General features: G+C 43.6%; 3 protein-coding genes, 1 non-coding gene and 1 pseudogene across 7 annotated transcripts; 4 read left to right on the top strand and 1 right to left on the bottom strand.

The window, feature by feature from the left end:
- The first annotated feature begins 3,761 nt into the window (after nucleotides 1-3,761).
- On the top strand, nucleotides 3,762-30,516 carry TMEM170A (transmembrane protein 170A). Of its 4 annotated transcripts, none has more exons than XM_003939903.3 (3): nucleotides 3,762-4,006; nucleotides 17,107-17,208; nucleotides 26,066-30,516. In XM_003939903.3, exons 1-3 carry the CDS (start codon nucleotides 3,883-3,885, stop codon nucleotides 26,194-26,196), a joined length of 357 nt encoding a protein of 118 aa, XP_003939952.1. In that variant the 5' UTR covers nucleotides 3,762-3,882; the 3' UTR covers nucleotides 26,197-30,516. The 4 variants fall into 4 exon arrangements, with proteins under 4 accessions (XP_003939952.1, XP_003939953.1, XP_074262552.1 ...); XM_003939904.3 differs by having other exon boundaries at nucleotides 17,107-17,277; XM_074406451.1 differs by lacking the exon at nucleotides 26,066-30,516 and adding an exon at nucleotides 20,671-21,489.
- Nucleotides 30,517-37,749: 7,233 nt separating this feature from the next.
- On the top strand, nucleotides 37,750-176,207 carry CFDP1 (craniofacial development protein 1). The gene is made up of 7 exons (XM_003939902.3): nucleotides 37,750-37,965; nucleotides 53,262-53,379; nucleotides 54,999-55,215; nucleotides 55,795-55,922; nucleotides 71,809-71,928; nucleotides 161,932-162,090; nucleotides 175,874-176,207. The coding sequence occupies exons 1-7, from the start codon at nucleotides 37,767-37,769 to the stop codon at nucleotides 175,962-175,964; spliced, it is 1,032 nt and encodes a 343-aa protein (XP_003939951.2). The 5' UTR covers nucleotides 37,750-37,766; the 3' UTR covers nucleotides 175,965-176,207.
- Nucleotides 39,574-40,354, bottom strand: LOC141581762 (small ribosomal subunit protein uS5 pseudogene; annotated as a pseudogene).
- Nucleotides 109,499-109,627, top strand: LOC120362244 (small nucleolar RNA SNORA40). Its single transcript, XR_005578204.2, has one exon. It is a non-coding gene; the product is annotated as a small nucleolar RNA SNORA40 (small nucleolar RNA).
- Nucleotides 167,717-175,867, top strand: LOC101032200 (BLOC-1-related complex subunit 6). Its single transcript, XM_074406444.1, has one exon. The coding sequence runs from the start codon at nucleotides 168,709-168,711 to the stop codon at nucleotides 169,741-169,743; it is 1,035 nt and encodes a 344-aa protein (XP_074262545.1). The 5' UTR covers nucleotides 167,717-168,708; the 3' UTR covers nucleotides 169,744-175,867.
- Nucleotides 176,208-208,707: the final 32,500 nt, after the last annotated feature.

The following is a 208,707-nucleotide window of genomic DNA, read 5'->3' as shown; positions in this document are numbered from 1 at the left end:
CCCAGATACTTGGGAGGCTGAGGCAGAGAACTGCTTGAACCCAGGTGGCAGAGGCTGCAGTGAGTTGAGATTGCACCATTGCACTCCAGCCTGGGCGAAAGAGGAAGACTCTGACTCAAAAACAAAAAAAACCTGTCAATTCATAATTGGACTGAAGATAGAATTATAAATTCAAAATAATGTTTCCTAATGTAATACATAATTGATTATGTAACCCTACAATAATTGGTTTCTTCCACTTCTAATAGACACTGCTACTCTGGGAAATGTACCAAAAAGACAGCATGGTTAAAGGTCAGTATTTCATGACCCTTTTTATACTTTCTATTTTTATTTTAGATAGGTTTCTTGGTTGATGCAAAAAGTGAATTGCGGTGGTGGGGAACTGGCATGGGGAAGCTTCCAAAACAGAGGCTTCAGGAGAGAATTCTACTTTTTCTTTTTTTTTTTTTCTTTTTTTTTTTTTCAGATAGAATCTGACTCTGTCACTGAGGCTGGAGTGCCATGGTGCGATCTTGGCTCACCGCAACTTCTGCCTCCTGGGTTCAAGCGATTCTCCTGCCTCAGCCTCTTGAGTAGCCGGGATTACAGACACCTGCCACCACACCTGGCTAATTTTTGTATTTTTAGTAGAGATGGGGTTTCACCATGTTGGCCAGGTTGGTCTCGAACTCTTGACCTGGTGATCTGCCAACCTTGGCCTCCTAAAGTGCTGGGATTACAGATGTGAGCCACCATGCTCAGTGAGATTTCTTCTAACTTTTTCTTCTTATTCTATTTATTTCTTCTTGTTCTATTTATTTCACTTTTTCTTTCATTCTTTGTTATGATTAATTTGGTAGAGCAACACCATTTATTTCCAGGGCCAACCTTGGATGTAGTATAATTATGGAAAAAGGCTGTCAGCACTAATCACCGTCACGTACCAAAAAAAAATCCTACAGAATCTGAAATGCCAACAAGAAGTCTAGATCCACTGGGAAATATCTGTAAATTACAGATCTTTCCATTTCTACTGGCATGACAAAAACTTTCAGCTTCAATGATTTACTCAATTCCTGAGCCATCTTTAAAGTCTTGTGCATTTATTGTTTGTTTTTTGAAACAGGGCCTTGTTCTGTTGCCCAGGCTGGAGTACAGTGGAGCAATGATAGCTCACTGCAGCCTTGACCTGCCAGGCTCAGGAGATCCTCCTACCTCAGCCTCTGAAATTAGCTGGGACTACAGGTGTACCCCACTACACCTGACTAATTTTTAAATTTTTAGTAGAGAGAAGGTCCTGTGTTGCCCAGGCTGGTCTCAAACTCCTGGGTTCAAGCAGTCCTCCAGCCTTGGCCTCCCACAGTGTTGGCGTTACAGGCATGAGCCACTTCGCTTGGTGGACTGGTCAATTTGTCACTTTTTAAAAAGGTTTTAAAAGTTATGATTTATGTAGCATCAAATTCATTTATTTTAGCTCTACAATTCAATGATTTTTAAAGAAGCTTTCAGGCTGGGTGCAATGGCTCTCACCTGTAATCCCAGTGCTTTGGGAGGCCAAGGCAGGTGGATCACCTGAGATAAGGAGTTTGAGACCAACCTGACCAACGTGGTGAAACCCCATCTCTACTAAAAATACAAAAATTAGCTGGGCGTGGCACTGTGCACCTGTAATCCCAGCTATTTGGGAGGCTGGGGGAGGAGAATCACTTGAACCCAGGAGCGGAGGTTGTGGTGAGCCGAGAGCGCACCATTGCACTCCAGCCTGGGTGACAGAGCAAGTCTCCCTCTCAAAACAAACAAACAAACAAAACTATTCATCAGCCCGGTGTGGTGGCTCACGCCTGTAATCCTCACACTTTGGGAAGCCAAGGTGAGGGATCACTTGAGGTCAGGAGCTCGAGATCAACCTGGATAGCACAGCAAAACCCTGTCTCTACTAAAAATACAAAAATTAGAGCCAGGCACGGTGGCTCAAGCCTGTAATCCCAGCACTTTGGGAGGCCGAGGCGGGTGGATCACGAGGTCGAAAGATAGAGACCATCCTGGTCAACATGGTGAAACCCCGTCTCTACTAAAAATACAAAAAATTAGCTGGGCATGGTGGTGCGTGCCTGTAATCCCAGCTACTCAGGAGGCTGAGGCAGGAGAATTGCCTGAACCCAGGAGGCGGAGGTTGCGGTGAGCCGAGATCGCGCCATTGCACTCCAGCCTGGGTAACAAGAGCGAAACTCCGTCTCAAAAAAAAAAAAATACAAAAATACAAAAATTAGCCTGACCTGGTGGCAAGCCCCTGTAATCCCAACTACTCGGGAGGCTGAAGCAGGAGAATCACTTGAACCTGGGAGGCGGAGGTTGCAGTGAGCCAAGATCCCACCACTGCACTCCAGCCTGGGCGACAGAGTGAGACTCCACCTCAAAACAAAACAACCAAAAGACAAAAATATATTATTATTTGTCAAAAGCCTCTTCATCACCTGGAACCTTGTGGACACCACTTATCCTTGGTACTTTCCCTTCCAGAACACTATTGCTATTGGCTGCTACGGTCTGAATGTGTTCTGCCAAATTCATGTGCTGAAACTTCATGGGAATGTGATAGCACTGAGAGGACAGGCCTTTAGGAGATGATTACGTCAGAAGAGTGGAGCCCCCACTGTGGGATTAGGCCCCTTATAAAAGGGCTTCAGAGAGTGGGTTCACTTTGTTACCATGTGAGGACCACCTGGGCGGTGCTGTCTGACAGGAACACGCCCTCCTCAGACACGGAATCTGCTGCGACCTTGATCTTGGACCTCCCAGCTTCCAGCACCGTGAGAAAATAAATTTCTGTTCTTAATAAATTGCCCAGTCTCAGGTACTTCGTTACAGCAGTGCAAACACACTGAACATTAGCTTATCCCTTTTGACGATTTCTCTGCCTTCATTGTAACAGGATCTCTGAGGGGAGGTGAGACAAAAATGTATGATCCAGTTTTGTTGCACTGAACTGAAGCTCTTTGAATTTTATTTAAAATTAAGTCCAGCTGTATAGAGGCTATGTGGCCTCCCTCCCATCCTGGTCCTACACCAGCCTTTCTTCGCATGAGCTCTTTATACTATCAGCATTTTTTTTTTTTTTTTTTTTTTTTAGACTGAGTTTCCTCCTGTTGCCCAGGCCGGAGTGCAATGGCCCAATCTCAGCTCACCGCAACCTCCATTTCCTAGGTTCAGGTGATTCTCCTGCCTCAGCCTCCTGAGTAGCTGGGATTACAGGCATGCACCACCACGATTCGCTAATTTTGTACTTTTATTAGAGACAGGGTTTCTCCATTTGGTTAGACTGGTCTCAAACTCCTGACCTCAGGTGATCTGTCCGCCTCGGCCTCCCAAAATGCTGGGATTACCGGCATGAGCCACCTTGCCCGGTCTATACTATCAGCTTTAAATAGAGAATTTTCTTGTTCTGTTCATGAAGGTTTTATAAATGCTGGAGTCCAGTCATAAGTAGAAATTTACATATGCGTTCCATCACTGTACTTTGGAATTCCAGATACCCGGTAAATCCACAGCTCAGGTCTTGTGCGGCGCAAGCAATTCCCGACTTTCTCACAGGGGGGCGCCGCAGAGAAGGGCAGAGCAGAGCGCGCGGTCCCAGAGCGTGCCTTCCAGGAGGGGGCACGTCCATAGGGCTGGGTCGAGGCGAGCCGTGCGCAACGTCGGGGGCGGGAACAACCCTGGCCCTCCCCCGCGCGCTGCGGCGCCTTGTGATTGGAGGAGACAACGGTCACTGGGCAGCGCCGTTGGGATTAAGGGAAGAGGGCCGGGCTGGAGGTGACGCTGAGGCGGCCAGGGTGCGGAGGACTGGCCGCTGCTGGAGTTTGGTTGTTCGTCCCTCGTCCCTGTGTGGTGAATGGCGACGAGATGGAGCGCGAGGGGAGCGGCGGGTCTGCCGGGCTCCTGCAGCAGATCCTGAGCCTAAAGCTTGTGCCGCGTGTGGGCAACGGGACCCTGTGCCCCAACTCTACTTCTCTCTGCTCCTTCCCAGGTACGGCCCGCCCCGCGCCTGCGCACTGCGCGCCCCGCCGCCGCTTCGGCGGGGCTGTGGGCGTCCAGTCTGGGCGGGGTCCCCTGTGAGCCGCCGACCGGCGGGGTGGGCGCCGTGCTCCTGGAAAGGGGGTGTCCCGCTGCTCGCCCGGAGCCCCGTTTCCCTGTCGCTTCCTCCCTGGCCCCCGAGCCCCGCTGGCCGTGAGGTTCGGGGAGCGGCCGCAGGTGGGCCCGGGGCTGGAGGTCGCTCGGCCGCCACCCAGCGGGTCTTGGCCTTTGGAGCTTCGGAGCACCCCGGGTTCAGACCTGCACCCCACGAGCCCGGGAGGCGGTGGTCCCCGCCCCGTCTGGGTTGCCCCACGGCACCCGCCTCCTTCGAGGGGCCTCGGAGCGGCCCGGCAGACTGAGGGGTCAGAGCTCGCGTTTTCCTTGCCCGAGGTCTGCAGCCTGGCCTCTCCGCAATCGCGGGCGCCTCGGGCTAAATCCATCCTCTCCGAGACCCGCTCGGCTTTCCAGGAATCTCCTTCCGAGACCTGGTGCCACCTGTTGCCGCGTTCCCACTAAGCCTTCCAGATCTTTGGCACAGCTTCCTTTGAACTCTTCCTGCCCCCTGCAGCATGAGCTGGGCCTGCTAGGAGGGTTGCTCAGAGTTCCGGTGCCAGGAAGAACTGCCCGTGCTCGGAAAGCTGGAGGAAGGAGCGAGGACTCCACCTGGGAAGGCGGAGAAAGGCTTTGAGGGGAGGCACAGTTATTTGTGTGGACCTTGAAAGGCAAGAAGACTGGGGCCTGTGTTTCTGAAAGGGGAGGTGGGGCTTCCAGCAGAGGGGACTGAGATCTTCATAAACAACGGGGGCGCAGAGCCGAGGGAAGGGGGACGGGATTCCAGACTCTAGTCGCAAACAAGGCACCTGTGATTTCTCCTCCCCTGGGCAGCGACTGGCAGGCGCCGTTCAGCGGACACCTGGGACTTGCAGTGTGATTATGTGCCCAGGGTTTTTCCTGGTGGGGACTGTGAAGTAGCTGGTAAGGTAATGAGGCAGACTGGTGTCAGATGCAGATGTTAGCTTGTGGTCATGCCTGAAAAGAGAATCTGGGAGCTCACTTTATTTCAGAACGTGCTAGGATCGCTTTTGACAGTGCTATCAAAAAATCGATGGTATTCTGGGGACCCTATGTGAAAAATGAAATGTTCGTTCGATCTGGAGGCACTGCTGGGACCAGATTAATCTGTTTTTGTTTCCTTAATTTTTCCCCTTTCCTGGAAAATTGTAAGCCTGCGGAAAAATTGAGCGAACAGGACAAGTAGCCATGTGCTTTTCACTTAGATTTGGTTATATTTTGATTCTTTGGTGCGCGCGCGGGTGCGCTCTCTCTCTCTCTCTTTATATATATATATATATATATATATACATATATATATATATAATCACATGTATCATATATACATATGTCACTTACATATGTGTCATATATCCCTTTTTACCTCTGGAGTCATTCAGTACAAAGTTGCAGAGATCATGTAATACATCTTAGCATGTATCGTCTAGAAAACATTTTCTGTAATAACCACAAAACCATATAATATCCAAGAAATTTAACATGATAGAATATCGTTATCTAATGTATGGGCCTTGTTTAAATTTCCTCAATTGTCCACATATGTTATGTGGATATTTTTATGTGGAATATAGTTTATGTGGATTTTTTTTTTTTAATTCCATGATATAAGGTTCACACATTGCATTAAGTTGTCCAGTCTCTTTAGTTTCATTTAACTAGAACAGTTCCTTCCTTGTTTGAATTTCTTTCTTTTTTTTTTTTTTTTTGAGACGGAGTTTCGCTCTTGTTACTCAGGCTGGAGTGCAATGGCGCGATCTCGGCTCACCGCAACCTCCGCCTCCTGGGCTCAGGCAATTCTCCTCCCTCAGCCTCCTGAGTAGCTGGGATTACAGGCACGTGCCACCATGCCCAGCTAATTTTTTTTGTATTTTTAGTAGAGACGGGGTTTCACCATGTTGACCAGGATGGTCTCAATCTCTTGACCTCGTGATCCACCCGCCTCGGCCTCCCAAAGTGCTGGGATTACAGGCTTGAGCCACCGTGCCCAGCTTGAATTTCTTAAGATGGACTTTTTAGAAGAGTTCATGTGAATTGTTTTATAGACTGTTTTACAATCTAGGTTCATTAGATTTTCTTCATGATTAGATTTGGATTAAACATTTTTGGTCAGAATGCTATCTACCTAGGTGATGTGCACTTACCAGTACATCACATTAAGAGACATTGAATGTCAGCCCAGCAAGGTGACTCACACCTGTAATCCCAGCACTTTGGGAGACTGAGGCAGGCGGATCACCTGAGGTAAGGAGTTCAAGACCAGCCTGGCCAACATAGCGAAACCTTGTCTCTACTAAAAATACAAAAATTAGGTGTAGTGGTGTGTGCCCTGTAATCCCAGCTACACGGGATGCTGAGACACGAGAATCTCTTGAACTCAGGAGTCAGAGGTTGCAGTGAGCCAAGATTGTGCCACCGTCCAGCCTGGGTGACAGAGTGAGACTCCATCTAAAAAAAAAACAAAAAGAATCATTGAATGTCAGTTTGTATCTTCGTTGATACTACTAAGTTTTCTCATTTGGTGAAGATGGTGTCTATCAGAACTCTGTACTATAAAGGTACCTGCATCCTCTCTTAATTAAACGTCATAGTTAGGGTCATAAGTAGAAACTGAATAGTCTGTTGAGTCTTTCTGGCTTTTACTTCCCTTTCATTAAGAAAAGATGAGAGCCGGGCGCGGTGGCTCACGCCTGTAATCCCAGCACTTTGGGAGGCCGAGGCAGGTGGATCACGAGGTCAAGAGATTGAGACCATCCTGGTCAACATGGTGAAACCCCGTCTCTACTAAAAATACAAAAAATTAGCTGGGCATGGTGGCACGTGCCTGTAATCCCAGCTACTCAGGAGGCTGAGGCAGGAGAATTGCCTGAACCCAGGAGGTGGAGGTTGCGGTGAGTCGAGATCCCGCCATTGCACTCCAGCCTGGGTAAGGAGAGCGAAACTCCGTCTCAAAAAAAAAAAAAAAGAAAAGAAAAAAGAAAAAAAGAAAAGATTGAGATAAGTGGATTTGGGATGGGTTTAATACATCACAGTAGATAATTTGCAGCCATGCGAATTGTTTTACCTTCAGAGTTTTTTTTCTGAAAATCTTAAACTTCAATATAGTACTTGAGTTTATGATTATTGTTATGGTTATGTAACTTGGAGTACTGATTACCAGAGATCGTTTATTCAGTAAGCATACATTTGGCCAAGTGTAGGCTCTGGTCTGCGGGTATGAGCAGGTGTGAGGCCTAGCCCTTTACCCCAACTAGGTCAGAATTTGTCAGTAAACATATAACCTCCCTGCTGTGTCTCATCTTTAGCAGGAATGATGGGCATAATAAATGTATGAAGTTATATCCTATTTGAGACAGCAAAGTCTGTTGAACAGAAATTGCATTCATTGTCCTGAATCTGGTGTATTTGTATTTTGGCCCCATAGAAAAGGTTACTTGCAGTTTATGCCAACTCATTATGGCAGAATCATTGTTGTGAAGTATTCTGACATATTTATGTGTACCAGGAAGCACTGAATTGATTTTTTTCTCTTTTGTTTTTTTCTTTTTCTGAGACAGAGTCTCGCTCCTGTTTCCCAGGCTGGAGTGCAATGGCATGATCTCCGCTCAGTGCAACCTTCACCTTCTGGGTTCAAGCGATTCTCCTGCCTCAGACTTCCAAGTAGCTGGGGTTACAGGCATGCACAACCATGCCTGGCTAATTCTGTGTTTTTAGTAGAGATGAGGTTTCTCCATGTTGGTCAGGCTGGTCTTGAACTGCTGACCTCAGGTGATCCGCCTGCCTCAGCCTCGCAAAGTGCTGGGATTACAGGCGTGAGCCACCACACCCAGCCAATTTTTTTCTTTTTTACCTGTGTTTGGAGTTCAGCCATTTACCTAAGGAGGGTTAGGTAAACATCTAAACGACGTTTGCAGTGGCTCGCACCTATAATCCCACCACTTGGGGTGGCCGAAATGGGTGGATCACCTGAAGTCAGGAGTTCGAGACCAGCCTGGCTACCGTGGTGAAACCCCATCTCTACTAAAAATACAAAAAATTGCCAGGCATGGTGGTACATGCCTATAATTCCAGGTACTAGGGAGGCTGAGGCAGGAGAATCGCTTGAACCCAGGAGTGGGAGGTTGCAGTGAGCCGGCATTGTGCCACTGCACTCCCACCAGGGCCACAGAGTGAGACTCTTTCTCAAAATAAATACATATAAATAAATGACTAAACTGCAAATGCAGGTTAACAAAATTTCCTTTATTGTCATTTTTAACAAATCTCAAAACGAAGAAACTGACATCTTTGTCTTGTATCAGGAATGACATTGATCTTCTGAAGATACAGATTTCATTTCACTAAATCAGTATCAAATTAGATCTTGTGATAATTAGAAACCCAGTAATATCTTTGTGTTGTCCTTGTTGAAATCAAGACTGGTCGTACTTGGACCATCATTTATTCATTCACTCAAAAAATATTTGCTCTGTGTTGATTGTGTACCTGTTGTTTTCTAGGAACCAAGTCAAAATTTTGTTAGTAACAAAACAAAGCCCCTTCCCACATGGAACTTTCATTCCAATGGGGAGAGAGAGATAACAAACAAAACAGCTGGTGGTGAGGGGCCTGGGAATTGGCAGGGCCTGTGTGGTGCAGGAGTAGGATGCTGTTTGCTGTAAGGTGATGGGGAGGCCCTGGATGGTGATGACATTGGAGTCAAAATCTGAAGGAAGTGAGGAATGAACCAACAGTTATTATGGGAAGAGCAGGTGTTCTAGGCCAGGGAGCAGCAGATTCAGAGGGCCTGGAGCAAGAGCCTGCAGAGGAAACACTGAGGAAGTCAGGGTACCTGGAGGGACTACGTGGGCAAAGCAGAAAGGAGGAGAGGAGGGTGGATCCTGGAGGGCTCTTCTGGGGGGTTTTGAGCAGAGATGGGATGATTCTGACTTTTTAAGTGTACAATCCAGTGGTTTTTAGTATATTTACAGAGTAATACAACCATTACCACAATTAATTTGAGAATATTTGCATCATCCTGAGAATAAACCTTCTTTGTACAAAGAAGAAACTTTGAAGAAACCTACTGGCTTTGCCTGGAGAATAAATGAAAGACCCCATCAGATCAGAGAAGGTCTGGTCAGGCTAGGACCCAAAGACCACTGGGGTGAGGTGGGCCAGGGGCACCTCCAAGAATCAAGGAGGAGCAGGAAGGCAGTATCCAGAGAGAGGTGGTCGATTACAGTTGGTAGTTCAGTGGGCACGTCATCTTGTTAGGGAGGAGTGGAGGAGACAGTTGGACCTCCAGGCAGGGTGGTGAGCTTTGTTAAGAGAGGAGTCTCCCAGTGGACAGCGTGCAGGGCTGCAGGCTGATGGGCGATTAGTATCAAGGCAGCCCAGCTTCAGCATAGAGTTGCAGGACTACAGAAAACTTTTTTTTTTTTTTGAGATGGAGTCTTGCTCTGTTGCCCAGGCTGGTGTGCAGTGGTGCAGTTTTGGCACACTGCAACCTCTTCCTCTCAGGTTCAAGCAATTCTCCTACCTCAGCATCCCGAGTAAGCTGGGATTACAGGCAGGTGACATCATTCCTGGCTAATTTTTGTACTTTTTTTTTTTTTTTGAGACAGAGTTTCGCTCTTGTTACCCCAGGCCGGAGTGCAATGGCGTGATCTCGGCTCACCGCAACCTCTGCCTCCTGGGTTCAGGCAATTCTCCTGCCTCAGCCTCCTGAGTAGCTGGGATTACAGGCACGTGCCACCATGCCCAGCTAATTTTTTGTATTTTTAGTAGAGACGGGGTTTCACCATGTTGACCAGGATGGTCTCGATCTCTTGACCTCGTGATCCACCCGCCTTGGCCTCCCAAAGTGCTGGGATTACAAGCTTGAGCCACTGTGCCCGGCCTAATTTTTGTACTTTTAGTAGTCAAGGTTTCACCATGTTGTCCAGGCTGGTCTCGAACTCCTGACCTCAGGTGATCTACCCACCTTGGCCTCCTAAAATTCTGGGATTACAGGCATGAGCCACCTTGCCCTGCCAAGACTATATAAGGCTCTTAACCCCCAGGAGGACTCATGTGGTCTACTTAGAACCCCAGAAGAGAAAGTGGCCTTGCTGACCCAGTTGTTCAGCTAGAACACAAGATTAGAGTGGGGCCAGCTAGAAGGAGGGCTGCGTGCTGAGTATCATGCTGCCCACTTGGCTCAGGTTCTTTCCATTGCTGCGGTTTGGGGCCAGGGTGGTCTTGAGGACTTGATTGGGAGTCAAGTGACTTGGCTGTGGAGGTTAGAGGCCAGGGAGCTGGCCATTTTAGACCCTTCTGTTAATACAGAATCCACTAGAGGATTCTGCTCTCTGTGTCTGTTCTCTTTCAGTGCAGTATCTCTCTGAATATGTGCCTTAAAGATGTGTCTGTCTAAAAATACATCCTCAAGCAGATCCTCAAATATCTTTTAGGGTAGGGATCTTAGGTTTGTTTTTGTTTTCACTGATGTGTCAGCATAGAGAATGAGGTCAATATATATGTGACTGATTAGTGATTGACGTCTTAGTGTTTTTATGATTCTGCTATTGCTGCTGTAATTAACTCCACAAATTTAGCAGCTTAAAGTCATACAGATTTTATTGTCTTACAGTTATGGAGGTCAGAAGTCCAAATTGGGTGTCTCTGGGCTAAAACCGGGGCTGTGTTCCTTCTGGAGGCTCTAGGAAGAATTTCTTTCCTTGCCTTTTCCAGCTTCTAGAGGCCACCTACATTCCTTGATGCGTGGCTGCCTCTTCTTCAAAGCCAGCGGCATGACATCATCAAATCCGTCTGACCCTCATCTCCTACCTCCCTCTTACAAAGACTCTCGTGATTACATTAGGCCTAACTGGAAAACCCAAGACAGTCTCCTTTTGCAAGATCCTTAATTTAATCACCACAAGGTCCCTTTTGCCACATAAGGTAGTCTATTCACAGGTTTGGAAGATGGGGATGTGAACACCTTTGGGAGCCCATTCTACCACAATGCTTAATCTAATTTTCCCATATCATTTTGTATTACAGATTAATTACCTGATTTGTACTTCACCATAGGGAGATGATATGCCTTTAGCTGCCAAAGTAAACAAAGCTGAAGTAATGTGCTTGCTTTAAAGCAGTGAACAAAGAAATACTGTAAGAAATGTAGACAAAGATTTCTGAGAGAGTTTTGAGCCAGTGAAATTAAAAGTACTGTATGACGATCGATAAATAGCTAAGTAGATGGCAATTAAGGTGCAGTAGATTAAAGGGAAATCACTTAGTTTTTTAAAAAGCATTTTAGATCCACATTTGCTTTTGCTCTTTAGAGTCCTGTAATAACCTCATCCATGTGAAAGTGGTTTATATATAAGCGTACTCCTCTACTCATCTTGAAGTTACTTGAAGTGACTTTAGTGATGCCATATAAAATAGGTAGTGAAGGAGCTAATGAATGTGGCTCAGGGTTGTAGGGGGTACGGCATGCCTCCCCTTCTCAGAATGCTGGCCTGCTGTGTGTGCCAGGCGCTGTTTACAAATTGGCCTTGAAGCTTTTTGGAAAATAGAGATGTGGATTGGTGGCTTAGCAGGCCTCCTGGGACAGGGGCTGTGCTTCTAGGGAAGTGGGGATGAATTGACATTTTTATCTCAGCATGGGCCACCATAACAAAATACCACAGACTAGCTGTCTTTAAAAACAGAAAATGTCTCCTAGTTCTGGAGGCTGGAAGTGTGAGATTAGGGTGCCAGGGTGGTTGGGTTCTGGTGAAGACCCTCTTCCTGACTTGGAGATGGCTGCCTTCTCACCATGTCATCACATAAGAATCTCTTCTCAATCTCTTGATACTTCTCTTACTATTATTACTTCTCTTACTATTATTATAAGTAATGTACCCTTACTGTTCCTATGGTAAACCCAACAGGACTGTGAAGTTGAGTTTAACATAGGAACAGTAAGGGTACATTATTCAGCCCTTAGCAGTTGGATGGCACACCTGTGTTCCAACCTGCTTTCCTGGAAGTTACCAGCTTAGCATGTTTCTGGCAGATTAAGGCTTTGCCTCCCAGCTCAAGGCCTCAGTGGTTCTGGGGCAGCTGGTAGGAAGCTACGCTCCAGCAGTGCCTTGAGTTACTGCAGAAAGCACAGCTTACCCCTAAAACTTTGGCAGCTCCAGCAGAAGCCCTGGATAGCAGGGTCCGACGGCTGGTCTCAGGTCAGTAGGGGCAGCCAGCAGCCAGATGAAGATTGTTTTGAGTTCTGGGAGGCAGGTTTACATTGAGTTTGTCGCCTTTGGGGCAGTGAATTCCTCGTGCCATCATAGAACTTTCTGCAGACTAGGTGTTTGGGTGGTCAGAGGGTCAGATTTATTTGGGAGTGGCAGGTGAGAACTCTGGGATAGAAGATGGTCTTTCTGATTTGGAAGAGAAGCATGGTCCTGTGCTGTGGCTTGGGGATGAGCTGGCAGTGGATGGTAGATAGGGGGCATCAGCTGGGAGGCCGGGCTGCTCTGACTGAGCCAGGGCCACAGTAGCTGCCCAGGGAGAAAGGACCAGAGCTCTGGCAGGTGCACATTTGTTAGGCTAGAGCAATATCTCTCTAGAGCTGCTGCTAGCCAGCGAGGGCAAATCTCTGGGCAGTGGAAGGCAGGAGTAGCTCCGGCCTAATGGCAGCCAGAAAAGAAGCTGCAGGAGGATACTTACTTGTTGTGGAAGAGGTGGAGGCCTGAAACCCCAAGGACTGAGAATCCTGCTCTCAATTTTTGATTGACTAAAGGTAGCTTTTTTCATTGGTGGAGGAAGTCTCCTTCCTCAGCCTCCTGAGTAGCTGGGATTACAGGCATATGTCACCCAGCCTGACTAATTTTTGTATTTTTGGTAGAGACGGGGTTTCGCCATGTTGGCCTGACTGGTCTGGAACTCCCAACCTCAGATGATCCGCCCACCTTGGCCTCCCAAAGTGCACGGTGCTTGGCCTCATTTGTTATTTTTAATAAGCATTGAGACCTAATTGGGGCATCCTTGATGTTTTCACTGAGAACCATTTATCCAGAACAAGACCTGAGCACTTTCACTAGAAGTATTCAGAATATGCTCTGAATGGAAGGTTCATTAATTCCAAATGAGCAAAGAATTTGAGCAGTCATCTGTGACCATGGCCAAGGATGGCTTAAGGGAATTCGGCTCCACCCCTCATCTCCAATGGCCCCTTAAATCCAGCTTCCCAAGATTAAGAAGCCCATGTAAAGGGAATAAAAATACCTTCATAATACTGTGGTTTTCATTGATCTGGGGGAAAAAACACACACACACACACACATACTAACAGTGTGCTTACAGTGCAAACAGCTTCCAGTAAAGCTTCTGGCCCTCCTCTCCTCCCCCTCACTAATCCCCTCAAGCTGATTGATGCCCCAACTGGTCTCTTAAATTGTTCGTCCAATAGGCTCATTCTTTCTGAGCAGTTCTTGTGAAAACAAAAGCTTTGCTTTTTCTTTTCTTTTTTAATTTTTATTTTTTTAGACAGTCTCACTGTGTTGCCAGGGGCTCATTGCAACCTCTGCCTCCCGAGTTCAAGCAATTCTCATGCTTCAGCCTCCTGAGTAGCTGGGATTACAGGCATTGGCCACCACACCTGGCTAATTTTTTAATTTGTATTTTTAGGAGAGTCAGTGTTTCACCATGTTGGCCAGGCTGGTCTCGAACTCCTGGCTTCCAAGTGCTGGGTTTACAGGTGTGAGCCACTGCGCCTGGCTTATCTAATAAATTTTTATTAAATAAACATACTCAGTACACAGAAGCATTTCTACATGTATGTTTATTGTGTTCGTTTTCTTATTCTATAAGCAGCTGCTTTTGTTACTTTACAGTGTGGCTTGGGCATCTTGCACCTTCAATATATATACATCAATTGCATATTTTAATGGGACTGTGTAGTATTCTATTAGGCAGATGCACAGAATGTGTTTTCCAAGTCCTACAGTGATAGCTATGTGGTTGATTTCTAGTTTTTGCTGTTACAGACAATGCTCTTGAGACTCTCTTGTTACCTCTGTCGTTGCCTATCTGTGCTTTTCTGTAGGGTGTATCCCCGGAAGTAAAATTGTTGCAGCAAAGGCAATGCACATTTGACTTCCAAATTACCCTGCAGATAGGTGGTTTTCCAGTTTGTATTTCAGCTAGGAGTGTCAGGGGGCCCTGTGGACTAATGCTGTGACAACCCTACTGCTAAAAACCTACAATGACACTTCCAGATCTTTTGTTAAGTCCTTAGTGTAAGGTCAGCCGAGAGAAAGAATAGACCCAAAGCCTGGCAAGCAAGTTTTATTACCCTGCCTTGCTGCTCTGTAACTGTCAGAGGAGGCAGCCCCAAGCTTACAAAATGAGGGGTTTATATGGGGTAAGAGGGCTGTAAGGGAGTTTCAGGACTGAGGTGATCTTATCAGCTTGTAACAGGCACAGAGATGGTTTGTTTACTTGTGACAGATTTATAATACATCATCCTGTGACTTTTCTGGCAGCAGTTTAAAAAACAGGATTTTACAGGAATTTACAGGTATGGATAACAAACATTTTTGTTTTCCTTGACCTTCTCGGAGCTGCCCGGATGACTGTAATGAGGCTTTGCTTAATTGTAGCAGGTCTGGCAGCCTTGATATGGGGCCTAGGCAGGACTTCAGGAATGCGGCTACAGAGCAAGCAGACTTGGGGGAAGGGGCCAGCTAGCACAGAGGGAGTTTTCTAAAGCAGCTTATCCCTAACACTTAGTCTGCTGTCAAACTCCCCATAAGGTGTCCCTCATCTGTCTTTATAGCTTTAACTGTTACTGCTCTTATAAAGCCTCTGCACTTTGGTAAAGCCCGCAGTTTTTAATCAGGGTAGTTTTGTACCTCCCACCCCCCAGGGACATTTGACAATGTCTGGAAATATTTTTGGTTGACAAGGCTGGGAAGGGAGTACTGCTGGCAGGAGGTGCCTCTCCATATCCTACAGTGCACAGTGCCGCCCCACAATGAAAAGTCATCTGGTCCAAATGTCGGTAGGGTGGCGGAGGGCGGTGGTCAAGAAACCCTGCTGAGCTAAGTTCTTCACTTGCTACTTACCCGCCTCTAGCCAAGGATGGACAGCGGGTATTATCTAATGTGTCACTGCCAGTCCCTGCCTAAGGGTAGCTAGAGAGCTATCTTGAGGATTCTAAGAGTGGGGGAGGGGCTGAAATGCTACATGGGCTGTTTAACAAATCGTAAAGTCACCACATTCCAGCTAGGTGGTTTTCCAGCTAGGGTGCCTCATGGATAGTTTTTCATACATAGTTGATGATTAGGTATACCTTAAGGTTGCCTGAATGACAGACACCTTAAGAGTGATTAGAGCTCTGTAGAAGGCCAGCTCTCTTAACCTGTACAGTTGTTTACCTGCTATTTGTCTTCAAACATTTCTATTTTTTTTTTAATATTTATTTCATATCCTAAAGAGCTTTGAAATCCTAATAGGAGGTGATGGATTGGTGTTTACTGCATTGTCTTTGAAGTGATTGTGGAATGAATATAATTGTATAGCTTTCCATTTTAGAAGAGTTGAGTGAGCAAAAGGTCAAGAAAGAGCCAGCAGGCATTGCTTGCAAAGTTTACAATTACTTCTGGAATGTTGACCCTACCAATTGGTACTTGGGGTTGTGCCTCTTATGGGGGAATTATTTTTGTTGGTTTGGGTTTTTTTGGTTTTCTAGGGGGTTTTTTTGAGACTATCTTACTCTGTTGCCCTGGCAGGAGTGCAGTAGCATGATCTCAGCTCACTGCGGCCTCTGCCTCCCAGGTTCAAGCAATCTCCCACCTCAGTGTCTGGAGTAGCTGGGACTAGCCACACTCAACTAATTTTTGTGTTTTTTGTAGAGATGGGGTTTTACTGTATTGCCCAAGCTAGTCTTGAACTCCTGGGCTCAAGCGACCTGCCCACCTTGGCCACCCAAAGTGTCGGGATTGTAATTGTGAGCCATTGTGCCCAGCCATGGTGGGGGGCATGATTTAGGTCAATTTTGAACTCTTTTTTTTTTTTTTTTTTTTTTTCCAGCTTGAGGGTATAGGGTTGGTCAGCTTTTTCTGTGAGGGGCCAGATAGTAAATATTTTAGGTTTTATGGGCCATGTGGTCTGTGTCACTGTTATCAGCTTTGCCCTTGAAGCTGGAAAGCAGCCATAAACAATACTTAAATGAAAGGGCAGCTGGGCACGGTGGCTCATGCCTGTAATCCCAGCACTTTGGGAGGCTGAGGCGGTGGATCACCAGGTTAGGAGTTCCAGACCAGCCTGGCCAAGATGGTGAAACCCTGTCTTTTGAGAGAGAGAGAGAGAAAAAAAAAAAAAAAAGAAAGGGCATGGGTTGAATAAGTGTGTGTGTACAGAACTCTTGTGAATGGTTTCAGATAAGCGTGTATATATAAAAGTATTATGAATAGGTTCAGATAAGTCTATGTAAAAGCTGGTGGTGGCCTGTGGGCAGTAGTTTGTTGAGCCCTCTAAAACCATCAATACTTGAATATTTGACTGATGAACCCTACTTTGTAACTAAATGGTGCTGAAGGTGGGGTGCAGTGCCTGTAATCCCTGCCCTTTGGGAGGCTAAGGTGGGCGGATGGTTTGAGCCGAGGAGTTCAAGACCAGTCTGGGATCATGATGAGACCCCCCCCCCCGCCATCTCTAAAGAAAAAAAGAAAAAAAAATTTAGCCAGGCATGGTAACACATGCATGTAGTTCCAGCTATTCCAGAGGCTGAGGTGGAAGAACACCCAGACCTACAAGGTCCAGGCTGCAGTGAGCCATGATGGTGCCACTTCACTACAGCCTGGGTGACTAGAGTGAGACCCTGTCTTTAAAAATAACAATTATTCAAAAAAATAGGAAAAAAGAAATGGTGTTGGAAATGAAATCCCTGGTTCTGATGAGTACCCTCTGCAATGATTGTCATGGGAAAGGCAGTGATTCACCACCTTTCTTTGTCTTCCCTCACAGAGATGTGGTATGGTGTGTTCCTGTGGGCACTGGTGTCTTCTCTCTTCTTTCATGTCCCCGCTGGATTACTGGCCCTCTTCACCCTCAGACATCACAAATATGGTAGGTTCATGTCTGTAAGCATCCTGTTGATGGGCATCGTGGGACCAATTACTGCTGGAATCTTGACAAGTATGTTAGACATTAAAATACCAGTCAAAAATGTTTAATATGACTAGTCAATTTCAGGACCTATTTTAGAAACATACCTGAGTAGGATGAAAGGAAGAGTGGCTTTTAACCACAAGTCCTTTATTAATTAATTATTTATTTGAGACAGGGTCTCCCTATGTCACCAAGGCTGGAGTGCAGCCAATCTTGGCTCACTGCAGCCTCGGCCTCTTGGGCTCTAGCAGTCCTCCTACATCAGCCTCTCAAGTAGCTGGGACTACAGATGCGTGCCCAGCTAATTTTTTTCTATTTTTTGTAGAGACAGGGTTTTGTCATGTTGCCAGGTCTCAAACTCCTGAACTCAAGCAATCCACCCACCTCAGCCTCCCAAAATTCTGGAATTACAGGCGTGAGCCACTGCACCTGGCCCCAGTTTTTTAATGTGTATGTTTTTTTTCTTACCCCCAGTGCCCTGTTACTTGGGTAACCTCTTTGACTTGCTGACTCAGATTTCATCTCAGTGGCTTCAGGGAAGTCATGCTAAGCTTTGTGAGATACATCCTGTGAGGCACGCCACCAGCAAAAAGAAAATATCTTTTTGGAAGCTACTTCTCCTTTCTGATCAGCTATCATCACTTGAGGGTTGGTGCTGCAAGATGGTGATGAATTACTTCCACTCATGTGGGTGTGGTTGCTGTAAAGATAGAAGACAAATTCTCTTTTTTTTTTTTTTTTTTTTTTTTTTTTTTTGAGGCGGAGTTTCGCTCTTGTTACCCAGGCTGGAGTGCAATGGCATGATTTCAGCTCAACACAACCTCTGCCTCCTGGATTCAGGCAATTCTCCTGCCTCAGCCTCCCGAGTAGCTGGGATTACAGGCACGCGCCACCATGCCCAGCTAATTTTTTGTATTTTTAGTAGAGACGGGGTTTCACCATGTTGACCAGGATGGTCTCGATCTCTTGACCTCGTGATCCACCCGCCTCGGCCTCCCAAAGTGCTGGGATTACAGGCTTGAGCCACCACGCCTGGCCCAGAAGACAAATTCTTATGACAAGAATTCTTTGCCAGGTGTAATGGCTCGTGACTGTAATCCCAGCACATTGGGAGACTGAGGTGGCAGGCTTGCCCAGGAGTTTGAGACTAGCCTGAACAACATAGCAAGACCCCACCTCTACAAAATAAAAATTTTAAATTGGCCAGGCGCAGTGCCTCATGTCTGTAATCCCAGCATTTTGGGAGGCTGAGGCAGATAGATCATGAGGTCAGGAGTTCGAGACCAGCCTGGCCCACATGGAGAAACCCCATCCCTATTTTTTTGGGGGGGGTTCTTGTTCTCTTGCCCAAACTGGAGTGCAATGGCACCATCTCGGTTTACTGCAACCTCTGCCTCCTGGATTCAAGCAATTCTCTTGCCTCAGACTCCTGAGTAGCTGGGATTACAGGCATGTGCCACCACAACTGGCTAATTTTTGTGTTTTTAGTAGAGACGGAGTTTCTCCATGTTAGTCAGGCTGGTCTTGAACTCCTGACCTCGTGATCCACCCGCCTTAGCCTCCGAAAGTGCTGAGATTATAGGCATGAGCCACTATGCCTGGCCATCCCCGTGTCTATTAGAAACACAAAATTAGCCAGCTATGATGGCACATGGCTGTAACCCCAGCCACTTGGGAGACTGAGGCAGGAGAATCGCTTGAACCCAAGAGGCAGAGGTTGTGGTGAGCCATGATTGCACCATTGCACTCCAGCCTGAGCAACAGGAGCGAAACTCTTGTCTCAAAAAAAAAAAAAAAATTTTAGCCGGGCACGGTGGCTCAAGCCTGTAATCCCAGCACTTTGGGAGGCCAAGGCAGGTGGATCACAAGGTCAAGAGATCAAGACCATCCTGGTCAACATGGTGAAACCCCATCTCTATTAAAAATACAAAAAATTAGCTGGGCATGGTGGCGCATGCCTGTAATCCCAGCTACTCGGGAGGCTGAGGCAGGAGAATTGCCTGAACCCAGGAGGCGGAGGTTGCGGTGAGCCAAGATCGCGCCATTGCACTCCAGCCTGGGTAACAAGAGCGAAACTCCGTATCAAAAAAAAAAAATTTTTTTAATAAATAAAAAAAAAATAAAAAATTTAGCTGAGTGTGATAGTACACCTGTGGTTCCAGCTACATGGGAGGATTGCTGCAGCCAGGAGGTCCAGGCTGGGCTGCAGTGAGTCTCTTTTTTTTGAGACGGAGTTTCGCTCTTGTTACCCAGGCTGGAGTGCAATGGCGCGATCTCGGCTCACTGCAACCTCTGCCTCCTGGGTTCAGGCAATTCTCCTGCCTCAGCCTCCCGAGTAGCTGGGATTACAGGCACGCGCCACCATGCCCAGCTAATTTTTTGTATTTTTAGTAGAGATGGGGTTTCACCATGTTGACCAGGATGGTCTCGATCTCTTGACCTCATGATTCGCCCACCTCGGCCTCCCAAAGTGCTGGGATTACAGGCATGAGCCACCACGTCCAGCCTGCAGTGAGTCTTCATCCCACCATAGCACTTCAGCCTGTGCAACAGAGCAAGACCCTGTCTCAAAAAAAAAAAAAAAAAGGAATTCTTCCTTAGAAAAGGACCTAATTAGTGCTCTGGGAAAAGGACCTAATTAGTGCTCTGGTTACTTTTTTCCCCTTTTAGCACTTTCTGAATAAGAACTGGAGTAACGTGATGTTATAAATTATTTTCAGGCCTGTTTTGGGGGCATTTGTTTTGTTAAGGCTTTTGCTTATGTGATAAGACACAGTTACAGAAATGAGAGCAGTCTCAGTTTAAATCATTTTAAAGCTCAGTTATAAATATAAATGTATAGTTTATATAAACTAAAATTATAAGTAATTAAAATGTAAAATCCTCAATTTTTCCATCCCTAAGTAATAGCCAGAGTTTCCATCTTGGTGTGTATGTCTTTTTTGGGGTATATATATAAACATATTCTACCCAGCCCACTCTGTGTCCCTAAATTTTGAAGGGGCCCAGTGAAACATGCCTTTCAGATGTTTGTGACAAAATGTATGCATTGCCAGTGGAGGTGGGCATTTAAAATCACTGAATGTTCAAGGGAGCCAACTTTGGGTTAATATTGTTTTTTCTTTAAAATATGTTAATATACCTTCATATCATATTTATGAAATGTGCCAGGCTTATTCCTGTAATCCCAGCACTTTGGTAGGCCAGGTTGGGAGGATCGCTTAAGTCCAAGAGTTCAAAACCAGCCTGGGTGATGTAGTGAGACCTTGTCTGTACAATAAATAAATAAACAAAATAGCCAGGCCCGCTGCACGTTTTGTCCCGCGTGTTGTCCCGTCCACCTCTTGACTCGCCGCTCTTGTCCTTCCTCCCGCTTTTCCTTCTCTCCCCTTGTGGTCTGACGATGCCCTCGGCCACTAGCCACAGCGGGAGCGGCAGCAAGTCTTCTGGACCGCCGCTGCCGTCGGGTTCCTCTGGGTGTGAGGCGGCCACGGGAGCTGGGGCCACCGCGCCGGCTTCTCAGCACCCTGCAACTGGCGCCCGCGCTGTGTAGACCAAGGCTATGAAGCAGATCCACGGGGTGATTAACAAGAAACTTCGGAACCTGGAGAAGAAAAAGGGTAAGCTTGATGATTGAATGAACAAAGGGGGAAGGCTTAATCAAGATCAGCTGGATGCCGTTTCTAAGTACCAGGAAGTCACAAATAATTTGGAATTTATAAAAGACTTACAGAGGAGTTTCATGGCACTAAGTCAAGATATTCAGAAAACAATAAAGAAGACAGCACGTTGGGAGCAGTTTATGAGAGAAGAAGCTGAACAGAAACGTTTAAAAACTGTGCTTGAGCTACAGTATGTTTTGGACAAATTGGGAGATGATGAAGTGCGAACTGACCTGAAACAAGGTTTGAATGGAGTGCCAATATTGTCCGAAGAGGAATTGTCATTGTTGGATGAATTCTGTAAGTTAGAAGACCCTAAACGGGATGTGAGCTGGAGGTTGAATGAACAGTATGAACATGACTCCATTCACTTGTGGGACCTGCTGGAAGGGAAGGAACAATCTGTATGTGGAACCACCTATAAAGTTCTAAAGGACATTGCCAAGTGTGTTTTTCAGTCAAACTACTTTGACAGCACCCACAACCACCAGAATGGGTTGTGTGAGGAAGAAGAGGCAGCCTCAGCACCTACAGTTGAAGACCAGGCAGCTGAAGCTGAACCTGAGCCAGCGGAAGACTACACTGAGCAAAATGAAGTTGAATCAACACAGTATGTAAATAGACAGTTCATGGCGGAAACACAGTTCACCAGTGGTGAAAAGGAGCCAGGTAGATGAGTAGACAGTTGAAACAATTGAGGTGGTAAATTCACTCCAGCAGCAGCCTCAGGCCTCATCCCCTTCAGTACCAGAGCCCCACTCTTTGACTCCAGTGGCTCAAGCAGATCCCCTCCTGAGAAGACAGTGAGTACAAGACCTTATGGCACAAATGCAGGGTCCCTATAATTTCATACAGGATTCAGTGCTGGATTTTGAAAACCAGATACTTGATGCTGCCATTGTATCTGCACAGCCTGTGAATCCAGCACAAAACATGGACATGCCCCAGCTGGTTTGCCCTCCAGTTCATTCTGATTTTAAACTTGCTCAGCCTAATCAAGTTCCTGTACAACCAGAAGCTACACAGGTTCCTTTGGTGTCATCCGCAAGTGAGGGGTATATAGCATCACAACCCCTGTATCAGCCTTCTCCTGCTACAGAGCAACGGCCACAGAAGGAACCAGTTGTTCAGATTCAGGCAACAATCTCTTTAAATACAGACCAGACTACAGCATCATGATCCCTTCCTGCTGCTTCTCAGCCTCAAGTATTTCAGGTTGGGACAAGCAAACCTTTACCAGTGGAATCAATGTAAATGCAGCTCCATTCCAATCCATGCAAATAGTGTTCAATATGAATGCCCCAGTTCCTCCTCTTAATGAACCAGAAACTTTAAAACAGCAAAATCAGTACCAGGCCAGTTATAACCAGAGCTTTTCTAGTCAGCCTCACCAAGTAGAACAAACAGCTTCACCAAGAACAGCTTCAAACAGTGGTGGGCACTTACCATGGTTTTCCGGACCAGTCCCATCAAGTGACTGGTAACCACCAGCAGCCTCCTCAGCAGAACACTGGATTTCCACGTAGTAGTCAGCCCTATACAATAGCTGTGGTGCGTCTTGTAGAGGTTCCCGTGGTGCTAGAGGCTTGATGAATGGATACCAGGGCCCTGCCAATGGATTCAGAGGAGGATATATGATGGTTACCGCCCTTCATTCTCTAACACTCCAAACAGTGGTTATACAGAGTCTCAGTTCAGTGCTCCCTGGGATTACTCTAGCTATCAACGGGATGGCTATCAGCAGAATTTCAAGTGAGGCTCTAGGCAGAGTGGACCCTGGGGAGCCCCATGAGGTAATATTTTGTGGTGGTGATCCTAGCTTCTAAATGGAGCTTCTGTTCTGGCCTTGGAAGAGCTGTTCATAGTATGCATGTTAGGAATACATTTATCCTTTCCAGACTTGTTGCTAGGGATTAAATGAAATGCTCTGTTCCTAAAACTTAATCTTGGACCCAAATTTTAATTTTTGAATGACTTTCCCTGTTACTATATAAATTGTCTTGAAAACTAGAACATATTCTCTTCCTGAGAAAAAGTGTTTTTCCAACTGAAAATTATTTTTGAGGTCCTAAAACTTAGTAAATGTTTTTAGGAAGTATTTACTGAAACATTTTTGTAAGACATTTTTGGAATGAGATTGAGTATTTATATAAATTGATTATTCCTCTTCATTTTTTGAAACATGCCTATTATATTTTAGGGCCAGACACCCTTTAATGGCCAGATAAGCCATAGTTAACATTTAGAGAACCATTTAGAAGTGATAGAACTAATAGAATTTGCAGTGTCTTTTGGACTTCTATTAGTGATATAAATATCAAGTCTGACTTTTAAACAAAACTCCCAAATTTCTAACTTATTAAATTATACTTAAAAAAAATATAGGTTTGAAGAGTTTTTGTTTTTCTTTTACTTTTAGAAAACTACTTCCCATTTTGACAGGAAGTTAACCTGTTTAACAATTAGTTAGCATTTCATGTAGTCTGAAATTGTAAATGGTTCTCTGATTTGAGGGAGGTTAAACATCAAATAGGTTTCCTCTGTTTATCAGCCATAGCATGTGTAAAATGTGTGTTAAGGAGGAATTACAAAGTACTTTGATTTGAATGCTAGTAGAAACTGCCCAGGAAAAAGGAACATTTTTCTAAAAATTAATGGATCACTTGGGAATTACTGACTTGACTAGAAGTATCAAAGGATATTTGCGTGTGAATGTGGGTTATGTTCTTCTTTCCCACCTTGTAGCATATTTGATGAAAGTTGAGTTAACTGATAGTTAAAATCTGTTTTAACCGCATGTAAAAAGTGATTTAATCTGTTAAAAGTGATTAACCAATTTTCAATGTTATGTAGTTTCTTTTTAACAGTTTAGGTAATAAGGTTTGTTTTCATTCTGGTGCTTTTATTAATTTTGATAGTATGATGTTACTTACTACTGAAATGTAAGCTAGACTGTACACTAGAATTGTAAGCTCCATGAGAGCAGGTACCTTATCTGTCTTCACTGCTGTATCTGTTCCCAACGCCTGATGACAGTGCCTGGCACTTAGTAGGCACTCAATAAATACTTACTGAATGAAAAAAATAAAATAAAATAAAATAACCAGGCATGGTGGCTGGTGTGTGCCTGTAGTCCCAGCTGCTCGGGAGGATCAGTGGAGCCCAGGAGGTTGAGGCTGCAGGGAGCTGTGATCATGCCACCACATTCTAACCTGGCCGAAAGAGTGAGACACTGTCTCAAAAATAATAATAATAATTGTAAACATGTGATTCAGACACTGTGTATTACTTTGCATTATTGCAAATCTGTTTCTGTCTTGTGTCCCCGTCTAGATTCCAAGTACCTTGAGAATAGGGACCATACTTTATAAAACACAGAAGTGTTCTGCAGATAAAAATTTGAGTGAATGAATACACTATGACCAAGGAGAATTTTGTTTGAAGCATCTTGTTGGGGAGGGTAATCTGGGAAATCTGGATCTATTATTTTTTTAATTTTTGTTTATTTCTGTTTGAGACAGGTCTTGCTCTGTCACCCAGGCTGGAGTGCAGTGACATAGTCATAGTTCACTGCAGCCTCCACCTCCCAAGATCAAGTATTCTGCTACCTTAGCCACCCAAGTAACTAGGATTACAGGCACATACCACCACAGCCAGATAATTTTTGTATTTTTTGTAGAGACAAGGTTTTGCCATGTTGTCCAGGCTGAACTCCTGGGCTCAAGGGATCTTCCTGCCTCAGCCTTCCAAAATGCTGGGATTACAGGCTTGAGCCACCATGCCTGGCTGGATTTTTTTTGTTTTTTTGAGATAGGGTCTTGCTCTGTTGCCCAGGCTTGAGTGCATCACTGTGATCTCGACTCACAGCAACCTCTGCCTCCTGGGTTCAAGCAACTCTCCTGCCTCACTCTCCCAAGTGGTTGGGATTATAGGCTGTGCCATCATGCCCGGCTAATGTTTTGTATTTTTAGTAGAGATGGGGTTTCACCATGTTGCCCAGGCTGGTTTCAAAGTCTTGAGCTCAGGTGACCCACCCACCTCGGCCTCCCAAAGTATTAGGATTACAGGCGTGAGCCACCGTGCCCAGCTGGATCTATTCCTTTCAAACAAATGAAATGTTGACTTTGTTGGTACAATGCTGAACTCCTATAGTAACTCAGATGGGTATCTGCGTAGATACAGGGGTTTTTGTTTTGTTTTTTCAATTTGCAGGAAGTTTTAGTGACTAACATAATAAAAACCATCAATGACTGTGTAACACGAATCCCTAAGTATCTCTCCCCTCATGCCCTTTGAATTAATAACCACTTTATGGCTTAGGGTCCTCCTCTCTTCCTTTCTCACCCCTCTACTCCTTCCTCCATCCACTTCTTTCTTTCTTTTTTTTTGAAATGGAGTCTTACTCTGTCACCAGGCTGGAGTACAGTGGGGCATTCTGAGCTCACTGCAGGCTCCAGCTCCCTGGTTCAAGCGATTCTCCTGCCTCAGTTTTCTGAGTAGCTGAGATTACAGGCATGCACCACCATGCCCAGCTAATTTTTGTATTTTTAGTAAAGATGGAGTGTCACCATGTTGTCCAGGATGGTCTCAATCCCCTGGCCTCGTGATCTGCCCACCTCGGCCTCCCAAACTGCTGGGATTACAGATGTGAGCCACCGCACCCAGCCTCCATCCACTTCTTGAAGGGAACTCTGAGTATTATCGAAGGTGGAGCGGCGATTCCCTGTGACCTGAAACATTGCTTGCTTAGTCTAACTCAAAAGATTCTTTTTCATTTGTTGCCAACAATGTATTAGGTCCCTATTACTGGTAGGGGAATAAACAGTTACTTTTGAGTTCATAATGCGGTTGTGCGAATTGCTGTCTTTGTGATTTTGATTATTTCTTCCAGATTATTTTATTCAGTAAATCTGGGAGACTCTTGTTTTTAAGGAGTCAGCAACTAAAAGTGATCGCAAACTTTGTAATGAATACTCAAAGCCTAGACCGGTCCATAGAAAGAATAGGGAAAAACTAACATTTCTATGACAGTTAAATTTCAATATAAAAATCTGGAACATTCTACTTATAGTAGTATTTTAAGTGTTGTATTTTCATGAGTTTGTTAACCTTGGTTTTTTGTTTTTGTTTAACGCCCTTGCATTTTAAATCAGGTGCAGCTATTGCTGGAGTTTACCGAGCAGCAGGAAAGGAAATGATACCATTTGAAGCCCTGACTTTGGGCACTGGACAGACGTTTTGCGTCGTGGTGGTCTCCTTTTTACGGATTTTAGCTACTCTATAGTATACATCCTTATGCCAAGATGTTGAACCTAAACTTTATGGAATCTGCCAAAAGAATACATTAGGGAGTGTAGAGTTTTCTTAGTTCTTCAAATGAAGCAACTTGGATGAACGGGAATGTGAAGGACAACGTCTTAGCTTTTTCTTCAGTTTGAAGTTCCTAGAATTGAAGACTTTCATGGACTCCCATCCTTCTCAACCAAAACAAAACAAGTCTTCTGGCTTTCTTTTTTGTAGATACTTAATTTAAGCAGTTTTCACATGTACCTTTACCCAAGTCAAGTCAACCATGTCTCTGGGGTGGTATCCCTTGCACTGAAATTTACAGTATTCTGTGAGATGTTGCGTATTTTAGAAAACTATGGAAGATACTGGTTTATTTCAAATGAGCAGAGTATGTTGTATTAAAATCTTAGTTTATCTAATCTTGATTAATATTTGGTAAACTCTTTTCTTTACTACATCTTAGTGACAGTAAATGCCAAATAGGTTTTGGTTGAGTATAGCTTTGAAAACAAATCTGATGAAATAAAACAGGAAAAAAAATTTAAACACAACTCAAGTAGCGGCTGTGGTTCCACTAAGTAAAAAGTAGGTAACAATGAATAATGTGATATTTTCTGGACAACTTTCTTGACCTCTGATTAAGATATTTTAAGAGATGTGAATTTGTTATTTTGTATGTTTTATTTAAATAAGCTAGCTAATTTAGACTTTTCAGATTTTCTCTACCACCTTTCCCTATCACTTTTAATTCTCTTGATCTTATTTTATTTAATTGGAAACACACATACCCTATTAAATGGCTTGAGTTGGAAATTTTAAGCCAGATTGGTTTGGACATTGAGGCACAAGTAAGATTCTTTAAACATTCTGTTGTAGTTTTTCTTAGTAACTTTTGTTTACTAATGACCCTTGAGACACTGTAGAAGTGCATCTGAAACTAAAGTTAGTGGTTATTGATTTTTTAGCTTAACGTGTTTGCCTACGGGTGACTCTTCAGCCTAATTCTACAGTATTGGGTATCAAGTCCCAGAAGGTGCCTGAAGTTTAATTTCAGATGTGTACCCACTCTCCCCTTTAGATTTTTTATTCAAAAGAATGTATATCTTTAAAGAGAGTTAAATATCAATAGTTTTTTTAAATTTAATTTTTAACTATTTTATTTTATTACTTTTTTGAGACGGAGTCTCACTCTGTCGCCCAGACTGGAGTGCAGTGGCACAATCTTGGCTCACTACAACCTCCGCCTCCCAGGTTCAAGTGATTCTCCTGCCTCAGCCTCCTAAGTAGCTGGGAGTACAGGTGCCTGCTGCCATGCCCGGCTATTGTTCGTATTTAGTAAAGACGGGGCTTCGCCATGTTGGCCAGTCTGGTCTCGAACTCCTAACCTCAGGTGAGCCACCTGCGTTGGCCTCCCAAAGTGCTGGGATTATAGGCGTGAGCCACTACCCAGCCAATTTTAGCCATCTTAATTTTTATTTTACTGCCTAACTTTCTTTTTCATTAAAAGGCCTGAAAACTGTGACTTTCTGAAAGGGAAAGGATCGCAGAAATTAAGTATCTAATTTGATCCTTACCACCTAAACTCTTTTCTGTTGAATACAATCAGTGTGGTGGTAGTGATTGTTATCTTTCTTCAGGATAGTTCCTGGTGATGAAATCTGACATCTTTAAAGGAAAGTTTTCATTGTGAGATTAAGGCTAACAATTTATGAGGTTATATATACATGAACATATCTATTCCATTTAAAGCAATATGCACTCTGGCTTCTGATTAAAAATAGCCAGGAGGAGAGTCTCTGAATGTACTATGATTCTGGAGTCTGCCCAATTTGAGGAAAAAAAAAAAAAAGGAAAAGGAGGACCAGTTTGCCAGGGAAACTCATAGAAAAGAATTACAAAGAGATCACAAAAATTGGACATTTTCTTTTGAGTAATTAGACCACTTGTGGCTGGTTGCAGTGGCTCACACCTGTAATCCCAGCACTTTGGGAGATTGATTTGGGAGAATTGCTTGAGCCCAAGAGTTCAAGACTGGCCTGGGCAACATAGCAATACTTTGTCTCTTCTAAAAAACAAAACAAAACAAAACAAAACAAAACAAATAGCTGGGTGTGGTCCCAGCTACTGAGGAGGCTAAAGTGAGAGGATCACTTGTTCCTGGGAGGTTCAGAATGCTGTGAGCCATGATAGCGCCGCTGAACTCCCAGCTTACGTGACAAGGCAAGACCCTGTCTCAATATTATTAATTTTGATAATTGACGTATCAAAATTAGTGACATATACTCAGCAGAAACTTGTATGTAGAGTTGTAATTCAGCCACGTATTCTTAAAAATTCCCCAACAAGAAGCTCGAATCTTTTCTTCCAAGCAGATTGCAAAAAATTCTAGTTTTTAGTTTAAAAAGCTGTGATATTCAGAAGTATCCCTTCAGTTTGAGAAATTTGGGGAATTTTTATCTTTTATTATGGGAAATGATTTCCATCATCTCTATTGAAGCATGCCTCTTACTGAAGAATGCCTGTTGAATGAGTTCTCACCTGAAACATTCTTTGGATATAATTTCATACACAAAACATGTGGGCCAGTAGTTAGTGGGCCCCTCCCCTTAAATACTAATTTTTGAAATACCAATCCATGATTAAAATGTTAGATATTTTTCACTGGAGCTAAGTCATAAAGTTAGGGCATTTTGAAAGGTGTCTTTGTTTCTGTTTCTTGTTTGATATATTTTGATTACTCTTTTTAAAAACTTTCCATATAAAAAGTATCTTCAGATCATTGAATGCTTCATACATCCCAATATATAAAGCATGCCTCGTGAATAAATATATATAGAGTCTTGAAATAGATTGAGCTATGTAGCTTAATCTTTTCAGGGAAAGACTATTTGAATGATAAGGAATATCTTTGATTTTCTTTTTTTATGTCTCAAATAGAGAATTATTTGGGAGTGGTCACTCAGATGGAAGAATATCGGCAATTGTGTTGAACATTTTACCTTACATAGTTTTGAGTCTTTTTGCCAAAAACTGATTTCTTAGAAACATCCTCCCCTAGCTATGCTTTTTTTTTTTTTTTGAGATGGAGTCTTGCTCTGTCGCCAGGCTGGAGTGCAGTGGTGCAATCTCGGCTCACTGCAACCTCCGCCTCCTGGGTTCAAGCAATTCTTCTGCCTCAGCCTTCCCGGTAGCTGGGACCACAGGCTCGTGCCACCATGCCCTGCTATTTTCTGTATTTTTAGTAGAGACGGGGTTTCACCATGTTGGCCAGGATGGTCTCGATCTCTTGACCTCGTGATCCGCCCGCATCGGCCTCCCAAAGTGCTGAGATTACAGGCGTGAGCCACCACGCCCGGCCCCTAGCTATGCTTTTTAAAAAAATAAATAAAGGAGAGGGAGGCAGCCTCCCGACCATAAAAGCTGATTTCTTGGTTTGTTTTTTGTTTTTTGTTTTTTGGTGTTTTTTTTTTTTAGGTAGAGTCTTGCTCTGTTGCCCAGGCTGGAGTCCAGTGGCATGGTCTCAGCTCACTGCATCCTCCACCTCCCAAGTTCAAGTGATTCTCCTGCCTCAGCTTCCAAGTAGCCAGGATTACAGACACCCACCATAATGCCCAGCTAATTTTGGTATTTTTAGTAGAGATGAGGTTTCACCATGTGCCAGGCTGGTCTCGAACTCCTGACTTCATATAATCCACCCACCTTGGCCTCCCAAAGTACTGTGATTACAGATGCGAGCCACCGTACCCGGCCTTCTTGATTCTTGAATTTGTGGTTTTGTGGTGAAAGCATTTCATGAAACTTAAGTTCATACGCAAGAGCATCATGAGAGGTGTCTCTTTATGCTATTAATTTTTTTTTTTGCCACAAAATTTACTCCTTATGAAATGTTTAAACCAGTGAGGAAAAATTCATTAATTACCTTTAAACCCTTCCTTATTTTTTAAGATTTTAAATTGTATTTTGGCTTTTGACTCCAGTATCCTTTCTGGTTGCTCTGGTTTGAATTATGTTCCTGTTATGCTGCAGCACACATCAGCCTTCCCTCAGTAACCATTTCCTGGAATGTGAAGCCTCGGTGCCATTAGCAGACCATATGCAGAAAATGTTGTGTACCTGCGTTTCTTTTTTGTGCACTCTTGAAGGCTGGTTGTGACTAAAATCAGCTTAACTTTTTATATTATGTTATTTCACTAACTGCTAGAGTCAAAATGATCAAATCTTTGTACAATAGAAAATTATTTAAATTTTATTTTTCTACTGACATTTCTAATTCTAGTGTAAATGTTTATCAATAAAAAATTACTTTGAATTCTGAGTTGGAATTATATTTCTTTTTTGGTGGCTGATGAGTTTAATCATTTGTAATAAAGTCTGACTTCAGTTTTCATTTTTTGAATAACTTAATATCTAATATGTGTAACTTTCTTTTATGTTCAACTTCTTACTAATTTATGGCAAAATTATTGTTCAAAGTTGTGATTAAACTGTACTTTTATGTGAACTGGAAAGTCTTAGTAACTCCACTTGCTGGGTCGTATATTGCCATCTAGAAGCTTTTGTATGATTCTACACGGAGATAGGTGAGTACTGATACAGTGTGTGAAGATTTTTTTTTTTTTTTTTTTTTTTGAGACGGAGTTTCGCTCTTGTTACCCAGGCTGGAGTGCAATGGCACGATCTCGACTCACCGCAACCTCCGCCTCCTGGGTTCAGGCAATTCTCCTGCCTCAGCCTCCTGAGTAGCTGGGATTACAGGCACGTGCCACCATGCCCAGCTGATTTTTTTGTATTTTTAGTAGAGACGGGGTTTCACCATGTTGACCAGGATGGTCTCGATCTCTTGACTTCGTGATCCACCCGCCTCGGCCTCCCAAAGTGCTGGGATTACAGGCTTGAGCCACCGCGCCCGGCCCGATTTATTTTAATAGTAAGTCTGCATGAAGAGAAGCTTCAAGTTTGGTGACATCATAAATCTCTCTGTTCTGCCGTTTTCAACCAACAGGACTGTCTAGGTTTGGTAGTTTACCTCATGGTCACAAGATTGCTACCGTTAACAGCAATTGCAGACACATACAGTGAATGTCTGGCAGGAGACCGCCCATCCATTCCTTCGCTCTAATTTTCTAAAATTGAGGTTTAACATGCAGTAAAGTGTACAAACCTTAAGATACATAGCTTAATGAATGAGTAACAGATCAAGTGGGACAGAATGTTTCTAGCACTCCAGAAACATGCAGAGTTCAGCCAGAAGCCCCCAAGACTGTGTATGTATCTGGGACCCAAAAGGGGAGGAACTTTGTTTCCAAAAAACAGTGATAACCTAAGGTTGGACAGTAGAAAGAGACAGTGGAAGATGTGGTACAAAGGTACCGAGATTGACAGGGAAGACACTTCAAATTACTGCCAAGGAAACAGAACAGTGAGCCAGAAATCAATCTTTAGGGAGAGGGAGGGATGAGCGCTGTTGGAAGGAGTCAGCTACTGCTTGGCTCTAGCCTGTTTCTGCTTTGTTCAGTAATTAACCCAATCTCGATAGATAATCATTTTTCAAGAGAAGTTGGAAATCTAAGTTACTGTTTGAAATCTCTCCATTTTTTTTCTTTTTCTGATCAAGAGCATATCACAAAGAATGACATCTTTCCATTTTTAAGTGCTAGCAACTAATTTAAACTTGTGTAAAACACTTCTTTCTTTTTTTTTTTAGCCAGAGTCTTGCTTTGTTGCCCAGACTAGCGTACAGTGGTGAGATCACAGCTCACTGCAACCTTCACCTCCCGGGTTCAAGCAATTCTCATGCCTCAGCCTCCTGGGTAGCTGGGACTACAGGCATGTGCCCCCAAACCTGGCTAATTTTTGTGTTTTTAGTAGAGATGGGGTTTCACCATGTTGGCCAGGCTGGTCTTGAACTCCTGACTTCAAATGATCTGATCATCTTGGCCTCCCAAAGTACTGAGATTACAGGCGTGAGCCACCGCGCCCAGCCTAAGATGCTGTCTTTCAAAAAAAGTGCAAACAAACGTTACAAAATACGAGGAAACATGTTCAAGTCACAAAGGACTGGACCAGCCTGGGTAACATAGTGAAACCTCATCTCTACAAAAAGTATAAAAATTAGCTAGGCATGATGGTGTGTGCCTGTAGTCCTGGCTACTCAGGAGGCTGAGGTGAGAGGATTGCCCGAGTTCAGGGAGGTTGAGACTGCAGTGAGCTATGATGGCACCACTAAACGCCGGTGTGGGCAACAGGGAGCACCTGCTTCAAAAAAAACAAACAAAAAGACAACCCAATTTAAAAATGGGAAAAACAGGCATGGTGGCTTACACCTATAATCTCAGCACTTTGGGAGGCTGAGGTGTGTGGATCACTTAAGGTCAGGAGTTTGAGACCAGCCTGGCCAACATGATGAAACCCTGTCTCTACTAAAAATACAAAAATTAGTGTGCGTGGTGGCTCACAACTGTGGTTCTAGCTACTCGGGAGGCTGAGGCAAGTGAATTGCTTGAACCTAGGAGGCGGAGCTTGCAATCAGCCGACGTCACAACACTGCACTCCAGCCTGGGCTAAAGCGCCAGACTCTGTCTTTAAAAAAGCCTGCCTCTAATCCCAGCTACTCAGGAGGCTGAGGCAGGAGAATTGCTTGAACCCAGGAGGCGGAGGTTGTGGTGAGCCAAGATCGCACCATTGCACTCCAGCCTGGGTAACGAGCGAAACTCCGTCTCAAAAAAAAAAAAAAGGGCAAAAGATCTCTAAAGATATTTCTCTAATGAACATATACAATGGCCAATTAGGACATGAAAAGATGCTTAACTTTGTTAGTCATGAGAGAAGTGCAAATTGATACTACAGTGAGATGTTACTTCACACCCACTAGGATGGCTAGAATGAAAAAAGGTATTGGCAAGGGTGCAGAGAAATTGTAACCCTCACGTGCTGCTGTTGAGAATATAAAATGGTACAACTGCTTTGGAAAACACTGGCAGTTCTTCAAAGGGTTAAAAAAAAAGTTATATGATCAGGCAATCCCCCTTAGGATATACCTAAGAGAAATGAACTTTGAAAATGTCATGCTAAGTCAGTCCCCAAAGACCACATATTGTCTGATTCCACTTAAATAAATGTCCAGAATGGGCAAATCTATAGAGGCTGGTCTTTGAGGAGAAACGGAATGAGCACGAATGCAGAATGAGAAAGGGTTTATTTTAGGGGCAATGAAAATGTTCTAAATGGAGTTAGTGTTGATTGTGGAAGTCTGAATAGAGACTTGTGCACATTTTAATTTTACTTTATTTTATTGACATAGAGTCTCGCTCTGACGCCCAGGCTGGAGTGCAATGGTGTGACCTTGGCCCACTGCAACCTCCACCTCCCGGGTTCAAGTGATTCTCCCACTTCAGCCTCCCGAGTAGCTGGGATTACAGGCACCCACCATTATGCCCAGCTAAATTTTGTATTCTTATAGAGACAGGGTTTCACCATATTGGCCAGGCTGGTCTTGAAATCCTGACCTCAGGTGATCCACCCGCCTCAACTTCCCAAAGTGCTGCAATGACAGGGTGAGAGCCACTGTGCCCGGCCTGAACTGTGCACTTCAAATGGGTAAATATTATGGTGTGTGGATTGTGTCTTAATAAGGTTATTTTTTGAAGTTTGCTGGCATAAAGCCATTGTAATGTCTTATTAATCACATGCATGTCTCATCTATTCCTTGATTCATGTAACATCTATTCCTTGATTTCCTGAATTTACAGATCCAGTCTAGTCAATGAGAAGCAATTTCAGCTGAAAAAAATTCATATCTGTATATAAGAGAAACAGTATGGTAGTCATTGGTGTTTCATTTGAATTTGCTTCTGATTATCACCTCATAAATAGATCATTAAAATGTTTTAATCTGAAGGAATGGTAACAGTTATATATAGTTGGACTTCCCATATAGTTTAACTTGAAGGAAGGGTTCGTGTGGATGATAGCTGCATTCCTGAAGAGTCAATTCTTTGTATTCACAGTAGTTTTGTCTATAAAGTTGTTGAATTAATGAAATTCAACTAACACTGAATTAGTAAAAACTGCACCATGGCTCCTGGGAGAAATACTTCGTTAGGTTCCTGTGAACCTCTAGTCAACACTTTTGTCAACTGATCAATATGTAATGTTTTATATGTGTTTTTGTTCAAATACACCTTATTTAATATGTATTTCTTAGAAATAATCCATATTTACAATTTCAATGACAGTATTTTGGTGTAATGTACTCTAATGTACTGAGATTGTACCACCTTTTTTTTTTTTTTTTTTGAGACGGAGTCTCACCCTGTCACCCAGGCTGGAGTGCAATGTCACGATCTTGGCTCACTGCAACCTCCATCTCCCAGGTTCAAATGACTCTCCTGCCTCAGCGTCCTGAGTAGCTTGAATTGCAGGTGCCTGCCACCGCGCCCAGCTCCTTTTTGTATTTTTTTTTTTTTTTTTTGAGATGGAGTTTCGCTCTTGTTACCCAGGCTGGAGTGCAATGGCGCGATCTCGGCTCACCGCGACCTCCACCTCCTGGGTTCAGGCAATTCTCCTGCCTCAGCCTCCTGAGTAGCTGGGATTACAGGCACACGCCACCATGCTCAGCTAATTTTTGGTATTTTTAGTAGAGATGGGGTTTCACCATGTTGACCAGGATGGTCTCGATCTCTTGACCTCGTGATCCACCCGCCTCGGCCTCCCAAAGTGCTGGGATTACAGGCTTGAGCCACCGCGCCCGGCCGAGTATCCTAAGTTTTATAAAAATAACTAAAATCTTATGTTGATTGAGTTACAAAACATGGGAAAACCTCTGGACCTTGACTTGTCCCACAGAAACCAGAGGAGGGGTGAGTGAAATTTATTCTGCAGAAGAGGAAGAGGGTGACAGGTCACCTTAGGAGTCTGGCTCTCAACACTTGTTGAAGGAGTGGGCAATCTTCCCTCCGAAACTGGCATGAGAAATTGCATCAGCCTTGCCTGCTTGGCTTTCTGCCTAAAATCTTAAGCATCTCAGTGTAAGAGGCAAATGCAGTGGCGGCCACACATTTAAATTTGAGGCTTCCATCAACCATAGGGTCACACTCCTCCATGTCGCTAAAAATTTTTTCCAAGGCAGAACTCCACTCCAATATTTTGGCTGCTGTGTGAGGGAGCATTCTGGAACTCTTAGGCCGACTTTCATGGAGATCCTCTTCATCGACTCCAATGCCTTGTTTTGCCATCTCATCCAGGTCTTGGTTGGTTGGTTCCACTGCTTTATTTGCCAAAATCTCCACATCTTATCCTTCATGTCATCAAAGCCCTCTCCACTTACCTGCTGTGCCATATGCATTATGCTTCTGACACCATTCTTTATATTTTCTGTAACACCTTCAAAGCCTTCAAAATTCTCCACGCAGTCTGGCCAAACATTTTCCCAACAGTTTTTTAAATTTAAATTTTGATTTTTTTTTTTTTTTTGAGACAGAATCTTGCTCTGTTGTCCAGGCTGGAGCCCAATAGTGCCATTTCCACTCACTGAAACCTCCACCTCCCGGATTCAATCGATTCTCCTGCCTCAGCCTCCTGAGTAGCTGGGATTACAGGTGCCCGCCATCTCACCTGGCTAATATTTTGTATTTTTAGTATAGATGGGGGTTTCACTATGTTGGCCAGGCTGGTCTCGAACCCCTGACCTCGTGATCTGCCCGCTTCAGCCTCCCAAAATGTTGAGATTACAGGCATGAGCCACCACGCCTGGCCAATAGTTACTGATAGTAGCCTGCTCAGTGTGGTCCCAGGCTGTGCCAACATAATCAATCATGTTGCATATAGTGATGGACTTCCAATAGTCCAGCATGGTGGTTTCCTACTTGGCCCTGAGAGCCTCACAGGCCGTCGCGTAAAGCGCCCTTGTGTAGTGTGCCTTGAATGCTTTTTTTTTTTTTTTTTTTTTTGAGACAGAGTCTTGCTCTGTTGCCCAGGCTGGAGTGCAGTGGCACGATCTTGGCTCACTGCAACTTCCGCCTCCCAAGTGCCTTGAATGTTTTTATTATGCCCTGATCGAGGGGTTGGATGAGAGATTTTGTGTATGGGGGCATAAAAATAACTTCTGTGTTGGGGTGTGCATTTTCGAGTTCTTCGTAGCAATGGACTGGAGCAGTATCTAAAATTAATAAAACCTTGAAGGCAAGGTTTCTGCCCTGGAGAAAGAGTTCAGCTTTTGGGATGAAGCAGTTGTGGAACCAAATGGACATCGTCCACAGTTTTTTGTTCCACCTCCAGTGGACTGGCAGATGGTTCACATATTTCCCATTAAGTTGCTTGTGGATTTGGGGCTCTGTACACCACTGGGGTTTGCACTTAAAGTCGCCCTTGGCATTGGCGCACACTAACAAGGTTGCATGATCCTGGTACGATTGAAAGCCAGGGGCTTTGGAGGCCGTTTGCATTATATAGGTTCGTTTGCCAACATCCTTGTAAAATAAGCCAGTCTCATCCGTATTGAAAACCTGCTCTTCCAGATAACGCTTTCCTGTGTAACACTTAGCAGGTATTTTAAAAATTCTTCCGCAGCCCCTTGATCTCCAGAACTCGCCTCACATGCAAGTTTAACATTTTTCACCCCGTGTCGCCATTTGAAACCCGCGAGCCAGCCAGCACTCGCCGAGAAGGGCTTGACATTTCTCTGACCCGGAGTAACGTGACCATAGATTTTTAAATTTTTTTTGCTTCACAACAATGCTGTCCACTATGGTTTTTGGTTTTTTTTTTTTTAATCGGTCGACATCTCATGAATCCACAAATTCAGCCGCTTTTCCATCTTTTCCGTAGCTTCATCACGCACTATGGAGGTCACTTTAGCACTTTCCGGAGGGGTCTCACGAACAGATTGGTGAATTTCCTTTTCCTCTTTCTTAATGTACCGGATTGTCGACTCGTTAACACTGAGCTCACCTCCAGCAGCACTGTAACTCATGCATGATAGGAGTCTATCCAGCACGCTGGCTTTCTTCATAAGGCACATCACGGTCTTCTTGCCTTAGGAACGCTGGGCAGAGCTTCAGCACTATGCTTGCGGGCCATTTTAAACAGCAAAACCACCCACAAAAAGCAGAAAAATGAAAAAAAAAAAGTGTCACTAAGCAGACTGCGAAAAGGACTCTCTTAACAGCACCGAAGATGCAACGAGAAGGCGGCGCTTCCCAGTTCAAACGTCTGCTGGGTACCTGCACCTCCGCCAACTCCAAATTTCCACCCTCTGCGCATGCCCGGGAAGAACCCCAAAAAGTACTGTGATGATTGATTTTGGGGTTACCAATACATTTTAGCGAGCAAGTAAGTTTGCACATGACAATAATTCATGATTAATGAAGGTCGCCTGTATTTCCACAGATAAGTAATTTTATTTTAGCAGATTTATTAAATAAAGGCGGTGAGGCAGCGCAGAAGACTACAAGTTCCAGCATGCACCGCATCCAGGAGAGTACCGGCTCCCCGCGAGGGCCTCAGGGGCGCCCGCCTAGAGGCATCGACCGGAAGTGTCGTACAGAGACCACGTGGCACTCTCTGCGCATGTGCAAAGCGCTGTCGGGGGCCGCCCTAGCTGCTGCCGCCACCGCCCGAGCTCTATGGTCTCTCTCTAGAGCTTTGCCGTTGGAGGTAGCTGCTGCGGTCCTGCGAGTTTTACCAGCGTTGAGCTGCAGCGACATGGAGGAATTCGACTCCGAAGACTTCTCCACGTCGGAGGAGGACGAGGATTACGTACCGTCAGGTGAGCGATTCCGCCTGAGGCGACAGGCGGATTGCCCCGCCCCACGCCTCACGTGAGGCGTGTTCGGCTCCCTCGGGGGTCGTGCCAGTGGCCCGGGTGGTCCGCGGGGCGCCCGTTCTCGAGCGTGTGCTCCCTCGGGCCCCTCATTCTCGGCCGTCCCGGCCCGAGGCGTGTGCGCGTGGCGGTTCCGTGCCGCCCTCCCCCTGGGCCAGCTCCGGCCGCCGCCCCCTCTTGCAGCGCGGGAACCGATACGTGAACACGGTCCTGTCCCTGGGGACGCACGTCGGTCGGCCCCGAACAACACCGCTGCTTTAGAAATCGGGGAGGCAGTCCGAGCATTGGAGGCTTTCAGCCCCAGCCTGAGAGAGCTCCTGGCCACCACCCCGTCCAAGATAGCGCTGTCCGCTTTCCGCCTGGTTGTTAGAAATTTCTGATAGAAAGTTCCCCCCGTGATGCCTTTTGCCTCTGCAACTTTCACCCATCTTCTCCTCTCAGAACTTTCTTTCCATAAGGATCTCAACCCGAATGGGGCGAAAATGAATCTTGCTGAAGAGACCTACCTCTTCTCCCTTCTTGGTCTTCCCCAGACATACCCATCTCCTTGAAAGTAATCTTCATCCATACAAATCCTCATTTGAAAGACAAACACAAAAACCCAACCCAGGAGGCCTCCCTATTCTTGTTGTTTTATTTTGTTCTGTTCTGATTTTTTGTTGTTTTGTTGTTTGAGACGGAGTTTCACTCTTGTTGCCCAGGCTGGAGTGCACTGGCACGATCTTGGCTCACTGCAACCTCCACTCCCTGGTGCAAGCGATTCTCCTGCTTCAGTCTCCCGAGTAGCTGGGATTAGAGGCACGTGCCACCACACCCAGCTAATTTTGTATTTTTTAGTAGAGATGGGGTTTCTCTGTGTTGATCAAGCTCTCGACCTCAGGAGATCCGTCTGTCTTGGCCTCCCAAAGTGCTGCAATTACAGGCGTGAGCCATTGCGCCTGGCCTGTTCCCATTTTCTAATATATCACCATGATATTTCTTGGTATGAATATTTTCAGCCATTTTCCTGAGCCTTCTGGGAACTTTTTTTCCTAGAATTTTTTTTTTTTCCTTTTTCTCTTCTTTCTTCTCTTCCCCCTTCTCCTTTTCTTTCTTTCTTTCCTTCCTTTTCTCTCTCTCTCTCCCTCTCCCCCTTCTTTCATTCTCTCTCTCTTTTTTTAAATAAGTAGAGACAGGGTCTTGTCATGTTGCCCAGGCTATTCTTGAGCTCCGCAGCTCAGCTCAGGTGATCCCGCCTACCTTAGCTACAGGTGTGAGCCACTGCACCCCACCTAGAAAATGTCTTGGCAGTTTCCTTTCTCCATTTTTTGTAATCTTCATTTTTCATATATTGAATTTAATGTTAGACTTTCTGGGCTGGTCCTCTTTAATCCTTTTTGGTATCCCTTTGGCTTTCTACTTCGTGGGCAATTTCTAATGTTTTATCTTTCTACTTTTCTATTGCCTTATTTTCTCTTTTCATATTTTTTATTTATTAACGGTTTTTTGTTTAACTCCTAACTGAATAACTTTTTTAAAAGGGTTAATTCACTTTATTTTTCTTGTATAAAAACCCTAAGTTGTAGCCACAGCTGGAGCCTGGGTCTTCTGCCCAGAGACTCTGGTGTGGGTCTTGACGAGGTGGTCAGTGAATTCCTGATAGGGAGACTTGGTGAATACAGTCTGCTTCCAGAGGTCGGTGGTCAGGTAGCTGTAGGTCTTAGAGACGGCCTCAAAGGTGGCCTTGGCGAAGTTACCCAGGGTGGCATGGCAGCCCCTGGCTGAGGTGTAGCAGTCATCAATACCAGCCATGATGAGTAACTTCTTGGGCACTGGCGCCGAGACGATGCCAGTGCCCTTGGGCGCGCGGATAAGGTGCAGCAGCCCAGAGTTGCAGCGCCCTGTCACTTTGCAAGGGACGGTGTGGGGCTTGCCGATCTTGTTCCCCCAGTAGCCTCTGCGCACAGGGACAATGGAGAGCTTGGCCCCGCGGATGGCAATGGCCACCTCCTTGGAGCAGTTAACACCCAGACCGACGTGGTTATTTGTAGTCCCCAATGGCAACAAATGCCTTGAACCTGGCATGCTGGCTGGCGCAGATCTACGTCTACACCGGCATAATCTTCAAAATCTCATCCTTGAGAGAGGCCCACAGGAAAAAGTCAGTGATCTCAGATTCCCTGCTTCCTTCAGGGACTTGATCTTCTTGTCCTTGACCAGGCCGCCCAGCTTGGTGACGGGCATTCACTCCTTATCCTCGGCTTTGTCTTCGCTGTCCTGTCCACGTCGGCAACCCCGCCCCGGAAGCCACTGCGGTTCCCCATCCCCGCCCCCCACCGGCGTCATTTGCAGCCATTTGGTGTTTTCTCCGAGAAGAAACACTATAAGTATATTTTATAGCATTATGTTCTTTTGTAAATGCAGTATCCGCACTTAACATATAATTTTTAACTTACATACAGTAACATTTAGTCTTTTTTTTTTTTTTTTTTTTTTTGAGACGGAATATCGGTCTTGTTGCCCAGGCTGGAGTGCAATGGCGCGATCTCGGCTCACTGCAACCTCTACCTCCCAGGTTCAGACGATTCTCCTGCCTCAGCCTCCCGAGTGGCTGGGATTACAGACATGTGCCACCACGCCTGGCTAATTTTGATCTTTAGTAGAGACGGCGTTTCTCCATGTTGGTCAGGCTAGTTTCAAACTCCTGACCTCAGGTGGTTCGCCTGCCTCCCAAAGTGCTGGGATTAAGAAGTGAGCCACCGCGCCCGGCCACACTTCACTATTTTCAATGTACTGTTCTCTGATTTTTGTCAAATGCCTGGAGTTGTGTAAATACCAATAAAATGAGCAGTTTCAAGCCTCCCACCCTCTTAAAAACAAATTTCCCCTGCTACTCTTTGTAGTTAAACAACTCTCCCTCACCTCCAGCCCCAGCCGTTAGCAACCATTGGTCTGTTTTCTATCTTTATAGTTTTGCCTTTTTCAGAATGTTATCTAAATGGAATCAAAACGTTAGGTAGCTTTTTGTATCTGGCTTTTTCCACTTAGCGTAGTGCATTTGAGATTCACCTATGTTGTTGCTCATGTCAATAATTAGTGCCTTCTGTTGTTGAATGCTAGTTCATTATATAAATATAACACAGCTTATTCAGCATTTGAAGGACACTGGGTTGTTTCCAGTTTTTGTTGTTGTTGTTGTTGTTTTGTTTTTTGGAGTTGGAGTCTCACTCTGTTGCCCATGCTGGAGTGCAGTGGCACGATCTCAGCTCACTGCAACCTCTGCCCGCTGGATTCAAGTGATTCTTCTGCCTCAGCTTTCCAAGTAGCTGGGACTACAGTTGCACGCCACCCATCCCTAGATAATTTTTGTATTTTTAGTAGAAATGGGGTTTCAGCATATTGGACAGGCTGATCTTGAACTCCTCATGATCCACCTGCTTTAGCCTTCCAAAGTGCTGGTATTACAGGCATGAACCACCTCGACATGCCTCTGATTTTTTTATGATTACAAATAAAACTGTTTATAAATGTTTATACACAGCTTTTTCTGTGAACGTGGGCTTTCATTTCACGTGGGTAAATACCTAGGAGTGGGATTACTGGGCTTTTTTGTGATATGATTTCTGTTGGCAGTATGTTTGAGAGTTCGAGATGCTCTTCCTCCTCAGCAGCACTTGCGGTGGTCAGGTTTTTGTTTGTTTGTTTGTTAGTATTAGCTAATTCTCCTTTAGTTTGCATTTCCCTAAGGATGTAGATTCTCTTTTTCTTGTGCCTATTTGGCATTGTTTTATCTTCTTTGGTGATGTGTCTTTTGAATTCTTTGTCAATTTAAAACATTGGGTTGTTTTCAGTTTTGGAATTATGTATTCTGCCTTTAGTTCTTTCTCAGATTTTATTTTATTTTTTTTAAGATGCAGTCTCACTCTGTTGCCCAGGCTTGAATGCAGTGGTATGATCTTGGCTCACTGCAACCTCTGCCTGCTGGGTTCAAGCAATTCTCTGCCTCAGCCTCCCAAGTAGCTGAGATTACAGGTGCCCACTACCATGCCCGGCTAATTTTGTCTTTCTAGGAGAAATGGAGTTTCTCCATATTGGTCAGGCTGGTCTCGAACTCCTGACCTCTGGTGATCTGCCTGCCTTGGCCTCACAAACTGCTGGGATTACAGATGTGAACCTGGCCTTTTTTTTTTTGAGCAAAAGACTTTAATAAACTGTTTATAAAAAAGGAAACATAAATGTGCAATAATAAATATGAAAAACATATAACAAAAAATATTTTTAGATGTCAAATGTGTAAGAACTTAAACTTTTTTTTATTGTACTTTAAGTTCTGGGGGTACATATGCACTGCCTTTACTTTTAAAAAAAATCATTTATCATTATTTTTTGTTAATTTTGGCCTAAGATGTGAGTGATGGATTTTTTTTTTTTTTTTTTTTTTTTTTTTTGCATCTAGATGTTCAGTTCTTTTATTACTTGTTGAAAAGATTATTCTTTCTCCATCTAATTTCCTTTTGCATCTTTGTAGGGTGAATTGGCCATACTTGCATAGGTTTATTTCTGGACCTCTATTTCCACAGTGTTTCAATTACTATAGTTTTGATTTAAGAGTTGAAATCAAGTAGAGAGAGTACTGCAACTTTGTTCTTTTTCAAAGTGGTTTTGGCTGCTCTTACTGCTTTGCCTTTCCATGTAGATTTTTTTTCTTAGTTTTTGAAATGGTGTCTTGCTCTGTTGCCCAGGCTGGAGTGCAGTGGCATGACCTCAGCTCACTGCAACTTCTGCCTCCCAGGTTCAAGGGATTTTTCTGCCTCGGCCTCCCAAGTAGCTGGGACTACAGACATGTGCCATTATGCCTGGCCACCATATACATTGTAGAATCACTTTATTCACATCTCCAAAAGAGTATCCTACTTGGATTTTGTTTGGAATTGCATCGAATCTATAGACCAATTTGGGAAGAATTAACAATTTAACAATGTTATATTTTAGTCTATGAATACAATCTGTATCTACTTTTTTTTAGATCTAAAAAGTTTTTATTTCCACTTGTTTGTAACTACTATATGGAAATAAAATATTTCCATATTTTATTTTATTCCATATTAAAATAAAATATGGGTTCTGCATACTAACCTTGTGTTCTACAACCTTGCAAAATTCATTTACCAGTTCTGGAGGTTTTTGTAGATGTGTGGGATTTTCCACACAGACAGTTATGTCAAATGTGAATGGAAACAGTTTTATTATTTCTTTCCAATATATTTACCTTTTATTTTACTTGCCTTGCTGTACTTTATACGTTCAGCATGATGTTGAATAGGAGTGGCAAGAGGGCACATCATTGCCTTTTTCCCAATATTCTTTTTTCTTTTTTTTTTTTGAGATGGAGTCTTGCTCTGTTGGCAGGCTGGCGCACCATGGCGCGATCTTGGCTCACTGCAGCCTCCACCTCCTGGGTTCAAGTAATTCCCCCGCCTCAGCCTCCTGAGTAGCTGGGACTTCAGGTGTGTGCCACCACGCCTAGCTAATTTTTTGTATTTTAGTATAGATGGGGTTTCACTGTGTTGACCAGTATGGTCTTGATTTCCTGACCTCATGATCTGCCTGCCTTGGCCTCCCAAAGTGCCGGGATTATAGGTGTGAGCCACAGTGTCTAGCCACCTTTTTCCCAATCTTAAGGGGAAAAAGAAATCAGTGTTTCACCATTTGATGTGGTGTTACAGGTTTTTCACAGATGCCATGTGTATATATGTCTGTCTGCCGTTTAAGCACTTCAGCACTGACTAACTTACTACTAACTTAGTCACCTAACACTACGTGGTAAGTACCAGTTGTGCTCTGCATTTTACTGATGAAAAAACTGAGGCACAAAGTCTAAGCAAATTGCTGAAATTCATCCAGCTAGATAGTAACTGAGCTGGAATGTTAACCTTGGCAGTCTGCATGTATTGTCTCTCAGAGATTCCTTTTACCATGTTTAAGTTCCCCTCTGTTCCTGATTTTCAGAGAGGTGAATTTTGTCAAATGCGTTTTCTGCATCTATTGTTTTAATTACATCTGGGCTTTTTTTGGCCTGTTAATACAGTAAATTATAATGATTGATTTTTCAAATTTCTAACAGACTTATTTCTGGGAGACAGCTCACTCGGTCAGGATATATTTATACGTTGCTGAATTTGGTTTGCTAACGTAGTTAGCCCTCTGTATCTCTGGTTTCCACCTCCATGGATTCAACCAACTACAGATAGAAAATATTTGGAGAAAGTCTGGACGCAGTCACTTGTGCCTGTAATCCCATCACTTTGGGAGGCCGAGGTGGGCGGATCACTTGAGACCAGGAGTTCGAGACCAGCTGGCCAACAAGATGAGACCCTGTCTCTACTAAAAATACAAAAATTAGCCTGGTATGGTGACCTACCCACTCAGTCCCAGCTACTGGGCTGAGACATGAGAATTGCTTGATTACCCAGAGTGGAGTGCAGTGGCGCAATCAAGCTCACTGCAGTCTAAAGCTCCTGGGCTCAAGTGATCCTCCCACCTCAGCTTCCCGAGTACCTGGTACTACAGATGCACAGCATCACGCCCATCTAATTGTTTATTTTTTCTGTAGAGATGAGGTCTCTCACCATGTTTCCCAGGCTGGTCTCAAACGCCTGGCTTCAAGTGGTTTTCCTGCCTTTGCCTCCCAAAGTGCTGGGATTACATGGGTAAGAAAACCTGGATTTGTTTGTTTTTAAAAGAAACAGTGTTTTGCTATGTCACCCAGGCAGGAGTGCAGAGGCACGATCTCAGCTCACTGAAGCCTTGAACTCCTGGCCTCAAGCAATCCTTCTGCCTTAACTTCTGAAAATGTGTGTTTTTTTGATTCACAGTTTTAAGACTCTTTAAGAGGCCAAGTATGGTGGATCATGCCAGTAATCCCAGCACTTTGGGAGTCGAAGGTGGGCAGATCCCTTGAGGCCAGGAGTTCAAGACTGGCATGACCAACATGGTGAAACCCCATCTCTACCAAAAATACAAAAATTAGGCAGGAGTGGTGGTGCGTACCTGTAGTCTCAGCTACTCTTGAGGCCGAGGCAGGAGAATCACTTGAACCCGGGAGGATCGTAGTGAGCCAAAATTGTGCCACTGCACTCCAGCTTGGGCAATAGAGCGAGATGCTGTCTCAAAAAAAAGTGGATGGTTATATCTGTATTGGATGCATACAAACTGTTTTTTCTTGTCATTATTTCCTAAAGAATACAGTATAACAAGTATTCATAGCACATTTTGTTAGGTGTCGTAAGTAATCTAGAGATGACTTAAAGTATGCAAGAGGATGTACACAGGTTATATGTAATTATGATGTGATTTTATATAAGGGACTTGAACATCTGTGGATTTTGGTGTGGGGTGGCGGAGGTCCTGGAGCATGTTCCCCAGAGATACGGAGAGACATCTGTCTGTATTTTGTTGAAGATTTTTGCATCTATGTTTATGAGGGATATTGATCTGTATTTTTTTTTTGTTTGTTTAATAATTTCCTTCTGTGGTTTTAGTGTCAGATACTGTAAGCCTCATCAAATGGGGAAACATAGTCTCTGTTTCTTCCAGGGTGATTTTTTATTCACACTGTATGCTTGTTTAGGGTTTTGTTATGTAAGAGGCTTTCTCAGATTTATGGTGATGTTTAGTTGGTTTGGCTCATATTTATGCTTGGGGCACTGAGAAGGTGATTGGAAGCTCTGAGTCTTTGGACAAGATTTGTTCCTTTTGTGCCTGCATTGTTTACAGGGATGTTATTCTGCTTGTTACTGTCTTTTTTTTCTCATAGTAACTGCATGGAATTTGATCTGGAGTTTTTGTATATATTATGTAAAATTTGCTTATCTCTTACTGTTGCAGAACTTTTCCTTAGCTTAACTGAATAGAGGATCCTTGTCCCAATGGCCATGATAATTTAGGCTCGCAGACAATTTGGACCATGAGTAAAGCAGGGTTTTACTGGGTGAAAAGGGAAAAAAGGGGAACAGGACTCCCTGTAAGGCCAGAGTTGCTGCTGTTATGCTTCCTGCCTAGGAGCTTGGAATCTCAGGTTCCACACGGAAAGAAGAGGGGTCAGGGGCCAGGCTCCTCCCTGCTGCAAACAGCAGAACCTCTGTGGCTCCACCCCAGTGCGCATTTCTCCCAGCCTACTGGCTGGTTGGAGATTCTCGAGGGACCCCCTCCCATATGCTGTCTCATTACTGTTGAAATTAAGCATCTTTTTAAATGTTTAAGATCCAGAGCCATGTGCATCTACTTGTGTGAAGTGTCTACCATATTTGCCTGTTTTTATGATGAAAACTTTTGCCTATTTTTATGATGAAAACAGGCAAAAGTTTTCAAAACTAGTGTAGAGCTTTGTACAAAATGCAGACAGTTAAACATAAAGTAATTACAGCCCAACTACCTAGAGACTATCAAGTGTCAGTCCCTTAGTGAATACTCACTCTGATCTTTTTCTACACCCAAGTATAGATATTTGTATTTTTTCCTCAGCCTGCAATTGTATCTGCTCATATCACTTTGCAACTTGAGTTTTTCTGTGGACAATATCTACCCATTTATTTTAGTAAATGTTCTGTCTTATATATGTATATATCATATTCAGATTTCCAGATTGTTGCAAAATGGCTAGAGCTTGTGTGTCCAAATCACAGTTGAGTTCAAGACTATACCTGTTATCCAGTTGTTCATTCCTGAGTCTCTCTTAATCTAGGATACTCCCCTTGCTATAATGTCATAGATTTCCTGAAAAGGTCAAGCCATGTGTCCTGAAGCATGTCTCATCTCTTGGATTTGTCTGCTTGTTCACTCATAGCGTTGTTTTAGTTGTTTCTTTGTACCTTCAGTTCTCTGTAAATCAGAAGTTAGATATAAATGCTTGATGGGTTCCAATGAAATAGTTCAGCTAGAATGCATTATTGACGGACATGTATTTTGTATTGTATAACATCAGAAGACACAATATCTGCTTGATAACTATAGTGGTGACTACTAAATCAGGGTGATGACAGTTTGATCCACCTGTTATATACTTGTTTTTTCCTTTGGAACTTGTAGAACTGGAAAGTATTTCATGTGACAGTATATTTAACAGTTAAAACTTAAATTGCTTTTTATTTTTTTTAGATGAAGGTCTCACTGTGTTGTTCAGGCTGGGCTCAAATTCCTGAGCTCAAGCAAGCCTCTCAAGTAGCTGAGACTATAGGTGCATGCCACAGCACCTGTTATCCGAAAGGGGGTCCAGATCCAGACCCTAAGAGAGGGCACTTGGATCACAAACAAGAAAGAATTTGAGGGGAATACGTACAGTAAAGTAAAAACAAGTTTATTAAGAAAGTAGAGGGATAAAGAATGTCTACCTCATAGAGCAGACCCAAGGCTGCTGGTTGCCTATTTTTATGGTTATTTCTTGATTACATGCCAAACAAGGGGTGGATTATTCATGCCTCCCCTTTTCAGACCATTTAGAATGATTAACTTCCTAACGTTGCTATGGCACTCGTAAGCTGTCATGGTACTAATGAGTGACCATAGGTCTCTCTCATTGCCATCTTGGTTTTGGTGAGTTTTAGCCGGCTTCTTTACTTCAGGGTGTTTTATCAGCAAGGTCTTTATGACCTGTATCTTGTGCCAACCTTCTGTGTTACCCTGTAACTTAGAATGCCTTAATCTCCTGGGAATGCATCCTGGTAGGTTTCAGCCTCGTTTTACCCAGCCGCTATTCACAATGGAGTTGCTCTGGTTCAAATGCCTCTGACACACCCAGCTTCTTAATTTGCTTTTTGACATTACTTGATAACCCCTGCCTAAATTTCTACTGTCAGAGTTTGAATAGTGATGTTTTTCTGATTCTGTGATTCTTTTATACTTATTAGTTGATGTTTGTCTGTAAAGTGTAGCTTTCCCTCATCAGTTGGAACAGTATAAATGTTGAATTCTTTTCCCTTAATTACAGTTCTGAAAATAGGTAGTAACTTTAAATAGCAGTCTAAAATGGCACAGATTTGTTTTCTGTCTTTGAATATCATGAGGAGCTCACGATTTTTTTTTTTTTTTTTTTTTTTTTTTTTTTTTTTGAGATGCTCGCTCTGTCACCAGGCTGGAGTGCAGTGGTGCAGTCTTGGCTTACTGCAGCCTCCGCCTCCCTGGTTCAAACGATTCTCCTGCCTCAGCCTCCTGAGTAGTTGGGACCACAGGTGTGTGCCACCACACCCAGATAATTTTTGTGTTTTTAGTAGAGACGGGGTTTCACTGTGTTGGCCAGGATCTTTTGACCTCATGATCCACCCGCCTTGACCTCCCAAAGTGTTGGTATTACAGGCGTGAGCCACCACTCCCTGCCAATTTCTTTGATTTTATAGTTGTGTTATTTCTCTTATTCTGAAGATTTAGAATCCTAATATGATTAACTTAATTACTTGCTTTAACCTATGACTTAAAGGAAATAGTTTCAAAATATCAATGTTAATGTTACTATAAGAGTAGAACTTTTTTTTTTTTTTTGTCTTTGGAATGCATCTTGATGAAGATATATAGTCAGAATACTGTTTTTAAAGTCTTGGGAATAAATCTTTTGTTAATGTGGTTATGTTTTCATTTTGATATACAGCTATGTTTATTTATTCAAACTTTTGAATTTAAGGGATTTTCAAAGTTCTGTAGAGAGAGAACCATAGTGAACTCTTGCTTCTACCTTGTTTTATTCTGACCCTTAAAAGAGCTGTTTTCATTAGTTTCTAATTTATCCTTCCAGTGTCATTTTTTCTATATACAAATATAATATAAGCATATCCTTAATTCTTTTTCGTCATCGAAAGCTGGCATATTTCATATACTGTTCTTTTGCTTTTTCCTTCCTTTTTATTTCTTTAATTTAAGAGTGTATTTTAGGGCCCGGCATGGTGGCCCATGCCTGTAATCCCAGCACTTTGGGAGGCTGAGGCTGGTGGATCACCTGAGGTCAGGAGTTTGAGACCAGCCTGGCCAACACGGTGAAACCCCCTCTCTACTAAAAATACAAAAATTAGCTGGTTATGGTGGCATGTGCCTGTAATCCCAGCTACTCAGGAGACTGAGGCAGGAGAATCACTGGAACCCAGCAGGTGTAGAGGTTGCGATCAGCTGAGATCGGACCATTGCACTCCAGCATGGGCGACAGCAAGAGACTCTGTCTTGGAAAAAAAAAAAAATTAAATAATTATATCTAGGAGGTAAATACAAAGAAATTCTACACATGCCATTGTAATGACTATATGATATTCCATTATTTAGTTGTACCATAGTCTTTTCAGCCATTACTTACTGTGAGACAACTTGTGCTATTTCTAGTTTTTTTTGTTTTTTTTTTTTTGTTATTACAAATAGTATGCAGTGAATAACCTATTACATATTCTGGGATAGAAAAGTGAGACTGCTGAATATAAAGGTAAATACATTTGAGTTTCATTGTATTTTGGGGTGGTTTTTGTTTTTGAGATAGGGTCTCACTATCTTGCCCAGGCTGGAATGCAATAAAGCATTCATGGCTCACTTCAGCCTTGACCTCCTGGGCTCAAGTGATCCTTCCACCTCAACTTCATTGAGCCACTGTGCCTGGCCCTGAGTTTTTCTTTATCTTTCTTTCTTTTTTTTTTTTTTGAGACAGAGTCTCGCTCTTTAACCCAGTTAGAGTGCAGTGACGCGATCTTGGCTTACTGCAACCTCCGCCGCCCAGGTTCAAGCAATTCTCCTGCCTCAGTCTCCCAAGTAGCTGGAATTACAGGCACATGCTACCATGCCTGGCTAATTTTTTGTATTTTTAGTAGAGATGGGATTTCACTGTGCTGGCCAGGCTGGTCTCGAACTCTTGACCTCGTGATCCACCCACTTCGGCCTCCCAAAATGCTGAGATTACAGGCATGAGCCATTGCGCCCAACCTTGTGCTAATGATTTTACCGGAGGTTCAGGAGGAAGCAGAATTACATTTGTGTGTTTGAACTTCCGTCTTAACCAGAAACTCACTGCTCTCATGAAACACTGACTTAGCCCTTGGGGTTTCGGATATCAAAAGGCTTCCATTTTGGATATTGATTGTTTCCACCTCAGCCTCAAATGCTTATTCTCCAGATTCTTACACAGCTGGCTCCTTCTCATCACCTTTAAAAATTTTTTTAATTTACGTTTTTGTTTTGTTTTGTTTTTTGTTTTTTCGTTTTTTTTGAGACAGGGTCTTGCTCTGTAACCCAGGCTGGAGTGCAGTGGTGTGATCTTTGCCTTGACATCCCAGGCTCAAGTGATCTTTCTGCTTCAGCCTCCTGAGTAGTTTGGACTAGAAGTGTGCACCACCAAGCCCAGCTAATTTTTGTATTTTTTGTAGGGACAGGGTTTCACCATATTGCCACCATGCACAGCCTTTGTTTTTCTGAGTTATTTAAAAAATCTTATTTTTATTGCACAGACGCCACAGTTTCTCTTCTTTTTGAGGATATTAATTACAAAGTCTTTTTCCTTAAGTTTTTAGTCCATCACTCTCTCTACCCCCTTTTTCTGCACTAATTTTGTTCCCTCTGAATTCCTTTCTGTTTATCTTGAATCTGTTTATCTTGAATGTTGCCTTTCAAAGTGTTTGGTGGTCCTTGGTACATTATGAGTGTAGTATTTAAAAGCTCTTTGGAGGCTGGGTACAGTGGCTCACATCTGTAATCCTAGCACTTGGGGACACCAAGGTGGACACATCACTTGAGGTCAAGAGTTTAAGACCAGCCTGGCCAGCATGGTAAAACCCCATCTCTCTTAAAAATACAAAAATTAGGCGAGTGTGGTGGTGCATTCCTGTAATTCTAGCTACTTGGAAGGCTGAGGCAGGAGAATCGCTTGAACCTGTGAGCCAGAGGTTGCAGTGAGCTGAGATCGTGCCACGACACTCCAGCCTGGGCGACAGAGTGAGGCTGCGTCTCAAGAAAGAGAGAGAGAGAGAAAGAGAAAGAAGAGAGAGGGAGAGAGAGAGAGAGAGAGAGAAAGAAAGAGAGAAAGCATGTGCGCGTGCACGCAAGCTGATTAGATGTACCGGAGTATCAAAACACCACCACTTGTAATGACTCCAAACTGGAAACAACCTAGTTGTGCATCAACAGTAGAATGAATAAACAAAGTATGGCATAGCCGTACAATGAAATACTATTTGTTATTTAAGAATGAGAATGAAGAAACTGTAGCTACATTGCAGCAATGTGGGTGATTGTCACAAACATAATGGTGAATAACAGTGACAGAAGAGAACACACTCCAGGCTTCTGTTTAAAGTTCAGCAGCAAGCAAAGCTTCCCCATGGTGTTAGAAGTCAGGATCCTGCTTACCTTTGTGGTAGGGCAGTGGTTGAAAACTGGAAGGGAGCACAAGGGGCCTTCTGGGATGCTGGTAATGTTGAGTTCCTTGAGCTGGGGCCGTGGTTATGCAAGCATGTTCACTGTGTGTGAACTGTATGTTAGATTTTTGTGCTTTTTGGTATGCATGCTTCAAATGAAAGTTTATATGAAGTAAAAGAGAAAAAGTAGTGGAATCTCTTTGTGGGCAGGGTTGGTTTATTGACTGGTATCCACAGCGTGTGGTCAGATATAGAAACAACACTCTTTTGTTAGGGACCCCTGAATGTCAGTGTCCGAAGATGGTACATGTGTGTGTTTGTTCTTTCTGCTATGTTTAACTGGAAGTCTTTAGATTTCCTTTTAAACCGTTTTTTTTTTTTTTTTTTTTTTTTTTGAGATGGAGTTTCGCTCTTGTTACCCAGGCTGGAGTGCAATGGCGCGATCTCGGCTCACGCCAACCTCCACCTCCTGGGTTCAGGCAATTCTCCTGCCTCAGCCTCCTGAGTAGCCGGGAGTACAGGCACGTGCCACCATGCCCAGCTAATTTTTTTTTTTTGTATATTTAGTAGAGACGGGGTTTCACCATGTTGACCAGGATGGTCTCGATCTTTTGACCTCGTGATCCACCCGCCTTGGCCTCCCAAAGTGCTGGGATTACAGGCATGAGCCACTGCGCCTGGCCCTAAACCTCTTTTATTGAGAAGACAAAGTTTGTTTGTTTGTTTGTTTTTTATTGAGACAGAGTCTTGCTCTGTCTCCAGGCTGGAGTACAGTGGCACGATCTTGGCTCACCACAACCTCCTCCTGCTGAGTTCAAGTGATTTTCCTGCCTCAGCCTCCCAAGTAGCTGGGACTGTAGGTGCGCATCACCACGACCAACTAATTTTTGTAGTTTTAGTAAAGATGGGATTTCACCATGTTAGGCAGGATGGTCTCGATCTCTTGACTTCGTGATCCACTTGCCTCGGCCTCCCAAAGTGCTAGAATTACACGCGTGAGCCACTGTGCCTGGCCTACAAAGTATTTTTTAAGTTAGATTTGAAAGATACCTAAGATGAGGTAGTGCATCAGTTTCTTCTTTGAGAAACATGTTTCTTCAGTCATCTTTCTAGAAAAAAAAAAGAAAGAAAAGCACATTGGAATTTCTTTCTTTCTTTTTTTTTGAACAGAGCCTTGCTCTGTTGCCAGAGTGGAGTGCAGTGGTGCGATTTTGGCTCACTGCAACCTCCGCCTCCTGGGTTCTAGCATTCTCCTGCCTCAGCCTCCTGAGTGGGACTACAGGTGTGCACCACATTAATATTATAAATCAATAATATTAATTTATTATTTAAATAAATGATTATACAAATAATTATATGATAATTATAATTTATATTATATAAATAATTTTTGTATTTTTAGTAGAGACGAGGTTTCACCTTGTTGGCCATCTCCATCTCTTGATCTCGTGATTCGCCTGCCTTGGCCTCCCAAAGTGCTGGGATTACAAGTGTGAGCCACCGCATTCAGCCTAGAATTGGAATTTTTATTTATTCATCATTCAGCGAATACTACTTAAAAGTCAAGATAAACAGGGTTCATCTCCTCTTGGAGCATAGAGCATAGCAGAAATTACAAACATTAAATATAAGTGGGATGAGTTATGGAGGGAAGTAGGGACTGCCGTGGAAGCCTAGGGTAGGAGAACATAGCGTAGTCTTCAGGGGCAGAGAAGACTTCCCTAAGGAAATGATGTTTTAGTTAGGTGAAAAACAGAAAAATAGGGGAAAATTCGCTTTTTTCTTAATGAAAATGTCTCATCTTGATGTGAAAGCTTTTATTAATAAAAATGTCTCATCTTGATGTGAAAACCTTTATTCCTGTCTGATCACCCTGTTATGTGATTTCAGGTGGAGAGTATAGTGAAGATGATGTAAATGAATTAGTGAAGGAAGATGAAGTGGATGGTGAAGAGCAGACACAGAAAACCAAAGGGAAAAAAAGAAAGGCCCAGAGCATTCCAGCCAGGTGATGCTGCCCTCAAGGCCCTTAGAAGTCAGGGCTATTGTCACAAGCATCCTGATTGCTAAGATTGGTCTCCTGAGAGGTTTAATAAAGTCAGAGTTTCTAACACTTTTTTCTTCAAGGGAAACATTTGCTGTTATTTTACGATTAACTGCCTCGTCTTTGACAAGCTTAAAAAATTTTGAGTTTTAATGTAAAAAAGATATATATTTATAGGTAATATGTACATATGGTTAAAACAGAAAATTCAGTCACTAAAAACATGTTTACCCTGTTCCTAGCCCTTGTTGCATTGCCTCTGAAGAACTATATTACAGAGATAGTCTGTGCATGTAAAAGCATATATGTATATGTTTTCTATCCTTATTTTTTTTTTTTTAGAAAAAAATATAAATAGTAGCATACTCACTTTCTCAGAATTTTCATTTCTCTTTATTTCACATCTTGGAGATGATACTATGGCAGTATCTCCTCCATTTCATAGTATTACGTCAGTGAATAGGCCCTACTTTATTTAGGCTTTTCTGTGTTGAGGGATGTTTAGATTGTATCTAGTCTTTTTTTTTTTTTTTTTTTGTATCTAGTCTTTACCACAACTGACAAGGCTGAAGTGAATATTCTTTGTATACATGTATACAAAGTATACATGAATACATAAATGTATATAAAATATAGATGTATAAATATATCTGTAAATGAAATGTAGAGAAGTAGAATTGTTTGATCTAACGTTATATATGCAGTTAAGTCAAAAAATATATAGGTATTAGCAAATTGCCTCCCATGGGCCTTGTATGGGCTTGCATTCCCAAGAAAAATTATGATAGTTCAAAAAAATAAATAAAATTAAAAAATAAAAACAAAAAGTTATGATAATTCTGACAGCTTCTTTAACTCAGATAAGGGCATCCTCCCTAGAAGTCTTTTACCTCACTTGGGTGTTTCTGTCTTCCTAGGCATTGAAGCAAAAAACAGGTTATCATTTATGAAAAAAAAATTATAGCTATTAGATTCATTCACTTAAAGTCAAAATAGTCTAAGAAGCAATTTACTCTTAACAAGTTTTTTTGTCCTTGAATTTTTCTATATTCCAGCTCCCGTTTCTTCAAAAAGTGAAAAGAAACATTGTTGTTTTTTTTTTTTCCCCTGAGAACTCTTGGAAGAAATCTTGCGATTAAAGTTGAGGCTCTTCTCAGTAGAACTTGTTCTACAAATTGAATAGCTTCAAAAAGTCAGCAATATCTGGCACATGTAATATGTTTTTAGGATACGTATTCTTTCTGGGCAGATTAAGTCTGTGATTAGGTGATTTTGGATGTTTTCTTTGTGAAAACAGCTGGTCCTGATTTAGAAGGAGAACACTATACTTTGATTTTACATGACTGGAGAAAATGTTAGCAGTAAGAGCTCCATTCTTTCTTTTTTTTTTTTTCAGTTCTTTTTTTTTCTTCGACAGAATTTCAGGTTACCTCTTCTACTCCCTTCATTGTATTATTAGTATTTCCAGATTTTAAAATGTTCTCTGCTTTACAAGATTATATTTAGAGTCTGGGAGGGATAACCGAAATCATTTTGTGTTGTCTGTCTTGTCTTTCTTTTTCCTTGTGACTGCTGGTGATTAGGAAGAAAAGACCAGGTGGTCTCTCATTAGAAGAGGAAGAGGAGGATGCCAATTCAGAATCCGAGGGAAGCAGTAGTGACGAGGAAGATGAAGCTGCAGAGCAGGAAAAAGGCATTGGATCAGAGGATGCAAGGAAAAAGAAGGCGGATGAACTCTGGGCCAGCTTCCTCAATGATGTGGGACCAAAATCAAAAGTGTCCCCAAGTACACGAGTTAAGGTAAGTTGAGAGATTAATGAGATGAATGCCTCTCCGGATTACTGAGATTGAAGCCTGCAGAAATCAACCAGATGCCTTTTGCCAACCATTCTACTAAGTGAAAAACAAAGCATTTCCTATGGTAGAAGAATAAGCTTCTCTAATCAAATAAATTTCTAATAGGCCTTTAACTGGTTAGAGATGAAACATTTAAGAGTGGCTATGGGTTGGGCGCGTTGGCAAAAACCTGCAGTCCCAGCACTTCGTTAGGCCGAGGTGGGTGGATCACTTGAGGTCAGGAGTTTGAGACCAGCCTTGCCAACATGACAAAACCCTGTCGCTACTAAAAATACAAAAATTAACTGATTGTGGTGGCAGGTGCCTTTAATCCCAGCTACTTGGGACTCTGAGGCAAGGGGAATCACTTGAACCTGGGCAGTGGGGAGGGTGCAGTGAGCCAAGATTGTGCCACTGCACTCCAGCCTGGGTGATAGAGTGAGACGGTGTCTCACCAAAAAAAAAAAAAAAAAAAAAGAGTAGCTATAAACACTGTGGTTCATCCTTTGGTAAAACTGATTACGTTTCTTGTTTTTTTCATAGAAAGGAGAGGAGACTGAAGAGACAAGTTCAAGTAAATTGTTGGTGAAAGCAGAAGAGCTAGAGAAACCTAAAGAAACAGAAAAAGTTAAAATCACCAAGGTGTTTGATTTTGCTGGTGAAGAAGTAAGGTAAGAGAAAGTTCACAAACTTTGAAACTAGTGTTTTTACAAAAGAGCATCTCTAACTGGTGTTAGCCATCTGTCCTCATTCCAATCCATCATAATATTTTGGGAGAGTTATATTCGAACTCAAGGAAAACTGGCTGTATAAATTATCAGGGAGCATGAGAAAGGTCCTTTCACATATAGCAATGGAGTTTTTGAGCTTTATGAAGTGGTCAGCTGAACAGAAGCAAGGAAATACAAGATTAAGCATTTAACTTATATAAACATGGCTCATTGCCATGTTTTGTGACGTTTGGTGAGTCGTGGCTCCCTTTTTTACTCTTCTTGACTGAAATATGAGCCCCAGTGAAGTCTCTAAAATCAGATAAGAATTGAAAATACAAGGAGAGAAATTTGGTTTCAATATTATTTTCTTACCTTAATAACATTTTTCTGATTGATTAATGAGGTTTTTTTTTTTTTTTTTTTTACCGTAAGTTGAGTAGAGGCTTAATTCCATGACCAGTTTAGCCTCCTAGCTGTTAGGGAACAGCCACATGCCTGTAATTTCCCCTCCCCCATTTATTTCATTTTATTATGTGAAAACAGCGGATTTGTAATTTAGAGCTAAATGAGAACAGATGAATGCCAATCAATAATTTCATAGGTGGTCACATTGATTTTCATTGGCAGTAATTAATTAGACCTGTAGGCTCTCTAAAAATACAATTTTCCCTAAAATTGTTATTCTTAAAAAAAAGTTTTCAAGAATTATTTTATCTAGTGAAGATATATTTAGGAAAAATAAAATTGGCATTATCACTGTTTTGTTTTGTTTTTGTTTTTGTTTTCTTTTTTGAGAAATGGTCTTGCTGTGTTGCCTGGGCTGGTCTTGAACACCTGGGCTCAAGCAGTCCTCCAGCCTCAGCCTCCTAAGTAACTGGAACTATAGGGATGTACTACTCTGACCATCGTCACTTTTCTTTTCTTTTTTTTTTTTTATGATTCGGTTCCAATGCACATCTTTACTTTTATAAGTAGTATGGAACAAAACTTTTTATTATTAAAAATTTCTCCCTAGCTTTTTCTTCTGAATAATGTCACACTTATAGAAATGTTGGAAGAATAGTATTACAACAAGCACCCACAAACCTATCATCCAGATCTATCACTGGTTAATGTAATGCCACTCTCTCACCATCTATATCTGGGTTTTCTTTTGTTTTGGCTGAACCACTTGAGAATTATTTGTAGACATTGTGACACATCAGCCTTTAATACTTTAGCACATGTCTCTTAAGACCAAGGGCATTCTGCTTTGTAACACAATATAACTCTCATATTCAGTAAAGTTAACATTAGAGCAGATTACTATTTGTAGTGAAAGACCCTGACTTAAAATTTTCAATCTATTGCAGACGAGTACTTTTCTAAAAGGACAATAAAAAGGAGTTACTAGAAAGACAAATTGAAAAGATAACTAAATTTTTACTAAGATTCAACAGATACCCTGCCTCCTCTCTACTTGACTGCAGGGCTTAAGTTGCAGCACAGAGCACCGCGAGTGCATAACTGGAGTCGCCTGCCCCCTCCAAGGGTGGGCCTTTTAACCTCTTTTGGCAGGGGTGGGAGAAAAAAGATTTAATAGACATAACATTACATTTCCGTGCATGTGGTTAAAATGAGCCAAAGACAGGAAAAAGGAAAGAATTACGCAACTATAAAGGCTGTTCATTGAAAGTGTTAATATACAGGGAATCCCTGTTACCTTTTATTCCGTTATTAAAACAAAATACTGGCCTGGTGCAGTGGCTCATGCCTGTAATCCCAGCACTTTGGGAGGCCAAGGCGGGCAGATCATTTTAGGTCAGGAGTTCAAGACCAGCCTGGCCAACATGGTGAAACCCCATCTCTACTAAAAATACAAATATTAGCCAGGTGTGGTGGTGCACATCTATAATCCCAGCTACTCAGGAGGCTAAGGGAGGAGAATCCATTGAACCCAGGAGGCAGAGGTTGCAGTGAGCTGATATCACCTGGCTGACAGAGCGAGACTGTCTCAAAACAAATAAACAAACAAAAGTTATTAAATGTCAGACACACACTTCAAATAAACACTGTTTATATATATATATATATACTTATATATGTTTATACTTATATGTTTATACACTTACATGTGTATATATATACTTTTATACTTATATATATACTTAAATATGTGTATATACATATATACTAATATATCTCTATACATATGTACTTATATGTGTATATACTTACATATATAGTTATATATGTGTATCTACTTATGCATACGTATATATTTATTTTATATATACACACATATATGTATATACTTATATATGTGTGTGTGTGTGTATATATATATATATAAATATAAGTATATACATATTTATATGTATTTTTTGACACAGAATCTTGCTCTATTGCCCAGGCTAGAGTGCAGTAGTGTGATCTCAGCTCACCATAACCTCTGCCTCCCAAGTTCAAGGGATTGAACTGGCTCAGCCTCCCAAGTAGCTGGGATTACAGACTCCTGCCACCACCTCCAGCTAATTTTTTTATTTTTAGTGCGACAGAGTTTCACCATCTTGGCCAGGTTGGTCTCGAATTCCTGACCTCATGATCCACCTGACTCTGCCTCCCATAGTGCTGGGATTACAGGTGTGAGCCACCTCATCTGGCCTACTGTTTAGATTAATATTTAAAGTTTTTATTGTGACGAAAGAGCTTATTTCTTTCTTATTAAACTAAGTTGTGTTGATGACTGCACTCCTCCTGGGAGATAAGGTATATGTAAATTATTTCTGTATTGGTTTTCTCCTTCCTTCCATCCATTCTTCTGTCCTTCACGCAGATTTTTTTTTTTAACAAGGGATCTGCCAGATTGTAACACGGAGATGTTTTCAAGGGATCAGAAGTATAAACTTTAAAATAGTTTCATTAAGTTCAGGGTTTTTTTTTTTTTGCCTTTGTCCAGAATTAATCCGGATAAAAGTAAAAAATGTGCTGTATTGACCAGGCATGGTGGCTCACACCTATAATCACAGCACTTTGGGAGGCCAAGGTGGGGAGGTCACCTGATGTTGGGAGTTCAAGACCATGCCTGACCAACATGGAGAAACCTTGTCTCGACTAAAAATACAAAATTAGCTGGGCGTTGTGGCACATGTAATTCCAGCTACTTGTGCTGAGGCAGGAGAATTGCTTGAACCCAGGAGGTGCAGGTTTTAGTGAGCTGACACCATTGCGCTATAGCCTGGGCAACAAGAGCGAAACTCTGACTCAAAAACATTGAAAAATACACTATGTTTTCTTTCTTTCTTTCTTTTATTTTCTTTTTTTGTGTGTGTGAGACAGAATCTCTCTGTCACCCAGGCTGGAGTGCAGTGGCACCATCTCAGCTCACTACAGCCTCAGCCTCCAGTGCTCAAGTCATTCTTCCACCTCAGCCTCCTGAGTGGATGGGACTGTAGGCTAATTTTTGTATTTTTACTTGCTTGGCTAATTTTTGTATTTTTTGTAGAGATGGGTTTCACCATTTTGCCTACACTGGTATCAGACTTCTGGGCTGAAGTGATTCTCCTGCTTTGGCCTACCAAAGTACTTGGATTGTAGGTGTGATCTACGACCTACTGCCTGTGATACTGTGTTTGCAAAGTTTATATTAAATGTTTCATTAGTAGCCGTTTTCAATAATGTATCCAGTCAAGTTATTATTAAATTTAAGTTATATTTTAGTGAAAGAAAAAGAATTTTGGGTGCCCATATTTTCTGTACATGATTTTTTTTTTTTCCTTTTCGAGAAAGGGTCTTGCTCTGTCATCCACACTGGCCTCATCCTACGAAGCTAAAGTGATTTTCCCCCAACCTCAGCCTCCTGATTAACGGGTTACAGACATTTGCCACCATGTCCAGCTAGTTTTTAAAAAATTTTTTGTAGCAATGAGGTCTCACTGTGTTGCTAAGGCTGCTCTTGAACTCCTGGGCTCAAGTGGTTCTGCCTTGGCCCTGCAAAGTGCTGGAGTTAAAGGCATGAGCCACCACACCCAGCCATGCATAAATATTCTTTTCATAGAAAATACAATTCAAAACATTCTATGAAAACATGTTAATTTGTAGAAACACTATTTTTCTGGGCTTATTCATTTTTACCCTTATAATTTATTTGCCTCTGAAAACTGTGTTGAATTGCTTTCTTGCCTAGAAGTACTAGGATTATTTTGCTTTTTAGAGACAGGAGCTATCTCACTCTGTCACCTAGGTTGGAGTGTGGTTGTGTAATTATTGCTCACTGTAACCTTGAACTCATGGGCTCAAGTGATCCTCCCACTTCAGCCTTCCACCATAGCCTCCTAAGTGAACATAACTGTACCCAGCTAATTATTTCATTTATTTGTTTGCTTGTTTGTTTATTTGAGTCTCACTCTGTTGCTCAGGCTGGAATGCAGTGGTGCGATCTCTGCTCACTGTGACCTCTGCCTCCTGGGTTCAAGTGATTCTCTTGCCTCAGCCTCTCTAGTAGCTGGAGTTATAGGCATCTGCCACTATGCCTTGCTAATTTTTTTTTTTTTTTTTTTTTCTGATTGGAGTTTCGCTCTTGTTGCCCAGGCTGGAGTGCAATGCTGTGATCTCAGCCCACTGCAACCTCCGCCTCCCAGGTACAAGTGATTCTCCTGTCTCAGCCTCCCAAGTAGCTCGGATTATAGGCATGCACCACCATGCCTGGCCATTTTTTTAGCATTTGGTAGAGACAGGGCTTCACTTTGTTAATCAGGCTGGTCACAAACTCCTGACCTCAGGTGATCAACCATCCTCAGCCTCCCAAAATGCTGGGATTACTGGTGTGCACAACTGTGCCCGGCCTAAATTCTGTATTTTTCGTAAAGATGGGGTTTTGCAATGTTGACCAGGCTGGTCTGGAACTCCTGACCTCAGTGATGTGCCCACCTTGGCCTCCCAAAGTGCTGGGATTACAGATGTAAGCCACTGTGCCCGGCCTATTTGCTTGCTTTTAATATTTATTTAATTTTTTTGAGACAGAGTCTTACTCTGTTGCCCAAACTGGAATGTAGTGCCATCATCATGGCCCACTAGAGCCTTGACCTCTAGGGCTCAAGAGATCCTTCACCTCAGCCTCCCTGATACCTTGGAGTATAGGCATTGGCCACCCATGCCTAGCTAATTTGTTGTTGTTTTTTAGTTTTTTTTTTTTTTTTTTTTTTTTGTAGAGATGAGGTCTACCTATGTTGCTTAGGCTGGTCTCAAACTCCTGGCTTCAAGTGATTCTCCTGCCTTAGCCTCCTAAAGTGTTGGGATTACAGGCATGAGCCACTGCACCTGGCCTATTTTGTTTTTTTGTAGAGACGAGGTCTTGCTGTGTTGTTTAAGGTGGTCTCCACCTCTTGTCCTTAAGTGATCTTCCTGCTTTGGCCTCCCAATGTCATGTGATTACAGGTGTGAGCCACGATGCCTGGCCATCAGCCTAATTTTTTTTTCTTTTTAAGATAGGATTTTGCTCTGTCACTCAGGCTGGAGTGCAGTGGTGCAATTTTGGCTTCCTGTAATCCCTGCCTCCTGGGCTCTAGCAGTCCTCTCACCTCAGCCTCCTGAGTAGCTAGGACTACAGGTGCGCACCAATACGTCTGGCTAATTTGTATTTTTGTTTTTTTTTAAATGGAGTCGCACTCTGTTGCCCAGGCTGGAGTGCAGTGGCGCAATCTCAGCTCACTGCAACTCCACGTCCTGGGTTCAAGCAATTCTCCTGTCTTAGCCTCGCAAGTAGCTGGACTACATTTGCACAGTACCATGCCTGCTAAATGTTTTTGTATTTTTTGTAGAGATGAGGTTTCACCGTGTTGGTCAGCCTGGTCTGGAACTCCAGACCTCAAGTGATCTTCCCGCCTCAGCTTCCCGAAGTGCCAGGATTACAGGCATGAACCACCGTGTCCGGCCTGTTGTGTTTTTTGTGGAGATGGTGTACCCAGGCTGGTCTAAAGCTCCTGGGCTCAAGCAATATGCCTGCCTCAGCCTCCCAAAGTGTTGGGATTACAAGCACCAGTCACCACCCTGGCACCTGTATAAATTTTAAAAATTACAATTGGTTGACAATTAAAGTAATTGTAAAAATAAGTTATAAAAATAAATGCTTACATTTTATATTTTTGAGTGTTAGTTGACAAACTAATTCTAAAATATCATGCACATTGTAATGTCCTACTGCATGTGACCGATAATTCATATCACATGTGACTCACCTTTTAAATTCGACATAACTGAATTTATACTCTGCTTGATGGAAAGGCCCACTGCTCATCTCTTGAGTATGTGACATTGTCAAATTGCTGTACAAGTTTCTAAATACTCACAGTTTCTGTGCCCATCTTGTCTTGGACCAATAACAGGTAATTTTGCAGTCAGAACTTGAATATACGTAACTGTATACAGAACCATATACAAATAATTCCATTTAGTTTTTCCTTCAGTTATTCCAGTAATGTTCTTTATAGCTGTATTTCTTGTTCAAAGATCAAATCCAAGATGAAAACTGCAATTGGTCTTTTTTGTTGTTTTTGCATTTGGTCTTTTTAAACTCCTTGTACTTAGAACTATTTTTCTTGCCTTTTCTGTATTTCACAGCATTGGTTTTATGCCTTTTTTTTTTTTTTTTTTTTTTGAGACAGAGTTTCATTCTTGTTGTCCAGGCTGGAGTGCAGTGATGTAATCTTGGCTCACTGCAACCTCCGCCTCCCAGGTTCAAGCAATTCTCCTGCCTCAGCCTCCCGAGTAGCTGGGATTACAGGCATGTGCCACCATGCCCAGCTAATTTTTTGTATTTTTAGTAGAGACAGGGTTTCTCCATGTTGGTCAGCCTGGTCTTGAACTCCAGACCTTGCCCAGGCTGGAGTGCAGTGGCATGATCTCGGCTGGCTGCAACCTCTGCCTCCTGGGTTCAAGAGATTCTTCTGCCTCAGCCTCTTGAGTAGCTGGGATTACAGGTACATGCCACCACACCTGGCTAATTTTTGTATGTTTAGTAGAGATGGTGTTTCACCATGTTGGTCAGGCTGGTCTTGAACTCTTGACCTTGTGGTCCACCCGCCTTGGCCTCCCAAAGTGCTGGGGTTATCATTGTGAACCACTGCATCTGGCAGCTTTTTTTAAAGAGTCCAGTCCTGTTGTATAATGTCTCTCAATTTAGATTATTGCATTGTTTATGATGAGCTTCAGATTAGTTATGTTAGACAGAAATACTGCACTGATGATGCTTCTCATCCATCAAGAGACTCGACATTGATGGGGATAAGTTAGCCCACCAGTAAGACAGTATCTTCCAGAATTCTTCATTGTAAGGCAGCACCCTTTTCCTTGGTAATTAGTTGTTTTTAGGATCCATAAATAATAATAGATAATAGCTAATAAATTTTGTTATATAATAAAATGTTGTATAAAATAGCATTTTATTATAAATAATAAAATTATTATTATTATTATTATTATTAATTTGAGACAAGGTCTTATTCTGTTGCCCAGGCTGGAGTGCAGTGGTGTGATCTGGGCTCACTGCAGCTTCCACCTCCTAGATTCAAGCAGTTCTGCCTCAGCCTTGTGAGTAGCTGGAATTACAGGCATCTGCTGCCTCACCCAGCAAAGTTTTGTAGTTTTAGTAGAGATGAGGTTTCACCATGTTGGCCAGGCTGGTCTTGAACTCCAGACCTCAGGTGATCCACCTGCCTCAGCTTCCCAAAGTGCTGGGATTATAGGCTTGAGCCATGGTGCCTGGCCCAATAAGTAAGTATTGGTGATATGAATTAATAATGTATTTTACTGCCTGAAATCATTCTGGAAGGTGTTGAGTTGTCCAGTAGGGATCCAATAGAACACCTTTTAATAGTTTGAAAGCCTTACAAAAATAATATAGAAAGTATATTAATGTACCATTAGGAATATAGGTTTTTGAAGTTAAGCCCTTTTTTTGGCTTGAATTATTTTCTATGTGTTATGTAGAGTATCTGAGAAAGATTTATTTATGTCTTCACCAGTGGCCCTCACATAATGTGTACAAAAAGCTGGTGAGTAACTATTGCTGTAAGAAGTCATGAGGCTGGGTGCAACCGTTTGGGAGGCCAAGGTGGAAAGATTGCTTGAGCCCATGAGTTGAAGACCAGCCTGGGCAACATAGAGAAACTCCATTTCTACAAAAATTAGCCAGTAATGGTGGTGCGTGTCTGTAGTCTCAGCTACTTGGGAGGCTGAAATAGGAGGATCCCTTGAGACCAGGAGGCAGAGGTTACTGTGTGCCAAGATCACCCCACGGCATTCCAGCCTGGGTGACAGTGAGACCCTGTGTCAAAAAAAAAAAAAGTCATAAATTTTCATTCAAATTCAATGTTATGGGCTTGTTAATAAATACTAATATAGTTGTCTGCCACAAATTTCCTATTTCATTTTTGAAAACAAGTGGATGGTAATTTTAAATGCAGTACATGATGAGTGTTCAGGGAGTCTGCTGTTTTCACAGTTTGTCAGAAGAGGGCAGCACCGTGTCTATAAAAAATAAAACAAAGAAATGCGAATGGAGGTACTTTTTTTGTATAAATTATGTACTGTCATATTTTGTGTTTCAAAAATGGTAATGCTTATCACTTTTAAAAAATAATACATTACAGAGATATATAGAATGAAAAGTCAAAGTTCTATAACTTCCTTCCCCTAAAGAAAACACAACCCCTGTCAGTAGTGGGCATGTTGGCAGGATTTTTTTTTTTTTAACTTATATTATTTATACTTAAATTTAGGTATTATAAGGAATTCTTATGAGGACGCTTAGGATATCTGAATTTTCACTGATAACCAGATACAAATTTGGTGTATGGATTTGAGCGTATCTTCTAATTTTTTCATGTCGTTCTCCTTTTCTTTTTGTCTCTCTATCAAGTTAAGAGCATTCCTACCTCGGTTAAGAATGGTGAGAAAAGAGCTGGTGATGACAGGAGGGAGTTTGTAGATCTGAGTGTAAGGTAGTGTTAGTACTAAGTTAGTCTTAGCTTTTCTAACCGCATTTTAATGTTAAATTCTGGGCTTTGGTCGTTTTGTTTGGTTTTTGTCCCCACTTGAAAAATGTTTAGCTTATTAACCTAGGGGAATGGGGGAATATAGTATTTTGTCTTCTGCCCTATCACATAACCAGCTGAGCCGTTTAGTTCAGACTTTCCTAAATGATTCAACTTTTGGAAAAAGCCAGTCATGGAAAGTTTCTGCCCAAATAAAGACTTTCAGGAAGTTCTGAGTAAGTGAAAATAAAGTTAAAATGGAATTTCTGCTGAGAACACTTGAATTAACTATTGCTAATAATAGGCCTTTTCCTGTCAGGGTTCCCTCTTGTGCATTAGATGTGGTCTATAATTTAACTGTTTTCCTACATGAAGATATTTTGATAGTAGAATCTGTTATTGCTTGTTGAAAGTGGAGTTCTTCTCGGCATACTGTCAGTGAAGAGTAATCTGCTAGTATTACTTTGTGTCAATTTCTAAAGTTCCTGAAATAAATATACCAGTGTTTCTTAGTAAATATAGGTAGGACTTTGGCACTGAGAAATTACGAGCGGTACTCCCACAGTTACTACTTCTGTGCTGCTTTTATGGCACTTACTATGTATCATGTATTATCATGACTTGCTTTCATGGTTGGCTGTTCTGCTGAACTCTGAGCTCCTTAAGAACAAAGGTCATGCCATATATATATTTACATGTTCAACATCTACAGTGGTTGGATCTAGGTTGCTTTTCAGAAAATGTTGACTTAATTGTCTTGGGTGACTCAAGGTGTGTCATTCCTATAAAGGTGGTAAAAAACCCAAAACCAAACATATATTACATAGAGGCTGCTTTGCCTTAAGCTATTATTTGGGCCATTTGATCTTTGTCTTCCCCATCACCAACATTCTGATACTTCACAGTGACTTGTCTTGATGTGAACCTTTTAATTTTTTAATTTTTTTGAGACGAGTCTTGCTTTGCCACCCAGGCTGGAGTGCAGTGGCGTGATCTTGGCTCACTGCAACCTCTTCGTCCTGGGTTTGAGAGATTCTCCTGCCTCAGCCTCCTGAGTAGCTGGGATTACAGGCTTGTGCCACCATGCCCAGCTAATGTTTTTGTAGGTTTAGTAGAGACAGGGTTTCACCATACTGGCCATGCTTTTCTTGAATTCCTGACCTTGTGATCCTCCTGCCTCCCAAAGTGCTGGGATTACAGGAGTGAGACACCATGCCCAGCTGAATCTTTTTATTATTTTTATTTTTATTTTTTGAGATAGAGTTTTGACGTGTCACCCAGGCTGGAGTGCAATGGCACGATCTTTGCTCACTGCAACCTCCAACTCCCAGGTTCAAATGATTCTCCTGCCTCAACCTCCCAAGTAGTTGGGATTACAGGCGCCTGCCACCACGCCTAGCCAATTTTTGTATTTTTTTAGTAGAGACGGGGTTTCACCATTTTGGCCGGGCTATTCTGGAACTCCTGACCTCTTGAGCCACCCACCTCGGTCTCTCAAAGCATTGGGATTACAGGTGTGAGCCACCATGCCCAGCCGGATCTTTTTAAGTTAGCTACATCAAATATTCTATGGCTGTTTGTATGGAAGCTCATCCTTCATTTCTAGGACATTTTCTTTTATTGTTGATAACTTTCCCTATTTTCTGTTTTTGTGGAATTCATTTTAGTAGAATTGATATGACAGGCCGGGCTATGCTGGGTTAACAAACTCAGCAACTCAGTAGCATAATACCGTACATTGCTTCTTACTGGTGTGAAGTGCAGTGTGAGTTGGGTAGTACTGCATCTCGCAACTCACTTGTCCAGAACACCTAGGCTTCAGGGTTACTATGGCAAAGGAAGAGTGAATAGATAGATTTTCATGTAATTCCTCTGTTTTCAGAATGGACTTCAGCCATGTCTTTAATGAGTCTGGAACGTCTGTGGTTTTCATTACTCCGGAGTAATGGGTTCTGCTGGATTGGGGATGGCATAGGGCAGTAGCCTGTGGTATCAGGTGCTGCTGAAGGGGATCTGGGACCTAGTTGCTCCCGAGGCAGAATTCCAACTGGTTTTAGCCCTACTTCTTTCCTCTGCCTTGAAAGGTTCCTGGTATCTCAACTTAATGAGCCCTTCTAGGATACTGTAGTACACATTGGCTTGCCTGTTTTTGGCCATTCCATATGGCTATAGGCTTAGGAGATCATAGAAAACAAAAACCAAAACCAGTTACTACTTGTCTACTTGCTTTCTACTTTCTTTTTTCTTTTCTTTTTGTTAAGACAGGGTCTCACCCTGTTACCCAGGCTGTACAGTACCACCTTATTAGCTCACTGTAACCTTGAACTCCTGGCTTCAAGCAGTCCTCTTGCCTCAGCCTCCCAAGCAGCTAGAACTACAGGTACACTCCATGATCCCTGGCTGATTATTTTTGTAGAGACAGGGTCCTGCAATGTTGCTCCGGGCTCAGGTAATCCTACTCTTGGCCTCCCAAAGTGCTGGAATTACAGGCTCGAGCTACTGCGCCCAACTGCTTTTTACTGTCAGACAATTTGGTCTGGGCACAGTGGCTCATGACTGTAATCCCAGCACTGGGAGGCCAAGGCAGAATAACTGCTTGAGCCCAGGAGTTTGATTCCAGCCCGGGCAACATGATGAGACCCTGTTTTTTTTTTAAAAAAAAAAAGAAGAAAATTCTCTTGGCATCCATTTTCTGTTAAACTTCTTCTCATTATCCTTGTGTAATTTCATCTTTTAAAATGTATTTACCACTATTTAGTAGGACTTTGGCAGGACTGGAAAATAAGGCATGTATTCAGATGACTGTATGTAAGTAGCAGTTTCTACTTGTTCTTCATTAGCCATCTCTGGTCTGCCCCAGATTCTACCAAGAGCAAGGAAATTATATATATATATATACACACAAAAACAGAAAATAGGGAAAGTTATCAACAATAAAAGAAAATGTCCTAGAAATGAAGGATGAGCTTCCATACAAACAGCCATAGAATATTTGATGTAGCTAACTTAAAATATATATTATGTATTTTGAAACAGAATCTTGCTTTGTCACCCGGGCTAGAGTACAGTGGTGGATCTTGGCTCACTGCAACCTCTGCCTCTTGGGTTCTAGTGATTCTCCTGCCTCAGCCTCCCAAGTAGCTGGGACTATAGGCGCCTGCCGCCATGCCCAGCTAATTTTTTGTTGTTGTTGTTGCGACGGAGTTTTGCTCTTGTTACCCAGGCTGGAGTGCAATGGCATGATCTCGGCTCACCGCAACCTCCACCTTCTGGGTTCAAGCAATTCTCCTGCCTCAGCCTCCTGAGTAGCTGGGACTACAGGCATGTGCCACCATGCCTAGCTAATTTTTATATTTTTAGTAGAGACGGGGTTTCACCATGTTGACCAGGATGATCTTGATTTTTGCACCTTGTGATCCACCAGCCTCGGCCTCCCAAAGTGCTGGGATTATAGGTTTGAGCTACCATGCCTGCACAGGAAATTTAAAGGTACTCTTTCTTTCTAGTTCAGTACTCTAGAACCCTTCATTAAGCCTGAAAATTGGATGTGGGTTTATTTTGGGTATTTTTTAAATGGTGTAAGAAAGCACTTCAATATTTAGTAGCTTTAAAAAACAATTGTTTTGTTATAATTTCTCTTGGTTCCAGGGGTAGCTGGGCTCAGCTAGGCAGTTCTTACTCAGGGTCTCTTGTACAGTTGTAATCAGACAGTGACTAAGTATGGAACCACTTCACAGGTTTCCTTACTCTCGTGTCTGATGCCAGAGCTGGGAAGGCTCAAACACCTGGGGGTTGGTACCGGCTTCTGAGGCATCTCTGTATGATCTTCCTATATGATCTCTGCAACATAGTGGCTGCAGAGTAGCCAGACTTCTTGTGTGATGACTTGGAGTTTCAGAGGTGCATTTTGAGAGAGACAGGGGGTCCGGGAGTGGTCCATGTCTGTCTGGAGTCTTGTCACCTCTGTCAGACAGACAGAGAGAGCATGCCAGGTGAAAGATTTATCATCTTTTATTTTCTAGTCTCAGATGTCATGTTGTGCTCCTTCCACAGAACTCTATGAGTTGAGACAGCCACAAAGGCCCATTCACTTTCAAGGGGTGGTGACACAGACTCCCCCTCTAATTGGGAGGGTGATTCTGGGATTACAGAGTGATACTAACAGAGGGAGTCTGGGATTACAGAGTGATGCTAACTGAGGTAGTATCAGGGTTCTGGAAGAGTGAGTGGTGATGGGAAATACCGTCTTTATACCCTACAGCAGAATATACTGTCTTCTATAGGGCTCTCTGTATCATTGTTACTTAATCTCAGGATAGCCTTGAATAAGTAACATAACCTCGAATTTCAGTTTTCTTACAAAATATAAATGTGTCAGTCAGCTATTGCTACAGTATTTCTGCCTAGCACATCATTCCAAAACTCAGTGATATACAATGATAAGCATTTGTTTGTTGCCTGTGTACCTCTGAATGTTTGAGATTGAGTGACTTAGATTCAGCTCAGCTCAGCTCCAGCTGCTTGTTTGTTGGGTTCAGGTCTGCAGCATGTTCTTTCTGCCATCTGGACCAGCTAGTTGAGGTATATTCTTCTTATGACTCAAGGGACGAATTTAAGGGGCAAGAGAAACAGCATAAATAGGTTTAAGCTTCTCTTCCTCTCAGATGAGCTAATACCTCATTCGTCTTTGAAGCAAGTCATGTATCCAAGTTCAGCGTCAGTCGCGTAGGGAAGTATCTTCTTTTTCTTTCTTTTTTTTTTTTTTTTTGAGATGGAGTCTTGCTCTGTTACCCAGGCTGAAGTGCAGTGATGCTATCTCGGCTCACCTGTGTCAGCCTCCCAAGTAGCTGGGATTACAGGCACACACCACCATACCCAGTTAATTTTTGTATTTTTAATAGAGATAGTGTTTCACCATCTTGGCCAGGCTGGTCTCGACCTCCTGACTGCAAATGATCTGCCCACCTCAGCCTTCCAAAGAGCTGAGATTGCAGTCATGAGCCACTGTACCTGGCCTGTTAAAAAAAAAAGCCGGGCGCGGTGGCTCAAGCCTGTAATCCCAGCACTTTGGGAGGCTGAGGCAGGTGGATCACGAGGTCGAGAGATTGAGACCATCCTGGTCAACATGGTGAAACCCCGTCTCTACTAAAAATACAAAAAACTAGCTGGGCGTGGTGGTGCGTTCCTGTAATCCCAGCTACTTAGGAGGCTGAGACAGGAGAATTGCCTGAGCCCAGGAGGCGGAGGTTGTGGTGAGCCGAGATCGCGCCATTGCACTCCAGCCTGGGTAACAAGAGCAAAACTCCGTCTCAAAAAAAAAAAAAAAAAACTTGTCAGGGCGCTACAAAAGAGGCCACTGCAGCCGGCCATAATAGACTGAATTTAAACCACACTCCTTAGGTGTTTTTGTTAACCTGGCAAGCCTAGGCAGGGATAGACATTTCTCCTCTCTATCAGGTACTATAAATACCTTTATTTGACCCTTTAGGACTCAGTTTTAGTTAAGATAACTTTTTCAGATTTGAAATTAGACAGAATTCTCAGTCATGTTCCTTTCATCCATTCACAAATTATTGCTAATTTTGCCCGTTTTAAGGGATTTTGTTTCATCTTTGGGTTGCTTTGGATGTAGAATAGGACCCTTCTGCAGAGTCTTCTCAATTTTTTTTTTCACTCTTGCTTTTCTCCTTGAAATAATGCTACCCTAGGCATTATTTCCCGATTTTATTGCCCATATTCCTGATATTAATGATTAAAACAAATTACATTGTTTAAAGGATTATAGTGCTGCATTGTCTGAAGTTACCAACTCTTGGAATGAATCGTTTGTCTAGACGACATATATTAAAAGTCTCTGGCAGCCGGGCGCGGTGGCTCAAGCCTGTAATCCCAGCACTTTGGGAGGCTGAGGCGGATGGATCACGAGGTCAAGAGATCGAGACCATCCTGGTCAACATGGTGAAACCCCGTCTCTACTAAAAATACAAAAAAATTAGCTGGGCATGGTGGCGTGTGCCTGTAATCCCAGCTACTCAGGAGGCTGAGGCAGGAGAATTGCCTGAACCCAGGAGGCGGAGGTTGCGGTGAGCCGAGATCGCGCCATTGCACTCCAGCCTGGGTAACAAGAGTGAAACTCCGTCTCAAAAAAAAAAAAAAAAAAAAAAGTCTCTGGCAAGTTTGCAGCAAGATCATGTGCATATTATCCCATTGTAAAGCGACTTCAAAAATATGGGAACACAGTTAGTTATTTTTACACAGTTCTTTTTGTTTTTCTGTGTGTGTGCTGTCGCTTGTCGACAACAGCTTTTTGTTTTCCTCAATGAGGAGTGTTGCTCATTTATGAGCCTTCATTAACTCGAAGTGAAATGGTTAAAAATATTTATCCTGTTAGAATAGGCTGCATCTTTTTAACAACTCATTCAAAAACAAATAAAACAAAACAAAAATCTGTGCATCTCAACTTTCACTGGGCCTTTAGGTCTGAGTGCTAATCTGCTTGTGGGGTGCAGTGTGAGGTCCTTTTTCAGCCTTCACATCAGTAACCCAGCATGCAGATTTAGTAGCGACTGCCCTAGTGTGTTTCCTGCTGACAAGTCATGGAGAGGATTTTAGGGAGATAAAATTTATACACATTGTTGTTTCATTTGCTAATTTTAGTGAGGGAAAATGTCTTTATTGAAAGTTAACGGTAGTAAACTTTTATCATAAAGCTGAGCATCCAGAATTTGTCGAAAGCCCAGTGGATCTTTTTCTAGTTGTCTTTATTCCCTTGTCTAGTTTGTTTCTTTCTCTTTATTCTTCTTGCAAACTTTATGTCTTTTTTCTCGGCACAGGGTGACTAAGGAAGTGGATGCTACATCTAAAGAGGCCAAATCCTTCTTCAAGCAGAACGAGAAAGAAAAACCACAGGCTAATGTCCCTTCAGCTCTGCCATCACTCCCTGCCGGGTCAGGGTGAGTATTTGAGTCTCAGTCCCAGATGTACTTCGCACATTGGAGAAGCTTTCAGTGCAAATACCTGCTTTCACTGCAGAGCAGACTTCTTCCCTGAGAGAGAGAATTATGATGCTGCTTTGCCTTTGCTGAAGTATTTACCAGAATGGAAGATGCAAAGGAGAATTAGCCATAGCTTTCTCAGGAGGATTGCTTGAGCCCAGGAGTTCGTGACCAGTCTGGGCAATACAGTAAGACCCTGTCTCTACAAAAAAAAAAAAAAATTAACTGGGTATGGTGGCTTGCACTTATGTCCCAGCTACTGTGGAGGCTGAGGCAGGAGGATCACTTGAGCCCAGGATGTTGAGACTGCGGTGAGCTGTGATTGTGCCACTGCACTCCAGCCTGCATGACAGAGAGAGATCCTGTCTCTTTTAAAAAAAAAAAAAAAAGAAAAGAAAATTAGCTGTAGCTTTCTCATTGGATGCCTAAAACAACTCCTAGTTTATAGTAATTGAACGAACACAAAGCTGAACATGTAAATTTTACATTTAAATGTGATACTTTTTGAGTGAAAATATCAGCATTCATCAGAACTTTTCATGAAGCTTTGGGTTAAATACTCAGTCCCATCCCCCAGGATCTCAGAGGAACATAAAAGATCAAAGATGATTTACAAACAGTTTTCTTAACACATTGTCAGGAACTTAATAGTTTTTCTCCCTTCATATTTTCCATATTACTTGAGTTATTTTTAGCTGAAGGCTAGAATTCTTTCTTTTTGGAAGAGGCAAAAATTCTTTTCTTCTTAACCTAAATGTGAGAAGTAAAGCATTACACTAAATAAGGGAGGCTTAAGACTGTTGCCTACAGGGAAATGAACATAGACCCATACCGTGGATGGCCCTGACTACCCGTCTGACTCCTGTGGGGGGTTCTGCATAGTCTCCTCGCTGGCTTCTGTGACCGTTCAGTCAGAGATTGTCCCCTCTTCCTTCTCTCCTCAAGCATACCTGTCATTGCTATGAACAGTAGAGTTTTGTTTTACATTTTTTAAAAGAGCACTGATTTTCCTGTTGGAGCATGAGCTTTTTTAGGGCAGGCCTTCCCCATCTTTGCAGGCCTGGCTGTAAACAACAGTTATACTCGTTTACTCTCTTAGGTTGCATTTATCCAGAAACAGATCCTGAGATAAAGATTTAAGCGCATGTCATTTATGTGAGAGGTGAATCCAGGAAGCTTCAGTAGAGAGGTGCAAGAGAGGAAAGAAGCCAGTAAAGGACGAGTTATCAAGCAGGTGACTGCTGGTGGTAGCTGGCACTCATTCCTACTGGGAAGAACACAGTGAGGGCTGAGGAGGGTGGGATGTTTAACTTCTAGTGCCAAGCTGACATTGGCTCAGAGCTGCTTTGGCTCAATTTTTGCCCTCTGTCCTCAGGCTATGAGCTGCTGGTGCTTTGTAGTAAGATGCAGCTGTCAGCATATACCGTGGCAAAGAATGGCAGGACATGTGGGTGGGACTTCCTCATCTGTTACATCTTTATCTGCTCCATACTCAGGGTATTTCTCTCCTGCTGAGCAGAAGTCATGTAGTATTTACACAAAAACATAGGGAAGAAGAGGATTTTACTGCTTGCTACCATAGTAGAAATGACATAAAAATCAAATGAAGGCAGCTGTAGAACAGAATTCTCCAGACCTGGCCCTGTTAATACTCTAGGCAAGTACTTTGCAAGCTGTGGTTTCCAATAATCAATAAGAGAAAATAGCAGAGCACACCACTTGTTGTTAAGAGTAGATACTGTTTTCCAGCCTGGCCAACATGGTGAAACCGCGTGTCTACTCAAAATTCAAAAATTAGCCGGGCGTGGTGGCACATGCCTGTAATCCCAGATACCCAGGAGGCTGAGGCAGCAGAATCGCTTGAACTTGGGAGGCATGGGTTGTAGTGAGCCGAGATTGCACCACTGCACTCCCACCTGAGTAAAAACAAGAGTGAATACTGTTTTATAGGATTTTTATTTCAGTTACTGATGTGTTTATACTGGGTAACAAGCTATTTAGGATTTTTAAAATTTGAAGCTATAGGCCGAAACAACATGTTTTTAGCTTTAGATTTATTGTATTGTTTGGAGGGGGTTCTCTTTAGACCAGTAGCTTTCAAACTTCCTTGACTGCCACCCACCATACGGAATACATTTTACATTATGCCCCAGTACACCTGTAAAAATAGTTATATAAAAAGGTGAGCTAAAAATTTGGTGAAATCTTTACCTTACTATGTATAATATGCTCTGATTTTCTGTTTTACATTATTGTGTATAGATGTGTCATTTAAAAAACTGTTTTGACCTGCTGAATTGGTTTCACAATCAACTGCAACCTGAATTTGACAAATACTGCTCTAGACTACGTATGGAATTAGCCTTCAGCAGGCGATTACGAGTTGCCAGGTTTGTGTCTGGTATTATCACAGTGTTTCTTGCACTTATTAAAAGTATCACTATGAAAGTTACCTCTGGGTATAACTACCAGATGGAAGGAAATAAAGGTAAAGAAGCTCTTCTTAGGTTTTTGGTTAGTTTCAGCTAACATAAATTTTTATTTATTTATTTATTTTTGACAGAGTCTTGCTCTCTTGCCAGGCTGGAGTACAGTGGCACAATCTTGGCTCACTGCAACCTCCACCTCCCTGGTTCAAGCGATTCTCCCGCCTCAGCCTCCCAAGTAGCTGGGACTACAGGTGTGTGCCATCACGCCCAAATAATTTTTGTATTTTTAGTAGAGATGGGGTTTCACCGTATTGGCCAGGATGGTCTCAATCTCTTAACCTCGTGATCCCACCTCAGCCTCCCAAAGTGCTGGGATTACAGGTATGAACCACCGTGCCTGGCCAGCTAACACTGTTTTTACTTCTAGTTTTCGTGGATATTTCTTCTTAAATAATCCCTGTTGATGCTTAGAGATTCTATTTGGAAACTGTGTATTTCAGAAAATACTCTTTGTTACTATAATTATAATGGCAGCTTAAAATCAGCTTATTTCCATGCCTGCCTTTCCATGCTAATAGCCTTTTTTTTTTTTTTTTTTTTTGAGACAGAGTTTCGCTCTTGTTGCCCAGGCTGGAGTGCAGTGGCATGATCTCAGCTCACCAAAACCTCTGCCCGCCCCCGCCACCCCCCAACCCCGGGTTCAAGCAATTCTCCTGCCTTAGCCTCCTCAGTAGCTGGGATTACAGCATGTGCCACCACGCCCGGCTAATTCTGTATTTTTAGTAGAGACGTGGTTTCTCCATATTGGTCAGGCCGGTCTCGAACTCCCGACCTCAGGTGATTCGCCTCCCAAAGTGCTGGGATTATAGGTGTGAGCCACTGTGCCCGGCTACTAATAACCTTTTTAGGATAAGAAATCTCTGAGATGGTATCTGTATTAGGGAGACCCAGCAGGAAACAGATGGCATTCTCAAATACATACTTCAGGGAGAGTTTAATAACTCACAAAGTGGTGGAAAACCCCAGGGATAGAAATAGTATGGCTTCCCTGGGGCTGGTAATAATGAGACTCCATGACCACCCCTAGGCCTGAAAGGGCAAGAGTGGGAGCAGTTAATGGCAGGGGAAGACAGGGTTAGGTGGAATGGACCTCCTGACAGGAGCTGAGACCTTCTGTTAAGTGGTGGACTTCCCCCAGGAGGAAGCCAAGGGAATGAATACCCAGATCTGTTTCTTCTCTCTCTGCAGTTTCTTAGGGGCACTCCATTGCCCTCTGAGGCTTATTGAAGAATATTCTGATACTTGTTAAAACCATGAGAATACTTTATCCAAAACTATTGCAGTGTGGGTCAAGACTATCTCTAGGGGAGAGAGAGAGGGCTCAACTCCGAATACAGCAAAGACAGCTGGGGATTTACAGCAGAATCAGGAGGCAGGTGGTCAGTGGATGGAAAATTACTAAGAGGAGACATCAAGGATGGGGGATTCTTGTTCAAGGCAGGCTAGTGTGATCAGATATCAAGAGTAAGGGATTCTCTCTAAACTGACTTGGCGCAAAATTCTTTCTAAAACTGGGCTGTGCAGGCCCAGCAAGGGCAGGGTCCAATGTCAAGGCTTCGTTGAGAAGAGGGCTCAGTGGAGTCTGACTAGTTTGGTTTAAGGAGAGAATATTCATCAGGCTGTTTGTACAGAGCAGCTCCTAGAGCAGAGAGCAATGTGGGGAAAAGTATAGAGGGAATCTAGGGGCCAACCAGGAGCTACTGCAGGAGCTCTTCAAGCAAAATATTTTTCGGTGGAGTAATGAATGCTGACTCCCTTATAAATGGGGTAAAGTGAAATTTGACCAAAATCAGTTTCTTTGAAAGCCCTGATGGAACATAGCACATTACAAGGATATGTCTGCCAAGTGCCTGAGTAAAAGTCCTCAGAGTTTTACAGGAAAATATATGTGTTTGGCTGGACATGGTGACTCACGTCTGTAATCCCAGCACTGCGGGAGGCTGAGTTGGGCTGATCACAAGGTCAGGAGTTCGAGCCCAGCCTGACCAACATGGTGAAACCCCATCTGTACTAAAAATAGAAAAATTAGCTGGGCATGGTGGCACGCAACTGTAATTCCAGCTTCTCAGGAGGCTGAGGCAGGGGAATTGCTTGAACCTGGGAGGCAGAGGTTGCAGTGAGCCAAGATCGCACCACTGCACTCAGAGACAGAGCAAGACTTCATTTCAAAAAAAAAAAAAAAAAAAAGAATGAAAATGTACGTGTTTAATTATGATACTGTGAACCTTGGATTTCTGAATAAATCCAGAATGACCTTCAAGGTTGGTATGCTCATTTTTATGAAATGTATCTCAAAAAGCTTTGCAATTACAGTTGTGCTTGGGAAAAGATGGGGCCAGGAGGAATTCAGCTGATCTGGGGTATCTGAGCAGGCACATTTTATCATTTCAAATATTAGTATCTGCCAACAGTGAATAGCAAGTCTTTTTGTTTGTTTGTTTTTGAGATGGAGTCTTGCTCTTTCGCCCAGGCTGGAGTGCAATGGCACGAGGTCGGTTCACTGCAACCTCCACCTCCTGGGTTCAAGCAGTTCTCTCTCTGCCTCAGCGTTTGAGTAGCTGGGCTACTCAATTACAGGTGCTGGCCACCACACCCAGCTCATGTTTTGTATTTTTAGTAGAGACAGCGGCTTCACCATCTTGGCCAGGCTGGTTTTGAACTACTGACCTTGTGATCCACCAGCCTCAGCCTCCCAAAGTACTGGGATTACAGGCGTGAGCCACCGTGCCTAGCCAGAAAGTCTTTTCAAGGGAAGGATCTACAGGAATAATCTAATATATTAAAAGAAAACTATCTTAATATCATCAAAATTTTTTCCCACAGACTTTTTTCATTTTGGGAGCTACTTCAGTTTATAGAAATTGTCCTACAGAAACACTTTATTTGTTTATTTTCCTCTCTCTAAACAGATGTAAGCAATACAGGAAAACCAGAGCAGGAGAGTAAAACATCCTGTCCCACATCTTTTGCTAAGATAAGCACAGATTCAGAAATAAGAACAGATTTAGAGGAGCAGATGTTTGTAACTGAAAATGCATTTCCTCTATGTGTTTAAAATAGTACACTGCTTAGGCTATAAAAAGCCAAAGTTTATGTTTTGGGAATGGAATAAGCCCAATTTTAATTAGAGGCAGGAATCAGACTACAAAAATTACTCTGCTACATTTGGTAGTAGAAAGCGCAAAGCTTAGCGTGTCTAAATTCCCATGGTCTTTTCATTCCACGCTCTTGATCTGCCTCTTCCCTCACTCCCCAGTCCTTACTACCAGTACTGTAGCTGCTCGCGTCCAGTTTTTTCGACATTTGCTTGTATCTGGCTGGCCAGGCTTCAACCCCACATTTACTACCTGTTTTCAAGCCAACATTTACTGTTTACTTCATTCCAACAGCGGGCCACCATCAGTGTCATTGAAATTTGTGATCCTACCCATGGACATTGGCTTGTTTAATTAAGGGCCTACTGTTTAGTTGCCTCCTTATAGATTGAGAATGACCTAAAGCAGTATAACTTAAGAGTGAAAGACATCATTTTCCCACGTAGTTTTAACCTTGTCTTCCTGATTTGTGGAGTGAAAAAAAAGGCCTTAATGTTGAGTCTCAAACAACATCAGAGGTAATATAAGTGTAGCAATGTTTTCTCCAAAGATAGATGACACAGAATCCCTCACAGTGCCATACTGAAGATACAAGACCCAGACTAAAGACTGAAAAGACAGTAATGCTGACCGCTGTGGTTTGTCAGAATTCAATGTATGTAATCAGTCCCCAGGAACCTTTGGTTTGTTCAGCAGAGTCTTCCTGTATAAGGAGTTAACGGGGTGATCTCTCCCAGTCCCCTCATTTGACAAATATTTAAAACTCTGGAAAATTGACATGAAAATCTGGATTATTGGCTTTTCTTGAGGAATGAACATTTCTGCCACTACCCTCCCTCTTCACCTATGACAGCACCGGGGTGGCACAGAGTAGATAGGATTTGCCCTTTTGTGGTCCCTACTCAGTGGCTACTCATTTATTTTACCTGCAGGGTTCCTGTAGGCAACTGCTTTTCCCACTCTAGGGTCACATGTTTCCCTTCGATGACCATGTTAATTTCCTCTGGGAAACAATTTGTTCTCTAGATTAAATACCAAATATACTATCTTCTCAGACTATAGGTTAAATATTCTTTACCCTTTTTGAAAGAATAAATAAATCCTATTTATTGACTACTTTGCCACATTTAAGACGCAATGCTAAATGTTTTACATGTGTTATTTCACTTAATCCGCATAAACATTCCAAGAGGTAGGCCCTAACTTTGTGCCCATTTCACAGATGAGGACACTGACACTCAGAGAGGCACCCTTAACTTATTGAAGTTAACATGGTTGATGATTGATTGAGTTCAGATTGCAGCCCAAATCTATTTGAGACCAAAGCCTGGGCTCTCAGCCGCTTTGCCATTGCCACTGCTTTTTCTTATCCTCCTGATCTGTGGTTTTGGTTAAAAGAGTCTCTTTCCAGTTTTGTAACTGATGAGGAACTCTTCAAATGTATTTTGTTATTTTTGAAGAAAGTAAGCGGACTGTTTCCCCCTTTTCTTTGTAAGCATTTTCCTCATTAATCCATAACCATTTTCTATACTTCTGTATCATTCATGTCTCATGAAAGTGAAGGTCTAGCACATTTAAAAAAATGAGTTCCAGGTGTGTTTGTATGTACATTGATACCTGTCAGCAGCAACAGCGAAGCTGTAGACAAGATGTGATGTGGGAATAATGGCTATTACTGTTTCTATAGGTAATCAACTCCTACTGAGGTCTGAATCCTACACTGTGGGCAACTTATATGTTGACAGAGAGCCAGGTAGGAGATATATTTGCCCAGCTCATGTCAAGTGCCTTTCTTCTGGCAGCTTTTGTACCAGGATAGGACTGGCTAGAGATAGCTTTTAATAGGATATTTCGGGAACTAGTGGTAACAATGGAAATGATTGATTTTGGCAGCTCTGGTGGTACTGATACTTCAGAATTATGTGATTTGTGTTGAAGCAAGAATATCCTGTACCTGACTTTCACCTTCATGTTCTTCAGTGGATGCTAATACCCTGCTTCGTTTGTTTTTAACTTGTTCTTAATTTGTTTTTAAATAAACCTTTATAGGTGTTGCAGGTACAGAGTAAATAGATTAGAAATTGAATAAGGAAAATAATTTTTAAAAGATTTTCTCATGAACATTTGGAGTATTTTGAATCTATTAAAGGCAATTTCATTCACATCTTAATTCAAAGCTATTATTCCTGGCTAAGCTAGTAACTGAGATAAGTATGAATGGAAAGTCTAGTGTTATCCTTTTGGAAGACGAGAGGATATCTGATAATTTGGATCATGAAATAAAGTCCTTGCCAATGTGAGCATCTGAATGAGACTCCAAACATAGAAAAGGTTTTTGTTTTTTGGGATGGAGTCTTGCTCTGTCGCCAGGCGGGAGTGCATTGTTGACATCTCAGCTCACTGCAGCCTTCACCTCCCAGGTTCAAGTGATCCTCCTGCTTCAGCCTCCTGGGTAGCTGGAATTACAGGCGCCCACCACCTCGCCTGGCTAATTTTTGTATTTTTAGTAGAGACGGGGTTTCACCATGTTGGCCAAGCTGATTTCAAACTCCTGACCTTAAGCAATCCACCTGCCTTGGCCTCCTAAAGTGCTGGGATTGTAGGCATGAGCCGCTGTGCCCGGCCCAAAAGGTTTCAAAGCAAAAACTTTTTTCATTTGTGGTCGCCAGGATGATGTAACCTCTGTGAGTTTGGACTGAATACCTACAGCAAATACGCTGAACCTAGGAATTACCTATAGTGATTTTCAAGGTTGCCTGGAGTTAAATAAATTCTAGTGTTCTTAGAAAATTCTATGAAGTTTATTACACACAGCAGCCTTTTTCCTTTGCTCTTAGCCTCAAATTATAGTGCCAACAAATTTCAAAGCTCTGCGATTTTAAGAGCCAGATGTTTATCAGGATCACAATTTTTTTAAAATTTTACTTTAGGTTCCAAGATACATGTGCAGAACATGCAGGTTTGTTACATAGAAATACATGTGCCATGGTGGTTTGCTAGGATCACAGACTTTTAAAACTTTATATTGTATTCCTGTACCCTTGGTTGTGCCAGATTCTCTTGGTGTGAAAATGCGTAGCTTTAGGTGCGTCTTGGATGTATAGGGAATAGAATAATAGAATAGGTATGTGAAGTAATGTAGTCATAAAAGTTACTTAGTATGATGGTATAAATTGATTTGGGAACAAGGATATGAAGACTTTCATTTAAAAAGATGATTATGATAGCCTAGAAATGAAGTGAAAATATTTTGGTTAACTTTTAAACAGTAGTTTGTTAGTTTCATAGGGCTTTAAGTTTGTTTACTGTACACTAGAGGGCAGAATTCCCCCTGAAAAGATAGCTTGTCTTTGGCAAGATCCCAGGGAAGCATGAAGAAGCATTTGTATTAGAATTTACTTTTTTCAACTCTACCAGTATGCTTAGAAAGTAAGAAATTGTTTTTCTTCTCTCATTTTTTCCCTTGGGATACAAAAACTTTTTTTTTTTTTTTAATTACAAATAAGAAAGTAAAAATGACCTGTAGTCTTACCACTTAAATTTTTTCAGAGAGAAGACAGTGCAAGTTCCTTTCTGCCTGTCCAATTTTTAATTCTCATCCCTAGAAGCTGATAGTGGTTAACTGATGATCAGTTTTGTGCCCATCCTTCCCTGTGTTATGCTAGTACATTGTATTCACATATGTTAATGTTAGTCACAAGACTGTCCATTCATAGTTACCTCAGTTACTAGCTTGGCCTGGAATAGTATCTTTGAATCAAGAATGTGAATGGAATTGCCTTTAATAGATTTAAAATATTCCAAGTATTCATGGGAAAATCTTTTAAAAATTATTTTCCTTACTTAGTTTCTAATCTATTTACTCTATACTTGCAATACTTACCAAGGTTTATTTAAAAATAAATTAAGAATAAGTTAAAATTAAGGAACAGAAAAAACAATATATACATATATAGTGTGTGTGTGTGTGTGTGTGTGTGTGTATGTATTACATTCGTATATACTTAAAGGTGGACTTACCCTGTCTGTATTGGTCTGGTGTGTGTGTGTGTGTGTGTGTGTGTGTGTGTGTCTATTTTAATTTCTTCTTGTAACTTATATTTTTACTCAACAGTCTATCTTGCATCTCTCCAGGTTCAATATAAACATCTACATTTTTTTGTGTCTGCCTGGTACTCCTATTTTGTGACTGTTACATAGTTTGAGTGTTCCTTCTCTTATTGATGAACATTTACTAGTGTTACAAATTTTACAGAAAATAATTCTGTGGTAATCCTTACACATGTATTTTTATGTTCTCATCCTGTTATTTCTGAAGGATAGAATTTTAGAAGTAGGATTGCTGGGTCATTGGGTAAGTGCATCTTAAATTCTAATAGGTGCTGCTAAACAGGCAATAGCGATTTGAAATCATGCCAGTATTACGTTGAGAAGACCAGTTTTCATGCAATTACCAATACATATTTATCTGGATTTTCTCCACGATCATTGTAGTAACCGTATCTTCATATCCTGCTGGTTTGTGTGGTGGTTTAAAATTTTTTTCTCTTGCTTTTTTCTTTATGAGACAGAATCTTGCTGTCACCCAGGCTGAAGGACAGTGGTGGGATCTCAGCTCATTGTAACCTCTGTCTCCTGAGTTTAAGCATTTCTCCTGCCTCAGGCATGTGCCACCGTGCCCAGCTAATTTTTGTATTTTTAGTAGAGACGGGGTTTTGCCATGTTGGCCAGGCTGGTCTTGAACGCCTGACCTCAGGTGATCCACCCACTGTAGCCTTCCAAAGTGTTGGGATTACAGGCATGAGCCACCATGCCCAGCCAAAATTTTTCCTCTTTTGAAGACTATTACCAACACAGACTTTTTATTAAATCCTAATACTATTGTATGCCTTTGTCAAATGTTACAGAATGAATAAATTAAGGTTTGCATATTCCTGTAGGTAATTCCCATATTGTATCAAATTATCGAAGTTTATTAATCCTCAGTCGTTTAAGAGATCAAGTAAAAAAAATCTGACTTTTATAAACACTGAGATAAATTGTGAGCCCAATGTGGGGCTGTATCTTACTGATCCTTTGAAAATGCTATGTGCTGCTTCTCTCTTAGGTCCTCATGTTGGAAGGTGCTATTTCAAAATGTTTTAACATTAGGGAAGAATGTCATTCATCCTAATCATAGCAATCAGTGATTTTTATGTTCTGATTAAGTTCTTGTAAAGGCAGCTTGCTGTCATTTCATGAATGGTTCTGATTGTACAGAAAGATTCATATTAGATACTTTAATTTGGATTGAGGAATTTTTCTTTTGGGAGAGGCTGAGCAGCTGTGTTCTAATTATTTTGGTCAAGGATTAAAAAGCAGGCTGGTCTTACATCCAGCACTTAACTATATTCAGTTACTTGAATTTTGGATTCTTGCCACAACCCTATTACCCAAAGGAACATGTGATAAATTAAAGCTGAAATAATGTAAAGCTAGGCTAATATTTTCCCATCATTGAGGAACTGGAAGATTCTAAACACTCATCTTTTAGACCTACTAATTCTGGTGCTTAAGACCATAAAACATAACCTTTTGATTATTAGCATTTCCTTGAATTTGAAATGTAGTACAATTTCAGTAGTTGCTAATTTGAGAATAAGCAGGAGAAAGTCATGCTTTGCATTGGCTTCTGCTTTAAACTGAGATCCTGCAGTCCTAGCTGCTTGTGAGATGATCTGCCTGTAGGAAGTGGAAACAAAAGGAGAAGAGTTTTCCCCAGTCGGATAGAGCATGACATGACTTGTTTGGCAAGAAGTGCAAATTAGGAAGATCCAAAGAATATCATGTACAAAACGCTCTTGATCTTGGTCTCTTGTATAGTGTTACTAGCTTCAAAGCAAAAGTTGGAGGAAAAGTTTTCTTTGGAACAGTAACCACAAGCATCATATCTGCTTTTCAGCCATGTTTCTGTGTTGTGTTGTGGGGTTAACTAAATCCAAGTTTTTGATACCGTTTCAAAAAGGCACACTTACTTAGCCTGCGTTGGACCAGTTTGACCTCAATTTCTCAGTTTCGATGTGGTGAAACCATTTTCCTGTTGGGCTAACTTGGGTGGGTTGTATGTTACACAGTATCCTGCAAGCCTAAACCAGGCAGAATTTCAGCTGTGTAAAGGCTTAGATTATGAAGTATCTATCTATCTGTCTTTATAGAATATATTTTTTAACCCATTTGAAGTAGAACTTTTTATAACACAATAATGAAAGCAAAGGATCAGTGTTTTCCAAACATACTAGGGAAGGTCTGTGACAGACTTTTTTTTTTTTTTTTTTTTTTAAAGAGGCTGGGTTTCACCATGTTGGTCAGGCCAGTCTTAAACTCCTGACTTCAGGTGATTCGCCTGCCTCGGCCTCCCAAAGTGGTGGGTTTACAGGCATGAGCCATCACGCCTGGCCAACAAAGACTTTCATTTTGCTTATATTGTATCAATCACTCAGGAAATTAGTTGGCAGTGGAAAATGGAACACAACTCTCTCTCAATATAGTATGTCATCTAATTATGGCACACTGTCTCAGAATACCCCTTCTCAGTAAGACTGGTATGCCTCTGAGCTTTCTTTTTTTCTTTTTGAGACGAGGTTTCACTCCCGTCGCCCAGGCTGGAGTGCAGTGGTGAGATCTCAGCTCACTATTACTTCCTGGGCTCAAGTGATCCTCCTGCCTCAGCCTCCCATGTAGCCAGGACCACAGGCACTTGCCACTTTGCCTGGCTAATTGCCTCAGAGCTTTCTACCGCTACCTTTTCTATATTTCTTTAGGGTTTTCCCAAGATTCACAGGCCTCTTGTCTTCCTGCATCTAATAATGTCATCTACTGCTACAACTTTAACCATCTTTTCAACGTTGATAATTCTCTGTCTGCTCTGTCCTTTCAGTACTGCCTTTCTCCTGAGCTCCAGACCCATAGCTCTTGTTGCTTGCAGGAAATTTATTTTGAATCCCATTGACTCCACAACTGGTCCAGTATTTAACTCATTTTTCCCAAATCCTCCCATATTACAGAAGTGAAGAAACCAAACCTTTGAAATTTAAGTAGCTCGCCAAAGAGAGGGAACATGGACTAGAATCTGAGACTTCTTTCCAATCTAGTGCTCTCGTCTGTTGGGCCAAAACTGCCTGTGGAATAGTTGGGCCTCAAGCTCAGTGTCACCTTTAGTTCTTCCCTTTCTTGTCTGTCCCCAATCCCCTAACTGTCCAATCCAGTAAGTCCTTTTAACTGTACTTTCAAAATGTCTCTAAGAATTCATTTATATCTTCCTACTCTCATTTTATCTCCACAATCATTGCCTTTTTCTGGGTTTTACATTCTTTCTTTCTTTTTTATAAATTATTTTAATTTTAATTTTTTTATTGAGACAGGGTCTGACTTTGTTTCCCAGGCTGGTCTCCATGTCCTGCCTGCAGGCAGTCCTCTTGTGTTGGCCTCAGAAAGTGCTAGGATTACAGGTATGAGCCATCGCACCTGGCCCCAGGTCTTACATTCTGAAGCGTCTTTCTCTATGTAATTAGAATATTTTCTAAAGTCTTTTGAAGGACTTCGACTATTGTAATCATTTCCTAAGTTTACTTAAAGCCTGTAGTCACTCTTCCTCTCTCTATTCTACGTGCCACTGCTGGGGTAGTTTGGCAGAGATTTAGCTTAGATCATGTCACATACTCAAAAATTTTATCTTCATTACTGGTAAGTTCTAGTTGATTGAACTGTTACTGTTGATTGCTAACTCTCAAAAAAGTCCTTCAGTTCACTGCCCATATTTCCTTTTATGTTTAATATGTTTTTACTCTTTAGCGAGGTTTTATCTGTGGTGTGATCTTATATGACCTGGGGCTAAGTTTTTTAAGTGGGGATGAATTTGCTGCTTTTAGATGCTCTGGCCTGGGCCAATTTTTATATTAATTCTTTGGTTTGGAGGGCCTGGAACGTTCAGATATTATAATTGAAAGTATAATTTTAAAGCCCAAATCTATGCGGGTTGCAGGCCCAGGTTTCTTTCCTATTCTTGAGAGACCTTTCTTCCTACCCGCTACAGCCCAAAGCTTAGATACACTTTCTTGCCTGTTCCCTGGGCTGTTATGTGATTCTTTTTTTCTTTCTAACTCCGTCCTTTCGTTGAGGTTGGATAGACTTTCCACTTTTCGTCTCAGTTCTAGTTCTCTACCATCTGTAAGCCCAAGACCATTCCTGTTATCACATGGCAAATAAAACCCAGACTGGAAGTTATTGAAACTGTCTGCCCCTACCCAACCCTGGCCACTGTAACCACTATATCAGCTCATGTGCTGTGCTGTGGTTTTCAGTTCCTTCTTTGATCCTAACTCCCGGGGGTTACCCTTTCTTTCTTATGAGTTTAGCTATATGCTTAATATAATTTCTGGTATATTTTATCTAGTGTTTCTAGGTCTTTTATCTGGAAAATATTTAGGTTATCTTAAGCATCCATCTTGCCTAAATTGGAAGTTCATGGGCATTAAGTGCAGATACCCTATATAGCTTTTTATTCTTTTTTTCTTTTTTTTTTTTTTTAAGAGATGGAGTTTCACTGTGTTGCCCAGGCTAGAGTGTAGTAGCACAGTCTCACCTCACTGCAATCTCTGCCTCCTGAGTTCAAGCGATTCTCCCACCTGAGCTTCCTAAGTAGCCGGAACTACAGATTCAAACCTCTGCTTGCTTAATTTTTGTATTTTTAGTAGAGACAGGGTTTCACCGTGTTGTCCAGGCTGGTCTCAAACTCCTGGTCTCAAGTGATCTGCCCATCTCGGCCTCCCAAAGTGCTGGGATTACAGGCATTGAGTCCTTCCACCCAGCGATGGCCTTACCCTTAAAAAAAAAAAAATTAAACCTTTTATTTTTAGAGGTTGTATACTTAATGTGTAGTCATGTAAAATAATGCAGAGATTCTTGTACCTTTGACCCAGTTTCCTCCTATGATGTTATCTTATAATATTATGGCTGGGATACTGACATTGACGGATATAGTCAAGATACAGAACATTTTCATATCTGCTAAGATTGTTCATGTTCTCTATAGCTACATACACTTTCCTTCTGCCCTCACTCCTTTAACCTCTGGTAACCACTAATCTAGAGATTTCCTTTTTGGTAGTTTTTAAATAACAGATTGTTTCCTTAATAGTTACAGGGCTCTTTCATATTGAGTGTCTTATGGTTTGTCTTTTTTGAGGAATTGGTCTATGTTGTCAAATTTATTTGGGTAGAATTCTCCATAACATTCGTTTATCCTTTTGATACCTGTAATAATATGCTGTTTCATTCTCCCCGTCCTCGATATTGGTAGTTTTTGTCTTTTCCTCTTTTTTCTTTTGTTTTTTGGTGAGTCTTGCTAGACATTTGTCAATTTTGTTGATCTGTTTGAAGAACCAGCTCTTTTGTTTCATTGATCTTGCCCTATTGTCTTTGTTTTCAATTTCATTCACTTCCATTATAATTATTTCGTTGCTTTTGCTTGCTTTGCCTATATATTGCTCTTTTTTTTTACTAGGTTCTTGAAGTGGGAGCTTAGATTATTAAGACTTTTCCTCTTTACACGGTATGTGTTTATTACTATAAATTTCCCTCACACACTGCTTTTGCTATGCCCAACAATTTTTGATACATGCATTATTTTATTCCATTCATTATACGTTTTTATTTCCCTTGAGGCATTTTGACTGTGCGTTATTTAAAAGTGTATTGTTTCATTTCCAAGTGTTTGGAGAGGTTTCCGTTGTCTTTCTGTTGTTGCTTTCTAGTTTGATCACATTGTTGGTAAACACACTCTTTATGATGTCAACTCTTTTAAATTTGTTGATATTAATTTTATGGGCCAGGACTTGATCCATCTTCTATATTCTGTGGAGACTTGCAAGCTCAGTATCTTTGTTTTTACCCCAGTATCTTTTAAATAAATTCCTTTTCTGTCAGCCAGTCAGTGCCTGTGTCTTGCATCTAAAAACCCTAACTACTACCCCTTTGCAGCTGCACTTGCTTAATAGCCTTTCTTGTAGCACTAACTATCCCTTACTCTCTAATTGTCAGTTTACACCTTAATCTCTATTACTACACTGTGAACTTGAAGGCACAGATCTTGTGTTTTTTGTATTCATCCACCCTGGTATGTGGCAAATAATTTATAGTATTTATAGTATTTGATTAAGGAATAAATCAATAGGTTTTATAATGATCATCGTTTTTTAAAACTTTGATCTGTGGAGACTAATTCTTATCCTTTTGGTTTTGTGTATTGTTTTCATCTTAAAAGCAGGGTGGTTTTGGTTTCATAGCTTGTGTTCAGTAAGTAATTGACCCCAGAAACAGACTGTAAATGTCTATTATATGATTGGAATGACATTTTCTTTCAGCTTAATCTTGCCATAGTTCAAGCAGAGACATGTGAGAAGTTCCTTACTCATTCCATGAGACCCATTTTGCAACTCCTGCTATTTCCTTTATTTCAGCTTGACTTGTCCTCTAGTTGTAGAAATGTTGTTTCCACAGCAATGCATTTTACAATACATATCCCTGTCAGAGTGCGCAGAAACCCTGCTGTGTTGCCTAGAAACCTTGTTTTCCAGTCAGAAAGGAAGCACATGGTATTCCCTCAGCCTTTCCTGTACTTAATGTTGGGTTGTCTTGTGAATAACAAGAAACTCTTGGTTGTTTGAAAGTTAATAATTTGGTGGGATTTTTGTAAGGTCTTTATGGTCAGTAGAGTAGTCATTAGCTATATGTGGCTGTTGAGCACTTGAAATGTGGCTAATCTGAATTGAGATGTGCTATAGGTATAAATACACACTAAATTTAGAAGAATTAGAAAAAAATAAGCATCAATTTTTACTTCAGTTACATTGTTGAAATAGTAACATTTTTGACATATTGGGTTAAATGTATTAAAAATTTCACTGGCTTCTTTATATATTTAATAGGGCTACAGTACATTTTAAAATTATGTATGTGGCTCCCATTTTATTTCTGTTTTGTTGTTGTTGTTGTTGTTGTTGTTGTTTTAGAGATGGGTTCTCACTATGTTGCCCAGGCTGGTCTCCAACTCCAGAGATCAGGCAATTCTCCCGCCTCAGCTGCCCGCAGTGGGACTACAGGTGTGAGCTACTATGCCCACCCATTTTATTTCCATTTGACAGCTCTGTTCTAAACCTTTCCCTAAGCATTTAGTAGTCGATGTATATGGATGTGTAGCTGAATGGGATACTTTTTTGTTCACGTATAAAAAATGTTTTTATTTATATAAATGGAGTCATCTCACCCTGTTTTCCTGAAGTTTGTATTTTTTTGCTTAAAAATACAAAAATATATATAAATATATTTCATCTTATTGCCTGTAGATTTATCTGATTCTTGTTAATGGCTAACATAGTGTTCTACTTTGAATTTTCTGTAATTTATATTATTTTCGTTTTTTTGAGACAGAGTCTTACTCTGTTGCCCAGGCTGGGGTGCAGTGGTGTGATCTCGGCTTGTTACAACCGCCACCTCTCAGGTTCAAGCATTTCTCAAGCCTCAGCCTCCCAAGTACCTGGGATTACAGGTGCTCACCACCAAGCCCAGCTAATTTTTGTATTTTTAGTACAGATGGGATTTTACCATGTTGGCCAGGCTGATCTTGAAGAACTCCTAACCTCAGGTGATCCACCTGCCTCAGCCTCCCAAAGTGCTGGGATTATAGGCATGAGCCATTGCACCTGGCCAGTTCTATTATTTTCAAAACCAACTCCCTATAGGGACATTTAGGTTATTTATCATTTTCTTTCTGAGAAACAGTATGTTTATAAAGATTGCCTCATGTCTAGAAAGATGATACAATTCCTATCAGAATTTTTTCTCAAATGGAAATGCTTATTACAACTAGGATGAGTAAATTGTGTAGAGGAAGTCAAGGCTTCCCTTATAAAGGACAAAATGGCTTCATATCTAGAGCAGAATACAGTCTCGTAGCCAGGCGTTTCAGACCAGCCTGTGCAACATAGGGAGACCCCATTTGTACCAAAAACAAAACAACAACAAAAAACCAGTCTTTAGGGAAGCAAACCCTTTGAATATAGTGTATCTCTCTAGCTGAAATTCAAACTGTGCTTCTCTTTTGTTCTTGATCAGTTACACAGTGAGTTTATTTAGAATGCGGGGGCGGCAGGGGTCACAGAGAAAAAGAACCCAGTGTGTTCTGTGTCTTATCTTAGAGACATTTATATTGCCCACCATGCGAAAGTTCTTTTGAAAACCTTCCCTCTCCTCTAGTTATTTTCTTTTTTAGTACAAAACAGCCTTTTTAATATTTATAAAACTTGATATAAGGCCAGTTATTTTGTGGGAAGAAAGTCCAATAAGAGAATGAATCTGTGAGCATTCGCAAGAATGAATGAGATGAGATTATTTAAATATACTTTGGGTAATTTAACATCTGTTTGTGTAAGTGTTGAAATAGGTCACCATGTTACTTCCAAAACGTGGCTTGGGAATTATGCCTTCTTTTCAATTAGCACGTGTAACTGGATAAACTGAGACCTAAGTAGCTTTTAGGGGAAGGAGGGAAAGTAGACAGATGAGGGCAGCTGCTTCAGCATAGGTGTGTCAAGCAAATTGTCACCCTTTTATCTCTGGGCCAGAGTTTCAGTTACTACACGAGGAATCAAATGTGTGATCTGCTTCTCTGCCTGCAAACTCCTTTAAAACAACAAGATTATGAATTTTTTTCTTTTACTGTTGATAATTTCCCTTCATAGTTAGCAGTTTGCCTTTAGAATTTTGGAACTAAAATATTCCTTTCTAAGGCTTTCATTTCCCTCTCTGACGTGTACTCTGGGTTATTTAGGATTCAAATGAGACATTCAAAGGGTGTGTATTTGTGTGTGTATATGCATTTTCTTTTACCTCTGTGAGTGACAGCGATTCCGGAGAAAAGTTAATACTCTGTCTTGCCAAAAGGTGATGGTTTTATTTTTTTCCATAAAACAAAACCTGGAGGAAAAGTTGAATGAAGTTTGCAAGCAGTTGAACAAGTAGATTGGCCTCCAGACTAAACCCTGGATAAAGGTACAACTAGAATAACTCACTTAGGTTTTCTGTTGATTCTCTCAGGAAGAAGAAATTTGATGCCTAGAACTTGATCTGTTTTTTTGTTTTTAATTTTTAGTTCTGGTTAGATTTCAGAACCAATCTGCAGGCAACTCCGCATTATCTCCTTAGAGAACTGGAAAATTCCACTGATCTGGATCCTTTGACAGCAAGCTGACATTTTATTGAGGCTGGTCAGCAGTCCTCGCCCCAGAGTCTTGAAATTGCGGATGTTTCTGTTGCCCATTATTGCGTTATTCATGAACAGATATGAAAATCGTATATATCTGAATTTTGTTACCACTAGATGTGATGAGATTTTCTTTTTGATTATTTGGGGATTCTTAGTTCTTTTTCGAACTCTTGAGATTAAAACCCTTCTTACAGCTTTTACTTTGGACTTCGTATGTTTTACAGCATAGGGAAGAGAATGCTCTTGTGGATATTGCTGGCTACTTTTTTTAGAAATAAGTAGAGTAGCCGGGCGCGGTGGCTCAAGCCTGTAATCCCAGCACTTTGGGAGGCCGAGGTGGGTGGATCACAAGGTCAAGAGATCAAGACCATCTTGGTCAACAAGGTGAAACCCCATCTCTACTAAAAATACAAAAAATTAGCTGGTCATGGTGGCGCGTGCCTGTAATCCTAGCTACTCAGGAGGCTGAGACAGGAGAATTGCCTGAACCCAGGAGGCGGAGGTTGCGGTGAGCCGAGATCGTGTCATTGCACTCCAGCCTGGGTAACAAGAGCGAAACTCCGTCTCAAAAAAAAAAAAAAAAAAAAAAAAAGAAATAGGTAGAGTATTATGTATGCTTTTGACTTGGGCAGTCTTGCCTGGTACAAATACTAGATTTACTTAATTCTTTTAGCTATAACATAGGGATCATAATTCCTACTTCATGGAGCTGTTTTGAGAATGAAATGAGATAAGATGTCTTACTGCAGTTCCTGGCACAAAAGGGCTAAATAAAAATTAATAGGTTTCCCTTTTTAAATAACAAGGTTGATCTTCACTTACAAGTTTATATTAGAACAAGGAAATTATAAAAATCATCAGGGGAAACAGAGCAGAGTTAACAAATAAATGAAACTTAAAATGATTTAAAAACCTGTATAGATTTAATCAATATTTTCATCCCCTTCCTACTAAATGTAACCTTTTAGTTAGAGGAGAATACACCAAGACTGAAATTCACTTACTTTTCTTTCCTCTGATTATTCCAATATATAACAAAATACTTGAGAGGGTCTCAGAAAAGACCAAGAGATTCTTCCTGTGAATGTTAGGCTATAATAATATATATATTTTTTTAATTTCCTGGCAACTTTCATTTAAGACTATAGTAATATTTTTATGTACTGAGATATATAAACCTGTATTCAATAAAGAGCCTGAATTAGCAGAACAGGAATTTCCCAACTACAAAGGAAGCTTAACTATAGGGCTTAGAGATTCGTTTTTAAAAAGCATTTGAATATTTAAGAACTTTGTTCAGGTTTGTTTGTTTTTTTGTTTTTTTGTTTTTTTTATAACTCTGTCCCCGTTCAGGTTTCTTAATCTGCTTTGACATCACTATTTTTTTTATGTCCACAGTTTTATTTACTTAAGACATCAGCCAGTGTTTAATCATCTTTAGAGAGAGATATATACAATTAATAATGAAGTTGTATATTATTATGTTGACATTACTTAAAATGTTTTAACTTTTATTTGTCCTAGGGTACATTTGGCAGTGTCTAGAGTCATTACTGGTTATATAATGTGGGCAGGACAGGGGATGCTACTGGCATTTAAGGGGTAAAAAGTTTGGGATGCTGCTAAACATCCTGCAGTACAAAGGACAGCTCCTTGAAACAAAGAATTGTCCTGTTCAAAATGTCAGTAGTGCCCAAGTTAAGAAACCCTGTGGAACACCATATTGAACTCTGCATGAACATGTGATAGTTTGATTATCTTTTACAATTCTGGAATTGGCTTTTTTCTGTACTTGGCATAGTATATGCTCATATAGGGCATATTTGATAAATGAATAAACTAACAAAGAAAGATAGATCCCAACCTGAATTTTGTAGTAAGCAGGTCCTTTTGCAAGTGAGTTGATTTTTGCAAATGGATCTTTAATTTTTTAATTTTTAATTTTTTTAAATTTTTGAGACAAGAGTCTTGCTCTGTCACCCAGGCTGGAGTGCAGTGGTGCAATACTGACTCACTGCAGTCTCCGCCTCCTGGGTTCAAGTGATTCTTGTGTCTCTGTCTTCTCAGTAGTAGCTGGCATCACAAGTACATACCACCGTGCCAGCTAATTTTTGTATTTTTAGTAGAGACGGGGTTTTACCATGTTGACCAGGCTGGTCTCAAACTCCTGACCTCAGATGATCTCCGCTCTCCTCAGCCTCTCAAAGTGCCAGGATTATAGGCATCTGCTACTGCAGCTAGCCTCGCATTTTTTTTTTTAATAGAAAAAATTCAGCCCAGCATGGTGGCACACATCGGTAATCTCAGCATTTTGGGAGACCAAGGTGCAATGCTGGGATTACAGGCATGAGCCACTGTGCCCGGCTGACTGTTAAGTCTTAACAGGTCTCATTTTGCCTTTCCCACCCTGCCCTTATCCCTAGAATTGTATGTTGTTGTTGTTGTTGTTTTTTGGTGGAGTCTTGCTCCATTGCTAGCCTGGAGTGCAGTGTCGTGATCTCGGCTCACTGTAACATCTGCCCACTGGGTTCAAGCAATTCTCCTGCCTCAGCCTCCTGAGTAGCTGGGACTACAGGCACCCACCATCATGCCTGGCCAATTTTTTTGTATTTTAGTAGACGTGGGGTTTTACCATGTTGACCAGGATGGTCTTGATCTCCTCACCTCCTGATCCACCTACCTCAACCTCCCAAAGTGCTGGGATTACACTTGTGAGCCACCATGTCCAGCTTTTTTTTTTTTAAGTTCTAGAGTACATGTGCAGAATGTGCAGGTTTGTCACATATTTAGTGTGACATAGTGGTTTGCTATACTTGTTAACCCATCACCTAGGTATTAAACCCAGCATGCATTAGCTATTTTTCTTAATACTCTTCCTAAATTTTTCTATCTTTTTTTTTTTTTTTTTGAGACGGAGTTTCGCTCTTGTTACCCAGGCTGGAGTGCAGTGGCGCGGTCTCGGCTCACCGCAACCTCCACCTCCTGGATTCAGGCAATTCTCCTGTCTCAGCCTCCTGAGTAGCTGGGATTACAGGTGTGCGCCACCCTGCCCAGCTAATTTTTTGTATTTTTGTAGAGACAGGGTTTCACCATGTTGACCAGGACGGTCTCGATCTCTTGACCTCGTAATCCACCCGCCTCAGCCTCCCAAAATGCTGGGATTACAGGCTTGAGCCACCGTACCCGACCTAAATTTTTCTATCTTTAAACGGCTTTTATGAGGGTGTGGGGGAATTTATACCGTAACATTCATCCAAATGGAAACGTATAGTTTAATAACTTATAGTAAATTTTTGTTTGTTTTTTGAGCTGGAGTCTCACCAGGCTGGAGTGCAGTAGCGTGTTTTTGGCTCACTGCAACCTCCGCCTCCCAGGTTCAAGCGACTCTTCTGCCTCGGCCTCTCTAGTAGCTGGGACTACAGGCACGTGCCACCACGCCCAGCTGTTTTTTTGTATTTTTAGTAGAGATGAGGTTTTACCATGTTAGCCAGGATGGTCTCAATCTCCTGACCTTATGATCCGGCTGCCTCGGCCTCCAAAAGTGCTGAGATTATAGGCATGAAGTAAATTTTTTAAAGTAGTAACTGTGATCATGTACAATTTCATTTTAGAACACTTCCATCACCCAAAAAGTTTCCTCCTGTCCATTTGCAGTCAATTCCTGCTCTCATCTTGAGCCCCAGATAACCACTGATCTGCTTTCTAACTCTGTAGGTTTGCCTTGTCTGGAAATTTCACTATATAGTCTTTCAATGTCTAACTCCCTATAATAATTTTTTGTTTGTTTGTTTTTGAGACAGCATCTCTCTCATTCTGTCCACTCCACTCTAGGTTAGAGTTCAGTGGTGCAATCTCGACTCACTGCATCTTCCACCTCCTGGGTTCAAGTGATTCTCATGCCTCAGCATCCCGAGTAGCTGGGATTACAGGCATGTAGCACTACACCCAGCTAATTTTTGTATTTTTAGTAGAGACAGGGTTTCACCATGTTGGCCAGGCTGATCTCGAGCTCCTGACCTCAAGTGATCCACCCGTCTCAGCCTCCCAAAGTGCTGGGATTATAGGCGTGAGTCAGTGTGCCTGGCCTCCCTTTAATGTGTTTTTGAAGTTAATCCAAAAATGAGTGAATGAGGATCTTCGGGGAGCTCATCAATTTCCCATTTGTCAGTACTGAGCAGTTCTGGAGAGTTGCCAGAAGACAGAATTCTTCCAGTGTAGTATGTATCAGTAATTCCTTCCTTTTTATTACTAAATAACATTCTATTCTATGAATATACCACATTATATTTATTCCATTCATCAGTTGATGGACATTGGGTTGTTTTTACTTTTTGGCTTTTTAAGTAATGCTGCTACGAAGATTGTGTGTACAAGTCTTTATGTGGGCATGTTTTCATTTTTCTAGGGTTGGTACCTAGGAGTGAAATTGCTAGGTGGTATGGTTAATTATGTTCAAAGAAATTTTAAGGAATTGCTCATCGTTTTCCAAAGTGGTCCCACCATTGTTACATTCCTACCAGCAGTGCATGAGGGTTCCCTTTTGTCTGCTTCTCATCAACAGCTGGTAGTGTTGATCTTTTTGATCTAGCAGATGGGTACTAGTATTTCATTATATTTAATTTGCATTTCATTTATGCCTAATGATGTTGAGTATCTTTTCATGTGCTTACTGACCATTTGTATATCTTCTGTGATTAATTATGAGTTGTATATCTTCTTGTTTTTTTTCTGTTTGTGTTTTGGAGACAGGGTTTCACTGTGTTGCCCAAGCTGGAATATAGTTATGTACAGTGTTCTCGAACCCTTGGCCTCAAGTGATCCTCCTACCCCAGCCTCCTGAGGAGCTGGTACTACACCTGACTTTGTATCTTACTGACTTGGGGCTTTCTCCCTCACTTTCCACCTGTTCTGACAGCCAGACTTAGTACTGTCTCCTTAAGCCATGGAGAAGCATCTTTCTGCTTAAGTTTGAATCCCTCTGTGCCACAGACACTGACTAATCTCACACAGTGAAGTCCCCTTCTCTCATATGCTGAATCCACTCTAATTTCTGCTTGGCTTTTGTTGCTCTCCAGTGCTGTCAGCTAGGCAAGAATTTTCTATATATTGGCCATAGTTCATAGTTGTTATCTGTCTGAGGAAGGGTTAGTCCCAAAAAGCTGCTATATTACTATGTTATTCCATTTAATAATAGCTTCTCTCTTGACTCAACATAAATATATTTAACCTTGCCATCCAACTTTAGTTATCACATGTAAGTTATAATTACTTTCTGATTTGTAAGCTCTTTATGGGCTTAGACTAACTCCACATATTAATATACCAAATATTTAAGATGCTATGGAAAAACAACTAGCCAGTCACCATGGTGAAATTTGTATTACGTTGATAGCCAAATAATTGACAACATGTTATAGCCACAAATAAGTAACCTGGTTTTCTTCTCAGCACCCATCCATTTAAAATACACTCTGAACATCCACCAAAATGATGCAGTTAATAGCTAGTGTTTAGCAGTGTTCAGCACTTGGCATACATTTATAAATGTTTAGTGGTTCGCAAACTCTTTGGTCTTAGGACTTTTTTACATCCATATCAATGATTGAGGACTCCAAAGAGCTTTTAATACCTACTGATACTTACTGTAGTAGAAATTAAAACTGAGAAATTTAAAACATTAACTTATTTTCAGTTATCAGTGGTAAGCTCATTACATGTTAACCTAAGTAGCATATTTTTGTGAAAAATAAGTATATTTTCCAAAACAAAAATAGAATGTAGTGAGAAGAGTGGCATTGTTTTACATTTTTACAAATCTTTTAAATATCTGTCTTAATTGAAGATAGCCTACTCTGTATCTTCTTCCCACATTCCATTAGCTTTCAGAGCAGTAATACTGTCACCTACCATGTAGCCTCTGGAAAACTCCACTTATCACCAAATGCAAGAGAAAAAGGTAAATAATGTCTTCGTATTGTCATGAGAATAATTTTAACCTTTTAATTCGTTGAAAAAAAGTCTCGTCTCTCTGGGGTCCCTGAAGCACATTGAGAACTGCGGGTTTAATATATCTCTAGAAGGGTGCTCAAGCAACTAAGAGCAGTGTTTGTCTCGGGGAAAGGGGAATTTGGTAGCAGAAAGACAGCAGAGAGTAGAATGGAGGCTTATTTTAAAATATCTTTTGAGTATTTTGCTTGGTACATTACCATTTTTTTCTAGAAGTGAAATATTAAATAAGCCCTTATCTTCCTTGTGACAGAAAGGTGCTTAAAGTAATAGGGTTTTTGTTGTTGTTGTTGTTTTAATTTTACTTTAGGCACATAGATCTAGAGGGAAGAAGAACCTCAGAGGATACCTCTCCGATCTAAGTTAGGTTCCCACTGGCATTGAACTGTTTTAGCCCCTAATTCTTTTCTGTAGCACTTACCTCAATTTGTAATTGCATAGGGGTGTGTGTGTGTGTGTGTGTGTGTGTGTGTGTGTGTGTGTGTTTGTGTCTATTTCACCTCTTTTCTCCCCCACTGGACTGTTCGCTTCCTTAGGGCATGAATCAAATCTGTTTTGCCCGCTATTCTCAGTTCAGTACTTGGTTCATTAATTGTTTGTTTGTTAAGTATTTATTGAATGAATGAATGAGGATCTTTGGGAAACTCATATCAATTTCCTATGTCAGTGCTGAGCAGTTCTGGACAGTTGCCAGAAGACAGTTCTTGACCAAACACATTTTTTTGGCATAGATAAAATGCTTCCTGGCTAGACATGGTGGCTCACACCTGTAATTTTAGCACTTTGGGAAGCTGAGTAGGGCAGATCATTTGAGGTCAGGAGTTTGAGACCAGCCTGGCCAACATGGTGAAAACCCGTCTGTAATAAAATTACAGAAATTAGCTGGATGTGGTGGAAGGCACCTGTTAATTCCAGCTACTCAGGAAGCTGAAGCAGGAGAATCACTTGAACCCAGGAGACAGAGGTTGCAGTGAGCCAAGATTGCGCCACTATACTCCAGCCTGGGTGACAGAGTGAGACACCGTCTTTAAAAAAAAAAAAAAAAAAAAAAAGGTCGGGTGCAGTGGGAGGCCAAGGCGAGCAGATCACCTGAGGTTGGGAGTTCGAGACCAGCCTGACCAACATGGAGAAATCCTGCCTCTATTTAAAAAAAAAAAAAGATAAAATGCTTCCTGCATTTGTTCTCATTCCTTATAGGTTGTGCACTAGATGAGCAGTAAGTATTAATGATCCATTTAAGAGTGTCACCAGAGGGGATAGCAAAATGAGTTTTTTTGGTGATCAGACTTTCATATATTAAGTCATTTTACTATTTTAAAGATTCCTTTGTCATTCTTTCGTTGTTACATTTTTCTACAGAAAAATAAAATAAGCTTTTTTTTCACCCTATTGGATTTTTCAAACCTGACTCCAGTGCCAGAATAAAGAGCATTATACTAACTTAACACTTCCTTGTGCCTGAATGAAGTTGGCCAAATGCTTACATCTGTTTCCGGTGGTGATTCTTTCAGTATTCTCAGTTCACATGCCACTGGGTCGTCAGAAGACAAGTGTCTGGATTTCAGAGCCAGCGATTTGCTTTTAAGCTGCAAGACCCTCCTTTGCCATAAGCTCTGCCACGGCCATAATAACAAAACCTCAGCTGAAACTTCATTGAGGTCTATTCATAGGCCGCCTGCTCTCACTTCTGGTTCCACGTAATATCATTGTTTATAAAGAGAATTAGTGTCCTGTATAAAACAGCACTGTGGGGCAGAAGATCTGCAGTCATTAGTAGGAGGGGCCACAGCAAACTGCAGTTTCGTTGTAAAGCAATTCTTTGCCCTCTTAGGAAATTGAACTTTAACTTAGGCTTGCTTCTGTAATAACTGAAGGAATGAAGGGCAAAGAGTGGTGTTCTGGAGGGTACTTCAACTTATAACTTGTGTCGTAGGTTGAGATTGGTTTCATTATTATGTTACATCGTTTCTTGAGCTATGGTGAGCATATTTTCCAAACCAAAAATCAGCATACCTATTCTGACAGTATTTTTTTTTTAAGTCAAATGTAATTATACATTTAGAAGTAAAATTTTAAAGTTGAGACTGTCCAGGAAAATCCAGAACATAGGGATGTCTTGTCTGGAAGATAGGAGGTTGACTCCTCGAAGGAGGAGTGTGCTGAACTCTTAACTTCACTCTACCTGCCTTTCTGCAGTGTTGATATCAGTACTCCTAGAGCTGCAGCTGGGCCCCACCTGTCTACCCAAAGTAGGATGCTACATCATAGGCCATAGGCAAGACCACTGGTCTGTATAGAAACTTGATATTTAGTATGAAGGATATTTTTTGCCTGGCCTTGAAGCCTTAGGACATGGAAAAGGATATGACAGTACTGACCCAGAACTGTCCCATCTGACTTATTACCCAATTTGTATAGAGCACACAGTCTAGGAACTAGCAAGCATTCAATTGCTGCAAAAGCATCTCAGAATGAATAACTTCATTGAATTCTTGGGTTTTTCCAAGTTTCTTCATTTTGTAGAAATGACTTCTGTAGGTATGGGAATTTTGGGTCAGGATGGACTCTTTGGCTTGTTTTCCTGAGGCCACGCTTCTAGCTCATGCCATCGCTGTGTACTGCAGAATAGGAAAAGGAAGAGAGAGAGCGGAGGAAAAAAAAAAATCCTGAAAATAAATCCAAGGAAACCAGGTCCAAAAGAGGAAACAGACGTTGAGAAATTCAGAAAGAAACCAGACAATGAGACAACATGTTCATGTGTTCAGAGGTGTTTTCTATAGTATATTTATGGAGGGTACAAGTGCCTTTTGACAGTTCTATTGTATATTATTGTTAAAAAAAAAAAAACTTATTTTTTATTCTTTGAGCTTTTTACCTGATTATCCCTTCCTAAGTTGGTTTTTGGTTTGGTTTTGTTTTTCTTTTTGAGACAGAGTCTCACTCTGTTGCCCAGGCTGGAGTGCAGTGGCATGATCTTGACTTACTACAGCCTCCGCCTCCCAGATTCAAGCAATTCTTGTGCTTCAGCCACTCAAGTAGCTGGGATTACAGCCGTGCACCACCACGCTCGGCTAATTCTTGTTTTTTTTTTAATACAGGTGGGGTTTCACCATGTTGGCTAGGATGGTCTTGAACTCCTGACCTCAAGTGATCCACCTACCTCGGCATCCCAAAGTACTGGGATTACAGGTGTGAACCACTGCGCCTGGCCTTACATTTAAACAATATTTGACTTGACTAGGTGCAGTGACTCACATCCCAGCCTGGCCAACATGGCAAAACCCTGTCTCCACTAAAAAATACAAAACTTAACTGGGTGTTTTGGTGCATGCCTGTATTCCCAGATACTTAGAGGCTGAGGCAGGAGAATCACTCGAACCCAGGAGGTGGAGGTTGTAATAAGCTGAGATCACACCACTATACTCCAGCTTGGGTGACAGAGTATGACTCCGTCTTAAAAAAAAAAAAAAAGAAAGAAAAAGATAATTGGTGAATGGGTGGAATGTTTGAAAAGATAGCCAAAAATGTATCTTAACATTGGGTGATGTTTCTAGAAATGAAGTGGAAGATCAACTGCTGTTTCTTACTCTTTCTTTCTAAAAGAAGAATTCTTATGTGAATCTTTTTAACATCTTACCTGTAACATTTTTATGGTTTGCTTAATGCTCGGTTGTTAAGTTTGTCTACTGAAAATTAATGTTGCTTAATATTACACATAAATTTGTGGCTTTTTCTTTTAAGCACTTTAAACATCTTAACAGATAAAATATAAATAAAATTATTAGACTTATTCTGTGTGGTTTGGGGTAAACTAGTGGCAGATTTCCAGTTATCTTGATTTTCAACAATTTCTACTGGAAGGAATTGTATTCAGCCACAGAAAGGTTATTGTTATGTATGCTCTGTTTTTATCTTTAATTTATGCTCCCCATTGGGGATTATTGAGATGAAGAGGGCTAGTATTCTTTTCCATGTACAAAAACCCATTTTAGACCCACTGGTGCTAAATTATTTTTACAAAATTAGTTTTGTTTCAGTTTCTTTCAGTTAACCATGGTTATTTTCTTCTTGAAGCTGATTGTCATAGATTGGCTAATGGCATTGTCTTGGAGCTGATTCCTTTGTGCTTTTGGCACAGACTCTGGCAGCCTGAAAAGTGTTCTTGCTTTCTGGCAGTGCTGGAAAATACCACAAGGGTGTTTATTGTTTTCTTGCCCCAAGACATGGAGTCATCTCCCTTCTAGGTTCCTGGTTCCTTTCAGTGGAGAGTAATAGTAGAAACCCAAATCTGGGCTAGGCGCAGTGGCTCATGCCTGTAATCCCAAGATGGGAGTCCAGGATGGGAGGATTGCTTGAGGTCAGAAGTTGAAGACAGCCTGTCCAGCATAGTGAGTCAAAAATTTATGAATAAGCATACATCTGTAGTCTTAGCTGTTGAGAAGGCTTAGACAGGAGGATCATTTGAGCCCAGGAGTTTGAGGCTGCAGTGAGCTAAAAGGTGCCACTGCACTCCACACTTTAGCCTGGATGACAGAGTGAGACCCTGTCTCAAAAAGAAAAGAAACCCAAAGTCTAGGCTCAAGGGAGCTCACGAAGGGTGGTGATCAGCAAAACTTCTGTTGTTACTGTTAAACTGATTTTACTGACAGCTTTATTATTTCATTACAAGATATTTTTCATTACAAGATATTTTCTACGTACAAAAAATATAAATCAAACACCTATGCACTTATTACCCGTCCTTCTTTATATCTCCTTTCGTCCCCAAAGAGGAAAGTAACCACCACCTTACATTTTTATCATTCTCCTCTTCTTTTTTAAGACAGAGTCTTGTTCTGTTGCCCAGGCTGGAGTGTAGTGGTACAATCTTGGCTCAGTGCAACCTCTGCCTCCTCCCGAGTTCAAGAGAGTCTCCTGCCTCTGGCTCTGGAGTAGCTGGGATTACAGGTGTTTGCCACCATGCCCAGCTGGGTTTTATATTTTTAGTATAGATAGATTTCACCATGTTGGCTAGGGTGGTCTTGAACCCCTGACCTCAAGTGGTCTGCCTACATCGGCCTCCCAAAGTGCTGGGATTACAGGTGTGAGCCACTGTGGCTTGCCTCTTAAATTTTCCTTTATATATTTTTTTTTCCTTTTTACCATTATGCAAGTACCCCTAGACAGTCATTATTTGAATTTGCTTGTTTTTGAATTTGAATTAAATGTCATCTCACAGCATGTATTTTTCTGTGACTTTTTTTACTTTGTTATTTTGAGATTATGTTGATGTAGTAGTTCAGTAGTATCCACTGCTTTATTATAGTTAATTATGTGACTTTGCTGCAAGTTTTGTGTTTTCTTGTATTATTTCTAGTTTTTTGCTATTGGAAAAATATTGTTGTGGACATTCCCATACGTGTTTCTGTGTGCATTATGTGTAGGGGTTTATCCAGGTTGCCATGTTTGTGAAGTGTTTTTACATGACCCCATAGTAAGAAATATGTTTTCATCATGACTCCCAGTATACCCACATACACTAACCTACACATGACTGAAACAAAAACTTTATTATAATTAATGAAAATGAAATGCAATACTTAGTATAATGAGATAAAAATATAACACTGTGTCGTTAGAATATGGTAATATGGCTGTGATCCTTTAAATTAATTTGGGACCCATTGGGTAACAACCAGCAATGTACAAAACTAAGAATTAATTTGCTGGCTGTAGAATATGTTTAAATGTTAACCTAAGAAGATTCTGTTGATTTGTTTTTCAAAGTGGTTGAACCAGTCTAACAGCAGTTGAGAATTCCTACTACTCTGATCCTTGCTGTTGGCAGGCTGTTCTGAGGGTCTCATGGGTGTAAAATGGCATGTCCTAGAGTTTGAATTTGTATTTCCCCATTACTGATTGGATTAGCTAGGGAGAAGACAGGAAACACAGGTGGTATTAGAGTGTATTAATAGAGGTACGCACATAGTGTTTGTGAAAGCTAGAGATTAAAGTACTTCCTTGGACCTGGGGCAGTCAAGGAAAGTTCTACAAATAAAGGCTTTCAGAAGGTTGTCTGTAAGAAGGCATTTAGAATTTCAGAAGTCATTTCTGATCTGAGTTCTTCCTAGGTAGAATTCTTTCTACTATTAGAGTATGCTGTGGTGTTTATCTAAATATAAGGTAAATCAGAACTTTTCTTGGATCTTGAGAGAGATCTTTGAATATCTGATGAAAATTATGGACCTGCCTCCCAGAAAAATAATATGTGTGTGTGTGTGTGTGTGTGTGTGTGTGTGTGTGTGTGTGTAATTTGACATGAAATTTCAAAATGTTCCTAGTCATTTTAGGACCTTCCAGGGAATAGATAGCCAATTCATCCAAAAAAATGGCTATTGGCCAGGCATGATGACTCATGCCTATAATCCCAGCACTTTGGGAGGCCTAGGCGGGCAGATCACCTGAGGTTGGGAGGTTGGGAGTTCGAGACCAGCCTGACCAACATAGAGAAACCCCGTCTCTACTAAATATATACAAAATTAGCCAGGTGTGGTGGCACATGCCTGTAATCCCAGCTACTCGGGAGGCTGAGGCAGGAGAATTGCTTTAACCTGGTAGGTAGAGGTTGTGGTGAGCTGAGATCGTGCCATTGCACTCCAGCCTGGGCAACAAGAGCGAAACTCCATCTAAAAAAAAAAAGAGAGAGAGAGAGAGATGGCTATTTCTGTATTCTATCTAAGTCTGAGTTGTTTACTGTGCTGGCTTGAGACCTCTTTTCTCTTCCCTTCCACTGTCACAGCCCTCAATGTAGTAACCTTCTGTACACATTCCATTGTGGTCTGCAGCTTTGTGTTGGTGGCACAGTTGAGTTCGTGTCCATCACGGGGCCCCAACAGAGAGAGCGATGTGTCACAGAGCCAAGGTTAGGAATTTATCACAACCAACAAAAATGGAACTCGAAGCAACTAGTAAAAGAAAGACTCTAAGACCACTCAGGGTGAGTACCTGGGATGTGTGTTTTCCCTGCATATGAAATGGTAGATTGAAGCAATTTTATTTAAGTCTTAATGGACAGGCTAATCCAGGAGCCTTGAGGCCTTGCTGACATCTTGGTAACTGATAAGGGTTACATGGACCCCAGATATACACAGCCTAATTTGTCCATGCTTCTGATACAGCTAATAGGTGGTTATAATTCTACATGTGTAAATTGATCTTAAAACAAAATTGGTTTATGCGTTCTTTATCTGCCAGTACCACAAGAATTTTTCAGCTGTTTTCCCTAGGGCTTCTTTTATTCATCTAATGCCAGGATTTAGAGTCTGTCCCACTGCTTTGGCTACAAGGAACTTTATTCACTACCAATCAGTCTGACTCAACACCCAGTCAGAGCATGAGACTTCATTAGATGTGATACTATCTTCTGAGTTGCCCCTAGTTCTTCCCCACCTTCCACCCGAGTCCACAAGTATGAAATAAAGCTGTATTATAATATAAGGACTCTAGTGTTTACTTTCTGAAATTACATCCCTCCAGAAGCCATCTTTTACTTGATGTATCAAGAGGTCTGTGTGGGTAAGTCACAAAACCAAGTATTCCAAGCTCTATTGGGAGTTAAGTGTTTTTAATGGGCAGAAAGTATACATGATTCAACCAAGTAGAAAACTGTTGTCTCTCAGCAGATCATTTTCAGCTTTCTTTGGAGGGTAGCCATTAGCAATGCAAATGTGAGGTTTGATAGCACAATAAATAAAACATTGAAAACTGTAGGATGTTAATTATAAAACACTGGCACTCAGAGAAATCGGGTTTGGTCAAGAAGACATTGAAGCATATCCGTATTGGACCAGAGGCTATTATCCTTTTGCTCTGAATTCAAAACCTGATATGTCTCCAAATTTGCTTAGGGCTATTATCCTGGAAAATAGAATCTGATAGAAGGTGAGTACTGGTACTTAGTGCAAGGTGGAGGTGATCGTGGTCAGGGTAATTGCTTACAGGTGATAACTGCATTGGAGTCTCAGGAAAGATTGGTTTAGTGGTTTGGCAAACCCAGGGCCTGAGTTTTGGATGGTTTTTGGTTTTATCTTATTTTTTCACTCCTTACGAGTCTTAGGGGAAAACAACATCATTGCACAGACTAGCTAAAAATTCAGCACTAAGTCTGCTTCACAGCATATTAGCCTCTGCTGAGCTTTGCTATTTTGGAATCAGTGGTGTGAATTATTCTCTGTTAGTAAGAATTTGGCTTTCTTCTCTTATTGGAAAAGAGGCTTGTGAGCATGTTACTCTGACTCATTAGTTCTCAAACTTTTTGTTCTCAGGACCTCTTTACATTCTTCAAAATTATTGAGTGGGTTATAACTTATTATTTATAGTATAACAAATTAAAATAAACTACTATATCTTTAAAATTTATAATAGCATTTCGAGTGTTGTAAATTTCTTTAATGTCTGGCGTAATCCAAGATGACTGGAGTGTCAGATCTGCTTTTCCATTCAGTCTATTTTAATTGGTTGTTTTGGCTGAATTATATGAAGAAAATTCAGTCTCAGATATGTAGTTGGAAAAGGAAGGAGTATTTTAATAGCTGTTTTGATCATTTTGGTTATCCTTTTGTAATACTGCACCAAAATGTGAACAGTGATAGCTTTGTAAAGTTTTGTTGCAATGTGGAATCTAAACTATACCAGTAAACTTTTTGTACTGTTACATTTAAGTCATTTGGTCTCACTTGTACTTCAAATGATTTTTTTTAACCAGTATTCTTGATTTGTAACAGCATGCATTAATCATTTCAAAAATACTAGTTATTGGGTTATACAGCTCTTCTAATGTTGACTAAATTTCATTAGACATTCTCGACAAGTGACATTCATTAATATCACTGCCAGTCTCATCAGAAAAGGCTTACTTAAGTACAGGGAAGCTGTCTAGTTCACGGTGGTAGACAACAAGTTTTCCAAAATTCTAAAACTCAGAACATATCACTGTCAGCAGATACTGTCAGTTCTTACATAGGCAGACATAGTTCAGTTTTGAGAAAAGAGAAAATGTCTGTCAAATACTTAAGTATGAATAACCATAGTTTATCTGCCATTTTTTCAGGTAAAAATGGTGTTTGTGGGGGAAAGTAGATAATTCAGCTTGCAATTCAGTTGCACAAATGCTCTTCCTGGATACTTCCACTCTTGGCAGAAGTGGAAGTTATTTAAAAGATAACTACTTAAGAATCAAGATTTAATAAGTTACCTCATTTTATGTAAAATGTTTATTTTAGTTAACCTGCTGCTTCATTCTTTGTTTATTAAAAAAAAAACTTTAGAATAATGTTATATTGAATATCTGAATAGATTATTATTTCAGAAAAGCTGCTGTAATGACATGGAGAGTTTCCATATGTAAGCACACATCATCTGATGGCACTGTGCTTTACTGCACTTCACAGAGTATGTTTCTTACAAATTGAAGGTTTGTGGCAACCCTGAGTTGAGGATGTCTCCCGGTGCCATTTTTCCAGGAGGCCGTATTCACTTCATGTCTCTGTCCTGTTTTGGTAATTCTCATAATATCTTGATATTATGGCAATCTGCAAATCAGTGATCCTTCATATTACTATTATAATTGTTTTCAAGCACCATGAGCCACACCCACATAGGATAATAAACTTAATTGGTAAATGTTATGTTCCCTGAGACAAAACAATATTGAAATTAGGCTAGTTAGTAACCCTATAATGACCTCTAAGTGTTCAAGTAAAAGGAAGAGTCACATCTCTCACTTTAAATCAAAAGCTAGAAATGATTTAAGCCTAGTGAGAAAAGCATGTTGAAAGCCAAGACAGGTTAAAAGCTAGGCCTCTTGTGCCAAACAGCCAAGTTGTGAATGCAAAAGAAAAGTTCTTGAAGGAAGCTAAAAATGCTACTCCAGTGAAGGCACAAATGATAAGAAACTGAAACAGCTTTATTGCTGATCTGAAGACACTGAATGGTCTCAAGGGAAGACCATTGTCATCGTTCCCTTAAGCTAAAGCCTAATGCAGAGTAAGGCCTCAAATCTTCACTTCTGTGAGGGAGGAGAGGAAGCTGCAGAAGAAAATTTTGAAGTTAGCATAGGTTCTTTCCTTAGAAAGAAGCTGTTTCACCGGCTGCAGGGGCTCACACCCGTAATCCCAGCACTTGTGGAGGCTGAGACGGATGGATCTCTTGAGGTCAGGAGTTTAAGACGAGCCTGGCCAATATGGTGATACCCCCATCCCTACAAAAATTAGAAAAATTAGCTGGACGTGGTGGCACATGCCTGCTACAGTAAACAACAGATTCTCAATGTAAATGAAACAGCTTTTTTTTTTTGAGATGGAGTCTCTGTCGCCCAGACTGGAGTGCAGTGGCACCATCTTGGCTTACTGCAACCTCCGCCTCCTGGATTTAAGTGATTCTCTTGCTTCAGCCTCCTGATTAGCTGTGATTACGAGTGTATGCTACCACGCCTGGCTAATTTTTATATTTTTAGTAGAAATGGGGTTTCACCATGTTGGTCAGGCTGGTCTTGTACTCCCAACTTCCTGATCTGCCTGCCTTGACCTCCCAAAGTGCTGGGATTACAGGCGTGAGTCACTGCGCCTGGTCTTTTGTTTTTGGGTTTGTTTGTTTTGTTTTGTTTTTAAACAGCTTTCTGGCCAGGCATGGTGGCTCACATCTGTAATCCCAGCACTTTGGGAGGCTGAGGCGGGTGGATCACCTGAGGTTAGGAGGCTGAGGCGGGAGAATTGCTTGAACCTGGGAGGTAGAGGTTGCAGTGAGCGGAGATCACGTCACTGCACTCCAGCCTGGGTGACAGAGTAAGACTCCATCTCAATAAAATAAAAAATAAACAGCTCTCTATTGGAAGGTGGTACCATCTAGCTAATCTTCAATTAGCTAGAAAGGAGAAGTTAATGCTTGGCTTCAAAACTTTGAAGGATAGGCTTACTGTTTTGTTAGGGGCTAATGTAGCTGGTGACTTTTAAGTCGAAGCCAGTGCTCATTTGCCATTCTAAAACTCCCAGGGCCCTTAAGAATTACAATAGATCGGCCGGGCGCGGTGGCTCAAGCCTGTAATCCCAGCACTTTGGGAGGCCGAGGTGGGTGGATCACAAGGTCAAGAGATCGAGACCATCCTGGTCAACATGGTGAAACCCCGTCTCTACTAAAAATACAAAAATTAGCTGGGCATGGTGGCGCGTGCCTATAATCCCAGCTACTCAGGAGGCTGAGGCAGGAGAATTGCCTGAACCCAGGAGGCGGAGGTTGTGGTGAGCCGAGATCGCGCCATTGCACTCCAGCCTAGGCAACAAGAGCGAAACTCCGTCTCAAAAAAAAAAAAAAAAAGAATTACAATCGATCTTCTCTGACTGTGCTTTGTAAGTGGAACAACAAAACATAGATGACAGCATATCTGTTTCTAGCATCGTTTCCTGAATGTTTTAGCCCCACTTTTGAGACACACTGCTCAGACAGAAAGATTCCTTTCAAAATATCACTGCTCATTGACAAGGTACCCAGTCACCCATGTGCTCTGATAGATGTGTACAAGAATATTAATGTTGTTTTCTTTACTGTTAACATCCATTCTGTAGCCCATGGATCAAAGAGTAATTTCAACTTTCAAGTGATTTATTTGTTTAACTCCTGGCAAGCTGTGATGTACTTAAAAAACACATTTAATAAGGCTACAGTTGCTATAGATAGTGATTTCTCTGATGATTCTGGACAACGTTTATTGAAAACCTTCTGAAGATAATTCACTATCCTATAATGCCATTAAGAACATTTGTGATTCATGGGAGGAAGCCAAAATATCTGCAGGAACAGGAGTTTACTAGAAGTTTATTCCAACCCTCATGGATAACTTTGAAGGGTTCAGGGCTTTCAGTAGAGAAAGTAACTGCAGATATGATGAGAAGTAGAGCCTGTATTAGTCCATTCTCACACTATTGTGAAGAAATATCCAAGACTGGGTGATTTGTAAAGAAAAGAGGTTTAATTGACTCTGCATTTAATTGACTCAGAATTCCTTATAGCTGGGGAAGCCTCAGGAAACTTACAGTCATGGCGGAAGGCACTTCTTCGTAGGGTGGCAGAAGAGAGAATGAGTGCAAGCCGGGCAAATGCCAGACACTTATAAAACAATCAGATCTCAGGAGACTCACTCATTATCGTGAGAATAGCATGGGGGAAAATGCCCCATGATTCACTTACTTCTACCTTGTCCCGCTGTTGATGTGTGGAGATTATTATAATTCAATGTGAGATTTAGATAAAGATACATACTCAAATCATATGAGATCCTGAAGATTTGACTGCATCACTTCAATTTAATGAAAAACTTTGACAGATGAGGAGTCGCTTCTTATGGATTAGCAGAGAAAGTTATTTCTTAAGATGGAATCTACTCCTGGTGAAGATGCTATGAACATTGTTGAAATGACAGCGAAGGATTTAGAATAGTATACATTTAGTTGATAAAGCAACAGCAGGGTTTGAGAGTACTGACTTCAGTTTTGAAAGAAGTTCTATGGGTAAAATGCTATCAAATAGTATTGCATGCTACAGAGAAATCTTTCATAAAAGTGGAAGTCAATGTGATAGACTTCACTGTTGTTTTAAGAAATTGCCACTGCACTTAATGTTTGTTTTTGTTTAGCTTGTGGGCAAAGACTTATGGATAGGTACAAAAAATAAATCCTCTTCTGCAACCCAGAACTCATTGTTCAGTATGAGTTTTGATACATGTAAGAAGGGATATTATGATACTTGAGACAGTTAACTGATGGGAGTATTGATAGCCATAAAGGTTGGTTCCAAGCCAGGTGCAGTGGCTGAAGCTTGCAATCCCCACTCCAAGGTAGGAATATTGCTTAAAGCCGGGAGTTGGACAAGAAAGTAACAAACACCTCATCTCCACAAAAATTTAAAAATTAGCTGTGTATTGGGGCATGTGCCTGTACTTGCAGCTGTTCAGGAAAGAAAGGCTGAGGCAAAAAGATTGAGCCCAGGAGTTGGAGGCTGCACTGAGCTTTGATGGCACCACTGTACTCCAACCTGGGTAGCAGACAGACCCTGTCTCTTAATTTAAAAAGATTGATTCTAGGACTGTAGAATAGTTAAACAGGAGGGGATATTAAGTAAATCCTCATCAGTATTACTTTTGCATTCCAATTTCATGTTGACTTGATATATAAGATGGCTGTTTGTTTTAGAGGCTTTTATCTTGAGAACATGATGTCTGGAATTAAAGGTATTGGCATATTTCCACACCTGTACTACCCTTGAGTGTGATCGCTTAGGAATGGATATGATTTGAACTCATTCGTGTTAAGAAAGGGTGTCAAATTGAGAACCAGGCAGATCCACCACCTACAGTAAAAAGGATACTAAAGTAAATTGGTTGAAGAAATTAGATCCCAAAGATTCTTGGTGAATTTTGGAGTCTTCGTCACTATATCCATATTAAAAGGAAATGACAGAAGCCAAAATCAAAGAATTAAGGGCTGACAGGACAACTGGATTAAAATAAGCATCAGTTTCATTAAAAAGGGCTAACTTGAAGATATATCTTTTTACTCCAGCTCTTTAGAGTATCTAAAGTGACCTTGATGGACAGTAGAAGAAATCACAACATGGAATTCCTTGAATAAAAATTTATTGACTTTAAATAATTTTGGCTAATGTTGCATATACACAATTAAAAAAAAAAAAACTCTTTATACTGAAAAAAAAAAGAAAGAAAGAAAGAAATTGCCACAGCTGTCTCACCCTCCAGCAACCACCACCCTCTGATCAGTCATCAGCTATCAACATTGAAGCAAGACTTTCTACCAACATAAAGATTTTGACGCCGGGCGTGGTGACTCATACCTGTAATCCCAGCACTTTGGAAGGCCAAGGTGGATGGATCACGAGCTCAAGAGATCAAGACCATCCTGGCCAACATGGTGAAACCCCGTCTCTACTAAAAATACAAAAATTAGGTAGATGTGGTGGCGCACACCTGTAGTCACAGCTACTCATGAGGCTGAGGCAGGAGAATTGCTTGAACCTGGGATGTGGAGGTTGCAGTGAGCTAAGGTCGTGCCACTGCACTCCAGCCTGGAGACAGAGTAAGACTCTCTCAAAAAAAGGGGGGGATTTTGATTCACTGAAGGTTTAGGAGGTCATTGGCATTTTTAGCAATATTATAAAATGAAGATCTGTACTTATTTTTCTTAGACATAATGCTATTACATAATAGACTACAGTGTAGTGGAAACATGACTTACATATATACTAGGGAAGCAAAAAGTTTGTGTGGCTTACTTTATTGTGATATTTACTTCATTGCTGTGGTCTGGAACTGAACCCAAAATATCTTCTAGATGTTCCTGTATTTTTACCCAGCTTTTTCTGATGTTAACATCTTATATTTGGCCGTGGTACATTTGTCAAAATTAAGAGATTAGCAATGAGTTGGTACTGTTATCCAAACCCCACACTTTATTATAATTTCCCGTTTTCCCCTAAGTGTCTTTTAGCATGTTATTCCAGGATCCGGTTCAGGATACCCTGTTGCATTTAAGCAGTAGCTTTTAAAACAGTGCTTTTTCCCTTTCCCCACCACATTTAAGAAAACAAGTACGTTTTAGACTTAGAGAAGAGTTGGAAAGATGGAACAGAGTTCCGTGTACCCCTTACCCAACATCTTGCATAGCCATGGTACATTTGTCAGAACTGAGAGACTAACAGTGCCACCACGTTTTTTTACCATCATGAGGACACTTCTCTTGGAGATATGTCTTGGATTTTTTTTTTTTTTTGAACCACAAAGGCTGTGAGCCTTATGCTCATATGACTTTAAGGTTGGAGTTAGGCAGACCAGGACTTTGCATTTCTCCCTGGCCATATCCTGCTGTGTAATCTCCTTCAACTTCCTTCTCCACAAATGAGCAAATGCAGAGCCATAAGAGAAGGTGTGGGGAAGTGGCAGGCACTCAACAGTTTACTACACATGTTCCTTGGCATTTGATGGGGTTGTGTCCCAGTGAATGTATTGTAAGTTGAAAATATAAGTCGAAAACGCATTTAATACACTCAGCCTACCAAACATCATAGCTTAGCTTAGCCTACCTTAAATCTGCTCACAACACTTATATTAGCCTATAGTTGGACAAAATCATCTAACACAAAGTCTATTTTATAATACAGTGTTGAATATCTTATGTAATTTATCAAATGCTGAACTGAAAATGAAAACTAGAATGGGTGTATGGGTAATCAGAGTACAGTTTATACTGAATGCATATCATTTTCACACCATGATAAAGGCAAAATAATTGTAAGTAAAGCCATAGTCAGGGACATAGTGTTTTCTCTTCACAGAAAGGGGCATGGAACAGAGAGATTCAGTAAAGCAACAAAAAGCTTTAAAACTGAAGGGAAAGATGGTTTGAAAACTCTGTGAAGGAATTTTTTTTATCATTTTTTTTAAATACCATGGTCCATTTTTTAAAACCAATTCAGTAATTAACCATTAATGACTATTTATATATCACCTGTACTCCTACCTAACCCCCCCATATGATTTTGAAGCAAGTCTCAGATATTGTATATAATTTTATCCATACATTTTTGATATCTGTATCTAAAAATATTTAGATACTAGCATATCTGAGAAAAAGTAATGTCTTCATGGTATTACCAAACACCCAGTCAGTGTTTAACTATCTCATTGGTCTCATAAGTTTGCTTAATTGTTTACAGTTTATTTGGATCCAGTAAGTTCCATATGTGGCAATTAGCTGATACTGTCTCTTAGTCCTTTTTAATAATCAGATTTCTATTCCATCTTTTATTTTATTTTTTCTACTTGGAATATATTTGTTGAAGAAACTGAGGATGTTGTCCACATCTTCATGGGTTTTACTGATTACATCCTCATGGTAGAGTTTAGCATCTTCCTCTGTCCTGTGTGTTTCTTGAAAATTGGTAGTTTTATCCAAAGACTGGATCAGATTTCAATTTCACATACATAGTTTTTCTTATCAAGACTGTATTTGGAGACATATAAAGTCTGGTTTTCTTTTTTTGTGATGTTAGTAGCGGTTGATGATCCTAGATACATTCATGGTTACAGAATGATGGCAGTCTAATTTCATCATTTGTTTGTTTGTTGTACTACTTCTAAAGACAGTAAATCTTACCTTCTCCTATTTGGTTCCCAATTCATATAGGAAGATAAATTCTTTTTTTTTTTTTTTATTTAACTGGGTTATCTTTTTGTTGGGTTTTAAGTTTTTTTTTTTTTTTGAGATGAAGTCTCACTCTGTTGCCCAGGATGGAGTGCAGTGGTACAATCTCAGCTCACTACAGCCTCTGCCTCCTGGGTTCAAGCAATTCTCTTGCCTCAGCCTCGAGTAGCTGGGACTACAGACATGCACCACCATGCCTGGCTTATTTTTATATTTTTGGTAGATGTGGGGTTTTGCCATGTTGGCTAGGCTGGTGTCGAACTCATGACCTCAAGTGATTCGCCTGCCTCAGCCCCCCAGAGTGCTGGGATTACAGGCGTGAGCCACCACGCCCAGCCAATAAATTCTTTCATTTACCTTTTTTTTTTTTTTATTGCATTTTAGGTTTTGGGGTACATATGAAGAACATGCAAGATTGTTGCATAGGTACACACATGGCAGTGTGGTTTGCTGTCTTCCGTCCCCTCACCTGTATCTGTCATTTCTCCCCATGCTATCTCTTCCCACCTCCCCACCCCCCGTCCCTCCCCCATTTCCCCCCAACGGACCCCAGTGTGTAGTGTTCCCCTCCCTGTGTCCATGTGTTCTCATTGTTCTACACCCGCCTATGAGTGAGAATATACGGTGTTTGATTTTCTGCTCTTGTGTCAGTTTGCTGAGAATGATGGTTTCCAGGTTCATCCATGTCCCTACAAAGGACGTGAACTCATCGTTTTTGATGGCTGCGTAATATTCCATGGTGTATATGTACCACATTTTCCCTATCCAGGCTATTATCGTTGGGCATTTGGGTTGGTTCCAGGTCTTTGCTATTGTAAACAGTGCTGCAATGAACATTCGTGTGCACGTGTCCTTATAGTAGAATGATTTATAATCCTTTGGATATATACCCAGTAATGGGATTGCTGGGTCAAATGGGATTTCTGTTTTTAGGTCCTTGAGGAATCGCCACACTGTCTTCCACAATGGTTGAATTAATTTACATTCCCACCAACAGTGTAAAAGTGTTCCTATTTCTCCACATCCTCTCCAGCATCTGTTGTTTCCTGATTTTTTAATGATCGCCATTCTAACTGGTGTGAGATGGTATCTCAATGTGGTTTTGATTTGCATTTCTCTGATGACCAGTGATGATGAGCATTTTTTCATATGTTTGTTGGCCTCCTGTATGTCTTCTTTTGTAGGGGGTGTTCTTCATTACGGTTTCACCAATCCTACAAGGAGAACGGAAGTGTCCCTGTTGCTCTTGACTCCGACGCTGAGGGCCAGGGGTGGGGGTAGAGTGAGGGTGGGGAATGGGTGTAGGACACCGGAATAAGGTCGTGGCTTTCTGTATGTGGAGTTTGAGACAAGCTCCAAAGTAGTGGGACCCGAACCGATGACACTATCCCCGACTCCTGCTTGCTGCCACGTCTTTCTTCTTGCTTGGCCGCTGCTGCCCATTGTCCTCCCAGCAGCACCAGCACCAGCAGAAAACCAAGACTGCCCTCATTTACCTTTTTTTGAGACAGTCTCACTGTGTTGCCCAGACTGGAGTGCAGGGGCGTAATCTCAGCTCACTGCGACTTCTGCCTCTGGGGTTCAAGTGATTCTCCTGCCTCAACCTCCAAGTAGCTAGGATTACTGGCATATGCCACCATAGCTGGCTAATTTTTGTATTTTTAGCAGTGACAGTTTCACCATGTTGGCCAGGCTGGTCTGAATTCCTGACCTCAAATGATCCACCTGCCTCCCAAAGTGCTGAGATTACAGGCATGAGCCAAAAAGCTTCACCATTGACCTTTCATATTCTTTTGTTTTCCCAGTTCATAAAGGAAAGATACATTTTTTCCTTTCATTTTCAAAATGAGTTAGTACACTAACCTCCTCCATAGTAACCAGTTCGTATTTTTTTATACACTCATGAATTTAAACATTTGATGTTGTTTCAGTCCATTGTAGTCATTATCCTTATTGATTCTCAAATTGTTTTATATTTGGCAAATAAGTTCTTCTTCAAATAAGCTAGTAAGTTATTTTGATAGTGGCCTTAATAGTCTTTGCTAATTTCCATATCTGTGTGACATAACAAAATATTCCAGGCTCCTTTTGTACATTACATTTCTTGTCCCAGAGCTGGTATATTCATCTAGTCTGGAAGCCCTGCTATCTTTCTGTGGGAAACATTATTTCAAGACGTTATGGATAAGAGTGCCAGTGGCTACTGAGTTGGTCTTTGTTTCAAGGTTTTATCAGTACATAAAGCAAATAATTATGTTTTGCTTTGTCTTATTTTTGTTTTTTACTTCAAAAACAGTACAAGTACTTCCAAATCAAGTTTTTAGAACTCTGGGGTTATCTTTAATCAGCTTCTACCTTCCTATGAAAGCTTCTACCTTCCTAAGAAAAAACCGCAGGAATGATGGAATATCATATAAATGTCCATTTATTTTATTTCACAATACATACACCCACCTGGTGTATGTATGATTAGTACAAATGGTTTAAAATGGTTTAAATTGTTTTGTTTTGCTTTGTTTTGTTTTGGAAGTTGTTTTTTTTTTTTTTTTTTTTTTTTGTCATTAGATTTCATTTTACTGGAAATGTATAGTCAAATTCCTGTGTTCTGAAGTCACCTGGAGTAGTGTTTTTTTTTGTAGTAATGTTACCAGTTGGACACATGAGATTGATTTATTTTTAGGAATTGCTTATGTTTTCATTTAAATTTTTTATTTATCTTGCATGTCTTGGATTAACACCGTAGACCATATACAGTTTTCTATATCTTTTTTCATTTGAAAGTTTCCTCATTTATTTTGTTTTCAGATGCAAAGTATTTTATTGTATGAATTACCAGAGTTCATTCAGTTAGTTTTCTTTGATAACATTTGGGCTGCTTCTGGTCTTTTGTTATCACAGAACCTTGCAATGAACAGTCTTATGTGTGTTTTGTGGTTTCTGGCAAGGATCTCAGTGTAATTTAAGGCTATCCTCTACTTAAGTTATAGCCAATTAAATGTCTGATTAAATGTCTATATTAATTTTAAAATAACAATACTTAATTTTAAAAAGCTTATAGTACATAATTACTCATTAGAGAAATGCAAATCAAAACCACAGTGAGATAATACTTCCCACCCACTAGGATGGTTATAATGTAAAAAGATGGAAATAGCAAGTGTTGGTAAGGGTATGGAGAAATTGAAACCTTCATACCTTGTTGGTTGGATGTAGAATGGTGTAGCCACATAGGAAAAGAGTTCAGCAGATTCTCAAAGTTAAACATAGAGCTCTATACAATTAACAATTCTTTGTATATACCCACACAAAATGAAAACATGTATCCACACAAAACCTTGCACACATATGTTCATAGCAGCATTATTCGTCCAAAAAGTAGGAATACTCCATGACTTTCAACTGATAAATACAGATGAACAAAAGTGCTGTATGTCCAAACTGTGGAATATTATTCCGCTATAAAGATGAACGAGGCTGGGCACGATGGCTCACGCCTGTAATCCCAGCACTTTGGGAGGCCAAGGCGGGTGAATCACAAGGTCAAGAGATCGAGACCATCCTGGCCAACATGGTGAAACCCCGTCTCTACTAAAAAATACAAAAAGTAGCTGGACGTGGTGCCACACGCCAGTAGTCCCAGCTACTCAGGGGCTGAGGCAGGAGAATTGCTTGAACCCAGGAAGCGGAGGTTGTCGTGAGCCAAGATCGCGCCACTCCACTGCAGCCTGGCGCCTAGTGACAGAACAAGACTCTGTTTAAAAAAAAAAAAAAAAAAAAGAGCAATGAAGTACATTTGGCAAACTAATAATAGAAGGAACTTCCTCAATCTGATAAAGGGCATCCATGAAAAACCCACCACTAATATACTTAATCATGAAAAACTCAATGCTTTCCTCCTAAGATAGGGAAAAGACAAGTATGTCTACTCATGGCATCTCTATTGTACCTTGTACTGGAGCTTCTAGCCAGGGCAGTTGGGCAAGAAAATGAAACGAGACATCTAAATTGGAGAGAAAAGAGTTGAACTGTTCACAGATGACATGTAGAAAATCCTAAGCATTCCACTGAAAAATGATTAGAACTAGTAAACAAGTTCAGCAAGGTTACAGGATCACTGTAAAAATCAACTGCACATGTATATGTGTGTATATACGTGTGTGTGTGTGTATGTACGTGTGTGTGTGTGTATAGGTAGATAAACAATTTTTTTTTTGAGACACAGTCTTGCTCTGTCACCAGGCTGGAGTACAGTGGTGCAATCTCAGCTCACTGCAACCTCCGTCTCCTGGGTTCAAGCAATTCTCCTTCCTCAGCCTCCTGAGTAGCTGGGACTACAGGCACACACCACCACCATGCCCAGCTAATTTTTGTGTTTTTAGTAGAGACAGGGTTTCACCGTGTTAGCCAGGATATTCTTGATCTCTTGACCTCGTGATCTGTCCACCTCGGCCTCCCAAAGTGCTGGGATTACAGGTGTGAACCACTGCGCCTGGCCAACTGCATATATATTTTAAAGACAGTCTTGTTCTGTCACTCAGGCTGGGGTACAGTAGCACAAACAGCTCACCGCAGCCTCAACCTGGGCTCAAGCAATCCTTCTGCCTTAACAGTTCTAGGGACTATATTTCTTTTTTTTTTGAGACCGAGTCTCTCTCTGTCACTCAAGCTAGAGTGAGTGCAGTGGCACAATCCTGGCTTACCGCAACCTTCACCTCCTGGGTTCAAGTGATTCTCCTGCCTCAGCCTTCGTAGTAGTTAGGATTACAGGTGTCTACCACCATGCCCAACTGATTTTTATATTTTTAATGGAAATAGGGGTTCACCATTCTGGCCAAGCTGGTTCTAAACTGGCCTCAAGTGATCTGCCTGCCTGGCCTCCTACAGTACTGGGATTAGAGGTATGAGCCACCACACCCAGCCTAGGAACTATATTTCTATAAACTAGCAGTGAACCATCCAAAAGTGAAATTAAGGAGATAGCCCTGGCACAGTGGCTCATGCCTGTAATCGTAGCACTTTGAGAGGCTGAGGCAGAAGAATTGCTTGAGGCCAGGTATTCAAAACTAGCCTGATCAACAAAGTGAGATTTCATCTCTACTAAAAAAAACAAACAAAAAATTAAAGTTATCCAGGTGTGGTGGCATGCCCCTGAGGTCCCAGCTACTCTGGGTGCTGAGGCAGGAAGGTCGCTTGAGCCTGGGAGTTTGAGGCTACAGTAAGTTATGACGGTACCGCTATACTCCAGCCTGGGTGGCAGACAGCAAGACCCTGTCTTTGAAAACAAAAATTAAAAGGAGACAGTTCCATTTACAAAAGCTTCAAAAATAATAGGAATAAATTTGATAGCAGATGTGCGACTTGTGATCTATGGTAAGTTTTTAATATTAAAAGAGCATTTCTTTCCTGTTCAAGATGAGTCAGTTACCACAAAAGCAGAGCCCAAGAAATTTTAGGCCTTGGGCTTAAAATTGATTTTATTTTTGTTTATTGTCTTTAAATTTTATTTTGAAATAACTTTAGATTTACAGAAGTGTTGTAAAGATAATACAGAGTTCACACAAAGACTTCACCCAGCTTCTTGTGATGCTAACATCTTATATAACCTTAGTACATTTATCAAAACTTAAGAAATTAACATTGGGAGCCAAGCTTGGTTCATACCTGCAGTCACAACTCCTTTGGAGATTGGGGAGGGAAGATTGCTTGAGACCAGAAGTTTGAAGTTGCGGTGTGCTGTGATCACACCTGTGAATCACCACTGCACTCTAGCCTGGGCAACAGAGTGAGTGAGACCTTGTCTCTAAAAAAGAAAAAAGGAAATTAACCATACAGTGCCATTAACTAAATGATAAGACTTTGGATTTTGACAGTTTTCCACTAATAACCGTTTGTGTTCCAGGAACCAAACCCATATTCCACCGTTTAGTCAGTTATCATGTCTTTAGTCTCTTCCCATCCCATGATAGTTTCTCAGCCTGTTTTTATTTTCCATGACATTACCTTTGGAAAGTACTGGTCAGGTATTTCGTAGAATGTCTCTTCGTTTGGGTTTGCTTCATGATTCCACATGATTAGAATGAGGTTATGGATGTTGGGGAGACCACCAGAGAGGGGACTTGCCCTTCTTATCTCGTATATCAATATGTGATGATGTTAACTTTAATCATTTGGTCAAGTTGGAGTTTGCCAGGTTTCTCCACTGTGAAGTTTTCCCTTTAAATTTATGGTTTTGTATTGCTTGCTTTTCCATTTTTAAGGTCACTTTGGATCCATTTTCATGATACGAATAAATGCTGACCTTTATTACTGAACTCCAGCTCCCAGGATGCATTGTGGCACCAACTACTTGCTGTCATGTGGAAGGACAGAGAGACCATCTGTGTTTTCCTAAGCAAAGCAGAATTGTTTTTCAGGAGTGGGGTGGGCAAATCCTGTTGACTAACTAGATTTTCAAGTTTTGATTAGGCAGCAAAATACCGCCTCAGAGGAGAGGAATGGGGCAGGGTAATTTCTAGAGTTTGGAATGCATATCAATGTCTTGCAGTAGGTGTTGACTTTTTTTTTTTTTTTTTTTGAGTGGAAGTTTTCAGAGCTATCTTGGAAAATCAAAGTATATCCAGTATCGATTATATAAAACTTAGTTTATTGTTGCTTCCTTCATCCTGTGTGTCCTCCTGGTACTCTGTACAGTGGAGAGTTTACCTCTAAAGAACTTCAGCACATTGACATTCCTGGTCCTTGGGTTACTTCATTAACATTTACCTACAGGTTTGATGTGAGAATCTAGGACACAATCTCACCACCTTTCTGTTACTAGCACTGCATATGTGCTAGTAAGCACTGAGGATTCAGCAGAGTTTAAGCACAGTGAAGTACTCATGGGAGATGCATTAGGAGTATCAGACATTGGCATTTGAGCCATTGCTCCATGTTGCTCACACTACCATCCAGTTCTATTATTTTTACTTCACATACGTTCGGACTTCTTGTGTAGAGATCTGGAAGCCTCATATCTAGAAGACCTTGATTATGTCCTCTGGTGCAGCCTCAGTGTAGTCACTGATGACATGACCAGGTCTTACAGCAGCTGAGCACCAACTTAGGACGCACTATCATGTGCCTTGAACATTTTTTAAGGTTTTCAGCATTTTTCAAGATTTTACAGTGGACTCACTTATATTCCTCACGGTGGTCTGACTGATCACAGTAAGCAAACAAATGCTCTTTTGTTTGTTTAACAGCTCATGGCTTGAAGAAAACATGATCTTGATCTCTTATTACCAAACTCTCACAGATTTGGGGATGTTCTATTCTTTTTTAAGAGACAGGGTCTCTGTCATCTAGGGAGGAGAACTGTGACATGATCATAGTTCACTGCAGCCTTGAACTCCTGGGCTTAAGTGATCCTCCTTCCTGTTACTCAGCCTTTCAAGTAGTTGGAACTACAGGTGCACAGCCACCATGCCCGGCTAATGTGTGTGTGTTGTTTTGGTTTGGTTTGGTTTTTTGAGACAGTCTCACTCTGTCACCCAGGCTGAAGTACAGTGGTGCAGTCTGGGCTCATTGCAACCTCCACCTCCCAGATTAAAGCAATTCTTATGTCTTAGCCTGCTGAGTGGCTAGGACTACAGGCATGCACCACCGTGCCCAGCTAATTTTTGTATTTTTAGTAGAGACTGGGTTTTGCTATGTTGCCCAGGCTGGTCTCAAATTCCTGGCCTCAAGTGATCGACCTGCCTTGGCCTCCCAAAGTGCTGGGATTATAGGTGTGAGCCACTGTGCCCAACCTGTTTTATTTTTGCAGCGATGGAGTCTCCCTTTGTTTCTCAGGCTGGTCTTGAACTTTTGGGCTTAAGTGATCTTCCCACCTCAGTCTCGCAAAGTGCTAGGACTGGAGACATGAGCCACTTTACCCAGTCTGGGGACCCTCCCTCCCTCCCTCCCTTCCTTCCTTGTTGCTCTTTCTCTCTTTCTCTTTCTTTTTTTTCTGAGACGGAGTCTCCCTCTGTTGCCCAGGCTGGCTTGCAGTGATGCGATCTCGGCTTACTGCCACCTCCGCCGCCTGAGTTCAAGCTATTCTCCTGCCTCGGCTTCTGGAGTATCTGGGACTACAGGCACCTGCCACCATGCCAAGCTAATTTTTATATTTGTAGTAGAGACAGGGTTTCACCATATTGGCCAGGCTGGTCTCGAACTCCTGACCTTGTGATCCACCCAGCCTGGCCTCCAAAAGTGCTGGGATTACAGGCCTCAGCCACCCTGCCTGGCCAGGACAGAGTCTCACTCCGTCACCCAGGCTGGAAGGCAGTGGCTCGATCTTGGCTCACCGCAACCTCTGCTTCCCAGGTTCAAGTGATTCTCCTGCCCCAGCCTCTCGAGTAGCTAGGATTACAGGTGCGTGCTACCACGCCCAGCTAATTTTTTTTTTTTTTTTGTATTTTTAGTAGAGACAGGGTTTCACTGTGTTAGCCAGGATGGTCTTGATCTCCTGACCTTGTGATCTGCCCACCTCAGACTCTCAAAGTGCTGGGATTGGGCCGGGCGCGGTGGCTCAAGCCTGTAATCCCAGTACTTTGGGAGGCCGAGGCGGGTGGATCACGAGGTCAAGAGATCGAGACCATCCTGGTCAACATGGTGAAACCCCGTCTCTACTAAAAATACTAACAATTAGCTGGGCATGGTGGTGCGTGCCTGTAATCCCAGCTACTCAGGAGGCTGAGACAGGAGAATTGCCTGAACCCAGGAGGCGGAGGTTGTGGTGATCCGAGATCGTGCCATTGCACTCCAGCCTGGGTAACAAGAGCGAAACTCCGTCTCAAAAAAAAAAAAAAAAAAAAAAAAAAAAGTGCTGGGATTACAGGCATGAGCCATCATGCCAGGCCTTATTGATATTTTTCTTATGGGCGTTTAAGTCCCATCATTTTGTTTTCTGAAGCAATTAAAGTGATTTGACTCCTGGTTTCCTTTGTTTTCTTACTGTGGTGAAACACATATAACATAAAATTAACCATTTTAAAGTGTACAATTCAGTGGCATTTGATACATATACAGTGTTGTGTAACCATCACTCTGGTTCCTTTTAATGTTTGTACATAGCAGTGAAAAAACATGCATAGTCCCTTGTGTATGCTGACAGAGCAAGCTTTTCTTCAGGTTCAGAATTTATGCACTACCACTGAAAGTTAGTTTCATCCAGCAGCCAAGCAATTCATCCATTGGGTTTTAAGTAACTGTTTTATTACAGCTCGTTGTCATACAGTAATTGAACTAAATAAGACCACTAAAATTATTCATGCTGCTTTAATTTAGGAATGGGGGAAATCTATTTCCTACTAGAGATTCTTAAAATGTCCCACTTAAGCCGGGCGCGGTGGCTCAAGCCTGTAATCCCAGCACTTTGGGAGGCCGAGACGGGTGGATCACAAGGTCGAGAGATCGAGACCATCCTGGTCAACATGGTGAAACCCCATCTCTACTAAAAATACAAAAAAATTAGCTGGGCATGGTGGCACGTGCCTGTAATCCCAGCTACTCAGGAGGCTGAGGCAGGAGAATTGCCTGAGCCCAGGAGGCGGAGGTTGTGGTGAGCCGAGATCGCGCCATTGCACTCCAGCCTGGGTAACAAGAGCGAAACTCCGTCTCAAAAAAAAAAAAAAAAAAAAAGTCCCACTTAAACAAATGCCTTTTTAAACTTCTGCTTAAAATGTGGCATGCTTATATATTGCCCAGTTTACTCAACTATCAAATCATCTGCAGAATTACTTCCTTTTCTTTGCCTTCTTAGGAAATCAGCCTTTCGTGCATGGGATGATCCTGCATTGGTTAACTGAGTTACAGTGAGTGTTATGGCAGGGAAGAGAGTAGGGGTAGTCAGTGCTAGGATATTGACCATTTTTAGTTTACTGGCTAAGGCATTTCTGAAGCTTATTGCTTAGTTTCTTTTTGTAAGCTTGTAAAATAATTGAGCTAGTGATAAAGTCATGAACTTTCCCAGGCTTCCCTAGGTACCCTGGGGTCTTGTGTCTCCCAACCCTCCAAATGACTGGGAATTGGCCTAGCTCTTTTGTCATATATACTCTCTAAAATTCCTTTCCATCTTGGAACTGTTCCATTAGTATTTGTTCCTCATCTACATGATGTGGAACGGCCTTTTTTGCTGGAAAAAAAATGGAGTCAACACATTTAGTGTAAGGAAGCCACAGCCAGGCTGTTCCCAGACCCCTTGAGGGCTGCTCAGAGGTGGAATCCTCAACGAAATAACTCTCTTAAGCAAGAGAGAACATGTATGTGCAGAGAAGCTTGCTGTCTAGTGCCAGCAGTATTTCGTTCTTTAAACAGCTAAAATGTAAAGGGGTTTTGCTGGATGATTTTTTTTTAACATGTTTAGTGTCATGTAGTAGAGTCAGTTTATCCCAGGGACATTTTTCCATTTTTCTGAAAACTAAGCAAGTCTCTGTCTTCCCCAAGAACAACCAAACCACAAGTTGGTACCTATGGGGTTTGTTCACTAGGGGTCCTGACCTTAAATCTAGTTGTTTTCTTCCAGGGAGCTCAGAGTGCCTTACCAAGGAGACTGCCATCTTCCTTGCAGCAGATCTGCAGTGACCCTATTGGATGGGGAGTGTGCCATCTCACCTAGGGCAGACTCCTCAACCTTAGCACCACTGGCATTGGTCCTGCTCATTACAGCATGCTTAGCAGCATCTCTAGCCTTTACCCACTAGATGTCTGTAATTTATTTCCCAAATTGTGACAATCAAAAATTTTTCCAGACAGTGCCAAATGTTTTCTGAGGGCAGAATTGGCCAGGATTGAGAATCACTGCCCTCTGGTTTCTTCCAGAAGCAAGAGAAGATTCCTGATTCTTAACCTAGCCACCTAACCGCAAAATATTTTTTCTTCTTCCCCCAAGTAGGAGCCTAGAGAAAGGATGTCTCTTCTAGTCTGATATGCAGATAGAGCCCACGTGTGCAGATATACAAGGCCAGGCAGAACTCTAACTCTGCGTTTGGCTTTGGCTACCACTAGAGGAGGGAAGTGATGAGCCAGCTGTGACCTCCTTACTATCTGCCCTTCTTGTTCCAAGTAAACCAACTTTTACAGTCTTTCTGTTAATGAGTCAGCTAGTAAAGAAAACAATCTCCCTTTCCAAAGCTGTTCTCAAACTGAGACATGGCTGAGTTTTGGCACATAAATTCCTGTTTTACTGACTTTTTTTTCCTGGCAAATGAGGAAGGATACCATTGCAGACAGTAGTACCAACAAGGATTCATGATTGTAGCAGCAATTTTTTTTAAAACAATACATCCCAGATTTTTCCAGTAACAATAATTCAAAGCACACATGTTCTCTACATCTTAAAGTAAAAAGTAAACTTCACTGCTAACAGAGGGTTATAAAACCATTGGTGTAGCAGAAGCCACAAATCAATCCTGATAGTGAATTTTTGGCAATGTGCTGGCCTTTGGAAACATCTGTTGGTGTGGACTGTGATATCCAGGTATGAGGTATATCCTTAAAGCATTTAACTTGGAATGTGTGAACTATACAAATACTAGGAATTAATAAAATGTCATTGCAGTTTTAGAAGAGAAAGAGACCACAGGGACCTGCTTCTTTTGCAGGAAAGTGAAGTTCGGAGAGGCAAAGGAGCAGAACAGAGTCCAAAGACTTAGGTCTTTTGATTGCTCCAGCTAGAGTTATTTTTCCATGAACCACACTGCCTCGTTACCTGGCTGCGTGAGAAGAGCAATAAATTGAGCACTGAAAGGGAGTCCTAGGAACAGTGGCAAATGCAAAAGCAAGAAGTGGAAAGAACCGGGCAGCTTGGCCTCCCCGAGAAATACTGTGGCTGGAGCTGTGGAAAGTCTGTCAGCGTTGCAGGGTCAAGCTTTTTTTTTTTTCTTCTGTACCCTCCTGAAACTTTGTGCTGTCAAAGAAGCCTTCCCAAATTGCCAGAGCAGTGCCAAACACAGGAGCTCCATTTATAATCCCCTCACTGAGAGGGTTCCCTTGAAGTTTTGCTTTAAACTCTCTGCTAATCTACCCAATCTCTTATTTTGGAGAGAAACTACCAGTCTTCTCTTGACAGGCTTAAGAGAATCTGTTCATAGTTTCCTTCCTCCAAGATAGATACCAGGAACAAGATTACAAAAGAAAGCCTTTCTGAACATTATAGCAAAGCCAGTTGGGTTGCCGTCGGGTTATTAATAGCTTAGAATCCCACTGTGCACTAGGAATAGTAGGTCCCAGTCAAGAACAGCAGCGTGAAGGATAATTGTAGCTGGTGGTATGTAGTGCAGGTTGACAGATGGGCAGTTACTGCTGAAACTTGCCTAATTTACAGCCATTAACATTTACATAAAAATTCATTTAAAAACTGGTACCTCGTCAGTGAAACCCAATGAGATACTCATAGCATCATTAGAAATAATTAACGGGAGGAGGGGAAAGCATTAGAAAGTGCTCTCAGAGTGGAAGCACTTGTATGACCAGTGTGTCTTTGGGCCAAATGTATGGCTGGCCTGAGAAAAGAATGGTCATCAAGAAAATATTTTCTTTTCTTCCAAGTCAGGAAACACTCACAATGGAGTCTGCTTCTCCGCTTGGAATTTTGAGATGGGCAGGAAACAACCAGCCATTACTAGCTGAAGTTTTCCTGCTGATAAATGAACCCTGAGGCCACAGTGACCTGTCTTGTTAATGAGTTAATGAAGAAGCTGGTCCTTGCATTGACCTCATCCTTAAAAGCTTTCTGTAGAGCTGAAACAACATTCCTCTCATTTATGAGTTAACTCTTTTCTTACTCAGCAAATGAGAAACAGAAGACAGTGTCTATGACAGAGAAGCAGAGTGTCTACCAATGGGCTTATCTTTCTTACGTTTTTTTAAAATTTAAACTTTAATTTCACTTGCAGAAAGAAATTTCATCCAAAAAATAGTTCCTTATATGACAGAACCTTAATAAAACTGGTTTTTTATTTATGTTCTCTTCACCCCCAAGGCAGTGACATTTAATGAAGAATTTCCCCACTCATTACTCTGACAAGAAATTGGAATAGAACAACATAAGTGGTTTGAGTTTCTGTAAATATTTTAGTGTGGAGGGAAATAAAGAGAAATTTTTACTTCTGTAAATGCATGTTATTAACCAAGCATCTCATTAAAGGAGGCAGAGCTTGTCTGTAGCTTACTAGAGAAGAGAAAGAACAGTCTGCTTTAAATTGGGTTATATTTGAATAACCAAAAATGAATTCTTCTTACAATTTATTTCTTCTCTTATTGATTGTTGGTGATGTCCCATAATTTGAAGGAGGCTCCAGGGTTGTTGTTGATATCTGTGTTACAGATCATCATAGGATCATTGTGGTTCTGGAAATGTGATTTTATCAGTCGATTAGATTGTGATAAATTGATTCGTGACAGTCAAGGCTGACGTTACATTTGTTTTAGAAAACCCAAATGCTTGTTTATTAACTTAAAATGATTATTTCATTAACTAGAGTAGTTTGTTTTATTGAGGCAGCCTTAAACTAGTATGAGAAAATCATAAAAACAAAACCAGAAAAATCATAAAAAGTAACCGGAAGATTTGTTTGGTAAGCAAAGCAAAGAAAATGGGTTAATCGTCTTAAGACATCTTCTCCATGTGCCATTTAAAGATTTTTAAGGAATCTTTGTCTTCCACAATAAAATCCTTGGTATTAGTGGTTCGTGTCTAGAACAGCTTCTACTTGGGGAGTGCTGAAGAGCCCCTGCTAAGATGGCTCTCAAGTTGGCAGACTGAACACATGTCACAAGTATGCCCCAAATCCGTAATATATTAGAAAGATATATGTCCTTAGCAGTGCTAGAAGGAAAGAAGCATCCTGAGAAGTTTAGAAATCTGAGGCATTCTTGAAGGGCAAAAGGCTGAGGGAATCAGATTAAACGTGAAAGTCAGAGTCCAGAAGCCCTGCATGTCCTGCCCTTCACCACAACCAGTGGAGATTGGCGGTGGTGAAGTAATGCAGCATTTACACACCAAGGATCTGAACAGCCACGAGCAAGCACATAACAGAGTCACCAGACATTAGTGCGAAACCAACATCATAAAAGAAATTCCTAACTGAAGAAACTGAAAAGCTAACATTGAAGGATCCTCGTAAGTAGAACATAAAGAAGACTTTAAGGGAAGTGAATTTATCCATGAAAGAGATAAAAAGAATATTGCACTCATGAAATAAAGAATGATTTTTATTTCCTAGATCTTGGAAATAAGACATGATCCTTTAGTTAGAAACTCATTAAAGGACTGGATAGCAGAATGGATACAACTAAAGGAAGTAAGCGAGCAAGTTGAATGAACCACAGAATTGTCCTAGAATGTAAAATAAGACAAAGAGATAGAAAGGCTGACAGAAAAGTGAATACAATAAGGAGGCTCGTTTCAGAGGTTCCAGAGTTCATCCAGTAGGAGTTCTAGGAGGAGGAGACGGAGACAGTGGAGGAGGGAGCAAATACCCAAAGAAATAATGGGAGAAAGTTTCCCAGAACAGAAGAAAAGCAAGAATTTGTAGATCGCAAGGGACCACTGAGTGCCCACTGTGAAGTCATGAGTTTAAGAAGACTCAAATTGTACACATATAATGGAAGCTTCCAGGGAGAGAAAACCGTCCAGCCTATAAAGCAGCAAGGATCAACTTGGCATCAGGGTCTTCTGGCAACACGCAAGAGGATGATAAAGCAACATGTTCAGAGTTCTGAAAGAACATAGTGCAGAACCTAAGAGTCTGTACGCACAGAAGCTATCCCTCCTGTGTTAAGGGTAATTGAAGACATTTTTAAGGTCTGCAGGAACTCAGTTTCTCACTCATCCCTGTTTTATAGAATTATCAAAGGGATGTTGTCCAGAAAAATGAAAGGGGGATCAAAAAGAATTGATGAGCAAAAAAATGCAAAATGCATTTGGTCAGTAACCCTCTGGAAGGTGAGCAGCTGCATGCTCCCAACAGCAGTGACATCTCTAGACACAGTAGAAACAGCCACCCCGAGGTTCTCATCCACACTGTGCTCTGATATTCGCCACAGTTGTCACCAGAATTCCAGTCCTCCAGATGGTACTCATGTTTAAGATGTTCATCTGTACTCTGCCCTGAACATTCCCTGAATGGATCCCTCTCACCCCTCCCTGTCCTCTCATTCTGTGTACGCAACTGAAACCCATTGGTTCCTTTCAGTTTCAGCTTCCTTGACGAATGATCCCTTTACCCTCTTGCCTTCTCTGAAATGGCCCAGTGGTCCCCTGGAAACACTGCCACCTGCAGTAACCTCAGGCAGAGGCTTTTTTTGGTCCCATGCTTCACATTCCCCAAGAGTGAGAGGTGAAGTAAATGTCTCCCTTGCAGCCCATCATTGCTTCCAAATTCTTCCTTTCTCCTGGATTTGCCATTGAGTTCAGTGGAAGTACAAACGTACCCAAGCTAAGAAGGGTAAGAGGAAATGATCAGAGAGTGGAACCTTTGAAGTAAAAGTTGTGGCAGTTTAATTGGGTATGAGAGAATGCCGTAATAAGTGTTTGAGCTGGGGGAAAGACAAAGTTTATTGGCTCTGAAAAGGCTGAAAAAATTGAGGCCAGGTTTGGATCATCTGTAGATATTGAAGTCATCTGAAAGACAGGAAAAGGGAAAACAAGAGCAAACCCTTCCCAAGTGCTGAAGTTATCTGTCGGTGATATGGTTTGGATCAGTGCCGCGCCCAAATCTCATGTCCAGTTACAATCTCCAGAGTTGGAAGAGGGCCTGGTGGAAGGTGATTGGATCATGGGCGTGGACTTCCCCCCTTGCTGTTTTCGTGATAGTGAGTGAGTTCTCATGAGATTTGGTTGTTTTAAAGTGTGGAGCACCTCCCACTTCTGTCTCTTCCTTCTGCTCCGGCTGTGTAAGACATGCTTGTGTCCCCCTTCCACCATGATTGAAAGTTTCCTGAGGCCTCCCCAGCCGTGCTTTTTACACAACCTGTGGAACCATGAAGGAGTTAAACGTCTTTTCTATGTAAATTTTCCAGTCTCAGGTAGTTCTTGATACCAGTGTGAGAACAGACTAATAGAGTCAGTGACGGGAGTGAGTGGCTGCAGAAGTTAGTTGTGGCAGCAATAAGGAGGGGCAAAGGGCAGTGAAGCCTAATGGCCTGTGCCTCAGAGTAGCTCTGTGTTTGGCTAAGAAGAGGAGAGAGAGTTTGGAAGCAGCGTCTTCACCATCCTTCCAATGCCAGTACCCGTGGATCGTGCCTGCCTTGGGTACTGCCTGTGGCCACTGCTCCACCTTTGTGCTGGGCCTCGCTCCCCCAGTGTCATCATTACTGCGCTTAGTCCCTCTCACGTTGCTGTCTTCTCCCTTTCAGCTGGATCTTTCGCAGAGTGTTCTTGGTAGTACCCACCTTCGAAGGAAGTTCATTTTAACTGGGACAACATCCTTCAAAGGCTTAAAACAATGATACATTCATACTTTTTTTTTTTTTTAAACTTCTGGATGTCAAAGACTGCCATAAACAAAGACAGCAAACCAGGAGAAAACTATTTGCATCTCAGAGCCAAACAAGGTGCAGATTTCCATAAGATGCCCTACAAATCAGTAAACGTGGCAACTGTCCAGTTTTTAAAGGGCAAGGAACCAAAAGCTTGCTAGAAAGGAAATATAAATAGCTCCTACACATTAGAAAAGATGCTAAATTTTGCTAGTAAATAACAAGGAGGTGCCATTTTTTTCACCACTTTGGCAGAAATCCTAAAATAGCAGTGTTTAGACGGGTGTGGCTATCCCTGTTTGTAGTGGTACAGGATTGCCATTGGCAGTCCAGCAGTAACCACTGTTGGATAAATTATGGTTCTTCCCTACAATGGAATAACATGCAGCTTCAACAGAATGAGGATGTGTTTTCTGTGCTGATGGGGAATGATCCCTGAAAAAAGCTAGGAGCAGAATACTGGAGGGGCATACTGCCACTTATGTTGTTAAAGAGGGGTATTTTCATTATTTATATGTTCAGGAAAGGAAGTGGAAGGCCTTCTCCTGGCTCAAGCCAAACTCTCTTTTCTGTTTTTGACTAGATTGCCCTCAGGATTACTGCCTGTTCTTGCTGCTTAGAATGTTCATCTAATTTTCATGTTGCTCCCTACCTCTCATCACTGAGCTCTCAACTGTCCCTGTCCCTACTCAGAGAGGCCTCCCCAGGCACTCTAGTTGCAGCACAACTTCTCCGCCCGCTTCACGCCTGTGCCTGCCAGGATCTAGCATCTTCACACAGGTTCCTGTGCTACCTGTCTGCTCCACAGGCATTAGGCTGCTTGAGGGTAGAGTGTCTTGTTCTCTGCTGTATTTCCAGCTCCTCGAACAATGTCTGTCTGGCTCAGAGAAGGTGCTCAGTGTTTGCTTAATAACAGCTAAAATCCTGATACCAATTCTGATAATGGTGGGAGGAAGGAAGAAGCAGAAAAGGGCAGAGAGGCAGCTTCAGTTTTTTTCCCCACTCATTTGAGGGAGGCTTATATTAATTTCATTTAGACAATTTTCATCCCCTTCTAATTGTCTTCCCCCCAATTCTGAAGCCAGTCATCTATTTTTTTGTGTTATGTCGAGCCCCTGCTATATCCTTGGCATTTTTTACTCTTGTTTGCAGAGCTTTGTTTCCAGACACAAATATAAGCCAAATGTATGGAGATTTTTTACAAATGTTTATAGATCAAGTAGGAAATCAGTTGAAGAGGAGATAGTCTGTGAACTGTTAATGATTGTATGTGCAGAGAATCTCTGTGGTTGGACACATAAGAAACTGGTAACATTGGTTGCCTTGGAGAAAAAATAATTTGGTGGGGAGGGAAATGGGTGGGAGATTATTTTTCATTGGGTCCTTTTTTGATTGTTTTGAATTTTGACCACAAACATAAGCCAAATAAAGGTTTAAGTTTTTTTTTCACCGTAAGGGCAAAGGGGCACTGACTAGACATCTAACAAATTACTATGTCATGTTCTAATAGCTGAAACATTTAATTGTAAATCGAGAGACCTGAGGGCATTTGAAGCCCAACCAGGAAGCAGCTTACCACATTTATGAGCTGGCAAGACCAGCCTGAAATAGAATGATCACAGAACAGGACTAGGTAACTCCATAGACTGTTACCCACATGAAAAATAATTTTAGGGGTACATGAGCCATTTTTCAGCCTCCACACACTTAGTCTTATCAGTTGACCTACGGAATCAGTGATTCACTTTTTCTTTTTTTTGAGGCAGAGTGTCTCGCTTTGTTGCCCAGGCTGGAACACAGTGGCGTGATTTCCACTCTCTGCAACCTCCACCCCCCCAGGTTCAAACGATTCTTGTGCCTCAGCCTCCAGAGTAGCGGGGATTACAGGCATGCTCCACCACACCTGGCTAATTTTTGTTTTTTTTTTTTTTTTTTTTTTTAGTAGAGACTGGGTTTCGCCATGTTGGCCAGGCTGGTCCTCAACTCCTGACCTCCAGTGATCCGTGTGCCTCAGCCTCCCAAAGAGCTGGGATTACAGATGTGAGCCACCGAACCTGGCTTCTAGACTTTTAAGGTTTAGCTTGTGCTTTGGTTTCTTTGTAAGCCTTGTTTTGACAGAGTTCAACATGAACGGTAAAAGAAGAGCAAGAGACAACTTATGCCTGAGCCACCTTTCTCCCTTCCTCCCTCCTTTATTCTGATAGAAACCCCCACCCTCTGTACTGCCTCCAGCTGATAGCTTCTGTTTGGCTCTAGGTCAGCTGGCCATCTAGAATCCTATTTCTAGGGCCTGCATCCCAGGGAAGCGCAGATGTTCTCTAGAGCACTTGGGCCTGGCAGGATGGTCTCAACAAGTGGGACTGCTGTGCAATTTTACCTCATTACCATCGTCTTTCCTAGTCCTTTTCATTCATCTGTTGTTTTAAAGGGTTTTGTTGGGATTAATTAACTACAGAAGGGGAAAAAAGCAAACCTTTGCCTATCTGCAGGGGGTAAAGTGCTACAAGGAGGAGGCAAGTCCTGGATGCCTGGGAGGGGGAGGGGCTGGCAGTGATTGGCCTTTGCAGATGATGGTGAGGTAGCTGGTATTTCCACACCTCTGTTGCACAGAGGCTCTGGCAGAACATTAATGATTATTAATGCTCACAGCCTCTCACAAAGTTAAATTGGTCTCTGTGTGCCTCAGTCACTGAAGTAGAAAATGTAAAGGAGTGATTTATCTGGAATAGGGTCAGCCCTCACAGCAGATGAATTAGGAGTGCAGCCCAGAAGTCTTGGCATCTTCACGCCTTGCTCTCACCACCATAACTTCCTTCCTTATTTTTGAATCAGCTTGTGGGGAGAGCAAAAAAAGTAATGGGCTGTCTTAAAAACCAGAATGTGGTATGAAAGGATTTAAAGACTTCCTTTCTTCGTCTTTTTTTACTTCCCTCTTCCTCTTTCAAAACAACAAAAACAACTTTCTGGTTTGATGACAGTCTGTGGCATTTCAGGACTTCCCTGCCTACTTCTCACTTAACAGCCATTTCCTGGGATCAGCACTGGCTCAGCAGCACAGCACATATCTGAAAGGGGCATCCATCACATTTTTTTGTCCTTTTAAAATTTAGCCTGCAGTAAGTATAATGGTTCTACATTTGCTAGAATAGAGAGTTGGCTTCTAAAACCAAATAGTTTAAAGAAGAAATGCTGATCATTTTGTTTCTTCCAATCTGTAAAATTACTACTTTTTTCCTTTTTTGTTGACCCAGTAGCCATGCAAATACTACTCCTTCTGCCCATCAAAAGGTGTTATTAAGAACATGAATAGACTGGCCATGTGCAGTGGCTCATGCCTGTAATCCCAGCACTTTGGGAGGCTGCAGCAGGCGGATCACCTGAGGTCAGGAGTTCAAGACCAGCCTGGCCAAGGTGGTGAAACCCCATCTCTACTAAAAATACAAAAATTAGCCGGGCATGGTGGCTGATGACTGTAATCCCAGCTACTTGGGAGACCGAGGCAGGAGAATCACTTGAACCTGGGAGGCAGAGGTTGCAGTGAGCCAAGATAGTGCCACTGCACTCCAGCCTGGGCAGCACAGCGAGACGCCATCTTAAAAAAAAAAAAGAACATGAATGGGCAAGCCACAGACAGAAAGAAAATAATTGCAAAATATATATCTGAAATATGTTTTTATATAAATATATGTAGAAGTGACTGAATAATAAAAAAATTTAAACAACCCTTTTTTTTCCCTCCCCCGAGACAGGATTTTCTTGCTCTGTTGCCTAGGCTGTGGTGTAGTAGTGCAATCATGGTTCACTGCAGCCTCAACCTCATGGTCTCAAAGGCTACTCCCATTTCAGCCTCCCGGGTAGCTGGGTTCACAAACAAGCACCACCACATTGAGCTAATTTATTTATTTTTATTTTTATTTTTTCAAATAAATTTTGAAATTTTTTTTGAAAGGGAGAATCAAGTGATTCTTCTGCCTCAGCCTCCTTAGTAGCTAGGATTACACGTCTGTACCACAGTGCCCAGCTAGTTTTTGTGTTTTTAGTAGAGGCGGAATTTCACCATGTTTGCCATGCTGGTCTCAAACTCCTAACCTCAGGTGATCTGCCCACCTCAGCTTCCCAAAGTGCTGGCATTACAGCCGTGAGATACCATGTTTGACCTAATTTATTTTTATGTTTTGTAGAGATGGGGTTTGTCTGTGCTGCCCAGGACAACTCAGTTTTCCAAATGACCAAAAAGTTGACATTTCACAAAAGAAGATATATATATATAAGTGCATCAAAAGTGTTAATCATGTTAGTCATCAGGGAAATGCAAATTACAATTATAGTAAATCTCAGTTTACACGTCTGAAAAGGCTAAAATAGTACAGACTGAATAACAACAAATGTTGGTGAAGATATAGAGCAGCCAGAACCTCTTAAAAAGCTAGTGGTCAACTGTAATGTATGAGAGTTCTTAACTTTGGAGAACTATTTGCCGTTAAAGTTAGATATACATCTACTCTATGACCCAGCAATTCTACTTCTGCATTTTTATCCAAAAGAAATGAAAACATCTCTATAATAAAGCTGTGCAAGCCTGATAGTGGAAAACTGGAAACTCAGGTGTCCTTCGATAGGAGAATGGATAAACAAAGTATGGCAATAACAAGGAACAACCCACTGATACACACGGATGAAGTCAAAAACGTGCTGCATGAAATAAACCAGACACAAAGAAAAAAACATCCTATTATTCCATCTATTTAAAGTTCAAAACAAGGTAGAACTTAACTTTGACTATAAAAGTCAGAATAGGCATTGCTGGAGGGTGGGGATTTGACTGGGAAAGGAACTTCTGTGATGGTGGAAATGTTCTATATTTTGACTGTGGGTATGACTTACGTAGGGGTATCCATTTGCTAAAACTGATGGAAGGTAAACAGCACCTTTAATCTGTGCATTTCAGACTGGGCATGGTGGATTACACCTGTCATCTCAGCACTTTGGAAGGCCAAGGTGGGAGGTTTGCATGAGCCCAGGAGTTTGAGACCAGCCTGGGCACATAGTAAGACTCTGTCTCTACAAAAATAAAAATCAAAATTTAAAAAAACCTGTGCGGCCGAGCGCGGTGGCTCAAGCCTGTAATCCCAGCACTTTGCGAGGCCGAGGCGGGTGGATCACGAGGTCGAGAGATCGAGACCATTCTGGTCAACATGGTGAAACCCCGTCTCTACTAAAAATACAAAAAACTAGCTGGGCATGGTGGCGCGTGCCTGTAATCCCAGCTACTCAGGAGGCTGAGGCAGGAGAATTGCCTGAACCCAGGAGGCGGAGGTTGCGGTGAGCCGAGATCGCGCCATTGCACTCCAGCCTGGGCAACAACAGCGAAAACTCCGTCTCAAAAAAAAAAAAAAAAACCTGTACATTTTACTGTATGTAAGTTTTGATGCCAAGTAAAGGGAGGAGAGGACCCTGGGAAAGACGGAATGATTGACCCAGTGGCCACCCATCCTTCTCCCCTGCTCTCAGTGCACGAATCCTGACATGGAGAGAGGGACACAAAGTGCGTTTGGCCCCCATTGGAACAGGGCAGGTGCAGAGGCAAGCAGCGCTTTGTGGCAGAGGAGGCCTGTCCTGAATAGCTGTGAAATAAGTCCCATTGCTCATTGAAGTTGCCCTGGTGAATAAGGCCCACTTTGTGTGTTTTTTTAATAATTAGAATTTGCTTCCTTTTATCATGAGGACTGGCCCTGTCTGCCTCAGAGGCAGCCTTCAGAATAATAGCAAATTGTGCTACTTGGACTCAGTGTACTTGGGGATGTACAGTGGAACTTGATCATTAGTAAAATGAGAGACATTCTCATCTTAACAAGAGTTATAAACTCTTCATAGTCTAGTTAACAGCATACAGAATTACTGAGAAATAAATCTAAATCTGCATCAACTTTTCCAATAGAAAAGAGCAATCAATTGAGTGCTTATAAGGAAGAGAGTTCAAAACCAGCTGTAGAAGAAAGAGCACTCCATCCTGGCCTCACTTCTGTATTAAAACCAAAATTTCATCATTAATTTTTGGGTTTTGGTTTTTTTTAGACGGAGTTTCACTCTTGTTGCCCAGGCTGGAGTGCAGTGGGACAATCTTGGCTCACTGCAACCTCCGCCTCCTGGGTTCAAGTGCATCTCCTCCCTCAGCCTCCCGAGTGGCTGGGATTACAGGTGTGTGCCACCACGCCCAGCTACTTTTTTCTGTATTTTCAGTAGAGATGGGGTGTCACCATGTTGGTCAGGCTGGTGTCAAACTCCTGACCTCAAGTGATCCACCCTCCTTGGCCTCCCAAAGTGCTGGAATTATAGGCATGAGACACCTAACCAGGTTCATCATTATTTTAGAAAACTAGCCTTGGGCTATCTTAATAACTAGGCCAAGCGATCCCAATTTGAGTCCACCGCCTTGCCCATTTTAGTTTATCTCCAAGCCATAAGGTGTGGATAATTACTGAAGTAGTCAGGTGCATCATTGAGGAATATCAGGAACTTACTCTACAACAGTGGCCTTCAACCCTTAGTGTGCCCCTAGTGAAATGCAAATACTGGGACCCTGTTCCCTAAGAACCTTGGGGTCAGGGAAGTAACCTTGAGTTTGCATTTCTAATAACCTCTGGGGATTCTAAAACAGGTGGTTCTTAACACTGAAAAACACTTAAAAAATAGAACACGTGTTTGAGGGAGAAGGCAGAAAAAGGAATTCATTCTTTGTGTTTATCAGGCACTGTTGGGGGACCATAGCTTCCCAAGAAAAAGAACCATACTTACTCTCAATATCCCTGGCATCAGCGTGGTTGCTAGCACTGAGTTAGAATGTAAGACATTTTGAATGAGTAAATTCATTAAAAGCGAATGAATAAATGATCTATACATAGGATGCTATCAAATACAACTCTCTTCAGATACTTTGATGTTCTTAAAAAGGATTGCACATGTGGAAAATCTTTATTAGAATTAAACAAGAAACATGTTAAGTGACAACAGTAGCAGAGATAAAATAGCACATGTTCCAAATTAGGAAAGTCAATGAGGCAGGAGGATTGCTTGAGCTCAGGAGTTCAAGGCTGCAGTGAGTTACAATCAGGCCACTGCATTCCAGCCTGGTAACAGTGAGCCCTTGTCTCTTAAAAAAAAAGAAGCAAAGAGACTTAAGGTTTATTAAGCCAAACTGGATATCAGGGATTTTTTTTTTTTTTTTTTTAGCATCAAAGTCATGCAGATACATAATCTGGAAAAGTCAGAATGTCCTATGCAATTGCCTGACTCAGTCCTGGGTCCTCTTTCCAGGGGCAGTCACTTTAAACTCTTAACTCGGCCAAGCGTGGTGGCTCACGCCTGTAATCCCAGCTCTTTGGGAGGCTGAGGTCGGATCACCTAAGGCTGAGGCAGGAGAATTGCTTGAACCTGGGAGGCGGAGCTTGTGGTGAGCCAAGATCACACCATTGCACTCCAGCCTGGGCAACAAGAATGAAACTCCGTCTCAAAAAAACTAAAATAAACTCTTAACTGTTTCTTTAGGCATTTTTGTCCATATTGTAAAATTCTATGCTTTGGCTGTTTCATGCCTGTAATCCCAGCACATTTTTTGTTTGTTTGTTTGAGACAGAGTCTTGCTCTCTTGCCGGGCTGGAGTGCAGTGGCGTCATCTTGGCTCACTGCAGCCTCCGCCTCCCTGGTTGCCTGAGCCTCCAGAGTAGCTGGGATTACAGGTACTGGCCACCATGCCTGGCTAATTTTTTGTGTTTTTAGTAGAGATGGGGTTTCACCATGTTGGCCAGGATAGTCTTGATCTCCTGACCTTGTGGTATGCCCACCTTGGCCACCCAGGCCAAGGGTGGGATTTACAGGTGTGAGCCACCATGCCTGGCCAATCTCAGCGCCTTGGGAGGCGAAGTCAGATGGATCACCTAAGGTCAGAATTTGGAGACTAGCCTGGCCAACATCAGGAAACCCTGTCTCTACTAAAAATGCAAAAATTAGGCTGGGTGTAGTGGCTCACACCTGTAATTCCAACACTTTGGGAGGCCAAGGTGGGTGAATCACCTGAGGTTGGGAGTTCAAGACCAGCCTGGCCAAAATGGAGAAACCCCATCTCTATTAAAAATCCAAAAAAGAGCCAGGCATAGTGGTACATGCCTGTAATCCCAGCTACTTGGGAGGCTGTGGCAGGAGCATCACTTGAACCCAGCAGGCAGAGGTTGCAGTGAGCTGAGATTGCACCATGGCACTTCAGCCTGGGCAACAAGAGTGAAACTTCATCTCCAAAAAAAAATTAGCTGGGCATGGTGTCATGTGCCTATAATCCCTGCTACTCAGAAGGCTGAGGCAGGAGAATCTCTTGAACCAACTTGGTCAAGGACCAACTCCTGTTTTAGAAGATGATTTAACACTCTCCTGCCCCTCAACATCCCAGTTCTCTTTCCATTATTCCAGTTAAATTACGTTAGAATTTGGTGTTGACCTGATCATCCTGTGTTGTCCGATCCTGAGCCTTGGCGTCGACTGTTTTTATATTTCCTTTCATGTATATATGTGTATATTTGATTGGCTGGATGGTTTTCTCTTCCCATCACAAATCTTTTTTCCCAAACTCTTCAACAAAACCATAAAATCCCCCCAATTACTCTTTCTACCATACTTTATATTCTACTATAGTCTTTAGTATTCCACTATATTCTATAATTTGTCAGTCCCATCCTTCCCCTCTGCCCCCTCCCCCATTTCCCCTGACATCCCTTTGGAGCCCTCCATTCTCCTGCACAAGTCTGGGCTCTTTGTTCTCTTTGCTTTCTGTGCAGCTCTTGTTCTGGGACGGCCTTTTCTTCCGCTGTGGAGCTCTGTTTCTTGGATTCTGTGTCTTCCTCTTCCAGGTTTATTCCCCTGTTTTGATAGAACTCACCCTCTAATAACTTCCTCAGGAAAGGTTTACAGAAGCTAAATTTTTGAAACTTTGCATGTCTGAAAATGACTTTTTCCTCCCTTCACATGTTATTTGTGGTTTTCTGGGTATGGAATTAGAGGTGAAAAATGAATGCTTTTCTTTCAGAATTGTGAGGCCATTGCTTCACTGTCAGTCTTCTGGCTTCTAGTGTTGAGAAGTCTAAAGCCATTTGGATATCTTGAATCTATATTTATGACCTCATTTTCCTCCTCTCTTTGGAAGTTTTTAGGCTCTTCTTTTTATCCTTGAGGCTCTTACCAGGCACCACAGCCCCCAGCAGTAAGAAGCACCAGTACCTTTTCATGTCTTTTTCTAGCTGCTGTTAGCCAACTTACCGGTTCACTGTGCTCCCCAGCTCAGATTCCCACTCAACAAGAGAGGAAGTTCATGTCCGAAGAATTCTCTTACCTTGCCATGGCAGGATGTGACAGCTTTAGGGAGTGGCCATTTTTTCTGCATCTTAGTGTGCTGCCTGTAGCAAATTTGTACACCTAAATTAATTCTTTCTGGCAGATTCTGAGGAGTAGTTATTCCGTTGGCTATTGAGTGAGATAATTGCTCTAATTATGTCCATCCAGTGTTGGTTTTTAGCTTCCAGACTGGACTAAGGCATTGCTCCTGGCTCATAACCTAGTAGTGTATATGACTTTAAAATTAGCCTTATAAAACCAAACAATCAAAAGCAACCCGGCTGCAGTGTGCCAGTGACAAGGGGAAAACTCATTTGCCATCTCCTTTCAGTAGGTCTCCTGACTTAGAGCTTCATTTTTACATAAAATGAATCAAGTATCGCTGTTCCAAAAAAAAAAAAAAAAAAAAAAAAAACCTGTTTTCATGGACCAAAAAACAAAGACCAAAGAAAAAATTTGTCTACGCTTCTCCTTTTTTCTCCTCCTTGTTTGTCAGCTAAGGATCTTAAGCCTTGTACCTGAGATTACAGTTTATGACAAGATCGTTGAACATTCTACAGGCTCTCATGGGAGGTGCCTAAGCCAGCCTAGGACAAATTCCAGGCTATTGACAGCCGTTCAAGAATGTCTGTCATCTGTTGCAATTAATAAACCCTTCCCTGTGCTTGCTCTGAAATACTTAGTTCCCAGTGTGAGTAGCAACTGACAGGTTAGCCAATGCCAAGAGTTGTTACATCAGTATCACTTCACTGGAATTTATAATGTGTGAAGTTGATATGGTTTCCCAAGATCCATACATTCTTTCAACAAATATTTATTGAGTGCCCACCAAGTGCCAGGCACCATACCAGGTGCTTGGGTTATATCAGTGAACAAAATAGACATTGGTTCCAGCCCTTGGAGAGTTTCCACTCCAGCAGAGAGATAGACAGTAAAAGAATAAGCATAACAAATAAATTATGGGATGCCTTAGAAAATGCTAATATGATAGAGAAAAGACATTCTGAGGAGGAGAGGATCAGGCATGTGGGGTAAAGAGGAAGGTTGCGGTATTAAATAAGACGGGCAGGTAAGCCTCACTGAGAAGTGGAGATTTAAGCAAAGACTTAAGGGAGGTCACGAAGTTAGCCAGGGTACTAACTGGGAAGAGAGTCATTGGGTAGGAGGAGTAGCTTGAGGCAAGGCCTCTAAGATGGATGCATGCCTTAAGGGGACTGAACAAGGGGTTGAACTGGGAGAGGTCTGGGAGATAATGACTGGACAGATGTTGACCCCCACAACTAAAATGTGTGAGGCTCTAGGCCGAGCAGACAAGGGTACTCAAGGCTGTTGGGTGTATAAAGCTGGAGTTAGGGTCTGGGCTGAAGATAAGACATTTGGGGGTCATAGACATGGAAATAGTATTTAAGCCCCGGGACTAAATGCAGTCACTCAAAGAGATGGAGAAGAGTCCAGGGACTTTCTGTGCTAGAAGACTACCAGATGCCATCAAAGAAGCTCAAAGTAGCAAGCAGACAGGTCCAAATAGCAGGCCATTCTACAGGTAGGGGGACTGTTCTAGATTAAAGGAGATCAACTTTTCTAGGTTTGAAATTTCTCAAAATCAAAAGTTTGTGGGGACAGAAACCACCAAAATTTACAATACACTTTGCTGCCAAAGATGACCTAGCCTCAGAAAAAGACAGAACAAGTGACTCCTAAGTCCCAGATTCCTTCATCTTTCCTAGCAGCCGCAATTTTAAAAATTTCTTTCTGGATTCTAGAGTGTGTTTTTTTCATAACACAAGAGTATAAGATGGAGGAGGAGGTATTGATGATCTACTGTGTACCAGACATTATGCTAAGTGCGTTCACACACGTATCAGTGACAGTTGCCTCGTTCTGGACTGATCTATCCCACCTTGTCCCCCTGGCAAATTCCTTCTTATTCTTCAACTCTCAGACACCTCCCCTCCCTCTCTGCAGCCTTCCCCATCTCATACTCTTATACTCCACTGCACTTCCTGTGTAGTGGTTTTCTCCTAATGTAATTGCTTGTTTGTGTATCCGTCTCGTGAACAAATTAAATGAGGATAAGAAATCTGTTTATCTCCAGTGGCCAAAAAAGGTTCTGGAACACTGAAGGTACTCAACAATAAGGGCTAAGTTGATAACTATCTCATTTAATCATCACCCTGCAAGGTAGTTCTTATTATCTTCATTTTCCTAATTGGTTATTTGAGACTCAGAGAAATTAACTTGCCCAGAGTAAAAATAAATAGTCACGTTGTCACTCAATGTGTTCATGATGATGTTGGTGTAAAGAAACCTACCACGCTGCCAGTCATATAAAAGTGTAGTGCATATAATTAGGTACAGTACGTAATATTTGAGAATAAACAGCTATGTTACCATTTTATGTATTTATATATACATTTTTTTTTTTTGAGACAGAGTTTTGCTCTTGTTGCCCAGGCTGGAGTGCAGTGGCACTATCAGCTCACTGCAACTTCTGCCTCCTGGGTTCAAGCAGTCCTCCTACCTCAGCCTCTGGAGTAGCTGGGATTACAGGCACATGCCACCAGGCCTGGCTAATTTTTGTATTTTTAGTGGAGACGGGGTTTCACCATGTTAGTCAGGTGGGTCTCCAACTCTGACCTCAGGTCATCTACCTGCCTCAGCCTCCCAAAGTATGGGGATTACAGGTGAGCCACCCGCCCAGCCCTATAGTATACTTTCAATTGTTATTTTAGAGTGTATTCCTTCTACTTGTTTAAAAAAAAAAAAAAAAAAAAAAAAGTTAGTATGAAACAGCCTCAAGCAGGTCCTTCAGGAGGGATTTTATAAGAAAGCGTTGTGATCACAGGAGATGGCAGCTCCAGATGCACTATTGCTCTTGAAGACTTATCAGTGGGAGGTGAAAGACAGTGATACTGATAATCCTGACCCTGTGCAGGCCTAGACTAATGTGTTTGTTTGTCTTAGTTTTTTTAAATGTTAAAAAGTAAAAACAGTGAAGAAAAAAAATTTTTTTTTTTTTGAGACGGAGTTTCACTCTCGTTACCCAGGCTGGAGTGCAATGGCACGATCTCGGCTCACCGCAACCTCCGCCTCCCGGGTTCAGGCAATTCTCCTGCCTCAGCCTCCTGAGTAGCTGGGATTACAGGCACGCGCCACCATGCCCAGCTAATTTTTTGTATTTATTTATTTTTTTTTAGTAGAGACGGGGTTTCACCATGTTGACCAGGATGGTCTCGATCTCTTGACCTCGTGATCCACCCGCCTCGGCCTCCCAAAGTGCTGGGATTACAGGCTTGAGCCACCGCGCCTGGCCTATTGAAAAAATTTTAAAATAGAAAGAATCTTATAGAAATAGAATATAAAGTAAGTATTTTTCTATAGCTGTGCTATGTTTTAAGCTAAGTGTAACTACAAAAGAGTCACAAAGTTTTGAAAAATTAAAAAGTTTATAAAGTTACAGCAAGCTAAGGTTAAATTGTTACTGAAGAAAGAAAAAAAAAAATTTTTTTTGAGACGGAGTCTTGCTCTATTGCCCAGGCCAGAGTACAATGGCATGATCTCGCTTCACTGCAATCTCTGCCTCCCAGGTTCAAGCAGTTCTTCTGCCTTAGCCTCCTGAGTATCTGGGACCATAGGCGCGTTCCACCATGCCAGCTAATTTTTGTATTTTTAGCAGAGACAAGGGATTCACCACGTTGGTCAGGCTGGTCTCGAACTCCTGACCTCGTGATCCACCCACTTGGCCTCTGAAAGTGCTGGGATTACAGGCGTAAGCCACTGCACCCAGCTGAAAAAAAAAATTTTTTAATAAATGTAGTGTGGTCTAAGTGCACAGTGGTTATAAAATCCATAGTAGTGTACGGTAATGTCCTAGGCCTTCACATTCACTCACCACTTATTCACTGACTCACCCAGAGCAACTTCCAGTCCCGCAGGCTTCATTCATGGTAAATGTCCTATATAGATGTACCTTTTTTTATCTTTTATACACAGGTTAAGTATCCCTTATCCAAAATGCATGGGACCAGAAGTGTTTCAGATATGGGATTTTTTTTTTTTTTTTTTTTTTTTTTTTTTTTTTTTTAGATGGAGTTTCGCTCTTGTTACCCAGGCTGGAGTGCAATGGCGCGATCTCGGCTCACCGCAACCTCCGCCTCCTGGGTTCAGGCAATTCTCCTGCCTCAGCCTCCTGAGTAGCTGGGATTACAGGCACGCACCACCATGCCCAGCTAATTTTTTGTATTTTTTTAGTAGAGACGGGGTTTCACCATGTTGACCAGGATGGTCTCAATCTCTTGACCTCGTGATCCACCCGCCTCGGCCTCCCAAAGTGCTGGGATTACAGGCTTGAGCCACCGTGCCCGGCCGGGATTTTTTTTTTTAATGTTTGTATTGTACTTAGCAATTGAGCACCCCAAATCTGGAAATTCAAAATTTGAAATGCTCCTTTTAGTGTCATGTCAGTGCTCAAAAAGTTTTGGATTTTGGAACATTTTGTATTTCAGATTTTTGGGTTTAGGATGTTGAACAGTACCATATTTTTACTGTACTTTTTCTAGGTTTATATATGTTTAGACACACAGATACTTACCATTGTTTTACAGTTGACTATAATATGTACTTAGTACAGTAACATGCTATACAGATTTGTAGCCTAGGAGCCATAAGCTTTATCAACTTACACGTGTAGTAGGCTATACTGTCTAGGTCACTCTATGATGTTGGCACAGCGATGAAATCACCTAACAATGTATTTTTCAGAACATAATCGACACATAACTTTAAATAAAATTGATTAAGTAGCAGGGACAGGTTTCTACACTGACTGCAAAGCCAGCGTACCCAAGTGCTTTGAAAACACAGATCCAAAATAGTGTTGGTGATATCTGGGACTTCACTGTACAAGCAGTGCTCAGATATTCCGATATTCCTGTGTAAAGACTCGATTTCTGATTCTTCTTACAAAGTATATGCATGACCATCAGGTAGAAAACAAATTAGGAAACTTTAAATATGTTTCCTATAGGAGGTTGTAATAGATACCAACTGAGAGATGTGTTGTTTCTTCTGGATTCTTAGATACAGTCTTAAATTTATGGTTTAAAGCAGAGGTATCCAAAGGAAAGAATACAGTCATGGGTTCTTAGTTTCTATTTCTGTTTAGGCCCATAAAGTCCCTTCCTCGGCCGGGCGCGGTGGCTCAAGCCTGTAATCCCAGCACTTTGGGAGGCCGAGGCGGGTGGATCACGAGGTCAAGAGATCGAGACCATCCTGGTCAACATGGTGAAACCCCGTCTCTACTAAAAAAAAATAAATAAATACAAAAATTAGCTGGGCATGGTGGCACGTGCCTGTAATCCCAGCTACTGAGGAGGCTGAGGCAGGAGAATTGCCTGAACCCAGGAGGCGGAGGTTGTGGTGAGCCAAGATCGCGCCATCACACTCCAGCCTGGGTAACAAGAGCAAAACTCCATCTTAAAAAAAAAAAATAAAGTCCCTTCCTCACCCCTCTTTTCCACTTATCACTTGAGAAAAAACTAAAAAACATGGCTTCAGGCTGCTCAAAGCCCAAAATAAAACAAAACAATAACAACAGATTAAGGCAGCTTGGACAAACTTGGTTTAAAATATTACCTGAGAAACAGGTAAATCTGTTGATGCAGAAAGTAGGTTTGGTTGGGGTAAATGAAGAGTAACTGTTACTGGATATAAGGGACTTTTTGGCAAGAGTGACAATTTTCTAAAATGAGATTGTGGTAATAAATATGCTAAAAACTGTTTAGTTGTACCATTTTAAATGGGTGAAATCTTTAGGATGTGGCTTACATCTCAGTAAAGCTATTATAAAAAGTATTAGCCAGGCTAGGCACTGTGGCTCATGCCTGTAATTCCAGCACTTTGGGATGCCGAGGCAGGAGGATCCCCTGAGCCTAGGAGTTCAGGATCAGCCTGAGCAACATAGTGAGACCCTGTCTTGTAAACAAAATAATAATGATAATTAATTAATTAAAATATTAACGTATTAGCCATTAGCAGAACAAGGCGTAATGGTGTATGCCTATAAGTCCCAGCTACTCAGGAGGCTGAGGCAGGAGGATCACTTGAGCCCAGGAGTTCCAAACCAGCAAGATCCCATCTCTTAAAAAAAATACTACCTGAGAGTAAGAAATGATTGGTCATCAGATTTTCCAGCATTCTTGCAGAGTACAAGTGAATTCAGCAGCTTATATTTAGGTTCTTGTTTCTCTTCATTCTTAGAGGGAAACTCTTCCTCGGTGTGACTGATGTTATGTTTTTGGATTTTGTTCTTTTATTTGCATGAGTCCCCCTCCTTCCAGTTGTTTCATCCACATGAGACCATCAGTGTCCCATATTCTGAGCCCTGTTCCTGCATTATCAACAGTGAGAACAATGAACATGATCACGCAATCCTTGCAGAGTTACCAGCTGAGCCTCACGGTGACTGGAAGGCTGTAACAAAGCCACTGGTCCCCCAGGAGAGGGTGTTAGTCACAGACTGTCAGTCTGGGGTGAGGATCCCTGGATCAGAGGTCTTGCTCTCACAGCAGGGAGATCGTGATACCAAATTTCTCAAAGCAAATGGCTAATACACAAGGAAGAATCAAAGAATGGAATCTGTTGTACTTAGTTGATTGCTTTTGTTTTTTTTAACTAGTGTTCCCTCAAACAGTCTATGCTGGCAGAGTTAGCCAGCTTTGTTTCAGCATACCTTCATCTGCCAGCAGTGAATGCTAAAACATCTTTTTCAAACTTTTTGGCCTTCAATCATAGTTAAACGTTTTACGTTATGATCTGTGTGAGTCATGGTCACATAAAAGCGCATGCTTTGAGAGGGGGTCTCAGAATCTGAAGAAACTGGACTTGTTCAAGGGTTCATACATCACCTAGCAGCAGGGATGGGTGACAGGAACCTTGGAGGACAATCTGCATTTCTGAATTAAAAAGCTGTTTTGGCCACCCATAGCTAGCAGACTAAAGAAAGAAACTACTTAACTGTTTTCTCTTGCTCTAGAGATGGAGGATAGGAATTCTTTTTGATGGTCAGTGATGCCGTGGGTAAAAATCTTCCATTTATTAAAGAGAAACGATGTTGTGGTTTACAGATGGCTCAGCTGTGGTTAGCATCTATGAAAACCATTTCCTGCATGCAGTAAAAAGAAAGTTTTCTGCTTTCAGTATCAACCTCCGTGGGAATAAATATTTCTTTGTTGAAATCCATTTTATTGCCTTAGCAAAGTGACACTTTGGGCACATGCTTAAGTAACCCCATTCTTGTGATCACCCTTGTATACATCAGTGCTTCCTAAGGGCTATGTATGTATGTCTTTATTGATTTATTTATTTTTTGAGAGTCTCGCTGTGTCACCCAGGCTGGAGTACAGTGGCACAATCTTGGCTCACTGCAACCTCCGCCTCCTGGGTTCAACCATTTCTCCTGCCTCAGCCTCCCAAGTAGTTGGGACTACAGGCACGTGTCACCACACCCAGCTAATTTTTTGTGTTTTTAGTAGAGATGAGGTTTCACCGTGTTAGGATGGTCTCAATCTCCTGAACTTGTTATCCACCTGCCTAGGCCTCCAAAAGTACTGGAATTACAGGTATGAGCCACTGCACCCTAAGAGCTCTTTAAATCCTGGGTTGTGAGGGGTGGCACCACTGGGGGAATCCTGATGATGCTGTATCCCAGCTTTGTGAGGAGAGGTGGGAGCTGCCCCCAGAGAAGGAGAGGCAGGTTGGGGTCTGAGCCTCAGTGAGTTTCCCATTGATGTTAGTAGAATTGTGGCCTCTGGTAGGCCAGCGATGCTACCCTGGCAACTGAGTGAGCAAACAATGTTGCAGATGCCACTGAGAAAATAGATTTGGGAGTCAGCGCCCTAGCGAGAGTACCAAGTGCTGAAAAATGACCTTCACCGCTTCACTGTTTAGCTCGTATGAGTTTTGTTTAAAGCCATGTGCTTAATGTGCCTACCCATTTCTAGAAAGGGGCAGGCATGACTCATTTTAAGAGAGGTGTCTATGATGTAAAGAATTACTTCTGATTTGACTGAGGACACCCCTTCATCCTGAAACTTTCGCCTGATCTCCTGGGAGGTGCCCAAGAATTTAAAATTTATGTTAAAATCCTCAGATTTTTTTTCATGAAGAGACGGCGACATGCATGCCTGGGAGAAAAAAGAAAGCTGAAAGTCTAAAAGTGGGATGCTGAAGTTTAAGAAAGCATCCCAACTCCCTAATCAGCAGCCAGCCAAACAGCCCACCACTGAGGTACATTGATCCTCTGCCCGGTGCTTTGTCTCTCCTGTTGACTTGGTTGGAGAGATGTGCCAGTTGCCTGGCCATGATGTCCTTATGGGAACGATCAGGGGTGTGTTCATGAGAGTATGTGACTCTAGCCCTCAGAACGGCACAGACCTGCATCGTCTTGGCACAGTCACAGCAGAGCACAGAACACAGACCTTAAGAGAGGTCACTGACTTTTTTGGGGAGGTTGGGGCTGTGGGACAGAACTCACTCCGTCACCCAAGCTGGAGTGCAGTGGCATGATCTCAGCTCACTGCAACCTCCTCCTCCTGGGTTCAGGCAGTTGTCCTGCCTCAGCCTCCTAAGTAGCTGGAATTACAAGCATGCACCACCGTGCCTAGCTAATTTTTTGTATTTTTTTAGTAGAGACAGGGGTCTCACCATGTTGGCCATCCTGGTCTCAAACTCCTGACCTTAGGTGATCACCCCGCCTCAGCCTACCAGAGTGCTGGGATTATAGGCATGAGCCACCATGCTCTGCCAGGTCATTGACTTTTAATGCCAGATGCTGACTCAGACTCTTTTTGGCCTCTGCAGCTGTGACTGGTGGGAGCCCATATGGAACCAGTATCTGGAAAATAAGCTGTGTCTTCCTCTGTTGAGCTCCCAGGTTTCTGCATAAAGAAAGATGTCATTATGGGCTTTGTTAGAAGCTGTATTTAATAATTCCTTTAAAATTGTGTCTCAGAAATGTAAATTGTATTGGTCAATAAATTATTCTCCCCGGCTGTGTCTGATCATACAAATTAAAGCAACAGCAGAGCAGTTTATACCTCAGGGACAAAGCATCTCCCCAGGCATAATCTAGTTTCCATTAAACTAAACATTTCCTCCTTAGAGAGTCCCCTGGCCTTCTTTACTCCCACACTGCTGTGAAATGGTGGAGTGTCCTTCTCAGCTTTGCCAGGACTCCCCCACCATGGGAGTGGTTGAAAGAAGGAAATTGCTAGAGCAGAGGCGGGAAGGGCAGCAGCATTTTCTCTTTCCCAGGGGAGGAGATGAAACCACATTTGAGTGGACAGAAGGGAAGGGAAATTCAGAAGTATTTCCTAGAGGTCTGGGGGCAGGTCAGAAGAGGTTTTCTTTGTCACTGACTTAAACGTTGTTTAACCCTCATATGTACCAGGCACCAGGCCTTGAGAAGAATCCCCACTCATCTATGTGAGGACCTCCATGTTGTTCAGAGAGGCCTCTGTCCTCCCCACGTGCCTGTCCTATCTGGGACTCTGCTGAAGATCCCATAGCCCTTTGCCTTTTCTCTAGTTAACTCCTCTTTAACTTTTTAAAGACTTTTCTATAGCTAGATCTTTACTATCCTTTGGGGATTTCCTGAATATTTGTGTATTTGTCTTTTAAATAGAACTTTTTTTTTTTTTTTTTTTTTTTTTTTTTGAGACAGAGTCTTACCCTTTTGCCCAGGCTGGAGTGCAGTGGCACAATAGTAGCTTACTACAGTCTCAAACTCTTAGGCTCAAGATCCTCCCTCCCCAGCCTCCCAAAGTGCTCAAATTATAGGCATGAGCCAGCATGCCTGGCCTTTGAAATAGGATTCTTTACTATTAATTCACCCTACTGTGTCTGTAGACATAGCTAAAGACATTGTAGAGTGAGGCACAAGAAATAAGAAGCAATCAGAACTTCCTGAGAGTATTATCTCATATATTATACGTGAATTACAAAGTAATTACAGAAGGAAAATGTACCTTTACAAGTGAGAGCTCTTTCAGTCACCACCTTACCCAAGGGATCACACTTGGCATTGCCAGCATGGGCTGACCTGATGCTAGTACCCTGTTGATGGTGCAGTCAGCAGTACCCAACCTATTCTATTTAGCGTCCTTGGCAAAAATGTTTATCCTGAATCTAGTCATAGGAAACAGATAAATCCAATAAGCAACATTCTATAGGTCAACCAGACTAGACTCTTACTAATTAACAGGACACCAAAGACCAAAAATGAAAACACCAAAAAAGGCAAAGACTGCTAGATTACAAGATGATTAAAGAAGACTAAAGAAACTTTCGGGCCTAGTGGCTCACACCTGTAATCCCAGCACTTTGGGAGACTGAGACAGGTGGATCACAAGGTCAGGAGATTGAGACCATCCTGGCCAACATGGTGAAACTCCATCTCTACTAAAAAAAAAAAAAAAAAAAAAAAAATAGAAAAATTAGCTGGGCTTAGTGGTGCACGCCTATAATCTCAGCTACTCAGGAGGCTGAGGGAGAATCACTTGAAACCATGAGGCGGAAGTTGCAGTGAGCCGAAATCTCACCATTGTACCCCAGCTGAGGCAACAAGAGAGAAACTCGGTCTCAAAAAAAAAAAAAGAAAAGAAACTTTCGAAGATGATGCATGATGGGAGAGAATGCGGAGCAACTGACAAGGCCATTTTGGGAGGCGTGTTGAAGGAAATTTGAACTTGGACCCTTTATTCTGTCATTATATCAATGTTAAATTTCTTTAGTGTATGTTGGAAAGCATCCTTGGGAGACGAGTATGTAGAGATGAAGTGACACAATGGCTCTACAGGCTCTATACAGCCAAAAATAGTAAATACATATATAAAGAAAAGTTGTATGTGGCAAAATGTTAATAACTGAATTTAAGTGAAGAATATTTAGATAAATAGTGGTTCTGTATTTTCAACTTTTCTTTCAGTTTTACATTTTTCAAACTATAAAGTTGGGGGAAATTTCACACCAGACCATATTTGAATTCCTCACCAGACCGTACTGGAATTCTTGTACATAGTCCTTCTGAGTTATCACCTTAAGGTTACAGAAACAAAGAAGAAAAAGCAAGAGACAGCCTCAAGGCAGATAAATGCCAGCGCCCGGAGTATCATTTATTATATATTGCTGTGCCAGGAAACCCTTCTCTCTCTTTTTTTTTTTTTTTTCTGAGACGGAGTTTCACTCTTGTTACCCAGGCGTGCAATGGCGCGATCTCAGCTCACCGCAACCTCCGCCTCCTGGGTTCAGGCAATTCTCCTGCCTCAGCCTCCTGAGTAGCTGGGATTACAGGCATGCGCCACCATGCCCAGCTAATTTTTTGTATTTTTAGTAGAGACAGGGTTTCACCATGTTGACCAGGAAGGTCTCGATCTCTTGACCTCGTGATCCACCCGCCTCGGCCTCCCAAAGTACTGGGATTACAGGCTTGAGCCACCGCGCCCGGTCTTCTTTTTTTAAAGATAAGGTCTCGCCAGCTACTTGGGAGGGTAAGGTGGGAAGATCACTTGAGTCCAGGAGTTCTGGGCTGTAGTGCGCTATGCCGATCAGGTGTCCACACTAAGTTTGGCATCAATATGGTGACCTCCTGGGAGCGGGGGACCACCAGGTTGCCTAAGGAGGGGTGAACCGGCTCAGGTCAGAAACGAAGCAGGTCAAAACTCCCGTGCTTGATCAGTAGTGGAATCGTGCCTGTGAACAGCCACTGCACTCCAGCCTTGGCAACATAGCGAGACCTCATCTCTAAAAATAAAAATAAAAAAATAAAAAGATAGGGTCTCACTCTATCACCCAGGCTGGAGTACAGTGGCGTGATCTTGGCTCACTGCAACTCTGCCTCCCGGGTTCAAGCAATCCTCCCACCTCAGCCTCCCAAGTAGCTAGGACTACAGGCACACACCATCACACCCAGCAAATTTTTTATATTTTTTGTAGAGACAGGGTTTTGCCATGTCGCCCAGGCTAAATCCTTTCTTTCTTTTCTTTTTATTATTATTATTTTTTTAATGTAGAATTTTCCTCTGCTCCAATATTTCTTTTCTCTTTTCTTTTCTTTTCTTTTTTTTTTTTTTTTTTTAACAGAGTCTCGCTCTATCACCTGGCTGTAGTGTAATGGCACACTGCAACCTCTGCCTCCCAGGTTCAAGCAATTGTCTTGCCTCAGCCTCCCAAGTAGCTGGGACTACAGGTGCATGCTACCACACCCAGATATTTTTGTGTGTGTGTATTTTTAGTAGAGACGGGGTTTCACAATGTTGGCCAGGTTGATCTCAATCTCTTGACCTCATGATCCACCTGCCTTGGCCTCCCAAAGTGCTGGGATTACAGGTGTGAGCCACCATGCCTGGCCAACCCTTTCTTTAGGTTGGCCAAATTATAGCCCAATTCTGTGGTGCTTTTGTGAATCCAGGAAACACATTTTGACTTTAAAAATACTTTCCTGCCGGGCGCGGTGGCTCAAGCCTGTAATCCCAGCACTTTGGGAGGCCGAGGCGGGTGGATCACGAGGTCAAGAGATCGAGACCATCCTAGTCAACAAGGTGAAACCCCGTCTCTACTAAAAATACAAAAAATTAGCGGGGCATGGTGGCGCGTGCCTGTAATCCCAGCTACTCGGGAGGCTGAGACAGGAGAATTGCCTGAACCCAGGAGGCGGAGGTTGTGGTGAGCCGAGATTACGCCATTGCACTCCAGCCTGGGTAACAAGAGCAAAACTCCGTCTCAAATAAAATAAAATAAAATACTTTCCTGGCCAAGTGTGGTGGCTTCTGCCATAATCTCTGTACTTTGGGAGGCCAAGGCAAGTGGATCACTTGAGTCAGGAGATCAAGACCAGCCTGGCCAATATGGTGAAACCCCATCTCTACTAAAAATACAAAAGTTAGCCAGACATGGTGACAGGCGCCTGTAATCCCAGCTACTCCAGAGGTTGAGACAGGAGAATTGTTTGAACTCAGGAGACAGAGGTGGCAGTGAGCCAAGATCATGCCACTGCACTCCAGCCTGGGCAACAGCGAGATTCTGTGTCAAAAATAAATAAATAAAATTAAAATATTTTCCTTTTATTTTTCCTGTTGATAAAAGATAAATTGGGCATATAAATCCAGTACCTAGAGAAAGAATAGTCGTTTATCATTTTCAAAACAGCTTTGTTTAGGTATAATTCCCATACCAGTCTACAATTAAATGGCTTTTAGTATATTTACAGAACTGTGCATCACTACAATTTTAGGACATATTAATTACTCCAAAAAGAAATCCTATACCCTCTATCTGTCATTAGGTATCAGCTACCACCACCCCCAACTCTTAACCCCATTTCCTCTTGACCCTGGCAAGCCTTAATTTACTTTCTGTCTGTGTAGGTTTGTCTGTTATGGACATGACATATCAGTGGAATCATACAATATGTGGCCCCTTGTTCCTGGCTTCTCTCTCTTAGCATAATGTTTTCATGGTCCTTCCATGTTACAGCATGTATTGGTACTTCCATGTATTGGTATTCCTTTTTGTAGCCTCTTAAGTAGCTAATCTTATTGCCGTTGAAGGTAGTCATTCACTTCCTTTTCTTTCTATTCAAATAGACAAATAAAACAATGAACAAGGCCAGGTGTAATGTCTCACATCTGTAATCTCTGCACTTTGGAAGGCTGAGGCGGGCGGATCACCTGAGGTTGAGAGTTCAAGACCAGCCTGGCCAACATGGTGAAACCTCATCTCTGTTAAAAATGCAAAAATTAGCCAGTCATGGTAGTGGGCACCTGTAATCACAGCTATTCGGGAGGCTGAGGCAGGAGAATCACTTGAACCCCAGAGGCAGAGGTTGCAGTGAGCCAAGATCAGGGCACTGCACTCTAGTCCTGGCAACAGAGTAAGACTTCTATCTCAAAAAAAAAAAAAAAAAAAAAAAAAAAAAAAAAAATCAACACTCACTCACTTGACTTTAAGACATCTCATTTGCTTTGGTTAGGGACAGCAACTAAAACTTTCAGCTCGAGATTCTCTGTGGAATTTCTTCTTTGTAATTCAAGGGACTACATGCAAAGAGAAGAACTGGGGCATGTTTCACCATATAACATCTCTCAGAAGCAAGAGTGGAATGAACACTTGCATACCTTAAAACTCACATACCGACCAGGCACACCTTTAATTCCAACACTATGGGAGGCCCAAGTGGGCAGATCCCTTGAGGCCAGGAATTCAAGACCAGCCTGCCCAACATGGTGAAACCCATTTCATTACTAAAAATACATAAATTAGCTGGGCATGATGGTGGGCACCTGTAATCCCAGCTATCAGGAGACTGAAGCAAAAGAACTACTTGAACCCAGGAGGCAGAGGCTGTAGTGAGCCGAGATGGTGCCACCATACTCCAGGCTGGGTGATAGAGCGAGAACTTGTCCCCCCTAAAAAAGGAAAAAAAAAAAACCTAACATCCCTCCTGGTAGTACAAGTTCTTTTACATCTTCCTGCAGCATTTATCTCTGTGTTACATGCATGAACCAAGCATCACAGATGTTTTACGTGTACCAGGGAAGGATGTGGAAGAGGATCTGTCCTTTCCTAAGAGTTATCAAAGGTAGACCTTCTCTGAAAGGTCTGAAGTAAGCAGAGTAATAAACACAAACAACACATTACTCTTTGTGGCAAAAAACACAAAGTCACTAAGTTGCCTGGTTGCAGTGGAACAATAGACCAGTAAAGGACTGCTCTTCACAGAGAAGAATGTTAGCTTTCTCTTGGCGCTAGTACTGAGACTGCCCAGCAGGTCAGTTAGCTTGTCCTAGAGAAAAAGTCCATTTCAGTGTCACTTGAGAGCCCCTGTCCCCATCTGACATTTTCAAAATGAATGCCCTTGATTATCATAGAGACCAGGAGTCTGTGCACTTAGAGTATGTCCACTGCTTTTGGGAAAACAGTTCATGCCTTAGCGATTACAAACGGATGGTGGTATCTTATATAGGAAGAGCTCTTGATTTGAATAGAACCAAAGTCAGCTAAAATTTCTTAGTTTTCCTTGACCGTCAACTGAGAGGCCAGAACAGGGGGAGGCACCTCTGCTCAACAACACATGGAAGGAGGGGTTGGCAAGGGCTTTCTGCAGTATGTTTTGGGAGATGTTAGAATTCAGGACTTTTGTCACTATGACAATCAGCTATGTTTCAGACACAGGTTATAAAGATGTAGTGCAGCTGAAATCAAACCAGATGAGTATAAGTGCCCTTCATTCTTAGATTAGCAAAGAATGATAGAACTGAGGAGTAAATCACTTTCTATTTGTATTAAAACGGTGAAGCTGTTGCTATTTGTCAGCTTTTCTTTTCACCTTTTGCTGGTAGATAGCACTTTTCTTGCTGGCACTATATCAACTTTATTAATAAACTTAAGAGTACTGACAATTTTTCAAGCCACAAGAGGTTTAAAATCTTTGGAACTTCTTGTCATACTTCTGGTTTTCTGCTTTCCCAAGGCCGTTGTCCCAGAGAGTATTGTCAATAGTGTTGAGAAGTGAATGGGGGTTAAACTAGCTCCCTAATATCCCACCAGTGGCTTCCAGTCAATTTCCCTGAGTGGTCTCATCTTGGGCTTTGGGTAGATTACTTAGAGATTTATACAGGTGAGCAGTGAAATTTGCCCGGGGATTTGAGTTGTACTTTTTATTCTTAAGGATTTTAGCTAACTCCAGAGAAAATCTTAAAGAGAAGCATTGTTCCAGACAGACAGCCCTCAAGGAAGAATTACCTTCATAAGCTTGCTTTTCTTCATTTCTCAGAGAGTTCCATGCCAGTGTGAGACCTTCCATGGCTCTGGACAATATTAATAGTTCATGTATGAGCTACAAAAAAATCCATTCCTGATGGGTGCAGTGGTGTGTGCCTATAGTCCTAGCCACTTAGGAAGCTGAGGCAGGACGATTGCTTGTGCCCAGGAGTTTGGGGCCAGTCTGGGCAACATAGCAAGACTCCATGAAAAAAAAAATTGTAAAGGTCCATTCCTGCCGTATAAGCAGATGACAAATACTAAAGAAACTGTGTATCTCTGCCAAATAATTTTTGTTCCAAATAAGTTACATTTTAGTGATTATGCAGTTTGTTACATGGAAAGCATAGACTTAATCTAGGCTTCACTTGTTGAAGTTTGGAGTAAAGGTCAGTGGTGCTTCTGTACACGCGTAAACCCTCTCCTTGCTGGTCTACTGGTACTTCTGTACACGTGTTAACCCTCTCCTTGCTGGTCCACTTTTGATAGTGGTCTGTCAGTTCAAGTGTAGGGTTGAATATTTTGTTATGAGAAAAATAGTGTTTGGGTAAGTCCATTATCAAATCATGAGGATTTAGTCCATTAAAAATGTAGTAGGTCAGGTGTAGTGGCTCACATCTGTAATCCCAGCACTTTGGGAGGCCAGAATGGGATGATTGCTTGAGGCCAGGAGTTCAAGACCAGCCTGGACAAAATAGCAAGACTCCCGTCTGTATAAAAATGTTTTTAAAATTATCTGGGTTTGATGATATATGCCTGTAATCCCAGCTATTTGGACTTAAATCTAGCACCAAGCAAGGTGGAAAAGACAGTAGTCTTGGCATCAAAAGCACTGAGTACTAACCGCAAGTCTCCTGCTGTAAACTGTAAAGGTATCTTTTGTGGCGTTTAGTTGACTGATCTATAGAATGAGATTGGATTAAACATTCCTTCAGCTCTTCTTCTTTTGTGCTATCATAATATGTGGTTACAGTTTGCCTATATATTGATCTGTCCTGCACTAGATTTTTGTTTTGAAGCCAAAGATTAAGCTTTATATATTTTTGTATCCCCATTCTGAGCACAGTATCTGGTAGAGAGTAAGTTCTCAGTAATTTACGTTGGATAAATACAATAAATGACTAACTCTGAATTCCTTTCCAAACCTAAAATTATATTCTGTGAGACAGCTGGCTACCTAGAGCTGATTTTAAAGATCAGTGGGAATGATCTTCCTGCTATCCTTCACAAACAGTTGGTAAACCCTGTCAGCCTTTCTACTCAGCAAGTTACTCTCCCGGCGCCTGTCCAGTTCCTCTTTTAAACGAACAGCAGGATCCCGGGCATTGCCAAGGGTGGTCAGATAGAACAGTGCACTTGCTACTAAATAAATCTGTGGAACAAATCCAGGTCCATGCTAATGGACATGGAACAAAGTAAACAAGTTACCACAATATCTCTATGGCAGACTCAACAGGATGGAGTTTATTGTTTAGTTACAGTGACGTTTGTTAAAATTCCGTTTCTTGGCTGGGCGCGGTGGCTCACACCTGTAATCCCAGCACTTTGGGAGGCTGAGGTAGGTGGATCACTCGAGGTCAGGAGTTCGAGACCAGCCTGGCCAACATGGTGAAACCCCATCTCTACTGAAAATACAAAAATTAGTTGAGTGTGGTGTTTGGGCATCTGTAATTCCAGCTATTTGGGAGACTGAGGCAGAAGAATCTCTTGAACCCGGGAGGCAGAGGTTGCAGTGAGCTGAGATCACACCACTGCTCTCCAGCCTGGGTGACAGAGCAAGATTCCATCTTGAAAAAGAAAATTACATTCCTTGGGCTTAAGAGAAGCAGAATAAGTTATAGAAAATTATCATTATAAACTCTGAACCTAGAAAGGAAAAAGATGACTTGTCATTTTACATTCTGTGTCTCTTTTACTTTTCTGAGTTTCTTAATTAAGGTCTTGGTTGGCGTCTGGTGTTATGATAGGTCTTGGGCTGGCATGGTGGGAAGGGAGTTGAAGATAATTGCTGGTTAATGGATAACTGAACAAAATATGCAAGAAAGATAAGCTTGGAAAATAAATGTCTTTTTCACCGCTATGAGCTGCACTCAGCCATGCTCTCAGTCACCTAGCGTGGAAGTTAGCTGATGAGAGCAAAGGCCACACTCCTTGAACAGGATTAGTCTTTATATGAAATTTATGGTAGTAAAGTCAACAAAGTAGCGTGATGTTCAGGAGAAGGAGGTTGCAATGTCATGGTGACACTGGAAGCATTTTGGGAATAATATTCCAGAGTGCCTCAGCATAACATTCTGGATGTACTCTGGGTGAGCAAGTACATGGTGCATTTCTTTGAACTTTGGCTTGCAACAGGTGGGTGAGGAGTTCCTGAATGAAGTACTTTTGTCTTGAGGGTGGTCTATTAAAGCAGACTTTCTGGCAGTACCTTGCCCTACAGCTTAGGATCCAGTACAAAGAAACCAGTGGCTCTGTTGGTCTGGAACTGCCTTTGGTTCTTGATGACAACAAAGAAATTGCAAGGGAATTCTGACTTCCCCATTCTATGGTTTTCCAGGATACACAGCTACCAGAGGCCTGGAGAGCCAGTGCTGATTTGTCCCTTGCTAGCCACAGTGCTCAGAGGGAGGTGCATGGCTGAAGTGGGCTTTCCTATATTCTTCCTCACAATAGGGTCAGCAGCCCCTGCCCAGAGACTGATTCTCGCCTGCCTCAGCTTCCTGAAAGCCTGGTTGATGTCGCTTTGCAGTAGAGAAAGGGCCACGGTCACAGTAAATCTGCCTTTCTGAAAGCTGTGCTGAAATGACACCAGGATTAGGCCACTGAAACCCCTGTCATGGTGGAAGGGCTCAGAACCCTCAGGGAGCCCACATACCAGGTTCTAGGAAGAAGCCGCTGGTCTCCTGGTTATGATGAGCCTCCTGTGTGTTCTGGCTGCTGCTATCAGTGTGTCATTCCCTTTGATTTAGCCTCAAATAAGAGACAGATTGTTTTGCTATAGAGACTATCACATTAGGACGCCTTACACCATGTTAACGACCCATTGAAATGAGAGCTGGAAGTTTTCCCCAAAAACGTCGTCGCGCAGGAGACATTTTGCTGATGTTTAGTGGTGAGCAAGGCAAAGGGATATTATGGTTTTTTCCTTTTCTGGAAACTTTCTCACTGCCGTGCCTCAGAAAATCAAGTTTCTCATAGACTTTTCAAAGTGATTTGTCAAAAAGATGGCCTAACCCAGGAATACCCCTGGAGCTGTAGGCTGACGGGGAGAGGTGGCATACATACTCTGTGGTGCTGCCCAAATTAAATGTTGAGAGCTGATGGGAGAATAAAAGTTAATTATTCCAATACAAGAAAAAAAAAGGGCTTGGCCTGGTGGCTCACGCATGTAATCTCAGCACTTTAGAGGAGGCCGAGGTGGGCCAATCACGAGGTCAAGAGATCGAGACCATCCTGGCCAACATGATGAAACCCTGTCTTTACTAAAAATACAAAAATTAGCTGGGTGTGGTGGCGCATACCTGTAGTCCCAGCTACTCGGGAGGCTGAGGCAGGAGAATCCCTTGAACCCGGGAAGCAGAGGTTACAGTGAGCTGAGATGGCACCACTGCACTCCAGCCTGGTGACAGAGCAAGACTCCGTCTCAACAACAACAAAAAAAAAGAAAGTGAATTAGGGCCAGGTGTGGTGGCTCACGCCTGTAATACCAGCACTTTGGAGGTCCGAGGCAGGCGGATCATGAGGTGAGGAGATTGAGACCATTCTGGCTAACACAGCAAAACCCCGTCTCTACTAAAAATACAAAAAACTTGGCATGGTGGCACACGCCGGTAGTCCCAGCTACTCAGGAGGCTGAGGCAGGAGGATTGCTTGAACCAGGGAGTCAGATGTTGTAGTGAGCCAAGATCACGCCACTGCATTCCAGCCTGGCGACAGAGCAAGACTCTGTCTCAAAGAAAAAAAAATGAATTATTCCCCTTAAAATTTCCAGTGTAGAAGTGCTCTAAAAAATATTTTATTCTACAAAAATCTGATTCTCTTCCATGAATTGGTTCTGTAATCTGGGTGACACTGTTGACCTTATTGAGGGCTCACTCTTCACAGAACTCTACCAATGGGTACAGAGAGGTTTGGAAACACAGGCACTTAAATAGCCACGGAAAGATAAAGATTATACAAGGAAAATCATTTTTCTCCTAAAAGCCTTAGTTAGATTCCCTTCAAAGCAGAACGTAAGAAAGGATTTTAAATGCAAGGAGTTTATTTGGGAAGTGATCCCACGAAGCAGATGTGAGTGGTGGGAAGAATAAGACAAGGAAGGAGGAGAAGTCAATGTAAGAGTACAGTTCCAAGGCCCCGGGGGCTTGATGCCACCAGAACTTCCAAGAAGCATTCAGAGTACCTCCTAGAACTGCCTATGTGAGGACAGGAGCCTGGCTGTTTAATCACCAGCTTTTGTGTCCCTTCAGGCTAGCCCCAATGGCTTGAGCTCCACCTCCTGTCCAGGCAATACTTGTGGCATGCAGGCAGGCTCAGAGGAGGCCCTGCAGCCAGAAATGGGAAGTCTTCAGGCATATGCTTTTGGTGGGGTATTGTCAACAGTGAGTCTGCACTTGCCCAGAACCATCTAGTGCAGCTGCCGCTGAAATAAGAGTCCGCAAGCATCTGAAGAAAAGATCAGTGTTCCCATATGAAAAGAACCGGTGTATTAGAAATACCACTGGGGCACCTAATCCAGAGATCAGGGAAGGCTTCCTGGAGGAAGTGGTTTTAAAGCTGAGATAAGGCTAGATATGGTGGCTCATGCCTATAATCCCAGTACTTCAGGAGGCCAAGGAAAGAGGATTGATTGCTTGAGCCCAAGAGTGTGAGACCATAGCAAGACACTCTCTCTACAAAACATAAAAAAATTAATTGAATGTGGCACACACCTATATAGTCCCAGCAACTCAGGAGTCCGAGGTGGGAGGATCACTTGACCCAGGGAGGTTGAGGCTGTAGTGAGCTGTGATTGCACTGCTATACTACAGCCTGCGTAACAGTGCAAGACCCTGTCTCTAAAAAAGTAAATACATAAAAATTTGTTTTAATTAATATATTTTAAAAGGGGGTAAATGAAGAGACATTTAAGCAGAAAGACATGATAAGCTTTGTGTTTTGGAAAATTCAGTCTAATTACAGCATGTCAGTAGATACCAGGATAGGACCATTGAGTGAGGCTAGGGAAAAACAGGTCAGGGAGACCAGTAAAGAGGCTGTTGAATTATCCAGGTGATATAAGAATGAGAACCAGGGCAGTAACAGGAAGATGAGAAGGAAAAAGGTTTGAGACACAGTAAGTTTCCATATCCCCACTCATGCTCCATTTCTGGTAAAATGGTGAAAGAGAAAGTGTGTGTGTGTGTGTGTGTGTGTGTGTGTGTGCACGCGCGCATGAATGTATGATGTAGGGATTGAGTTGTCTGGAAAACAATGCTTAGAAGATATGAATTGAAAGCTCATGAAGAGGTATTTGGAGTTTTCTTAAGCAAACTGGGAAGTAAAGTAACTGATGAGAAACTCTCAAGTCACTTCTCGTCTGGAGGCAAGACAGCGCAGTGCACCATCCTGAGAGTCAGGAGAGATCTTGCCTTGTCCCAGATCTGCATCGTTATTGCTTTGACCCTTGTTTTATCATTTAATCTCTCTGAACTTTGTTTATTTGTCCAACTTAATACAAAGATGATGAAGTTTGCTCGGCCTATTCTGAATTCATCTTAAGCTCAGCATGTTCTGGGGTGTGACCCACTAGGGAAGCTAACATCCTCTCCACTAAAGTTAATAGAATGAGAATATTTAGGGTCGTTGTTCAGTACCAGCAGTCTGGTGTTCAGTGTGGACACTGGCCTATTGGCTCACCCCCAGCACAGCGGGTGAGTGGTCCTTCACCCTGTTGTGTGGCAGTGATGTAGGATTTTTGGAATGGGTGAGGGTGATATAGGTTATTTCAAAGATGATCCTTTCCAACTCTGAGACTGGGTTCTCTGTCACAGGCCTTAGTGAGAGTTAGATGAGATCATGGCCACGAAAGCACTTGAAGAACAAACATTCTAGACTTTAAGTAAAGGTATTATTATCAGTAGACCATGTGACATTAGCTCATACTTTTTAAATGTTTAGCTTTCTTGCATATTCCCGTGGGGCAGAAAATAACTTCCAAGTTCCTACATGCTGGTAGATGATTTCTTTTCATTTCATAAAGAGACCAAATGTTCCCTCATACCATCTTCTTATGAACTAGCTGCATTTTGTTTTTCTTATTTTATCTCATACGTTTAACAATGACTGGAAACATTTGACCTGCCAAGACTTGAATTTGGGCATCTGGGGTTTCTCCCACTGTCCATGATGGTATCACCAGCAAGTGGAGCACAGGCTGTACATTCCTCTTGTGAGCTTTCAGAGTGAGGAATGTTCTTCACCTCCTGGGAAAAACCAGGGCCCAGCTCACAGGAGTTGAAAGGAAACTGATTTTAGAACCCTTTTACAGGACTGTGACTTTTCACTCATCAGTGTTGGAAACTGCTTCTCTTTCGCTTAAAAGAACCCCCTGGGGCTTTAAGCTCAAACGATGACAGTGACTCAGAGTGGCTCATGCTTATTGCACCTTGATGCTGTGCCAAGTGCTGTTTTAGCCCTTTACATGTAAGATAAACCTCAGCCTGTGAGTACGCATTCGCTCTGTAGATTAGGAAACCAAGAAACATGCAGTAAATAACTAGCCTGGAGTCACACAGTTAAGTTGGAAGTTGGACCTTGGCATGTGACTCCAAAGCCCTTCCTGAAGCTCGCTGCTTCTCCCCTCCTTGCAAGTAGAGACCTGCCACACAGAGCCCACAGAGGTCTGAGGGAGGCAGGATTTCCTGTTCGCCGCGCAGGAGAGCAGTCAGAGGTGTTAAGCAGGAAAAGCACATTAGAATTCCAGTTTACTTACAGTGCTCTCCATACCAGGAAGGAAATACCCCAAATATGAACATGGCTTTCACCAAGACAAATGGCTCCAATCTAGGGGATTCCCATGTGCATCAGAAAAACTTAATCTAGAGATCAGAGTTTTTACCTGCTACATCTTTCATATTTTCTTTCCTTAGGTTAAAAAGATCAAGTGGCATGAGCAGCCTTTTGGGGAAAATTGGTGCCAAGAAGCAGAAAATGAACACCCTTGAGAAGTCCAAACTGGACTGGGAGAGCTTCAAGGAGGAAGAGGGGATTGGTGAAGAACTGGCCATCCATAATCGAGGGAAAGAGGGGTAAGAAGGAGTAGGTTATATGCCTTGGAAAATCCTCAGAACTCTGAAACAAAATGATTTTTTGGAGACCAACTGCCCACTGTAAGCAAGCGGGAGATTTTCATGATGGAACTAAAAATGTGAGCACTTTGGTTCGTCAGTGAGGCTCTGTTCCAATGTGGGGCTGGGCTGTCATCGGGAAGGCCGCTGCAGGTGGAGGGAAGGCGGGGCATGCGAGGAGTACTTCTCTCAGGGCCAGTCACGTCTGCCAAGCTGAGTTTGCTGAATTACAGCTCCAGTGAACTGTAAGTTGCTTAGTGGTTGGATCCAGCCCACCATAGCAGCCTTGGCCTTACCTGAATCATTTGTATTTCGGAGAAGCCAAACCAGTTCAAATCCTTCAGAAACAGAGCCAGTGGAGTTCCTAGGTGTTGCATTATTGTGGAATTTTTTTGGTCTGTATCATCATGGCCCAGGGTGGGGCTTTACCTTTGGCTATATCCTGTGTGATGGGCCACACCCACCCTCAAACAGTATCCCAGGCCACTGCTTGCACCTCCTGCTCTTCACTGTGGCATACAAAGAGGATGTTCAGAACCTATGTATTCAGTTGTGAAAAGGGTCCTCTCCTTGTTGTATTTGTCTTACTGGTGATTTAACCAAAAAATCAAGAAAGAAATAGTGGACAGGCACGGTGGCTTACACCTGTAATCTCAGCACTTTGGGAGGCCGAGGAGGGTAGGTCACTTGAGGTCAGGAGTTCGAGACCAGCCTCGCCAACATGGCAAAACCCGATCTCTACTAAAAATACAAAAATTAGCCAGGCATAGTGGTGCACGCTTGTAATCCCAGCTACTTGGGAGGCTGGGGCAGGAGGATCACTTGAACCCAGGAGGCAGAGGTTGCAGTGAGGTGAGATCAAATCACTGCACTCCAGCCTGGGTGACAGAGCAAGACTCTGTCTTAAAAAAAAGAAAGAAGGGCCGGGCGTGGTGGTTCACGCCTGTAATCCCCGCACTTTGGGAGGCCGAGGCAGGCGGATCACAAGATCAACAGATCGAGACCATCCTGGTCAACATAGTGAAACCCTGTCTCTCTTAAAAATACAAAAAATTAGCTGGGCATGGTGGTGCATGCCTGTAATCCCAGCTACTTGGGAGGCTGAAGCAGGAGAATTGCCTGAGCCCAGGAGGCGGAGGTTGCGGTGAGCCGAGATTGCGCCATTGCACTCCAGCCTGGGTAACGAGAGCAAAACTCAATCTCAAAAAAAAAAAAGAAAGAAAGAAATGGTGTTCATAAGTACTTAGGGACCTCAGAAGGCACTAAGGAAGTTACCATGGAAGTGGTGGCTTCATGTCTCAAGATCAACAGTCCTCATTCCTAGCCATGAAAAGAAATGTTGACTGGCCCACCAGAGAGCCCTGGCTGCTCAGCAACTCTGCCCCTCACCGGTAAGCTCTTCTCCAGCAGCATACTGGGCACCTCTGAGGCTCAGCTCCTTCACCAATAAAATTGGGACAGTGATACCATCCTCACTTTGTGGTTGTGATGATCTCATGAGATAATATATGTGTTGCTTACATATATGTAATATACATAAACCACTTTACAGAACACTTGTCACATAAAGGCTTGCATTAAGTCCAGGTCATTCAAATTGTTTTTTTGTTTGTTTGTTTTTGTTTTTTTGAGACAGGGTCTCACTGTGTTGCCTAGGCTGGTCTCAAACTTTTGGGCTCAAAGGATCCTCCTGCCTCGGCCTCCTGTGTAGCTAGGACTACAGGGGCACACCCCTGCACCAGCTCATTCAGGTTATTAATGACAGGCAAGGGACTTAGTTGGGGGTGATATTTCTAAGTTAGGCTTCAAGATTATCTAAATGAACCTGGAAGCTGACTAGTATGTTTTGTTTTGTTTTGTTGTTTTAAAGAAATACTTAAACAGCTTTATGAGCTTGTTTAAACTAGCAGACTTCTAGGTCATTCTAAGCTGGAATGCTACAGGACAGGGAGAAGGAGCCAGAGTGATGTGGGGAAGGCTCTGGATGAAGCACAGTGTTGTCTCATCACAAGTGGCAGCTCTGACATGTGCCCCAAACCTCCTCATTCAGATTCAGCTCTAGTAACTCACGCTCCCTCCTGTTCTCCACTCTTGCACAGTGATCTGAGGAGCTGAGTCAGCAGAGGAACTATCAGTGTGTGCTATACATTATTGCTTCTCTGAATATTGATTATATGAGTTGGACAGTGCTCACTCTGCTTGAGTTAATAGAGGTCTTACAGAAGTAAGGAGTGCTAGGTGTGGTGGCTCACTCCTGCAGTCCCAGCACTTTTCATAGGAGGATACTTAAGCTCAGGACCAGCCTGGGCAATATAGCAAGACTTCGCCTCTACTAAAAATCAAAAACATTAGTTGGGCGTGATGGTACACACCTATAGGCCCAGTTACGTGGCCCAGTTACTCCGGAAGAGTGAGGCTGCAGTGAGCTCTGATCATACCACTGCACTCCAGCCTGGCTGAAAGAGTGAGACCCTGTCCCAAAAAATAAAAATTTAATTTTTTTTTTTTAAGTAAGGAGCGGTGCTGTTTAAGATAGGAAAAGATAACAAAATGTAGACTGGAAGAGAAAACAAGATTTTAAAAAATCTGCCTAGTGAGAACTTTTCAGGCAGTAGAAACTCACATTACTAAGTGAGGGAGCAACAAACGAACACCATCCTCCTTTATGCAGTGCTTTTCTCTCCTTTGTTTGAGGCTTCTCCCCTCATTCACCAGCCAGATGATTCCACGGATGGGACTTTTCCCAGTGCAGATCTGCCGGCTCCATGCTCTGCCTCAGCCCTTCTCACCTGCCTGCTTGAGTGCCCAGCCCCACACCTCCACTTACTCTCCTTTTCTGGCTCCTGCAGATGGATTAAAGGAGCCTAGCCCTAGGCCAGTGAAGGGACTGGAGCTCTGGTCCTCACCTTGGCCGAGCATGAGAATCCTCTGGTGACATTTTCCAAAGTTCAGGTGACCACCTCTGTACAGAGCTGCTGAATCAAGAGTCTAGAACAGGTAGGTCACAAATATCTGCATCTTTACACTTTACTCCTCAGGTGATTCTCATGCACAGCTAAGGTTGAGAGTCAGTAGACCACACGTTCAAAATTCTAGAGGCATGAGACAAGTGCAGTAGTCTTAAGACATATGACGTGCACCCGTAGTCCCAGCTACTCACTGTACACCCGCCTGGACAACTGAAAAACCCTGTCTCTTTACAAAACAAAAGAAGACACAGCTAAACTAGTGTTGAGGAAACAGAAACTCGAAAGCAAGGAAATAAAGATACAGACAGGGTCTGAACAAGCTCTCACCTGAGTGGGCTGCAGGTTTTGGGGGAAGAGTTATGCAGGGGCCTCCTCGAGGGCCACGCGAGCACGTGCTTTGTAGTCATTTATTGCCCTTAACCAGTTCACATACTCTTCTGTATGTATGTATATGATGTTTTACAATAAACAATTCAAATCTTGGCTCTTCGCCATTCCATGGGTACTAGCCCTATTTTCTCCATCTATAAAGTAGGAACATTTTAATATACTTCTCAGGATTATTGTGGGAATTAAATAGAGGAAATGCCGGGCGTGTTTATCAGTAGGAATCCACTCCCTTTTCCATGAGTCGTCTGCTCGCTTTTCTTTCTCCCACCTGCTGTTACTGACCCCAGCACACCTCAGTCCTTTCTGGAAAGCTAGATGCTTTGTTCCTTTAAGTTCCTTCCTGATATGTTCCTGTTAACTCTTCAGGAATATTTTCCACAGTGGTGGGAAATGGAGCTTGGAGGCATCTGGAAGGAGACCCAGACTCCCTGGCTGGCTTTTTTTTTTTTCCTTCCCTGGGCTTTTAAACTTGGAAAGTCCCAGGACTGGACCCCTGGACAGCTGTCTCTTCCTCCCCAGAAAAGCTCACTAGTTGAAACTACCATTAGACTCAAAAAAAAAAAAAGTATCCCCTGTCCTGACCTCTGAGCACTGAGCTCCAGAGTTACACATGAGCTGTTAGTTGACATCTCCTTCTGGTTGTCCAAGACACATCAAACTTAACTTCCAAAACCAAATACTTATTCCTCTCCATAAACGGAACCCCCATTCCTCGGAATTCTTAGAAAATGGCACAACACTTTCCACCCCACTGTTAAAAGAAAAACTTGGACCTGGGTGTGGTGGCTCATGCCTGTAATCCCAGCACTTTGGGAGGCCAAGGTGGACAGATCACGTGAGGTCAGGAGTTCAAGACCAGCCTGGCCTACATGGTGAAACCTCATCTCTACTGACATACAAAAATTAGCAGGGCATGGTGACGGATGCCTGTAATCCCAGCTACTTAGGAGGCTGAGGCCGGAGAATTGCTTGAACCTGGGAGACAGAGGTTGCAGTGAGCCGAGATCATGCCATTGCACTCCAGCCTGGGCAACAAGAGCAAAACTCCATCTCTTTAAAAAAAAAAAAAAAAAAAGAAAAATTTGAGCTTCATCCTTGATTTCCTCTCTTTCCACCAGTATCTCACAAGTCCAATTGATGGTTTCATCACAGAATACTTCAGCTCATCTCTATTTGTACAGCCCCACTACCACCACCCCCATACAGGCCACAGACAATTGCTCTGCCCGCTGCTTCTACCTCTGTACTCTTTCATCCAGTCTCCACCCAGCAGCTGAAGCAGTCATTTAAAAATACAGACCATTTTTCATTTCTTTCCTGCAGAATGCCCCCTGGTAGCCCTTCAAATCAGTGTTACCCAGGCCCTCCCTGAGTTGTCCCCTGCCCACCCCTATCCTCTTCCCCTGCTTGCTGCAGCCCAGCCTCACTGTCCCTGTGTAGTGCTCCTGCCTGAGGAGGCTCTGGTTTGTCATTCAGGGCTCTACACCAATGACATGCTAGATACCCCCACCCAAGGAACCCTCAGTCACATTACCCTGTTTGATTTTCTCCATGACACTTAATCATCACCTGATGCATGCTGTCAGGTTTCGTTCCTCTGTGGTAAGCCCCTGAGGGCAGCATCTTGTTCCCTATTCTGTTACCAGCCCAGACCAGGTGCTGCACCATTGCAGTGTCTAACACCCATCCCACTAGCTGGCAGATTGTCATGACTTTTGTTTATCGGTCTAGTAGGATTAGAATTAACCACCCAGAAAAGAATAGCATAATACGTCAGAATGATGTTGCCATCCAGGCGTCATTTCAGTTAGCAGAGTTGGTTGAGGCACCTGTATCAGAGACAGTCATCTGTCCGTCAAAGAATTGCTGCTTTTCCTCTGAGCTCCAGACTCCCAGGGCCCAGTGCAGCATTCCAGGATCAGAGTCAGCCACCTGCACTCAGGCATTGAGCATGGCTTCCCTGCAGCCCTGTAACCCATTACTCAGGTTTCTTGGTGGTGATCAGCAGCAGCATGGCATCTAGCCGTGCTAAGGCAGGGGCCAGCCGACTTAGGGAAAGGAAGCCATGCATAGAGAAGAAGAGAAACACTCTAGTGCCAGCTGCTGCTGTCTGTGCAATTGAAGGTCACGATTGGAGACCAGGTGTTCTGTGATTTGGAGAGGCATGAAGGAGGGACTGGAGAAAATTTTCTTTTGCTAAAAAAAATCTATTTTCCTAACCCCACCCCCACCCCCCCCACCCCCCCACCCAGAGGCACTCTTTCAGAACCAGCACAGCCTGGAGGTGACAGGGGAAGAAGGCAGTGGAGAAGAAACTTCTCCACTTGTTTGCAAGTTAAATCCTCTGGAGTGCGGATGTGTATTGTTGGGCACACTGCTTCTTTCAGTTGCATTTCTTGGGGCAGCAAAGTCTGTATCTCTTTACATCGTTCCTAGAACTTTATTCTAGCCTCAGAGTGCTTCCACAGCTCCTTGCTTCCTGGTGTTGGAAGATGCTCTTACTCACTTTTTGTGCTATGTCTGTGCTGCCTTGAATGCTCACCCGGGGAACAGAATGCTGGCTTTGCCTGAGCAGCGTGGTGATCATGCAGCCTTGGAGTGTCCTTAGTGAGTGCTTCAGGCTTCCTTGTACTTCCCTGTGTACTCTGTGTACTCCCTCTTGCTGACCAGGAATGCAGGAGGCCTCTCAGGGCCTTCAGCCAGGGTGACCACGTCGGGTCAGTACTCCATTGGGCCTTACCGCCCTCGAAGGCCCTCTGTCTTCCTGCAGGGTGGGTTCCCAAGTACAGGTTAAATATCCCTTATCTGAAATGCTTGGGACTGGAAGTGCTTTGTATTTCAAACCTTTTTTTGATTTTGAAATACTTGCTTTTACATCATTAGCAATATTGGGGATGGACCCAAGTCTAAACACAAAAACCCAGGAAAACTGAACAGACACCAAATAAAATTGCGTATAAGGCACGCATTTGTTTTACATATAAAACAAATGAATTTTGTTTTATATGTAAAACAAATGCGTGCCTTATACGCAATTCCTGGAGGTAATTTTATGCAGTATTTTAAATAATTTTGTGCTTAAAACAAAGTTTGTGTATGTTGAGTCATCAGAAAGCAAAGGCGTCATGTGTGGAATTTTCACTTGTGTCTTGTCAGTGCTTTAAAAGATTCTGATTTGGGGGGGCGAACCAATTCCTCGGTTGCGGCCCCCACCTGCAGTATGGAGTCGTCTCGGGGGCGGCCCGGGCCGGAGTCGGACCTTCTGGCTGTAGCGGAACAGCAGGCCGCAATCTTCGGCGGCAGGCCGGACCGAACGTCCTCTGAGTCGCCCTCAGGCCTCCGGGTGTCCGGGGAGGAAGAGGCCGAGAACGTTGGGGGCGCGAACCGCCACCGCAGGACGGCCCCGAAGACGTCAAGCTGCAGCGTCGTCCACCGGCCGGAACGAGAGGCTCGGGAGAAGGAGCCCGGCCCTCAAGGGACGCCGTCTGCGGCCGGGAGCCGCAGGGGGGCGCCGGGTGCAGAGCACGAACTGCCCCGGTCCTCCCGGCACAAGGAGCCGGCGCCGCCGGAGGGCAAGCCTGCCTCCGGGAGGGACTGCCGTCGAGGGGGACCAGGCGGCGGGATGGATGTTGAGCAGCGGGAGGAGGAAGACGACGAAGAGGCGGCCGCGGGCGGCCGAGGCGGCCGATCGTTCTCCAGCCGCCTTCAGGACAGCCGCAGCTTGGACGGGCTCAGCGAGGCGTGCGGTGGCGCCGGGTCCTTAGGGAGTGCTGAGTCCGGCGCGGGCGGCGGACGTCGCGCCACCATCTCCAGTCCCCTGGAGCTGGAGGGCACAATGAGCCGCCACGGCGACCTCACCCACTTTGTCGCCAACAACCTGCAACTCAAGATCCGTCTAAGCGGCGCCCCTCCACCCCCGCCTTCTACCCCTGCGCGGCCCTGCCCAGCTCGTGCACCCACACCCACACCGGCCATCCCCCCCATTGACCCCGACGTGCTGCAGGATCTAGAGCGGTTGAGTCGGGAGCTGGGCAGCCGGGTGGACCGTCTGCTTCGCGGGCTGGGTGGCGCGGTGCAGGAGCTGACGGCACTGAGCGTGGGCTGCATCCAGACCTACCGCGATGCTGTGGACTCCTTAGGTGAAGCTGTGGACATGAGCATCAAGGGCATGTACACCCTGCTGGCGCGCTGCGAGGAGCTGGAGCGGGCTCTGCAGCCAGTTCAGGGGCTGGCACGCCAAGTCCGGGATATCTGACGTACTCTGGAGGTGTTGGAGGCCCTGTGCAAGTGACCAGGAGGACAGGAGAGGCCGGGCCTGGCCAGGGCAGGGCCCAGCAGGACCCTAAGGACTCTTCAAGGAGTCCTAGTGGGAAGTGCTCGCTGAGGGGAGGCCTGTGTGTTGAAGGCTCTTCCAGATGCGTTCAGCTGGCCGGCGCCCACTCGCTGGGCCTTAGGCTGGTGTATATGGGGAAGTTATAACGGCTCTCCTGGTGGGAAGGGATGTTGCTCAGCTTTTATTCGGTTGGTCATCTGTAGCTACCCTGTTCTTCCCAACTCTCCTCCCTAGCTAGAGCACCAGCCCTGGGAACACAGGGCTTTAGGTTTGCTTCAAGGTGAGGACGTGACTCCCACATGTAATCAGGGGAAACGGACAGAGGAAGCCCCAGCCTCCATTGTGGCTGTCCTGACTCCAGTGGCCACATCTCAGGTGCCAGGGGCTGTGGGAGCTTGAGTCGTCCTTGGCGAAACCCCCTCGCAGGCAAGGATGCACCCCTGCGCTTGGATAGCCTTCTGCTTCTGCCCTCTGGCCCTCTACCGTACCACTCCCCCAGCCAGAACCGGGGTGCAACTAGGAGGAATGCGTTGCGAGGTGTTGAGATGGGAGGCGTCTCACTGCGCTCAGGGTTCAGGTAGAATGTTGCTGGTTTTGAATCCCACCTATTGTGGAGTGTTCTAATCAGTTTTGGCTTTCTGAGTTTTTGTGGAATTAAAGTGCTGCTGCTGCGAAAAAAAAAAAAAAAAAAAGATTCTGATTTGGGAGGACTTCAGATTTCGGATTTTGGGATTTGGGATGCTCACCTTGTACTGACATGTTCCCTGGTATCATTTTCTGCCCTTCTCTTGTCCCCTTCTTCAGTTTCTCCCTCCTCCCTCTTCATTGGCCTAGATCTCAGGAAAATTGGTGCCAGATAAATAATTTGGGTTGGAAGATTCAAAAGGTGTCAGAGCCTGTTGTGTCTAACCTGGTTCTGAAAGGAAAAACTAGAAAATCCCTTAGTTTTTTTATTAAAGAAAAGGAAGCAAGTGCCCGGCCTTGCTTCATGTTTCTTCTGACTTGACCTCTAGAGAACCTGAAAACCCAGGACAACTGCAGACACCAAGAGACCAAATGTCCCCAAAAGAGGAAGGGATCATTAGGAAGGCCACATCCTCAAAGGTGGCCACTGAGACTCAGGATGTTTTCATGCACTTTAAGTGGGTCACGGCGCCAGGACAGACCCACCTGAGGACGAGTGCAATGGGAATCATTTCTTATTTTATTAAAGAAAGTGGGCCGGGCGCGGTGGCTCAAGCCTGTAATCCCAGCACTTTGGGAGGCCAAGGCGGGTGGATCACGAGGTCAAGAGATCGAGACCATCCTGGTCAACATGGTGAAACCCCATCTCTACTAAAAATACAAAAAAATTAGCTGGGCATGGTGGCACATGCCTGTAATCCCAGCTACTCAGGAGGCTGAGGCAGGAGAATTGCCTGAACCCAGGAGGCGGAGGTTGCGGTGAGCCGAGATCGCACCATTGCACTCCACCCTGGGTAACAAGAGTGAAACTCTGTCTCAAAAAAAAAAAAAAAGAAAGTGAAGAGCCTCTTAAATGGGCCACAGAAGGCAACGGGAGCAGAAAGGGATGATGCATCCCCCACCACTGGGCTTCTCTGTGGACGAGGCTGAGTCATGCTGGGCCCCCAAAGTGGCTGGGCACAGGCCAGAAAAGCACCCAGACAAATCAAGAGCAAGAGCCGTGATTCCCATTGCACTCGTCCTCAGGTGGGTCTGTTCTGGAACCGTGACCCACTTAAAGTGCATGAAAACATCCTGAGTCTCAGTGGCCACCTTTGAGGATGTGGCCTTCCTAATGATCCCTTCCTCTTTCGGGGACATTTGGTCTCTTGATGTCTGTTCAGTTTTTCTGGGTTTTGAGGTTCTGTAGAGGTCAAGTCAAAAGAAATTTGAAGCAAAGCTGGCAGGGCACAGTGGCTCACACCTGTAATCCCAGCACTTCTGGAGGTCGAGGCAGGCAGATCACTTGAGGCCAGGAGTTCAAGACCAGGCTGGCCAACATGGCGAAACCCCATCTCTACTAAAAATACAAAAGAAATAAAGAAATGGGAAGCAAGAACTCTGAGCCCCATGACAACTCTTATAGCTATTTTGTTTGTTTGTTTGTTTTATTGTATACAAAGAACTTCTCGCAGTTTCATTGTATTGCCAGAGGGTTATTGTGATTGTTATTCCTGTTGTACAGAGAAGGAAAAAAAGGCACAGAAGTCACACAGTCTTGCTCAAAGTCACACAAATACTATCTATCAGAGCCACTGTCATTCTTAGCACCTTTTCTGTCTTGGCAGGAAGAGTCCACTGCCAAGTAGTTTTGTTCATGGTCAGCTCTTGGCAATAAACCAAGGCCATCACAGGCATCCTGTTAGCAGCTGCAGATGGCTGTGAATCAGGGAATAAAGTCACCAGACCTGCCTTGATGGCCTTTGTCTGGGTTGCCCTTGAGAATTCAGTTGCATCCTGCACATGTGCCACTCACTGCTGTCTGAGGCCTCCCTAAGCCTAAACTCTGCCTGCACCTGCCTGTTTAGTGCCCAACCTGGTCTTCACTCTTGTTAAGTCTCAAGGTCAGCTGGACCCAGCACAGCTTCTGGGAACGTGCAGGACCTTTCTTCATACCCCATTAGCATCCTCATTAAGTGTCACTTCTTATTTACAGGAGAGTCAGGGCTGGTCTCGACAGCTAACACCTGGAAGGCTAGCACTTGGAAGGCTAAGGTGGGATGATCACTTGAGCCCAGCATGGGCAGCATAGAGAGACCCTGTCTCTACAAAAGATTTAAAAATTAGCCTGCTGGACACAGTAGCTCATGCCTGTAACCCCAGCACTGTGGGAGACCGAGGTGGGCGAATCACAAGGTCAGGAGTTCGAGACCAGTCTGGCCAACAAGATGAAACCCCGTCTCTACTAAAAATACAAAAATTAGTTGGGCGTGATGGCAGGTTCCTGTAATCCCAACTACTCGGGAGGCTGAGGCAGGAAAATCACTTGAAACCAGAAGGCAGAGGTTGGGGTAAGCCAAGATTGCACCAGTGCACTCCAGCCTAGGCGGAAGAGTGAAATCCTGTCTCAAAAAAAAAAAAAAAAGCCGGGCACGGTGGCTCAAGCCTGTAATCCCAGCACTTTGGGAGGCCGAGGCGGGTGGATCACAAGGTTAAGAGATCGAGAGCATCCTGGTCAACATGGTGAAACCCCGTCTCTACTAAAAATACAAAAAATTAGCTGGGCATGGTGGCGCGTGCCTGTAGTCCCAGCTACTCGGGAGGCTGAGGCAGGAGAATTGCCTGAACCCAGGAGGCAGAGGTTGCGGTGAGCCGAGATCACGCCATTGCACTCCGGCCTGGGCAACAAGAGCGAAACTCGGTCTCAAAAAAAAAAAAAAAAAAAAAAAAGGTCTGGTGGTATGTGCCTATGGTCCTAGCTACGTGAGAGGCTGAAGCAGGAATATTGTTTGAGCCTGGGTGGTCGAGGCTGCAGTGAACTGTGTTTGCACCACTGTACCCAGCCTGAGCAACAAAGCAAGACCCTGTCTCAAAAAGATAAAGGAAAGTCAGGAAGAAAGACCCCAAATGCTTAAACCCACATACTTACTCCTTCCCTCCACCTGATCTCCAGACAGGTAGCACCGAAGATGACTGTTGAAACATACCCAGAATTCCTCTTACATCCCCAAGCGAACAGCAACACAGCGAGGTCTCATGCTGAGCCTCACCTCTCTTTTTTTCTGCTAGCACTTCCAAGGGACAGTTAAAGTGCAATGCCATCAAAATCCTAGTCCCCATGGTAGTGAGCTTCCCTGGGGCCAGTGGGGCTGGGGTGAAAAGATGGCTGGTTGTAGTGAATGTAGCCTCTCAGGCCATTTTGATTAGCAGCCCCCACTTGAGAATCACAGGTGTCTTGGTGGGAGGTGGGAAGTGAGTTCATTGTTAGATGTCCACACTTCCCTACCTGTCTCCCCCTTTTCATTTTTTATTTAAAGGGGTCCACATTGTCTGCAGCTTCCCTGACTGCCAGGGAATCTGAAGTTCAAATTCATCCAGGCAGCCTATAATTTTATTTTTCAAATCTGACAACTCTGACTCCAATGGCTTTTATCAAACCTAAGAGCAGGCCCTGTCTCGCTTCCTGCCATTCTTGCCTCATTGACCGTTTAGACACAGCAACTTAGTCCCCGAGCCACACCAGCTATTTTGGTTCCTCATTGCTGAACTGTTAAGTCCAGACTTGGGCCATCTACTATCCTCAGGAGCCTCTTGGAGGCTGGCTTCCTAAAACCATGGTGACACTACCTACCATTTTATTGAGCACCTGCTCTGTGCCTGGCATGATGTAGACACCGTTTTATTTAATTCACACAACAGTTCTTCAGAGTAGAGACGAGTTATTATTATTATAGATTAGGAAACAGAACGTGCAAGGTTAAGTGATTTGCCTAGAGTCACACAGACAGCAGATGACAGCACTCAAATCTCCAGCCCTCTGGCCTCAGCCTGTACATTTCTGGCTAGCCCTCTAACCTAGGGCCAGGGTAGTTAGTACCATCCAGTACGTCCCAGGACACTGTTGGGAGGGAAAGCAGGGCCCTGGATACAGCAGGGGAACACAGGTTCCTGAACCTGGTAGCATTCTCACTATAAATGTAATGACTTTGTAATGACAGATGCACATTTTCCACAGTGCAACAAAAGAAAAATTAGTGCAGAGATTCAATTATGTCTCCCATTTTTGAGGGCAATTTTGCTCTCTCAATAGATTAATTAGCAGCGGAGATCTCCTCCCCCCAGGCAAATCATGGCACACTTTATGGCGAGGAGGTGCATTAAGATGCAGCTGTGTCTCATTAAGCAGCCAGCCTTGCCCCCAGCATGCGCGACCGTGCTGCTTTCCCGTCCTGCCTGGAGAACAGAGGGAAAGTTTGCTGAACCTGACCAGATTAGGGGGCAGAGTGCCCACCTTTCAAGGAGATCCTATATGTGGACTATAGGCCACAGGAATGTAGGGAAAGGGTTCTCCTGTCATCTTAGGAGAAGCAACCTGTATCCAAACAGGGTGGAGGATACCTAGGAGAGAAAAGGATGAGGAGAAGGAAAGAGCTCAAAGCAGTTAAATCGCTTCTAAAGTGTGCACTTTGTAAACCTCAGCTCACTTCACCTTCACAGCAGCCCTGTGAGGTCATTTTTACTGTCTTTCTTCCTTCACTACCACATGCCTCTTTTTCACATTTTGTTGTATGTATGCAGGAGGCATAGCTTTCTCTCACCCACCAATTCAACACACCGCTAAAGCCAAGAAATACAGCATCACCATGCTGCTGTAAGAAAAGCGAGGCTCAGAGATGTGCAGTCCTTTGCCCCGTTAATAAGTGAGCTAGAGCTAGGACTTGAACCCGTGCCTGTGTAAACCCGTGTTCTTCTTCCCTTAAAGTCGTATTAGAAAATTGCAACATATTCCTGCCACCCAGCCTCTAATGTGCTTTCCCTTTGCTAAACTGTTACCTTCCTTTTCATTTTATTTTCTTTTTTTTTCTTTTTTTTTTTTTTTTTTTTTTTTTTTTTTTTTTTTTTTTGAGGTGGAGTCTCGCTGTGTTGCCTAGGCTGGAGTGCAGTGGTGCAATCTTGGCTCACTGCAACCTCCGTCTCCCGGGTTCAAGTGATTCTCTTGCCTCAGCCTCCCAAGTACCTGGGACTATAGGCACATGCCACTATGCCCAGCTAATTTTTATATTTTTAGTAGAGACAGGGTTTCACCATGTTAGCCAGGATGGTCTCGATCTCCCGACCTCGTGATCCCACCTCGGCCTCCCAGAGTGCTGGGGTAACAGGCATGAGCCACCGGGCCTGGCTTCACTTTATTTTCACCATTCTTTTTTAGACCAAATGTGAGTGGTGTGGACTGTACTGGAATCGTCATGGGTGGTCACTCTCAGCACCAACTGTGTCCCTCTGCTTGCATTCACCGTAACTCAGTTTATGTCTGGGGGACGGGACCAGGCAGGGCAGGAGTTTCTCCTACTGGTTTCTGCTGACAAACACTGTTTTTATCCTCTTCTAGGTACATTGAACGGAAAGCTTTCCTCGACCGAGTGGATCACAGGCAGTTTGAAATTGAGCGAGATCTCAGGCTGAGCAAAATGAAACCTTGATGTTACGGGCAAAATCAAGAGCAGCTTAATCCTGTTTACAATGTGAGCTTTTTGTGCGTCTGTGAAATGTTTTCCAGTGTTTCTCATCAGCTGTTTCCCAGCAAGGTCTTTATTTTCTACATTGAAGTTCTGTCTATGTATCTTAATCACAAATGGTTTCATCCACTTTACTTTTAAAAATTTGTCCTTAAATGAATAAATAAAAGTTGGTCCTGTGAGAGGCTGACGAAGATGACGACCTCACTCACCTTCCCTTTATTCTGCTGCAAAGTTCCAACCAGTTCAAGCCAGCACATTCCAGGTCTGTCCAGGCTGGCAGAGGTCTGTCCAGGCATAGTAAAGAGAGCTGATCAACCTGGGTGTAGATTTTCTGGGGCCAAGACGCTCTTTCTGCAGCCAGCCTTGCCCGGAAGACCTAGAGGAGCAGGCTCACTAGTGTGGCTGGAATGCCGGGCCCCTTCAAGGTCTGTTCTCAGTTCCACTCGGGCGTCTCTCCTCATCTCTCTCCTTCCTGAATGGATTCCCGCTGATGGCATGTAAGGCTGCAAATAAGGATATACTATTGCTGAATTAGCAGTTTTTTCCCTTCAGCCTTTTTCCTCTTCCCAAAGAAAAGTTAAATTCAGATTTGCTCCCACTTCAATACTTTGTTTATTTTTAGTTTGTCAAAGAATATTCTGAAGGATTTTCTTTTTTATACTCATAAGAAAATGTAAATTCCAAACTTCCTGCTTACTAGAGTCGGACGTTCTTTGCAGAACAGCAGGGAGGAGAGTAACAAACAAATCCTTGGTGAAGAGGGAAAGGGATAGAGACCATTTGTATTAATAAAGCAGGAAATCCCACAGCCTGCTGCTGGCGTGTGTGTGCCTGCATGTTCAGGTGTGTTACCCGAGTAACATGACAGGTTTGAGTGATGACAGGATCCTTAAGACTGCATTCCATTTCTTGCTGTACCAGCTTTGTGACCTTGACCACAGGTCAGTTTCCTGTGCTTCCATTTTCTGATCTGCAAATGGCATGAATAACACCAATACCTCCAAGGGGTGGAGTGAGCTGATGACAGACCTGGCGGGTATGAGTACTAGTTGATGGCAGGTCTCCCAGTCTACGTCTCTAATGTGGTCAGAACTCGTAGCAACTGAGACTTGACTCAACACTAGATGGTTATGGGCTATGGATCTTACTACTCAGAAAGGTAGTTTACAAGCTAAAATTGAACACAGCGTCTGTTCACATCCCCTCTGATAAATAATTCTCAAAGTGATGATAGAGCATTTCAGGCCAGCGTCACAACAGGCAGCCTGCAAGGTCTTTGTTATGGTCCCAAGTGGGACATAAGAATAACAGAGGAAGGTGGCTCATGCCTGTAATCCCAGCACTTCAGGAGGCCAAGGCAGGTGGATTGCTTGAGCTCAGGAGTTCAAGATCAGCCTGGGCAACATGGTAAAACCCTGTCTCCACCAAAAATACAAAAAAGAAATTAGCTAGGCATGGTGGTGTGTGCCTGTAGTCCCACATACTCAGGAGACTAAGGTGGGAGGATCACTTGGTCCCCGGAAGTTGAGGCTGCAGTGAGCCAAGATGGTGCCACTTCACTCTGGCCTGGGCACAGGGAGTGAGACCCTGTCTCAAAAACAAAAAAGAATAACCTAAGACCAGCCAGTATTTTGATGACAGGACATCCAGACCTTCTGGAGGTAGCAGCCAAGATTTGATGTGAATGTCCTCCCACATGGTACTCTCCAGTTCATCATCTATCATTCATCACCATTTGGCGACTGTTCCCCTAACTTTTCTCTGGAGTTGAGTCCCTCTACCATTACATTTCACAGAGGTCTTCATCGCAGCAGCCAGTGTCTCAGCAGCACACGAGCTGGCTCTCTCCCTGCTTGAAAAATGATCTGGAAGCCAATAAAATGAATAGTACTGAGATCATGATAAGTTAGGGTTTTCTTTTTCACAAATGTTAGCACCTTTGAAGCCTAAAGGATTAAGACAAAAGCTGCAAAAGCCTGCTGGGTTCTTCTCACAGGTGGGTTTGCTATTCCTGTTTTGCTCCGAGGTACGAAGGGAGAACTCAGATGTGTCAGTGAAAGTCGTAACTGTGTGCTTGGGCCCTGCCTTTCTTCAGGATCCAGCCCTTCACACAGGCTTCTCCATCTGTACCCTGGGAAAGATTGGTTCCTTTTTGCTGTCTCTTGATTGCTGTGTCTTTTTTTGTTTGTTTGTTTGTTTGTTTTTTGAGACGGAGTTTCGCTCTTATTACCCAGGCTGGAGTGCAATGGCACGATCTCGGCTCACCGCAACCTCCGCCTCCTGGGCTCAGGCAATTCTCCTGCCTCAGCCTCCTGATTGCTGTGTCTTTTCCCAGCAGGGTTACTGCCCACACTGACACAATCACCCATTACCTCTCCATCAGTCTTTTAGAAATCACCTGTAGGCCAGGTATGGTGGCTCACACCTATAATCCTAGCACTTTGGGAGGCCAAGGAAGGTGGTCACCTGAGGTCAGGAGTTTGAGACCAGCCTGGCCAATGTGGTGAAACCCCGTCTCTACTAAAAAATACAGAAAAATTAGCCAGACATGGTGGCACGTGCCTGTAATCCCAGCTACTCAGGAGGCTGAGGCAGGAGAATCACTTGAACCTGAGAGGCAGAGGTTGCAAAACTGAGAACACGCCATTGCACTCTAGCCTGGATGGCTGAGCAAGACTTTGTCTCAAAAAAAAAAAAAAAAAAAAAAAAAAAACCCTCTAGTCTAGTCAAGCCCCTGTCAGGGAATACATAGCTATTTGCATGGATCCTATTACAGGTGCTCTGTTTCCCAGTTTGTAGATCTCTGCTTTGGAGTCTCACAGTTTCCCACTGTTAACTGTGCTATTTGCCTTGACTTCAGCTGTCACTCTTTTTTTTTTTTTTTTTTTTTAAGACAGAGTTTTGCTCTTGATACCCAGTCTGGAGTGCAATGGCATGATCTCAGCTCACCGCAACCTCCGCCTCCTGGGTTCAGGCAATTCTTCTGCCTTAGCCTCCTGAGTAGCTGGGATTACAGGCACATGCCACCATGCCCAGCTAATTTTTTGTATTTTTAATAGAGACGGGGTTTCACCATTTTGACCAGGATGGTCTTGATCTCCTGACCTCGTGATCCACCTGCCTCAGCCTCCCAAAGTGCTGGGATTACAGGCGTGAGCCACCGCACCCGGCCAGCTATCGCTCTTTAGATCTACATGGAACCTCTTTAAAAGCCTCCTGTACTGACCTCACTTCATCTCACTGATGAAGCACTTCCCCTGGCTGATACATTTGCACTTGTGTGTATGTATTATGTACATGTGTCATCTTACAATGAGAGTTAATAATGGACTTTCATTTAGTCTCACTGGCCATATCTGGGTCATTGAACTCCCTCTATCTGTAGGGAAGGCTGGAAAAGTGAGTGTCTTGGAAAACATGCAAGGAGAAAAGAAATTAGTAGGAGTATGTAATAGGTCGGCTAACCAGTGTACCTGCCACACTCAGTCTTTGTCATAAACCAACAGGTTTTTCTCCATTTGTTCTTTAAAATTGTCCCAGGCTGGGCACAGTGGCTTATGCCTATAATCCCAGCCCTTTGAAAGACCAAGGCGGGAGGATCACTTTAGCCTAGGAGTTTGAGACCAGCCTGGGCAACACAGACCCCATCTCTACAAAAAATAAATTTTTAAAAATTAGCCAGTTGTACTGGCACATTCCTGTAGTCCCAGCTACTCGAGACTGAAACAGGAGGATCACTTGAGCCCAGAAGGTCGAGAGGTTGCAGTGAACCAAGATCAAACACTTCACTCCAGCCTGGGCAACAGAGCGAGACTCCGTCTCAGGGGAAAAAAAAAAAAAAAGAAAAAAATGGGCCACGTGTTGGTAATTGTTGAAGCTGAAAGAGGAGTATATTAGATTTATTATACTGTGCTCTACTTTTATAGAGATTTGGATTTTTCATAATTTTTGTTTATGAAGTCTATAGTAATGTTTTTTAAATTGTCACAGGGAGGCTGGGCACAGTGGCTCACGCCTTTAATCCCAGCACTTTGGAAGGCCAAAGTGGGTGGATTGCCTGAGGTCAGGAGTTCAAGACCCGCCTGGGCAACACAGTGAAACCCCATCTCTACTAAAAATACAAAAATTAACTGGGCATGGTTGTGCATGCCTGTAATCCCAGCGACTCGGGAGGCTGAGGCAGGAGAATCGCTTAAACCCAAGAGCTGGCAGTTGCAGTGAGCCAAGATTGTACACATGCACTGCAGCCTGGGCAGCAAAGTGAGACTCTATCTAAAAAAAAAGCGCCGGGCGCGATGGCTCAAGCCTGTAATCCCAGCACTTTGGGAGGCCGAGGCGGGTGGATCACAAGGTCGAGAGATCGAGATCAACCTGGTCAACATGGTGAAACCCCGTCTCTACTAAAAATACAAAAAATATCGGCTGGGTATGGTGGCGCGTGCCTGTAATCCCAGCTACTCAGGAGGCTGAGGCAGGAGAATTGCCTGGAGGTTGCGGTGAGCCGAGATCGCGCCATTGCACTCCAGCCTGGGTAACAAGAGTGAAACTCCGTCTCAAAAAAAAAAAAAAAAAAAGAAGTCACAGAGAGGCTTCAAGTAAGGAAAGACTTTGAAGTACTCAGGCTGTTCTAGTAGAGTGTGGGCAGCCCCCCAGGGCTCATCTCCCCACCCTGCAGGTCTCACAATGGCCGGGAGTGTAGTAGAGGGGACTGTTGTCCAGGAAGGAGGTCCTCTCTGTCTCCTAAGATCCTGGATGCCTGTTTTTCTTTTCTTTCTTTATTTTATTTTATTTTGAGACAGGATCTTGCTCTGTTGCCCAATCAATGCAATGGCATAATCATGGTTCACTGCAGCCTCGACCTCTTGGGCTCAAGAGATCCTTTCACCTCAACCCCCCAAGCAGCTGGGACCACTGTGTGGGAGGTATACACCATTGCACCCAGCTAACTTTCTAATTTTTTATAGAGACAGGGTCTCACTATGTTGCCCGGGTTGGTCTTAACTATGCCTGTTTTTAACAACTTGGAAACCAGACTGCAGATTCTATGTCACCTCTTCTTCCCAGACTCTGAAGGTCCTCCTCTTGCCCCTTCTTTTTACTCGTTACTATTGTGGATCAAGTTCAAGGGACAGGGGAACTGGCCAGCAAGACGGGGTCCTTGGGCATTGGCAGTTGGTATCTGCAAATGGGTGGCTGCTTCTTGTAGGTATAAGCCAGGCCCTAGGAGGCAGTAGTCTTCTCAAGCCCTGCCTGACCATCCCCATCTGCTGAATGCTGTGGCTGCAGAATGGAGCATGCCTTTGGCACCAGCCAGTGACCCAGGCAGAGGACCAAGCAGGTGCATATCCACGGGGGTGCCTAAGGCAGGGATGGACCACTCTTGGGTGTTCCTCTTGGTCATCTGTGCTGCCTGAGCCCATCTTTGCCCTCAGTGGGACCTACCTTCTCAGCCAGCATTGCTACCTATCCCAACCTCTTCCTAGGAAAAGCCAGTACACCCACTGAGATCAGGCTGGTGGGTGGGACTGATTAAAGCGTGTTTGCCTTTAATCAAGAATCACCTTTTCGGCCAGGCACGGTGGCTCACACCTGTAATCCCAGTTCTTTGAGAGGCTGAGACGGGCATATCACTTGACGCTAGGAGTTTGAGACCAGCCTGGGCAACATATAGTGAGACCCTGTCTCTACAAAAAACATAAAAATTAGCTGGACATAGTGGTGCATGCTTGTGATCCCAGCTGCTTGGAAGACTGAGGTGGGAAGATCACTTGAGCCCAGGATATCAAGGCTGCAGTAAGCTGTGATTGTGCCCCTGCATTCCAGCCTGAGCAACAGAGCAAGACTCTATCTCAAAACAAAAGCTACCTTTTTTATTACAAGTCTGATTTGAACCATGACAGACACTATCCTGCCCAGTTTTTAAGAACAAGTGACTCATGTTTTATCTAGCTCTTACATCCACATTCAGTGAAAACTCATCTATCTAACTCCCAAAGGAAGTGATGTCCCTTTATCCCGGAGTTGGGAATTGTTAAGGAAACTGTTTGCAGGAAGTGGGAAGTGGAAAGAATGAGTCAGTGCTAAGAGGTGTTTGGCAGCCTTCTGTAGGGCACAGTGCTCATCCCCTGCTGTGGGGTGAATGGCTGACAAGGACAATCCAAGGACGCCTTCTTAGCTGGTCCTGTGGAGTTCAGAGACTCCCTTGGAGTTGACTTTTCCTGGCCTTGCTCTTGTCCTGTCCACGTCCCAAATTTTGGTGTGTCAGATTTCCAGGGCATCTGGTACCTTCTCATTACTGAAAACACTGCCCTAAAACAGGATAAGGTCAAAAATAAAATAAGCCTCTTGATGTGCTCTGCTCACCTATTTCCTGAATAACGCAGTGCTCTAATTAGGAACTCTGCCTAAGGTCTCTAGGGGCGAAAGGGGACACATGAAGAAGGAAATCCTATGTGAGCTGTACGCTGTCAGCACCCGTACAGAGGCACTGGACTAAGAGGCCTGACTTCAGAACTGCGCAGTGCAGGTTAGGTGAGTGGCTGGCACTGCAAAGGCCAGGAGACCTCGGCAGGAGTGGAGCGATGGTGTCTCTGTCACCCAGGCAGGGACCAGGAAGGCCAGTGACAGGCTCTCCAGGTGCCATGCTGCCTCGTGGTAGCAGTATAGGCGGTGTGGTTGGTGTGGTGAGGCGGCAGTGTGTGGTGTGGTGTAGTTAACGTGGCGTGGTGTGATGTGGTCTGCGGTTTGACGCAGTGTGGTGGAAAGGGTCTAGAACAGGCTCTCAAGAGCGGTCTTCTGCTTTCTGGTATTAGTCCTTAGCCAAATCTGGAATTGCCCAGGCATGTTGGGTGAGACTCACTACTTTTTGAATTACCAAAAAGCACAGGTGAACAAACAGGAATTGGGCTGAGAATGGGAGTTCCTGGGAAGGATCAGAAGCTTTCAGCTTCATCAGCAAATGATCGGTCAGTTTTGTGTGCCAGGTGCTTCCTCTCATGCTATCTTGTTAGATCCTCTGCCCTTTCAGAGGAAACATGCCTGAGGGCATCCGGTACCACAACCAGGGCCAAACCCACATGGCATGGCTGTAGGGCAGGATGTGGGAGCAGAGCAAGTTCAGTAGCTTCTCATCACCCCCTGGATCCCAGAGCCATGTTGGGAAGGAAAGACCTGAGGGCAAGGAGATGGAAAAGCCAAAGGTTGAGAAGGTTCTTGCAGGTGAAGAGAATGGCACCTGCCCACTGGTACCAAATATTTGTGTCAAGAGTTCACTGAGATGTGGGCATCCTGGCCTCAGCCCTGGTACTGCCCAGTCTAGGCAGCTTCTGAACCACTCTCTACAGGGGAGAGGGGGTGCTGCTGAGAAGTCTTTACCTAAGACTTCAGCCTTGCTTCAGACAGGCCTGGTGGCCAGGTGTCACCCACGTCTAAGCTCTGCTCCACAGTCACGTTTCTGTGCTGAGCATTTCTGAGTGGAGGGTGTTGGCCTCCTCTCTTTGAGACACTGCCTGGGGTTAGGGGGTGAAGGGAGTAGGTACCCAGATGACTGCAGCCGTTTGGTGTGTGGGAGGTTCAGAGAGTCAGGGACATTGAGTGCCACTCCCCTGCCCCACCTTCCCTGGGCTGCAGATTCCTGTGTTGGCCTCTTCTGCTACTTCTTTTTTGAGACAGAGTCTCGCTGTGCCACCCAGGCTGAAGTACAGTGGCATGATCTCAGCTCACTGTAGCCTCAGCCTCCCTGGGCTCAAGCAGGTCCCCCACCTCAGCCTCTTATATTATGCCTCTAATGGCATACTACAGGTATGTACCACCACACCTGGTTAGGTTTTGCATTTTTGGTAGAGACCGGGTTTCACCATGTTGCCCAGGCTGGTCCCCAACTCCTGACCTCAAGCAATTGGTGTTAGCCACCACACCTAGCCTGCTAATAAGTCTTTTTTACCATTGCTTTTATTTATTCCTTCCTAGAGCAACTTAAGTCCAAAAATACTACCAGATGCAATCTTCATGCATAGGCAAGTTGACCCCAGCAAGGAAGCTGGGATGGAGAAGTCCAGCAGGGTCGCACCACAGAGCCCCTCCTCGGGGTCCCTCTCCCTGCTCTGCAGCCAGCTTTCGTTGTTTGTGGTCTCAGAAAGCTGATGTGTAGGCTAAGGCTGTGCTCATATAAGGCACTTGGTGACCGTGCTAGGGAGGAGGGAGAGAAACTAATGTAAGGAGAGCACTGTCAGGTCAGACACATGGGTTGACGTCCTGCCTGTAACCCTCCTATCTCTGTGATCCGACTAAATCCCTCAACCTCTGTATCTCGGATTCCTCACCTTTGAAAGGTTGCTGAGGATGGTGAATAATCCTGCTCTGCCTACCTCACAACACTTTATTAGGTGAAGTACACCATCAAGTTACTTTAATTAAATTGTGCCCCTGGCTCCTCCTTCCCCAAGACAGCCAAGCTTATAGGAGTACAAATTAGTGCCACTTTACAGAGCACTTTGGCGTACCTGGCCCCGGATGCAGCAAATGTACTCCGAGATACATCTTGGAGAAGCACCAGCATGTGCACAAGGAGGCAGGAATACAGGTTAAGTACCCCGACCCCTCGTCTGCCTGGGGTTAGGGAGTGAAGGGAGTAGGTGCCCAGATGACTGCAGCCATTTGCTTCGGCAGCACATATACTTTAAAAAAAAAAAAAAAAAGGAACGATACAGAGATTAGCATGGCCTCTGCACAAGCACGTGATATGGTTTGGCTGTGTCCCCACCCAAATCCCAAATCTCATCTTGAATTGTACTCCCATAAATTCCCATGTGTTATGGGAGGGACCCAGTGGGAGATATTTGAATCATGGGGACGGTTTCCCCCATACTGTTCTCATGGTATAGTGAGTAAGTCTCATGAGGTCTGATGGTTTTACCAGGGGTTTCCGCTTTTGCATATTCCTCATTTTCTCTCGCCTCCACCACGTAAGAAGTGCCTTTCGCCTCCTGCCATGATTCTCAGGCCTCCCAAACCTTGTGGAACTGTAAGTCCAATTAAACCTTTTTTTCTTCCCAGTCTCAGGTATGTCTTTATCAGCAGCGTGCAAATGGACTAATACAGGATGACATGCAAATTCGTGAAGCATTCTATTAAAAAAAGAAAAAAGTATCCCTTATCTGAAATGCTTAGGGCCAGAAGTGTTTCAGATTTCAGATTTCTTTGGATTTTGGAAAATTTGCATTAGACTGATCCAGCATCCCAGATCCAAAAATCTGAAATCCACATGCTCCAATTAGCATTTCCTTTGAGCCTCATGTGCGCACTCAAAAAGTTCCACATTTTGGAGCATTCTGGATTTGAAAGCTCAACCTGTATTGGTAATTATAAAAACTTGAAAACCACTGTAGAGGAGGAAAAATTTCTCTTCTACCCTCTTTATTTTTTTTTACATATACATGGGAGTCCTCTCTAGAAACACGAGGACCCAAAGAAACAGACTCAAAAGCTTATATACTGAGTTGGGCAAAGAGTAGTACGTGTGACAGGGTGAAAGGACCTGAGCTAGGGGAGTTATATTGGTTGGAAAAGTGGGAAGATACAGTTTGTTAACAAGGTTTGTACAGATTTCTCTTAGCCTTAACTTCCCCCTCCTTGGTGATAAAAGGGTCTCTTTCCTTCTGATATGAGAAGGATACATTGGCCAGGCGCAGTGGCTCATGCCTTTAATCCCAGCACTTTGGGAGGCTGAGGCAGGCAGATCTCATGCTTCACCCTCCTTTTGTGGCTGGGACTGCAGGTAGGCACCACCATGCCCCGCTAATTTTTTTTGTATTTTTTGTAGAGATAAGGTTTCACTATGTTGTCCAGGCTGGTTTTGAACTCCTGAGCTCAAGGGATCCTCTTGCTTTGGCCTCCCAAAGTGCTGGGATTATAGGTGTGAGCCACACCTCTGGCCGAAAGCTCCTTTTTGATCTCTCTCTTATCATATAGCCTTCCTTATCCCACAAGAGGCTTCCTTGTGGGATGAGTTCGAGACCAGCCTGGCCAACATGGTGAAACCCCATATTTACAAAAAAAAAAAAAAAAAAAAAATGCAAAAATTATCAGAGTGTGGTGTCACATGCCTGTAATCCCAGCTACTCGGGAGGCTGAGGCAGGAGAATCACTTGAATCCTAGAGGCAGAGGCTGCAGTGAGCCGAGATTGTACTATTGCACTTGAATCCTGGAGGCAGAGGCTGCAGTGAGCCGAGACTGTACTATTGCACTCCAGTCTGGGTGACAGAGCAAGACTCCATCTCAAAAAAAAAGAAGGATGCATTTCACATGACAATTTCACCTTTTTTTTTTTTTTTTTTTTTTTAAGAAAAAGAAGGAAGGTCAGACTAGCCTTCTTACATCTGTTTTTCAAGTACCTTTTTTTAGAGAAAGGGTCTCACTCTATCTCCCAGGCTGGAGTACAGTGGTGCCATCGTAGGTCACTGCAGCCTCAACTTCCTGGTCTCAAGTGATCTTCACATTCAGCCTCTTAAGTAGCTAGGACTATAGGCACATGTCACTAGGCTCAGATAAAATTTTTTTTTTTTTGAGACGGAGTTTCGCTCTTGTTACCCAAGCTGGAGTGCAATGGCACGATCTCGGCTCACCGCAACCTCCGCCTCCTGGGTTCAGGCAATTCTCCTGCCTCAGCCTCCTGAGTAGCTGGGATTACAGGCACACACCACCATGCCCAGCTAATTTTTTTTTTTTTTTTTTTTTTTGAGACGGAGTTTCGCTCTTGTTACCCAGGCTGGAGTGCAATGGCGCGATCTTGGCTCACCGCAACCTCCGCCTCCTGGGTTCAGGCAATTCTCCTGCCTCAGCCTCCTGAGTAGCTGGGATTACAGGCATGCACCACCATGCCCAGCTAATTTTTTGTATTTTAGTAGAGACGGGGTTTCACCATGTTGACCAGGTTGGTCTCGATCTCTCGACCTTGTGATCCACCCGCCTCGGCCTCCCAAAGTGCTGGGATTACAGGCTTGAGCCACCGCGCCCGGCAGAATTTTTTGTATTTTTAGTAGAGGCGGGGTTTCACCATGTTGACCAGGATGGTCTCGATCTCTTGACCTCGTGATCCACCCGCTTCGGCCTCCCAAAGTGCTGGGATTACAGGCTTGAGCCACCGCGCCCGGCAAAATTTTTTTTTTAATGACAGAGTCTGGCCGTGTTGGCCAGGCTGGTCTCAAATTCCTGAGATCAAGCAAACCTCTCACCTCAGCCTCCCAAAGTGCTAGGACTATAGGCATGAGCCACCTTGCCAGGCCACAGGTGCCTTGAACTCAAAATGGTCAATAGGCTAGAGTGGCATATTTTGGGTGGCATGTTCTAAACACCTTCACAGCCCAGTGCCTGCCGGGAGGATGGGTCAGTTGTAGTCACACAATGACATACGATTTGGCAATGAAATACACAAGCTGGGGCTATGTGCATCAACACAGATGAACCTTGTAAGCAGCACTGATGCACAATGCAAATCACAAAAGACATGCCATGCAATCCCAGTTGTGTGGATTTTAAAACATGCAAACGTAGAGGTGTTGGTTGCCCACCCTTGGATGTAGAATTCAATGCACTTTAAAATGGTTTTCTGTTCTGTGGTTCAGAACATGCATATATTTATATATGTATATATAGTATACACATATATATGCATGTATGTATATGTGTGTATATCTGTACGTATACACACACTATATATACACATATATAGTGACAAATTTTTTTTTGAGGTGGAGTTTCGCTCTTGTTACCCAGGCTGGAGTGCAATGGCGCGATCTCGGCTCACTGCAACCTCCGCCTCCCGGGTTCAGGCAATTCTCCTGCCTCAGCCTCCTCAGTAGCTGGGATTACAGGCACGCGCCACCATGCCCAGCTAATTTTTTGTATTTTTAGTAGGGACAGGGTTTCACCATGTTGACCAGGATGGTCTCGATCTCGACCTTGTGATCCACCCGCCTCAGCCTCCCAAAGTGCTGGGATTACAGGCTTGAGCCATCGCACCCAGCTATAGTTACAAATTTTAAGCCTAGCATAGAGGAAACCTCTTGTGGGATAAGGAAGTCCATATGATAAGAGAGATCAAAAAGGAGCTTTGGGGGCCGGGTGCGGTGGCTCAAGCCTGTAATCCCAGCACTTTGGGAGGCCGAGGCGGGTGGATCACCAGGTCAAGAGATCGAGACCATCCTGGTCAACATGGTGAAACCCTGTATCTACTAAAAATACGGAAAATTAGCTGGGCATGGTGGCACGTGCCTGTAATCCCAGCTACTCAGGAGGCTGAGGCAGGAGAACTGCCTGAACCCAGGAGGCGGAGGTTGTGGTGAGCCGAGATCGCGCCATTGCACTCCAGCCTGGGTAACAAGAGTGAAACTCTGTCTCAAAAAAGAAAAAAAAAAAAAAGGAGATTTGGGCCAGGCACGGTGGCTCACACCTATAATTCCAGCACTTTTGGAGGCTGAGGCAGGAGGATCCCTTGAGCTCAGGAGTTTCAGACCAGCCTGGGTAACATAGCAAAACCCCCTCTCTACAAAAAATACACACACACACACACAAAATTAGCTAGGCATCATGGTGTGTGCCTATAGTCCCAACTACTGGGGAGGCTAAGGTGGGAGGATGGCTTGAGCCCAGGAGGTGGAGGTTGCAGCGAGCTGAGATCATAATGCTGCCCTCCGGCCTGGGTGACACAGCCAGACCCTGTGTCAAACAAACCAAAAATAAGGAGCTTTATTTACAGCTGTGGTTTTATATCTTAAATTAGGAGGTATCAACAGATATTTCTTATATTATTCATTATAACTTTTTATTTCTCTGAAATGTTTCAAGATAGTTTTTTTCTATGAGAGATGAGCCTCACCTCAGAGAAACTTGCATCACCTCAGTCAGCCTCCTTTCTGGAGGCCCAAGGGAGGAGCAGCTCAGGATGGATGGGTTGCCATGGTGATGGGCTTGCTTGGGCATCAGGGAGCTTTCCAGAGTGATCTCCTCCAAGTGGCACCTGAAACATTTCCCAGGAGATGAGTGACTCACAGGTAGCCTGCCAGGTGCCCCCATTTCTTTGAAGAGCAGGGTTTGGGTGGCTGGGGAAGCCAAGGGGGCTGGGCCAGGCAGCATGCCTCTCCTCAAGCAGCTGCACAGTGGGATTGCCCCTGCCAGCTGACGGTGCAAAACTGGCCGAGTCAGCCTCCTCCCAAAACATGGCCATGACAGATGCACAGAGGCAGGACATGAACAGGCCATATGTTAGAAGGATGCTGCACAGGCCTCGACTTGTTAGATGCTAAGTAAATGGTTCCTGACCTGGATAAATGAGCTTAAAATGTGAAGACACCAAAATGAATTACACTCAATGTCTGGATTTTTTGGCAGAAGTTATGGGGCTGCCTGTCTTCAGTGCCATATCCTGAGCTGTCCCTGGGCTCTTAGGCCCCAGCCGTACCTTGAACCTCCGATGAGTGCCCTCTCTCAGTGGGAGGTATGGCCCGATCTCCTCAGGAGGAGTCTTGCTGGCGGGGAGCCCTCCTCTCCCAGGTCCGCTGAGCAGCGAGCACTACTCATCTCTGTGAGTGATTTCATGCCTTCCCCCACGCTTGCATTATAACCTGGGCCTGCCAGAGTTTGAGGTACCCCATCTGACAAATGGAAGACAAAAATGTCTTAAAAAATTAAGCTCACTGGGTGCCTGAGGGCACGGTCTGCAGCAAGGTGAACCCCCTCTGTATCGGACACCCTCTCAGGTTGTCTCTCGCAGGCTCACAGTTTTGTTACCCCTCTGCCATTGAGCTCCGTCATTTGATCCTTGAATTTAAGGTATGGGGTCCTGAGTCTTAGAGAAGAAAACCTGCCCATCACCCTGTCACAATTCCCCCCACATCCCAGCCCTCCTGAACCAACAGGGTCCAACGTGTTCCCTTGAGCCGGCTATAGGCAGCTGGGCTGGAGACAACCACAAGAAGCATTATCATCATTATAAAGGCTTGTCTTTGCAATGCAGTAGTACTTTCCTAAAACATTGCAAATATCCGATGTGTTATTAAAAAAAAAAAAAAACTGACTCATGCCTGGAATCCCAGCGCTTTGGGAGGCTGAGGCAGGAGAATCATTCTAGTCCAGGAGTTAAAGACCAGCCTGGGCAACATACCAAAACCCCGTCTCTATAAAAAAAAAAAAAATCAAAAGGCCAGGTGCGGTGGCTCAAGCCTGTAATCCCAGCACTTTGGGAGGCCGAGGTGGGTGGGTCACGAGGTCAAGAGATCGAGACCATCCTGGTCAACATGGTGAAACCCCGTCTCTACTAAAAATACAAAAAATTAGCTGGGCATGGTGGCACGTGCCTGTAATCCCAGCTACTCAGGAGGCTGAGGCAGGAGAATTGCCTGAACCCAGGAGGCGGAGGTTGCGGCGAGCCGAGATCGCGCCATTGCACTCCAGCCTGGGTAACGAGCAAAACTCTGCCTAAAAAAAAAAAAAAAAAAAAAAAATCAAAAAATTGGCTGGGCTTGGTGCCAAGTGCCTGTGGTTCCAGCTACTCGGGCAGCTGAGGCAGGAGAATCACGGCTGGGAGGTCAAGGCTGGAGTGAGCTGGGATCATGCCATTGCACGCTAGCCTGGGTGTGCAAAAGCAAGATCCTGTCTCAATTAATTGTTAATTATTTGGCTTTTGTGTTCCTGGCACAGAGCTCCTAAAACCCTTGGAATTTACTGTCTTTTGTGTGCTAATGAGGGATCATGGCTTATCATAGGGGAGCCCTTGATAACTTCAGGATGGGGTCTGGGTGCCAGAAAACCACAAGATTAGAGGGACAGAACTTTCAGCCCTCCCCTCCCAGCCTCCAGGGTGGGGAGAGGGGCTAGAGATGGAGGTCAGTCACCATGGACCAGTGATTTCATCTATCATATCTATGTAATGAAACCTTCATTAAAAAAAAATCCCGGCCGGGCGCGGTGGCTCAAGCCTGTAATCCCAGCACTTTGGGAGGCCGAGGCGGGTGGATCACGAGGTCGAGAGATCGAGACCAACCTGGTCAACATGGTGAAACCCCGTCTCTACTAAAAATACAAAAAATTAGCTGGGCATGGTGGTGCGTGCCTATAATCCCAGCTACTCAGGAGGCTGAGGCAGGAGAATTGCCTGAACCCGGGAGGCGGAGGTTGCGGTGAGCCGAGATCGCGCCATTGCACTCCAGCCTGGGTAACAAGAGCGAAACTCCGTCTCAAAAAAAAAAAATCCCAACCCCCTTGCACCCCTAAGTCCATGGGGACAGAGGTCCTGCACTCAGGTCCCTCCAGACCTCACCTATATACTTCATCTGGCTGTTCATTCTCATCCTGTGTAATAAACCTCAGTGGTGAGTAGAGCACTTTCCAGAGTCTGTGAGTTATTCTAGCAAATCAGCAGACCTGTTAAGAGTGTAGGCGCAGTGGCCCATTTCTGTAATCCCAGCACTTTGAAAGGCCAAGGCAGGAGGATCAGCTTGAGTACAGGGTTCAAGACCAGCCTGGGCCATACAGTGAGTCTCTGTCTCTAGAGAAAAACATTGGCCAGGTGCGGTGGCTCACGCCTGTAATCCCAGCACTTTGGGAGGCTGAGGCGGGTGGATCACGAGGTCAAGAGATCAAGACCATCCTGGCCAACATGGTGAAACCATGTCTCTACTAAAAATACAAAAATTAGCCGGGCGTGGTGGCACACGCCTGTGATCCCAGCTACTTGAGAGGCTGAGGTGGAAGAATCACTTCAACCCAGGAGGCGGAGGTCACAGTGAGCTGAGATTGCGCCACTGCACTCCAGCCTGGTGACAGAGCAAGACTCTGTCTAAAAAAAAGAAAAAAATTAGCTGGGCGTGGTAACCATGTGGTCCCAGCTACTCAGGATCCTGAGGTGGAAGGGTCGCTTGAGCCCAGGAATTGGAGGTTCCAGTGAGCCAATATTATGGCACTGCACTGTAGCCTAGGCAATAGGACAAGACCCTGTCTCAAACAAAACAAACTCGATAGGAAGAAGGGGTCCTGGGAATCTCCAAATTTATAGTTAGCTGGGCAGAAGTATGGGTAGACTGGACACCCCATTTGTAGCCGGTGTCGGAAGCATGGGCAGTCTTATGGGACCAAGTCCTTAATCTGTGGGGTGTGTGCTAATTCTGGGTAGTGTCAGAACTGAATTGTGTGGCATCGAGTTGGTGATGGAGAATTGGTTGGTGGTGGGAACACACCTCACAGCCCACTTGTCCTAACTCCTTTAAGGCCAACAACTGACACAGGGGAATTGAGAGGCAAGGCAATTAGCAAAACACACCCACGTCAGATGCCCAGATCCTAATCCCAGCACTGCTGACCAGCTGGTGCCCTTGGGCACATGGCTTGGCCCTCTGCCTGCCCTGGCCCCATCTATAAAATGAGGGGGTTGATTAAATTATCCCTGGGGCTTAGCACTAGGAATCTCCACTTCTAACAAGCAGCCAGGTGATTCTTCGGCACTCCAAAGCCTGAGAACCACTGCTTATGACCTCTTTAACAGTAAAGTAATTAAAAGGCCTCCAGCTATGTATTTAGGAAAATTACATCTTTCTTTATCCTTGCTACTTCAAATAACTCAAATTCCTGAACTGCTGCACCAGCAAAGCCACAATGAATAAGCCAGCCCAGGTTCCCTCCCCAAGTCTGCCGAGACTCACCTGTAGGAACTTCCTCCTACTTTCCAAAGAGCTTGGCTGAAGTCTCCTCAAAGTTGTTTGGGTCAAGGCTCAGGCACGGTGGTTCACGCCTCTAATCCCAGCATTTTGGGAGCCTGAAGAGGGCTGATCGCTTGAGCCCAGGAGTTGGGAGACCAGCCTCAGCAACATAGTGAGACCCTGTCTCTACAAAAAAATACAAAAATTAAGTCAGGTGCGGTGGCTCATGCCTGTAATCCCAGCACCTTGGGAGACGAAGGCCAGTGGATCACCTGAGGTCAGGAGTTTGAAACCAGCCTGGCCAGCATGGTGAAACTCTGTCTCTACTAAAAATACAAAAATTAGCTGGGCGTAGTTGTGTGTGCTTGTAGTCCCGGCTGCTCAGGAGGCTGAGACAGGAGGATTGCTTGAGCCCAGGAGGCAGAGGTTATAGTGACCCGAGAGTACACCACTGCACTTCAGCCTAGGTGATGGGAGTGAAATCCTGTCTCAAAAAAAAAAAAAAGAAAAAGAAAAAAAATTAGCCAGGCATGGTGGCACATGCCTGTAGTCCCAGCTACTTGGGAGGCTGAAGTGCGAGGATCACCTAAGCTTGGGAGGTGAAGGTTGCAGTGAGCCAAGATTGCACTAGTGCACTTCAACCTGGGCGGCACAGCAAGACTCAAAAAACTTGTTGGTAACTTGGAGAAGCAGCTGAAGTCAGGCCTGGGAAGCAAGTCAGACATTCAAACAACAAAATCCACCCAAGTACAGCTGAAGAGATAACACTTTGCTGCAGGGTTGGCAAGAGATGGTAAGACCCATGTGCACACACATTCACACCAGCGAAACTGAGTTCACAGTCCGTCGGCTAGGTTGCCCTGCTGCTTGGAGACGACCCAACCCCCACTCACCACACTCCGTTAAAACAAGCCCCGTGCTAGGCGGGTTCTCCCCACTCCTGCCAGCTCAGCCAGGGGAGCCCTGCTGGACCCTTCCTGCCAACCTGAGTTCCCCTGGCCCTTCTCTTCCCTCCTCTCTCCTCCTCATATTCCTCTGCTGTTCTGATGGAGAAAAAAATCTATTCATTGTCTGAGAATTGAAAGCAGAAAAATGAACGAAAATGTAACTCTCTTGTAATCTTCCTAACAGAGAAAACTACTGTATACATTTTGGAATACTCTTTTAGTCATTTTTCATGTGTTTAATTGTTGTTTTCAACCTTTTTCTTTGTTGTTGTTGTGTTTTGTTTTGTTTTTTTTTTTGGCAGGGTCTGTCACCTAGGCTGCAGTTTAGTGCAGCAATCATAGCTCACTGAATCCTTGACCTTGGCTCAAGCGACTCTCCTGCCTCAGCCTCCTGAGTAACTGGAACTACAGGTGTGCACCACCACACCTGGCTAATTTTTGTATTTTTTGTAGAAACTTTTTTTTTTTTTAAGACAGAGTCTCTCTGTGTCACCCAGGCTGGAGTGCAGTAGGGTGATCGTGACTCACTGCAACCTCCACCTCCTGGGTTCCAGCAATTCTCCTGCTTCAGCCTCCCAAGTAGCTGGGCCTGCAGGCGCCCACCACCATGCCCAGCTAATTTTTTTTTTTTTTTTTTTTTTTGTATTTTTAGTAGAGACGGGGTTTCACTAGTTGGTCAGGCTGCTCTTGAACTTCTGTCCTTGTGATGTGCCTGCCTCGGCCTCCTAAAGTACTGAGATTACAGGCATAAGCCACCGCGACCAGCCAGAAACACGGTTTTTCCATTTGCCCAGGCTTGTCTTGAACTCCTGCCCTCAAGTGAGCTGCCTGCCTTAGCCTCCCAAAGTGCTAGGATTACAGGCATGAGCCAATGAGACACTGTGCCCAGCCACCCACACCTTTTCTTAACATACTTGGGATTTAGTGTACCTGTGCAATTCCATACCGAAGTCACTAACAACATGGAGCTCTTCAAATGCTCAGTTTGTCAAAATTTAAAATTCTGTTCTTCAGTTGTGCTAGCCCAGGACTTCCTGTGTTCATTAGTGGCCTGTGGTTGTTGTCTGTGGTCTAAGGGACCATGCAGGTGCAGAACATTTTCTTCATCACAGAGTCGTATCAGCCTGCACTGGTGTGTGCAGTTTTTTTTGTTTCGTTTTGTTTTTTTTCTTATAAAGACGGAGTTTCACCATGTTGGTCAGGCTGGTTTTTTTGAACTCCTGACTTCAGGTGATCCACCCGCCTTGGCCTCCAAAGTGCTTGGATTATAGGCGTGAGCCACCACGCCCGGCCTGGTGTGTGCAGTTTTAACCAAATGTTATGCTCTGAGCATTTCCCCATTTACTTAAACATTCTCAACGTTCTTTGAGTACATGATTTTTTTTTTTTTTTTTTTTTTTTTTTTTTTTTTTTTGAGGTGGGGTCCCTCTCTGTCGCCCAGGCTGGAGTGCAGTGGCATGATCTCGGCTCACTACAACCTCCGCCTCCTGGGTTTAAGTGATTCTCCCACCTCGGCCTCCCAAATAACTGGGATTACAGGCATGTGCCACCATGCCTAGCTAATTTTTGTGTTTTTAGTAGAGCTGGAGTTTTGTCATATTGGCCAGGCTGGCCTCAAACTTGTGACCTTAAGTCATCCACCCTCCCAAAGTGCTGGGATTACAGGCGCGAGCCACTGTGCCCGGCCCAAGCACATGATTTTTAAGGGCTACAGAGCATGCCATTTGTGGTTGTGCCATGGTTTATTTTACCGATCTTCCACCGTTGACCAGGTCACCCACTGTTGTGATTATGAATGATGCTGTGGTGCACTGCTTTGCACTTAGATCCTTTTCCATGTCCCTGATTGTTTCTAGGTTACTTGTACAGATGAGTTTGTTGTGTTGGGCAGGGCATGTATTTTCAAGGCCACACAATGGAATGCCCAGCTACCTCCCAGAAAGTGTTCTTCTCTCACTTAGACAGGGCAGGTGTGCCCCTCTCTGCTTATGTGAACCCTCTAAGAGGAGAGGACTCATCGAGGAAGCCCTGCCTGCCTGTCTGAGCAGAGAGCCCAGTGCTTTGGGGGAGACCTGCCTGACCTAGGAGGAGAATGGCCATTCAAGGAATAGACTGGACTAGATTGTCTGTCAGTTCTAGAACCTTCTGCCATATCAGCCCAGTGCCCTGTCTCTAAAGGCAGCATCTGGAGAGGGGAGGGACATGCTGCCCCAAGGACCCAGATTCATGGTGCATTCATCTGTGAGTTGCTGTGAATGTATTTTCTGAAACCCTGTATCCTCTCACCTCTCAGGGTAAGTGAGTGTTCTGTTCCTTTAAGAAGAGGGGTTTGGCCGGGCGCGGTGGCTCAAGCCTGTAATCCCAGCACTTTGGGAGGCCGAGGTGAGTGGATCACGAGGTCAAGAGATCGAGACCATCCTGGTCAACAAGGTGAAACCCCGTCTCTACTAAAAATACAAAAAGTTAGCTGGGCATGGTGGCGCGTGCCTGTAATCCCAGCTACTCAGGAGGCTGAGACAGGAGAATTGCCTGAACCCAGGAGGCGGAGGTTGCGGTGAGCCGAGATCGCGCCATTGCACTCCAGCCTGGGTAACAAGAGCAAAACTCCATCTAAAAAAAAAAAAAGGTTTGGCCTGGCACGTTGGCTAACACCTGTAATCCCAAACATTCTGGGAGGATGGCTTGAGCCCTGGAGTTCCCCATCAGCCTGAGCAATCCAGTGTCTACTAAAAACAAAAGTTAGCTGAGTATGGTGATGCACGCCTGTAATCCCAGCTATTCAAGAGGCTGAGGCTCAAGAATCGCTTGAACCCAGGAGGTGGGGGTTGCAGTGAGCCAAGATCTCACTCCAGCCTGGGCGACAGAGTGAGATTCCCTCTCGAAAGAAAATAATTGCCCTGGGCAGAGTGGAACCTGCCGAGCCCTGAGAGTTCACACCCACCCCACTCAGGCAGTGGTCAGCCTGGGAGCCCTGTGACCTAGCAGCTCGATCCTCCCTGTCCTCTCCCTGTCCCGCACCCACTTCCTCACCCTGTTCCCCCCACCGCAGAGAGCTCTTTACAGAAGCTACTTTCAGAGACCCTGGGAACTGGACCTAAGACAGCCCCTACAATGCCTTGCACATATGTGTTAGGTCCTCAACAAACATTTTCTGAGTGAAGTCTTCTTCTTTTATAGGTGAAACTGAAGTCCTAAAATTACATACCCCTGAGGCTTAGCTGAAGTTAAAATCCAGACAATAAATAGGACTGCGTGAGGTGGTGCACCCCTTTGTCAGTTTGGGAGGCAGAGACCTGAGACCAGGAGTTCAAGGTTGTAGTGAGCTGTAATTATGCCACTGCACTCCAGCCTCAGTGACAGAGCAGGACTCCAACTCTAATAAATAAATAAATAAATCCAGTTAATAAATACGTTTAAAAGTTCACTCTCAGCCAGGTGTGATGGCTCATGCCTGTAATCCCAGCTCTTTGGGAGGCTGAGGTGGGCAGATCACCTGAGATCAGGAGTTCAAGACCAACCTGACCAACATGGAGAAATCCTGTCTCTACTGAAAATACAAAATTAGCCGGACGTGGTGGCAGATTCCTGTAATCCCAGCTATTCGGGAGAATAAGGCAGGAGAATCACCTGAACACAGGAGGCAGAGGTTGCTGTGAGCCAAGATCGAGCCATTGTACTCCAGCCTGGGCAACAAGAGCGAAACTCCCTCTCACAAAAAAAAAAAAAAAAAAAAAAAAAACTGGCTGGGTGCAGTGGCTCACACCTGTAATCCTAGCACTTTGGGATGCTGAGGCGGGTGGATCACAAGGTCAGGAATTCAAGACTAGCCTGGCAAAGATGATGAAATCCCGTCTCTACCGAAATACAAAAATTAGCCAGGCATGGTGGCATATGCCTGTAATCCCAGCTGCTCGGGAGGCTGAGGCAGAGAATCGTTTGAACCCGGGAGGCAGAGGTTGGTTGCAGTGAGCCAAAATCGTGCCACTGCACTGGGTGAAGAAGCAAGACTCCATCTTAAAAAAATAATAATAATAATTGACAAAGAAAAAAAATTTTTTTTTGAGACAGGATCTTGCTTTGTAGCCCAGGCTGGAGTGCAGTGGCAGGATCATGGCTCAATGCAGCCTCAAACTCCTGGGCTAATGCTGTCCTCCCACCTCAGCCTCTCGAGTAGCTGGGACTACAGGTGTGCGCCAACACACCTGGAAAAATTTTTTTAAATGTTTTGTAGATATGGTTTCAAACTCCTGAGTTCAAGTGATCCTCCTGCCTCAGCCTCCTAAACTTCTGGGAATTACACGTGTGAGCCACCTCCCCTGGCCCTATTTATTGGCTGGGTTTTAACTTCAGCTAAGCCTCCCAGGTATGTAATTTTCAGGACTTCAGTTTTACCTATAAAAGACTTCATCAGGCCAGGAGTGGTGGCACATACCTGTAATCCCAGCACTTTGGGAGGCTGAGGTGGGCAGATCACTTGAGATCAAGAATTAGATTGCCGGGCGCGGTGGCTCAAGCCTGTAATCCCAGCACTTTGGGAGGCCAAGGCGGGTGGATCGCGAGGTCAAGAGATCGAAACCATCCTGGTCAACATGGTGAAACCCCGTCTCTACTAAAAATACAAAAAACTAGCTGGGCATGGTGGCGCGTGCCTGTAATCCCAGCTACTCAGGAGGCTGAGGCAGGAGAATTGCCTGAACCCAGGAGGCGGAGGTTGCGGTGAGCCGAGATCGCGCCATTGCACTCCAGCCTGGGTAACAAGAGCGAAACTCCGTCTCAAAAAAAAAAAAAAAAAAAAAAAGAATTAGAGACCAGTCTGGCCAGCATGGTGAAACCCCGTTTCTATTAAAAATACAAAAATTAGCCGGGCGCGGTGGCTCAAGCCTGTAATCCCAGCACTTTGGGAGGCTGAGGCGGGTGGATCACGAGGTCAAGAGATCGAGACCATCCTGGTCAACATGGTGAAACCCCGTCTCTACTAAAAATACAAAAAAAAAAAACTAGCTGGACATGGTGGCGCGTGCCTGTAATCCCAGCTACTTAGGAGGCTGAGGCAGGAGAATTGCCTGAGCCCAGGAGGCGGAGGTTGCGGTGAGCCGAGATCGCGCCATTGCACTCCAGGCTGGGTAACGAGAGCGAAACTCCGTCTCAAAAAAAAAAAAAAAAAAAAAAAAAAAAAAAAAAAAAAAAAAAAAAAAATACAAAAATTAGCCAGTTGTGGTGGTACACACTTGTCATCCCAGCTTCTTGGGAGGCTAAGCCACGAGCACTGCTTGAACCCAAGAGGTGAAGGTTGCAGTGAGCCAAGATCACACCCCTGTACTCCAGTCTAGACAACAGAGCGAGACTCTGTCTCAAAGAAAAAAAACTTCAGAATTTTTTTTTTTTTTTTTTTTTTTTTTTTGAGATAGAGTCTCAGTCTGTTGCCCAGGCTGGAGTGCAGTGGCACAATCCTGGCTTACTGCAGCCTCCACCTCCCAGGTTCAAGCGATTCTCCGGCCTCAGCCTCCCAAGTAGCTGGGATTACAGTCATCCGGCACCACACCCAGCTAATTTTTGTATTTTTAGTAGGGATGAGGTTTCACCATCTTGGCCAGGCTCATCTTGAACTCCCGACTTCAGGTGATCTGCAGCCTTCATTTCCTGGCCTCAAGCAATCCTCCCACCTCAGCCTCAAAAACTGCTGGGATTATAGGCATGAGCCAATGCACCTGACCTTCAAGGCTATAACATAATCAATCATTCATTGTACAGGATTCCCACACCTGATTTAACTATTCTCTGAATGTGGGTGTTACAGTTCTTTCCAGTTTGGTCCAGTACAAATAAAGCTGAGATGAGTATACTTATAAGTGGATCTTTCTCGATAATCTGATTACTGTATTTTCTGAGAATAAATTTCTGGACATTGAATTAGTGGGTGAAAATATGAAATTTTTAAATAATAGCAATCTATTTAATAACATGTCTTTTATATTCATAAGTAACAAAAAGGCCCTAATTTCTTCAACGTTTAAAACTAGAATACAGGGCAAGAGGCTCACTTGAGGTCAGGAATTTGAAATCAGCCTGGGCAACAAAACAATATCCAGCCTCTACCAAAATAAATAAATAAATAAAAATAAACTAGCCAGGTGTCAGGCTTGGTGTGGTGGCTCATGCCTGTAATCCCAGCACTTAGGGAGACTGAGGTGGGAGGACTATTTGAGCCCAGGAGTTAGAGACCAGCTTTACAACAATAGTAGACCCCGTCTCTACAAAAATTTTTTTTTAGTTAGCTGGGCATGGTTGTGTGGATATGTGATTCCAGCTACTCAGGAGGCTGATGTGGAAGGACCCCTTTAGCCCAGGAGTTCAAGGCTGCAGTGAGCTATGATCACATCCCTGCACTCCAGCCTGGGTGATAGAGCAAGAGCCTATTAAAAAAAAGAAAAGAAAAGAAAGAAGTTGATGGCTGAATCCTACTTCCAGTCTCATTCAATCAAAACACCTGTGTCTAAATGTTTCTGAAATGCCCCAGTGATTGTAATGTGCAGCCTGGGCCTGAACCACACATCAGGCCTTGTAGATGTCTGGGGTTTGTTCTAAGTGGAAAAAGAACACATTGGACAGTTTCAGTAGGAGAGGGACATGGCCTAATAATTTTTCTTTTTTAAAATTACTTAAAGGCTCTGCAGAAAAGCAGTTTTAGGGGCACACGGGAAGGCTAGTGGGAGGTCATTGTCATGGTCTGAGCTGGCTTATACCAGGGCGTAGACATGGAGGTGGAGAGAAGCAGCCAGATTCTCTATTTTTTTTTTTTTTTTTTTTAGATGGAGGTTTGTTCTGTCACCAGGCTGGAATTCAGTGGCATGATCCCAGCTCACCGCAACCTCCAACACCCTGGTTGAAGCAATTCTCCTGCCTCAGCCTCCTGAGTAGCTAGGACTACAGGCATGTGCCACCACACCGAGCTTATTTTTGTATTTTTAGTAGAGACAGGGTTTCACTATGTTGGCCAGGATGGTCTCAATCTCCTGAACTGGTGATCCACCCGTCTTGGCCTCCCAAAGTGCTGGGATTACAGGCGTGAGCCGCCATGCCGGGCTTCACTGCTTCATGGATCCCTGTTTTTGAGACGGGTAGGAAACATGCTTAGAGAATATGAAGATCATGCTGAAGCTCACACGGCAGGACCAGAACCCAGGTCAGCCCCACGCCCCTGCCCTGCCACTGGAGTTCAGTGGCGACAGGGAGCCTGGGTTCTTGCCGAAGTGCAGCCCTCACTCCCCACAGTGAGTTCCTTCCTGTTGCCACAAGGATGGGTCTCACTCAGGGAACAGCGAGATGTTCCTAGTGCCCCCTCCCTGACTCCAACCCCCGGCGGACCCTTGGCCTCGGGCAACCTCCCCGGGCAGCTGCTAGGGGTGCCTGGCATTCAAGCCTTGCTGAGAACATGAAACTGCTGCTCTGGGGACTCGCAGTGGTGACCCCAATGTGGCAGCTGCTCTTTCGGCTCTTTAATAATTTAGAGAATGCATACAATTCAGCAGGCAGTTTCATCTCTGGGTTCAGAAACACAATGCCCTGGGGACTGCTTCCAGTGAAGAGTGAAATTCCACTTGTCACAGTCACTGAGGACGTGAGCCTGTTCCTGGAAGGGGCTCTGGTCTCTGGGTGTTTGCAAACATCCTAGAAGACCAGGAGGCCAGCAGCCAGCACCCTGGGAGCTTGAGGGTCAGTCCCAGCTCAGCTGTCCAAAGACGGGCCTCCCTGCAAGTCCCTTTCCCCCTGCCTCTTGCCTGTGGGAGAGAACAAAGGGGCTGTGCAGACTGATGTGTGCGACTCCACACTGCTGCCAGATGCTTGGCTGCGCCCCTGAGCCCGGCCTCCCTCCATGTCGGCCCCTAGGAAAGACCCTTGCACCAGGCCCCAGAGGGACCGTGAGAACCTTTCCAGGACACTGCAGTTCCTAAAACTTGAGAATTGCATTTTTTTCCCTTAAAAAAAATTATTGGCCGGGCGCGGTGGCTCAAGCCTGTAATCCCAGCACTTTGGGAGGCCGAGGCGGGTGGATCACGAGGTCGAGAGATCGAGACCATCCTGGTCAACATGGTGAAACCCCGTCTCTACTAAAAATACAAAAAATTAGCTGGGCATGGTGGCGCGTGCCTGTAATCCCAGCTACTCAGGAGGCTGAGGCAGGAGAATTGCCTGAACCCAGGAGGCGGAGGTTGCGGTGAGCCGAGATCGCGCCATTGCACTCCAGCCTGGGTAACAAGAGCGAAACTCCGTCTCAAAGAAAAAAAAAAAAAAAAAAAAAAAAAAAAAAAAATTATTCGCCGGGCGCGGTGGCTCAAGCCTGTAATCCCAGCACTTTGGGAGGCCGAGGTGGGTGGATCATGAGGTCAAGGGATCGAGACCATCCTGGTCAACGTAGTGAAACCCCATCTCTACTAAAAATACAAAAAAATTAGCTGGGCGTGGTGGCACGTGCCTGTAATCTCAGCTACTCAGGAGGCTGAGGCAGGAGAATTGCCTGAGCCCAGGAGGCGGAGGTTGCGGTGAGCCGAGATCGCGCCATTGCACTCCAGCCTGGGTAACAAGGGCGAAACTCTGTCTCAAAAAAAAAAAAAAAAAAAAAATTATTCTTCACCAGGCTTGGTGGCTCATGCCTGTAGTCCCAGCACTTTGGAAGGCTGTAGCAGGAGGATTGGTTGAACCCAGGAGTTTGAGACCAGCTTGGGCAACATAGTGAGACTGTGTGTCTACAAGAAATAAAAAACAAAATTAGCCAGGGGTGTGTGCCTGTGGTCCCAGCTACCTGGGAGGCTGAGGTGGGAGGATCGCTTGACCTCTTTGGAGCTGAGGCTGCAGTGTGCTATGATCACACCACTGCATTCCAGCCTGGGCAATAGAGCGAGACTCTGTATTGAAAAAGAACAAAAAAACAGAAATTGTTCTTTAAAAATTACACTTGAAAACATGATGTTAAGTAAAATTAGCCAGACATGGCTGGGCACAATGGCTCATGCCTGTAATCCCAGCACTTTGTGAGGCCAAGGTGGGCAGACCACAAGGTCAGGAGTTCAAGACCAGCCTGGCCAATATGGTGAAATCCCATCTCTACTAAAAATACAAAAAGGAGCCGGATGTGGTCACAGGCACCTGTAGTCCCAGCGACTTGTGAGGCTGACGCAGGAGAATCACTTGAACCTGGGAGGTGGAGGATGCAGTGAGCCAAGGTCACACTGCTGCACTCCAGCCTGGGCAACGGTGTGAGACTCCATCTCAAAAAATAAAATAAAAATTATGAAACCCATCTTTAAAAAAAAAGAAAAAAAAATTAGCCAGACACAAAAATACAAAGAAAATATGATTGCATTTATTTGAGGTACAGAGAATAGGCAAATTCATAGAGACAGAAGCAGAATAGGGATTACCAGGGGCTTCGGAGTTGGGGATCGGGGGTTATCGCTTAATGACTACAACGTTTCTATGTAGGAAATGAAAACGTTCTCGAAACAGTGATGGTTGCACAACATCATGAATGTACTTAATGCCATGGAATTCTACACTTAAAAAATGTAAATTCTGTGTTATATATACTTTACCATAATTTTTAAAGTATATTTACTGAAAAACAAAAAATTGCACAAGTGACCAGGCACAGTGGTGCATGCCTATAATTCCAGCACTTTGGGAAGCCTGAAGAGGATGGATCACCTGAGCTCAGGAGTTTGAGACCAGCCTGAGCAACATGGTGAAACTCCATCTCTACCAAATATATATATATACAAAAAATAAATTAGCAGAGGGTGGTGGTACCTGCCTGTAGTCCCAGCTAGTTGGGAGGCTGGGGTGGGAGGATCACTTGAGCCCAGGAGGTTGAGACTGCAGTGAGCTGTGATGGCACCACTGCACTCCAGCTTGGAAGACAGAGTGAGACCCTGTCTCAAAAATGTAAAAATAGGCTGGGTGCGGTGGCTCAAGCCTGTAATCCCAGCACTTTGGGAGGCCGAGGCGGGTGGATCACAAGGTCAGGAGTTCAAGACCAGCCTGAACAACATGGTGAAACCCTGTCTCTACTAAAAATACAAAAATTAGCTGGGTGCGATGGTAGGCACCTGTAATCCCAGCTACTTGGGAGGCTGAGGCAGGAAAATCGCTTGAACTTGGGAGGCAGAGGTTGCAGTGGGCCGAGACCATGCCACTGCACTCTAGCCTGGGCAACAGAATGAGACTTCATCTCAAAAAAATAAAAATAAAGTAAAATAAATAGTCATGAGTTCATAACTGATATAAGTAAATGATCCAATAAATAAGAGAGAAGAGGCAATCTCTCATCCAGAAGAATTCCAAATCATCGGCCGGGCGCAGTGGCTTAAGCCTGTAATCCCAGCACTTTGGGAGGCCGAGGCGGGTGGATCACGAGGTCAAGAGATCGAGACCATCCTGGTCAACATGGTTAAACCCCGTCTCTACCAAAAATACAAAAAATTAGCTGGGCATGGTGGCGTGTGCCTGTAATTCCAGCTACTCAGGAGGCTGAGGCAGGAGAATTGCTTGAACCCAGGAGGCGGAGGTTGCGGTGAGCCGAGATCATGCCATTGCACTCCAGCCTGGGTAACAAGAGTGAAACTCCGTCTCAAAAAAAAAAAGAATTCCAAATCATCTATATAGAGAATCTACTTTCAGGAGGTGGCGCATAGAAATTCCCTACTCCTTAACTGTGGGCGGTGCACAGGGACTTCCTTCCAAGGAGTAACTTCCAGAAAGCAGGGGGAAGAGTCACCTTACAATGGAGACTCCTGATAAACACTCCCTCAGCCAGGTGGTCAAGGTCCGACTCAACAGTGATCATAAGTCATGTTGTCAGTGTGCACCCCTGATAGGATGGGCTGAAAATGGCACTTGAGCTCTGGGCGTCTTCCTCCCCAAAACCCATAACCTCAGGCTATTCGTGAGAAAAATGTCAGACAAATCTTATATGAGAGACATTCTATAAATGTTTTATTTCATTCTGTAAATGTTTCCAGTACACCTCAAAACTGTCAAGGTCATCAAAAACAAAGTCTGAGAAACTGTCACAGTCCAGAGGAACCCAAGGAGACGCTGGGATCCTGGATGGGATCCCAGAACAGAAAAAAGACAGTAGGGGAAAACCGGAGACATCTTTGGCCAGGCACAGTAGCTCACGCCTGAATTCCAGCTCTTTGGGAGGCCGAGGCAGGTGGATCACTTGAGGTCAGGAATTCAACACCATCCTGACCAACATGGTGAAACCGCATCTCTACAAAAAATACAGGAAAAAAATTAGCTGGGCATGGTGGTGCACCCCTGTAATCCCAGCTACTTAGGAGGCTGAGGCAGGAGAATTGCTTGAACCTGGGAGGCAGAGGTTGCAGCGAGCCAAGATTGTGCCACTGCACTCAAGCCTGGGCAACAAGATCCAAACTCTTATCTTTTTTTTTTTTTTTTTTTTTGAGACGGAGTTTCGCTCTTGTTACCCAGGTTGGAGTGCAATGGCGCGATCTCGGCTCACCGCAACCTCCGCCTCCTGGGTTCAGGCAATTCTCCTGCCTCAGCCTCCTCAGTAGCTGGGATTACAGGCACGTGCCACCATGCCCAGCTAATTTTTTGTATTTTTAGAAAGACGGGGTTTCACCATGTTGACCAGGATGGTCTCGATCTCTTGACCTCGTGATCCACCCGCCTTGGCCTCCCAAAGTGCTGGGATTACAGGCTTGAGCCACCGCGCCCGGCCTCCAAACTCTTATCTTAAAAAAAAAAAAAAAAAAGGCCAGGCGCGGTGGCTCATGCCTGTTATCCCAGCATTTTGGGAGGCTGAGGCGGGCAGATCACCTGAGGTTGGGAGTTCGAGACCAGGCTGACCAACATGGAGAAACCCCATCTCTACTAAAAATACAAAATTAGTCGGGCATGGTGACACATGCCTGTAATCCCAGCTACTTGGGAGGCTGAGATAGGAGAATTGCCTGAACTCGGAAGGCGGAGGTCGCAGTGAGCCGAGATCGCACCATTGCACTCCAGCCTGGGCAACAAGAGTGAAACTCCATCTCAAAAAATAAAAATAGTAATAAAAGGAGAAATCTGAATCAAGTGTGGACTTCAGTTAACAAGGATGTATCCACCAGGTGCGGTGGCTCACGCCTGTTATCCCAGCATCTTGGGAAGCTGAGGCGGGCGGATCACCTGAGGTTGGGAGTTCGAGACCAGCCTGACCAACATGGAGAAACCCCGTCTTCACTAAAAATACAAAATTAGCCAGGCATGGTGGTGCATGCCTGTAATCCTAGCTAGTCAGGAGGCTAAGGCAGGAGAATCACTTGAACCCGGGAGGCAGAAGTTGCAGTGAGCTGAGATTCCACCATTGCACTCCAGCCTGGGCAACAAGAGTGACAATCAGTCTCAAAAATAAAAGAAGCATGTATCAGTGTTGGTTCATTACTGATGTCACACGTGCCACGCTGATGTGAGATTTTTTTTTTTTTTTTTTTTTTTGAGACGGAGTTTCGCTCTTGTTACCCAGGCTGGAGTGCAATGGCGCAATCTCGGCTCACCGCAACCTCCGCCTCCTGGGTTCAGGCAATTCTCCTGCCTCAGCCTCCTGAGTAGCTGGGATTACAGGCATGTGCCACCATGCCCAGCTAATTTTTTTGTATTTTCAGTAGAGACAGGGTTTCACCATGTTGACCAGGATGGTCTCGATCTCTCGACCTCGTGATCCACCCGCCTCGGCCTCCCAAAGTGCTGGGATTACAGGCTTGAGCCACCGCGCCCGGCCACTGATGTGAGATTTTTAATTTTTATTCATTTATTTTGAGATGGAGTCTTGCTCTGCCGCCCAGGCTAGAGTGTAGTGGTGCGATCTCAGCTCATTGCAGCCTCTGATTTCTGAGTTCAAGCAATTCTCCTGCCTTAGCCTCTCAGATCTCTGCGATTACAGGCGTGCGGCGCCATGCCCAGCTGATTTTTGTATTTTTAGTGGAGACAGGGTTTTACTATGTTGGTCAGGCTGGTCCCAAACTCCTGGGCTCAGGTGATCTGCCCACCTCAACCTCCCCAAGTGCTGGGATTATGGGCATGAGCCACTGTGACTGGCCTGATGTGAGATTATTACCAGTGTGTGGTAATAATCATTACACTCTCCAGGAGCAGGAGTTCCTTTGCCAGAGAAGTCCCTGTCACCTGAAGGGGGTACAGGGAGAGAAGGAGCCACTTCCCAGCCTTGAGCCCCTCTAGACATGGCAAGGCCCTGGGGGCAGAGGCCAGCTTGGGTGTTGGAAGAGCTGGCTGTGAAGCTTGTCTCTGCACAGATTTACTCGTCGGCCACGTCCAAGAGGGACAGGAACAATAGTCTTGGGTGTCAGGGCCTCGCTCAGCTCTCAAGGACCCTCTCAGGGCACTGGTGCCTGGTCTGGCAGCCCAGCTGTTGCTTCTGGTTGGAACTGCCAGCCTTGAAACCCCACAGGCTGTTCCCTGCAGGACGGAGTGAGTCATCCTGGGATCATTTGCCTGCCAGGAGTGGGTGAGGGAGGAGCAGCCACTGCCTTCACAGATACCTGGTAGTGTTAGGAGAGGGCAGGCAGTGCCCTGGTGGGGCTCCTTTGGCTGCCCCCAGGCCCACACCCAAGGATCCCTGCCTCAGAGTAAGTGAGGGTTCTAGCCAGGGGCGCTTCTCACCCTGCTAAGGACTGAGTTAGCGATGCCCTAAGCAGCCACTGGGGCAGTTGAAGGCAGGACGAGATGGTTGGAGGGTCCAGCTGCATCTGTCCCCCTCCCATGGGCTCTCATTTCCCTGTACCCAGGCATGTGGAAGGGATCTTTCTCCACTGCCTGCCCCATTCTGTCTGGGCACCTAAAGATGGGGAGATGGGAAAGGAGACGGAAACAGTGGTCCCCAAGTCGGAGCAAGGGAGGGGGGCGGGGCCTGGGCAAGGATTGAGGTAGAGGGCCAGGATGGTGGCAGGTGGGGGCATCGGAGACAGCAGGGCATGTGGCCAGGAGCCCGGGAGCCAGGCTGAGCTGCTCCCAGCCCAGGAGCCTCTGTGCCAGCTGGATGTGGGTGGGCGGGCACGGGCAGGGCCACGTGCCAGACATGCACAGAGCACCCTTTGAGGAGGTGGCAGCTGTTGGTCCAGGCCCCCCTCTGCTTGTTGTGGCCCTGCCTGGCCCCTCCAACAATGCCTTGCTGAGCACTGGGCTGCAGATACTCATGTGCACAGTTGGCAACCCCACTCAAGAGGTGAAGGGGCAACCATACTCAACTGGAGCAGTGAGGGACCCCCATCACTGCCAGAACAAGGACCTGGGTCTCTTGTGGCAAGCCTGAATTTCCCTGTCTCCCATACCTCATACCCCCTCATTGCTCCTGGCTTCTTGGGATCCTTCCCAGGACCCTTCTGGGGAAAAGATCAAGGGTGCTCATTCCTTAGGGAAAAAGGATGAAAGTTCAGTAGGTGACCTGCTACTGGGGGCTTTTGGGAGCTGGGAGAAGTCAGCCTCCTTCCTGGCTCTGCCTCCTCCATCCAGGGACCGTGGCCTTCTGGCACAGCATCCCTGGCAGACAGAAGGGCCTGCCCCCAACATGTGCACCCACAGAGATTCCCTAGGCAGCTGGAGCTCTCAGTCTGCCCCCAGATCCTCCCAAGAGCTCGGGCTGCAGCCAACCAGCCTCATGGAACTAGCTCCGTCTTTCCTTCCTGGGGTGGGCAGCGCTGGCCTCTGGGACACTGCTGTGGACCCCCGACACACTTGCTCTAGATGCTCACCCACTGTCCCCAGGCGACAGAACAGAGGGGTCTGACCCCCGCTCCCTCCTTTGGGTGGGTGAAGGATCTCAGCGCCTGGGCCTATGAAATGTAACGGAGCAGCAGCAAGGCCTGCCTAGCAGGGGTGGAGGGATGGGGACGCACATGCACGTGCCCAGTGTTTGCAGGTGCCATGCGTGGGCACCACGGCAGATGTGAAACAGCTGAAATTGGGGGTGTTTAGTCTAGGGAAAGGAAGCCTAAGGCCCGCGAAGACCCATCTTCCAGCCTCTGAGAGGACGGTGGGCTGTGGGTGGA

This window comes from Saimiri boliviensis, chromosome 1 (genome assembly GCF_048565385.1).
Source record: "Saimiri boliviensis isolate mSaiBol1 chromosome 1, mSaiBol1.pri, whole genome shotgun sequence".
In the NCBI taxonomy this organism is placed as follows: domain Eukaryota; kingdom Metazoa; phylum Chordata; class Mammalia; order Primates; family Cebidae; genus Saimiri; species Saimiri boliviensis.
Note: the sequence above shows the minus strand (reverse complement) of the source record. Positions and strands in the feature narration are given on the sequence as shown.

What these genes read in the sequence shown, in the direction of transcription:
- TMEM170A (XM_003939904.3), top strand. Translation starts at nt 3,883, where the DNA reads ATGGAGCGCGAGGGGAGCGGCGGGTCTGCCGGGCTCCTGCAGCAGATC. An exon ending in TTCTCTCTGCTCCTTCCCAG is followed by an intron (nt 4,007 to 17,106) that starts GTACGGCCCGCC and finishes CTTCCCTCACAG; the next exon opens with AGATGTGGTATGGTGTGTTC. An exon ending in TACTGCTGGAATCTTGACAA is followed by an intron (nt 17,278 to 26,065) that starts GTATGTTAGACA and finishes ATTTTAAATCAG; the next exon opens with GTGCAGCTATTGCTGGAGTT.
- CFDP1 (XM_003939902.3), top strand. Translation starts at nt 37,767, where the DNA reads ATGTGCAAAGCGCTGTCGGGGGCCGCCCTAGCTGCTGCCGCCACCGCC. An exon ending in TTTGCTGGTGAAGAAGTAAG is followed by an intron (nt 55,923 to 71,808) that starts GTAAGAGAAAGT and finishes TTCTCGGCACAG; the next exon opens with GGTGACTAAGGAAGTGGATG. An exon ending in CATAATCGAGGGAAAGAGGG is followed by an intron (nt 162,091 to 175,873) that starts GTAAGAAGGAGT and finishes ATCCTCTTCTAG; the next exon opens with GTACATTGAACGGAAAGCTT.
- LOC101032200 (XM_074406444.1), top strand. Translation starts at nt 168,709, where the DNA reads ATGGAGTCGTCTCGGGGGCGGCCCGGGCCGGAGTCGGACCTTCTGGCT.